Raw genomic sequence first — 279,043 nt, forward strand, 5'->3', positions numbered from 1 at the left:
TGCAAATGTTATGTGAATAGTTGTTATACTGTATTGTTTGTGGAATAATGACAGGGACAAAAGTCTGTACATGTTCAGTACAAACACAACCATCGCAGGCTTACCTACCGTGTTTCCCCGAAAATAAGACAGTGTCTTATATTAATTTTTGCCCCCAAAGACACGCTAGGTCTTATTTTCAGGGGATGTCTTATTTTTCCATGAAGAAGAATACGGTACACATTTATTGTTAAATGAAAATAAAGGAAATTTATTACCTGTATACGGTACGGTAGTACAGTAGTTGTCAACACAAACCAGACAAACTGTGAATCCTACAGTATCAAGAATTTACTCATTTATTCAATGACAATCATGTCATCATCTTCTGGAACATCATCATAACAATCCAATTCCTGAATTTCCTGGTGAATTTCCTGTGACTCTATTTCTTTCAGAATCAGTGGACCAAATCTCTCATGTTTAGCAATAGCACTGTCTTTAAATGAGTACTTCTTGTCAAGGTAGCCTGCTCGCAGTGCATTTGCAATGCAACTGTCAGTGATTTTCTCCCATGAATTCTTCACCCAAGTCACAACTTCTTGCAGTTTAGGTTTCACAAAGTTTCCACGCTGATTTCTCTCCATTCTATTTTCAATGTAGTCATTAATTTCCATGCGCAAATTGTCTTTGAATGGCTTGTTTATTGCAATATCAAGCGTCTGGAGATAGGCTGTCATTCCTGCAGGAATCATTATCTGATCTATTTTTCTTTCGTGAAGAAATGTCTTCATGTCTTTAGCGCAGTGAGTGCTGGCTGCAACCCAGACTAGCAGACTTCTTTGGCTCCCTCGCATAACAAGTGGCAGCATTAAATCGACCCAATTCCTTATAACTGCTTGTGTGGCCCAGGCTTTTTCAGTTTCAAGAATAAAAATGCCCAAAACACGTTCAATCTTTTCCTTCTTGCCCTTAGAAATGATTAAAGGTGGGATTTTAGTGCCATCCAGACGAATTGCCAAAATACAGGAAACACGTGCACTTTTGTAAGCAGTGGAGGGAATGTACGCTAAGGAGGCACCCCGCTGTTCAATTGTTGTTTGAGATGATTGGCCCATAAACACTGCAGTTTCATCCATAGCAATCATGTTGGAAAGATTGTATTTAGAGAAGTCAGCATCATCAATAAAGGACTTGAATGCAAGTGCTCGCTTAATAACTTGAGTATCTTCCAACCTAAACAATGTTGTAGATCTTCTTAAAGACAGTTCACTTCGCTGAAGGAAATTATCCAGCCAGTGTTGTGATGCTTTGAGGTCTTCGGGGGCTATGTCAAACTGTGGTGCCATTGCAAGGGCAAATTCTTGAATCTGAGCCCTATTCACAACCAAAGCCTTTGCTCTCCTGTCAACAACCCATTCACAGATCAGGTCTTCCAGCTCGGAAAATAATGGTTGCCGACCTGATCCACACTTGCGCTTTTTAGCATTTCCCTTGTCCACTTGTTCAATGAGGTTACCATACTCTGCTCGCCATTTTCGGACCAATCGGATACTCAACATCTTCTCTTTGCAGAAAGCAGTAAGATTTTGGCCCCAAGAGTCTTCCACGATTCCTTTCTTGTACTCCACAGAGTAGCTTTTTCTTTTTGCGCTCATTTCTAGGGGTAAAAAAAAGGAATTGGAGTATCAAGGTGGGGGGAGGAGGATCACTCAAAATGACACAGGGGGGATCAGAGGGGGGAATCAAAATGGCACAGGAGAATCAGAGGGGGGATTACCATTTTAGTAACCCCTTTTGATCCTCCTGTGTCATTTTGATTGCCCCCTCTGATCCTCCTGTGTCATTTTAAGTGATCCCCCTCCCCCCACCCCTGTGCCACTGAACACCTTCACCAGACATCCCCCCTACCCCTTTATCAGACATTTACCCCCTGGGGCCTTCCTGGGGACTGTCACTGGGCTTGCTGGGGCCTGGATCTGGGCTGGAGCAGGGTCTGCCACTGACTGAGAACCTTCAGTCATCATGAAGGCAGCCGCGAACATCAGGTAGTGTCACCAGAGACAGACCAGCATTCACCACCTTCGCCGCATCCCGTCGCTCTAATCCTCCTGTTCTTCTACATGCATCTGTGAAAGTCTCCTCCTCTCTCCCGCCCCGCGCTCACCGCTCACTCCGACCTCCGCTCCGCCTCCACCCAGCAGTGACGTCAGGACTCTGCATAACGTCACTGGTTCCTAGATGCCAGTCGGGGCAGCCCTAGCGACCAGTTTACGGTAAATTAATTTTCATTCTGAGACAGAGCCTGGGGCTTTATTTTCGGGGGATGCCTTATATTTCACCCAGAAGGAAACCTATAAGTAGGTCTTATTTTCGGAGGATGTCTTATTTTCGGGGAAACACGGTACATAGCACAGGTCAGCAACAATGTGGCTTTTTTCTTTCTGTTTTTGTTGTTGTTGTTGTTTGTTTTATATTGTCCATCCGAGTTTGAATCTGCAGATGCAGAGCCCACATGTATAGAGGGCCAGCTGCAAATAAAAGGTAGTAAGCAGAGCAGTTGAAGGCATGGACTTTGGCTTCAAGAAGACCTGGGTTCCAATTCTGTTTTCTTCCCTTAAGACGTGCATGCTTTGGACAAGTTCACTAATCTCTCTAAGGGTCCGCTTTCTCATTGGTAACATAAGGATAGCAAGACTACCTATTTCATTGAATTTATTGTTAGGATCAAATTAGGTAGTGCCTGGCATATGGTAAGCATTAAAGAATGCTTGCTGGTATAACATTGGTGCTATTAGTATAAAATATTTTTGTTTGAAAAATTCACTATGTTCTTGATAGGAAATGCTCCCATATCTTTTTGGCGACCTCATTCAGCAATGACTCTGAGCCTAAAAACTGCTGTATTTGCTTCACTTTGTTAGTTGAGAAGAGACAGGTTTTGGGCAAACTTTTGTTTAGTATCTTTGATACCTGTTTTTCTTTAATGACCAGTTCTGTTTCAAATTTGGTTTTCTCATTCCAGTGACTACCCCTCTACCTTCATGATGTGTAGGGTTCTGCATGCCAGGGACCCCACAACAGTGTTTGAGGTATGACTAAGGGCTTTCTGCCCCTGTCACACCAATGAAATCTGACCTCTACGTAGATGGTCACCATGATATGATATTTTTTTGGCTCAGGTATACTAACATTTATTCTAATTATTTATATGTTTATCCAAAGCCCTCAGCCCATTATGTTATTTACTAAGTACTACTACCATATTTTATACAGTCTAAAATACATTGATTTTTGCTGGGGAGTAGGGACGAGGGAAATTGGAAAAATGATATCAAAAGGTACATACTTCGATTTATAAGGTAAATAAGTACTGGAGATTAATGTACAACATGATGACTGTTGACACTGCTATATTGGTATGGTATATATGAAAGCTGCTAAGAGAGTAGATCATAAAAGTTCTCATCACAAGGAAAAAACTTTTCTTTCTTTTTTCCCCTTTCCGTTTTGGTAAAATATATGAGATGATAGATGTTAACTAAATTATTGTGGTACTCTGCATGGAGATGGCATTTAAACCTACCCAATGTGGTCCTCGACCCTGGTCCCCCACGTTAGAATCACTATGAAATCCTGGCTCTGCACCCAGAGGCTCTGATACAAGAGGGGCCTGGATTTGAGATTTCATTTTAAAAGCATCTCAGGTGATTCTAATGTGTAGCCAGGCTTAAGAACCAGGGAGAAATGGGACTGGGTAGTTGATTGTAGGAAGAGAAGGAAGGGAAGGGAAGGGAAGGGAAGGGAAGGGAAGGGAAGGGAAGGGAAGGGAAGGGAAGGGAAGGGAAGGGAAGGGAAGGGAAGGGAAGGGAAGGGAGGGGAAGGGAAGGGAGGGGAGGGGAAGGGAGGGGAGGGGAGGGGAGGGGAGGGGAGGGGAGGGGAGGGGAAGGGAGGGGAAGGGAGGGGAAGGGAGGGGAAGGGAAGGGGAGGGGAGGGGAGGGGAGGGGAGGGGAGGGGAAGGGAGGGGAAGGGAAGGGAAGGGAGGGGAAGGGGAGGGGAGGGGAGGGGAGGGGAGGGGAGGGGAGGGGAGGGGAGGGGAGGGAGTCAAGAACTGAGCATTGGTGGGCTCCAGGCATGCTCTCCCTCCAGGGAGCACAATGGGGCCATTCCCTACCCCTCTCTTTCTTCCCCCACAGGCATGTGTCCCCTAACCTCTAAGAGACCCTGTGAGACTTGCAACCAGGGAAGAAATGGTTCTTGTTTCACTGTCCTGTATGTTTTTGCTGCGGTCAATGAATTCTTGCTTGCTTTAAAAAAAAAAAAAAAGAACTGAGTCTTGGTGGGCTCCAATATTTAGTGGATCAGAAGAGGAGTCAGAAGGTCTGGCAACAGGACTCATCAAAAGAAGCCATAAAGGTAGGGGGGAAACCAGGATAGTGTCCAGAAAGCCAAATAAAGACAGAGATTCAAGGAAGAGGGAGCAGTCAGCTGAGCCAAGACTGTTGGAAGAGCTAGTAAGGATAAGAACTAAGCATTAACTGTTAATGACGTGTGTTACAAACAGAACAGGAGATAGCAAATGCCCTTCCTATTTTCTTCATTGTATATATTCATATCAAGCAAAATTGGGAGTAGTAAGATGTTCAATAAATAAAAAATAATTTAAAATGTAAAGGCAATATAATATTACTGAAAATTGTCTTCTAAATCCCCTCTTCCCTCTTTTTGTTAACATGATGACTCTAAATGAATAAATAGCCATGGAAAGTTTGAACAATTGAGAAAAAGGGAGAAAAATATTACCCATACTATATTCTTTTGTGCTAACACAAGCACCATTATTTAGTCACTCATTCACTTTCATTTAGTGAAGTCCTACTCTTTAACAGACTCTGTGCTAGGGATATACTAGTAGAAATAAGTACAAGAAAATATTTCTGCTCTTAAGTAATTCAGGACCTAATTGGGGAGATGAACACTTAAAAAAAAATAAAAAGCCAATTATAAGTGATGTAATAAAGGAGATATACAGTATACTTGTGGAATCAGAGAAGATAGAGAGCTTAATATTGCATGTTAAATGATAATTATGAAGAGCACCTTAGCAAACTAGAAAATTACTCATGTTTGTAATGTTAGTGATAAAAACAAATAGAAAATTGGGTGTAACTCATGATCACAATCATGTAAAAATGTGGTCCCCGAAGGTTTCTCAGTCAAGGAAAGGCTTGAGATGAGTCTTGGATGATGGGCCAGGGGAAAAAAAGGGAATTCTGAGCTGGAAGAAGGCATGGGTAGTGAAACCTGTTTGGCCACTGTACTAACTTTGGTGTGGCTGCAGTGTGGGATTCCCACGAGGGAGGAACCAGGCATAAAACTGGAAAGATGGGCAGGTGACAAGATAAAAAAGATTAAAAGAGAATCCAATAGGCTGTGCTAGAAAATTTGAAAATGTTCCAGTCACTTATGAATAGCCACAGAACCACAGATTAATTTTAAAGTGGAAAAGCATGTTCAGATTTGGCATAACAAATATAACCTCAGCAGCTGAACAGAAGGGGGCTGAAATTGAAAGCAGGAACACTAGTTAGTAAGCTTTTGCAATAATTTAGGTGGGAAATGATAGAGACAATGGCAGAAGAATGGATGGATGGATGGATGGATGGATTGATTTATAGATGGATGGGGATGAATTAAAAGGGCTCTTTGTTTTAGGAGACAGTGTGGATTTAGGGAATGGTAAGTGATGAGGGTATGGGGAGTGAGGAGTGGGGAAAAATAAGAATGACTCTCAGATCCCTGGTTTGAATAATTGAATTCCTATTTTTGTTCTCATCCCTGGCCACCTTTCTATGCAAGATAACAAATAGAAGAGGAAGACATTGAATATTCTGGAGCTCGGGATAAATGTGTGGGCTGGAGATACAGATTTAAGAGTCACCATTACATGTGAGATTCTTGGGAGTCATACCAATGGAAGAGACTGGGTAAAACATTACCAGCATCTCAGAAGCCTCCCTCATATACCCTCAAGAGTAATCCCTGTCCTGATTTTTAACACTATAGAATGGTTTTGCCTTTTCTTGAACTTTATATAAAAGGAATTACATAGTATGTTATCTTTTGTGCCTGTCTTTTGTTCAACATTATGTTTGTACAATTCATCTGTGTTACTGTGTATAGTTGTGATTTGTTAATTCTCATTTCTATGTAGTGTTCCCTTGTGTGAATGTTCCACAATGTATTTATTCTGGTGGGCATCTGGGTAGGTTCTGGTCTGGAGATATTATGAACAGTGCTGCTTTATGGACATTCATGTACATGTTCTTTGATAAATATGTGTATGCATTTCTGTTAGAAATTTACCTAAAAATGGAACTGATGGGTCATAAAATATGTTTATGTTTAGCATTGGTAATTACTGCCCTGGGGAGAGGGCCTAAGCTGTCAGTCGGACATCCCCCAAGGGCTCCCAGACTGTGAGAGGGTGCAGGCTGGGCTAAGGGACGCCCCCCCCCCCCCCCCCCCGAGTGCATGAATTTCGTGTACTGGGCCTCTACTATCATAAATAATAAAGAGCTAATATGCTAATTAGACCGAACAGCAGAACAACGGTCCGGATGACTTTACAGATGAAGCCAGGGCTGTGAGGGCCGAGGCAGCAGCCAGGGCTACTAGGGCCTACCCTTGCATGAATTTTGTGCATTGGAACTCTAGTATATATATATATATTGATTTATATATATATATATATATATATATATATATATATATTAATAAAAGTGTAACATTAATTAGACCGGACAGCTGAACAACCTTCTGGACATCATTCCAGTCATACTTCCTGACGAAGCCATGTGGCGGGACTGAGGCAGAGGTGGTGAGGGGCGATCAGGCAGGCAGGTGAGCAGTTACGGGCGATCAGGCAGACAGTCAGAGGGGTTAGAGGCAATCAGGCAGGCAGGCAGAATGGTTAGGGGTGATCAGGCAGGCAGGTGAGTGGTTAGGGGCAATCAGGCAGGCAGGCAGACAAGTGGTTAGAAGCCAGCGGTCCTGGATTGTGAGAGGGTGCAGGCCAAGCTGAGGGACCTCCCCCCATGCACGAATTGCATGCACCAGGCCTCTAGTGTGTGTGTGTGTGTGTGTGTGTGTGTGTGTGTGTGTGTGTGTATTTCAGAGAAGAAGGAAAAGGGAGAGAGAGATAGAAACATCAGTGATGAGAGAGAATCATTGATCAGTTGCCTTCTGCACACCCAACACTGGGGATTGAGGCCCAAACCCAGGCATGTGCCCTGACCAGGAATTGAACTGTAACCTCCTGGTTCAAAGGTCAACACTCAACCACTGAGCCACACTGGCTGGGCAGGAATACATTTTTTAAAGGGCTCTTAATCCATATTTTTAAATTGCTTTCAAAATATTATCATCTATAATAATAAAAGCATAATATGCTAATTAGACCAGACGTCCTTCTGGACATCCTTCTGGAGGAAGCCGTGGCAATGGGGGCCAAGGCAGAGGCGGCAGAGGTGGCAGATGTCCCTGGCCGCGGCGGTGGTGGGGGCCGAGCCCCTTGCACGAATTTGGTGCATCAGGCTTCTAGTTAGAAATAAAATCTCAATATAACTTTAAGGTTACTATAGTTCTGTTAGCATTTTAGACTTAGCATCAATTCATCTCTCATTATTAGTGTTTATTTTAACTTGTATCTATAGCTAAAGTCTTTTAGACATCTCCACCAACTCTATCTTCCAAATCACAAACTTTTTTTAAAATTAAGTGATTCATGATTTTATGATTCATCAAACTGTGTCAAATCCATGGGAGAGTGTTTCTGATATACTTTTTTTTGCTGGTTACCAATAAAATTAATACTTTATTTGACTTAATTAGAAAGTTTCTTTTCTGCATGTTGAGTAGTAGGTGACTTAGTTTTACTAAGGAAAATTATTTTTAGTTACTAGTGTCCTTGTCCTCTTTCAACATATCTCAACCCATATAGCAAGGAGCAGTCTATGATAAATTAAAATATGCTATTTTAGGAGGGATCCGAAAGTGTGTTGAAGCCTCCAAACAAGGAAAAAAGCAAAGATTGAGCTAGGAGCTCAAGACTACATGAAACTGAAGATATATATATCTTCAAAATCACTTTATATATATATATGCACATATATATACTGATATATATACATATACATATACACACACACACACACACATATAGATAGATAGATAGATAGATAGATAGATAGATAGATAGATAGAGTGCCTTAAGTTAGTATATGGAATAGATCCAATAGATAAGTTTTGAATCTTGAAAAGGTAATAATAATTTAGATCACTTTCTTTCCTTTTCTTTCTTTTTATTTTAAATTGATTTTAGAGTGAGAGGAAGGGAAAAGGTGAGAAACATTGATGTGAGAGAGAGAAACAGCTATCTGTTGCCTCCTGCACATGCCCCAACCTGTGGATCAAACCTGCAATCTAGGTTTGTATCCTGATCAGGAATCAAACCTGTGACCTTTCTGTGCATGGGACGACACGCCAATGAACTGAGCCACATTGGCCAGGGCTAGATCACTTTTTGATGCACTTCAAGGCCCAGCTAAAATTACTCCCCATTTAGGGAGCCTGAAATGTGATCTCCCATCCTCTACATTCTCCCATTTGTCTATACTTCACTTCTAGTGTGGATCATTTTCTACTCTGCATGGTAGTCATTTGCCTGATTATTCTTTGCTCACCACCTCTAAGCTCCACGTCTGACTCACCTCTGCACTCCCATAGCACCTGGCAAATCAAATTTCTCTACCCAAGGTAAGTGCTCTACAAGGGTTCCTGAAATAAACGTTTATCAGTTCATAACTATTTTCAGAACCGATGTATATATCAGTTATAAATAAACAACTTTCTTGACTAAGTGCCGAAAATGAACAATAGTTAAGTAGATAAATACTTAACTTTCTCATAGTGGCAATTTTAGAAATTTCATTGTAAGTCTTAAGACTTTGTTTTCTTCACTTCTTTTTTTTTTTATCTTATTTTTTATTTTTATTTTTTTATTTTTATTTTTAAAAATAAATCTTTATTGTTCAGATTATTACAGGTGTTCCTCTTTTTCCCCCCATAGCTTCCCTCCACCTGATTCCCCACCCCATGCCATGCCCTTACCACCCTCCACTGTCTTCATCCATAGGTGTAAGCTTTTTGTCCAATCTCTTCCCACACCCCTCACACCCCCTCCCCCCTGAGAATTGTCAGTCCACTCCCTTTCTATGTCCCTGATTCTATTATATTCACCAGTCCATTCTGTTCTTCAGATTTTTTATTCACTTGATTTTTAGATTCACTTGTTGGTAGGTATGTATTTGATGTCATTTTGTTGTTCATAATTTTTATCTTTACCTTTTTCTTCTTCTTCCTCTTCTTAAAGAACACCCTTCAGCATTTCATGTAATCCTGGTTTGGTGGTGATGAACTCCTTTAGCTTTTTCTTGTCTGTGAAGCTCTTTATCTGACCTTCAACTCTGAATGATAGCTTTGCTGGGTAGAGTAATCTTGGTTGTAGGTTCTTGCTGTTCATTACTTTGAATATTTCTTGCCACTCCCTTCTGGCCTGCATAGTTTCTGCCGAGAAATCAGCTGACAGTCGTATGGGTGCTCCCTTGTAGGTAACTAACCGTTTTTCTCTTGCTGCTTTCAAGATTCTCTCTTTGTCTTTTGCCCTTGGCATTTTAATTATGATGTGTCTTGGTGTGGTCCTCTTTGGATTCCTCTTGTATGGGGTTCTGTGTGCTTCCTGAACTTGTAAGTCTATTTCTTTCACCAGGTAGGGAAAGTTTTCTGTCATTATTTCTTCTAATAGGTTTTCAATATTTTGCTCTCTCTCTTCTTCTGGCACCCCAAAAATTCGGATGTTGGTACGCTTAAAGTTGTCCCAGAGGCTCCTTACACTATCTTCATATTTTTGGATTTTTCCTTTTTGTTTTTCTGGTTGGGTGTTTTTTGTTTCCTCATATTTCAGATCTTTGGTTTGATTCTTGGGGTAAGTTGATCTACAGTTGAGTTTCTGTATATTCTTTATTTCAGACAGTGTATGCTTAATTTCTGACTGGTCCTTTCCCATTTTTTTGGTATTCTCATTAAGATCCTTAAAGGTCTCACTAAGATCCTCAGCAGTTTTTAGAAGATTCTTGAGTAACCTTATAAATGTGGTTCTGAACTCTATGTCGTCCAGTAGTTTGCTTTCTTCCATTTCTCTCATTCGTGACATGTTTCTTTGTCTCCGCATTTTGCTGCTTCCTTGTGTTGATGGAGTGGCTTTGTGTGATAGGTGACCTATAGGGGCCAGTAGCTCAGCCTCCCCAATCACCTGAGGTGGATACTCTTGGTGCACCCCTTTGTAGGCTGAGTGCACAGTCTTGTTTTAGTTAAGCCTTGATTGCTGTTGGTACACTGGGAGGAACTGACCTCCAGGCCAATTGGCTGTGAGGGCCCGCTGTGTCTATATTGGAAGAACTGCTGCGCTGGAGACACGCTTATGGGGCAGGACTTGTTTCAGTGGGGCTTTGGTGCTCACTGAGTCTGCCTCTTGAATGTGTCACTTATGGATGTGAGGAGTTGAAATCTGGTGTCTCACTCTGACCAATAGGTACACTGGCTTCTGGATCTCCAATGGGGTGCAGGTCAGCTACTGTCTGAGGCCACCCAGCAGGCGCTACAGCGAGAACTGCAGTTTTCTCCTCTTTGCTTGGGGTTTGGAGGTTTTGGAGCTGTCTGACCCGGGCTGCAAGTTTGCTAGGTTAAGCTGCAATAGGGCAGACCATTCATATGCTAAAGCCGCTGCTTGGAGCTTGGGTGGGTTCGTAGATTGTGCAGGGCGGGGTCTCAGGGTGTGACTAGGCTAGGGCGTGGCAAACAGCGATGGCTGCCAGTAAGCCGGCTCTGCGGCTCTGAGTCTCCGACCGTGTCCCTGCGTCCTGCGCCCAGCACAGTAAACAATTATTCCTGCATGCAGCCCTGCAAGCAAGCCTCCCTCACTTTCCGACCCCACGGCAGACAGTCCAGCTTCTCCCCGTAGGAGTTTGGGTCCCCAGCGTCTCCCCAGAAACTGGAGTTCGGAGTAATCGGGAGCTTATCTCCCTTCGGGTTGAAAACAGCAGTGCTCCCGATTCGCGCGTCTCCGTACCTCAGCTTTTCCGTGCTTGTGCACCCCTCAATGCTGTTTGCTCTTTCCTTCTAGTTGTAGAACTTCCACTCAGCCAGCTTTCCCGTGGTTCTGGGTGATAGACGTTTTGTCTTTTAGTTGTAGTTTTGAAATTGTTGTGCGAGGCAGCAGTTTAGGTGTTTACCTACGCTGCCATCTTGGATCCTCCTTTCTTCACTTCTTACATTAAGAAACCACCATTGATTTCCCCTTATATTAACAACATTTTCCTTTAAAAAAATAGCTTTTCTCATTTTCTTATAAAATAACAAATTTATTTCCCTTTAAATATTTGTACCAGTATATAAATATTTAGAGTCACAAATGCCAGTTTATTTTTTCTAAAAAAATGTTTTTTAGCTTTTTATTGCTAAGTGTACAGTGTGATGAGTTTTCACGAACTGATCACACACTTCTAACCAGCACCTGCAATAAGAAACAGATTATTATTTGCATCTCAGAAACTCCCCTCTGGTTTCATGGTGACATTTTGACTTCTTTTTTGGGGGGAAAGGGGAAGGAATTCTCATCAATATCTGGCATTTTTGTTTCCAAGTTTTTAAATATATATGAGGTTATATATGTCTCTACTTATTTTTGCCATGTATCTAACTAAGACACTTTAGCACTTAAATTATATTAAGCACTTTTGTAAGTCTTTAAACTAGGCAGTTGGAAAGATATTGTCCAAAACCAAGGATGTTTGATATTTATTTTTATGAAAAGAAACTTCAATTTCTTTGCCTTAAAAAATCCTGTTGCAAAAATGAAGTCCAGCCTAAGGTTTTGGGAATTTCTGTTCTCCCCTATGATGTGATGAATTTATATTTTTTGTATGATTTCATCAGTAAAATTTAGGATGAGTGAAGTAGAACACTAGATTACAATTGGTTTTTATGTTTTTTAAGTAACTTTTCTAAGTAGGTTGCTTTGTTAAGAGATATGTTGTTGATTTTAAATCTGCTATATGAGCACTGTTTGCTTGCTGTACTTTGTTTTTGTAAACATTTTGTAACACCCATGTCCTGGAGGACAGCTTCTAGTGCACTTTGGGGGAGGTAATATTATCCTAAAGTTAATTATAATTTTTTAACCTCAGGCAAAATGAATCAGTTTTGAGAATCTAGTAATTCCAGTTTTTGTTATATACAGACCAAGGTTCCCCTCCCCCCGCCTCTTACCACCCAAATGAGTTGATAAACCTGAAGAAAACCATTTCCATTGAAAGAGAACAGATGAAATGTAACCTAGCCTATTATGCACAAAACTCTGGAACTATCTCTACAGGGATTTGGAAACCTAAATCTTCAAGCAGTAGCTTTGTGAATTGAACAGGGCAAGTAAAACAAAATCAGTGAGATGAGAATTCTTTATAATCCAATACAATTAAATCAGTTGTCTAAGCATTTATTTAAACACACACACACACACACACACACACACACACACACACGCACGCACACCTATTGAGATGGCCTGGCCCATGTGGCTCAGTTGGTTGAGCATCATTTCATGCACCTATAGGTCACTGGTTAAATTCCCAGTCAGGGCACATGCCTGGGTTGCCGGTAGGGGGCATGCAGAAGGCAGCCAATTTATGGTTCTCTCTCCTGGATGTTTCTCTCTCTCTCTTCCTTCCTTCTCTCTCTAAAACCAATAAAAACATATTTAAAATAAACTATTGAGGTGACACGTTATGTTGGTAGGATAAGCATCTTGAGAACACCTATCTGTGTATATACATGTGAACAGAGAAGAAAATCAAATCTGGGAGTAAATCCAGGCAAAGGCGACAAGGTAGGCATCTTAGTTTACTCTGATAAAAAGGCCCAGAACTCCTCATTTCCTAAACATTTGTAAGGCAATATCACACACATATAAGAGTAGATCTAATACATTCATATAGTTTAAAGAAACAGAATAAGACAAACATACTCCCATCCCACTTAACAAGTAGTGCGTTTGTTGATGCTCTTGAAGCCCCTGTGGGTGCTCCATGATCACATCCCCTTTTTTCCCCGATGGAAGTACCCACTCTGACTTTGGCTTCTCATTCCCTTATTTTTCTAGTTTTGCCATGTTTATATTCTCAAACAATTTATTATTTAGTTTTGAATGTTTTTTTAAGTTGTTTTTGTTAATTTCCTCTTTGGGTTGTTCTTTTCATGCGTTACACTTAGCACTTTATTTATTGGTTCATTGATTATTAATTCTCACCCGAGAATATTTTCCCATTGATTTTTAGAGACAGTGGAAGGGAGGGGGAGAGACAGAGAGAGAGAAACATTGATGTGAGAGAGACACATCAGTTGATTGCCTCCCACACGCACCCCGACCAGAGCCATGGATTGAGCCTGCAACAGAGGTATATACCCTTGAACAGAATCGAACCCAAGACTTTTCAGTCTGTGGGCCTAGCTCTATCCACTGAACCAAATCGGCTAGGGTTAGTTTTGAATGTTTTTAAATGGAACCAAACCGACTTCACCCTTCTTTAATGTTTTCTTTTAAATTAACATTGTGCTTATGAGCATTTTAATTGTTGCATGGTATCCATGTAAATATACATAATTCTATTTATTCATTTTCTTGTGGATGGACTTTTGGATGGTTTCATTTTGGGCTGCTACAAACAGTAGTGGATATGGATATACTTGTTCTTATCTCCTAACACAATGAGAATTCCTCCAGGATATATTATTTGGAATGGAATTGCCAGGTCATAATATCTTCAACTTTACCAGGTAGTAAAGTACCTCATTAATTATTTTTTTGCTTAGTTTGAAAGGCTGGGGTTGCCAAATTTAGCAAATAAAAATATAGGACACTCAGTTAAATTTGAATTTCACATAAACAACAGACAGGGTAATTTTTTTTTAGTATAAGTATGATCCATGAAAAATTTATATTTCATCTGGCAACTCTAACAAGGTCAATAAACTTTACCAAGTCACAAATATTGGGCAATGAAGGGTCAGAGTGAGCCGGGGGGTTGGGGGGTAGAGTGTTTGGTCCTTTCTTCCTCTGCTAGAGTGGCCTACCCAGTTGTTTACCAGCAGGTTAGCTCAGGGGGCTCAAGTGCTTGCTAACTAGCTACATGGTTAATTGATTGGCTCAACAAACATGTATTCAGCACTGACGGTATCCAGGCAGGAGCTAGATGTTGGGAATACAATTGAAAACATGATAAACAGGTCCTTGCCCTCCTTAGGTTTAGCCAAGATGGAGAAATGGAGGTTAATAAGGTAATGATCTTTGTCTATGGGAACAGTGGTGTGCTGGTGAGGAAGCCTGGATTTGTAGCTTTTGTTGACTTTGGAATCATAAATACACTTTTTATGGCCAGTTTCAAACTACCAATGTGACATCATTGAACTGAGCTGGGAGAGATGTACACAATCTGCTCTCTGGGCAGTATGAACTAGCTCCAGCATTCCACTGTATGGGGGAGGACTTAAAAGGACACTTCATCCAGTCTCTGGGCTCATTTCCGGTTGGTTTATGGGGAGGGGCTTAGGCATTATTTCCTTAAATGTAGAAGGAATCAAATGCTAAGAGGTATAAAAGACATTTGTTATATTTATAATATTGGATGCTTGGTAAATATTTTTACCAAGGTATATAAATAGAAAAGAGCCTAATAAACATAGTTGTAAATTACGATGATTTATCTACAGATCAGGGCTCATAGCTCCCCTTTTGCATATGACCTTCTACATGGAGACACTTGAAGACCTCTCCTGCATTGCTCCCTCACCTGTATCCCAGCTCAGTAATCCTCATCATTCATTCATTACGCAAACGTTGACAGAGCCCTTGGTTTCTGCCACACACTGTACTAGGGCTTGAGTCCCTGCCATCATGGAGCACTCGATTCACAGAAAGAACACTTTCCTCTCCTCAGTTCTTTCGAGGCAGGTTTACTGCACTCTCTCTCCTTTCACTTGCTCAGTTCACTCCTGTTTTCATGCTGACTTTCTTTCTGGAAATAGTTCCCCCAAGAAAGCTTGTCACAACCTTTTTCCAATCATCTTTTCTTGAGATTTCTTCTTCATCACAGAGTGGCAAGTGTTCCTTTCTATCTGAATCAGAACTCTCCTGACTTTTCTGTATCTTTTCTCATTGTGCAAGCTATCACTCTAACAAGTATTTTTTGAATGCTTATGTACTAATCAATGTGCAAGGTGTGGGGGAGCCTCTACTTACCACTTCACTGTTTTCATTAATCATTTTATAAAATCATGTATTCACACAATTTGTGTTCAGGCCCTTTTAAAACTTAAATTACTTAAGAAATACAGGACTTGCCCTGGCTGGCGTGACTTGGTTGGGTGTCATCCTGTGCACTGAAAGGTTGCAGGTTTGATTCTGGGTTTTTGGGCTGGATCCCCGGTAGGGAACATGCAGAAGGCAGCCTATCAATGTTTTTCTCCCTCTCCCTTCCTCTCTCTATACAAAATTAAAAAAAAAATCAATAAAAAAGTCTTAAAAAGAAAAGAAATATAAGATTCATTGTACAAAAATTTTTAAAGCATAAAGGAGGAAAGAATGAGTTGATTTGACAACTCACAAATAGCCATTATTAACTTTTTGGGTTGCATTCATGTAGTCATTTGTTATGTATACTTACAAATTGGGATCATACCCATTTTTTCATTTACTATTGTGTGAACATTTTATCTTTTTCAGTGTTCTTTGAAGACATGATTTTAAATGATGGCATGACATTTCTTTTTCAGGCTAAGCCACGCACGATTTATTTAATTAGTTCCCTGTTGCTGGCAGTAGCCTTTTTATAAGTAAGTTAGTGTTGACTATCTTTATCTTAAGCTACAAGAAAGCCAGAATCGATCATTTAATTGTCCTTCCTCAGCAGCATTCATAACAAAAATATAGCTAAAGTAATTGAATTAAGTATATGCTGTGATCCTCTAGTTACCATTTAAAATAAAAGGAGTCAGTCTGCATACGAAATAACCCAGATTTGTATAAAGGTAACCAGAAGCTCTGGAGAGAGTTGGAAGATCACCTACCATCTGTCTTGGTGAGAGGAGCCGAGCTTTGTTTTAGATCTTGGAATTGTTAGGAGTTTTAGGAAACACCTAAAACTTTACTTCTTTTTTGAACCAAGGATTGTTACCTGCTGGGACTAATACCCAGATCTCTTGACTTCCTTCCTGTCTGTGCTCTTTTCACCATAATCAGCTGACTAAGCTAAGTCTTAAAATACAGAAAGAGTATATTTACATACATTTACCTACATGTTGTTATAGAAACTGTTTCCCCTTCTAATGTATGTACTTGGGTAAAAAAAAAAATCTAATGGTAAGGTTCTATGGATGTATTCAAGAGAAAGCTTGTAATAGTCAAAAAAGTGGAAATAACACAAATGTCCATCAACAGGTGAATGGATAAGTGTGGTATATTCACACAATGGGATACTCAGAAATAAAAAGAAATGCATTATTGATAAATACAGCAATGTAGATGAATCTCAAAATAATTATGTTGAGTAAAAAAAGCCACACAAAAGAGTATAAATTGTATGATTCCACTTATCTAAAATTTTGGAAAATGCAAACTAATCTAAGTGACAGAAAGCAGATCTGTGGTTACTTGGGAATGGGAGTGGAGTGGAAGGTGATCCTTAAAAGAGTATAGGGCCCTAGCTGGTTTGGCTCAGTGGATACAGCATCCGCCTGTGGACTCAAGAGTCCCAGGTTCTATTCCAGTCAAGGGCACAAGCCGGGGTTGTGGGCTCTATCCCTAGTGGGGAGTGTGCAGGAGGCAGCTGATCAATGATTCTCATCATTTATGTTTCTCTCTCTCTCCCCCTCTCTGAAATCAATAAAACTATATTTTTTAAAAATGGTATAGGAAACTTTGGAGGCTGATGGATACACTCATTATCTTGGTTGTAGAAATAGTTTCAGGAGTATGTACACGTCAAAACTTACCAAATTGTACATTTTAAATTTGTGCAGCTTACGTATGTCAATTAAATTTCCCTGAAGTTTAATTTGTGAGATCTACCTATTAAGTTTGAAAAACAGAACAAGACTAGAAACTCGCTGAAGAATCTGAAGCCTAAGAAAACTAAAATTACTTCTGCAGATAAGTGACAACCACGGTTCTATTCTAGTATGATAGTTTATCTGAACAGAACATTACTGTGAGAAATGCAAAGTCATAAAAATAAGAAATGACACTTTTGTCCACCCCCCCCCGCCCCCTGTAATCTTGCCATTTCCTCATGCCTGTACAGTTGCTTTATAGCATAATCTTTTTGTTCTATTCAAGTTGGTTTTTTAAAGAGAGCAATAACCTTGTTGTATTTTTCCTGAACGATTAGACTGCTCTTTTATGTACAAGATGCCCAGTCTCTGGTGTCTTGTACGTACGTGGGTGTGCAGAAAGCTACACTGTATAAATTTAAGCAAATGCTGTTATTTTGCCTTGGGGTTTTGTAGTCAGGACTCAGCAGCGGCACTGGAAACGAACTGGAAAGGGAACTTTCTAGAAACCATGCCCTTTCTACAAGATGAACATTGGCTAGTTTCCTTAAATATGTGAATTCAGTAATCAAATTTGTCTATTTAGATTTTCCACTTATTGCTTTAAAATAAATAAGTGCTATACCACACATATGGTGCACAACACCGGAAAAGATTCTATTTCAGAAAACAAAGTTTTTATTTTTATTTCAACACGCCACCCCCAACTTATTTTCTTAGCTTTTTTCGGTAAGGACTCCCATTCTGCAGACGGGGAGACGCACATTTGTTCGTGTTTTTTTGCACAGTACAGATGGGTAGGAAAGAAGCAACTCTCAACTTTTCAGTTCCATTTTGAGAAATGATCACATCGACCTCCTGACAATCGACAGCCCAGCGAGAGCGGCAGCAGTTCTCCCCAGGCAGGGTGTGGGTCGGGATCCAGGCGCGCTGCCGCGGCGGCGGAGTAGTCAGGTGGCAGCGGGAGCCGGAGCCAGCGCGGCGCGGCGGGGAGCGTGCGGGGCGCGCCTCCCTCCGGCCGGCGCGAGGAGGTGGCCCAGCGCCCGGGAGTCCGCCGGCCCGGGGCTCCCGCGCCGCGCCGCGATCCGCGGGTGCGCCAGGGGCGCCCGCATCTCTTCCCTCGCGCGCTCCCTCCCTCCCCACGCCCGCCCCCACCCCCTGGCACGTCCCTCCCCCACGCCTGCTCCCGCGGCCGCCGCCGCTACCGGAGGCACAGGAGCCTCGCGATAGTGTTTGCACAAGCGGCGCGTGACGCCGCCGCCGCCTGTAACTGATGCAGAGGTTACCCCGCCGCCTCAGCCGCCACCCACAGCCCGCCGCCGCCGCCACCCCGGCGACGCCGGGGGCCGACGCACTGCAGAGGTGCCGGCAGGTTCCGCCCGCGGAAGTCTCCTCGCCCGGCGCTGCCCGCGCTCCGACGCCGGCACCGGCGGACGCCCCCTCGACGCCTCCGCCGCCGCGCTCTTTCCCTCCGCCTCTTCTCCGGCGCGCCCGCCAGCTCCCTCGCTTCTCCCCCCTTCCCTCCTCCCCGTCCCCTCTCCTCCCCTCACCTCTTCCCTCTCCACCTCCCCCCTCCTCGGCTTCCTTCCCCCATCCCCTCGCCTCTCCCCTCCCTGCCCTCGCTCTCTCTCTCGCCCTCAGCGCGGCCCCCGCCATGACGGAGGCGGGTGCCGGTGCCGTTGCCGCCGCTGCCGTCGCAGGGGGGGAGTCGGGTTCCCAGAAAGTAGCTTGATGAGTGTCCAAAGTAGCAGTGGAAGTTTGGAGGGGCCGCCATCTTGGTCCCAGCTCTCCACGTCTCCAACCCCGGGCTCGGCGGCGGCGGCCAGGTCCCTGCTGAATCACACGCCGCCATCCGGGAGGCCCAGGGAAGGTAAGTGCCGTCGCGCCCGCGCCCGCTCGAGGGCCTCCCCTCCCGCGCCGGGGCCCCCGCGCCCCCCGCTCTCTTCCCCTCGACCCCGGGGTGGGGGATGGTGGCGAGGTGGACGCGAGGCCGCCCGGCTCCGGGGAGGTGGTGCGCTGGCTGTGGGTGGTGGTTCGCGGGTGGCGAAGGAGACGGGCGAGGGGCTGTGCGCCGGCTGGAGGGGACGGGGCGAGGCGCGGCGCACAGACTCGCCTGGGGTTCTTCGGAGCCAGTCCTCCAGGGTGGGAAGGCTCCCCCCGGACGCGAGCTCCTTTCTGCTCCATTTGCTAGTACACTCAGTACTCTTAACCTCCTGGCCTCCGGTCTCTGGTGGGTTTTCCCTCCCGTTGAAGCATTCATCCCCGAGCCCCCTCCCCTTCCCTCGCGCACTCCTCCCATAGAGGCGGTCCTCGCTCCGAGCTCTGCTGCTCAGGACCTGGAGGATGGCCCTCGTTTGCAGGGTCTCTGCCCTTTGAGGAGCGCCGCTGAAATTATCAAAGCCGACTTTGATCCCTTGCCTGGCTCCCTGGAGCAATTGAAAGGAGAGACTGTCTGGGGTGCAGGCTTTTAACACCACCCCTTCAGATGGTTGCAACTTTCCTTCACCATCACCTCCCGGTGTTTGTACGTTATCTCGTTACTGCAAGTAGGCTACTGTTCTTCTCTGACAGGGTCGTGGGTTTTGTGGGAAATATCTGTGTAAAGGTTACTGCAACACGCACCCGATCGGTTACAATTGTTTTCTAAGTTTTTGGCTTCTTGCATGCAAGTGTGCTGCCACCAGATGTAGCAGTTACCCAGCTAGTAAGACACCGGAGTGCTTTTTACTGAAATTTCAACTTGCTGTATTTAACTTTAAGTATACCACATAGAATGAAATTTGGGAGAACACGCATTTATGGGGGAAGAATAAATGTGCATGGAATCGCGTTTAAGGCTCTTTTGTCTGGAAAACGTTGAGCGGTATTCATCAGCAATTGGGAAATGGGTTGTTCATTCCCAGTTGTGTCACACAAGGAGATTGTAGCCACCTTTAAAACACACACACACACACACACACACACCAAACAACCGTCTGGCAGTCCAATAGTCTAGTGAATCATTTAAAGAAACCAAGAGCTTTGATTTATGTAGGAATCGGTGGGATTGATTTATTTAGAAAATATTTTCAGTTTTTACTAAAAGCCTTGACAATTGTTAATCAAGTGTTTTGTGCCCTGAATCCACTGGTTCCGGCAGAGCATTCTTTGTCATTTTGTTCCTGCGAGCATGTGTGAAAGTGACAATAGGCTCAAAGATTGGCATGAATTTGCTCTAGAAAATTCATGGTAAGGTTTGATTTATGGCATCCATTAAACATGCTGAATACATTGACAGACATTTTCCTCTTTCCATTTCACCCCCAACACTGAGTTCTGATTATTAGAAGATAAAATGTATTTATTGACTAACTCAGATTAGATTCAGTACATACGATTTTTTTTTGCATTTGAAAATTTGCAAATGAATATTTAAAAATCTGTTTTGTAAATAGAGCAGTTGGCTCTTTCAGCTTTTACTTTTGTCTGTAGTTTCATTAAGATGCTTACTGATAATGTTATGAATCATAGTGTAATGAGTGATAGTAAATTATGGTCTTGGGAAAGACTACTTTTTTTAGGCTTTACCTTTTTTCATGCGGTCATTCATTTCTCAGATATTTATTGAATCATTTTTGTAAGCTAGGTGCTGTATTAGATATTTAGGATATAGTGTTGAATTGTTTATCTGTAACACCTGTTATCAGTATTAGTAATTTGGGGGCGGCAATATCGAGGTTGTGGATTTTTGAGGTTGCTTCAACTTTACTTTCAAAAACTTCTCGATTATTCTGCACTTTTCCTAATGTTTGAAAATTTTGAGGGTTGGAATAATTTAGTTTGAACTTCCAAATAACCAGAATTTTCCCAGCAGTTTAAATTATCAGATTTTTATGTAACTTAAACTAGTGAGTTTCTCTATAATTAATGAAATAACAGGACAGGTTTTTGTGAAAGTTATACGTCACCTCAAGTAACTGTATGGTCACAGTGGTATATTTCTTTTTGACCAACTGACATGTGAGTTAAAACCATGTTATTGCCCTAGCTGGTTTGGCTCAGTGGATAGAGCGTCGGCCTGCAGACTGAAGGGTCCCAGGTTCGATTCCGGTCAAGGGCACATGCCCAGGTTGTGGGCTCCAGGCTCCATCCCCAGTAGGGGGCGTGCAGAAGGCAGCCGATGGATGATTCTCTCTCATCACTGATGTTTCTATCTATCCCTCTCCCTTCCTCTCTGAAATCAATCAATAAATATTTTTTTAAAGAAAGTCCTAACAATGGCCTACCAGGCCCCCTCATCTCTTTAAAACAAAAACAAAAACAAAAAACAATAACAACAAAAAACTATGTTATTCCTCCTAGGGTTATATATTCATCTTGAAGCTCAAGTCTGAGCTTTCACTTAATGCTAACAGGAATTGCACATATTAAGACACAGGTATCAAGATGGAGATGTTTTCTATTGAGTTGGATTTCAGTTTTTAACAAGTGTTTAGCATCTTTCCCAGGTATACATTTAGTATGTTGTTTACATTAATGTTAATTGAGAGAGCTTTTGACTTCTGGTGACTGCTAGTAAGAATTGTTACTATAAATGGAACTTGAATGTATATATGAGGAGAGGACAAACCTTATTTCTTGAAAAACTGAGCAAATTTAATGTAATTTATAATAGGAAATTTATGAGCAAATTTAATGTAATTTATAATGGGAAATTTAAAAAACTTAAAAGAGATGCACACGTGAATATTTACACATATAAAGGTTATTTATATGTGTTGAACTTTGAAGCACATTTAACTTTGAAAATGAGCTATTTTTAAAGATGTGCCATAAGTAGCTGTAAAAATTTTGAAGTTTTGATATATTTGAAACTTAAAGATTATAAGCTGATTATTTTTAATGCTCTATATTATAAGACTTAAGAATTTATTAGAATTTAGAAATTTGTGTAATATAGTGTAGATTTTTTTTCCTTGAGAATCCCAAAATCTCAAGACTTTTTTTTTTTTTTTTAATCAATCTTGAAGTTCTGCAGTTACTGATTTCATGTTGGATCTTTTAAACCTGTGATCTCTGTTCGTTTCATCTTTTAATAATTGTGTGATTAAGGAGGTGGGAAGTTAATAAATTAAGTACATTTTCAAATAAAGGTCAGTTTTACTTTGTTGAAGCCTCAAAACGTAGTGTCACATTGGCTAGATGAGCAGTTGGTTTTTGTTTTTGTTTGCGTATCAGTACATGGGTACTTTTGAATGGATTATTGCTAAGAGTCAAATTAATAATTATACAAAGACTTATATTTTTTGTTCCATCTTACCACATATGAATAGATTGCTTTACTTTTATGTAAATAGTGAAAATAGTTTGGTTAAAAAGATAATATCACAGCAAAATTAAACTGTTGCTTTCTGTTTCCATATTTACAGACTGTATCCCTTAACTAGAAGAATTAAAGTATTTGACTCCAGATGACAGTAATAATATCTGTAGGGCGATGTTAAAAGTAAAGGTGTACCAGATGGCCCTTTAATTTCTTGAAGTCACTAGCTGAAAGATGATAGGGTTGTGTGTTTAAGGATTCTAGCTCATGGATATGCTGTAGGTAGGTATATTTCTTTTTGACCAACTAGCATGCAAGTTAAACTGGTGTTAATCCTCTCTAGAGCTTTATATTTATCCTGAAGTTGTAGTTTCACATTTCACTAATATCAACAGGAATTGCATATATGAATTCCCAGGTATCAAGATGGAGACAGTTTCAGAGGCACATTTACATATTAGAGGAGAGAGATAGAAAACCTGGGATAGTTAGAGGTCTGGGAATCTGCCCCTGAGAAGTAGGCTTGCTTTAGCCTATTTGGTCTCAGTACTTCTTTTTTTTTTTTTTCAATATATTTTATTGATTTTTTTTTACAGAGATGAAGGGAGAGGGATAGAGAGTTAGAAACATCTATGGGAGAGAAACATCAATCAGCTGCCTCCTGCACACCTCCTATTGCGGATGTGCCTGCAACCAAGGTACATGCCCTTGACCAGAGTTGAACCTGGGACCCTTCAGTCCGCAGGCCAATGTTCTATCCACCGAGCCAAACTGGTTAGGGCATCTCAGTACTTCTTTACTCTCAAAAATTATTGAGGACTCCAAAGAGATTTTGTTTATATGGGTTGTGTCTATTGGTATTTACTATATTAGAAATGAAATCACAAAATATTTATTAATTTATATAAAAATAACATGTTAACAATTTTTTAAACTTAGAATAACTATTCTAAAACAAAAACTTTAGTGAAACTAGTGGCATCCTTATGTAATAAAAGTGTAGTATGCAAATTGTCCCCTCAACCGGGAGGTTGTCTGGGAATTCGACCAGGGGGCAGGGCCTGCCCTGGAAAGGGAGGGAGGCCCCGGCCAGCGGTGGCAGCCGCTAGGGACCCTACCAGTACACGAATTTTGTGCACTGGGCCTCTAGTTTTATATTTTTAGAAATCAATTTAATTTCTGGCTTACTAGAAGATAGCTGGATTTTGCTTCTGCTTTCAAGTCTGTTGTGATTGTTGAGGTATGTGAAGATAATCCAGTTTCACATAGATATGTAGTTGGAAAAAGTAGGTATTTTAACAGCTTTTTGAGGAGTTGTATATATTCATTTTTAATATTATACCAAAATTTGACAAGTAGCAATGGTTACATTGTATTCCAGAAATGTCTGTAGGGCCCACAAGAAATCTGTGAACTATACAGTTAGCCTAAAGAAGAGTTTACTTAAAGGGTGGGAAATATGCTAGTTTTCATTCAGGCATTTCAAACACAAATAGAAAAGGGAATACATTTATTCTTTTATTTTATTTTTAAAAATACATATATTGCCAAAACCGGTTTGGCTCAGTGGATAGAGCGTCAGCCTGCGGACTGAAGGGTCCCAGGTTCGATTCCGGTCAAGGGCATGTAACTTGGTTGCGGGCACATCCCCAGTAGGAGGTGTGCAAGAGGCAGCTGATCGATGTTTCTCTCTCGTCGATGTTTCTGACTATCCCTCTTCCTTCCTCTCTGTAAAAAATCAATAAAATATATTAAAAAAAATACATATATTTCAGAGAGGAAGTGGGAGCGCGCGTGTGTGAGAGAGAAACATCAATGATGAGAGAGAATCATTGATCGGCTGCCCCTGTCTGGGGATCAAGCCCACAACCCAGGCATGTGTCCTGACAGGGAATTGAACCATTGATCTCCTGGTTCATAGGTCAGTGCTCAACCACTAAGCCACGCCAGCCAGGCTGTTCTGTTATTTTAGAAGATAGACCAGCAGATGGAAGTTCAGAAGGCATATATTGAATTCAGTATAATTTTTTGACAAGAAAGTCAAACTGTATAGCATCTAGACTTATACAACAGTGGAAAGAACTGCCTCTTGAAGTATTTGGCTGTAAGAATTTATAGCATTTTAGGGGGAGGCAGAGATAAATTCTGTAGATTCTTATTTTGGGTGCTATTGGATTAAGTTACTTAATGTCCCATCCAATTAAAAAATGTAAGCATTCTGTGATTCTTTGAAAATCCCTAAATATAGTTAAACTGTACTTATATATCCATGAATGTTTTTGAATATTCTCCTAAGTCAGTAGTATGAAGCTATTGTTGACTTTATTACTATTTTGCATTTTTATTGTGCTTTCCTCTGAGATTTTTCCGGAATCAACACTATCAGTCTTCCTGAAATCTCTCTGAGTTCCCTGTGAAATATAATAAGCTTTGAAGACATGTTAGGGAATCAGATACTGCTTATAATACAGTTTAGTAGCATTTGGGCACAGAACTTAAGCATCTGTTGGGGGCTACTTTTCAATTTTGATAGAAACTATCAATAGTCTATATAGTCTTTTATTTGTAACTAGAGGCCCGGTGCATGAAATTCGTGCACTGGGGGGGGGGGTTTCCCTCAGCCCAGCCTGCACCCTCTCCAATCTGGAACCCCTCAGGGGATGTCCGACTGCTGACTTAGCCTGATCAATGCCTAACTGCTCCCCTGCCGGTCCCATTGCCCCCAACTGCCCTCCCCTGCTGGCCCGGTCACCCCCAACTGCCCTCCCCTGCAGGCCTGGTCCCCCCAACTGCCCTCCCCTGCAGGCCTGGACCCCCCAACTGCCCTCCTCTGCAGGCCTGGTTCCCCCCCAACTGCCCTCCCCTGCAGGCCTGGTTGCCCCTAATTGCCCTCCTCTGCTGGCCTGATCGTCCACAACTACCCTCCCCTGCTGGCCATCTTTGACCACATGGGGGCAGCCATCTTGTGTGAGGGTGTGAGGGTCAATTTGCATATCACCGCTTTATTATATAGGATTGTTTATTTATTTATTTTTAATTTTAATAAGTCTTTATTCAGATTATTACAATTGTTTCTCCTTTCCCCCCATAGCTCCCCTCCACCCAGTTCCCACCCCACCTTCTGCCCTTACCTCCCCCCCACTGTCCTCAACCATAGGTGTATGATTTTTGTCCAGTCTCTTCATGAACCCCCCATACCCCTTTCCCCCTGAGAATTATCAGTCCACTCCCTTTCTATGCCCCTGATTCTATTATATTCACCAGATTATTCTGTTCCTCAGGTTTTTAATTCACTTGATTTTTAGGTTCACTTGTTGAGAGATATGTATTTGTTGTTCTTAATTTTTCTCTTTACTTTTTTCTACTTCCTCTTCTTTAAGAATACCTTTCAGCATTTCATATAATACTGGTTTGGTGGTGATGAACTCCTTCAGCTTTTTCTTATCTGTGAAGCTCTTTATCTGCCCTTCAATTCTGAATGATAGCTTTGCTGGGTAGAGTAATCTTGGTTGTAGGTTCTTGCTATTCATCACATTGAAAATTTCTTGCCACTCCCGTCTGGCCTGCATAGTTTCTGTTGAGAAGTCAGCTGACAGTCGTATGGGTGCTCCCTTGTAGGTAACTAACTGTTTTTCTCTTGCTGCTTTTAATATTCTCTCTTTGTCTTTTGCTCTTGGCATTTTAATTATGATGTGTCTTGGTGTGGTCCTCTTTGGATTCCTTTTGTTTGGGGTTCTCTGCGCTTCCTGGACTTGTAAGTCTATTTCTTTCACCATGTGGGGGAAGTTTTCGGTCATTATTTCTTCAAATAGGTTTTCAGTATCTTGCTCTCTCTCCTCTTCTGGCACCCCCATAATTCTGATGTTGGTACGCTTGAAGTTGTCCCAGAGTCTTCTTACACTATCTTCAACTTTTTGGATTTTTTTTTTTGCTTTTTGCTTTTTCGGTTGAGCGTTTTTTGCTTCTTTGTATTTCAATTCTTTGACTTGATTTTTGTGTTCCTCTTGTCTGTTTTTGGGTCTCTGTATAATATTTTTTATTTCAGTCAGTGTATGTTTAATTTCTAGTTGGTCCTTTTTCATATCTTCGAGGGTCTTGTTATATTTATCAGCCTTTTCTAGGATATTCTTAAAAAGCCTTATAACCGTGGTTTTGAATTCTATATCCAGTCGTTTGTTTTTCTCCATTTCTTTCGTTTGTGATCTGATTCTTTGACGCCGCATTTTCACTGCTTCCCAGAGTTGGTAAGGTAGATTTGTGTGCTAGGTTTCCAATATGGCCCAGTGGGTCTGCCTCCCCAGTTAACCTGAGGTGGACACTCTTGGTGCACCCCTTTGTGGACTGTGTGTACAGCCTTGTTGTACTTAAGTCTTTATTGTTGTTGTTATCACTGGGAAGATTGACCTCCTGGCCAGTTGGCTGTAAGGATCAGCTGTGTCTATGCTGGGAGAAGTTTGGTGCTGGAGACAGCCTTATAGGATTAGACTTGCCAAATTGCAATAGCCTCTGCTCAGCTTGGATGGGGTGGAGTCTCAGTCTTGGCTTCCCGTCAGCCTTGCCCTTGTGTGCACGTGCGTGCCTTCAGACCTCTGCCTTCCCGGCTCCCGAGTCTCCGCCCGAGAGTTCAGACTCCCCCCACAAGAGCGTGGGTCCCCAGGGGCTCGCCTGGAACTGGGGTTCACTGCAGTCAGAACTGGGGCCCAGTGCAGTAAGGAGCCTCCGACTCCCTTCCACTAGGTAAAGCCTGTGGCAACCTTCGCAGCCTTTGTGCGCACTGGCACGCGCGCGCTTTCAGTCCTCTGCCTTCCCCGGCTCCCGAGTCTCCGCCCGAGAGTCCAGACTCCCCCCGTAAGAGCGTGGGTCCCCAGGGGCTCGCCCGGAACTGGGGTTCAGTGCAGTCAGAACTGGGGTTCAGTGCGGTCGGGGGCTTCCTTCCCCCTTCCGCCAGAGAAAGTCAGCCAGGCTCTCAGCCGCCCTTCCTCTCTGTGCACACAAAGCCCCTTTGCCGTACCTCCAATTCTCTGTGAGCTTTTCTCCTTCCTTCTAGTTGTAGAATTTCCACTCAGCCAGCTTTCCTGTGGTTCTGGATGGTGTCCGTTCTGTCTTTTAGTTGTAGTTTTGAAATTGTTGTGCGAGGCAGCAGTTTAGGTGCTTACCTATGCCGCCATCTTGGTTTCTCCATTATATAGGATTGTTTATATGATTGCAGAAGTAATGTTCTAATGGTTTTAAAGCTAGAGAGTCTGAAAAGAGGACACATGAAGGAAAAGTATTTAAATTGATCTCTCGAATTTAAAAAATGTGTATTAAAGACATAAATAAAATACTTTTAATTTTCATCTTATTCAGAGAACTAGAGGTCTGGTGCACAAAATTTGTGCACTTGGGGGGGAGGAAGGGTCCCTCGGCCCAGCCTGCGCCCTCTGGCAGTCCGGGATCCCTCGCTCCTTACTGCCCACCTGCTTGCTCCTTACCACTTGGTTTGTTGCTCCTTGACACTGCTGCAGAGGCAGGAGAGGCTCCTGCCATCACTGCTGCACTTGCCAGCCGTGAGGCTTCTGGCTGAGCAGCCGCTCCCCCTGTGGGAGCGCACTGACCACCAGGGGGCAGCTCCTGCATTGAGCGTCTGCCCCTGGTGGTCAGTGTGCATCATAGCAACCAGTTGTTCCGGTCATTCTGCCTTAACGGTCGCTTAGGCTTTTATTATATAGATAATACATGTAGTTTTTATCATTACCTATAACAATTCACTCTTTGTTTAAATCCTCACCGAACATATGTTTATTGATGAGAGAGAGAGAGAGGGGGGGGGGGTAGGAAGGAGGGAGGGAGGGAAGGGATGGAGGGGATGGGAGGGAGGGGAGGGAGGAAGGAAGGAAGATAGGAAGGAAGATCTACGGTATCAGTTGACCTGGAATGAAACCACAACCTTTTTGGTATATGGGACGCTCTCACTAACTGAGCCACCAGGCCAGGGCAACAGTTCACATGTTTATTTTATATGGGACATAATCTCTTCTGTGAGTTAGAATGAAATGTTAGATTTTAGGTGGTGGGAAGTTAAGCATAAATTCCCATAGCTTTCTTGAAGTCAATAAGTGTGGTAAATGACACACAGCTGGAGACTTGTATTTTGTTCCATTTCGGTTTAAAGCTTATTTTCTATAGATGGAATAGGAATAAGTCATTTAATTTTATCAAATCGTTCATCCTTGTTAATAATTTTTTAAAAATCTTAGAATAATTTAGAGGGATAGTGTTCTAAAGTAGAAGTAGTAGTGTGGTACGGATGAGAAAGTGCATCATTGATTGTAGTTGGAATTAAAGTGTAGCCTCTACTTTGCCATTAACTGTCTGTTTAACCTTGGGCAAGCTGCTTATCTCTGCTTCAGTTTCATAAAGTGAGAATTATAGAAATGAAGGGAGCCTTGGAAGCAAGTGAGTCCAAACCTCTCGTTTTACAGATGAGGAAACTTAATTTGTTCAGGCTTTTACTGTAAGAGAGTTGGGACCAAAATTCAGTTGTTTGACTCTCTCAACTTAGTGCTTTTTCCATTATACTTTGCGGCTTCTTTTCATCTGTGAAATGAGGGGATTGGATTCAAGGCTCTCAAAGGTCTCTATCAGCTGAAAAAATGTTATTCTTTCGACGTTAATTCCAAAATAATTAATGAGAAAAGTTTGTATACAGGTGAAAGAAATGTTTTTGAAGAAGCAGTGTTACCTTTTCAGGGTTATGATTTGGTTTTTTAAGAAAATCATCTTCATTATTACTAAAAGATTTTTAAGTTTAGGAGCATGGTAAGTAATGTGATGGGTGATAGTGTTTTTTTAAATGATCTACATTCTAAAACACTATTTTGACTACATTAAAAACTATATAAATCACATAACAGTGTAGTGCTCTGAAGTGAATTGTGGTGATTGCTCCTCAGAAATTATTTTTAGAGTATTTGCCCCCCCTGAATTAGGTGCCTCTGTTCCTTCGTGTCCTATAGGATTATTTCATAGCACCTCCAAGATGCTCCTTTTGATTATAGTTTTAGTTATGTTGCCTATGAGACAGAAAGGTCTTGAATTCAGAGATTGTGTTTTGTTCATTTCTGCATTCTCAGTGCATAGTAGATAGGATGTCCTCTATAGAGTTGGCATCCAACAAAAAGTTTTGTTGAAGACTGTTAAGTTTTCTTTAAAATGGAATATTACTAGTATATATATGTATATATATGTGTGTGTATATATATATCTTAAAATGTACTTATTTCAGACTCAGGAAGATGCTTATTTTAGTAAGCATCATATCCATTATATTTCAAAGAGATATGGATAACAGTAACAATAATAGCTGAAATTATTGTTTGCACATATTAATTTATTTAATTCTCATAACACCGTGAGATATATACAGTTATTCTTATTTTACAGATGAGAAAACTGAAGCACAGAAATGTGAAGAAGTTTGCCCAGAGTGACACAGTGTAGTAAATAAATGTTAGTACTCAGATTTGAACCAAGTCTGCATTTTAACTAATAGGATATATTGCCTAACATGCAGAAATTTGTTTTTGGCTAATATCTTAATTGTTTTTCCTTAGCAAATTTAATTTACTAACCAGTCTTTTAGGCTCATTCAGTTTACCTCTGAACTTTTGTTAAATTTGTTTTACATGAGTTTTACACATGTGTGAAGATAAGATTAAAAAATCACACACACATTAAAATCCCAAACCAAACAACCCAATTTAGAAACTTGTACCAGCTGTGCAAATCTTACTTATATTTCATATATTCAGATATGTTTAGTATTTTCATGGAAAATGTTAAAGGTACACTAATGAAAGATCGTTTTTTCTTGTTTAATCTGAATTTGAATGTCATTTTATGTTGGTGTCCCCAAAAAATGTATGCACACTTTGAATGATTATAAGTCAGTGTTTATTACAAAGTTCATTTTCAGAATTTAAAATATCTACAGAAATGATTTTTTTTTTTTTTTTTTTTTTTTTGGTCAATGCCTGTTTTCAAACTGATGACCGTTCTGGTCCAGGCACTGTTGATAACACAAAGCAGTAGAATCCCAAGTGTCAATCATTTTGTTCGGTGTTTGTGTGCCCTCACTTTGTCAACTGGTGCCAGTTTTTGTGCCATAAACTTTATCTTTTATGTATCCCCATTAAAAGTCTTGTAAATAAATTTTCTTTGTTCAAAGCTTAGTCTAGCTTCACCCATTATTTCAAATAAGTTAAACCTGAAAAGGAGTGAAAATTACGTGAGTTAACAGCTATTAAAGTGTGTCTCCGCAAAAATGTATACACACTTTGAATAATTATAAAAGCAGTGTTTGTATTTCAACTGCGTTTTCAAACTTCCAGTAGCATTTTAGGATGAATTTCCTTTGTACAAAACTTAGTCTGGCAGAAAAGAAAGAAACATCAATTGAGCTACCTGCTGTTAAACTGTGTAGACATGTTTTTGGGACACCCTGTATTTTGGCCTTATAAGCCCACCACAGCCATAGTAAACATTAGAATTTGAACAAGAATTTTCCAATGTCCATACAGGAGTAGTCTACTTATTGTGGAGGCTTTATAATCTGGTGAACAAGGCTCTGAACAAAATTGATGTGCTTTAGTTGCTATATTTGACTCTCTGTATTCAGTATGGGCAGGGAAAGGAGGCTTGAAGCTCAATCTATAAACTCATCTATAAGTATTTTTAAAAAACATTTAGTTTTAGTTACTTCATTGCACACAAAACAAATCCCTTAGTACCATGTATTATTTAGTAAATATAATGAGAATCAGATTTTGAAGGGGTTGATAGGAATTCAAAGCATAGTGTAGAAAGGTATTATAGAGGAGCAGATCTAGGTGGTAGGATGTGGAAACATCTCAGTGTGGTTTCAATATTAGGTCTGAAATGTGAATTTCAAGATGCTATATTTAAGTAAAAATGATTATCCTATATAATAAAAGGCTAGTATGCAAATCGACCGAACAGCGCAACAACCGGTCACGATGACATGCACTGACCACCAGGGGGAATATGCTCAACGCAGGAGCTGCCCCCTGGTGGTCAGTGTGCTTCCATAGGGGGAGCACCGCTCAGCCAGAAGCCGGGCTCACAGGCTGGCAAGCACAGCGGCAGTGGCAGGAGCCTCTCCTGCCGTTGCAGCAGTTGGACATCCCCCGAGGGCTCCTGGACTGCGAGAGGGCGCAGGCCGGGCTGAGGGACCCCCGAGTGCACAAATTTCGTGCACCAGGTCTCTAATATTCTATAAAGATGCAGTAAAAAGCCAACTGCGAGTGGTTTGAAGGGATGACTTGTAATATTTGTTGTTCATTTATATGGATTATCAAGAATTGGTTGTACTCATAAATTTGTGCCTTATCTGTAGAGAATGACAAACTTCTAGGTTTACATTCTTAACCTTTAACCTAGTAAGAGCTGGTATTGTTAATTGTGGTACATTGTATGATTTCATGATTCCTTACTTAACTGTGTATGTGCTTTTCTATCTTAGATGAATATAGTGCCACTGGGGAAGGTCATAGGGATTTGTGTGAAGCCAATTAGGCCATCTTGTCTCATGATACCTGGGGCATGGTTTTTTGTTTTGTTTTGTTTTGTTGTTGTGTTTTGTGTGGGGTTTTTTTTTTGTAAACTGTGCATGCTTGCTTCTTTAAAAAAATACAGCTTTTCCTTTTTCTGTTCACAGGTTTTTAAAAACATCACTGTAATTATATGGTTTAGTCAACTTTGTTACTTTTAAAATTTATTTCATTTATTTAAAAAATACATGTACTTATTAATGTTAGGTCCGATTCAAGGCACTTTGTAAATAGTAGCTCATTTACTTCTAGCAATCATGAAATACATACTAATGGAGATTAAGTAACATACTTAAGGACACATAGAGAGTATGTAGAAGAGCCAGGATTCAGACTAGGCACCTGAGTACATCCTAAATAACAGTTACTGTTTATTCTGTCAATGTTATTCCATTGAATGGATGTACTGTAATTTACTTAGTTAACCATTTTTCTTTAGGTAGTGTGTTAGTCATGATTCTTTTGCTTACCTGTGATAAAAACTTATTACAAGCTTTGGTAAATTAAGAAAGTAATTTAGTGGTTTACATAACTGAGAGATGTTTGTATGGAAGAGGATGAAATGGCTTTAGAAACAGCTTAGCTCCAAGATCTCAAATAATTTCACTGAGCCTGTTTGTCTCCATTTTTGGGTTCTTCTAGTCTCTTGCTTCTGGAGTTCTAGACATACCTTTTAGCTTAGCAATTACACTTGAAAGTTTAACCTCTCTTTTCTAATGTCCACATGTCTATTCTAGGTTGATGCTAAAGTATTCTAATTGTCAAGTCCTTAACCAGTCATTGGGACCTGGGTGATGAAGTGTATATGGCAAGGTAGCCATTATGGCTGTCAGTAGAGTGAGTTCAGGAACCCACAGAAAGCCACCATTGACAGATTAGGTGAGTGGTAGTTTTCTACCAGGATCAGAAAAGGGATCCTGTTGAGCAAAAACAACTACTTGTTGTAGGCAGTGATATAATGAATATCTTTTGTTGTTGTTGTTGTTAATCCTTACCCCATGATATTTTCTCCATTGATCTTTAGAGAGTAGAAGGGAAGTGGCGGCGGGCAGACAGAGAAACATTGATGTCCGTTGCCTCTAGCATTCACCCTGGCAGGCTGGGATCTAACCTGCAACCCAGGAATGTGCCCTTGACTAGGAATTGAACCCTCGACCATTCGGTGCTCTAATCACTTAGCCACACCGGCCAGGGTGTAATTAATATCTTTGAGTAAAAGTTTGTTGTTGGTTTTAAGTCAACTCCCAGTGATGGAATTTACAAGGCCAAAAGTATAAAACAATTTTGGGGCTTTTGATGTGGCCAGGTTATTGTTTGAAGGATTGTACTCAATTTATATACCATCAGTGCATGAAACGGGCATGTATTTTTTTCACCTAGATAGAGGTTAACTCGTCCTAGGAATTAACTGGACTTAAATATTATTAACACAGTGCCTTGAACTTAACCAAAGAGTTGCAAACCTCATACTGAACATGTGTCCAATCTAAATTACCAAATGCTTTCTTATAATTTCTCTGGGCATTTCTTACTCTATTTAAAATTTTTTATTTTATAGTTTTAAACAACAGAACCAGAAGGATAATGACTGGCAGCACCCTGTAGGACCCTGGCCCCTACTCCTCTTGCCTCCCAGTGTCTCCCTACTCTGACCTAGTTGACAGCATTATACTTAATTTTTGGATATTGATACCTTATGTTAAAACATTAGAAGGTTAGTGTAACATAACAAAATTTAAGTAATAGTTACAAGCACATGTTTGTTAGACTTGGGTTCCAGTTTGGATTTTACCACTTACTGTATAGTAACTTCAGTGCCTCATCTATAGATTTTCTTGATTGTAGGATGGGATAATAAATAGTAACTACTTCACAAGATTGTGAACATTAAATAAGAAATTTGTGGCATATTAACCAGTCAGTGTGTGTTAACTATAACTATTACATGTAGATATAATGGTTCTTTACAATTTATTTTTCTTCTTTGTTTAAATGGTAAGAATAGGGAAAGAGTACTATCTGGATGAAGGTCCCTTGATAGCCTGAGCATACTTGACTGACGTGGATTGTCTCCCTGGCCTGTTGAAGAATTCTAGCAGAGTTGTGTCTGACAGGCAGATTTCAAATGTTGTTTAAATCACTACTTTTATCATTTTAGTTCTTGTAGTTTTTAATGGCTTGAGAATTGATCAAATTTATGAGACATGCTTATAACACTTAATTAAACAAGCACCAAGCACTTAGATTGTATTAGCAGTGTTTGTGCTTTATCTTTGATATGCAGAAATAATGTTTTAAAGCACTACCTTGAAAATTATAAAAGAGGCCTGCATGTGTTTTTGTGCCTTCTTATTTGTACCAAGGAGAATGCTTTTCATTTTTTAAAATGGATTTTAGAGAGAGGAGGAGGAGGGAGGGAGAGAGAGATGAGAAACATTTTAAGAAACATCTATTGGTTGCCTCCTGTATACTCCCAACCAGGGATCAAACCCGAGACCTTGCAGTGCCCAAGAGGATGCTCCAACCAACTGAGCCACACCACCAGGGCCTTATTTCTTTTTACTGTATAATATTGTGGCATTTATTATACATATGTAATTTTCCTTTCTTTGAAGTACTTCAGGGTACATTTTAATGATTTGGTTAATTGGGCAAAAGGAGATGAATATTTTGGTGTTATTTAATGTGTATTGTCATTAATGTTTTCTAATAGGTTAACTAGGATTTTAAAGTCTATTATTGCTTCTCAGCAATGAATCAATTGTCAGAGCGTCCGAGTTTTGTAGAAACCTTATTGGCATTTTTTATTCATTCAGTAAGTATTTCTGAACCTGGACCCTAGCACTGGGAAAACAAAGATATATAAGATGATAAAGTCCCTGTCTTCTAGGCGCTTGGTCACAGTCTAGTGAGGAAGATGATAATTTGTAACATGTAATTTATACTTTAAAAAACCTTGTGGATCAGATAAAATAAGATGAATTGCCAGCTTTCAACTTCGGATGTAAACAGAAGAACTACAATATAGTTGCATCATATACTTACTATACTGCATATTAAGGTGCTGCTCATTGGTCTTTTGGTTGCTGGGAGCAAACTTAAGTAAAACATTTATGATTAGAAGGATAGAGAACTGGGCATCCCTTAGAACCTAGTTAGACCTCAAGGAGACTGAACTAGAAACTGGAAATTCAGAAACAATGGTAGCACTATTCCCTTGTGGATCATAGCGCAACCTTTTCCAGTGCTGTGAAGTCAAGTTCTCTAAAAAGGAAAAGTGAGAAGGGAGGAAATTGTATTTCTATCACAGAGGTGTGAACAAAGTACTCCCTAGAGAAGGGAATTAGGCAGTTGTCCTCCAATTTAATTATTAAAAGGTATCTTCTTCTTTCAGTTGGATGTCTTGATTGCAAGTGAGTTTGAAATAATATATGTATCAAAAGTTCATTGCTAAATCTTACTGAAGTCTGTATCTTAGGGATTAGAATATATAGTTGTGATGTCAGTCCTTGTTATAGTTGATGGAACCATTTTCTCCATTATGCTTTTCCTTTTTTGTATACTGTATATTTTTCATAGTTTTATACTTTGATTAAATTTTATACCAGTTTTTCCTTGTGATATTTTTAAGTACATGTCTTTAAGTCATTACCTTCTAAAGTTTAAGTGTTGTTTAGTGTTTCAATTTATTTTATTTAAAAATTTTATATGATGCTGTACCTTTCATTAATGAAGCATAACATACAGAAAAACCACTTAGCTGTGCCACTAAGTGAAGAAATACAACATTGCCATCACTTCAGAAGCCCTCTTCCTGCCCCCATGAGTCACTCATTATTACCTTCTCCCCTCTCCCCAAAGCAACCACTGTTCTGACTTAATTGTGCCTGTTTTTGAACTTTATTTAAATGGACTCAGAGTATATGTTTTGTTTCTAGCTGCTCCACATAATGTTTTTGAGATTCATCCGTGTTAATTTCTATAACTGTAGTTCATTTTTACTGTTTTATAATGCAGTCAAACCTCATTTCTTGAACGTCTTCCATCTTGAACAGTTCGATTCTCAACCAAGTTGTTCACCAAAATATTGTCTCGGTTGTCCACCAAAACTTCAGTTTTCGACCTAACAACCCTTTCACCTTGATGTCTCAGCATGACAAAGGCAACAGAGGAGAGAATGCTTTTGTTGCTGGTGATTAGCACAATTTTAAAACATAAAGAGGCCATCAAGAGTGCTAATGTTACTAAGGGTGTGAAAGTGCTCACAAAACAGCTAGCACAGGCAATTGAATAGGTAGAAAAACTTGATTGGGTAAAGGAAAAGCAGTTAGCTGGTGATAGCATTTCAGAGGCTGAAAAATTCCTTTAAGGCTAGTAGGGGGTGGTTCAATAAATTTAAGAAAAGAAGTGTTTATATAAATTAAAGGTACTGTATATAAGAAAGGTTGAAACTGAATCATTTGGGGGTCTGGCACAAATTAATTCAATTTATGTTATTTCTAATGGGGGAAAAATGATACAGTTTTCGAATAAATTGCTTCTTGAACAGCCTTCTGGAACAAATGAAGTTTGAGAAATGAGGTTCCACTGTATTACTTTGCATGCATATACCACAGTTTACTTACAAAATTTGTTAATGGATGTTTGGATTATTCCCACTTCTTGACTATCCTATATAATAAAAGCCCAATATGCAAATCGACCGAAGGTAGAATGACCAATGGAACGATCGGTCATTATGATGCGCACTGACCACCAGGGGGCAGACTCTCAGCACAGGAGCTGCCCCCAGCCCCCAGGTCCCAGGCAGAGGCAGGCAACTGGCGGCGGCGGGGGGCAGGGCCGGTGAGCAGGCGACGCTAGGATGGCCAAGGCGGGTGCCAGCCAGGGCCCCCCCGATTGCCCCACCGGTCACACCACAGATGGGCCCTGATAGCCAGCCAGGCCTAGGGACCCCACCCGTGCACGAATTTCATGCACTGGGCCTCTAGTTACTAATAATGCTGAATGAACCTATTTATACCTGTCTTTTTATGTACTGTCTGTTGAGTATATACCAACAGTAAACTTACTGGGTTATAGGACATGGTAGTACATGGTAGTATTTGCCTTTAGTAGATGCTGCCAATTTCCCAAAGTGGTTGTAATATTTTACTTTCCCATGAACAGTGTATAAGAGTTCCCATTGCTCCACATCCTCACCAATAATTGGAATTGATAGTATTTATTTTTGTTATTTTGGTGAATGTTGAGGTGGTGTTTGTGATTTTAATTTTCATTTCCCTGCTGGGTTAAGATGTTTACCATTTTTTCATAGGTTTATTGGCCTTTGGCTATCTATTGTGATAAATATCTTTTGCTCAGTTTTTGTGTTGTTTGTCCTTACAAAAGAAAATTACTTGAAGGAAAGTTTTTAAAATTTTTTATTTTGCATAACACTCTTTAAATTATAAACATTTCCCCTATATTCTGTGGCCTGCTTTTTCTTTATTTTTATGGCATTTAAGAAGTATCTCAAGTTCATAAGAATGTTTTCCTATATTTTCTGCCTTTCAGTGTAGCCATTTATAGCTGTAAATTTTCCTCTAAACACTCAATTAGTTTATCCTATAAGCTTTGATATGTTGTGATTTTGTTTTTTATTCATCTCAAGAGTTTTCTAATTTTCCTTTGATTTATTCTTTTGACCTGTTGATGATTTAGAAGTATGTTAAATTTTACATATTTGTGAGTTTCCCAAATTTCTTTTTGTAATGGATTTCCAATTTAATTCTGTTGTGGTCAGAGAATATTTGCATGCTTTCAGTTCTTCTCAATTTGTTGATGCTTGCATTATGGCCTAGCATATGGTCTGTCCTGGAGAATGTTCCATGTATGCTTCAGAAGAATGTCTATTCTGTTGTTGGATGGAGTATTCTCTAGAACAGTGATTTTCAACCTTTCATCTCAGGGCACACACAAACTAACTATTAAAATTCTGTGCCACAACAATATATATATTTTTATGTTATTTGACAAAAAAATAAGTATAATTTTGATTCATTCACACTGGATGGCTATTGTGTTGGTTGTCATTTAAAAAAAAACTTTATTGTTGAAAGTATTACACATGTCCCCTTTTTATCTCCCATTGACCCCTTATTCCCCACTCCCATCCCCCACCCCAGACCTTCACCACCCTATTGTATGTGTCTATGGGCTATGCATATATGCACACAAGTTTTTTGCTTAATCTCTTCCTACCCACTCACCCACCCCCTGCCATCCCTCTGAGATTTGACAGTCCATTCCATGCTTCTGTGTCTCTGGATCTTTTTTGTTCAACAGTTTATTTTGTTCATTAGATTCCACATATGAGTGAGATCATGTGATACTTGTCTTTCTCTGACTGGCTTATTTCACTTAACATAATACTCTCCAGGTCCCTCCATACTGTCTCAAAGGGTAAGAGCTCCTTCATTTTTACTGCTGCATATTATTCCATGGTGTAAATGTACCACAGCTTTTTTATCCACTCATCTACTGATGGGCACTTGGGCTGTTTCCAAATCTTAGCTATTGTAAATTGTGCTGCTATGAACATAGGGGTGCATATATTCTTTCTGATTGGTATTTGGGGTCTCGTAGAATATATTTCTAGAGGTGGGATCACTGGGTCACATGACAGTTCCATATTTATTAACCCTTGACCAGATGTATCATTGCCAAATATATTCTCCCATACAATGGGCTACTTTTTCATTTTTTTAGTTTCTTTTGTTGTGCAGAAGTTTTTAATTTTGATGTAGTCCCATTTATTTTCTCTTTTGTTTCCCTTGCCCTAGGACAGTGGGTCAGCAAACCGCGGGTCACGAGCCACATGCGGCTCTTTGGCCCCTTGAGTGTTCTAATGCCACTTCTTCAAAATAGACTCGCCCAGGCCGAAAACCAACTTCTGCGCATGGGCCACGAAGTTTTAATCGCATTGTACGTGTGCGCCTGCACATGGCATTTTGTGGAAGAGCCGCACTCAAGGGGCCAAAGAGCCGCATGTGGCTCGCGAGCCGCGGTTTGCCAACCACTGCCCTAGGAGATGTATCTGTAAACATATTGCTAAGAGAGATGTCTGAGATTTTACTGCCTATGGTTTCTTCTAGGATTTTTATGGTTTCCCACTTTACATTTAGGTGTTTTATCCATTTTGAGTTTATTCTTGTGTATGGTGTAAGTTGGTGGTCTAGTTTCATTTTCTTGCATGTATCTGTCCAGTTTTCCCAGCACTTTTTATTGAAGAGATTGTCTTGACTCCATTGTATGCTCTTGAGTCCTTTGTGAAATACTTATTGAGCGTATGGCTTGGGTTGACGATTTCTGGGTTCTCTGTTCTGTTACATTGATTTTTCTGCCTGTTCTTGTGCCAGTACCAGGCTGTTTTGATTATGATGGCTTTGTAGTATAACTTCATATCTGGTATTGTGATTCCTTCAACTTTGTTCTTTCTCAAGATTGCTGTAGCTATTTGGGGTCTTTTTTTGGTTTCATATGAATTTTTGGAGTATTTGTTCTAGATCTGTGAAATATGCTATTGGTATTTTAACAGGGGTTGCATTGAATCTGTAGATTGCCTTGGGGAGTATGGACATTTTAATGATGTTGATTCTACCAATCCATGAACACAGTATATTCTTCCACTTATTTATATCTTCCTCTATCTCTTTTTCCAACGTCCTGTAGTTTTTCGAGTACAAGTCTTTTACCTCCTTGGTTAAGTTTATTCCTTAGTATCTTAATTCTTTTTTTGTTGCAAGGATAAATGGTACTGTTTGTTTAGTTTCTCTTTCTGAGAACTCATTATCCTAATATATAAAAATCCAGGGTCCGTCATGACCTAAATGAACAAATGGATGACTGAACACCAGGCTAGGGTCCCGGCTGGCGCAGCGGGAGTCAGTCCTGGGTCCCAGCCAGCATGGCAGGAGTCAGTCCTGGGTCCCGCCAGCATCTGGGGAACCAGAGCCATGCTGCTATGGGACTGGACCCTACCCGAGGGGTCCCGGATTGTGAGAGCTTGCAGGCTGGGCTGAGAGAACCCCCCTTTCCCCCGAATGCACAAATTTTTGTGCACTGGGCCTCTAGTTGATGCATAAAAAAGCTATGGATTTTTGGTTGTTGATTTTGTATCCTGCTACACTGCCAAATTCATTTATTAAATCTGTCAGTTTTTTGGGGAGTCTTTAGGGTTTTCTATATATAATATGTCATCAGCGAATAATGAAACTTTTACTTCCTCCTTTCCAATTTGGATGCCTTTTATTTCTTCTTCTTGTCTGATGACTGTGGCTATGACTTCCAGTACTATGTTGAATAAGAGTGGTGAAAGCAGACATCCTTGTCTTGTTCCTGTTCTTAGGGGAAATGGTTTTAGTTTTTGCCCACTGAGTATGATGTTCACGGTAGGTTTGTCATATATGGCCTTTATCATGTTGAGATATGCTCCCTCTATTCCTACTTTGCTGAGAGACTTTATCAAAAATGGGTGCTGGATTTTATCAAATGCTTTGTCTGTGTCTATTGATGTGATCATGTGATTTTTGTTTTTCAGTTTAGGTGATGTATCACGTTTATTATTATTTTTTTAATCTTTATTGTTCAGATTATTACAGATGTTCCTCTTTTTCCATCCATAGCTCCCCTCCACCCAGTTCCCACCCCACCCCAGGCCCCCGTCCCCCTCTTCCCCCACTGTCCTCGTCCATAGGTGTAAGATCTTTGTTCAATCTCTTTCTGCACCCCCACACCCCTCACCCCAGAATTGTCAGTCCGCTCCCTTTCTATGCCCCTGATTCTATTACATTCACCAGTTTATTCTGTTCAAGATTTTTTATTCATTTGATTTTTAGATTCACTTGTTGATAGATATGTATTTGTTGTCACTTTGTTGTTTATAATTTTTTATCTTTACCTTTTTCTTCTTCTTCCTCTTCTTAAAGAATACCCTTCAGCATTTCATATAATCCTGGTTTGGTGGTGATGAGCTCCTTTAGCTTTTTCTTGTCTGTGAAGCTCTTTATCTGGCCTTCAATTCTAAATGATAGCTTTGCTGGGTAGAGTAATCTTGGTTGTAGGTTCTTACCATTCACCACTTTGAATATTTCTTGCCACTCCCATCTGGCCTGCATAGTTTCTGTTGAGAAATCAGCTGACAGTCATACGGGTACGCCCTTGTAGGTAAATAACTGTTTTTCTCTAGCTGCTTTTAATATTCTCTCTTTGTCTTTTGTCCTTGGCATTTTAATTATGATGTGTCTTGGTGTGGTCCTCTTTGGATTCCTCTTGTTTGGGGTTCTGTGCGCTTCCTGGACTTGTAAGTCTGTTTCTTTCACCAGGTAGGGGAAGTTTTTCTGTCATTATTTATTCAAATAGGTTTTCAATATCTTGCTCTCTCTCTTCTGGCACCCCTATAATTTGGATGTTTGTACGCTTCAAGTTGTCCCAGAGACTCCTTATACACTATCTTCATATTTTTAGATTCTTTCTTCTTTTTGCTCTTCCAGTTAAGTGTTTTTTGCTTCCTTGTATTTCAAATCTTTGACTTGATTCTTGGGATCCTCTAGTCTACTGTTGAATATCTGTATATTATTTTTTAAAAAAATATGTTTTATTGATATTTTACAGAGAGGAAGGGAGAGGAATAGAGAGCTAGAAACATCGATGAGAGAGAAACATCGATCAGCTGCCTCCCGCACACCTCCCACTGGGGATGTGCCCGCAACCAAGGTACATGCCCTTGACCGGAATCGAACCCGGGACCCTCCAGTCCGCAGGCCGATGCTCTATCCACTGAGCCAAACCGGTTTCGGCTGTATATTATTCTTTATTTGAGTCAGTGTATGCTTAATTTCTGACTGGTCCTTTTCCATTTTTTTGGCATTCTCACTAAGATCCTTGAAGGTCTCACTAAGTTCTTTGGAGTTTTCTAGAACATTCTTGAGTAACCTTATAACTTTGGTTTTGAACTCTATATCCAGTATTTTGCTTTCTTCCATTTCTTTCATTTGTGACATGTTTCTTTGTCTCCACATTTTGGCTGCTTCCCTGTGTTTGTTTCTATGTATTGGGTAGCTGCTAAGTCTCCATGAGTTGATAGAGTGGCCTTGTGTGGTAGGTGTCCTGTAGGGCCCAGTTGCTCAGCCTCCCCAATCACCTGAAGTGGACACTCTTGGTGCACTCCTTTGTGGACTGTGTGCACAGTCTTGTTGTAGTTGAGCCTTCATTGCCGTTGGTATCACTGGGAGGAATTGACCTCCAGGCCAGTTGGCTGTGGGGACCAGCTGTGTCTACAAAGGAATTGCTGCTGTGCAGGAGACACCCTTGTGGGGAAGGACTTGCTTCATTGGGGCTTTGGTGCTCACTGAGTCTGCCCCTTGAGTGTGTCACTTATGGATGTGAAGAGTTGTAATCTGGTATGGACTCACACTGACTACTGGGTACACTGGTTCTTGGGTCTTCAAGGAGATGCAAAGTCAGCCACTACCTGGGGCCACCCAGCAGGAGCTACAGAGAGATCTGCAGATACTTCCTCTTTGTATCGGGTTTGGAAGTGCCCAGACAAGGCCCAGCTGTGAAGCAAGGTAGGCTGCTGCTGCCGGTCTTGGGTCTTCTTTTGATAGCTTTGGGGCTCCGTGACCCAGCTGCTGCCTGTTTGACAGGTTTTAGGCTGAGAAAGGACAGGCCATTCATATGCAAAAGCCACTGCGCACAGCTTTGTGGGGTTGTAAATTGGGTGGGGTGGGGTCTCAGGGAATCACCAGGGTGAAGCAAACGGCAATGGCTGCCAGTCAGCCCCGCACTGGAGAGGTCCCAGAGCAGGAACAATGACTGCTGTGAGCACCTCCGTCTGGAAGAATGCCGCCCTCGCATTCCTGCCCCAATGCCAAACAGTCCAGTTTCTTCCTGTATGTGTCTGGGTCCCCCAGAGTCTCACCCGGAACTGGAGTTGAGAGCAAATGGGAGCTTGTATCTCCCTCCCGATTAAAAAAGCAGCGCACCCGGGTGCCAGCCTGTTCCGCGCCTCTGCATCTCCTACCAGTACTTCCACTCAGCCATCTATCCCGCGGTTCTGGATGATAGTTGTTCTGTCTTTTAGTTGTAATTTTGATGTGGTTGTGAGAGGCAGCAAGTACAGGTGTTTACCTATGCCGCCATCTTGGTTCTCTGTCAATGTATCATGTTGATTGATTTTGAATATTGTACTAGCCTTGCATTCCTGGAATAAATCCCACTTGGGGATTTATGATCCAAAGATCATGGTGTATGATCTTTTTAATATATTGCTGGATCAATTTTGCTAATATTTTGTTGAGGGTTTTAGCATTTGTGTTCTTCGGGGATATTGGCCTGTAATTCTCTTTCTTTGTAGTTTCTTTATCTGGTTTTGGTATTAGGATAACACTGGCCTCATAAGAAAAGCTGGACAGTGTTCCTTCCTCTTGGATTTTTTGGAATAGTTTGAGGCGTATAGGTGTTAGTTCTTCTTTGAATGCTTGGTGAAACTCCCCTGTGAAGCCATCCAGACCCAGGCTTTCGTTTGCTGGGAGTTTTTTTTTTTTATTATTATTATTGCTTCTATATTATCAGTTCTTTTTGGCCTATTCAGGTTTTCTGATTCTTCCTTATTCAGTTTTGGAAGATTGTATTTTTCTAGGAATTTGGCCCTTTCATCCACATTGTCCAGCTTGTTGGCCCATAGTTGTTTATAGTATTTTCTTACAGTCCTTTGTATTCCTATGGTGTCAGTGGTTACTTCTCCACTTTTGTTTCTGATTTTATTTATTTGGGTTCTCTCTCTTTGTTTCTTGATGAGTCTAACGGTTCATCAAAGAACCAGCTCTTGGTTTCACTGATTTATTTTTGTATTGATTTTTTTAGTCTCTGGGTCATTTATTTATGCTCCAATCTTTATTTCCTTCCTTCTACTTACTCTGGGCTTTTCTTGTTGTTCTCTTTCTAGTTTTTTTTTTTTTTAAGTTGTAGGGTTAAATAGTTTACTATTAATTTTTCTTGTTTTTTGAGGTAGGTCTGTAGTGCTGTGAACTTCCCTCTCAGGATGCTTTTTCTATGTCCCAGAGATTTTGGGTGTGTTCATTTTCATTTGTTTCCAGGAAGTTTTTGATTTCTTTCTTGATCTTGTTGATAACCCATTCATTTAGTAACATGCTATTTAGCCTCCATGTGTTTGAATGTTTTGGGGTGTTTTTACTGTAGTTGATTTCTAATTTCATTCCATTGTGATCTGAGAAGGTGCTTGATATGATTTTAGTCTTCTTGAGCTTGTAGAAACATGTTTTGTGGCCTATCTTGGTGAATGATCCATGTGCACTCGAGAAGAATGTATATTCTGCAACTCTGGGGTGAAATGTTCTATAAATGTCAATTAAATCCATTTGATCCCGTGTATCCTTTAGAGTCACTGTTTACTTGTTAACTTTTTGTCTGGAGGATCTATCCAGTGAAGTCAGCAGGGTATTAAAGTCCCACCCTATGACTGTATTGTTGTTGATTTCTCCCTTAAAGTCCTCTAGAAGTTTATTTTATGTATTTAGGTCAGCCGTGGGCAAACTTCGGCCCGCGGGCCGGATCCGGCCCGTTTGGCTGTTCTATCGGGCCCGCGGAGCCAAAAGAGCAGAGGGTTCTCTTGCTCTCCCCTCCGCTCCTTCACCAGCAGCAGTGTTAACATGGCAATGTCGGGAAACACGGCCGCAGCTTTTTCTTCTGAGTGGGCGGATTTATATCTGCCCATTCAGTAGAAGGAACAACCTCTCAATCTTCCAGAGGCTCCTTGTAATGCCCGCGACATCACCCTGGGAATGCACCCTGGGAATGCGTAGACACGTTATCGTGGTGATGTAGGGAGACACGCCCCTGGAGAGCACAGTATCAGAGCATTAGCTAAAAAGGAGACCAACAACACTGTTCCCACTGAAGTTGATGTTTTAAAGACCAAAAACCTTTCAACCCAGTCTACATTGCCATCTACATCTACGTCCCGGGCATAATTTGGAAGTTGCACTACAGAAAATGTTTAATTTACTGTTTACACATTTTGTTCTTTTCTATTTGTTTTAGTTTTAAATTATTTTTATTATATTTAAGTTTAATTTGAAAGGCTTTTGTACCTTTCCTTTGTTAGGCAATTTTATTTTGCCTTGCCTTTGCCATCTTCAATATAAGGTATGTTATTGTGCTATGATTCCTCCATTTTTTGAAGTTTCAAATTATAGTGTTTACATTCTTCTTGTTAAAATGTTTGAAATGAATAAAACTATTGAAATAAAAAAAAAAAAGACCGTACCCTTTTATGTAATGATGTTTACTTTGAATTTATATTAGTTCACACAAACAGTCCATCCATGCTTTTGTTCTGGCCCTCCGGTCCAGTTTAACAACCCATTGTGGCCCTCGAGTCAAAAAGTTTGCCCACCCCTGATTTAGGTTCTCCTATATTGGGTGCATATATGTTTATCAGGGTCATATCCTCTTGCTGGATTGATCCCTTTAGTATTATGTAGTGACCTTTGTTGTCTCTTGTGGTGGCCTTCATTTTGAAGTCTATTTTGTCAAATATGAATGAGTATTGCTACTCCACCTTTTTTTTCTTTTCCATATGCTTGGAATATTTTTTCCATCCCTTCATTCTCATCTTGTGAGAGTCTTTTGTTCTGAGGTGGGTCTTTTGTAGTCAGCATATAGTTGGGTCATGTTTTTGTATCCATTCAGCTTCCCTATGTCTTTTGATGGGAGCATTTAAGCCATTTACATTTAAGGTTATCATTGATAGGTACTTATTTATTGCCATTTTAATTCTATATGCTTAGTTTTCTCTCTTGCTTCTTCTCATTACAGCAGTACCTGTAGCATTTCTTATAATGCTGGCTTGGTGGTGACGTAATCCTTTAGTCTTTTTTGTTTGTTTGTTTGTTTGGGAAACTCTTTATTTCACCGTCTATTTTGAATGATAGCCTTGCTTATTACAGTAATCTTGGTTTCAGATCCTTGCTTTCCATTATCTTGAGTACTTCATGCCATTCCCTTCTGGGCTGTAGAGTTTTCTGATGAGAAATCAGGTGTCAGCCTTATGGGAGTGCCTTTGTAGGTAACAGTTTGCTTTTCTCTTGTTGCCTTTAAGATTCTCTCTATGTTTTTAATTTTTGGCATTTTAATTATGATGTGTCTGGATGTGGGCCTGTTCAGGTTCTTCTTGCTTGGGGTTCTCTGTGCCTCCTGAACTTGTGTGACTTTTTCCTTTACCAGGTTAGGAAAGTTTTCTGCCATTATTTCTTCAAACATGTTCTCTATCCCTTTCTCCCTTTCTGCTTCTTCTGGCACACCTGCTATTCTAATATTGTTACATTTCACGTTGTCCCACAGCTCCCTTAAGCTGTCCTTCTGTTTTTTAATTGTTTTGTTCTTTTTGATTCTCTGATTGAGTGATTTTTTTCACCCGTATCTTCTGATTCACTGATTTGACCCTCAGCTTCTCCTAATCTGCTGTGTATTCCTTCCAATGTGTTCTTTACTTGTGCTATGTCATTCTTTATTTCTGTTTTCATGGTTATTAAATCTTTTCTCATGCTGTTGAGCATCTTTACCATCATTATTCTAAACTCTATATTAGATAAATTTCTTATCTATTTCATTTATCTCTTCTGGACAATTCTCTTGTTCTTCATTTGGGGGTTTCCTTGTCTCCTCATTTTGGCTGCCTGTTTGGGTTTGTGACTGTATTAGGTAGATCCTCTATGCCTCTCAATCTCTAGTTCAGGACCCTATAAAATGCTGTTTCTGACTAATTAGATTAGGCAAAGATTCAAAGCCTTCCGAGACCACCTCATTCTACAGACTGATAAGATTTTGTCTTGAATTGCCCTCAGGGGCAAGGTGTTTTCCAATAGGGTGGCTCAACTCTCTTACCCCTTGGCAAGGTTGCTTGTATAGCAAATGTCTGCATGAGAAAGATGAACTCTGCAGCCTCAGGGAATGACTCAGCACTGGAAACTGGGTGTCTGCCTGCTGAGCTCTAATCCCAGAACCCCTGGTCCTGGCTTCTTCTCATACAGCTCCAGTCCACTCTGCTCTCCCTCTGTTGGAGCACAAGGTGAGTGGCTCCACAAGAAATTTTGTGCATTGGCCCTTTAAGAGAGTGCCTGCATTTCCAGCTGTGTCTCTAGCAGATGGCAACCCCTCTGCCCTTTTTTTTTTCTTTAAAAAAATATTTTTATTGATTTCAGAGAGGAAGGGAAAGGGGAGAGAGAGATAGAAATATCAACGATGAGAGAGAATCATTGATTGGCTATCTCCTGCACACCCCCTATTGGGGATCGAGCCCTCAACCCGGCATTTGCCCTTGACCAGAATCGAACCTGGGACTCTTCAGTCTGCAGGCCAGTACTCTATCCCCTAAGCCAAACCAGCTAGGGCAACCCTGCTGCTTTTCACAGCCAGATGTTATGTGAGTACCCTTCTCAGTTCTGGTGCTCTCTGCTGGGGGGCCCAGATTGGGGATTAGATCCCAGAGTTCTCAGTGGCAAACCTCCACAACTAAGCTATCTCTCCAGAACTTCAGTTGCTGTCTGTGGGAGCCTGGCCAGCCCTTTTCGCACCTCCACCCTTCCTACCAGTCTCTATGCGGTCTCCACTTTCCATCCTCAGTTATTAGGGTTCTCCAGCAAGTCTTCTGTTGATTATTCAGGAAGTTTTTTTGTATTTTAGTTTTAATTCCAGTTTAGTCTTAGGGCCGTGTAAGTGCAACATCCATTTACTCCTCTAGTGTAACATTTTAATTCCTTTAATAAGTGTAAAACTATTTTTGAGTTATTTTCTTAGTGATTGCTCCAGGGCAGCGTTTTTTTCAACTGGTATGCTGCAAGAATTTGTTAGGACATACAATACTTGACTCTTTAGTCAGGGACACTGACGTCTTTTTCCCTTAGATTGTCAAAAAAAAAAAAATGGCAACAGCCAACACAATAGCTCAGTGTGAATGAATCAAAATTATGCCATATATTTTTGTCAAAATCGGCAAAAAATATATTTTTTGGTATGCTGCAGAATTTTAGTAAATAGTTTGTGTCCCATGAGATGAAAAAGGTTGAATATCACTGCTCTAGGGTTTACATTATACAGTTTAACTTATCAGACTCTACATAGGAACTTTACCCCTATAAAGCTCTACTTGAACTGAAACCGGACAACCAGTGAGTCCGGACTGCTTGTCACTATTTGAGCCTATTAAGCAGAGGCAGGGTTGAATCATTTATGAGCGTTTATTCCAGTAATGCTGGCTGTATGGAAGAGCAGCAGGTCATCCACAAAAATCTGCTCTGCACGCCCCCATAAGCCAGCTGCTTATGTTGAGTAGGACAAAAATTACACAGGGAAATAGGCAAAAGGAATAAGAATGGGTATTATAGGCATGGGGAAATAGGCAATGCAGGCTGGGGTGGGACTCCCATTTTTTGGGCAACAAGGTTGTTAATCTTTCTATGATAATAGGCAGTTCTTGAATGAGAATGGACTGCTTTGGAAGGTTGACTCCCAGGTTCCTGGGGCATGCAACTACCAGCCAGCTTAGAATGTCCTTTCTTAAATCAGAACAAGGCAATTATGGTTAACAGAGCATGATTAATATTTCTCATAACTACTGCTAGTCTCCAGTATTCTATTTTTGCCCCTAACATGTCCACCTCTACATATTGCCATAATTTACAAACCTCAAATACGTTGCTATAATTAATTAATGTTAAGTCTTTTAAGGAAATTGAGATAAGAAAGGAAAAAAATACATATTCATACATACTTTTTGTACTAACTTTATCATTGCTGGTTCTCATTTCCTCCTGCAGATTTGATTTACCATCTGATATCATTTCCTTACTCCAATTAAGTTTGGCAAGTTTGTCTCCACCTGCCTCCTTTGTGCTATTATTGTCAGATATATTACATTTCAATTCAATTATATGCAGTTGTTTTTAAATCAGTTAAGAGAAGAAAGGAGAAGAAATATACAATTATGCTGTCTTTACTGGCACTCATGTTTTCTCATGTAGATTGAAATTACTCGCTGGTATAGCCAGGACTAATTCTGAGTCTTCTGCCAGTTCCAGTCTACTGTCAGCCCCTTTAGTGAATTTTTCTTTTCAGTTATTGTACATTTTTGCGTTAGACTATTTTGTATAATTTGTTTCTTCATTACTATCCTCTATTTGAAGAGATATTGTTATAGTACCTTCATTTAATTATTTAAACTTGGTTTTCTTTTGTTCTTTGGGCATATTTATAATAGCTGCTTTGAACTCTGCTGAATTCAACATGTGGGCCTTCTGGAAGCCCTGTGCTCAGTTTCCCTGACCATGGGAGATGATTTTGGTCTTGGCCCCTTCTCGTTGTCTCCCTCATCTCCCCATTAAACTTTTGGTCACTTCTATTGCTGTCACACCCAGCTGTCAGCCTTCACTAATTGCTAGCTAATTACTCTATTGTTTTCATCTACATCCTGGGGCATAAATTGCTCCACATTCTGGTTGCTTTGAGTTAGGTCTCTGCAGAAACTAGGTGTTTCCAGTCTTTGAGACTTGTACTTTCCCCAAGAGGGGTATTGCCTTTCTTTTTGCCTAATTCTCTAATGTTAAACTTCTAGCTGGTCTGTGCCTTGGCTTGTTGCTTCTGCTTGTCATGGAACTACCCCCAAGATCTCCCTAGTTTGGGACAATAGCCTTAAGAATGAACTTCCTGTTCCAAATAAAGTCAGTTCCCTTAGGTGGGGAGCAGACTTCCTGTTCTAACAGCTTGCCTGTTTCCCTGCCCCCCCCCTCCCCTTGCTTCAGTGGAATTAGGGGCAGAGGCAGGAGATCACTTCTCTTGAAATGATACCCCACTCTTAGGAGTAGGGCACTGCGTGAGGATGGTAACGCCTATTTTCAGCTTGCCCCAATGGTAAAAAACCTATGCCTTATGAGTGAACAGTTGGCACCCAATATTTTTAGTGTACTGTACCTGAAGTAGAACTGCCTTATAGGTGGGGGCTGTTTGGAGGGAGGGACTCCTTGTCTTCTCATTCATGCCTTCCCAGCATAGAGTTTCTATAAAACGGAGCAGGGGCTGAGACTTGTGGCAAGAGATGCCAGCAGCCTTCCCCTCTCCGTGTGAAATTGTGGTCCTATACAAGGTAGGGAAGCTTCTGCAGTACCCATCTGGCATAGGACTTCTGTCACCATGAGCTGTGGGGTGTGAATGGGAGTGGCTTGTGGCTCAGATGTTACAGATGCTTGCTGTTCTCTTTTGTATGTTTTCTTAAATAAATGTTTTTCCATTTGCTGTGTGCCCTTAAGACAATTTCCAGAGACATTAACCAGTTGGTTATTTTAAAAAAATGTTTATTCACAGTTAAATGGTTCTTTCATTGGAGCGATGGTCCACTGAGCTTTTCAGTGCCCCTATTCCTGAAGTACCACTTTCCTATATTGTTTTTTAGAATTTTTCTTATGATTATGCTTTCTGTATTTAGATCTATAATCCTCTTGAAGTGATTTTGAGGTAGGAGTAAGTTTCAAAAATTCTTTCTCACTGTTTTTCAGTGCTACCTTTTTTTTTTTTTTTTAAGTATTTATACTAAGATAGGCATTTCTAGGTTCTATATTCTATACTATTTTTTGGTCTATTCTTGTGCAAGTACCATACTGTCTTAATTACCTAGCTTTATAATTAGCTTGATAATCCTGTAAAACAAACTTTCCTGCCTTCTGGTAGGTGGCTTTCTAAAGATGTTCTCACAAGATTTCTGTCACCTGATTATTCAATTGAATACTAATCTGGGTAGTGCTGTGAAGGGATTTTACAGGTGTATTCAATGTTACTAGTTAACAGACCTTAAAATAGTGAGGTTATTGTGGATTATTGGGATGGGCCCCAGTGTAATCACACAAGCCCTGGAAAATAGAAGCCGGGTTAGCAATAGGAAGGAGAGGTTTGGGACCCACGTCCCCTTGGCTAGTTCGGGAGGGCCATAAGGGAAGCCTAATTGAGGCTGACGATCGTGTCACCCGAGTAGGATTTAGAGGTAAGCCCAGGTCGAGCTGCCACTGCCTACTGCTCTCTGAGTAGCAAAGTCAGGGGCAATGAAGCCGGGGCAATGGCTACTCCTTTCCATGAAACCATCCTGGGTTTTCAGCACCAAATGCTAGCGTCGCTGAAGGAGGAATGCATGAGGCCAAAAGTGGTAGGGGATTATAAATTTATTAAGTCATCTGGAAAACCAGATGGGCTGAGCCCCAGAATGGGACCTGCACCCAGGGACAGGGAGTCAGAGATTTTAAAGGACTCTAGGCAGGCTTTTTCTGGGTGGAGAATTCTCTGGGCAGGTCCGGATCCTGGGGAAGGTCCAGAGGGGAAGAATAATGGTCTTAGCAAGTGGACTGTGGTCTAAGCCAGTGGTCGGCAAACTCATTAGTCAACAGAGCCAAATATCAACAGTACAACGATCGAAATTTCTTTTGAGAGCCAAATTTTTTAAACTTAAACTTATTCTAACGCCACTTCTTCAAAATAGACTCGCCCAGGCTGTGGTATTTTGTGGAAGAGCCACACTCAAGGGGCCAAAGAGCCACATGTGGCTCGCGAGCCGCAGTTTACCGACCACAGGTCTAAGCGAATAGGAATGTCGGTTGTGAAGTGGTCTAAAGATCAGTTCCCAGGGGAGGGCATATCAATTCAATTATTTGATCAGACCTAACACTAAAACCAGTCCCCACTTGACAGACAGTAAGGAAATGGGGACCTTTGCCCTACAACTGCTTGGAACTGAACCTTGCCAACATCTAAATGAACCTGGAAAAAATTCTCTCAGAGTGTCTACACAGGAACACAGCCTAGTTGGTACCTTTATTTCATCCTTGTGAGGCTTAGCAGAGAACCAGCTGAGCCATGCTGTGCTCTGATTCCTGACCCATAGAATCTGGAGAACAATGGGTGCTTTAAGCTGCCAGATTTTTGGTAACTTGTTAGGACAGCAATAGAAGAATACTTTATTTTCTTCAAGTTCTACAAACAAACAAAAAACCAACAAACCAATATTTTGGGGGGTTGATTGAGATTGCATTGAATCTATTGATCATATATTTACAATGAGTGCATGCAGTGTAGTCACTTTGTAATTTTAATATCTTATAGCTTTATTATAATCTTGCACAATTATCGCTACACTTCTATATATTTTATTTTTGATGTTATTATAAATTATGTCTTTTAAACTTTATTTATTGCTGATATGTAGAAATTAACCTAATTTTTGCGTATTCACTTGCTAACTAGAAGCCTTGCTCATAATTATGATAACTTGTCTCAGATTCATTTTCTATATACATATGGCCTATAAATTGTACTTTTATTTCATCTTTTTTAGTCTCTATACTTTTGTTTTTCTAGCCCTATTTCAATGACTATGACCTCCAGTACAGTTTTGAAAAGATTGGTTATACATAGTGTGAATCCTTGTGTTGTTCCTATTTTAGAAGTTAGAATTTTTTGGTATTTCACAATTTTAGTACACAGGCATTTTGGATGTAGCCTTTCTCAGATCAAGGGAATTCTTTTCTATTACTAGTTACTGTTTTTGTTTAAATCATGAGTGGATATTGGATTTGTGAAATATTTTTTCTTCATATATTTAATCATTTAACTTTCCTCCAGATAGTGATGAATTATTCTATTGCTCTCTTAGTATTAAACCAACCTTATGTTCCTGGACTAAACCCAGTTTGTGAGCTATTCTTTTTATACAAATTACTAGAGGCTCGGTGCACGAAATTTGTGCAGTGGGGGGGTGACCCTCAGCCCAGCCTGCACACTCTCCAATCGGACATCCCTCTCACAATCCAGGACTGCTGGCTCCCAACTGCTCACCTCCTGCCTTCCTGATTGCCCCTAACTGCTTCTGCCTGCCAGCCTGATCACCCCCTAACCACTCCCCTGCCAGCCCGATCGTCCCCAACTGCCCTCCACTGCAGGCCTGGTCACCCCTAACTGCCCTCCCCTGCAGGCTTTATCGCCCCTAACTGCCCTCCCTTGCAGGCCTGGTCCCTCCCAACTGCCCTCCCCTGCTGGCCATCTTGTGGCGGCCATCCTGGGTTCACATGGGGGCAGCCATCTTGTGTGTTGGAGTGATGGTCAATTTTCATATTACTCTTTTATTAGATAGGGTAGAGCAGGGGTCCTCAAACTACAGCCCGCGGGCCACATGCGTCCCACCGAGGACATTTATCCAGCCCGCCGGGTGCCGCTGCTTGTCCTGCTTAGCAGCCGACTCGTCCCGGGTCCGCAGTGCGCATAGGAATTTGTTCATAGTTTTTTTTTTTAAAACTATAGTCTGGCCCTCCAACAGTCTGAGGGACAGTGAACTGGCCTCCTGTTTAAAAAGTTTGAGGACCCCTGGGATAGAGGCCTGGTGCATGGGTGGGGGCCAGCTGGTTTACACTGAAGGGTGTCCCGAATCAGGGTGGGGGTTTTCTTGGGGCGTGGGGTGGCCTGGGCGAGGGGCCTGTGGTAGTTTGCAGGCTGGCCATGCCCCCTGGCAACCCAAGCGGAGGCCCTGGTATCTGGGATTTATCTTCTATAATTGAAACTTTGTAGTCTTGAGTGGAGGCCAAGCCTCCTGCTTGCTCTGTGGCCGCAGCCATTTTTGTTGGAATTTATTTATCTACACTAATAAAAGAGAAACATGCAAATTAACCATCACTCCGCTACGCCCAGCAGCCAATCGAGCGAGTATTCAAATTAACCCAACAAAGATGGTGGCTAATTTTCATACACAGATGGGGAGTGAAGACTAAAGACAGCATAGAAGGAAGAGGGAGGGAAAGCGAGGCAGTGGCATCAGGAGGGAAAGCGCGGGGGTTGCGGCGGCTACGGGAAGGAAAGCGCGGGGGAGGGGGGAGTGCGGGCCAGCAGCGGCGGGAGGGAAAGCGCAGGGGGCGGGAGGGGTGGCGGTGGCGGGAGGGAAGCCCGCCGGAAGCCCTGTTCTTGCAGGAATCTTCCTGCAACGGGCCTCTAGTCTTCTAGAATTGAAACTTTGTAGCCTTGAGCAGAGAAAGCCAAGGCAGGCCAGGGCTGTGGGAGCTTGGCTTCCTCCATCACCAGGGGCAACTCAAGTCTCCTGCTCTCTCCAGCTCTGTGGCTGCTGCCATTTTTGTTGGGATTTATTTATTTTCTATAATTGAAACTTTGTAACCTTGAGTGGAGGCCTGGGCCTGCCAGGGTGTGCGGGAAGCTTGGCTTCCTCCATTGCCAGGGAAACCCAAGCCTGCTGCTCGCTCCGTGGCTGCAGCCATCTTGGTTGGGTTAATTTGCGTACTCGCTCCTGATTGGCTGGTGGGCGTGGCTTGTGGGTGTAGCGGAATGATGGTAAATTTGCAAATTACTCTTTTATTAGATAGGACTAGCTGATCTTTCACTTAATATTTTTTCACCTATATTAATGAATGAGATAGATCTGTAACGTTTCCTTTTGTCAGGTTTTGTATCAAGGTAACACTGGCTTCATAAAAATGAGTTGGGAACTGTTGTTTTTTTTATCATTATCTCAAAGAATTTATGTAAGAAAGGGTGTTTGAATATTTGGTAGAATTCACTGAGGGAAGCTTTCTAGGCTTGGAATTTTCTCTGCAGGTAAGTTTTAAGTAATGGCTTTAATTTCTATATCATAGTGTTCTTTAGTTTCCTTTTTCTTATCAGTTTTGGTAAATTGTGTTTTCTGGGAAATCCTCCATTTTATCTAAAATATATCTGCATAAAATTGTAACTAATATTCCCTTATTATCTTTCTAAGTCTGTGATCTGGGTGATGTCCTCTTTTGCATTCCTGTAGTCACTATTTGTGTCTTGTCTCTTTTTCTTGATTCGTCTTACCAGTTTATTAATCTTTTTGCAGACTTTTTATTTTGTTTATTCTTTCTATTTGATTAATTTTTGTTCACTTTTTTTATTGTTTCTCTTTTTGACTTTTTTTTTGGGTTTAATTTGCTGCTCTTTGTCTAGATTTTTGTGAAATATACTTAGGTCTGGATTTTCAGTCCCTGCCCCACGTGTATTTGAAGGTATAAAGTTCCCTTAGCATGGGTTTGGTTTCCATTCTCAAATTTCTTTTGAAATTTCATTTCTTTTGCTTTTAAAAAAACACAACACTGAAAGCGTAAAATTTACCATTTTTAAAGTATACAGTTCAGCCCCCCAGGTTTTGATATGTGCATGTCCATGTATATTATATGTGTATATGTGCATATTTCACTCAGTTCAAAATAGTCTATAATTTCCATGTTTCTTACTTGATGTATGGATTATTCAGAAATATATTGTCTAATTTTTAAACATAATGTTTTTCTAAATGGCTTTTTGTTACTGATTTCTAACTTAGCTCTACTGTAATAAAAACTAAATCTACAAGATTTCAGTTCTTTAAAATGTGAGGCTTGCTTCATGACCCAACATATGGTCTTGGTAAATATTCCTTGTATAGGACAAAAGAAAATTGTAGGCTACAGTTGTTAGATATGGTATAATATGTATATCAGTTATATCAAGTTGGTTTTTAAAAAATTATCAGTACTTTTTTGTTTCTTTTATTCAGAGAAAGGTTTGTTAAAATGTCCTGAAATGATTCTAGACTTGGCTGTTTCTATATAGTTTCTATCATTTTGTGTTTTATATATTTCAAATATATTAAAGGTGCTTTAAAATTAAGAATTTTTGTTTCTACCTGGTAAATCAAACTTCTTAATCACCATGAAATGTCCCTCTTTATCTCTAGTAATGCATTTTGCCTTACAGTGTACATTCATGTTAAAACAGACAACACTAGCTTTCATTTGTGTTTGCATGGTGTATCTTTCTCCATCCTTTTACTTTTAAAATACACATATATTTTATTGATTTCAGAGAGGAAAGGTGAGGGAGAGAAAGAAATATCAATGATTAGAGAATCATTGATTGGCTGCCTCCTGGTTCAGGCATATGCCCTGACCCAGAATCGAACCCTGACCTCCTGGTTTATAGGTCGATGCTCAACTACTGAGCCAGGTATGCTGGGTTTACTTTTTGTTGTTGTTAATCTTCGCCTGAGGATATTTTTTCCCCACTGATTCTTAGAGAGAGTGGAAGGGAGGGGTGGGGGGAGAAATAAACATCGATGTGAGAGAAACACATCAGTTGTTGCCTCCCACATGCCTGACCGGGGCCTAAGATCAAACCTGCAACTGAGGTATGTGCCCTTGACTGGAATCCAACCTGCGACCCTTCAGTCCACGGGCTGACGCTCCAACCACTGAGTCAAACCAGCTAGGGACTTTTACTTTTTTAAAAATAGAAGTTATTGGGATGACATAGGTTAATAAGATTATATAGGTTTCACTCTGGCTGGTGTGGCTGTTAGTTGAGAGTTGTCCTGTGCACCAAAGGGGGTCGCTGGTTTGATTCCTGGTCAGAGCACATGCCCCGGTTGCAAGTTCAATCCCTTGTAAGGATGGGTGTTTCTCTCTCATCGATGTTTCCCTCCCTCTCTCTTCCCCCAGCTCCCATTTCCTTTCTCTCAAAAAAAAAAAAAAATCAATAAAAACATATCCTCTGGTGAGGATTAAGAAAACATAACTGTTATTAGTTCATGAGTAGTACAAAAACAGGCAGTGCTTACTGATCCCTGGTATAGAGTCATCTTCCCTGAGGAAGTTGAGCCCTTCTTGTCAACCAGTTATCCAAATGGTTTTGGTAATTTTAAATTAAAGAGCAGATGTTTTCTTCTTTTAATAGAGAAAAGTCGTTAGTTCTATATGTTGCTGAAAAAATGTTCACATATGTATATAGTTTTAATTGTGGTAAAAGACACATAAAATTTACCATCTTAACCATTTCTAAGTGTTCAGTAGTATTAAATATGCTGACATTATTGTACAACTGATCTCGAGAACTGTTTCACCTTAAAACTGAAACTCATTTTAAACAACAGCTTCTCAGTCCCCTGTCTCCAGCCTCTGACAACCACCATTTTATTTTGTCTCCATTAATATGACTACTCTAGATACGTCGTAGGAGTACAGTCATACATGTTTGTCTTTCTTGACTGGCTTGTTTCACTTAGCATAATGTCCTCAAGGTTCATCTATACTGTAGTGTATGTCAGAATTTCCTTCATTTTTGAGGCTGAATAACGTTCCATTTTATGTATTATAATATACCGTATTTTGTGTATTCATTCATCCATTGATGTTCACATTACTTGCTTCTAGGTCTTGACTGTGGTGAATAATGCTGCTATAATCATGGGTATGCAGATAACTCTTTGAGATCCTGTGTTCAGTTCTTTTGAATATATACCCAGAAGTGGGATTAGTGGATCATGCGGTAATTTTATTTTTAATTTTTTGAGGAACTGCCATCCTGTTTTCCATAGCAGTTGTACCCTTTTATAGTCCTACCAACTGTGCACAAGCATTCCAATTTCTCCACATCCTTGCCAACACACACACACAAACACACATTTTTTTTTTACAGTAGTCACCCTAATAGGTATGAAGCAATATCTCATTGTAGCTTTTATTTGCAGTTCCTTAATTAGTGATGTTGAGCATCTTTTTATATGCATATTGATCATTTATATTTTGTCTCTGGAGAAATGTTTATTCAAGTCCTTTGCCCATTTTAAAATCAGGTTATTTGTTACTCAACTGTGTTATTTTTAACAAGAGGCCCAGTGCACGAAATTCTTGCAGGGGGGGGGTGTGTCCCTCAGCCCAGCCTGCACACTCTCCAATCTGGGACCTCTCGAGGGATGTCCAACTGCCCGTTTAGGCTTAAACGGGCAGCCGGACATCCCTCTCACAATCCAGGACTGCTGGCTCCCAACAGCTCGCCTGCCTGCCTTCCTGATTGCCCCTAACTGCTTCTGCCTGCCAGCCTGATCACCCCCTAACCACTCCCCTGACAGCCTGATTGATGCCTAACTGCTCCCCTGCCAGCCTGATTGCCCCTAACTGCCCTCCCCTGCAGGCCTGGTCACCCCTAACTGCCCTTCCCTGCAGGCCTGGTCACCCCTAACTGCCCTCCCCTGCAGGCCTGATCGCCCACATCTGCCCTCCCCTGCAGGCCTGTCCCTCCCAACTGCCCTCCCCTGCTGGCCATCTTGTGTCCACATGGGGGCAGGTTCTTTGACCACATAAGGACAGCCATCTTGTGTGTTGGAGTGATGATCATTTTGCATATTACTCTTTTATTAGGTAGGATAGAGGCCTGGTGCACGGGTGGGGGCCAGCTGGTTTGCCCTGAAGGGTGTCCTCGATCAGGGTGGGGGTTCCTTTGGGGCATGGGGTGGTCTGGGCGAGGGGCCTGTGGTGGTTTGCAGGCTGGCCATGCCCCCTGGCTACCCAAGCGGAGGCCTGGGATCTGGGATTTATTTATCTAATTGAAACTTTGTAGCCTTGAGCAGAGGCCAGGGCCAGCCAGGAAGTTTGGCTTCCTCCATTGCCGGGGAAACCCAAGCCTCCTGCTCGCTCCGTGGCCGCAGCCATTTTTGTTGGGATTTATTGATCTTTTATAATTGAAACTTTGTAGCCTTGAGTAGAGGCTTGGGCCAGCCAGAGTGTGCAAGAAGCTTGGCTTTCTCCATTGCTGGGAAAACCTAAGCCTCCTGTTCGCTCTGTGGCTGCAGCCATTTTTGTTGGGATTTATTTGTCTTCTATAATTGAAACTTTGTAGCCTTGAGCGGAGGACTGAGCCGTCCAGGGTGTGCAGGAAGCTTGGCTTCCTCCATTGCCGGGGAAACCGAAGCCTCCTGCTCGCTCTGTGGCCACAGCCATCTTGGTTGGGTTAATTTGCATACTCGCTCCTGATTGGCTGGTGGGCGTGGCTTGTGGGTGTAGCAGAATGATGGTAAATTTGCATATTACTCTTTTATTAGATAGGACAGTGGTCGGCAAACTCATTAGTCAACAGAGCCAAATATCAACAGTACAACGATTGAAATTTCTTTGGAGAGCCAAATTTTTTAAACTTCTTCTAACGCCACTTCTTCAAAATAGACTCGCCCAGGCCGTGGTATTTTGTGGAAGAGCCACACTCAAGGGGCCAAAGAACCGCATGTGGCTCGTGAGATAAGATAATGCAATTTCCTCTCTTGCAGTGTGTCTACAAGTACAAATAAGTAGATTAACATAGTTTGTCCATATTTATAAAGGTAGTATGTTGTAAGAATGAGGAGCACAGTAAGGAGTTCTGATTTGCTGAAAGCCAATCTAATAGAGAAGTTAAACATACCTTAATTTTTTTTTAAAGTACATGAACAGCAACCTGGAAAGATTAAGTATATATAATGTAACAAAAAAAGAAGTAGAGTTGATTTTTATGTGCCATATAGAATTATTCAATCACATATATGATGTATTCAAGTAGTATGTTAAGCAGATAACTTTAGGGAGTTGTTATGGTGTGTATATTTAGGCTTACATAGTGAGTACATAAAATTGGTTCTGATGTATCCAGCCTTTTACATTACTTATTTTTCTCCTTATTCATAGTGGTGTGAGTTCTAGCACTAACTTACTTGTCTTTTAGACCCAATGATTTATAATAGTGTCAATCATATAAATGATCCATAGTATAGATGAATTTTGCAATATCTAGATGGAAAATGAAAACAGTTTTTTTCTCATCTTTTGTACTTTTATATTCTGTATTGTGAGCTGGGCTTTCTTTGTACCTATTTTTTCTTCTTACCACCCCTCAGCTCTTTGCTAATGATAATTGAATGAACCATTGTCCATTAAAGAGTCTTTTCATTGAGTCTTATTTAGTCTTTGTTGCTGATTGAATAGGATACCTGACGCCTGTAGTAAGAAACATGTTATTGTCCTTAAACACACCACATTCAAGTATCTTCAAAAAGGAATTTACGGCATCTCCCCATACCAGATCCTTTTTTAGTGACTGTTACTGTCAACTATCCCTGTATAAGTCAGAAACACTTCCCTTTCCAAATTTAGTGTGTCACCAAGTCCTATTGTTTTTTGTTTGTTTGTTTTGGTCCCCTAGGTACCTTTCTGATCTGCTCGTGCTCTATCTCCTCTTATCTAGATTACTATAGGGGCTTCCTCACTGGTGTCCGTGAATTTGGGAATGCCCGAGAATAACCATTTATTCATTCAGCAAATACTTATTGAGAGTCTTCTCTGTGTTGAGTGAACAAATAACCACACCCCCTCAATCCTCAATTCCTGTTATTTTGGAGCTTGTATTCTAGTGAGAGGAAGTATACTGACTCATCGATACAGCTGTAGATTCAGAATGACTACATCTGCCAGTGAATTTCAGGACTAGCAAGTATTCTCCTGAGTTGGCAGTGGAAGGAGATATGTGAAATTAACTTATGGGGTCCTCCATAACTTGGAATAGCAAGGTAAACACTAGTGACCTAGGGCTATATAACAATGTGCCTCACTAGAGTGACCAGGTGTTCTGTCAGCCTGTCTTAGCGTAGTCTAGCAGGCTGAATGGGCTTCAGATACCATGTCAGGTGTCCCCAAGGCAACCCCATGTTCAGATATTTGCTAGAAAGACTAGTGGGCTCAGCATACAGTCGTGTTCATGGATGAGACATATTACAGTGACATAGTAAAGTTACACAGCCAGACCATAAGGGGAAAAGGCCTAGGCATAGTCTGGAGGAATGAACCTCTCTGTAGGCTTCCTTATGGAGCACACACTCTTCCCCAGCTGTGAAAAAGTGTGCAGTATGTCTGTTCAGGGAAGTCCATTAGAGACTCTGCACTCAAGGTATCTTATTCCTAGCCAGGGGCTACTATAAAGTGTAACCATAATTATCGAATAAAAAGTGTACAGAAAACAGTGGAAGAAAATAAACTTGAATTTTTAACATTGTTTATCTTTTGGTAATAGAACTATGTATACGTGAGACATTTTAGGCTCTTAAGTTTTTGCATTTTTCTTTACTGTTGGCAACTTTGGGTTTATGAAAGGGAAAGAAGTAAAACTGCTTCTTGTCACTTTTATAAAAAAAATACATGTCTTTTTTACTTTTTAACACAAGGTAAATAAATTGGCATTAGGAAAGAAGTCACGAAAGAACTATAATCGAAAGAAAACTTGGAATAAGCCAGACTTTTAAAATCATGGTATAGATTCGTTGAAATACTATGGTGTAAGTTTGAGGGTCAACCTTAAAAGTTATAAATTTAATAAGATTTTGCAACCTGGGGTGGAGGTTGGGGGGCGGGAGAGGGCTGGAAGAAGTTTATGGGGGGAAAACGAGGACCCATGTAATACTTTCAACAATAAAGATTTTTAAAGAAGAAATAAAATAATTTGCATCTGTCACTGTTTTGGCAGCTTTGAGATTAATACACAAGTAAAAACTATGAGACTGATGTGATCCACAATTTCTTTAAATGACTGAATACTATAAAAAAAATGGCAGTCATAATCATTTGTAAAGATACTAGGTGATTGCTTCATTGAGTATTAGGTTAAACCATATGAATTTATTTAGCAGATTAAAAATAGTTGAAATCTGTAACTTTATATGGTCCAGTCTGGTAAAAATCATTCTTTATCCTTTGGTTTACTTAGCTTGTGTTATATATTTATCTGAAGGTAAAGGTTGATGTTTCTATAAGGTTGCAGATAATAGAAAGTATTGCTAAAATTTAAAAATTTTGTTTTTTGGGGCAACTTGATCATTGGAAATGTGTCTTTATAAAGGAACATTATGACCATAATGGGTTTATATGCTAATTTATGTATCAGGAACCTAAATTTTTCACATCTGGAATTTTGCAGCAATTTTGAGTTGGGAGTGGTAGTTAAAGATTGTTTTTATTTTTATCAAGCAGGATAATTTGTGTTAAACATGTGGGTATTTATAGCAGATGGGGTTCCTAAGCAGAGTAGTCTGTTTTGTTGGAAGTCTTGTGGATTTATTAATTTAAAAACTATTTATTTCTTCCTTATTCAAAGACTTAGGCTAGAGAAATTGAAAATGAATGAGTACATTGGAATGCTCTGCTGTTTGCTAATAACCTTTTCTTGCTTTCTCTCTTCCTATTACTTGGCATGCGATTCTGGGCAGTTGCTTATTTTTCTGGGACTCAATACTAGTAAGTAAAAATCATAGAGGCTATACAATTCAGGAACCTGCCATGGGCTTACAAGTATTATTCTCATTTAATTCACATAAGAATCCTTTTAGGCTGTGTTATTACCAGGATTTTATGGATGAGGAAGTCATTAAGAGGCGGATCTGGGATTTGAACTCAGTCTGGTATCAGAGTTCATGCTCTTAACCCTAAAGTGATACAGCTACAATAAATGTCCATAGAAATCAGTTTTAGGAGTCTCGTTGAAGATATGATAGAGATGATGTTGATGAAATAATACTTATGTTGATGTCACTATAAATATTTGAATATTTTAATCCTTGTTTATTATAATACATTGTTTTAGGTAGTATTTTAATAGGTACATAATGCTTATCTTGGACTTCTTACATACAGTACATGCAGCTTTCTTTCTGGTCAGAGATTTACTTCCCTGCTGCAGATGGACTATAAGGACCACAACAAATAAAGATTGTTCTGTACCCTTCTTTCACACTGAACTATTGAGGCAGAGAATAGACGATGAAGGAATACTGTGGAGCAGTAAGTCATCACTGTTCTTTTTAAGGTCTAAGTGGTATACCTCAGAGGAGTGGAATTTGGGAGATAGGAGAGTATTGGGGATTTTTCACTTTTGTATTTCTGTATTGTTTATTTCAACAAGCATGTATTAACAATGAGGAAAGGCATGAAACTATAAAAGATTCTTAAGTACTTAGTACTTTTGTTAGGGACAGGATACCAGTTGACTTTTTATTGAGAAGGTGGTAATTACTAGGTTGGGTGTTTTTTGTTGTTGTTTTTTGTTGTTAATCCTCACCAGAAGATATCTTTCCATTGATTTTTAGGGAGAGTGGAAGGTAGAGGGAGGGAGAAAGAGAGAGAGAAACATAAATGTGAGAGAGGCACACTGGTTGCCGTATTGCACATGCCCCAACCAGGGCCAGGATCAAGTCTGCAACCAACTGAAGTACGTGCCCTTGACCGGAATCGAACCTGGGACCCTTTAGTCTGAGGGCCAACACTCTCTCCACTGAGCCAAATCAGTAGGGCACTAGGTCAGGTTTTAACTAAATTACTATTTTGGAGCTTTCCTGGAGAACATTTCTTCTTACATGTTAAAGTAATGCTTTCTCACCTCTCCCCTACCTATGCCCAAACCACACATTTTTCTTTAGGACTATTCTTTTGGGACAATGATGCTTAGTTGAGTGGATATAAGTTCTAACAGAAGACAATACAATTTTACCTCTCAGTGTCTTAATTTATTATAGTTAAAATGAGAACTATAGTCCTAACTGGTTTGGCTCAGTGGTTAGAGTGTCAGCCTGAGGACTGAGGGGTACCAGGTTCGATTCCGATGGGGGACACTTGCCCGGGTTGTGGGCTTGATCCCAGTGTGGGGCATGCAGGAGGCAGCTGATCAGCGATTCTCTCTCATCATTGATGTTTCTATCTCTCCTTGTCCCTTTCTCTCTGGAATCAATAAAAATATTTTAAAAAATAAAATAAAATGAGAACTATATGTTAAATAGAAAAATAACATAGTTAAAAAATACATATGTATGTGTGCATCTGAATATATACATATGTATACGTGGGTGTATATATACAGACAGAGATTGATTGATTTTTAAAATAGCAAAGTTAATTCTATGCCTGAAGTTAGAGGAAGACGTGTTACATTACTACTACATTAACATAAAGAAATTAGGCTTGGCCGGTGTGTCTCAGTGGTTGAGCATTGACCCAGGAACTAAGAGGTTACCAATCCGATTCCTGGTCAGGACACATGCCTGAGTTTTCAGGCTCAATCCCCAGTAGGGAACATGCAGGAGGCAGCTAATTTATGATGTTCCTCTCTCTCCCTCTCTCTCTCTCTCTCTCTCTCTCTCTCAAAGAAAAAAAAATCATTAAAAACAAATAGAAATTAAGCATTAAAGTATATGCTGTTCTACCTACCAGCAGCTTCTTTCTAACATCCTGGAGAAACCTGGAAGGAAGCTTATATAATGTAACGTATATTAATATGCCAGTGTTTGCTGAGCACTTGTATTTTAGCATACATACAGTGCATGTTCACATTTATTGTAACTGGTTTAGTTCAAAACTCTTTATAAAACCTTAATCTAACAACTACAACGTTTGTACTTTTATTATCTTTGTTTTGTATATAAGGAGACATGAAGAGATTAAGGAACTTGGCCATGCTTACACAACTTACCTATCTGTGTATATTTAGTTTTGATAAAAGCACAATTAGCTGTCAGGCATTATTTTTTATTTATAAGAATAAGATTAAAATTAAAGTACTCTCATCTCTAAGGTGATGACAGTATATGGTAGAGAAGCAAAATCTAAACTCTCTGCTTTACCTCTGATGCAAGCTCTGTTTCCTTATATGAATACTTTGGTCTTAGTATGTCTGAAACCTTTGCTGTAAGGGTTACAACAAAAGTGTTTAAAATGACCATCTTAATTAATCTGATATGGAATGATTCTAGGTCAGACTTCTCTTTACCACAGACTTATATAGCTGAATGTATAGACTAGATTCAGGAACCTAGCTTTCTATGCTTACTCTCTTCAGTCATTGTAGGTAAAATAGTTGATGTGTATGTGTGTGAGTATATTTATGTGTATATTACAATACATATATGTTTGTATGTGTGCATAGATAGATGGCTCTGAAATAGATAGTTTAGTGAAACAATTTCCATAGGAATGTGATAGAGGACCAGAGAGAAAGGTTGAATTTATGAGAAATTGTATGACATTTTCCTTTGGAAAATAATTCTAGATATATACAATTAAATTCTAAGTGGATTAAATTTCCAAATGTTAATTTTTAAATCATTAGGGAAAAATGTAGGAGGTATTTTCATTAGATTCGTGGAGGAGAAAGGTTATTAGAAAATAGAGATATTGGGCTGCTTTTGTGGTAGCTTATTTAACATGTTCTTTTATGCCAAAAATTAGTATACTATTTAAATAGGATATCAGTGTGGAATAAATGATGGAATGGAATGTAGTCAACAAAAATTATACTTACGTTCACTAAATACATTATACAAAATACTGTACATGAAAATAGATATGTTCCATTTATTAATCATGTTAAAATGAATATTTAAAGGCAAGAATCAAAAGTAATTCTAGAGTGTTAAACAGTGTAGACTTCTTGAAATCTTTTTGTATGCTTTCAAGTGCATTAAAAAACTTAAGAAAAGGAATTATTTAAATGGAATATTTTTGTTGAAATAATTTCTAACTTTATCCTAGTATTTCTGTGTGTGTTTTTTTAATCAGAGTTTTCTCTCGTCAGACATAATGTGGAAAGTATTAATAGAAGAAAGACCCTAACTGTTTTGTATAAGTCAGTTTATCAGATGTAATATGAAAAGTACATTGAAAAACTGGAATGAATTAAAATATTTTCAGACTTCAGGAAGTTTTAAATTAAAAAATATGAGGTGATGGCTTACCAGCAATTGAATCTACTGTTAGAAAGATCTTAGTGAGCAAACTCATTTCTATTACTTTTTGATTGGTAACTGGTATGAGCCTTTCTAGCACATGCTTTCTAGATATTTTTATTTTGTTTTGACTCTATCAAGGAAGATAATTAAAATATGATATAATGAAAAATTGGTTTTTTATCATAAAAAGGTGGTATCTATAATAATAAAAGCATAATATGCTAATTAGACCAGAGAGCCGAACGACCTTACAGACATCATTCCAGACGTCCTTCTGGACTAAGTCGCTGAGGCAGAGGTGGTTAGGGGCAATTAGGCAGGCAGGCGAGCAGTTAGGGGTGATCAGGCAGTCAGGCAGAGTGGTTAGGGGTGATCAGGCAGGCAGGCAAGAGTGGTTAGGGGCGATCAGGCAGGCAGGTGAGTGGTTAGGGGTGATCAGGCAGGCAGGTGAGTGGTTAGGGGTGATCAGGCAAGCAGGCGAGTGGTTAGGGGTGATCAGGCAGGCAGGCAGGAGAGTGGTTAGGAGCCAGTGGTCCCTGATTGACAAAGGGATGTCCGACTGCCGGTTTAGGCCCAATCCCGCAGGGATCCCTGCAAAGGGTACTGGATTGGGAGTGGGTGCAGGCCGGGCTGAGCTGCAGCCCCCCCCCCCCCCCCGCCCCGCCCCATGCATGAATTTCATGTACTAGGCCTGTAGTAACTATATAGTAATCTTGACTAATCAGAACTAATATGTCCAAATACATGCATCCTTTTGTAGACTGGCCACCTTGGGAGGCCACACTATTATAATAACTGATAACATTTATTAGTGACTTTTTGAGTGTATGAGAAGGAGAGAGAAAATGTTTATTAAAAGGGAACATGATAAACTGTTGTCATAGGTCAAATTGTGTCCTTCATTTATGTTGTTTCGCTAAAATGTTTCTTCTTTCTTCTTCATAGAACAGGATGTGATTGATCTCTAATTTGAGTAGTGACATCTCCTGTTTTACATACTTATGAAGTTTTGGATTTACCGTACATTTTAGGGAGCAGTTTAGTCAGAGTAGTGGCATACTAGCATAATTAAGAGGCAGATGGTTTTATTTTGAGATAGGTTATTCTTTAAGGTTGGTATGTATGGTCTTTATATTGTCTTTATAATTTCTTTATCAAAAGTATAAACATTTATTGTGTAACAGTTTAATGGATTATGGTGAAATTACATATTCTTCAGAAAATCTTACCTCTTGTAATTGAGGACTAAATTCTGGTGTCAGAAATGACAGTTTGATTCCATAAAAGATTAAAAATTTTGAAATGTGTTTGCTATGAAAGGAGTCAGCACACTACTTATTTTTGCATGGTTAAAAAAAAATGGAAAGAAGAATAATACTTTGTGACATGTGAAATTCAAATTTTAATGCTCATAAGTAAAGTTTTATTGGAACACAGCTGCTTTTGCATTATAATGACGGAGCTGAGTAGTTGTGACAGTAACCCTGTATGGCATTCTCATCACTTCGTACTGCTTTTAGTTCACTACAAATTTCATTGCTGCTGTTAAAACTTGATAGTATTTTGAGAGTTGTGTGTATTGCCAGTCTCCAGTATTTCTTTATTTATTTTATACCAGTGCATATCCATTATGTCAAAACAAGAAAAGAAAAAAATGGACTCTGAATGACATGCTTTTAAGGCATAGGGGAGTATTATTTTGTTATTGAATTACATAAGCAAAACATAGTCCTTATTATGCAGTGATACTGTAGCTGTGATAGAATACTTCATAAGTGACATTACTTCATTAAGCATACACCCAGTATTTTCAACTCTCAATTTTCTTAAAGTAACAGTCAATTTAAAAAGGCATATCTGATCACAGCATAAGTTCATAAAAATAAACATAGAAAAATGAGGCTGCCATCAGAATAAGTTTCTTAGTGGTTCATTTGTTAGCCAAGCAAGGAAAGCCATTTAGTGAATTAATTAAAATCTGTTTGATTGCAACAACAAAAAATACGTCCAGAGAAAATAAACTTGTTTTAGACTATTAACTTTTTTTAAAATAGTTTTATTAATTTTTAGAGAGAGAGGACGAGATTGAGAGAAAGAGGAAAACAACTGTGTGAGAGTGCAACATCAATTGGCTGCCTTCTGTACACCCGCCACTGGCATGTGCCTTGACTGGTAACTGAACCGGCAATCTCCTGGTCCAGGGGATGACACCCAACTAACTGAGCCACACTGCAGGGCTAGACTATTAACATTTTTAATCATTTAATCAAGAACCATTGATTTAAGAGTTGAGGATATTTGAAGTCAATTAAAAAACAAGACAAGTGATATAGAGTGATTTTCCTTGGCTCTTGATGAGTTGAAAGATGTTATTGATACTATTCAATTATTGTTTATTCAAGGTGTCAATACTAAGTTTGATGTGGAAAAAAAAATGAGCCTCTGTGAACAGTCTGTGTAGAACAACTACAGGTGAGAATATTTTCAAAGTTGAGAAAACACTAAGTACTATCTGAAGTAGGATCTGCCTAAGATGTACATACTACAACGATGGTAAAAATATATGTGAAACAGAAAAAGGATTATTTGGACAAATTCACAAAGCTTGTAAAAAGGAGATGTTCAAAGCCTGTGGTTATTCATTGTATTATTTGTTCATCAGCACATACTTTGTGGGAAATACTTGAATTTATCATGTTATTGAATCAATATTGTCAGTGGTGACTTTCATTTGCTCTCATGGACTTAACTAGTATCAGCTCCAAGAATTGTTTTTAGAAGCTGAATATCCTGTCTGGCTTAGCAGGTAAAATATTATTGCAATTATTTGAGCTAAGGGCTGAGATTGAAATTTTTCTTAACAAGGAAGATGAACCCCAACCACTATTATCAAATATGAATTGGCTTTGGAACTTTTATCTGTAGACTGGAAAATGTTTTGTATGAATTTAACCTAAAATTACATGGCAGAATAGTACTTACATGCAAAATTTAGCTGCAATAAAGTAATTTCAGTGGCAACTTTGAATCACAAGTGACATCAAGCTGCTTTATACATTTCTCATGCTGTCAAAGTGAGATCTTCATTCCCACATGAATTTTCATGAATATATTTTTCAGCTTCTAACTACAGTTCCAGCATCATTTTTCCAGACATTGAAAAACGCAACAAGTTTTCATATTTCAAAATCCCCACTTAATTGTGCACTTGAGGAACTTCTATCTAACTTGCAGTTGGAAGTGATTAATCTGCAATGTAATGATATATTGAAAGGCAAATATCAAAAGAATCTAATAGACTTCTATAACTGCCTTTGAAGTAATGAATATGCTTAATTAAAATCATGTGCTTGTGGACTGATACCAGTATTTGACAGTACCTATCTGTCAGAAAAGACATTTTCAAAGATAAATACATAAAATCTGATCAGCATTAACAAAGATGAGTATGTGCAATGGATTTTGATAACAGGAAGCTTTAATTAAGTGAAACATTACCCCCCCCCAATTACATTTTTTTAATTAGCAGACTTACATATTATAAAATACTAGAGGCCCGATGCACGAAATTTCATGTAAGAGTAAACCTTCGCAGCCATGGCTGCCTGGATCCCTCGGTCATAGCCACAGCGGCTATCTCAATCCCGGGGCTGCAGCCCCGGCTTTTTCCCCAGAAGGACGTCCGGTCTAATTAGCATATTACGCTTTTATTATTATAGACTAGAGGCCTGTTGCAGGAAGATTCCTGCAAGAATAGGTTCATAAAAATAAACATAGAAAATGAGGCTGCCATCAAAATAAGTTTGAGTGGCTCCTGCTTCCCTCCCATCTCCGCCGCCCCGCCTGCTTCGCTCCCTTCTGCAGCACTTGGCTTCCTTCTACACTGTCTTCAGTCTTTGCTCTGCACCTGGATATGCAAATTAACCGTCATCTTGGTTGGGTTAATTTGCATGCTCGCTCCTGATTGGCTGGTGGGTGTGGCTTGTGGGCATAGTGGAGGTATGGTCAATTTGCATGTTTCTCTTTTATTAGCTAGGATTATACTCAGGTATTATTATATCTTGAATTTTTTCATTAAAAAGCTTTTCTCTTGTTATAATAGCATCTATGTGATTTTGCCTATTGCCTGAAAAGACTAAAATACTTATGATCTTGCCTTTTACAGAAAAAGTTTGTGCTTCTCTAACATGAATGCACATAGTAATTACATGAGGATGTGGTTAAAATGCAGATTCTCATTTGATAGGCCTGAGGTGGGACCCAGGATTTTGTATTCCTTATAAGCATCTGAGGTGATAACAGGTGGGACTACATTTAGAGAAGCAGGCTTTAGTATATTCAAGGTTAGATTTTTAGACAGGTACACTAATACTTGTTAAGTATCTATTATGTGCCAGGGGTTATACTAGGGACTCTTGCATATATTGCCTCTTTAAAATGTCATAAAAACTTCTTAGAAGGTATTAAGGACTACAATGAGATTGGAAACCCTAGTAAGAGTTTTCAGTTAGAAACATTGTGTTCTGTTTTTTTCTTTTCTTTCTTTTTTTTTTTTTTTTGCCTTGGACCTCATGGGGGAGAAGGAAGTCCTAGAGGAAGCTATACATCTAAGAAAAAAATGATGGGAAACAAAATACATTATGAGCTGATCCAGGTCAAAGTAAGGACTGATTAGATGTCCTCATCTTCTCTACTAAATTTCAGTGGACCATCGATCGATTACCAAGCCAAGGAGTGGACATGTTATATAGCAGTGTAGCACATATATATTTTGCAAACATTGTTTTCCCAGTCTCTTATTTATGTTTTAATTTTTATAACCATGTCTTTTGAACTAGCAGAGTTAAAATTTTTATGAAGTCCAATTTTTTTTTCTTTTTAAAAATTATTTTTAAGAATGTGGTAAAATATACATAATACAAAATTTTTCATGTTAACTAATTTTATGGTCCGGTTGTACTACCATTACCAACATCTATCTCCAGAACTTCTGTCTTTCCCAACTGAAACTCTCTATACATTAAACACTAACTTTCCATTCCACCATGCCCCTCAGTCTCTGTCAGCCATCATTGTACTTTTAGTCTCTGTGAATTGGAGTACTCTAGGAACCTCATGTAAGTGGAATCAGACAGTACTTATTTGTCTGGCTTATTTCACTTAGACTACTAACTTCAAAGTTCATCTATGTTGCAGCCTGTGTCAAAATTTCCTTCATTTTTAAACACTGACTAATATTCCATTTTGCATATATACCACATTTTATCTATTTATTTATTCATTGTGGACATTTAAGTTGCTTTCACCTTTTTGGCTATTGTGAATAATGCTGCTATCAACATGAGATGTACAAATATCTATTCTAGTCCTTGCTTTCACTTCTAGATTTATACTCAGAAGTGGACTTTCTAAATCATATGGTAATTCTACGTTTTATTTTTTGAGGAGCTGCCATACAGTTTTTCATGTGACTGCACCAGTTTACATTCCAGCAGTGTACAAGGGTGCAAATTTCTCCACATCCTAGCTAACACTCTTTTCTTTTTATAATAGCCATCCTAATGGTTGTTAAGTGGTATCACATTATAGTTTTGATACGCATTTCTCTAATAATTAATGATATTGAGCCTCCTTTTATGTGTTCATTGGTCAGTTGCATAACTTTTTTGGAGAAATGTCTGTTTTAGACATTTTAAAACTGCATTTTATTTTTCTTATTGAGTTGTAGGATTTCTTTATACATTCTGGGTATCAATCCTTTATGAGATATTTGATTTGCAGATATTTTCACCCATCCTTTGGGCTGCTTTTTTGCTTTCTTGGTGGTGTCGTTGGATGCACAGAAGTTTCTAATTTTTATGAAGTCCAACTTACCGATTTTTTCTTTTATTGCCTATGCTTTTGGTTTCAAAATCCAAGAAATCATTGCCAAATCCTATCACATTAAGGTTTTCCCCTGTTTTCTTCTAAGACTTGTGTCTTACGTTTAGTTTTGTGTTTTATCCTATATAATAAAGAGGTAATATACAAATTGACCATCACTCCAACACACAAGATGGCCACCACAAGATGGCCTGCAAGGGAGAGCAGTTAGGGGCAACCAGAACGGCAAGGGAGGGCAGTTAGGGGTGACCGGGCCAGCAGGGGAGGGCAGGTAGGGACAACCAGGCCTGCAGGGGAGGGCAGTTAGGGGCGACCAGGCCGGCAGGGGAGGGTAGTTAGGGGTAATCAGGCTGGCAAGGGAACAGTTAGGCGTCGATCAGGCTGGCAGGAGTGCAGTTAGGCGTCGATCAGGCTGGCAGGGGGGTGGTTAGGGGGTGATCAGGCTGGCAGGCACAAGTGGTTAGGGGCTATTAGGCAGGCAGGCAGGCAGGCAGGCGAGCGGTTGGGAGCCAGCAGTCCCGGATTGTGAGAGGGATGTCCGACTGCCCATTTAGGCCCGATCCCACTGGACGAATTTCGTGCACTGGGCCTCTAATGTTTAGATATTTGATCAATTTTGAGTTAATTTTATTTATTTGTTGTTAATCCTCATCTGAAGGTATTTTTCCATTAATTTTTAGACAGAGTAGAAGGTAGGGGGAGAGACACACAGAGAGAAACATCCATGTGAAAGAGACACATTGATTGGTTGCCTCCTGCACACACCCAACCAGGGCTGGGAATCAAGCCTGCAACCAAGGCACATGCCCTTGATCGGAATCGAACCTGGGACCCTTCAGTCTTCAGGCCAATGCTCTATCCACTGAGCCAAACCAGCCAGAGCTTGAGTTAATTTTTATATATGGTGTTAAGATAAGGGTCCAACTTAATATTTTTGTAAGTGGATATCCAGTTTTCCCAATAAAATTTGTTGACTGTCCTTTCCCCATTGAATGGTCTTTGCGCACTTGTTGAAAGTCATTTGATTATATATTTGAGGGTTTATTTCTGGGCTCTCTATTTTATTCTATTGGTTTATATGTCTGTCTTTATGCCAGTAACATGTACTTGTTACTATTTTTGACCTGACAGAGTCACCAAGACTATTGTGTAGTAGAATTTTGTTTTGTTTATGTTTGTTTTTTTAATGAATGATGGTAATAAAATAGGAAAAATACATGGGGAAAATCCTTAACCTCATACCATATACAAATGTTAATTTAGGATGAACGTGGACCTCAACAGAAAAACAAAACTTATAAAGATGCTATTTTTTTACTTTGGGTCATGCAAAATTTTCTTAGAATAGAAAAATAATAATCAAAATAGAAAAATTAGATAATCTTTATTTCACCAAAATGAAACACTTCTGCTTGTCAAAACAGCATAAAAAATGGAAAAATATTAGAGACTTAGAGAAATTGTTTTTCTATCTACTTATCTATTAATGATCTGACAATGATTTGTAACGAGAATACATAAGTAATTCCCACATATAAATAACAATCTAATAAAAAATTGGGCAGAGGACTTGACAATATTCTTAACATCAACAATAAAGATATATACAAATTGCCAGTAAGATCATGAAAAGGTGCTAATGTCATTAGTAATCAGGGAAATGCAAATCAAAGTCAAAGCTGAGTAGCACTTCACACTGCTATAATAAAGATTTTAAAAAGTCAACATCAAATATTGGTAATCACATAGGAGTGTAAAATAGTACAACCACTTTGGAGACTTTTAGCAGTTTCTTAAATAGTTCATATGCAACATCCTCATGGTCCATCCTACTCAGTGGTATTAAAATGAAACATTTGTTTACAAAAGTAATTGTGCAAGAGTATTTATAGTGACTAGATACTGTAATTATTTTAAATGTAATTTAATGTTTTCAAAATAATCCTGTGGCAGCATAGAATTGATAGCAAAATCTCTATGAGTTGTAAGCTTTTTGAGGCCAGTCTGTCTTACTACTGCTTTATTTCCAGTGCCTACTTTAAGACTTGACTAACTTGTCATATACTAGGTGTTTCATTTGAGAATCATCAGTTTGAAATACGAGGGTATATGAAGAGAGCAGATGGCCCTGAATTGGCCCTTGGGAATGTTCATAGCTAACAGAGACCAAGAAGAGAAGCAGGAAAGACTTGGTTGAATTCTGAAAACTAGAATTCTGTATTTTAAAAACCAAGATTGAGAGGTGTTGTTGTGTGTGTGTGTTTTTTTTATCACCCTCCCTTCCCACCCACCCCCCCGCAAAGGAATAGTACACAATTTCTGATATAATAGCAGGATAAGGAAAAAGTGGTAGCATTGGTGGTATGTGAAAGCACTTTGTCAGAAGTATACTTATAATAGAAAACAGATTCCAGAGACCTAAGTTGGTTATGGTTATAAATCACTAACTTAAGGAAAGAATTATATTAATAGCATGGAATTCAAGAGAAAGTAGTTTTGTTTTGTTTTTTTGTTGTTGTTGGTTTAATTTAATAAATCTTTATTGTTCAGATTATTACAATTGTTCCTCTTTTTCCCCCCATAGCTCCCCTCCACCTGGTTCCCAACTCACCCTCTGCCCTTACCACCACCCCCACTGTCCTCATCCATAGATGTACGATTTTTGTCCAGTCTCTTCCTGCACCCCCCACACCCCTTTCCCTCCAAGAATTGTCAGTCCACTCCCTTTCTATGCCCCTGATTCTATTATATTCACCAGTTTATTCTGTTCATCAGATTTTTTATTCACTTGATTTTTAGATTTACTTGTTGATAGATATGTATTTGTTGTTCTTAATTTTTATCTTTACCTTTTTCTTCTTCCTCTTCTTAAAGAATACCTTTCAGCATTTCATATAATACTGGTTTGGTGGTGATGAACTCCTTTAGCTTTTTCTTATCTGTGAAGCTCTTTACTGACCTTCTATTCTGAATGATAGCTTTGCTGGGTAGAGTAATCTTGGTTGTAGGTTCTTGCTATTCATCACTTTGAATATTTCTTGCCACTTCCATGTGGCCTGCATAGTTTCTGTTGAGAAATCAGCTGACAATCATATGGGTGCTCCCTTGTAGGTAACTAACTGTTTTTCTCTTGCTGCTTTTAATATTCTCTCTTTGTCTTTTGCTCTTGGCATTTTAATTATGATGTGTCTTGGTGTGGTCCTCTTTGGATTCCTTTTGTTTGGGGTTCTGTGCGCTTCCTGGACTTGTAAGTCTTATTTCTTTCAGCAGGTAGGGGAAGTTTTCGGTCATTATTTCTTCAAATAGGTTTTCAATATCTTTCTCTCTTCTTCTGGCACCCCCATAATTCTGATGTTGGTACACTTGAAGTTGTCCCACAGGCTCCTTACACTATCTTCATATTTTTGGATTCTTTTTTCTTTTTGCTTTTCCAGTTGAGCGTTTTTTGCTTCTTTGTATTTCAAATCTTTGACTTGATTCTTGCGATCCTGTAGTCTGCTGTTGGATCTCTGTATATTTTTTATTTCAGTCAGTGTATGTTTAATTTGTAGTTGATCCTTTTTCATATCCTCGAGGGTCTCGCTAAATTTATCGGCCTTTTCTAGAAAATTCTTGAGTAACTTTATAACTGTGGTTTTGAACTCTATATCCAGTCGTTTGCTTTCCTCCATTTCTTTCATTTGTGATCTGTTTCTTTGTCTCCGCATTTTGGCTGCTTCCCTGCATTGATAGAGTGGCTTTGTGTGCTAGGTGTCCTATAGGGCCCAGTGGCTCAGCCTCCCCAGTTACCTGAGGTGTACACACTTGGTGCACCCCTTTGTGGGCTGTGTGCACAGTCTTGTTGTAGTTAAGCCTTGATTGTTGTTGGTATCACTGGGAGGAATTGACCTCCAGGCCAATTGGCTGTGAGGATCAGCTGTGTCTACGCTGGGAGAACTTCCGTGCTGGAGACACCCTTATGAGACAAGACTTGCAAAAGCCTCTGTGTTCAGCTTGAATGGGGCAGAGTCTCAGGGCGGAGCAGACAGCATTGGTTTCCCTTTAGCCCTGCCCTAATAGGCCCCTGTGTCTCAGTGTCCCTCGGTAATCGCTGCAAGCACCTCTGAGAGAAAGCCGCCCTCGAATTCCGCCGCTGCCAGACAGTCCAGTTTCTCCCCGAATGAGTCTGGGTCCCCAGAGTCTCGCCCGGAACTGGAATTCAGTGCAGTCGGGAGCTTTTGTCTCCCTCCTGCTTGAGAAAGCCAGCCTCCTTCTCATTTGCCCGTCCTCTCCGTGTGCGCCTCGGTACCTCTGCCTTTCGCAGTTCCTCTGAGTCTCAATGTGCTTTTCTCTTTCCTGACAGTCCAATTTTACCCCTTATGAGTCTGGGTCCCCAGAGTCTCGCCCGGAACTGGAGTTCAGTGCAGTCGGGAACTTTTGTCTCCCTCCCGATTGAGAAAGCCAGCCACGCACTCAGTTGCCAGTCCTCTCCGCGCGCGCGTCTCAGTACCCCTGCCTCCTGCAGCTCCTCTGAGTCTCAGTGTGCTTTTCTCTTTCCTTCTAGTTGTAGAATTTCCACTCAGCCAGCCTTCCTGTGGTTCTGGATGATGTCCGTTTTCTCTTTTAGTTGTAGTTTTGAAATTGTTGTGCGAGGTAGCAGTTTAGGTGTTTACCTATGCCACCATCTTGGTTTCTCGTTTTGTTTTTTTTAATGTATATATTTTTATTTCAGAGAGGAAGGGATGGGGAGAGAAAGAAGTATCAGTGATGAGAGAGAATCATTGATCAGCTGCCTCTTGCACACCCCCTAGTGGAGATTGAGCCCGCAACCCGAGCATGTGCCCTGCCCGGAATTGAATGGTGACCTCCTGGTTCATAGGTCAGCGCTCAACAACTGAGCCACACTGGCAGGCCAAGAAAGTGGTTTTTTTTAAAGACATATAAATGGAGGCCTAAGGAGGCAAAGAGGGAAAAGGTGCACTAGATGGGATTCAGACACATGCAAGATCCTTTGGATATCAAGAAAAATGGGATCAAAAGCAAAAATTGAAGGCTTGAACCTTTTTAAAGGCAGTTACCCGTTTGAGATGGTAAAAGAAGTGTACAGGGAAGACATTCAGATATAGGGAAGCAAATAAATGTGGAAGCATGGTCATTATCCATCTAGTTATCTGCCCAAATGAAGAAGAAAGGAATAAAGGGAACTTTAAATAAGGTTTATAGGAATAATTCTTAATCTTTAGGAGAGGATTGTCAGGGTGTGTGGAAGGAAACTAGTATCATTTGTAAATGTTCCACATGTGATTCTGGATTCAGGTAATAATACCCTTCTTGCTCCCTTTGAGAACCACTCATTTATGTCAGCAAAGAATTAGCAAGCATGGATAAAAGAATTTTTTAAGAGTTTAATTGAACTTTAGGTAAAATTTGTGGTGCCTTAGTCTGCATAGTAGCAATTATATGAAGGTGCTAATTTCTTCTCTTCATTCTCAAGGTGCTTGTTTAATAACAGATGTTACTGAACTGTTTATGTGTGCTTTTCATCTACCTGATAGAAAACATTCAAAACTATCAACTATACAAAAGTTTCATGAAATCAATTTAATAGCTCACAACCAGTGTTTTTCTTTTTTAATAGACTGGAATAGACTAGAAAATATTGATGTGCACTGTTTGTAGTAAGAAGTATTTGTGGAATTTTTTAATATGTATGTATCTGTATACTGAGTTAGGTGGAAAATATATTTCTTAATGTGGATTGCAATTAGAAGTGTTCGAAATCCACTGTAGGTTGTTTTGATAAATGAACAGTGGACATTATAAAGTCTCTTTCATCTCTTTGTAGAATTCATTAAGTGTAGTGACATATCAACTAAACACATATATGTGATTTACATTTAAAGATATATGTATATATTGTGTGTGTATTTTATTTTCTTATTAGGTGCAATGGATGAGCTTCATAGTCTGGATCCAAGAAGACAAGAATTATTGGAAGCTAGATTTACAGGAGTTGCAACTGGGAGCACCGGGAGCACTGGGAGTTGCAGTGTTGGAGCTAAAGTGAGTGAAATCATAATCTGCATTTGACATTCTTTCCTTGTATTAAATGGTCTAAAATGTATTTTATGCTTAACAGAAAAATATCCTATATAATAAAAGGCTAATATGCAAATTGTCCCCTCGGGAGTTTGACAGAGCAGGAGGTCGACCTCTCGCTACGACGAGCAGTGACCACCAGGGGGCGATGCGGAATGAAGGAAGGCCCCAGTTGGCATCCAGCAGCAGGGGGAAGGAAGACCCCAATTGGCCCTGATCACTGGCCAGGCCTAGGGACCCTACCCGTGCATGAATTTCGTGCACTGGGCCTCTAGTTCCTTACTATAATTTTTATAATGTATATGAAAAAATGCAGTGTTTATGAACCAGATTTCTAATACAGCATAGCATATTCCAGGGGCATTATGATATAACTAGAGGTCTGGTGCACGAAATTTGTGCATGGGGGTGGGGTGTGTTCCTCAGCACAGCCTGCACCCTCTCCAATCTGGGACCCCTTGAGGGATGTCCGACTAGAATCGAGCCTAAACGGACACCCTCTCACAATCCAGGATTGCTGGCTCCCAACCGCTTGCCTGCCTGCCTGCCTGATTGCCTCTAACCGCTTCTGCCTGCCAGCCTGATCACCCCCTAACCACTCCCCTGCCAGCCTGATCAACACCTAACTGCTCCCCTGCCGGCCTGATTGCCCCTAACTGCCCTCCCCTGCCGGCCCAGTCATCCCTAACTGTCCTCCCCTACAGGCCTGGTCGCCCCCAACTGCCCTCCCCTGCTGGCCTGGTCACCCCTAACTGCCCTCCTTTGCTGGCCTGGTCGTTCCTAACTGTCCTCCCCTGCCGGCCCCGTCACCCCTAACTGTCCTCCCCTGCAGGCCTGGTCGCCCCCAACTGCCCTCCCCTGCAGGCTTGGTCCTCCCTAATTGCCCTTCCCTGCTGGCCTGGTCTCCCCCCAACTGCTCTCCCCTGCAGGCCTGGTCACCCCCCTCAACTGCCCTCCCCTGCAGGCCTCGTCCCCCCAACTGCACTCCCCTGCAGGCCTGGTTGCTCCCAACTGCCCTCTCCTTCAGGCCTGGTCGCCCCCAACTGCCCTCCCCTGCAGGCCTGGGTTCCCCCCCAACTGCCCTCCCCTGCGGGCCTGGTCGCCCCCAACTGCCCTCCTCTGCTGGCCCGGTCACCCCTAACTGCCCTCTCTTGTAGGCCTGGTCTCTCCCAACTGCCCTCCCTTGCTGCCATCTTGTGGAGGCCATCTTGTGTCCACATGGGGGCAACCATCTTTGACCACATAGGGGCAGCCATCTTGTGTGTTGGAGTGATGGTCAATTTGCATATTACCTCTTTATTATATAGGATACAGCATATTAGGCTTAAGGGGTAAAAAGGAGTGTCTTTCTCCCATTACATAATTTTTACCTTTCTTGCCCTTTGTTTCTCTCTTGTCCCTATTATGCATATTCCTATCTGTACATTAATCCACTGCTTCTGACTACTGCAAAAAACTCAATAGTGTATCTGTTTGCTTTTCACTGATAGACATCAGGTTGTCTTCAACTCCCCACTGCCTCACACTGCAGTGAATTTCTTGTACTTGTTCTCTTTTGGAGCTTTGTGAGTAATTATTTAGGGTGTATTACCAAGAGTAGAACTGCTAGGACATAGGGTATGTGTAGACTTAGGTGGAATAAATAGTACAAGACTACTATTCAGAACATTGTACAAAACCAGTCTGCACTTTCAGCAGAGTGGAGTGCATGAGTGTTTTTATATCGCCACATCTCATATCCCCGGCATCATCCAGGTTCATCGTTCTTAGTAGTCTTATAGGTATGAAATAATATCTCATTGTTTTCCTTATATTACCAGTTACTTTGAGCATTTTATTCTATTCAAAATAAATTTTATTTTTATTCTTTGGATGATATCTAAGAAAGAATAAAAGTCTTAAAATAGCAATCTTTACAAATAGAACTGTTTGACAAAGAAGCTCGAAAACTAAAATTGGGTACAGTGGATCCTGATGGTATTCTAAAAGTTAAATACTTCTTCCCCAAACCTGCTCCACAAAGATATTCTATAGTTTCTTCTATTACTTTCATAGTTTTACTGTCGTATTTGCTCTTTAGTCCATCTAGGCCTCACCTTTTATATAATATTGATAGGGATCCAGTTTTATTTTTTTCCATGTAGTGAACCAGTTTAATCAGTAACTAGAGGCCTGGTGCACAAAATTTGTACATGGATGCGGTCCCTAGGCCTAGCCGACAATCGAAGCACAAATTGTCTGGCGTGGAAGGGCAGGGAGCCCTGTCCCCCGCTGCTGCCAGTGGTCACCGTCTGCGGGGCAATTGGCAGGGTGATCAGGCCCCCGCTCACACCCACCTTGGCCTGGCGCCACCCACTCACCTGCTCTACCATCCTGCCGCTGTCCTGTGCTTGTAGGGGCCCATCCGGGCCGGCAGCACTTCTATTGCTGCCCACTGCCAGCAGCGCATCGCTGACACCCACCATCTTCCGCGCCACCCCCCTGGTGGTCAGTGCACATCATGGCAAGCAGTTGAACTCCTGGTCGAACAATTTGCATATTAGGCTTTTATTATATAGGATGCTTCTTAAATCATTTGTATTTTTCCACTGATTTGTGATGCTAACTTTATCATATGTTAAGTTGCCATGTGTATATACCGACCTGTCTCTGAAATTTCTCCAGTGTTCCAGTAGTCTGTCTGTTTTCTAGTACTAATATCACGTTAAACACACACACACACACACACACACACACACACACACACACACAATCTTCTTTTGTAAAGTTGATTTAGTTTATTTATGGATCTTCATTTCTTCATAAAATTGAGCATCTCTTCATTTGCTTGTTAGCATTTGGGGATTCTTTTTCTATAATAGCTTCTTTGTATCTTTTTCCTTAAATTATTTAAATGGAATTTTTATCCTGGATGCATTGAATTTATAGATTAATTTAGGGAGTATTGAATTTTTATAAGTTTAGCTTGTCCCGTTCAGGTACATGAAATGTCTCCACATTTATTGTTTCTTAGGTTTTAGTTCTTAGGAATTTTTGGCTAGTTTTTGTGGATTTTTTTTCTAATTCCTGAATACTTTAAAGTTTTTGTGACTAAAGTATTTATTATTTTCTAGTTATTGCTTATCAGGAGGCTTTTGATTTTTGTAGGTTGGTCTTTTTTTTGCATGTAACAGTCTTGCTGTTGGTTTTTCTAAAAAAAAAATTATGTTCCAAAAATGAGTTTTATTTCTTGTGCTGCAGTATATTACTCCTTGTAGTGGTAATCAACTTCAGTACTTTGTCTTATTCAAGAAGAATTTAATTTTCTCCATTAACTGTAATGTTTGCTATAGGTTTTATGTCTATTACCATGCCTAAATTAAAGGAGAACTTTTCCTGGTTAGTTAAGAAGTTAGTTTGTTTAAAAATTATAAATATTGTTGAACTATATGAAGGCCTTTTTTTGTTCTTGGTTGAAAGACATTAAATTTTTCTCCTTTGAATTATCAATGTGAATTATATTATTAGATTTTTTAAAAATGTTGAGCCTGTTTGCATTTCTTGGATAAACCCTACTAGGTTATGATATACTATTTTCAAATATATATTTATTGGACTTAATGCATGATTAACTATTTTATTTAGGACTAGAGGCCCAGGGCACGAAATTTGTGCACGGGGGCAGGGGTTCCCCTCAGCCCGGCCTGTATCCTCTTGCAGTCCGGGACCCCTCGCTCCTTACTGCCCGCCTGCTCATTGCTCCTTACCACACAGCTCACTGCTCCTTAGTGCTGCCGTGGAGGCAGGAGAGGCTCCTGCCACCGCCACTGCATTCGCCAGCTGTGAGCCCATCTTCTGGCTGAGCAGCGCTCCCCCTGTGGGAGCGCACTGACCACCAGGGGGCAGCTCCTGTGTTGAGCGTCATAGCGACCCGTCGTTCCACTGTTGGGTCTATTTGCATGTTAGGCTTTTATTATATAGGATTTTTGTGTGTATGCTTACAGAAGAAATAGACGTACAGACCTGAAGAGTTCAGTGAGTTTTGACAAACATGTATACTTGAAGTAATCCACATTCCTCTCCAGATATAGAACATTGTTATTATCTTACCTTATTCTATCTAATAAAAGAGTAATATGCAAATTGACCGTCACTCCAACACACAAGATGGCCACCCCCATGTAGTCAAAGATGGTTGCCCCCATGTGGACACAAGATGGCTGCCATAAGATGGCCTGCAGGAGAGGGCAGTTGTGGGTGATCAGGCCAGCAGGGGAGGGCAGTTAGGGGTGACCGGGTTGGCAGAGGAGGGCAGTTGGGGGAGACCAGGCCTACATGGGAGGACAGTTGGGGGGGACCCAGGCCTGCAGGGGAGGGCATTTGGGGGGGACCAGGCCTGAAGGGGAGGGCAGTTGAGGGGGACCAGGCCTGCCGGGGAAGACAGTTAGGGGTGACCAGACCTGCAGGGGAAGGCAGTTGGGGGCAACCAGGCCTGCAGGAGAGGGCAGTTGTGAGGGACCAGGCCTACAAGGGAGGGCAGTTGGGGGTGACCAGGCCAGCAGGGGAGGGCAGTTGGGGTTACCAGGCCTGCAGGGGAGGACAGTTAGGGGCAACCAGACCTGCAGGGGAAGGCAGTTGGGGGCAACCATGCCTGCAGGGGAGGGCAGTTGTGGGGGACCAGGCCTGCAGGGGAGGGCAGTTTGGAGCGACCATGCTGGCAAGGGAGGGCAGTTAGGGGTTACTGGGCCAGCAGGGGAGGGCAGTTGGGGGTGACCAGGCCTGCAGGGGAGGACAGTTAGGGGCTACTAGGCTGGCAGGGGAGGACAGTTAGGGGCAATCGGGCCAGCAGGGGAGCAGTTAGGCATCAATCAGGCTGGCAGGAGAATGGTTAAGGGGTGATCGGGCTGGCAGGCAGAAGCGGTTAGGGGCAATCAGGCAGGCAGGCAGGCAGGCAAGCGGTTGGGAGCCAGCAGTTCTGGATTGTGAGAGAGATATCCGACTGCCCATTTAGGAAAGTTAGGGGATCGGGCCTAAACAGGCAGTCAGACATCCATTGAGGGTCCCAGATTGGAGAAGGTGCAGGCTGGGCTGAGGGACACACACCTCGCCCCCCATGCTCGAATTTCGTGCACCGGGCCTCTAGTCTGTTTTTATAAATCAGTATCACACTAGCCCCATAAAATGAACTGCTTCCCCTTTCACTATTTTCAGTTTTTTTAACATCCTGTTTATGATAGGAAATATACAATGGAAGATGGGAGGCATTTACCTGTAAAATTGTCTTGGCCTGGGGTTTGTTGGGAGCGGAGGTCATTTACGACCATTTAAAATTTTAAATACTGTTTAGTTTACTAATCCATTTCATTTAAGCTTTTCAAACCTATTAGTGTATAGTTGTAATACTTTTTTTTAAAACCACCTTTGTTAATTCCTTTCTGTTTATTTTTTCATACTCCTTCTTGCCAGAGCTCTGACTAATCTAATGACTCTAAGAAATTGATTTTGGTTTTAATCTGTTTCACTGGTTTTTTTCCACATTGCCTTTTGTCTTCATAGTTGTTACTTTGGGTTTTTCCTCTGTGGCTCTTCTTTCAGCGACTGGGTTAAATGAATTAGTTTATTTACTTATATAGAGACATAATTTATAACAAATACATTTTAAGCGTTCAGTTATGATTTTTATTCAGGTATAATTTACATGTAGTAAAATTAATCCTTTTTATTACATACAGTAGTTCTACTATAAGTTTTGACAAATATATACAATTGTATAACCCCACCACAAGGATATTTATAGCAACCTTATTCATGACAAGCAAAATTTGAAAACATCCAAATATCACTCTACAAATAGAGAACTGGTATGTCCATGCAACAACAAAAAAGAATAATCTACTCAATGGCAACAACACAAATAAACCTCAATGTATAAATCTTTTTGTGACTATATATTTTCATTTCTCTGAGAATACTTGGGTGTGGAATAGGGTAGGAGTATGTTTTAACGTCGATTAGAAACAGATTTTTTTCCAAAGTGTAGTTTTTTACTGTGATCAGCAGTATATATAAGAATTTTAATTGTTCCACATCCTTACTAATATTCAGTGCTATGATTCTCATTTCAGCCATTCTAGTGGGTGTGAAATAATATCAGCTCAGTTATTTAGATTTACATATTCCTTTTTTTAAATTTATTTTTATTGTTGAAACTATTACAGATGTCCTCTTTTAACCCCGCTCCACTGACCCCCTCCACCCTGCTCCCTTCCCCTCTCTAGGCCTTCCCCACACTATTGTCTGTCTGTCCATGGGCTCTGCGTATATTCTTGTAAGTTCATTAGTTAATCTCTTCCTGCTCCTCCCCTTCCCCACCCCCCCACTCTGAAATATGTCAGTCTGTTGCTTGCTTCAATATCTCTGGATCTTTTTTGTTCATCATTTTATTTTGTTCATTAGATTCCACATATAAGTGAGATCATGTGACATTTGTCTTTTTCTGACTGTCTTATCTTGCTTAGCATAATACTCTCCAGGTCCCTCCATGCTGTCTCAAGTATTACAGCTGCATAGTATTCCATTGTGTAAATGGAATATTTAGATTTATATATTTCATAATTTTCTTTTTAACACAAGGGTTATTTTATGTGGGATATTTTGAGCTGTTCATTTTTTATGGGTTTCTAATTTGCACTACATTTTAAAAATATATAGTCTGTGTGATGCCAATCCCCGAAATATAGCCTGTTTTATAAATAGTTCATATCTAATATCTTTTAATTCTATTTGTTCAGACCTTAGATATCTCCCTATATTCTTAGCTTGGTCTGTCTTTTTTTGGAAGAGCTGTATTAAAATCTTTAGCTGTGATTATCGATTTATGTAGTTTTACTTCATGTATTTTAAGGTTATATATTTTTTACATGCATATATCTACTTATTGTGTTGTTTTCATGACTCATTTTTTTTTAAATACTTGTTTTTCAGATTTCAAGATTACATTCTTAGCTTTCTTTTGATATATTTTTATCTTGGGTATTTGTTTTTCTATTTTATTTTTACTTTTTTTTAAGTATGTTTCTTGTAGACAACATGTCATTTTGAGTGAAGATGAGCTTTTTACCTCTTAAAGGGTGCATTTGTCCATTACATTTATTGTAATTGTTATTACTTAGTTTTGCCATTGTTTAATGTCTTTTATTTGTACTTTTATTCCCTTCACTCCTTGCTTTCCATTGGGTAAATGGAATTTTTTCTGATGTTTTAAAGTTATATATATTCTATTTTTAGTGTTATGATGACATGCTATATTCATTAATATATTCCTTTTTTCTTAAAAACTGATATGTATTCCTCCAGGGGTTTTTCCCTCTCCCCCCTTTCTTTACAGTGTTTTACTTTGAAAAAACTTTATCTTCCAAAAGTATGTTACCACAGTAAATGAGAATCTAGGCTGTTGACAAGAAGCATTCCCCCAAAATGACAAAGATTGGAAATAACTATAAAGAAAATAGTTCAGGTAATCATAAAGAAAAAGAAAGTGGAATTAAATATAAATTTTAGATCAGTTTCTCCCCAACTCAGAACCTTCCAAAGACTTCCCATGATATTTAAAATAAAATTAAATGTCTTCATTGTGTCCTAACAAGACCTTCTGATCTAGTTCTAGATTAACTTCCCTATTTAATAACTGTTTCACTACTGCACCCACACTGGTTTATTTGCCTGTTGCCTCCAACACACTTCTTCCTCACTTAATTAAAATTTCTGTTCAAATGTCACCTCTTCAGAGAGGCTTTCTCTAACCATCTATATATATATAAGGCTAAAATGCAAAGTGTCCCCTCAGGAGTTTGACCGGGAGTTTGATCGCTCCCAATGATGTGCACTGACCACAAGGGGGCGGCACGGAACAAAGGAAGGCCCCAGCCGGCAGCTGGAAGGAAGGCCCTGGCCAGCAGTTGGAAGGCCCTGATCGGCCCTGATCACCAGCCAGGCATAGGGACCCTACCTGTGCACAAATTTCGTTCACCGGGCTTCTAGTTCTACATAAGATGATACCTGTATCACACTATCCTTTGCTCCATTTAATTTTTAAAATATTACTGTTGGTTTCTTACATAATGCTAAACATTTATATGTTTGTTTATGGTCTTTTTCCCTTCTTGTCATGTAAATCCCATGAGCATTGGACTGAAGCCTTTTTTTCACTGCTAAACCTCAGCATCATCAACATTACTAATGCCCTCAATAAATATTTTTGAATGCATGAATGAATATCAAAATGTTTCTCAAAACCAAAAGCCTGAATGGTACAAAGATATTTTTTAAGGACTAAGAATTCACAGAGAAGATATGACAGTTATAAACTTCTATATGTCAAACAGTCCTACAAACACATTGTGAATTTATTAAAGTACAGTTATAGTGAGGGGTTTTGATATACTTCTCTTAGATTGTGACTGTTCAAATACGTGTAAAAGGCTATACAGACAGAATTTGCACAATATAATTTATAAGCTTGATTTGATAGAAATACATACATACACAATAGTCATTTCTCTTTATTCAAGGATTCTATAATTGTAAATTTGCCAACTGCTAAAATTTCTTTGTAACCTTAAAATCAGTTCTTCCATTGGTTTTGCTGGTCATTCAAGGGCCTGTACATGTGGAAAGTGGTGAAAGTTTTTACTTGAGGCTAAACAAAGTGACATTCTGCCTACATGTTTCAGCGCCCATGTTGTAAACATGTTCTTTTCGCAGTTTACTTAGTGCCATGTTTTTCACACTTTTGTGCCTTTTATTGGTAGTTTTGCTGTTCAGAATAGCCCCAAGGGTAGTAATGCTGTAGTGCTGTCTAGTGTTCTAAGCACCAATTGTGACGTGCCTGAGGGAGAGAATACGAGGTGATACGCTTTATTTGGGCATGAGTTATAGTTAATTGACACTATATATTAAAAAGGTGTCTTTAGCCCAGCCTTGGTGGCTCAGTAGTTCAGCATCAGCCTATGAAACAGGAGGCCGTGGTTCCATTCCCCGTCAGTGCACGTGCTCTGTTGTGGGCTCCATCCCCAGTGGGGCATGTGCAGGAGGCAGCAGATCGATGATTCTCTCTCGTCACTGATGTTCCTAGCTCTCTCTCCCTCTCCCTTCCTGTCTGAAATCAATAAAAAAAATTTTAAGGTATCTTTAAACAACACACTTTTATATAAAACAAGGTTATGTATTAATTGGTTGAGGAAAATAATGAAGAAACTTACAGGAACCTAATGGTATATTTCCCCTAGTAGCATTTGCTAATTCATTGTTTTCAGCTAATAACAGAAACTGACTGCAGAGAGAACTTTTATTCCATCATATGCTCCTTCTTTAATCTTACCCTAAGCCTACTTCACCTGTTTACTTGCCCCAGATCCTTGTGTTATGAGTTTGTGGCTCTGTTATAGGATTACTGGTAGAAAGTAAAGGTAAATGTTATAAACTGTACTAATGTAAAGTTATTGTGTAGCTGTCATGTTGAGAAAAGGAGCTAAATGTAAAGATTTATTTTCTTGTTTTACATAATGGGTCACACACAATGTAAAGTGAAAAAATAAAAATTGTACACAGTATATTATTTAAATTTGAGGTAATGATTTGAAAAATTAAAAACAAAAATGTAAATGCATATAACAGGAGGAAGGTGAAGCTGATATCAATGAAACTAAATTCTTCATCTGTCTTGGTAGGATCAATGAAGGACTTAGTGAACTGTAGTACATGCAGTGGAATACTCTGCACCTGTAAGTTGCAAAGGAAAAAAATGAAGATCTATGTGTAGATTTGGAAATTTTTTCAAGATATAGTAAGAGAAAAAAGGCAGTGCAGGACAGTCTATATAACGTTATGTTTTATGTAAGAAGGGAAGAACCAAAGAATGTATAATTTGCTAGTGTAGACAATAGAGCCTCAAGAAAGGTAAGAAACAAACAGGAAGTAGTAGCCTGTTTACATTGCCTATTCAAAAATTTAATTAAAAACAATTTTTTAAAGTAGTTGCCTCTGGATAGTGGGACTGATGTGGGAGAGAGAAATTTACATTTCTGTAATGAAATTTTTTTCCATGTGCCTATGTGTTATATATATATATATATATATATATATATTTTATTTTTTATTTTTACAGAGAAGAAGGGAGAGGGATAGAGAGTTAGAAACATTGATCAGCTGCCTCCTGCACACCCCCCACTGGGGATGTGCCCGCAACCAAGGTACATGCCCCTGACTGGAATTGAACCTGGGACCCTTCAGTCTGTAGGCCGACGCTCTATCCACTGAGCCAAACCAGTCAGGGCTGCTTTTATATTTTAACTAGAGGCCCAGTGCATGTATTCGTGCACTGGTGGGGTCCCTTGGCCTGGCCTGTGGGGATTGGGCCGAAACTGGCTCTCCAATATCCCCCTAGGGGTCCTGGATTGCCAGACCCCTCCTGCAGGCCCAGCCCCAAGGACCTGGATGCACACCAGCTCCCTCCTCCCTCCTTTCTGGGTCCAGGGTGCGGTGAAGCAGATTTGGGGCTGACAGTGCCCCAGCAGCAACCTAACCTATGGCCTATTCTACTGGCCTGGCGCTACCTGCGTCTGCCACCACACAACCCCAGTTCTGCAGAGCCTCCCGATCAATCGCCCTGCAGAGGGTGGCCTGGGCATCCCTCTTTGGGGCGATCGTGGAGCCCCTGCCCCATCGATCGACCCCTGGCCAATGGCCTGGGCCTCCCTCTGCAGGGCCATCGATCGCGGAGCCCACCCCCATCGATTGACGCGCAGAGGGTGGCCTGGTTCTCCCTCTGCGGGGCGATCATGGGGCTATGATCGGGCCCCCCGACCAGTAGCATCGCATCCGCCTTGGCTGGTCTGGTGCCAGTGCGTGTCATAGTGTGGTCGTCTGGAAGGTTGTTCGGATGGTCTTTCTGCTGTTCGGTTGTTCGGTCGATTTGCATATTATGTTTTTATTATAGATACCATGTAAGTTTTATTTACAGCTATGAGATTCTATGATTTAATTTTTTCTTTTATAAACAACTTGTTTTCCCTAGAGTTAAAGCTGATTTTCTTATTTCGGTTTTTAGTATCTTCTATAATAATAATCTATAATAATAAAAGCGTAATATGCTAATTAGACCAGACAACGGAATGACCTTTTGGACGTCATTCCGGATGTCCTTCCTGATGAAGCCGTGGTGGTGGGGGCCAAGGCAGAGGTGGTTAGGGACGATCAGGCAGGCAGGCAGAGGGGGTAGGGGTGATCAGGCAGGCAGGCGAGTGGTTAGGGGCGATCAGGCAGGCAGGCAGAGGGGGTTGGGGCGATCAGGCAGGCAGGCGAGCAGTTAGGAGCCAGTGGTCTCGGATTGCGAGAGGGTGCAGGCTGGGCTGAGGGAGCCCCCCCACACACACCCTGTGCATGAATTTCATGCACTGGGCCTCTAGTTCAGTATAAGCATTCACAAACTCTCCAGAAGAGGTGTGTGAATCTGTCACTATTTTCAAATGCAAATTATTTTTCTTTTTCTTTAGGTATTACCACTGAAACTTGCCTTGTTCTGTTCTTATCTAGGCTAGTAGCTATTTCTCCTGAGTGCCTGCCATCCTGGATCTCTTTTCTTGATCGGTATGGGAATTCCTTTTGTGTCTGTCCTGTGTTTGAGCTCTTGTTTCCTTTCTGCCATGTCTTTTTCTTGGTTTATTCTTTTGTTTTGGTGGAACAGATTCTCTAGTAATTTCCAGAAAATAGGTACATGGGTAGTCAAATTTTTGAGACCTTGCATAGTCTCCTCTTCCCGCTTGGTTGGTACTTATAGAATTCTAGGTTGGAAATCCTTTTATCAGACTTTTGAAGGAAATGTTCCATTGCCTTCTAGCTTCCAGTGTTATGCTAAGATTCTGATTCCTGATCCTTAGTAAGTGACTTGTTTATTCTTCTCTGGAAGCTTTTAGGATCTTCTCTTTGATCTTCAGCATTTAAATTTTTAAATTATAATTGCCTTGGTGTGGTCTTCCTTGAATCAGTGTGCTTAGTTCAAAAGTGTGTCCTTCCAATCCAGAAAGTCATCTTGGGAAAGTTTCTTCAATTATTTCTTTGATAATTTCAGCTCCTTGATTTTTTTGATTTTTTTTTTGTTTTTTTTAATCTTTATTGTTCAGATTATTACAGGTGTTCCTCTTTTTTCCCCCATAGCTCCCCTCCACCTGATTCCCCACCCCACCCCATACCCTTATCCCCCGCCACTGTCTTCATCCATAGGTGTAAGATTTTTGTCCAATCTCTTCCCGCACCCCTCACACCCCCTCCCCCTGAGAATTGTCAGTCCACTCCCTTTCTATGTCCCTGATTCTATTATATTCACCAGTCCATTCTGTTCTTCAGATTTTTTATTCACTTGATTTTTAGATTCACTTGTTGGTAGGTATGTATTTGATGTCATTTTGTTGTTCATAATTTTTATCTTTACCTTTTTCTTCTTCTTCCTCTTCTTAAAGAACACCCTTCAGTATTTGATGTAATCCTGGTTTGGTGGTGATGAACTCCTTTAGCTTTTTCTTGTCTGTGAAGCTCTTTATCTGACTTTCAACTCTGAATGATAGCTTTGCTGGGTAGAGTAATCTTGGTTGTAGGTTCTTGCTGTTCATCACTTTGAATATTTCTTGCCACTCCCTTCTGGCCTGCATATTTCTGTTGAAAAATCAGCTGACAGTCGTATGGGTGCTCCCTTGTAGGTAACTAACCGTTTTTCTCTTGCTGCTTTCAAGATTCTCTGTTTGTCTTTTGCCCTTGGCATTTTAATTATGATGTGTCTTGGTGTGGTCCTCTTTGGATTCCTCTTGTATGGGGTTCTGTGTGCTTTCTGAACTTGTAAGTCTATTTCTTTCACCAGGTAGGGAAAGTTTTCTGTCATTATTTCTTCTAATAGGTTTTCAATATTTTGCTCTCTCTCTTCTTCTGGCACCCCAAAAATTCGGATGTTGGTACACTTAAAGTTGTCCCAGAGGCTCCTTACACTATCTTCATATTTTTGGATTTTTCCTTTTTGTTTTTCTGGTTGGGTGTTTTTTGTTTCCTCATGTTTCAGATCTTTGGTTTGATTCTTGGGGTACGTTGATCTACAGTTGAGTTTCTGTATATTCTTTATTTCAGCCAGTGTATGCTTAATTTCTGACTGGTCTTTTTTTATTTTTTTGGCATTCTCATTAAGGTCCTTGAAGGTCTCACTAAGCTCCTCGGAGGTCTCATCAAGTTTCTCGGCGGTTTTTAGAAGATTCTTGAGTAACCTTATAAATGTGGTTCTGAACTCTATGTTGTCCAGTAGTTTGCTTTCTTCCATTTCTCTCATTCGTGACATGTTTCTTTGTCTCCGCATTTTGCTGCTTCCTTGTGTTGATGGAGTGGCTTTGTGTGGTAGGTGACCTATAGGGGCCAGTAGCTCAGCCTCCCCAATCACCTGAGGTGGATGCCTTTGGTACACCCCTTTGTGGGCTGAGTGCAAAATCTTGGTGTAGTTAAGCCTTGATTGCTGTTGGTACACTGGGAGGAACTGACCTCCAGGCCAATTGGCTGTGAGGACCCGCTGTGTCTATAATGGAAGAACTGCTGCGCTGGAGACACGCTTATGGTGCAGGACTTGTTTCAGTGGGGCTTTGGTGCTCACTGAGTCTGCCTCTTGAATGTGTCACTTATGGATGCAAGGAGTTGAAATCTGGTGTCTCACTCTGACCACTAGGTACACTGGCTTCTGGATCTCCAATGGGGTGCAGGTCAGCTACTGTCTGAGGCCACCCAGCAGGTGCTACAGCGAGAACTGCAGTTTTCTCCTCTTTGCTTGGGGTTTGGAGGTTTTGGAGCTGTCTGACCAGGGCTGCAAGTTTCCTAGGTTAAGCTTCGATAGGGCAGGCCATTCATATGCTAAAGCCGCTGCTTGGAGCTTGGGTGGGTTCATAGATTGTGCAGGGCGGGGTCTCAGGGCGTGACTAGGCTAGGGCATGGCAAACAGCGATGGCTGCCAAAAGTCGGCTCTGTGTCTCCGACCATGTCCCCGAGTCCCGCGCCCCAGCGCAGTAAACAATTGTTCCTGCGCGCAGCCCTGCAAGCAAGCCTCCCTCACTTTCCGACCCCACGGCAGACAGTCCAGCTTCTCCCCGTAGGAGTTTGGGTCCCCCGCGTCTCCCCAGAAACTGGAGTTCGGAGTAATTGGGAGCTTATCTTTCTTCGGGTTGAAAAAAGCAGCGCTCCCAGTCACCCGTCGCCACCCCAATTCGCACGTCTCTGTACCTCAGCTTTTTAGCGCTTGTTCACCCCTCAATGCTGTTTGCTCTTTCCTTCTAGTTGTAGAACTTCCACTCAGCCAGCTTTCCTGTGGTTCTGGGTGATAGACGTTTTGTCTTTTAGTTGTAGTTTTGAAATTGTTGTGTGAGGCAGCAGTTTAGGTGTTTACCTACGCCGCCATCTTGGATCCTCTCTCTGATTTTTTTTTTTTTTTAATTCTCATTACTTGGACAAAGACTTCTTGGATGGATTCTCTAGTTTTCTTTATGTAAATTGTCTCTTTTTTGGGGAAGAGTTCTTCAATGTTATCATTGAATCCATTGATTTTGTTGTTCTATTTTAGCTATCATATTTTAATTTCCAGGAGCCTTTTCTAAATGTTTCATTTTATAGTTTGCTGTGATTAGGATATTTGTAATAGTTTTTTTGTGTGTGTGTGTGTGAAGTTTTTTTGTGGTGGTGGTCCCTGAGTTGTCATTGTTTGTATGGGTTTCTGTTTATTTTTTGTTTGTATTTCTTTAGATATGTGCTGATACTGAGTTTTGTTCATATCTGTGCATGAGGCACTGAAATGCTGATTGGAAGCTTTGTGTGAGTAGGCAGGGCTTACTGACTGGTGAATGTTGCAGTAGGATGACATGACTGGGTCGTTTTTCAGACATTTTATTTTTGGTTTCTATAAATCTTCTCTATTGAGATGATCTGATTGTCTGAGAAAAATTCAAAATTCTATTGTCTTTGGTTGCTCACTTTGGTTGGTCACTCTCTAGAACTGAGGACAGGAAAAGGGCTAAGGGTTCTCTTCATTTGTGTGTCATCTTGCACTTCATGTCTTTTATTGTCTCAACTGTGCTTTCTGTGTCTTGGTCCAGAGTTCTCCTGGCTCACCATTTCCAGAGATTAAGTCTAGCCTCTAGTATTTATCATAAGCCAGAAGTCAGTTATATTCTTTTTTGTTGTTCTCATGTATATAATAGGTTGTTTTTCTCTGGCGGTTTTCAAGATTTTTTAAAAAATATATTTTATTGATTTTTTACATAGAGGAAGGGAGACGGAGAGGGAGAGTTAGAAACATCGATCAGCTGCCTCCTGCACACCCCGTACTGGGGATGTGCCCGCAACCAAGGTACATGCCCTTGACCGGAATCGAACCTGGGACCCTTCAGTCTGCAGGCCGACGCTCTAGCCACTGAGCCAAACCAGTCAAGGCAGCTTTCAAGATTTAAAAAAAAATGTTTAATTAAATTTTTATTGAGGTACGATTGACATATAATATTATACTCATATATTATATTAGTGGCCCGCCCGGTGCACAAAATTCATGAACGAGTGGAGTCTCTAGGCCTGGCCGACGATTAGGGCCTATCAGGTTCCCCACCTCCCCATCTCCTCCTTCCCTCGCCACCTGCACGCTGCCACCATGTGGTTCCCCACCTCTCCTCCTCTTCCTCCCCTCGCACCTGCGTCCGCCACCACCCAAACCCAGTTCCCCATCGCCTGGGACCTGGCCCCAATCAGGTGATTGAGACCTGCTGGCTGTGGGGAAGGCCAGGAGGTTTACCGCCAGCCCTGAAGAGGGAGCCAGCCTTAGGCCCCCCTGGGAAAGGGGTCACATCCACTGCCACCCACCCCTGGTTCCCCATCCCAGCCCAGGGGCCCAGCCCCGATCGGGCGATTGGGGCCTGCTGGTCAGGGGGAGGGACTAGAAGATTGGCCAGTAGGCCACATCGGTCATAGGGGCCTGCGGGCTGGAGGCAGCTCCTGTGTTGAATGTCTGCCCCCTGGTGGTCAGTGCGCGTCATAGTGACCAGTTGTTCTGGTCGTTCCGTAGTAATGGTCGCTTAAGCTTTTAGTTTCAGGTGTACAACATAATGATTCCATATTTATATATATTTCAAAATGATCACTATAGTAAGTATAGTAAGTTTCTGTTACCATCCATAGTTAAAATTGTTTTTTCTTAATAATGAGAACTTTTAAAATTTACTTTCTCGGGAACCTTCAAATGTGCAGTACAGTATTATTAACTACTAGAGGCCCAGTGCATGAAATTCGTGCACGGGGTGGGGTGGGTGTCCCTCAGCACAGCCTGCACCCTCTCCAATCTGGGACACCTTGAGGGATGTCCGGCGGTAGGACATCCCTCTCACAATCCAAGACTGCTGGCTCCCAACCGCTAACCTGCCTGCCTGATTGCCCCTAACTGCTTCTGCCTGCCAGCCTGATCACCCCTAACCGCTTCTGCCTGCCAGCCTGATCACCCCCTAACGACTCCCCTGCCAGCCTGATGGACGCCTAACTGCTCTCTGGCTGACTTGATTGCCCCTAACTGCCCTCCCCTGCCGGCCTGGTCACCCCTAAGTGCCCTCCCCTGCCGGCCTGGTCACCCCTAAGTGCCCTCCCCTGCTGGCCCAGTCACCCCTAACTGCCCTTCATTGGCAGCCTGGTAGCCCCTAACTGCCCTCCCCTGCTGGCTCAGTCACCCCTAACTGCCCTCCCTTGCTGGCCTGGGTCCCCCCCAACTGCTCTCTTCTGCCAGCCTGGTCACCCCCAACTGCCCTCCTCTGCTGGCCTGGTCACCCCTGACTGCCCACAACTGCCCTCCCCTGCAGGCCATCTTGTGGCGGCCATCTTTGACCACATGGGGGCAGCCATCTTTTGTCTTGGAGTGATGGTCAATTTGCATATTACTCTTTTATTTGATAGGATAGTCACCATGCCTGTACATTACATCCCCATAACTGGAAGTTTATATCCTTTGACCCCTTTTCCATTCCCCACCTCCTAACTCTGGCAACCACCAATTTATTCTCTGTATCTATGAGCTCAGTTTTGTTTTTGGTTTTGGATTCTACATGCAAGTGAACTCATGCAGTCTTTTTGCCTTTCTCTGTCTGATGTATTTCACTGAGCATAATGCTCTCAAGGTACACTCATGTTGTCACAGATGACAAGATTTTTTTTCTTTTCAATGTCTGAATAACATTCCATTGTGTGTGTACATATATATACCACATCATATTTCCTCTGCCCATTCACAGGTACAGATTGCTTTCATGTCTTGGTTATTTTAAGTAATGAATACAGGGATGCACATATCTTTTCAAGTTAGTGTTTTTGTTTTCTTTGGATAATCTGGCCACTCAGTATATATATAACAGCCACTTTGACAGGTATGAGGCGATATCTCGTTGTAGTAAGATTTTTTTTATCTGTGGTTTTCAGTAGTTTGCCTGTGATGTTACCTGGGTATGGAACTTTCTTTTACATAAACCCTAGTGGTAACCACACAAAAAAATCTAGAACTGAGACGACAAAAAAAGGGAAAACAAAGGAAAAAAATCATAGAATACCACCAAACTAAAATAACAGATGGAAACACAAGGGAAAAGGAACAATGAAAACACAGAGCTATGAGAAACAAACGGTAAAATGGCTATAGGAAATCCTCATACATCAATAATCACCCTACATGTAAGTGGGCTGAACTCACCAATAAAAAGCAGAGTAGTGATTGGATGAAAAACAAAACCCAGTCTGGCAGGTATAGCTCAGTGGTTGAGTGTTGACCAGAAATCTTGCTACAGGAGGAGGTCACAGTTCAATTCCCAGTCAGGGCATATGATATCTCTCATCATTGATGTTTCCATCTCTCTCCCTCTCCCTTTTTCTTTAAAATAAAACTTTAAAAAAAGTTAAGAGGTAGAATTGGATACTTTATAATCCTATCTAATAAAAGAGTAATATGCAAATTAACCATCAGTCTGCGACAAAATGGCGGCGCCCATAGCCACAAGATGGTAGCAACCAGTCCTCTCAGCCCCGCTGGAGTCCCCCAGCCTCAGGGAGGGCTGCCACTGAGAGCCTGCAGAGTAAGCGGCCTGGCGGAATGCTGCCCAGAGGCCCTCCTGACCCTTTATAAAAAACAAAAATTCACTCCCCACGGCCCGATCCCCTCCCAGCGGCGGCAGCCTGGGGTGTCAGCCTGGGAGGGGCGCGCACCCCCACGGCGATCCCCTGCGGCAGCCTGGGCTGGGGTCTCAGCCTGGCAGGGGCGCGCACCTCCACAGCACGATCCCCGGCCAGCGGTGGCAGCCTGGGCTGGGGTCTCAGCCCAGCAGGGGCGCGCACCCCCACGGCACGATCCCCTCCCAGCTGTGGCAGCCTGGGGTCTCAACCACTGAGTCACACCAGCCAGGCAGATATGGAGGAATCTTAAATGTTTCTTTCTTTTTTTTTTTTTTAATTGATTTTTTACAGAGAGGAAGGGAAAGGGATAGAGAGCTAGAAACATCTATGAGAGAGACATCGATCAGCTGCCTCCTGCACACTCCCCATTGGTATGTGCCCCCAACCAAGGTACATGCCCTTGACCGGAATCGAACCTGGGACCCTTGAGTCTGCAGGCCGATGCTCCATCCACCTAGCCAAACCAGTTAGGGCTGTCCAATATGTTAAAGAAAAAATCCTATCTAATAAAGAGGGAATATGCAGGGGGAGGGCATTTGGGGGTGACCAGGTTGTCAGGGGAGGGCAGTTGGGGACCGATCGGGCTGGCAGGGGAGTGGTTAGGGGGTGATCAGGCTGGCAGGCAGAAGAGGTTAGGGGCAATCAGGAAGGCAGGTGAGCAGTTGGGAGCCAGCAGTCCTGGATTGTGAAAGGGATGTCTGACTGCCTGTTTAGGCCCGATCCCTGTAGATCCCGAGGGGTCCCAGATTGGAAAGGGTGCAGGTTGGGCTGAGGGACACCCCCCCACACACACAGTGCACAAATTTCGTGCACTGGGCCTCTAGTAATAATAATACATCAAGAAGATGTAACACTTATCAGCACTAAAATATATAAAGCAACTACTAACAGAACTAAAGGGAGAAACTGAGAGAAACAAAATTATAGTGGGGGACCTAAATACCCCATTGACAGATATAGCTAGATCATTCAAACCGAAAATCAATAAGACCTTAAAGGACACATCTTAGACCAAGGGGATATAATCAGCATTTACAGAGCCTTTCATCCCAGAGCATCAGATTATGTATCATTCTCTACTGCACATGTACCCTTCTAAGGATAGACCATATGTTGGGACACAGAACTAGCCTCAACAAATTTAAGAAAAGTGATATACTATATATTCTCCAACCACAATTTTTTGGAATTGGAAATTATCTGCAAAAAATAAAGCAGGAAAAACAGAGACTCATTAAACGACAGGGTCAAAGAAGTTTTAAAAATGTCAAAAGATACAAAGACAAATGAGAATGACAGTATGACATCAAAACTTTTGGGATGTAGCAAAAGTGGTAATAAGATGGAAGTTTATATCATTACAGGCCTATCTCTCAAACAAGAAAAATCTCAAATAGACAACCTAATCATTCACCTAAAAGAACTATATTCTTACTAGAAGAACAAATGAGGCCCCAGTCAGTAGAAGGAAGGAATTATTAAAATTAGAGCAGAATTAAACAAAATACAGGGTTTCCAAAAAAAAAATCGTATGTACACTTTTCAAAAAAATGGTTTGTTAATTCTCACCCAGGATATTTTTTCCATAGGTTTTCAGAGAGATTGGAAGGGGCGTGGGGTGAGAGAGAGAAAAACATCAATGTGAGAGAGACACACTGATCAGTTGCCTCCTACACCCACCCCAGTGGGGCTGAGATAGAAACTGCAACCAGGTATGTGCCCTCGACCCTTCATTGCTTGGCTGATGCTCTAACCCAGCTGTGGGCAAACTATGGCCCGCGGGCCGGATCCGGCCCGTTCGGATGTTCTATCCTGCCCGCGGAGCCGAAAGAGCAGAGGGTTCTCTTGCTCTCCCCTCCGTTCCTTTACTTTGAATTTATATTAGTTCACACAAACACTCCATCCATGCTTTTGTTCCAGCCCTCCGGTCCAGTTTAAAAACCCATTGTGGTCCTCAAGTCAAAAAGTTTGCCCACCCCTGCAACCACTGCATCACACCAGCCAGGGCTACACACCTTTTTTGATAGCTCAATTGATATTTCTTTCTTTTCAAATTTAACCCATTGGAAGTAATTATTCAAAGTGTATATACATTTGGGGGCGGGGGGCGTCCTATAGTAGAAAACAAAAATATAATAGAAAAATTAATGCAACAAGGTTGGTTCTTTGAGAAGATTAATAGGTATGATTTTCTTTGTATTTAATTCTGCTTAGAGTTATCTGTGAGCTTTTCGAATCTTTAAATTTACACCTTCCACCAAATTTTGGGATTTTCTGGCTATTCTTCAAATACTTTTTCTGCGCCTTTTTCTTTATTTCTGTGATCCCAAATACATGTATAGTTTCCAACAACTACTTTTCAATAATTTTTCTCTCTTCCTTTGGTCTTCAGTACTTTCTTCTCCATTCTGATGTCAAGCCTATCTGGTGATTTTTTTTTTTAAAATATATTTTATTGATTTTTTACAGAGAGGAAGGGAGAGAGATAGAGAGCTAGAAACATCGATGAGAGAGAAACATCGATCAGCTGCCTCCTGCACACCTCCTACTGGGGATGTGCCCGCAACCAAGGTACATGCCCTCAACTGGAATCGAACCCGGGACCCTTCAGTCTGCAGGCCGATGCTCCATCCACTGAGCCAAACCGGTTTCGGCCTAAATGGTGATTTTTTTTTTTTAAATATATTTTATTGATTTTTTACAGAGAGGAAGGAAGAGGGATAGTCAGAAACATCGATGAGAGAGAAACATCGATCAGCTGCCTCCCGCACACCTCCCACTGGGGATGTGCCCGCAACCAAGGTACATGCCCTTGACCGGAATCGAACCTGGGACCCTTCAGTCCGCAGGCTGACGCTCTATCCACCGAGCCAAACCGGTTTTGGCTATCTGGTGATTTTTTAAAAAAAATTTAGAGAATGAATTTGAGTATGGGTCACCTTTTCTTGTTTCTTCATAAGTTTAGAAATTTTGTTTATATCATGCACACTGTGACTGATGACTTTGGGATTTAGTTTAGTGTTCTGTTGAGTATTAATTTTTTGTGTGTGATATTATTTGTATTAGGAAAGAATTAACTTGGCTCAACTGAAATCTAAACTATGTCTCCCTATAGGGGATGGCAGCTAACATCTCTATTCAGTTGTTTTAGCCTTATCTGGACTGCTTAGAGTCTGTTCCACTCTTGCATAGATGAGTGACCAGTTAGAGACATGGATAGAAATAATATGCAGAATTTGCAACTCTGTCTTTGGTGCTTTATTTTCTAGCTGTTGTGGTAGTTTCACCCTGGTTTTTCAAGCCAGTAAGATTGCCTGTGATGATCCGAGTTTCAGCTGCTCTGCAGCTCACACTAGGGGCCTTGCAGCAAAAACTGTAAATACAGGAAATCCCCCTAGTCTATTCTCTTCTTCCAAATGTTGTCACCTACCCAGATTCTGTCTACTCTTGGTTGCTTACGTGCTTTCAGGTAGTTGTGTTTTATATATTTTTCCAGAATTTATGGTTATCCAAGGGAACATTGGTCTGATAAGAGGTATTCTGTTCCTCCCTGTGGCAGAATCTATATTTTAAAAAATATGTTTTATAGTGGTTCTCAACCTTTCTAATGCCGCGACCCTTTAATACAGTTCCTCATGTTGTGGTGACCCCCAACCATGAAATTATTTTCGTTGCTACTTCGTAACTGTAATTTTGCTACTGTTATGAATCGTAATGTAAATATCTGTGTTTTCCCATGGTCTTAGGCTCTACAGCAGCCCACAGGTTGAGAACCGCTAGCAGTGTCACCCAAGACCATCGGGAAACACAGATATTTACATTACAATTCATAACAGTAGCAAAATTACAGTTACGAAGTAGCAACGAAAATAATTTCATGGTTGGGGGTCACCACAACATGAGGAACTGTATTAAAGGGTCGCGGCATTAGAAAGGCTGAGAACCACTGTTTTAAAAGGTAAAAATATCTCATGAATTTATATTGATACTTCCAATTCAAATCAGAACTACAAGGTTTTTATTTATATCGCATCATTTTATTTCTGTATCAAGAATTGTAGTTCTCATCCTGACTGGTTTGGCTCAGTGGATAGAGCGTCAGCCTGATGACTGAAGGGTCCCAGGTTCAATTCCAGTCAAGGGCATGTACCTTGGTTGCAGGCACATCCCCAGTGGAGGGTGTGCAGGAAGCAGCTGATCAATGTTTCTCTCTCATTGATGTTTCTAACTCTCTATCCCTCTCCCTTCCTCTCTGTAAAAATTCAATAAAATATATTAAAAAAAAAAAAAAAAGAATCGTAGTTCTCAAGGATGTAAACCAGATGATAGAATTAGAATATCACATATCTATTGACTTTTTTTCGTATACACACGACAATCTCAAATCAACTATACTTGTGCTATCACAATGGCCAAAGTGCTTACTGAAAACAATTCAAAGTTTTTTCACTTGTGCTTCTCATAAAATTCCATCCTCCAATTTTTAAATATTGTATTATTAATAACTTTGCATGCATTAGCTATTAAATTTCATAGTTTCGTACTTGTATTTTTTATTTAACCTTTATCAGTATGTAATAATATTGATTGTATCAGTTCTTACGGTGAATCTTCATTTTGGTGATCTGAAGTTGTCTCTGGATTCTTTTGGAAAGCTCAAGAGAGCAGTATTTCCTGATTTCTGGCATTTTGATAAGTATGCCTTTTATATGTTAAAAATCAATTTTACTGGATAATAGAACACTTTATTCACATTTACTTGGATATCTTAATATGTTACTTCATTTTTTTCTGGCATAAAGTGCTGCCTTTGAAAAATCAAACATTCTTCGGTGCATATTGTGTTCTTCGGTGCATGTTGTGTTCTTTCAGGCAGTAGTTTCAATTTTTCAAGGAGGATTTCCTGAACTACAGTTTCTACTATTTTTCTTCTGGTGGTGCTCTTTAAAGCCTTCTATTACCCGAATGTTGGATCTTCGTTGCTTCAATAGTTGTTGCTTTCTCTCATTCTTTTTATCTCTTCATTTCTTTTGATTTCAGAAGTGTTCCTCCTTTTTACCTCCTAGTTCTCTTAAATCATTATCTGTTGTATTTATTTTCTCTTGGTTTCATTCAGGCTTAATCTTCATTATTGAACCCATTTTTTACCAACTTCTGATGCTTCCTAAGTTCTGTTACCTTATTTCTGAGTTTTTTTGAAATCTGATTTATGTTGTTCTTTCATGTCTTGAGTCATTTTAGTAATGTCTTTTAGCTCATTTCGAAATACTAGGTTACAGTTTTCGCCTAGTTTTTGAAATGTGTATGTTTCTGGTACGCTTTTATTATCAGGACAGTAGTCTATATCTTACTGTCTTTTTTCTTATAATAACTTCATAGGCTGACCTACATCATTTTCTGTTGCTTACCGTTTTTTTGTTGGTTTTTTTTTTGGTTTAGAATGGCTTTCCTTATAGAGCTCCATCTGCTGTTGTTTTGGGGCACTCTTCAAAAGTAATTTCCGAGATTTGTAGGCTTTGCTTCCTTCCCCACTTGTTATTTTTATATTATTTTTTCTGTATCTTCATTGTACCTGTTGGGTTTAGTTTTGTTTCCACACCCAGTAGTTTATACTTATTGTGACACCCTTAGTGAGGGATTAGTTTCAGGAGTTCATAGGGCCTAAGTTGCTCTAACTTCTTCAGACTTCACCATGGACCCCTTGCACTTAGTCACTATTGGAAAGGGCAGAAACCCTTCCAGATATAGCTTCTGTACTCAAATTGACTTACTGGTCAGTTGCATTTGCTGTTTTGGGAGTCTCTGTTGTCAAATCTGTTTGACACCCTATTTCCTTTTGCTTCCTCTCATACCATGCAGGTGCTGTGGTTGTTGGTATGTTCCCATCTGCTATTTTGGAGAGATTTCTAGTCACCCAGTTTTGTTGTAAATGTTATGTGTGAGTTTGGGGTTTATTATTTTTATGTGGAGATTTAGGGATAATGAAAAACATTGCCACTGCCTCCATTGTCCCTGAATCTCTATAGTTTATCACTTCTTAATTGCTGTTTACGGTGTTCTTTGTTTAAAGTTTGATCATCTTGCTCTAATTAGATTTTAACTTCCTCTAAATAGTGTTTGAATCTTAATTGGTTTGCATGTTGTTTGTGTTGAAAATGGGCTTTATAGTGTCCAGCATATTACTAAACATGTATGCAATAGCTCAGAGTCACCAGTTTTGAAAGTAGTTGAACAGTAGTTAAACTTGTAACCTTTTAATGGTAGGATTAACAGCTACTCTTACAAATTGAAGGGAAATAAGGATACCAGTTGGCCTACTTCCACATAAAGTTTATTCATGCGTCATCTTTGGCATGCCTGTCGTCCCCTGGCTTTTAATCATTCCTGGAAGGCATTGATTTAATGTATTGTTGGTCCAAACAAGTCCACAAAACAATAAGCATAATAGAAACATATTGGAAACATAGCAGACATCATCCTGCAAAATAATAACTTATTTCTGTTTGTCACAATTTAAAATATTGTAAAGGAAATGTAGAAATTCTTGAGTGAAGCAATTAAAATGGTCAAACCGATAAAAAAATTCTTAAAACACTAAGCCCAAACAAACCAAAGATTGTCCAGTTTGTTAATATGAAGAGAGGCAAATGGGTGTGGATGGGATATGATGGAATTTGGTAAGATTGTGAAGAGAAGTAAGGAACACAAATAATACTTTAGTTAAGGAAGCATTAGATTTTATACATTGAATAGTAGTTTTAGGGATCTTGTTATCTAACAATAGCCCATTTCCTTTGCCTCCTGAATTTGGTATTCTAAAAACTCAAGTAATGAGTCCATCCCTAAAATACAGCAGAACTTTATTGACTTGGTAAAACTTTCCAAGATATTTATAGTGTTAAGAGGTTGGTATTTCTTATATTTACTTAATTTGACTTTCTTGTTTAAAGGAATCATACTTTAATTTATGAAGATATATTTGTGTAATTTGTTTCATTTATAATTACTCCTAAGTTTTACCTTTTAAAAAATCTTTTAACAGGCTTCAACAAATAATGAAAGCTCTAATCACAGTTTTGGAAGCTTGGGATCTTTAAGTGACAAAGAATCAGAGGTAAGTAACTTCATTTTAAATATGGTACTATTAATGCTTTTTAAATTTTTGTAGGAGCATTTTATTCTGCCTTATGAAGCACAGCATTCAGACTGAAGACTGTATTTGTCATTAGAAAGAAAATATAGTTTCTTTGTTTATGGAGCTGAACTTGTGGTATAGGTGTTCTTAATGGAAGACAGTTACTAGCTATTCATAATTTTAGGAGTTGAAGGTGGTTTTTGAAATACATTGCTTCACAGTTTTCTATTTCTTATTATACTTTCCTCTTAGTTTGGCTCTGAGTAAGAGTTTACTTTCTAAGATACAGATATAAGGGCTTTTTTTCTCTTTTTAAAATTTCTTTTGGAATTTCATGCTCTTGGTTTTCCCTTTTCTTACTTAAAAATGTCCTCTCCTCCCACCCACTTATTGACCCCACTGAGAAAATACATTGGATTTTGTAAGTAGTCATTTCTATCCATGTTCACATTAAGCGTGATATACTTGATGGCATCTTTTAAAAATGTATAGACAGGAATTGCTTTGAGTTTTAGCATTTACTTGTTGATGCTGCAACTTCAGTTTTTGTGGATATAGCCTGCAGTACTGTCTCTTCTCAGATTACAGAATTCTGTTACTTACTTTTCAGTGTATTTGTGTGTGTGTGTGTGTGTGTGTGTGTGTGTGTGTGTGTTTTCCCTATCAATGTTAACTTATTTCTATTGGATCCATTTTAGTCTTTTTTCTATTTGGGTTAGTGTAGATATATTATTAACCTTGATAATACCAAAAAGTTGTTAACACTCAGAAACCCTTAGCTATTCAGTGTTGGTGTTAAGTGGAAAGGCAATAGCAAAGGTGGCCTCTTTTTAAGCCCTGTGTTAAGGAAAGCATCTAGGGATCTCTAGGTAGACAGTTGTGTGCAGTTCTGTGCAGGCACCCTTACACTCCAAAGGAGTATGGCATAGGGCTCTCACTCATCAGGCTTTCCCTTCCACAGAGACAACTGGCAGGCAGCTGAAAGGACTGTGCAAGTGACGGGACTTTATCTGCAGTAGGTTCCCTTGAGGTAAGCGTTAGTAGCCCCTGTAGCACCAGATTGTCACAGTTCAGTTTTTTTTTCTTTAATTCACACACTTATACTGAGCCTTTAAAAATAGTAGGTTTAGATCTAGACAAAAGTACAGTTTTTCAAAAATTATATCAAGAATGTTTTCACTTTATTTTTCCTGGACTTTGAAATATTTCTTGATATTTCCAGATTTTGGTCTAGTTAGTAATCTCACATGCCTCCTCTTTCACAGGCTTTTATATTATAAAGAGCAATAAAATAATTTTAGATATTTCCCTTTTCCATTCACCAAATCTGTTGTTCCTTATTTTTTAAATAGCAAAACATAGTAAAAAGTTAGATCACCTAAAAATATAATATTTCTATGTTCTTTATAGATGCAGTATTTAATTCCTTCAAAAGCAGTTATAAGAAAATACCACTCTTCTTTAAAGAATTCCAAGGATCACTTTTGGCTATATTTTTAATTTAAAATATTGATTTGTTATTGTTTTTTAAAGACCATAGTGGCATTTGCAGTGAAATAGAATTTGGTTCAACATTGGATATACTGAGCTTTATTTATATAGAAATTTTGACAGTAGGGACAGCAATAGAAAATCTTAAAACTCTTTTGACTTTTGCTGTTCTTTGTTCTGTATCTGGAAGTTTTAGAAAATTAATGATTAAGTCATGTGGCACAATATTTTAGAAATGACTACAGATTATACATTTTCCTTAAGATTTAAAGGAGCAAAAAAATTTTTGTTTTTGTCTTTCCATTGTAAGAAGCTACATATCTGGAAAATGATTGCCAGGTTTTATATCTATAATACATACCTTAATTAATGAATTCCCTTGGGTAAAATTTTATATAAATCAAGATACAGATATTCATAAGCCATTAAATTTAAGTTGTTGGGAGTAAACATTAAGTTGCAGAAGTACTTTTTTTCCCAGTACAGTAGTAGAGTTTATGTAGTATTCCATTGTCTTCTGATGTTATTTATTCTTTTGGTAATCCATTCCCAAATAATAGTTTTTGTTTTTATGAACAAATAGTACTAAAAGATTTACTATTTTTAATGATAAAAGTACAGATTCAATCAGATTTAATTTTTAAAAATGGAACATTTCGCATGGGCTCCCTCTGCAGGCCTCTCCCCTAAAAGAAAGGGCAGCTGTGATCTTCATATGAGTGGGTAGGGCTTCGACCAAGAGACTCCACTGTAGAGACTTGGCTTGGGGCAGACAGGCAGGCTGAAGACCCCTGGCCCTCTCCACCCCCATCTCCTTACCTCATGGCCATACAAGAAGGACTCTACTTAGGCTACCCACCCTTTCCACACCCCACTTTCTGTTTTTTAGCTTTTCTTCCTGATATTTATTTCTGTGTTTTATAATGTAAATAATGTGCATATCTTGCTATTTCATCAATTAGACATTATCTGTTGAGTCCCTTTTAGTATTTATCAAGATTCTTAGTTTTCCCTACTCTCTTCAGATACTCAGAAACCTCCTGTTTTCTTCTATCCTTTTACTATTAAAACTGAAAAGCGTCTGATATTTACTATTAGGGTAATTGAATCTACTTCAACTGAAAATTTTCATTTCAGTTAATATATGAATCACTTCATATATGAATTTGCCTTTTATTTCTAAATGTAGGATTATAGACCAAAAAAGGTTTTCCTTTTTTAAAAAAATATATTTTATTGATTTTTTATAAAGAGGAAGGGGGAGGGATAGAGAGTTAGAAACATCGATGAGAGAGAAACATCGATCAGCTGCCCCCTGCACAACCCCTACTGGGGATGTGCCCGCAACCAAGGTACATGCCCTTGACTGGAATCGAACCTGGGACCCTTCAGTCTGCAGGCTGACGCTCTATCCACTGAGCCAAACCAGTTAGGGCAAGGTTTTCCTTTTGTTAATGAAATCATCCAGTAGGTAGGAAGGTGTTGATCTTGTTTTGCTTTATTATACATACTAGTAAATCTAGGTCTATTCAACAGGCTCCAAAAATTTACTATATTTTAATTAAGCATGTATTACTTATCTGTTATCTTCTAACCTCTGCCAAGCACAGAGAATATAAAGATGAATAGTGTATTATCTCTGCCTTCACAAGAGGACAGATTGCTTTATAAACAGTGTGGGCTGTTGTAATAGATGTAAGCACAAGGTGCTATAGGGTCAAAGAGTAAGAAACCCGTAATCCCACCTGCCTGCAAGGGAAAGGAGGGGAGGAAAGAGAAGAGAGATCTTCCTTCAAAGAAGAGATGATAGTCGTTAGGAAAGGCTGTGAATTCTTTCCAGAGGTTAAAGGCAAAGTGTGAGAAGGCAGGTAGAGAGACTTCCATGCTTTTGCATGGAAGTTTGGCAGGTAGTTTTGTTCATGGCATAGGGCAGTGATTCTCAACCCCAGCTGGACTTTAGATATCCTGAGGAGCTTAGAAAAAATACCATGCTGCAGAGGTGACTCAGTAGGTTTGCAAACTTCTGGTATAGGGAGGATATGCAAGAAGGGTGAAAGATAGGCAGGGGTCAGGGTTTGAAAGGCCGTTTATTTCATAAGAAGGAATTTGGGTTTTTATCTGGGTGATGGAGAATCCTTGAAGCAGGGAGAAAAAAGACAAAGTAGAGATGAAGAAGCCCTCTTCAGGTGGCAATGTGGAGGGGATAGGATTGGAAGGAAGCAAAACCTCAGTTGGAATACTTTGCCTTTACAAAACTCCAAATCTCCATGGTTTAATATTAGGAGGAAAAACTTCAAGTGGGAGGAGTTCTAATTTAGTGTTCTTAAGTTTGCCTTTTGGACGTTCTTCTCCTTCAGATGCTCTCACTTTGGTTATTGATGCTATCACCACACAGCCGATGCCTCTCAGAGGTTAATGTGCAAGTGAATTACCAAGTGTTCTTATGTCTATAGATCTGGGGTTGGGGTTTGCATTTCTCTAACAAGTTCTCAAATTCCACTAGATTTTAAAAGTAGAATCAGTAGTTTGATGACTATTGAATGAGGGTAAAGAAGGAAAGGGAAGAGCCTAGGAGTTTTTAAAGGTACATAACTTCAGGTGATAACTCAGGAAGGAAAGGGCTCAGGCTAGAGAGAAAGACTTAGGAGTTTCTACATAGGTGTGAAATGATTGGGTGGTCTGAGGATTCCTGGGGGTCCCTGAGACTCTTTCAGGGGACCCACAAGGTCAGTTTTTATAACGGTGCTAAGACATATTTGGCTTTGTAAAACTTTAATTTTCTCCTGAGCTTACAGTGAAAATTCCCAGAGGCTGTATTATACATGATGTCATCACTGACAATTTATGGATTCTGTACTTGTGTATTCTGGCGTTTTAAAGCTTTTTAGTTTTAAATTCTAAAATGATAAATATTGATAGTTATAAACCACATAAATAAAAGCTCTTTGGGGTCCTCAGTAGCTTTTAAGAGTGTGTAGAGCCCTGATGTCCAAAAGTTTAAAACCTGCTTTTGTAGATGAACTCATCCTGATAGTTTGTGTAACTCTAGGAAATGTTACCAAGCCAGATGGGTGTGCTGGAGAAAGGAGGTGGATAGTAGGAAGAAAAAGAGAAGAAGAAGAATGAGTAGAATTAAATGTCACAGAAGTCACAAGATAATAACGGTAAAAAGTGGCTAAGAATTTGTCACTTAGGCTTAGTTCTAGTAGATTAATGGGACCAAGATTCCAGATTATAGTTGGTTAAGGAAGCATTGGAAAATGAGGAAATAGTGACCGCAAATATTGACAGCTCTTGGCAGAATTTTTACTGTAAAGGAAAGGAGACAATATTGAGAGTCTTAACAGGCTTGCCATATTAAGTGCTAAGGAAAGGGTTATAGCAGAGCTATGATGGGTCAAGGAAAGTGCTAAAGAAAAAGGAGAAAGTAGAACCAAAACTCAGTACCTTTTCCTCAGGGTGTTATGAATGGTGAGATCCAGACCTTGGTGCGCAGGGTTAGTTGTAGACAGAAATGACAAGGAACAACCTTTCTTTTGATGGGTGAATTTCTAAACCTAATAACCTTTCTCTTACTTCACAGGGAAAAAAGAGGTTATCAGCTGAAGGAAAGAACCAGGAATGGGTTGTGGGTGTGAGAAGAATGATACAGATTTTATGGGAGGGACAGAGAAGGGAGTTTAAGGGGGAAGGGTCACTTATCCTTTTAAATGTTTTAGAATGCCTGAGTTAGAAACATGGTCTGTGTGATTTATCTGCTAGCTAAAAGTCCAGATTATTTTATGAGGCTAAGAGAAGGAGCCCATGTTTCTTGGTTATCATTGTTTTCCAAATTTTAGAACCTGCCTTGATCAACCATCTGCAGTTCTTGCAGGACCCACCCTTCCTTGTCTAAACACAAAAGACTTCTACTTTCTTGAAATTCTGTACAATTGCTGTTCCCTCTCCACCTTACCCCAAGTGCTAAAATTAGGTATCTTATAGCTTATTTGGAATTTATAATGAATATTAATACCATAGACATTCCTCCAACCTACCTCTCCTTTGCAATGTTCTAGAATATAGCTCTCTGCTTTATTTTCTTACCAAGGTGGGATATTTGTGACTGAATATAAGACTGAATATAAATATCATTGAGTTATATCTTCTTCAATAATGTTGAAGAAGCACATTTAAGACTATTTTTGGATGTGTGTTTGCATACAGTATACTACAAAATAATATTTGTTAAGCAGACACACATCAAATTATTCTATTTTTGCCTCAATTTAATCTTTAATACTTATCCTAATATATAAAGAGCCAGGGTCCGTCACGACCTAAACGTCCGGACTGACGACCAAACACCAGGCTAGGGTCCCGGCAGGTGCAGCGGAAGTCAGTCCTGGGTACCGGCTGGCGCGGCAGGAGTCAGTCCTGGGTTCCGGCTGCCTGCGGCGCGGGGGCAGGAGGGAGCTGTGGAAACGTAGCCATGCTGCCGTTGGACTAGGCTCTGGGGAACCGGAGCCATGCTGTGATGGGACTGGACCCTACCCGAGGGGTCCCGGATTGTGAGAGCGTGCAGGCTGGGCTGAGAGAGCCCCCACCCTCCCCAATGCACAAATTTTTATGCACCAGGCCTCTAGTCTTCTATAAATGTCTGTATAACTTGAATCACAGTTGAACAATTTAAAATATATTCTATCTCTTTTTTCCCTTCCTCCTGGATAATTATCAATTCTTTTAACCCTCTATGACCCCCATCTTAGCATATTGGCATTGAATTACTATTTATTTTTGATTCAGATACTTTTGACTTATTCAGGATTAAGGATATTTTAAGTTATAGATATGCAGAAACTGGGACATTCGTTGAATCAAGACATTTAAACTTAAATCCACTTTTGGCATTGTAATAATTATAATGAAAGAATATAATATAGATATTATGCCTTGATTGTCTTAATTTACCTCTAACAACGATTAATGGAGGCCATTTTATGAAAGAAGATCTGATTAGCTTTATCTTTGAATTAAGTTTTTGGAAGTAGTCTTGGAACTTAACCTTTTTTCCCCCTCATTTGAGTTAAAGTTATGATATTGAAGATACTTTGAAACATTAATGCTTTTTTTTAAAGACTTTTTAAAGGGTCACATTGTGTTTGATTTCTTATGTGCATGTTTTAGAGGAAATAGAAAATAAAAACACTAGGGAATTAGTTAGACCTAAAACTAACTTACTAGTATACCTGGCTTTAGGAGGCCATTATTTCCATTTCTAGAACTAGTATTGTTTATAGAATTATTTAATAGGTTTGTAAATGTAAATTTTCCTTTTTTGAAGAAGGTCTTTTAAAGTTACACAAACATGTGTAAACTGATTAAATGGGTTGTCTTCTGTTCTTAGTAGATTGGCCAGATTTGGAGAGTGATAAGAACACTTTCTGTTTTAACCTTGTTTTTATATACATACCCATCTCTGCTTTTTCCTTTTCCTCCTCTTAATGGTATTTAGTTTGAATGTTTTCTTAGTGAACACTTAGGTACCCAGGATTGATTGGAAGTTATGATTCTATTTGAAAATAGAGGTAATACTGGCCTTAAATTTTAGGTTTTAGATTGATATTTTTTATTTCATTAAAATTTTACTTGTGAGTATATATATTTGTTAAAATCTGGACAAATCTTTTTTTTTAATGTCTTAGTCTGAGCACCCAATAAGAAATAGGAAAACTTGGAAAATGAATTTAATGATGTATAGTCTAAGTATCACTGAAAGTTACATTTTTATGCCTTTTCCCCCTGAATAAATTACCTTGTTTTTTTTTACTTTATTCTGTTTAAATCTGTTCAGCTTCTCAAGATTGTTAGACATCAAGTCATTTTTTAAGAAATATTATTTGTATTCTGCTACGTACATTATTTTCTAAAATGTTTTAGCCTGAGAAATGATCTTTGTGGTGTTCTATTTGATGAGTTCTGCTGTTTTCTTTTTTACTTATCTTCCTGTAGTATTTTCTCACTTTTTATTGTGCTAGGTGGGCCAAACCATAAATCTTACTAAGTATTATTATGTCATTTGTTTTACTGACATTGTATATAATATGTTGCTATATACAATGTACAATATCCATGTTGTCTTGAAGGAGAGTACTCTGTGTGTGCATCTAAAATTGTCTATTTTGTAACACTAATAAATGCATTATCTCAGTGGAGGAATAAATTTGTTTTTTCTCCCTTATTAATAACTAATAATCAATTTTATAAATTTACAGGATTTAAAAGTCCTTGTAAAAATCCTGGAATTGTTTTGTAAATTTTTCTTTCATTAAAAAAAAGAAAACTATTTGATTCTACCATTATACATTAAAGGACATGCTCTTATAGGAACTATATTCAGCTATAAGTTACAGTGTATTACCCTAAAGTATGTTAGGTGATAGGGTTCACAGCAAAGGAAGGACGTTTATCCTGGTCGTCTATACGTGTCCTTTAGTCTCCTGGAAGGAAAAGTCAACTGGAAACCAGATATAGGTCTAGCATTGGCTCTGAAGCTGTTTATATAAAGGTGGAAGACTGTGTGTGTCAGAATCATCTGGGAAGCTTTTTCGAAGTAAAAGGATCCCCGCTTAGGAATTCTGATATACTCAGTCTAGATAATCTTCCAGTTTCTTATAAATCTTGAAATCATAATTTAGTAAGCCATTTATTTATCAAACAGATATATAGCTGCTAAATGTTTCACTTTATAAAAGTGTACTTAATGTGGGTGGTGGGTTGTTTTTAGAGCAAGAAAGTTCTATACTGCTTGACGAAAAGAAGATTAGAAGAAAATAATGCCCAGGTCATTTTAATAATGAAGACATACTGCCCTGGCCATTGTGGCTCAGTTAGTTGGAATGTTGTCCCATATACTAAAAGGTGATGGGTTCAATTCCCAGTCAGGGCACATACTTAGGTTGCTGGTTTGTACCTGGGTTAGGGCGTGTACAAGAGGCAACCAATTGATTTCTCTTTCTCTCTCTCTCTCCCTCTCTCCCTCTCTCTTTCTCTCTCTCTCCCTCTCTCTTTCTCTCTCTCTCTCTCTCTCTCTCTCTCTCTCTCTCTCTCTCTCGCCAATAAACATCTTCAGGTGAGGATTTTTTTTAATTAAAAATAAATTTTAAGAGATTGAAGACATACTTTAAAGTGGAACTTTGTATAGTGCTCAATTATAGTAGGTGGTCAGTAAGTATTTAACATCACTTTAGTTTTAGCATGGTAGTTTTGAGTCAACTACAAATGATTCTTATATATTCATCAAAACAAGGTTTCTAAACCTTAATGTTACTGACATTTGGAACCAGATAATTCTTGGGTTGGGGTTGTCCTAAGCGATGTAGGACATTTAGCAGCATCTCTGACTCATGCATTAGTTATCTGTAGCCCACAGTTGTGGCAACCAAAAATGTCTCCAGATATTCCCAAATATCCTCTGGGGGTCTGGGCAGATCTCCTCTTGGAGAACCATTAATGAAGGAGAGAAAACACAGTTTTAACACATTGCCTGTGGAGGTAGATTACAACTCTATAAGTTTAACATCTCTAAGTATGGAAACAGCCCAGAGAATTAATTAATTTGTCCATAGATAATAAGAGAGTCAAAATTCTAATTCCAAATTGTTTCTTATTTCAGAGTGTTATTCTCAACCAATGTTCTACACTCTCTCTGTATAACTAAGATAGTGTATAACTAACTTATTAGTAAGATAAATGACCCTAGTTATAGTTAATCTTTTGAAGAAATGGAATTCTTTTTTGGAAATACTTAGATTTAAGGTGATTTATAGTATCATCAAATTTGCCAATCTAAGATATGCCTGGACTAACAGGACTTCACAAATGTTTTATCTCATAAATATTGCTTTTAGACTGATTTTTAAGGGCATTCATCACAAGTTGATATTACATGACAATTTGGTTTCAATATCTTACACTTTAGCAGAGTTTTAGAAATATTAGATGTATTTTTATGTCAGCAGAACATAGTGATTATTTTACTAATTTCTTAAAAGATCAATTCTCATTTTCTAAAATAATGAGTAACCATGACAATCGATTGCACTTCTTATATCCTAATGAGTTTTCTACTATATGTCACAATTTTTGGTTTTTAATTCTTAATGGAAGATTATGTAAAGAATAACTTCTTAATTTTAGAGATTCTCTAAAGTGGAATATACTGTAAATACATGACATTATATATGTAGATAGACTATTGCTAATCCTGATGATACATCAGCATCGCTTTAGGAGGATTTTAAAAATAAGGATTCCTGTGGTCTCTTTCCAGAAATGTTTGAATTTGGAATGGGTACTCCAGCATGAACTTAAAGTTTTATAAATGATTTAGATGTATACTTAACATTGAGAATCAATGCTAGTAGATAAATGATAGAACAGTTTCTTTTCAAAAAATAAAATAAACCCCTTTTTTTTTCTGATTACAAATGTAGTTTTGCCATAGAGAAAACAGCAATGAAATACCTTTTTAAAACATGTCAGGTAGAGCTTAGATTGTTTGGTAGGTAATCTTACACAGTATTAGTGTAAGTATAGATTAATATTGCCTTAGAATGTGCACTTTGACAATATCTTTAAAATTTTAAGCGTGCATATTCTGTGACATAGCATTTACATTTAAGAGTGTCTATCCCACAGAAATCCTATATAATAAAAGGCTAATATGCAAATCGACCGAACGGCAGAATGACTGGTGGCTATGATGGGCACTGACCACCAGGGGTCAGACACTCAACTCAGGAGCTGCCCCCTGGTGGTAAGTGCGTTCACACAGGGGGATCACTGCTCAGCCAGAAGCCGTGGCCAGCACAGCGGCGTTGATAGGAGCCTCTTCCGCCTCCGCGGCAGTGCTAAGAATGTCTGACAGCTTAGGCCCGCTCTCCTCTCTGCAGGTAGTGGGCCTAAGCTGTCAGTCGGACATCCCCTGAGGGCTCCCGGACTGCAAGAGGGCGCAGTCTGAGCTGAGGGACCACCCCTCCCCCCCAAGTGCACGAATCTCGGGCACTGGGCCTCTAGTAATTGTATAAGGCCCGCTAGGGATTTGAGTTCAAGGAAATGCCTATAGGGATACTATACAGGACCATGTTACTCTATCACAAGTGTCACAATGGGCAAGAAGTTATGAAATCACTGTTCTAAATGTTACTGTTATAGCTACTCTCAAAATGCCAACATTTCCAGAATAAGTACCTTGAAAATTTCTTTTCCCCACAGCAGTTACTCTGTATGGCTATTTTATTCTGATTATATGATTTAAAAAGAACTTACAAGATTATATTAAAAGAGGAGAAAATATTTTAATTTTATAGTTTGTACTGTTTGACAACTAAAGCCTTAAAGGGCAAGTCGGAGAAGGGAAAATGCCAAGAAATTGTTATGCTCCGTAAATAAGAAAATGGCAAACAATATTGCATTTCATCAATATTGAAGACTTAGTACATATGCTCCATTTAAATATATGTGAATGCAAATTAAAATGGGTCTAGAGAGGACCTTAAGAAGTCAGACTGTGAGGATGGAAAGTTAGGTAGTTTGATTTTTTAACATATTTTTACTAGTGACCTGGTGCACGAAATTGGTGCACATTAAAAGGGAATTAATTAGAGGAAATATTTTAATATTGCTATTTTCCCTTTTTCTATAATAGAAGTGTCAGAGATTAAAGAAAATTGGTAAAATGTATATGAAAATCTTCCTCCTGTCAGAGTCTGGGGCATGCCACAGGAACCAGAGTCAAGTCCCCGCCCACCCCGTGTGCCTCGAAATCACGCGAGACCCAGACATGGCTGGCCCCACCCCATTGGGCTAGATCCAGACCTACCCAGCCCCACCCCCGTCAAGCCCCGCCGGGTGGGTGGCACGGCCTCAGGTCACCTGGCCTGGCGCTGGGGCGGGGGGCGTGGCCTCAGGTCCCCCATCAAGCCCTGCCAGGCAGGGGGCATGGCCTGAGGTCCCTCGTCAAGCTCCTCTGAGTAGGGGATGTGCCCTGAGGTCCCCTGGCCTGGTGCCAGGGTGGGGGGGCGCGGCCTGAGGTCCCCTGTCAAGCCCCACAAGGCGGGGGGCAGCCTCAGGCCCCCTGCCCCAGCCCAGTGCCACGCAGCCTCAGGTCCCTGCTGATTGCTCGTTAAGGCTCATTACGGGAATTTGGCCTCTACTGTGGGCGCAGCCATCTTTGTGACGGCATGATGGTCAATTTGCATATTCCCTCTTTATTAGGATTGATTTCTGAGAGGAAAACAGAGAAACATCAGTGATGAGAGAGAATCATTGATTCTGCCTCCTGCACACCCCCAACTGGGGATGGAGACCACAACCCCGGGCATTTGCCCTGACTGGGAATTGAATCGTGACCTCCTGGTTCATTAGGTCAACCCTCAACCACTGAGCCATACCAGCTGGGCAAGTTAGGTAGTTTCTAAAACTTGAGGGTAAGATTTTTTTTAAAAAAATGTATAGACTACACACTCTGTTCCAGATGCTGTACTAGGTATGTTTGTGGTAAGTTTCTCATTTTGTACTCACAATGCTCTTGTGGCCTGTATTATCAACATTTAAAATTGATGAGAAAATCAAGTCTAGAGTTAAATGACATGCTAACAGTTATGGTAAAAAAGGGACCCAGAGTTTGATTTTTTAGTCTATGTTTCTTTAAAGGCCCATGGTAGTTAAGAAGTTATGGTCCATATGAGCTGACAGAACAATCCTAAAATACTCTGAGGTGAGAGTGAAGTTAAAGGTCAATATCAGGTAGCCACACTAAGACATGGGTAAAAAAGATTAAGGTTCATGGAAAGAGACAAGATGCTGTCTGTAAAGGAAACATTTACTTTATAAGCTAATTTATGTATATCTAGGTTTTCCTTTCTCATCTTTTTGTTCAACTTCTCAGTTTTTTATTACCTATTTCCAGCTTCTTAACCCACATTAATCTTAAAATTAATTTTCTTCCCCTTCTGTCTCAAAATTATCTCTGGTTTAAAGGAGGTAAACCTGTTGCCCTTTTTTCCTTACTATAATCATTATGCATTTGGGTATTTTTATGTTTTCATTTTATTTTTTATCAAAACGACATTTCCCCCAAGGGAATGTCCTACTTCTCTATTCCAGAAAATTTTAAATTTAGCCTTGGAGAAAGTTTTTACCAAGAAATCTGTCTCTTTTTATTATTTATTTTTAAATTAATATACAATATTATATTAATTTCAGGTGTGCAACATAATGATCAGACATTTGTTTGACTTAAAAAGTGATCTCTACAAGTTTCATAATAATCTGTCACTATACGTAATTACTATGATATTATTGACTATATTCCCTGTGCTGTACATTGCATTCCTATGACTTAAAATATATGGAATGCTTCACAAATTTGCATGTCATCCTTGTACAGGGGCCATGTCATGCTAATCTCTATATCATTCCAGTTTTAGTATGTGTGCTGTCAAGTGAGCACTCTATGTGTCTTTAAAAAAAAAAAACTTTATCTTGAAGTATATATACAGTGAAGTATTTAAAAATTTGGTTATATTTTTATTCTGAGGAAAATAGAACATTGGTTATTGTTTAAATTTGAGCTTTTCATTTTATTTTACTTCATAAATCTTTATTGTTGAAAGTATTACATATGTCCCCTTTTTTCTCCTGTTGATCCCTTACAGTCTGTCCCTGCCCCAAGCCTCCACCACCCTATTATCTGTGTCCATGGGCTACACATATATGCATACAGGTTCTTTGGTTGATCTCTTCCCACTCACCCCACCCCCGCCTTCCCTCCAATATTTGACAATCTCAGGATCTGTTTTGTTCAACAGTTTGTTTTGTTCATTAGATTACCTATATGAGTGATATCATGTGCTACTTATCTTTCTCTGATTGGCTTATTTTGTTTAGCATAATACTCTCCAGGTCCCTTCATACTGCCTCAAAGGGTAAGAGATCCTTCTTTACTGCTGCATAGTATTCCATGGTATAAATGTGCCCCAGCTTTTTTATCCACTCATATACTGATGGGCACTTGGGCTGTTTCCAAATCTTAGCTATTGTAAATTGTGCTGCTATGAACAGAGGGGTGCATACATTCTTTCTGATTGGTGTTTCTGGTTTCTTAGGATATATTCCTAGAAGTGGGATCACTGAGTCAAATGGCAGTTCCATATTTAATTTTTTTAGGAAACTCCATACTGTTTTTCATAATGACTGCACCAGTCAGCATTCATACCAGCAGTGTACTAGGGTTCCCTTTTCTCTACATCCTTGCCAGCACTTGTCATTTGTTGATTTGTTGATGATAGCTATTCTGATAGGTGTGAGGTGATACTTCATTGTCGTTGTAGTTTGTATCTCTCTGATGATCAGTGACTTTGAGCATTTTTTTCATATGTCTCTTGGCCATCTGTATATCCACTCTGGAGAAGTATCTATTTAGGTTTTTTGCCCATTTTTTTAATTGGGTTGTTTATCTTCCTTTTGTTAACTTGTATGAGTTCCTTATATATTTTGGATATTAACCCTTTATCAGATGTATCATTGGCAAGTATGTTCTTCCATACAGTGGTCTCCCTTTTCATTTTGTTGATGGTTTCTTTTGCTGTGCAGAAGCTTTTAATTTTGATGTAGTCCCATTTGTTTATTTTCTCCTTGGTTTCCCTTGCCCTAGGACAGTGGTCGGCAAACTCATTAGTCAACAGAGCGGCAAACCGCAGCTCGTGAGCCGCGGTTTGCCGACCACTGCCCTAGGAGATGTATCTGTAAACATATTGCTATGAGAGATGTCTGAGATTTTGCTGCCTGTGGTTTCTTCTAGGATTTTTATTGTTTCATGACTTACATTTAAGTCTTTTTATCCATTTTGAGTTTATTCTTGTATATGGTATAAGTTACTAGTAGTGGTCTAGTTTCATTTTTTTGCATGTGTCCAATTTTCCCAATACCATTTATGGTAGAGACTGTCTTTACTCCATTGTATGCTCTTGCCTCCTTTGGTAAATATTAATTGAGCATAATGGCTTGGGTTGATTTCTGGGGTATTTGTTCTGTTCCATTGATCTATATATCTGTTCTTGTGCCAGTACCAGGCTGTTTTGATTATAGTGGCTTTGTAGTATAACTTGATATCTGGTATTGTGATCCTTCCAACTTTGTTCTTCTTTCTCAAGATTGCTGCCTGCAGCTATTTGGGGTCTTTTTTCATTCCATATACATTTTTGGAGGATTTGTTCTGGATCTGTGACATATGCCATTGGTATTTTAATAGGGATTGCATTGAATCTTTTATTATGTGCATTCTCCCTCTAAGAGGGTGCCTGTATATCCAGCTGTCTCTCCCTGGCAGACAGCAACCCTGTTGCTTTTCACAACCAGATGTTATGCGGTCACCTTTCTCAGTATTGGCACTCTAGTCTGGGAAACCCAGCTTGGGGTTTAGACCCTAGAGTTCACAGTGGGAACCCCCACAGCTGAGATATCTCTCCAGAACTTCGGAACTTCAGCTGCTGTCTGCGGGAGTCCTGCCAGCCCTTTCCCGCCTCCGCACTTCCTGCCAGTCTCTATGCGTTCTCCACATTCCGTCCTTCTTTATCTGGGTTCTCTCCAGCTAGTCTTCAGTTGGTTATTAAGGATGGTTTTTCTGTATTTTAGTTGTAATTCCAGTTTGGTCCTGGGAGCATGTCAGTGTAGCATCCTCTCACTCTGCCGCCATTTTGGAATCTCCTTATTTTTTACTCTTTTTTTTTTTTTTATCCTCATCCAAGGATTTTTTTCCCATCGATTTCTAGAGAGAGTAGAAGGGAGGGAATAGGGAGAGAGAAACATCGATGTGAGAGAGACATATTGATTGGTTGCCTCCTGCACGTGCCCCTACCAGGGCTGGGGAACCTGCATCTGAGGTCTGTGCCTTGACTGGGAATCAAATCCGAGATCATTCGGTTCATGGGCCAACATTCCAACCACTGAACCACACCAGCCAGGGCAAGTTTGAGTATGGTTTTTTTTTTAATTTTGACAGTGAAACTAAAGTAAGAACTATTTACCCTAAATTGCTGGTACATCAATCTACCTCCTGAGAAGATTGCCATTTATGATGGATTTCTTTAAGTTCTCTCATTTGTGATTTTAAAACATACAGATTACTGACAAAATAAATTTTACTTATGAACTTAATAAAATTTTGAAATATTTTTGCATAGTTGATTCATTCAGTTCTTGATGTAGGGCATATAGCATGTCACACAGAAAGAATAATGCATTTAGACCTTGGAAATATACAGAATTGGATTTGAATCCTGGTTACCTTGAGTAAGTTATTTAATATTCATGCATTTATCAAGTAATAATTATGTGCCATTCATGTGGGTGGGAGCAGTGACATGGGGAGAGGGTATGACTCCTGTCTTTAAAGAATTCAAAGACTTGTACCATTGACTTCATCCTCTCTGAATCTGTTGTCTTGTTGACAAAATGGAGGTGAGAGAACTTAAAATTCCCCAAATAATACTTAGAGGACCCATAGATGCTCAATATGAGCTAGATTATGTATTGTCATTCATACTATGTAATCATAGAACTACTCAGAAACATCAGATAAAGATTAAGCCCCTTCCTTGTTTGGGAACTGCATTGCCTTTAGAGATTTATTTGTCTCGATGTTTCATTCATTCAAATATTCTTTGTTCTGGCACCAGACATATTTGCCAAGCTTCTAGAATTTGAGGGCCCTGTGCCATTGCCTTGTGCCTTTGCTCTTGGTTTTCATTTTATCTAAGCACAACAGTCTGTCAGACTCCACAAAAATTACTTGTTATTTTAGCCTGATGAAAATACTTGCTATCAGTTAAAAGAACAAATCTGTAATTTGAAAACAAGCCATCATGTAGGGCAGGGGTCTGTTTACTTTTTCGGTAAAGGGCCAGCTATTTTAGGCTTTGTGGGCCATATGGTCTAGGTTGGAACTGCTCAACTCTGATGTTGTAATATAAAAGCAATCATAGAAAATACATACATGAATGAGTGTGGCAGTGTTCCAATAAAACTTTATTTATGGATACTGAAATTTACATTTCTTATAATTTTCATATCAAAATATTCTTGTTTTTAAAATTTTCAGTCATATAAGAATGTAAAAGCTATGCTTAAATTATGGACTCTATAAAAAAACAGGTATCCAGCCAGATTTGGCCAGTGTGCTATAGTTTGCTGACCCTTGCTCTAGAGCAGCCTTGGGCAAACTACGGCCCGCGGGCCGGATCCGGCTGTTCTATCCGGTTCTCTTGCTCTCCCCTCCGCTCCTTTACTTTGAATTTATATTAGTTCACACAAACACTCCATCCATGCTTTTGTTCCGGCCCTCCGGTCCAGTTTAAGAACCCATTGTGGCCCTCGAGTCAAAAAGTTTGCCCACCCCTGATCTAGAGCATAGTGTATGATTTTATATATATATATATATATATATATATATATATATATATATATATATACACACACACATATATATATATACATATATATATACATATATATATACATATATATAATAAAATAAATATATATATATATATATATATATTTTTTTTTTTTTTACTTATTTTCAGAGAGGAAGGGAAAGGGAGAGAGAGAGAGATAGAGATAGAAACATCAGTAATGAGAGAGAATCATTGATTGGCTGCCTCCTGCATACCTTACACTAGGGATTGAGTCCACAACCCGGGCACGTGCCCTGACTGGGAATGGAACTGTGACTTCCTGGTTCATAGGTCAACGCTCAACACTGATCCATTACCGGCTTAGCATAATGTGCGAATTTACTATAATTTGTTACTGGATAATAATTGTTAGGCACTTAGGTGAATGGTTCTTTTAGTAGGATAGTTAAAATAAAAGTTTGGGTTCTGCATTTTTTTCTCTTACTCAAGCTCACTTTTATGTACAAACTATATATGAGTAGGAAAAACATAGGTTTTGTTGTTTGTTTTGCCCTCACCAGTTAAGAATTTAAAGGGCATTTTTTGAAGGTTATTTACGCTTAGATTTTTCATTTACCTCAAGTCAAATTCTGTAAATGTGAATTTCAAGTAATGTCTACAAGGTGTTATATGCTAGTATACTTTGAATTTTAAAAATGTACAAAGTAGGAAATTTTGTTTGTTTTTTTAAATAAGTTGTATATATGTGCACATTTACATTGTGTGAGCACTATTGAGCAAAACAAAAAATTAGCCTAGGCAAAAGTAGGTTTACAGTTATGAGTATTCAAGAATATATTCTTGTGTTATTATTTATTAATTATTGTATTTTCCATATGAACACTGTAAATCTACTTTTGCCCCACCTGGTATTTTACTTTAAAAATAAAAATGATTTTCATACTATAATAATTTTGTATGTTAAAACTGTGATTTAAAACTGTAAACTTTGCTTTCTGTAGACACCAGAGAAGAAACAATCGGAATCATCTAGAGGAAGAAAGAGAAAAGCAGAAAATCAGAATGAAAGTAGTCAGGGTAAGTGAAGTAAAATCTTCCTTCAGAGCTAAATAGGCATTTACAGTTATCTGATTTTTAATCAGTTAATAATGTAATTGTAAAATAAATAATTTCATGTTTTTGTGATTTTTTATGACTATTATGTAATTTCTGCATTTAATAATAGTTTAGGAATGTACTTTATGTACTTTGCATAAGAAATAATAATATGAAATTGGAATCTTTTTATACCATAAATAGTGTGTGGTTACTGTTTAGGCTTTTTAACATTTCTCCCTTTTTTGGCTCACTTAACCTAATTCAGTTGATTGGCACCTCTTGCTCTGGAAACCTAAAAGGCCTTGGGCCAAAGAAGATCTGCTAATACTAAGTGTTAAACACCTGGCAAGCACTACCTTAACACCTTCCATTTTTCTCTTTTTATATGATTTATGGTATTGAATAAGAACTTGAGATCTCACTTTAAAACAAGTACCCACACTTACTCATTCCTTTTATTTTTTAAAAAAGACTATATAAAAATAATTGAAAAACTTATTAAAGCACCATCTTTTTCTTTTCAGATCTGTTCTTTATCCTTTTTGCATACCTACCTTTTGTGATATGAGCTAAGAAAATTGTTTTCGTTAGACTTCAAAATTTTTATAATGGATAACAAAACTATCATTTAATTTGGCCCTCTATATTAAATGTAATAAAGTGGGCTCTTAAAACCTATATAATAGTGATTTTATACATATATTACATGATTATTCTTTAAGTTCTAGAGCCATAATCTTGTGACTTACAGATGGCACTGGTATGTGTTTGTAGCAGTTGTCTTTCCAGAAGGAAGGAGTTAAGTCATTGCAGCACCTTTCTCTAGGTGTGTGGTATTTTGTATGTCAGTCTGTCCTGAGCTCCTTTTTGGTCTTAATGTAGTTCCCCAAGTTTTGGTTAATGTGCTTGGAGCTTTATATATAGTGTAAAGATAAATTAATTATTATACTTTCAACTTCAGATTTAAAAACTCAGTTAAAAGCAGGTCTCAAAATAGGGAAGGACTTCTAGGTTGGTTGATTCAACATATGTCTTTAAGAACCCACTTTTTTTCTTTGTGGTCTGCCATGTGCAGATTGTCTGGTTTTCTTTTGGTTTTAGGCTGGTTACCAGTTTTAACTGGGTTTGCTCATGTCAGTTTCCCCACTCTTATTTGCTTTAAGAAAGGGGCTGGATTAAGGGGCTTCTGTACGAACATTTGCATCAGAGGGGTACCGAAGAGGAGAATAGAGCAAGGAATTGAAACTTACTTGAAGAAATAATGACAGAAAACTTTCCTAACCTGGTGAAGGAAATAGACACACAAATCCAGGAAACGCAGACTCCCCAAACAAGATGAACCCAAAGAGGCCCACCCTAAGACAAAAAGAAAGAAAAGGGCGGGCTTTTACTGTGGGGTTTCTTCTCTTTCTTTGAAGTGGACTTCTTTAATTCTAAAGCAAACCTCTCCTGCCTTCCTATAGACAAGAATTGGGACATGTGTACATTCCAACACCACTTATGTCCAACAAAGGTATTATTGCCCTGGAAAAAAAAAATCACACCCATCTCTAAAATTGAAAATAAGTTAAAGTTCCCATCAGAAATACAGGCTTTATGGAAAAGGGATGATAGCTGAAGAAAATTAGATTTCTTACCAGAAGGAGAACTAGGAATTGAGGCGGGATTAGTTACATGTGCTGTGTACTAGTAGGAGAAGGAATGTTAACATTCCTGAGCTCCTTTTTGGTTCAGTGGGCAAATAGCTTGTGGGTAGGTAACCCAAAATGTTTCAGTGTTCATTTAAAAATAGTACTTCTTCAGAATCCAGGAGAGCTGTTGGAGGGATATTCCTTTGGTATAAAACCTTTATAGTCTTCTCTGACCTTTAAATAAACCTGTACAAAATTATTGTTCATAATTTCTAGATAACACTTATAGTCCTGAGTTCTTATTTAGTTTAAAAAAATATTGCCCTACCTTGTTCCAAGTACGAATTTAAGGTTGTTGAACTTTAAATATATCATTTATTCACCTCAGTAATGCCTGGCACATAATAACTACTCAAGAAATATTTGTTGAATAAAATAGATGAATATAAGTTACTGTTGAATTGACAAATACATATGTTTTTGTTATTTAAAACTTTTGACTCTGTGTTATCATTATTTTTTTGTTGTAACTTGAAGAAATCATGTGTTCTGTATAGTTCCAATGAAGGTTGGTTGACTCCCATTCAAAAAAGTTTCTATAAACACCATATTTCTTAAGAACTTCCAAATTCAGTTTTTATTTATTTATTTTTTTAAATATATTTTATTGATTTTTTACAGAGAGGAAGAGAGAGAGATAGAGAGTTAGAAACATCGATGAGAGAGAGACATCGATTAGCTGCCTCCTGCACGCCCCCTACTGGGGATGTGCCCGCAACCCAGGTACATGCCCTTGACCGGAATCGAACCTGGGACCCTTCAGTCCGTAGGCCGACGCTCTATCCACTGAGCCAAACCGGTTAGGGCCCAAATTCAGTTTTTAAAAAACTGAGTCCATTTTAGAGCAAAACTTTTAATTAAAGAATTGTGATGTATAATTATTTGGATCACTGTATTAATATGTGGTCATATACGGTACAATATTTAAAATACAGTTTATTAAAAAACAGCCTATAAATTTGGAAATACTTTTTAGAGAATGAAAACATTTTTAGAAATAGCATTCATATTAAAGCATGTTATTGCCAGTTTGTTATGGTTTGTGTTAACCAAAGTTTTTTTTAATTATTTATAGGTTTGTCAATTATACAGTTGCCTCTTAGTTTAAAAAAAATCGATTTGCTTTAATGAAATTAGGAGGTTTTAAGTAATATTAATGACTGACTTTAAATCTATAAAATTTTTTACTTTTATATTTTAGGAAAAAGTATTGGGGGACGTGGCCACAAAATTAGCGACTATTTTGAAGTAAGTTCATTGAGGAACATCTCTAGTGGGGTTTTTTTGTTTGTTTTTTAAATATATATTTTTTATTGTTGATAATATTACAGATGTCTCCCATTTTCTTCCCCTTCACTCTCCTCCTCCCAGTCCCTACTCACCCCTCCCACCCACCCCCATGTCTTCATCCCCTTATCGCCTGTGTCCATGTACTATGCATATAAGTATAAAAATTCTTTGGTTCACCTCTTCTAGTTCTTCATATAAGTCTGGTATGGGCTAAGGTAATTTCTTTGAAGCACAAGGCCAACTTGATTATCTGATGCAGGGGTCCTCAAACTACGGCCCGCGGGCCACATGCGGCCCGCCGAGGACATTTATCCGGCCTGCCGGGTGCTGCTGCCTGTCCTGCTTAGCAGCCGACTCGTCCCGGGCCTGCAATGGCATAGGAATTTGTTCATAGTTTTTTTTTTTAAACTATAGTCCGGCCCTCCAACGGTCTGAGGGACAGTGAACTGGCCCCCTATTTAAAAAGTTTGAGGACCCCTGGCTTAGAGCAAAGCTTCAGTCTATGTGATGTCCTGTCTTTCTAGGAACATTAAAATTTACTTCTGTATTGGGATGGCACATCATAATTTTCAGAGTACTTTCTCACATGTTTGCTTATAACAACTTGAGAGATCTGCGAAATAGGTATTTACAGATGAGGAAACTGTGGACAAGAAATGTAAAGTAGCCTACCTAATGACAAATTCTAAATGGAAGAGCATTTAGAACTTAAAGTCTAACATCCTCCAGTTCAGAATTCTTTCTATTGTCAATGCAGGATTTACTACACCACAGCACCATTTGAGCTCTATGGATGGAGATTAAATAATGTCAGTCTAAGAGTCCCTGAAAATAATAAACAGTGTTAAATTTAGATTCTTAGTCAGTCCTATAATATATCCTTGCTTCTACACAGAAACACCTTTGGCTACCAGTTTCACATTATAAAACAATATGATTATTAAAACAACAAACATTATCTATTCAGCTGAAAAATATATTTACTTGAGAATGAGAACAGAATTTGCTAGTTAGGGAAAGTGCAGCATTAAAAACATTTTTTTTCCTACCTTCCATTGTTTTTTGGGTTTACAGAATCTAAGGTAAAACTGTAGTTGATCACAAGATACCTAATGCTCTTTAGTCTCTCATTGTTAATAATCATTAAGAATCTTTGCCAAAGGTGGGATCAATTCAAATAAAATTTCAAGTCTCTTGAATGCCTACTATGTGCTGGGTATTATAGATTGAAATAGAATACACAAAGTCCCTAGGTTGCAGGAAGTTGTTTGATGAACACACTAGGAAGTCCCCATCTCTCCTGCTCATGCTAAATACCCTGAGAGGAAGCCAATAACAACAAATTTTCTCCTCAAATGAGAAAGAAAGGCAGCTTCCCTTCCTGTGTAGCTAAGTCAAGCACTGTAATACATGCCATGCGTGTAAGAAAGGATCTATTTTTGTTAGATTTTGTGCTGTTCAAAGGAAGGGACTTGGTCTGTAGAATACCTTTATATCAGCCTTGGGCAAACTACGGCCCGCGGGCCGGATCCGGCTGTTCTATCCGGTTCTCTTGCTCTCCCCTCCGCTCCTTTACTTTGAATTTATATTAGTTAACACAAACACTCCATCCATGCTTTTGTTCCGGCCCTCCGGTCCAGTTTAAGAACCCATTGTGGCCCTCGAGTCAAAAAGTTTGCCCACCCCTGCTTTATATAGTGCTATGCACATTCAGATATTTAACATCTTGAGAATGATGATTCTGTTTTAAGATAGTTATGTTCACTAACATCTACATGTAAACATGTTAACGTTTTTTGGGATTAGGGATTATATGTTTTCAACAAACATAATGTTATAACATCGTTGTGTCAGTGCTATCGCTACAACTTAAAGTTATGATTGAGTTTTAGACTTTAGTTTTGTGCTAAAATTTGAAGGAAAATAAGGTATGTTTATTATTTTGGGGGAATTTGTCTTTGAGTCTGTCACAACAAGAAGTTATATACAGTCAGAATGTTCAAAAAATAAGGGTCTGTACAAGACATAGTCTTGTCATATTCTTATGATCAGTATTCTCTCTTTAGTCTTTTAGGACTTAGCTGTGAATAATACTAGTTTTGCTTTTTCTTGACCTATTTAAATGACTATTTGATGTAAATAACATAGATATATTTAAATTCTTAACACTATGTCCAAGATAACATTTATCTAAACCTGTTTTGATAGTGATGTTTCCTTTTTTGCTCAGTACCAAGGTGGGAATGGCTCAAGTCCAGTAAGAGGCATACCTCCTGCAATCCGTTCTCCTCAGAATTCACACTCACATTCCACTCCTTCCTCATCTGTAAGTGTTTACCTGCATAGTCTTATGTCTGGGAAGTTGTGTATACTGAGTAACTGTTATAATTTACTAGTGGCCCAGTGCACGCATTCGTGCACATTGAAAGGAAATTAACCCAAGAACCACTGCTGCCAACTCACTGCAGCTCGGCAGTAAACTAGATTTGGGGCCAACAGTGTCCCAGCAACAAACCCCCCGGTCACTTAGCCTTTTCTATATATAAATTGTCTTTCTTGAAAACTTCTCTATATATTGTTTATCTTTTTAAAATCATTCTGTGAGATGAATTGAGTCCTTTTTAGTAATCTGGTGTTATCAGAACTTCTGAAATTGAGATTCTTAAGTTACAGTTTTTCTGAACTAAATATATTCAAGAAGTAATGTTTCTATAAAAGAAGGCTGTTGAGTCTGCGAGACTAATATGAATACTCTTATAAAATCAGTCCATATCAAGTAACTCATTTCTCACTTTTAACTTTCTTATGAATTACATTTCTCAACCACTGAAATGATCACATAATTCCTTTGGGAGTATCTTTAAGAAAAAAGATAGCCATCAGCCTTGGATTATTTAGTTCAGTATAGGACCTGAGTTCAGTATTGGATCTGAAAATTAATAACTTTTTGTTTTTTTTCCTAACATTTTAAAACCTAGTTCTTTTATTTACATTGTTTTATACATCAGATTTCATTTTTTCTTTACTTTCATTATGTGAAAGTTCAGTGGCTAATCAGAAAAACTATATTGGCTTGCAGTAATTTAAGATGAATTAAAGATTTTTGAACATCAGAGTATCTCTTATTTAAGTACCTTGATTGTACTTGCAGTGTGCCCTACTGGTCCTTGTCTGAGTTGTTCCTTAATCATTTTGTACCTTGGGGCACATCATATTGCCATATACAAAGTAAAGCATAATACTCAACAATAACTAAGAGTTGTGTTGTGTTAGTATTGATACAGTGATGTAATCTTCCAATGAATGTGTTTTAAAACTAGTGACTAGATAAGCCACGAAACTCATCAGTAAATTGATCTTATACTATATTTTGGCATGCATTATTGTCCCTAATACTAAGAGTTCTGTATTAAGATCTTTTTCAGTTTTACTTTTAAAACACAATAATGTTTTTAACATTTTTGTTTTAACATGATGCCTTATTTTATTTAACTGATTAAAAGCATTACAATTTCCTTTATGACACAAGAATGTAAACTTGAGGGCAGGGAATATATAGTTATCTTTCCCTGGGCCTTATGTGAGGGAGGTACTCAATAAATGCTTATTGACTAAAGGGTGATTAAAAGTTTCAAAGTCAGTTATTTTTAAATTAAATTTATTATCCTAACAAAAACTTAAGAAATGTTGCCCTGTCTGGGTGGCTCAGTTGGTTGGAGCATCGTCCCGTACACCAAAAGGTTGCAGGTTCGATTCCTGGTCCGGGCACATACCTAAGTAGTGGATTCCATCCCCAGTCCTCATTGCCCCTCTCTCTCTCAAATCAATAAACATGTCTCAGGTGAGGATTAAAAAAAGAGGAGGGGGGAAATGTTAAGTAGTTGTTGCTAAACAGAAGCCTATTTTTTTCTTGCTAATGTAAAATTTTATTTATTTATTTTTTTAAGGTTCGACCCAGTAGCCCTTCTCCTATTGCAGTAGCTTTTGGGGACCACCCTATTGTACAACCAAAGCAGTTATCCTTTAAAATTACTCAGGTAAATACTTATTGAGATTTATTGGTATGATTTCTAAGAAATAAGTGACCAATTTTTTACAAACAACTCATATGTCTTTGTTTTGGACATAGTCATAAAGTAAAATTATGCATCAAGAAAGCTTATTACTAAACAAAAAGACAATTTATAAGGGATAAGAAATTGAAATAACCAATTTACTATCATTTTGTCTTTTATTACACTGGTTAAATATATAGATGTTTTAAACAAATTAAATAAACAGAACCACCGTGATATGTCAGTTCTGTTTACTGATTCTTTTTTAACTTAACATACAAGTTATCAGTGTCTTCATGAAACTGTTATATTCATTATAAATGGACACCTAAGCCATTCATTTTGGGTATCTATGTATATTCATGTATGCTGCACACTTAGAAAAATCATTTGAAAATTGAATTAATCGGATACCTTTTACACTTATTTAGTTTCATTAATTTTGGGTACTAAGTTTTTCATTTCAACTTTTTACATATGACAGTTTCTGGATGACACTGTCTCAGACCAAGGGTTGGGAGAGTTGAGCTTGGCCTCCCCAGTTGCCCGATTTATTGCCATGAGACTTTTTCTTTTAGGTGATGGCTAAACTGTTGTACATGCATCAAAACTTCTTTTTGGGTTCTCTCTAGGCTAGGATAATGAGTACATTGCTTTCAGTCAGTGAACAGCTCATGAAAGTTTTTGCCATGTTCAAAATTCAGAGTTGATAGCATAAAGCAATGGTTATATTGAATTTTAATGATGAACATATCAATATTCTAAACTTTTAAATAATCTTTAGATGTTTCTTTGTAAGTTTGTAGCGCTTGTACTTCTGACTAAAACTTAAAACTGCACTCAAGACTTTTTGGGATACTTTTTACATATACACAAAAAATCAAATATTTTCTTTGCTTTTAAGAATCAATAAAATCTAATATTTACATGCAATGATATATAATGGAGATAATAAAATAGCTTTCTTTCATTTAGACTGATCTCACAATGCTGAAATTAGCAGCATTAGAAAGTAATAAAAACCAGGACCTGGAAAAGAAGGAAGGTCGTATAGATGACTTGCTCAGGGTAAGTAGTAGCTTATGGATGGGGGTGGGGTGGGGTGGGGGAGAGGCTGATTGGCAATAGTAAAACTGTTGAGAAAATACTTAGTATTATCAAAAAAATTCTATAGCTGGGGGGTAGGGGGAAGCCTTTTCTGGTTGTATAAGTACTTGATTGAAAATGTCAACTTTAAAGTGAAAATTATTTTATTCGTTCTTTAAAATGTGAATTGAGAAACAGTTGAAGAAATAGAAGGAAGTTAATAAAGTTTATTTAATCAACTACCATAAGACAGAGATACCCATTTCATGTTAGTTTTAAAGTTAATTGATTTTGTTACAATCCAACATTTGCTTTTATACATGATGAAGTAATTGCTACCATCCTGCAAGATTTTTAATGGAAACTTTATAGAAAGACACATCAAAAAGTGTACTTATAATGTGAGTGAAGTATAAAGCAGTGATCTCGCCCATTGCTGCTCAGTAAAATCACTGAATGGTGGAAAGGAAGGTGCTAGGCACTTTATAAAAGTACTAATGCTAGAACTCAACCTTGAAGGGTTCTGATTAAATTAATGTGATGTAGGGTTTGTGCATGGGTAGTTTTGTTAAAAGCTCCTCCGGATGAGTCTGATTTAAGCCAGCTTTGAGAACCGCTGGTGTAGAAACTCAATAAAATCAATATCCATGATTCTACCATAGTGATCAATACCTTTGAATGATCGTGTGCCTTTCCTGATCCTGCCACATTCACTGTCACATCTCTTTACCATCAACCACTATCTGAGTTTTGTATTTATTATGCCTTTTGTGGTTTTTTTACATACTAGAGGCCCAGTACACGACATTTGTGCACTTGGCGGGGTTGGGGGTGTCCCTCAGCCCAGCCTGCGCCCTCTCACAGTCCAGGAGCCCTGCGATTGATCACCCAGCAGAGGGAGGCCCTGCCCACCTGGCCAGGGCTCTGTGATGGATCTCTCCTGTAGAGAGAAGCCCCGCCCACCCACCTCAGCACCCCACCCCCACCCCACCCCCACCATAGCCCGCCGGTAGGTGGCCTGGGCCTCCCTCTTTGGTGCGATCATGGGGCCATGGCAGGGCCCCCAACCAATCTCATCACACCCACCTTGGCTGGCCTGGCACCAGTGCGTATCATAGTGTGGTCGTCCGGATGGTTGTTCTACTGTTTGGCCATTCGGTTGATTTGCATATTATACTTTTATTATTACAGATATTTAGGCATTCTTAACAACATTATTTCAGTTTGTTTTTGAACTTTATATAAGCAAAATTGCACTGTATGTACCCTTTTATCCTGCTTGTTTTCACTAAACAGTGTAGTATGTGTGATTGTCATATAGTTTATTCATTTTACTATATAGTGAGGCATTATATTAATACTAAAGGCCTGTTGTATGAAAATCGTGCATGGGTGGGGTTTCTAGGCCTGGCTGGCAATCAGCCCAATCTGTTGCGGGGCGATTAGGGAATTCCTCACTGGCACCCGCCTTGGCTGGCCTTGGGCCTGCGTTGAGCATCTGCCCTCTGGTGGTCAGTGCGCATCATAGTGATGGGTCGTTCCGCCATTCAGTCGATTTGCATATCAGGCTTTTATTATAGGATACCATAATTTATTTTTTCTGCTCTTGGTGGACATTTAGTTTCTACTTTTTGCTAATATGAACTACTCAGAACATTCTTGTACATGTCTTCTAGGGCAAATATGGGATGATTTCTTTATGGTATATGTTAGGTACTGGGCATGCACATCTTCAACTTTCTTTATAATGTCAAGTTTTTCTTAAGTGGTTGGATCCCACTAGTGGTGGGCAAAAAATAATCTCATTGCTCATTATCCTTGCCAAATCTTGTTATTATCAGATTTAATTTTTTTTAATTGTTGACCAATTTGATGAATGTAATAAGGCATCTTTAATTATATGTATTCCCTATCTATTTTTTGAGCATCTTTAAAAATATTAACCATTTGAGTTTCTCCTGGGAAATAACTGATCATGGTTTTGGCTCATTATCTTATTAGGTAGTCTTTTGTTTTTCTTTTTAATTGATGTCAGTTTTTTGTTCTGACACTCAATACACAGTATGGGACAAAAAAGGTTTATATTTGTATTATTTATTAATTATTGTTATTTTCGTAGAACAACTGTAAACCTACTTTTGCCCACCCCTATATATTGATTTTCTCCAAATGTGTGAGTTGTCTGTTCATTTCTTCATGCTATCTTCTGATGATTAGATGCATTTAAAATTTTTGTGTGATTAAGTATGTATTTTTAATAGATTATGTTTTATTTGTTCTAAATTATTAGAAAAGGTATACCAAAAGATTCTTTTCCTTAAGGTTATAAAGATGTTCTATATTTTATTTTAAAAGTTTTATAGCCTGGTTTTTTAATATAAGTTGTTAATCTCACCGGAATTCATTTTTGGGTATGGTGTGAAGAAGGTTTCATTTTAATTTCTTTCTATATAGATAACCAGTTGTCCAACCCATTTAATTAAAAGTTCCCTCTTTACCATCAGCTCCATTATATAATCTAGTTTCATATATAGGTGGACCTATTTCTGTGTTCTCTGGTATGTTCTGTGTTCTATTTGTGTGTTCCTATGCTGGTTTCACATCTTTTTTGTTGTCTTTGGCTTTTAGTGACAGAGAACATAAACAATACATTAAATGAGATAGTGTTACTTTTTTGAGAGAAGAACAAAAGTGGGCAGCCTGGTTGTGATGGCTCCACGGTGACATAGGGGATTTTGACTCCTTCAGTTTTTCTGCTCTTTCATCCTTACTGTATGCTTTCTATCTTGAGGGTCATATGGAGGTACAAAATACTTATTCGGAGTCACAATTATTATATGTGTGTTCCTGAACAGATAACAGGAAGAGAAAGGGAATAACAAAAAAAGCAACAATTCTGTGTACAGTCTTCTTGGATATTCCATTTCTTAGCTGCAAGGGAAACTAAGAAATGTATCTTTCAGCTAGGCACATATCAATCCAGAATAAAATATTGGGTTGTCATTATTAAGGAAGGAGAAAATACATTTGGGCTATCATAATTACCATAGCTTTCTTGATATGTAGTTGAACAAATATCTTCTTTTTGGCTATATTTGGCCCTTTGCAGTCTTAGAGAAATGTAAACTTAGGTTTTCAAGTTACACAATTTGTTGGGGTTTTGTTTGAATTGCTCCTGATGCAATGAAGAAGGAACTATTGGTGCCAAATTCCATTTATGTTCCTCAGAAAGTATCTCATCTGCTAGCATTTTTTATTTAACATGGCACTTTCTTTTGCCTTTCACCATGATTGGCCTACACCTAGGTTCTCAAAGTATGATCCCCAGATCAGAAACATAAGCAATACTGAGGAACTTATTAGAAATAAATTTTCAGATCCTACCTCAGGTCTACTGATTCAGAAACTCTGGGGATGGGTCCCAATAATCTGTGTTCTAACAAGCCCTCCAGGTTATTTTCTGGTCACTATACTAGACTAACCAGACTCATCTCCTGAGTTTAGAGAGAGGCCCCTTCTCTGAACATGTGGCTGCCTGCAAAGTCAACAAAATTGATGTATTTTTGTCAAGAAAGGTGGTGGGAATGTTTAGCTATTAAATAGGCATCTACAGTGTCATCCACAAATTGAAGGGAGAAAATTGTTTATTAATTAATAAGATGGAAAAGAATCATTCATTTTTCAAATTGAAGGGAGAAAATTGTTTATTAATTAATAAGATGGAAAAGAATCATTCATTTTTAAGTGTTAGATACTTTATATACTATATTTCAATTATTTTTAACTAAGTTAGTTAGATGGCATTGCCCATATTTTAAAAATAAGACAACTGAACTAAGATTCAGATAACTTAAAGAGTGGATTTGAACCCATGGAGTATGGATACAAATTCCATTTACTTTCCAATACACCAGTGGTCAGCAAACTCAATAGTCAACAGAGCGGCAAACCATGCCTCGCGAGCCGCAGTTTGCCGACCACTGCACTACACAATCAAGCAGCATTTAACAGTACTACCCCATGGTAAGCAGGTGTTTTTCAAAAATTGTTATTATCATATTCAAATATATAATCTTACTAATTTTTTTTCTTTATGTAATTTATTCAAAACGTTAAAAATATTCCAAAGTGTCTCGTAAATACAAATTGTAGATCTTTTCCATTTTTCTACTTATTCTTGTAGGCTAACTGTGATCTCAGACGGCAAATAGATGAACAACAAAAATTACTTGAAAAATACAAAGAACGATTAAATAAGTGCATATCAATGAGCAAGAAATTACTTATTGAAAAGGTAAGTTAAAAGTTCGATAAAATTTCCCTTCCCTTTTACTAGCCCCCTTTGCCTTGTATGCTCTTAAAATTTAAATGAATATCATTGAGCGCTGATTTTTCCTCCTTTTTTCAGAGTAACCAAGAAAAACTGTCAAGCCGGGAGAAGAGTATGCAAGACAGATTACGCCTTGGACACTTCACAACAGTTAGACATGGTGCTTCATTTACTGAACAATGGACAGATGGTTTTGCATTTCAGAATCTTGTGAAGTTAGTCATTCTTACATTTTAAAAAATTTAGTATTCCTTTGTGTTTTCATTACTTTCAACGATTATAGATTTGGAATTTTGTTGTGCATCTATTCTTACTACTCTTTGAGATCATAAATTTAGTACATTTGAAAGGAACATAAAACAAAGATAAATTTAGCTTTAGCAGACTTCTTGACTAGTTAGCATTCATCTTTATATGATGTTTTATGATGTATGTAGCATTCATCTATATATAATTCATCTACTGTGTATTCTAAAGTCATATTCAGAATAATACTAGGTGTATTATTCTGAATATGACTTTCTGAAATACAAACTGACCTATCTTTATAGATAATTTAGAAGTAAAATTGTTGAAAATTTAATTTTTATTGGAAGATTTATATCTATATATGGGATTTTTCTGCTTAGTTTTTTTTTCTTTTAAATATGTTTTTATTAATTTCAGAGAGGAAGGGAGAGGGAGAGAGAGATAGAAACATCAATGATGAGAGAGAATCATTGATCTGCTGCCTCCTGCATGCTCCACACTGAGGATGGAGCCCACAACCCAGGCATATGCCCTCACGTGGAATCAACTGTGACCTCCTGGTTCATAGGTTAATGTTCAACCACTGACCCACACTGGCCGGGCAATTGGTTGATTCTTGTATGTGCCCTGACTAGGGTTTGAGCCTGCAACCTTGGCATATCGGGGATGTAATCAACTGAGCTACCAGCCAGGGCACATACACATATTTTATGTCAATCTGTTTATCAGTGTGTATCAGTGATATAACCCAAAGTATTTGGAGAATGAGAAGAGAAATAAAAATTAATAATATTAAATTAATAGGCTCTAAATTGTATGGTCATTCCTAAATAATCAGGTATTAGCTATCTATTCATTCCAATAATTTTTTACTTTCCATAAGTTGAAATGATTTAATTCCACTTTCAATTGAAAACTGGACTAAAGTCTGGCTTTGTTACTCTTGAGATTTTCTCAGCTCTTCTATCTAGGTCAAGCATGTCAAACTCAAAGGCTAACACGGGCCAAATAAACAAGGTTTAAGTTTATGTGGGCCGCAAAAAAAACAAAAGCTTCAATTTTCATAGAAACGTAGGTTTATTTTGATGGAGACATGCTGAATACAAAGGGCTGAAATAAATGAGTAATCGTTAACATAAAATAATAGAACATTTTAATAAAAATTAATATTTTTTTACCAGACCCTGGGTAACTGCACAAATTAATAAGCGTAACACAAATAAACCTATTTTTCTTGTTCTCCGAAAGCAAAATATTTCCTGTTGCGCATACCAAACAAGTCAGTCCAAGACTAATGGCGTGTCAATTGGCTGCTAAAATATCCACTACTAGTAATAGTGGAGAGAAATGGTGCGCCTACGCTTAAGGGAAATGAATGCAACACGATTATAGTAATCGGTCACTAGCAAACGTTGTAGTTCGTTATTAATAACTAGAGGCCTGGTGCATGAAATTCGTGTACATTAAAAGGGGATTAATTAGAGGAAATATTTTAATATTGCTATTTGCCCTTTCTCTATAACAGAAGTGTCAGAGATGAAAGAAAATTAGTAAAATATACATGAAAATCTTTCTCCTGTCAGAGTCTGGGGTGTGCTGCGGGACCCAAAGTCAAGTCCCTGCCCACCTGCGGTGTTTCAAAATCACGAGAGACCCAGACCCAGCCGGCCCCAACCTTGTCAAACCCCACTGGGCAGGGGGTGCAGCCTCAGGTCCCCTGGTCTGGCACCGGGCAGGGGTGCAGCTTCACGTCCCCCGTCAAACCCCGCCGGGTCGGAGGGGGCAGCCGCAGCCTCAGGGCCCTGTCAAGCCCCGCAGGGTGGGGGACACAGCCTCAGGTTCCCCGGCCGGGGTGGGGGATGCAGCCTGAGATCCCTCGGCCTGGCGCCAGAGCGGGCGGCGCGGCCTGAGGTCCCCCAGCATGGGCAGGGGTGGGGGGCACGCCTTGAGGTCCCCCGTCAAGTCCCGCCGGGTGGGGGGGACGCAGGTCCCTTGCCCCGGCCCAGCATCACCCAGCCTCAGGTCCCTGCTAATTGCTCGTTAAGGCTTGTTACGGGAACTCGGCCTCCACTGTGGGTGCAGCCAGCTTTGTGACAGCATGACAGTCGATTTGCATATTCCCTCTTTATATAGATAGATTATGTATAACAGGATATTGTAAAAATTAAGTTATGAAATTTTTATTAAAACATTTATTGCATACCGTTATATTGGCTGGGCCGCAAAAATGTTGTGGTCCGTATGTGGCCCATGGGTCGCAAGTTTGACATGCTTGACCTAGGTGATTCTTGATTCTTTTACTCCTACTGTATTTTACTGCTGTCTGGCTAGGACCACAGGAAAAGGAAATGCTTGTAAAGCCAATTCTGCATCAGCGGAGTAGAACTTCTGTAGTTCTGACTTGATGTGGGTGAGGGAACAAGGAATTGAAACATTTGACTTGTTCTAAAACTGAGTATTATTACTATGTATAGTTTTAAAGTTTTTTGTTAGCATGGTGAGTTGACCCCAAAGGGAACAAGGTTACTATTGGAATAAGTTTAAGGTGTTGTATGATGGGATAGTTTAAAAAAACTTCATAGTTACCTACTTAATGCTCTGGTCAAATTGCTAAAATCTCCAATCTATATTTTTATAGATCTTATATCTACTAGTTTTTAGAATTAGTATGCTTTAGATCAGGGGTCCTCAAACTACGGCCCGCGGGCCACATGCGGCCCGCCGAGGACATTTATCCAGCCCGCCGGGTGCCGCTGCCTGTCCTGCTTAGCAGCCAACTCGTCCCAGGCCCGCAATGCGCATAGGAATTTGTTCATAGTTTTTTTTTTTAAACTATAGTCTGGCCCTCCAACGGTCTGAGGGACAGTGAACTGGCCCCCTGTTTAAAAAGTTTGAGGACCCCTGCTTTAGATTCTTGAATGGGTAGCAGTAATAATTTGTAGTTTTATTAATTGCCCTTCTTTTCAAAGCCATGCTAATTTTTTTGTTTTCTTTCTTTAAATTATCAAAATTTTTTCTTTCTAATCTCTATAATAAAGAGCCAGGGTGTAACACTGTTATGACCGAAGCTCGGCCAGACCTGAAGTCAGTGCTGGGTTGCCATGGCAACCCAGCGCTGACTGCTTTTGCTGCGGGCACGGTGCCCCAGCACTGACTGCTGAGGGGGCTGCAAATCAGGGCCAGAGAGAGGCCTGAAGAGAGAAGCAGGGACTGATCCGTTGCCTCTGTGGCAGCTTTTGACCAGCACTTGCCTCTCTCTTTCTCTCCCAGTCTGGCCAGCAGCCGCACCTCGATTTCTCTCCAGGACTCCACGCAGCCCCGCCTTTCTGATCAGGCCCTGTTGATAGGCCCAGAGACACTGACTGGCATAGAAACTGACTAATCAGAACCAAATCTGGGTGAAGTATGAGGAACCAATGGCTGCCTAGGAGGCGGAGTTTTTGATGCTGACTGGCATAGAAACTGACCAATCAGAACCAAAACTGGGGCCTTAGAGGTGTTTCTGTCCAGGGAGAGTGATCAATCCCGAGGCCGGCTCCAGCAATGGCCTTTGCAAATCTACAGAAAGTGCTCATCAGTGACATCCTGGACCCTTGCTGCCAGAAGATCCTGCAAGATGGAGAGCTGCAGGTGGTGGAAAAGCAGAACTGAGTAAAGAGGAGCTGATAACCGAGCTGCAGGATTACAAAGGCCTTATCGTCCGCTTGGCCACCAAGGTGACCACAGATGTCATCAACGCAGCAGAGAAGGTTCAGGTGGTGGGCAGGGCCGGCACCGGCGTGGACAACATGGATCTGGAGGCTGCCACGAGGAAGGGCATCCTGGTCATGAACACTCCCATTGGGAACAGTCTTAGTGCTGCGGAGCTCACCTGTGGGATGATCATGTGTCTGGCCAGGCAGATTCCCCAGTCAGCGGCTTCGATGAAGGATGGCAAATGGGACCGAAAGAAGTTCATGGGAACCGAGTTGAATGGAAAGACCCTGGGAATTCTTGGCCTGGGAAGGATCAGGAGAGAGGTGGCTGTCTGGATGCAGTCCTTCGGGATGAAGACTGTAGGGTATGACCCCCATCATCTCACCAGAGGTCTCAGCCTCCAGCATTCATCAGCCGCCCCTGGAGGAGATCTGGCCCCTGTGACTTCATCACTGTGCATACCCCTCTCCTGCCCTCCATGACAGGCCTGCTGAATGACAGCACCTTTGCCCTGTGCAAGAAGGGCATGTGTGTGGTGAACTGCGCCCGCGGAGGGATCATGGATGAGGGCACCCTGCTCCAGGCCCTGTAGTCGGGGCAGTGCGTGGGCGCAGTGCTGGACGTGTTCACAGAGGAGCCGCCTCGGGACCGCGCCTTGGTAGACCACAAGAATGTCATCAGCTGCCCCCACGTGGGCGCCAGCACCAAGGAGGCCCAGAGCCGCTGCGAGGAGGAGATCACTGTCCAGTTTGTGGACATGGTGAAGGGGAGAGCCCTCACAGGGGTCGTGAATACCGAGGCCCTTACCAGCACCTTCTCTCCGCACATCAAACCTTGGATCAGTCTGCCAGAAGTTCTGGGGACTCTGATGCGAGCCTTGGCAGGGTCCCCCAAAGGGACCATCCAGGTGGTAACGCAGGGCTTATCCCTGAAGAATGCCGGGAACTGCCTGAGCCCCACAGTCATTGTTGGCCTCCTCAAAGACGCTTCTAATCATGTGGATGTGAACTTGGTGAACACCAAGCTGCTGGTGAAGGAGGCCAGTCTCAATGTAACCACCTCCCATAACCCCACTGTGCCAGGAGAGCAAGGATGCACGGAAGGCCTACTGAGCGTGGCCCTGGCAGGTGCCCCCACCAGGCTGTGGGCTTTGTCCAGGGCACCACACCTGTGCTGCAGGCACTCAATGGAGCTGCCTTCAGACCAGAAATGCCTCTCCGCAGGGGTCTGCCCCTGCTCCTGTTCTGGGCTCAACTCTCCAACCATGCCATGTTGCCTACCATGATTGGGCTCCTGGCAGAAGCAGGCGTGCAGCTACTGCCCTACCAGACCAGTGGTGTCCAATGGGGAGACCTGGCATGTCATGGGCAGCTCCTCCCTGCTGCCCAGCCTGGACACCTGGAAGTAGCATGTGACCGAGGCCTTTCAGTTTCACTTCTTGGGGCTCACCAGGACTAGCCTTGGGGGCTTTGTGATCAACATTGAGAGGTCACATTCCCGGGGCTGACACCACTTACGTGGTCTGACCCCTGTAATAACCACTTAATAAACAGCCTATCCTACCCCCCCCCCAAAAAAAAAAAAACACCAAATCTGGGTCAACTGTGAGGAGCCAATGGCTGCCTAGGAGGCGGAGCTTTTGACACTGACTGGCATAGAAACCAACCATCAGAACAAAGTTGGCCAGCAGAAGAGGGCAGTTGGGGGCAAGATCAGGCCTGCAGGGGAGGGCCATTGGGGGTGAGATCAGGCCGGCAGGGTACAGCAGTTGGTGGCAACCAGGCCAGCAAGGAGAGGGCAGTTAGGGACGAGATCAGGCCAGTAGGGGAGGGCCATTGGGGGTGAGATCAGGCCGGCAGGGAAGGGCAGTTGGGGACATCCAGGCCAGCAGGGGAGGGCAGTTGGGGGCGAGATCAGGCAGGCAGAGGCAGTTAGGGGTGATCAGGCAGGTGAGCAGTTAGGAGCCAGCAGTCCCAGATTGTGAGAGGGATGTGGAATCGGGCCTAAACCAACAGTTGGACATCCCCCAAGGGTCCCCGATTGGAGAGGGTGCAGTCTGGGCTGAGGGAACCCCCCTCCGTGCACGAATTTCATGCACTGGGCCACTGGTTTATAATTGAGGTCAATTTGTGTTTCTTTCAAAGTATCACTTGCCCATTCCCAGAATTTCTTAAGAGAGATAACTTTAGAAAATAATACTTTTAGGTTTATATTTGCTTTCTGTAAATTTTTTTGCAAACACTAAGTAATGTGATGCATGTATAAAATCTCCTCTATACTTAGTTCTTCTTTTTTAATATCATGTGTATTTCATTCAACAAATACAGGAGTGGGCAAAAGGAGGTTTTCAGTTATGAGTATGAGAAAAACAAAGTTAATAAAACCATTGTAATAATCATATTCTGCATGTCTTTTTCCATACAAATAACTGAAAACCTACTTTTGCTAATTTTTATATTTTTTGAATACCTAGTACAGGGGTCCTCAAACTTTTTAAACAGGGGGCCAGTTCACTGTCCCTCAGACCGTTGGAGGGCCAGACTATAGTGTAAAAAAAAACTATGAACAAATTCCTATGCGCACTGCGGCCCCGGGACGAGTTGGCTGCTAAGCAGGACAGGCAGCAGCACCCGGCGGGCCGGATAAATGCTCTTGGCGGGCCGCATGTGGCCCGCAGGCCGTAGTTTGAGGACCCCTGACCTAGTACGTACCAATCCCTATGTTGGACACTAGGAATACAATCTACCTATAATAATAAAAGTGTAATATGCTAATTAGACCGGACAGCCGGACATCCTTCCCGACAAAGCCGCCGGGGCGGGGGCTGAGGCAGAGGCGATTAGGAACTATCAGGCAGGCAGGTGAGCAGTTAGGGGTGATCAGGCAGGAAGGCGATTGGTTAGGGGCCATCAGGCAGGCAGACAAGTGGTTAGGGGTGATAAGGCAGGCAGGCAGGCTGGCCAGCTGTTAGGAGCCATCAATCCCAGATTGCAAGAGGGATGTCCGACTGCCAGTTTCAGGCCTAAACCGGCAGTTGGACATCCCCTGAGGGGTCCTGGATTGCAAGAGGATGCAGGCCAGGCCAAGGGACCCTCCTCCCACCCCCTGTGCATGAATTTTGTGTACCAGGCCTCTAGTCTATATATATAAAAGCCTAAGCGACCAGTCGACGGAATGACCAGTTGCTATGACATGCACTGACCCCCAGGGGACAGACACTCAATGCAGGAGCTGCCGCCTGGTGGTCAGTGTGCTCCCACAGCCTACCTCTCGAGGCTGGCCAACCTCCCATGGCCCCAGTTGGCCCCAATCGCCAGCCAGGCCGAGGGACCCCACCTGTGCATGAATTTGTGTACCAGGCCTCTAATAGGATGTAAAATAGATGTAGTTTCTATTCTAGGCGTCCTCAAACTACAGCCCGCGGGCCACATGCGGCCCGCCGAGGACCTTTATCTGGCCTGCCGAGTGCCGCTGCCTGTCCTGCTTAGCAGCCAACTCGTCCCGGGCCCGCAGTGCGCATAGGAATTTGTTCATAGTTTTTTTTTTAAACTATAGTCTGGCCCTCCAATGGTCTGAGGGACAGTGAACTGGCCCCCTGTTTAAAAAGTTTGAGGACCCTTGGTCTATTCTCATGGAGTGATGTTGTCCAACCAGACCATTCTGATCAAGTATCTACAGGAATGATATTTGCTAGAAAGGAGTAGGTAGATACCATGAGAATATATATAGCAACACATCTTTGCCTAGTCTAGGGGGCTTAACAGATGGATACCCCATTTAGAAATGGGTGTTTCATGCCGAAACCGGTTTGGCTCAGTGGATAGAGCGTCGGCCTGCGGACTGAAGGGTCCCGGGTTCGATTCCGGTCAAGGGCATGTACCTTGGTTGCGGGCACATCCCCAGTGGGAGGTGTGCAGGAGGCAGCTGATCGATGTTTCTCTCTCATCGATGTTTCTAGCTCTCTATCCCTCTCCGTTCCTCTCTGTAAAATATCAATAAAATATATTTAAAAAAAAAAAAAAAGAAAAAGAAATGGGTGTTTCAGATGAGCAGTGAGTACCAGTTGGTTCACAAGGGAGGGACCAAAAAGGTACAAATCTGTGTTATGACCTTTTATGTTTATTAATATATTTTCATTTTTTAACTGAAAAGTAATGGAACATTAATATGGTTTTTTACATTTATTTTTATACAGGCAACAAGAATGGGTGAATCAGCAAAGGGAAGATATTGAAAGGCAAAGGAAACTTCTAGCCAAACGCAAACCTCCCACAGCTAATAATTCTCAGGCACCCTCTACCAACTCTGAACCAAAACAGAGGAAAACTAAAGCAGTCAATGGCGCAGAAAATGATCCCTTTGTTAGACCAAATTTACCGCAACTGTAAGTCTCCCATTTTTAATTTTCTTTTTTTAAAATTGTAGCCAGTGAGCATGAATGTTAGTAATGGATGTTATTTATAATTAACTAATACTTAAGTAGTAATAATAATTTTAGCCACGAAGGAAGGCAGTATTGAAAATTTACCTTTAAATTAATAATAAGCCCCAAATAACCTGAATTTTACTTTTGTAAGTGGAGATTTATTAATCCTCTTTAAAAAAACGGAGACTTAGGTAGCTAAGAGACTGGAATCCCCTCTTCATGTCTGAGTGGGTCAGTTATTAATGTTCTTTTTTCTAAGAGAATGTTAACTTAAATAATAAATAGCTGCCATACGTTTTCTCAACCTGTGGAAGCAGTACATTGTTTTCTAAATTTTTTGCTTTAATGCTGCATAACTCTTTATAATTCAAGGGACAAAGACATTTTTAAAAATAGTTACATGATTATCATAGATAATTTGGAAAATACAGAAGAACATAATAAAATAATATAGATCATGATCTGATCCCACAGAGAACACCATTGTTAAAATGGTGATATATAGTAATCCTCCCTTTTCTGCATTTTGCTTTTCTCAGTTTCAGTTACCCATGGTCAACCATGGTCCAAAATATTAAATGGAAAATTCCAGAAATAAACAAATTATGAGTTTTAAATTGCATGCCATTCTGAGTAATGTACTGAAATCTCACACCATCCCACTCTGTCCCATCTGGAATATGCATCATCCCTTTGTCCAGTGTGTCCACACACTATCCACTGCCTGCTCATTAGTCACTTACTAGCTGTCTTGGTTATCGGATTGACTATTGTAGTACGTAGTGCTTGTGTTTAAGTAACCCTTATTTTACTTAATAATGGCCCCAAACCATAAGAGTAGTGATGCTGGCAATCCAGATGTGCCAGAGAGAAGCCTAAAGTGCTTCCTTTAAGTGAAAAGGTGAGTACAGTAAGGCATTTTGAGAGAGCACATTCACATAATTGTTATTACTGTATATTGTTATAATTGTTTTATTATTTCTTGCTGTGTCTAATTTATAAATTAAACTATCATTGGTATGTATGTATAGGAAAAACGTAGTATGTACAGGGTTCAGTGCTATCCATGGATTGGGCATCCACTGGGGGTCTTGGAACATATCCCCTATGGATAGGAGGGGAATAATACTGTACAGATGTATCTAAACGTATTTTTCTATTCTACAACAATTTTCAAAAGTTCATGTGAGTAGGAAATACATAAACACACACACACACACCCTGTTTGATGTTTTTTATGGGTGTATTATTTTTCTCCTTTCTTTTTTAATTTTTATTGATTTTTAGAGAGGAAGGCAGATGGAAACATCAGTGGTGAGAGAGATCGAGCCCACAGCTGGGCATGTGCCCTTAACTGGAATTGAACCCGGGACCCTTCAGTCCGCAGGCTGATACTCCATCCACTGAGCCAAACCAGTTAGGGCCTTTTTCTCCTTTCTTGAAAGATAATGTTTTATCTATGCTTTGAATCACATTTCCTATATCAAGGACCTCTTCTTTTTTTTTTTTTTTTAAATATATTTTATTGATATTTCACAGAGAGGAAGGGAGAGGGATAGAGAGCCAGAAACATCGATGAGAGAGAAACATCGATCAGCCGCCTCCTGCACACCTCCCACTGAGGATGTGCCCGCAACCAAGGTACATGCCCTTGACCGGAATCGAACCCAGGACCTCTCAGTCCGCAGGCCGATGCTCTATCCACTGAGCCAAACCGGTTTCGGCAAGGACCTCTTCTATTAATACCTTCGTTATCTTACATGTTCAACTTTTTGTTTTCTCTCTTTTAGAAAACAAAGCAAAAACCTCCCCCTCAATTATAAATTCCTCTGGTCTTCATGTTCTGTCGTCTTTCTATTTTGACACCTTCTGCACCTTCTGCCTCAAGATTTCTCCTTTAACTGAAAATTTTTTAAAGATTATAAACTATTTCCTTGATGGTAAATGCAATAGACATTTGAGTCTTCAACTTGGCAGCATTGAATATAGTTGCATCTTAACTTTTTCTTAAAAGACTTTTATTGTCTTAGTGTTTGAAATAACCTTGTTCTCCTAATTTTCATTTAACTTACTTGGATTCGTCTTCTTGGTCTCTGTTATGGACTGGAAGTGTTTTGTGGCTTTCCCCCTATTTAAATCTGCTTCTGCATAAGAATGTAATCAAATTGCTGTGTAGTATCACTTAATTTGCCACTCCAAGAACACATAGCAGCATAACTTCAGGGTTAGTTCTAAGTCAACATATGCAATAAAATGGGATGGAAATGAGACAAGTCTATGATTATTAAACTATAGTTACAGCTGTTACCATCTTGGAAGTAAGCAGGAAGCTAAACACCTGTAACAAACTAGAAAAAAATGGTGTGTTGAATAAGAGAAAATGAAAATCAAATGCTTATGGATTGTAATTTAGTATTTACCTACCACTTTCCATATGCCAGGAACTGTGCTAGATATTGAGACTATTTATAAAGATAAAATAGTGACATAAATGTTACAATATAGGCAGGAATGTACAAAAGGCCATGGGCACCTGACTTGATGGGGAGGGGAAAAACTAGGAAGAAAAAAGGTTAGTTAGAGAGAGCTTTCTATTGAAATTGATATCTGAGCCAAGTGTTCAAGGATGAATAGGAAATGAGGTGAAGAAGGGCAAGGACCAGATGCATAAAGGCACAGAAAGCATAGTCCATTTAGAGAACTACAAGAGTTTTAACATAGGGTACACAGGGCAGATGTTGGCGAATAAGGATAGAGAAATAAGAAGGCCTGTAGAGGGTCTTCAGTGAGAGTGAATTTTATCTTGACCACTGAAGGAAACATAAAAGTTACATGATGAGACATAAGAAAACAGTAATTGAGGCTAGAGAGGTCAGAAGGTGTCAGATCAAAAGTATTTTATAAGCTATCTTAATATCATTCAAACAACAGAGAGCTATGTTAGGGTTCTAAAGAAGAGAACAGAAGGATCATAATTTTATCTGGGAAAAAATGACTATTTACAACTGAAAATTGATTGGAGGACAAGATCAAAGCTGAAAGGGAGATGTATGTAAAAAAAAAAAAAACAAAAAAAAAACAAATGGGAGATAGCAATAACTTGAGTTAGAATGGTACCAGTGGGCACTTACATAAGTGGGTACATTTAAGCTATAGAAGAACAATTTGGTGTCTATTAGGTGGAGTTAAAGCTAACACACACTTTCTTCTATATAACTGCTCGCCTACCCATCAACTCTTTTTTTTAAGCAACAAATTTACAAAAAGTAAATCATTTGCTAAATTAAAAAAGATAGCCATATGTTTTAACTACAATTTACACAGCCCCCCAAATTAGGAAAGATTTGAAAAAGGAAGTAGATTTTGAGATGGACTTTAAAAGATAAGATTATCAGCACCTATTTATTAGTGGGAAATGATAAAAATCTTGATCTAAAATGTTAAGGGTGACAACCAAAATTCTGGCATGTGGCATTGAGAGGATGGCAGAACCATTTAATAATAGAGAACACAGGAAAAGGCAAAGTGTGTGTGCGTGTACAGCTGGGGAGAGAGAGATTGAAATAGAAAAGATAATAGTAAATACAGTTTGTGTTTTGGATTGTTTTTAATAAATACAGTTTTGAACAGGCTGCATTACAAGTTCCTGTGAAATATTTAAGTACCAATATCAACTAAGCAAGGATATAAATATCCTTCAAAATTGAAATGTAAATATTTGATACTGAAGAGAGAAATGTGGCCTGGAGATAAAAGTTTGTAGCAACATATACATGGTAACTGAAACCCTGAGAGCAGCTAATACTCAAGGAGACTAGGTAGCTAATTCTCAAGATGTACGATGGCATAAAACAGATCCTTAAAAAACACCTACATTTTATAAATTGGTAGAGAAAATGATGTCCAGTCCATACATCCAAGGTTTGGCGTTTAGCATTTTTTGGAAGCCATTATTCTGTCTACCATAGTCTTCCCTCTGACCCAAGATTCACATCTTTCCCACATGAAAAATATATTCATCTCTTCATCCTATCCCAAAAAACCCAAAAACCTCACCCACAATACAGCATCAACTCAACATCCAAAATCTCATCTATATCTCTCCAGCTCAAACAGTCTAAATCTCATTGTCTAAATCTGGTATGGGTGACTCTGTGTATAATTCACCCAGAGAGACAATTCCTCTTAATCTGTGAACCTCAAGAAACAGGCTTGTTCCAGAATACAGTGGTGAGGACAGACATAGGATAACAGTTTCCAGCTCAAACAAAAAAAAGTAAAGGAGTCATTGATCCCAAGCAGGTTCAAATCCATCAGACAAACTCAAACTCGATTTGGTTTCAAGGTCTGCTAATAATTATTTGTGGCTTGTGGCTCTGCCTTCTGGACCTGAAGTTTTGACAATAATTCCCATGAAGGTTATCATATATTTGTAGCTGAGTAGCTTTATCAGCCTGCTTCTTATTTGTAGAATTTGGGGGATGTGACAGACTTGCATGTTATACTCTCTGTCCTTTTAAATCCAAACTGTTACTTTTTCTGCTGTATAAGGTTCTTAAGAATCTTGTAGATCTCCCATGTATAAAGTAATGATTCATTCATTTAGACAAGAGGATCTTCCACAGTTCTTTTCTAAATAATCCAATCACTATTTTTGGCTTCTGCTGAGAAGGCTGAGGGAATCTATGAGTCACACACACCACTCTTCATCTTGTTAAAGACTATGTGACTGAATAATCTGGCCTCTCTGGGATATTAGCAAAAGGTTGTCCAGCTACACAATCTTTTCTCCCTTTTTTTTTTTTTTTTAAGAGAAACTTTTCTGCCCTAACTGGTTTGGCTCAGTGGATAGAGCATCGGCCTGGGAACTGAAGGGTCCCGGGTTCGATTCCCGTCAAGGGCATGTACCTTGGTTGTGGGCACATCCCCAGTAGGGGGCATGCAGGAGGCAGCTGATCAATGCTTCTCTCTCATCGATGTTTCTATCTCTCTATCCCTCTCCCTTCCTCTCTGTAAAAAAAATCAATAAAATATATATTTTTTTAAAAAACCTTTTCTGAGCAGTGAACCTCAATTTTAGTGTAATTCACACTTTGGGTAGGATGAGAATTTCTTAAGCCTTTAAGTCCTGATTCCTTATTTTTGAACATTTGTTCCCTTAATTTATCTCTCATCTCACATATTAATAAAAACAGCAAGAAGAAACTAGTCTATACCTTCAACACTGTTTTTCTTTAATTTTATTGCATTTTGCCGGGGGGGGGGGGGGGGTGACATTGGTTAATCGTAATATATAATAACCCAGGGTCTGTAATGACCAACCAAAGGCTCGACTGAACACCGGAGTCAGTCCTGTAGTCACCTGTGCGGGCGCAGCGACCCAGCACTGACTGCCAAGGGGGCTGCAGATCAGGCCTGAAGAGAGAGGCAGGGTCTGATCTGCAGCCTCCATGGCAGCTGTTGATCATCCGTTGCCTCTCTCTTTCTCTCCAGGCTTTGCCAGCAGCCACGCCTCTGTTTCTCTCCAGGCCATTGGGGGCTGCTGATCAGGCCCAGATATGCTGATTGGCATAGAAACTGACCAATCAGAACCAAATCTGGGTGAACTGTGAGGAGCCAATGGCTGCCTAGGAGGCGGAGCTTTTGATGCTGATTGGCATAGGAACCAACCAATCAGAACCAAATTGGCCAGCAGGGGAGGGCAGTTGGGGGCAAAATCAGGCCAGCAGGGGAGAGCAGTTGGGGGCAACCAGGCTGGCAGGGGAGGGCAGTTGGGGGCGAGATCAGGCCGGCAGGGGAGGGCAGTTAGGGGCGATTAGACAGGCAGAGGCAGTTAGGGGCTATCAGGCTGGCAGGGGGAAGCAGGTGGGGGCAACCAGGCCAGCAAGGGAGGGCAGTTGGGGGCGAGATCGGGCTGGCAGGGGAGGGCAGTTAGGGGTGATCAGGCAGGCAGGCAGAGGGGTTAGGGGCGATCAGGCAGGCAGGTAGGTGAGCAGTTAGGAGCCAGCGATCACTTGGTCCTAAACTGGCAGTTGGACATCCCCCAAGGAGTCCCCGATTGGAGAGGGTGCAGGCTGGGCTGAGGGAATCCCCCCTCCGTGCACAAATTTCATGCACTGGGCCAGTAGTGAAATTATATAGATTTCAGGGGTACAATTATATAATACATTATCTGTGTGTTGTATTGTGTGTTCACCACCCCAAATCAGGTCTCCTTCTATCACCATTTATCCCCCCTTTACCCTCTTCTTCTTCCTCCCACCCAACTTTCCCTCTGGTATTCTCCATAGTGTTGTCTGTGTCTATGAGTTGTTTTTTTCCTTAATTCCTTCACCATTTTCACTGAGCCCCTCCCACCCAAACCCTGCCCCTCTGACAGCTGTCAGTCTGTTCTGTATCTGTGAGTATTTATATTTTGTTTTGTTAGTTTACTTTGTTCATTAATTTCCACGTATATATTAATTTACTGTTCTATCTATAAGTATATATATTCTGAAGAATATTTTAAAGGACATTTGCCTTATATATTTTGGGTTGAAAGTTGTCAACATTTTCTTACTTCCATTGGATTAACTTAACTTTACATAGCTGGTTGTTAATAAGAAATAATAAGTATTATTCTTAATATCTAGAATCAATTTTATTTTTGACAGGTTGACTTTGGCAGAATATCATGAACAGGAAGAAATTTTCAAACTTAGACTAGGACATCTCAAAAAGGTATGTGAAACATCTGTTGGATTTTGTTTGTTACCGGAGGTTGTGGAGAGTTGTGTTATAAGTTTCTTATTAAAGAAATCTAATCTTAAGAAAGAAGAGAAAGTCTCCAAATTAAAAACTTTTAGACCAAAAAAAAAAAGAGCGGCATTACATTTGCTTATGTTGAGTATATTAAAAAAATATTCCATTACCTTGTGTCAACTTACAGACATTGAGATGCTGTTCCTGTAGTGAAGTAGTGATTCTTGGCCAGACCTCCAATCTTAACATTACTTTGTTTAAATGCTATTTTACTTGTTTATAAGCTGACATGCTAATCACTTCATTGTTTTTACAGTTTATATTTTTGGTTCATATCATTTCAAAAAAACATATTACAGTAAATTTCCCCCCTCAATTTTACTGACAGATATAAAATTCTTTTTCTTTAACCCGGCTTTTTAAATCATGTTTTCTGCTTGTCAGATTACTGAAATGTTGTTTTTTTATCCTCACCCAAGGATATGTGTGTGTTTTTTCATTGATTTTAGAGACAGAGAAACATTGGTGTGAGAGAGAAACATCTATTGGTTGCTTCCCTTATGTGTCCCAACAGGTGATTGAACCCCCAACCTTTTGGTGTATGGGACAATGCTCCAATTGTCTGAACCACCCTGTGAGGGCAGATTACTGAAAGTTTTTTAATAGGCTGAATAATAGTTGAAATTGAATTAGTGAGCTAATTGAAGTTAGTATCTCGGAAGTCATCTCCCTAGGGTAGGGTAAAATGGGACAGAGAAACCCATTCTGGTAGCAGCTACTATTCACGCTATGCTATTTTGTTTTGGCAAATCCATCAGCATGCTTCAGCCCCATGCCATTTAATTACAGGGAACAGAAAAAGGTTATAAATAGGGTATGTGTCATGTTCTGATACGTTTTGCAGAAGTGGGACCTGCCTCCAGGCTCCAGGTCAGTGGGCAGTGACTATGAGGACATTAAATAAACAAATAAGTAAATAAGTAAATTAAGTAAAGTAAGTAAGTGTATATCTAGAAACTTCGCATTAATGGGACCTGCCTCCAGGCTCCAGATCAGTGGGCAGTGACTATGAGGACATTAAATAAATAAGTAAGTAAGTAAGTGTGTGTATATCTAGAAACTTTGCATTAGTGTTCTTTTACTGTGCCATATATCTGTCTATGCTCCTGCTCAGAAAAGTCTCCACCTAAACTGCTTGAATAGTAAATTTATTCTGGGTGTTTTGTTTTATTTTTTAGTTCTTCATTCTTTTCTATTGTAATTATTGACTATTTCTCCTGCTTTTGGAGATACAGTAGACAACTGCAGTCTATTCTCTGTAACAGATGGAGTTGTAATGGGACTATAGAAGGAAGAGGGGATTTTGTAATATAGCATGAATTGAAGTATTTGAGTGCTCACCTAAGCCTTTTTGATAATGAATTCATAGGGACCCGTTTGATGTCCCATATAAAGATTTGTCAATTATTTTCTGATCAACCTTTCATGATAATGGGACAATCTATATATATGAAAGCCTAAGCGACTGTCCGACCAGTAGCTATGACGCATACTGACCACCAGGGGGCAGACGTTCAATGCAGGAGCTGCTGAGCTGTGGTGACTTGGCAGCTGCGGTTCTCGGATGATGCACCTGGAACCAGAGAGGAGGAAGCCCAATTCCAGGGTGCATCACTCAAGAACTGCCCTCTCGCAATCCAGGACCTCTTGGGGGATGTCGGAAAGCCGGTTTGGCCTGATCCCCTGAGGGACCCCACCAGTGCACGAATCCGTGCACCGGGCCTCTAGCCCAGTGGTCGGCAAACTGCAGCTCTGTTGACTAATGAGTTTGCCAACCACTGCCTTAGGGAAAAACACTTAAAAAACATTTTAATAATGTGCTAATGTCTTTAACCTGAAGTCAAAACTTCTGGGTGAGGGTAATGCCTTACACAGTGATCGGCAAACTCATTAGTCAACAGAGCAGCAAACTGCAGCTCACGAGCCGCAGTTTGCCAACCACTGCTCTAGCCCATTGGCTCCCCACTTCGGGTCTGGCTCCCCACTGGGCCTCTAGCTCATTGCTGAGGTCGTGGGTCTGGCCCTTACAGAAACTTTTCGACTCGATTAGCTAAATGATGAGACGTGCAGGACCTACTGGCTGCGGCCCCGACGTCTGGCTTCCACGCCGGCCCATCCACTTAATATCGATTTCCAGTGGAGGCAGCAAATTTTCCCACTACCACTCTCAGCTGGGAAACCGGCCGCAGCTTTTCTCATTCCAGTCAGACAGTAGTGCCAGCAGGCAACCTCTGGGGAGGGAAGGAGGCGAAGGAGCAGCTCAGATGGGAAGAAGGAAGTTCCCGCTGCCACAGGACACTGTCTGGGTGGAAGGGCCTGGGTGGGAGCCTGACATTGAGCAGAGTCCTGCCCTAGGCGGCTAGATTCTAGGCTAAGTAAATCCCGTTTGCTAAATAATTGCATTTTGCATCTAAATGTCCACAAATCGTCAGTTACCACCAAACTTAGGGTAAAGTGAGATGAAAGAAGCGAGACAGATACAGAGAGAAAGTGATATAATATTGGGAGAAGAGAGGAGGGAGCCTGATTCTGGGGTGCGTCACCCGAGAACCGCCCTCTTGCAATCCGGGACCCCTCAAGGGATGTCGGAGAGTCCGTTTAGGCCCGATCCCCGCAGGCCAGGCTAAATGGCCCCTCCAGTGCATGAATCCATGCACCGGGCCTCTCATAAGTATATAAGTACAGGTTTAACTGGAGGGTTTTTCTTTTAACATATAATAGTAAACTTCAAATTACTCTTTCTAAAGATGAGATTTTATATCCTATTTTTTGAAAACCTATAAAATCTGAAATTATAAAACAGTTAAATTGAGAATCACTTATTTGTATTAGGAAAAATACTTCACTTTTTAAAAGGCTTCAGAGGAGGGTTTGGTTTTGGTTTTGGTTGGTTGATATTTAAAACTTTCCTGGTACTTTTAAAATATTCAGTTTCTTTGAAATACTTCTGTTTTCTAAAGTGAGGTATATGTAAATGTCCAGATATTACATAAACAGTTGTGAACTGTTATAGAATATTACACCTTTTCATCTAACTTTTATGTTATTCTCTTTCCTATTATTTGACTTCTCCATTTTTTTAACTTATTCATTCTTTTTAATGACTGTCCCCTCCATAATCTTTTTCCTGTTTTATTTTTTCAAATTTACTGAGCAGTTTTAGATTTCTAACTTTATCTTCTTCTTAACCAATTTACAACATTACTTTTCTTTGCTATCCATCCTGGGATATTTTGGGGGATTGAATGAACTAGTAATGCTGGAACATACTCTCATGTCTTGCATTCTCATTTTCTTCTGAGAGACTATTTTGGGTGAGAAAAATTGAATCCATTTTAAAGAAAGGTGCTAGTAGTACATAGATACAAAGAACAAAATTGAATAGGTAGTGTCACCTTAGAACAAAAATAAAAATACCCTGCTTACCACTGGGTATTAATTTTTGAGTTGTATAATTAAAAAATAATAAGCATTAAGTTACATATTTTAAAAATAAGTTATCTGGCATTCTAAACCACAGTTGAAAAATAAATCATTTAAATAGGTCATTATGTTTTCTAAAAAGAAGGCTGATTGTACACTTTTAACAGAGAGAACAAGTATGACTTAAGAAAAAATACGTTATCACTCTCTTATCAGCTTCCTGTGCCCCTGGGTTTATTAAGCTGACATCAACTGTACCTCAGCTTGTAACTATATAGCTTCTACCATAGGCTGGATCTGATCTGTGAATATTTGATGTCCATGTAACCCTATGGGAATTCACTTGTGGTGTGTCAGCTTAGAGTTTAGATTTGGAGCCCGGCATACTCTTGCATTAGCCAGGCTGAATCTTGCTTTCGCTCTCCCTTTAATAAACACTTAGAGTTAAAGCAAAATTATTGGATTAATTTGTTGGGACAGAAAAAGAAAAGGTCCTCCTTTGAGGAAATTCATGCCATTTGGACATATGAGACTATAAGGACTTTGTATTGAAATGAATAATTTATGATGTGCATTATATTTTATAAATATAATAATTGAATAAGTAAGCAAATATGAAAATGTGTGTTTATCATTGAATAAGTCATAAAGTTCACATTCTGTGCTATTCTAGAGGTTTAGAAATATAAGTTCAAAGCTGTTAATGTGATAGAATAATGAATGAGTGTGAAGCAGAAACCTCTAAACTTTAGAGTCTAAAGGTAAGTCTATGGCTAAAATAAGCAGGTATTTCTGGTTACCACCAAATAGTAAATTTAATCTTACTTATGGCATACTAGTTTTGTCTCCTGAGATTAGGAAAATCACTGTGCAGCATCACCTTTGTTTTAATATATCAAGAATTCTTTAATATTTATTGTTACTTATTATCAGTTTATGAAATCATTGCTCTCTCACTGAGTGACTTATTTTCACACTGTGCCTGATACAGGCATGAATCAAGTTCTCATTTCAGGAAAATCACATAATATTACATTTTATGGGCTTGGAAGTTTAACCATTCTAGAGTGACCATTAATGTTAACTTTTTGAATGCCAAGATATGTATATGCTTTGTCTAAATTAATATCACTAGTAACCAGCAAAGCTTACATTTTCTCTTGAACCTTTCTCACTCCTATTTAAGTGGCAATACACAGAGGCTTTCTTCCTACATTCTTTTTGTTGTAGAGGACAGCAAGTTGATGCTTTTTATTCAGAAGAATTAATTCACTTGTAGCTTTCTTCCCATCTCTCTTAGAGTAGTGGGAATGTTTGCTTTTTTTTTTTTCCTTCCAGAAACATGCTATTTCATTTTCATCGCAGGTAAAGGAGAGCAGTTAAGTTTTTCACAAACACATATACTCTCTTTCTCTCACATATTACTTTCCTTGGGTATTCTATTAGAGATTGTTATATCAGCTAGAATGTTTTGTTATTAGCTGATATATATTACTTTTCACTCTAAATTTATTTTTAAAGTTCAACAAGCAACACAATTTTTTTTAAAAGTGTACATATTCTAACATAATTTTTCCTTTTATATAGTTTAAGGATATAACAGAAAAAAACTGATCTAATAAAATATATGGAGACCACACAAATTATTTCTAAAACTTTATTTTTTGTTAGTTCTCATCCGAGGATATTTTTTTCCACTGATTTTTAGTAGAAGAGAGAGAGAGAGAGGGATGGAGGGAGAGAGAGAAACATCGGTGTGAAAAAGACATATTGATTGGTTGCCTCCCACATGCCCTGAGCTCACCCTAACTGTGGCCAGAACGAACCTGCAACCCAGGCATGTGCCTTTGACCCTTACCTTTAACCAAGAATCCAGGGACCCTCTGGGGCTCATTTTGAGTTCTAACTACTGAGAACACGGGCCAAGACATTCCTTAAAAAAATTTTTTTAAAAACTTTTGTGCTACTAGTAATTATTTACACATTTTTCCAGTTACCACTTAATAATAGCTTATAGTTATAACGAGAGTAATTTCCTATCTTTCAAAACTTGTTCCTTTGAGGCAAAGCTGCTTAACTATCCTTTTTATGCCACATTTGGAACCTGTGGATTTAAGGGAACTAACAAACCATATACCAGTTAGCTTTTATGGTTGATTCTGTCTTAATTCCAGTCTTTGATAAATTCTAGTTATAGTAAAGCAATTTGTCTTTGTGATTTGAAGTGTTCTGTTAGATGGTTATTTGTCTATTTCAGAACATTATTCTGGAATTCAAGAAACTACGTGGGCGTGCTTTCCAAGGATTGTTCTTTTTTATCCCTAAAAATCCATCTTCCTTGTAATAGATGCTCTACAAGTTACCAATCATAATACCCCAAAATGATAAGAAAATAAGAAATTTGAAAGTTATTAGGGCCAATAACTATGTCTTGCCACTGCTATTTATTCAAATTTGTGATGTGAACAGCATGTGGATATGTGTTGCTCTTTATTTTTTAGTTTTGTCATCATCTAGATTCTAAACATTGATTAGTTGGAAAGAATGCATGTAGAAGATTTGACATCTCAGAATACAATATTGAATAGTGTCATAGGGATTGGCTTTAATGTATGTGTTTTAGGGGGTGGATGGAGGGGGAGAGAGACAGAGAGAGAGAGAGAGAGAGAGAGAGAGAGAGAGAGAGAGAGAATGAGAGAGATTTGTAAGCCCTGAATATAAATGCCAGAAGTTTTTTTGGAAAAACCATAACCAATTTGTAATTGAAACAGGATTAGTCAAGAATCATCAGCACCAACACAGATGTGTCTTTGCAGACCGAAGGAATCAGATAAACAATTTGCAGTCATCTCAATCTCTACTAAAACAAAAATCGCATCCAACATGCCACCTGACACCATTTCTTTCTCTCTCTCTCTCCTTTGCTCCTTGCGATGTGGCATTCATCTCTCCTTGTGCCTTCGTTCTGAAGAGATAACAGTATAGCAACAACTCTGCCACTGAAATCCTGTTCTCTGACTGATATTGGCACCTGCAAAGAGCAACAACCAGTGACAGGCAGCAGCAGCATCAGTATTATATCTTCCATGATGAAATCTTTACAGGTCAAGAACAAGCACACAGCACTTTTCTCATTCCTTCACAGTGGACCATGCAACTAGTTGAAATGGAAGACAATGGATTTGTCTACAAGCCTTTTGAGCAATGGAGAATGCAGGGCATTGATTTTAGGTGAAATGACCCCCAAGTATTCTTTAAGTTTGATATCTGCTTTGGTCTTCCTTTCTAGAATATCATTGTTATCTGATTTATTCTTTGTGGTCATACCTTAGTATGACCACAAAGAATTAAGTTTGCACATGTGACATATCTGGTCACTTTAGGTCTGAATAAGTATACGAAAATAATGAACAATAATATAATGCTAGAGGGGTTCATCTGTACACCTTTATATTCATGACCATGACTAGAAGAAATCTTTTGGGAGTTCTTCTGACAGTTAAAGCCACAACCACATTGTACGTTATGTTTCTCTAGAACATAACACAAGATGCTACTGTGTAGGCAGTAGTTTTCAGTGCAAGAATAAAAAATGCACTTTACTAGGAAAAGGCATGGTGAAGCCCATGGAGAATGTTACGGGGGTCCTGACTTCTTGGCATGCATGGGCAAGAGAAGTACCAAGAAGAGTGTTGCAGTTCTAAACTTCGTTCTTACTACTATTTCCCATTTAAAAATTAGTATTCTGTAAAAAAGGACTCCCGAGAGAACATGGGACTAGCTGTAGATAGGAAAACTCCCAGTATTTATATTCTCCCTCCTACTGTTACTATAGACCTGCAGGCATATTCCTGGCTCGTTGTTTCTTAATTTGGAAGTAGATGTTCTGTTACCAAAGTGAAACCATGGTGTTCAGTATTAATTTATCTAGTTGTATAGGCAGTGGAAATTTGGAAAGAATCTTAAAGTCATATTAGCCACTTCTCAATAAGAACTATAACTCCATGTCATTTATGTGCATATGTGTAGAGTCTGGAAGACTGGGCTTTTTCCATTATTGTGTTAAATCTTTTTAGACTTAAAAAAAACACACAAACAAACAAGGAATCCACAAAAATCCGGAAAAAAAAAAAAAAAAGGTTAAAGGGAAGCAGAAAGCTGTGAGAAGGGCTACAGTATACTCTGCTAAGGCGCTGTACCTGTATGTGCTAGGGCTTATGTTAGCACCCCATTAGTGTTTACATCAGGAATTTCACACACCCCCATACAGTCACTGTAATTTGTTTCAAAAGTGTACTAAATATTCTAAGCATTTAAATTTTGCCAGCCAGTTGAATTGTTATATTTATACTAGAGGCCCAGTGCATGAAATTCGTGCATGGGTAGGGTCCCTAGACCTGGCTGGCGATCAGGGCTGATCAGGGCCTTCTGGCTGTCCGCCAGGGCCTCCCTTCGTTCCACGCCACCCCCTGGTGGTCAGCGCACATCATAGTGAGCAATCGAACTCCCGAGGGGACACTTTGCATATTAGCTTTTTATATATATAGATGCTGTTGCTAAGGTAGGATTTTGTTTGGTTTTAAATAGAATGGGGGAATTGACAGAATCAATGTCCATTTTAACAGTTATTCACAATTAGGGGTTTTAATGTAAGTATTTATGCATTTAAAGAGAGAATAAAACACCATACCCACCATTACTTGCCCCCCTCCTCCAAGAAGGAAATGAAGTGGGAAGAAAACATTAAGGTTCTAAAATAATTGTCTGAGCCAGTTAAACACACCTGAGGGAGATATAGTAGCTTCTGTAATAATTAGCTCAATGAGTAGTTAGGGATGGGAGTGGAGAGAACATTTTTATACTTAGAAAGAACCCTACCACCCCAAGAATTTCATAATTTTTATCCTTTCTCCTCAGTCTACACAGTCATACTCAACAGAAATAGGACTACGCACAAGTAGTTTCAAATATGATTTCTACAAATTTAGATCTGCTGTCTAGATGGTCTTTAATTCTTTCCTGCACAACCATTTCCATTAGCTTTTAAATAGTGCCTTTTGTTAATTTTACCTTTCACTTTCCTGGTGATAAACTTTTAGAATGACATAAGTAGTTTATGTAATGAAACTTAATTTGAGGACCTAGAAATGCTAACTTTTGAGGGATTACTAGTGTCCATTACTAAACGATTTGAGTGTTAAACTTTGAAACCTCATTCTGAACTAGTTTTCCTAGACCAAGTAATGTTATGTGTTGAATAGACTATTTGAAGTGATATGCATTTCTTTGCTTCCACCATTTTCGTAATATACCACACGTAATTTCTTTTGTTTTAGCAACTCTCATCGATTATAGGCAAGCTGAGAACGTTACAGCAAAATAACTTTCCATCTTATCTTGGCTTTACAGAAAGGCAGCTCTTTCAAATTGAGGGTGTTTTTTTTTGCTCGGGTTTTTTGGGGGTGGGGGAATGACATGGAATATACTATACACTCAAGATTTGCTAAAGAAGTTGAAACTAGTGCATTCAATTTTTTCAGGAATGTATCGGTTTGACATGTGAAAATGCATTTTATAACTCCTTAAGCATTTATAGCTTAATGCCTATATAGCCCACCTTTCTTTTTAAAATTGCCATTATGGGAAATGCTCAAAAATACCCCAAATCCACCTAGCAGTTTTAACCTGGCATTTACAGAGATTCTACTTCGCTGTAATTTATTTTTGGCTTAAAATGTGAGCTAAGGGGATATTAAATTGCCGGAAGAGACTTTGATTACAAATAGAAAGCATTCCTATGCTAAACATCTGGCAAAGGACAAGCCTTTCTAGTTAAGTTGCTGTGAAATTTACCTTCCATATAAATTTTCAAGTTAAAAATTTTGGAAAGTGGTGTGTTTTGCAGGCTACTCAAACAATGAGGCGATATCGAGATCTGTTGTATACTTGTATGACTTGTTTTTTTTAAAATATAATTTAGAATATTAGAGCTTATTTTAAAATCCTGTTAAAATAGCTATAGTGTACTAGGTGTAGCAGTTAATAACGCGGATTTTTTCAATAGATGGAGTTACACATATGTTGATATATATGCAATTTGATATGTATGCTGTTTTGTTGTATTGACAACAAGCTTCAAAACTTCATATGTCAAATTTGCTGAAGGTGTTAACATCATAGATATTTTTATACTTAAAAATGTCGAATTTCGTGCCACAAAAAGAACATTTGCGGGAAGTTATAATTCATTACTTTATTTTGAAGAAAAGTGCTGCTGAATACTTTGGAAAGCTTATGGTGAACATGCTCCATCTCAAGATACTTGTGAACACTGGTTTAAACACTTAAAAGTGATGATTTCGATGTGAAAGACAAAGAATGTCCAGGTCAACTGAAAAAGTTTGAAGACCAACAGTTACAAGCATTATTGGATGAAGATGTGTGTCAACTCAAAAACAACTTGCAGAAAGATTAAACGTTGCTCAGCAAACAATTTCCGATAGTTTACAAGCAATGAGAAAGATTTTAAAGGAAGGAAAATGGGTGCCACATCAACTGAACGAAAGACAAATGGAAAACCGAAAAGTCATCAGTAAAATGTTGCTTCAGTGGTATGAAAGAAAATCTTTTTTGCATCGAATTGTGACTGGCAATGTAAAGTGGATTTATTTTGAGAATCCCAAATGCACAAAATCATGGGTTGATCCAGGTCAACCATCAACATCGACTGCAAGGCCAAATCACTTCGAAAAGAAGACAATGCTCTGTGTTTGGTGGGATCAGGAAGGTGTGGTGTATTACGAGCTTCTAAAACCAAGTGAAACTGTTTACAAATAATCAATTTGAACCATGCTTTGATCGTGAAATGACCAGAATGTTCCAGAAGACACGGCAAAATAATTTTGCTTCATGATAACACACCATCACACACTTCAAAACCAGTTAAAGACACATTAAAAGATCTTTCCTGGGAAGTATTAACCCACCCGCTGTATTCACCAGACCTAGCTCCTTCAGATTACCAGTTGTTCCGATCGATGGCACATGCACTTTCTGAGCAGCACTTCAAAACATATGAAGAAGTGGAAAATTGGGTCTCTGAATGGTTTGCCTCAGAACAAAAGTTCTATTGGGACGGTATCCACAAATTACCTGAAAGATGGGGGAAATGTGTAGCTAGTGATGGACATTACTTTGAATAAAGCACTTTTGATGTTTCTTTTGAAATTATCGTGTTTTCTTTGACTATAAAATCCGCATTATTAACCGGTGGTACACCTTAGTGTACGGTTAAATTGTCTATCTCTTTTTGTTGAAACAGAAGAGAGCCATGTCCTTTTACTGTATGTGATTACCAAACCTACCTCTCTGTTCTTACTCATGTCCCTTCACTGTAATTGCCTATGGAGACCAGTTCCTTTCCAGAGATGCTATTTGCTTCTTCTAGACCTCCTCTTTTATTGCTCAGCTAGTGGATGACTTGGTATTCTTACGAAGCATGATCTTGCTGATTAGATTACCTCTTTTAGTAATCTTGCCTAGTTTTGACATATGTTTGAGAATTTTATTCTGTAATGAATTTAGATCAGTTGTGAGCCCAGGTCATCCTTGCTTCTCCTTAACTCTCTGAAAACTGTTAATTCTGAGGATGGCTCATAGGTTAATGTCAATCTCAACCAAGGAGAGTGTAGCCTATGTGATAGATCTTTGGAAATGATCTGCAGTAAAGATAAATTAGTTACTGAGACTACTGTATTCTAGACTATTATACCCTAAGGCCAGATCAGAATTGGGCCTTGCGCCTTTCTATAAAGGAGGATACTAGGCAGTATTGCTCTAGTATTTGTGCCTAAAAGTATGTGTGTTAATCTGCTGGGGCTGCCATAACAAAATACCATAGACTGGGTGGCTTAAACAACAGAAACTTATTTTCTCACAGTTCTTTCATAGTTCTGGAGGCTGGAAGTTCAAGATCAAGGTCTGGCAGGATTCAGTTTCTGGTGAGACTTCCTGATTTGTAGAAAGTTGCTTTCTCAAATCCTCACATGGCCTTTTTCCTCTGCTCCCCCAAAGAAGGGGTGGTATGGGGGTAAGCGATATCTTTCTCTTCTTTCTTATAAATCCACTAATCCCACCCTAGCTGGATTGGTCCCAGGTTTGATTCCAGTCAAGGGCATGAACCTCGCTTGCGGGCGCATTCCGGAAGCAACCAATCTATGTGTCTCTCTCACATCAATGTTTCTCTTCCCCTCCCTTCCACTCTCTCTAAAAATCAATGGGAAAAATATCCTTGGGTGAGGATTAACTTATTTTTTAAGCCACTAATCCCATCATGAGGATCCCACCTTCATTACCTAATCTAACTCCAATTACCTCCCAGTGCCCATCTCCAAATGCCATTACATTGGGTGTTGGGACTTAAACATGAATTTTGGGGGAATATAAACCTTCAGTCCATAATTGTATAGTATGTATATTTTTTCTCTGGGGATTTGAGAGAAATTACTTCAAGTTGCAGAATGATCTTCCAGAATGTGCCACTTTGTTTTTTCCACTTTGTTTTAAGGTCCAAGATATTGTGGAATAAATACTAAATTACAATATGAAGTTTGTCAATATATTTTACTGACTTTGGAGGATTTATGTCTATCTGTTTATAAGACTTTTGGTTATACAGGCAGTCCTCGGGTTATGTCGGACTCGACATACGTCGTTTCATGGTTACGTCACCATCTCCCATTTACAGTATTTATTTTAAAAAAGTTCCATCATTTTGACGTATGTACATATGTGCTTTATGTTTTTTATTTATTTACCACAAGTAGAGATCAGGAATTGTTATCTTTCTTTTAAATGTTTTTTACTGTTTCACTTCGTTACTGCTGTGTATGGGCTTCACGTAGGTGCTTATGTAGGTGGGTTCCAATTTATGACGAAAATCCGTTAACGTCGTGCCATAGGAACTGATCTCCAACATAACCCCAGGACCTACTATAGTTCCTTCCCTTGACATTTCCTCTTAAATACCTAGGAAGGATCCAGCTTTCTTCTCCCCCCGCCCAGTGCTTGTGACCTTTTATTTTCCTTGTAAACTTTACAGTTCAAATGGAAATGAAGCTTGCCTATGCTTTTGTATTATAAGATTTTATGGGACAGTATTTGTCAAGTTCTATAGAAAAGAGCTTGCTTAACTGATGTAGACATACATTTTTTTTTATTATGTTTTTATTGATTTCAGAGAGAGGAAGGGATTGGGGGAGAGAGTGATAGAAACATCAGTGATGAGAAAGAATCATCCATTGGCTGCCTCCTTCACCCCCGCTACTGGGGATCAAGCCTGAAACTCTGGCATGTGCCCTGACCAGGAATCAAACCGTGACCTCCTGATTCATGGGACTATGCTCAACCACCAAGCCACACTGGTGGGCCTACATTTACTTTTTAAAATAAGTATTTATTTTGTGATATTGGTTACTGCCATTGTATAGACACCAAAAATTATAAAACAAATGTAATTATGTGCATCAACATGCTAGCTGAATCTCAAATTTTATTGAGTCATAAATATGTAATTAATTTCTGTAAATTCACTCTTGAAATAAATAGTATCCCTGTACCACAATTTCAAATAAAGTTAAAACAAGTATTTCAGCTGGTGTTCTAATAGACATTTCACTATTTTATCAGGTTAAAAATCCACCAGACTACTAACTATTTTGTAGCTTCCTACATGTGTAAGAATCAAATTAAGTTTTAAGGCAGCAAACAGTAATATGAAGAAAAAAAATTACCACTTTTTTGTGTTCTGTGGTGTAAATGAATTTGAATTTTTTCATACTCATGGACATTCCTGTCTGACCAGTTTGTTTTACTATTTTATGACTAAATTAACACATTATGGACGGAACACGAGAATCCTCGTGTTTTCATATTACACAGTGTTTTACAAAGTATCATACTTTAAAAAGATATTAGCTTGTAAGAACATGCAATAAATAACTTCAAATGCAATGGGTATTTAATTGTAAGGCATGCCTTTAACATTTATGTAAAACATTTTTTGTACTCGTTCAATAGAAACTTATCTGGCCACTGGGTAAAGCTAGCAGTAAAACTACTGGTCCGCAACTTAGCTGTGGCTTGAGTTTATTGTTCCAAAGCTTTTTAGTCTATTTCCTATATTTATAATCTTTAGTTTAATCTCCTGGGATATTACCTTTTTCTTCTTTCATTAAAATTAGAATTATGTGTGACTGAAGCTACATTAAATAAGGAAATTTCAGTTAAATCTCTATTTAGCACTTGAGGCCTGGTACATGAAATCGGTGCATGGGTAGGGTCCTAGGCCTGGCTGGCAATCAGGGCCGATCGGGGCCTTCCTTCATTCCGTGCCGCCCCCTGGTGGTCAGTACACGTCATAGTGAGTGATCGAACTCCCGAGGGGACACTGCATATTAGCCTTTTATATCCTATACTAGAGGCCCGGTGCACGAAATTTGTGCACGGGGGGTGTGTCCCTCAGCCCAGCCTGCACCCTCTCCAATCTGGGACCACTCGAGGGATGTCCGACTGCCCGTTTAGGCCCGATCCCAGTAGGATCGGGCCTAAACGGGCAGTCGGACATCCCTCTCACAATCCAGGACTGCTGGCTCCCAACTGCTCGCCTGCCTGCCTTCCTGATTGCCCCTAACCGCTTCTGCCTGCCAGCCTGATCACTCCCTAACCACTCCCCTGCCAGCCTGATTGATGCCTAACTGCTCCCCTGCCAGCCTGTTTGCCCCTAACTACCCTCCCCTGCAGGCCTGGTCCCCCCCAACTGCCCTCCCCTGCAGGCCTGGGTCCCCCCCAACTGCCCTCCCCTGCTAGCCATCTTGTGGCGGCCATCTTGTGTCCACATGGGGGCAGTCATCTTTGACCACATGGGGGCAACCATCTTGTGTGTTGGAGTGATGGTCAATTTGCATATTATTCTTTTATTAGATAGGATAATAAAGAGGTAATATGCAAATTGACCATCACTCCAATACAAAATATGGCCACCCCCATTTAGACACAAGATGGCTGGCAGGGGAGGGCAGCTGGGGGCAACCAGGCCAGCAGGGGAGAGCAGTTAGAGGCGACCATGCCAGTAGGGGAGGGCAGTTAGGGGCAATCGGGCCGGCAGGAGAGCAGTTAGGTATCGATCAGGCTGGCGGGGAGTGGTTAGGGGGTGATCAGGCAGGCAGGCAGGTGAGCGGTTGGGACCCAGCAGACCTGGATTGTGAGAGGGATGTCCCAGATTGGAGAGGGTGCAGGCTGGACTGAGGGGCACGCGCGCGCGCACACACACACACACACACACACACACACACACCCCATGCACGAATTTCGTGCACCAGGCCTCTACTATATAGTTATCTATTTTAGAAAAATCTCCCTCAAATTCTAGAACCTTGTATTCTCATTTAAGTTAATTTTGAAAGCTGCTATTTAATCTACACTAAATATCTATAACAAGTTGTGGTTGAGTTTCACTTCAGAATAATTAAAGTAACTTTAAGGTTCAACTGGAATACAAACATCTAGGTTTAGTTTTATAATAATACTTAGAACATTTCTTTCAGTGTAAGCCTTAGAAATAGGCTATTGCAAATTATCTCCTTTGGAATGAAATATTTATATTTTCAAAGTAAATTTCAGAATTATTTTCTGAGATAAATTTTTTTAAATATTAGAAGATAAATCATTAAAAGAGGATAAGTTAGTAAGAGATGAAATATTTAAGCACAGTATTCAGAAATAACCCCTACTCCATGTGGTATAGATTTATATTGGTAGTAGGTATAATTTTAGGCCAAGGTAATCTGTATTTATTTACTCAACAAATATTCAAAAATATTTTAAAATTGGGCATTTTTAAAACTCTCCCCTGAAATTTGGTATATTCTTATTTATTCTTTAAATAATATTCAAGTTTATATTGATGAATCAGAGGTGTGTAGGTGATGGGTGATTATGTTGACTTGTTTTCATGTCTAGTTATTTTTAATGTTCTAAAAATTTATATATTTTGAGACATGAAAATATCAAAATTTTTATATTAACAAATTTCTTTAGGATTTGCCTAAATCTGCTCTGATGATAACTAAGGATCAGCTATTCATAAAATGTTTGTTTTCGAGTCTATTTAAGATTGCAGTGGGATTTATATAAAGAGAGTGGTCAGATTATGTGTGTGTTCCAAATATTGTAAGCTCTAGATATAATCAGTGGTTCTTTTTCCTTTCTTCCTCTTTTAATTATTGTAAAACTAGAGGCCCAGTGCATGAAAATTCGTGCACTCGGGGGGCATCCCTCAGCCCTGCCTGTGCCCTCTTGCAGTCCGAGACTCCTCGGGGGATGTCCACCAGCCGGATTAGGCCCACTGCCTGGGGGATTGGGCCTAAGCTGGCAGTCAGACATCCCTCTGGCAGCCCAGGAGCCCTTGTCCAACTGACAGCTTAGGGGAGCCGGCTTAAGCTGAGTCGGACATTCTTAGTGATGCCAAGGCGGGAGAGGTTCCTGCCACCGCTGCTGCACTCACAGCCATCAGCCCAGCTTGTGTCTGCCCCCTGGTGGTCAGTGTGCGTCATAGCAACCGGTCGTTCTGTTGTTAGGGTCAATTTGCATAATACCCTTTTATTATATAGGATATCTTCATTTGTTTTATGCTAGTAAATTATTACCTCTTAAAATCTGGATGTACCAGAAATGAAGCTTTCAGTTCATTTTGTTATAAGTCAGTTTCAGACTACCTTGCAGCCATTTTCAGTTTAGACATTATAAAAATAGGTTTCTTGTTGTACAGAATAAAACCCGGCATCTCATTAGGTATAGATTTTTATGTGGAGGATGGTTTCTTGAAATAGGTTTTTTCCATCTTTCAGGCATTGAAAGGAGCACTTTGGTCTTTTAACTCAGTGGTACTTTATAATAACTGTTCTTCCTGTCACTGTAAAAAACTGACACATGGGCAAAAATATCTTTTTTATATAGCAAATAAATTGAGCTTGTTATAGTCCCCTCTCTTCATTTTCAGGAAGAGGCAGAAATTCAGGCAGAACTTGAACGTTTGGAAAGAGTGAGAAATCTGCACATTCGAGAGCTCAAAAGGATAAATAATGAAGATAATTCACAGTAAGTCATTATTATACTTCAGTTTTACATGATAAAAGTGTTTCTCCTCTGTGCAGAGCATAAACACAATATTTCCTTGTTGGGGGCTTCTCATCATACTTAGAATAAAGATCCACAGCCCTTCCCGTAGCTCAGCAAGTCTTATTTATGTAAACTGGTCTGTGGGCACCTCACCAACATATCTCTGTCATCCTCCCCTCACTTACAGCCCCCATGCCAGCCCCCATCCCTATCTCAGGGCTTTTGTGCTGGCCACCTTCTCACCTGAAATGTTCCTCTTCTAAATATCTGAGTGGCTTCCTTTTGATTTCACTCCAAATGGTCATTAGAGGCCATTCCTAGGCAGCCCTATCTAAAATAGCAGTCCTTACACCATTCCCTTCCCTCTCCTGGTATCTTTACCTTGCTTTGTTTTTTTATAACATTTATCACTATCTGGAATTATAAAATCTATATTTCAGTTATTTATTAACTGTTTCCTCCCCCTAGAATATAACCTATATGAGAGGAGGAACTTCATTTTATTTTTGCTATATCCCTGGCACATAGTAGGCATGCAATAAATATTTGTTGACTGAATACCAAAATTAATAATAGGGAAGGAGAAATTATTTCAACTAAAGGGATTTCAGTAAGCCACATATCCGGCATTATTATACAGAACTTGAGAAGAAAATAGAAAAGTGTAAGTCTCTTTCCTTAACCCCTGGTTATAAAAATGGAGAGAAAATACCTGTGGACTGGTGGGAACTTTCTGAAGAAGATAGAAATTAAGCAAGAAGATGGAAATTATGCAAAGCATTCCTTGGATTTAATCACGTTGAGGAGAGAAGCATGTCTTTTATACCTAAACTTGTCATGTAATTTAAAACCTCATGGCCTAACAAGAGTATCAGCATTGGAAGTGACCATTTCTGCTGTGAAATATAAATATCTTGCTTAAAATTAAGAAGGCCTATCTGTGATCATTTGTGTATGTGTAATACAAATACATAGATCATTCCAGTGCGTAAGGTGAATGAAATATTATAGTTATGGAATAACTTAAATTGTACCAGATGAAAATTCTAATAGAATAAGACTAATTAAAAATTGTCTGTCCTAAAAACTATGTTTAAACTTGTTTGTGGATATGTAATAGCAGTATTATCTGTGAGTGATTTTTTTCAAAGTTTTTAAACGAATTTTTCTATTTTAATTGGGAAATAAAATTTTACTTATGGAAGTCTTAAAGACAGTAAAATTTATGGGTGAAAGCCAGTTTAAAAGTATAATTATTTTTAATCTTATGTCAATACTATAAAGTCTTGATTAACCATAACAAAAAATATAAAAGTATTTTTTCTGAGGTAAGTAATTTCTGCTGAGTAGATAGGGGATTTCATAAAGCTCTTGATAACACAGTAGTTGGTAGCTCTTTATCACAGTGCTATAATTGGTCATTGAACCTGAAAATTCAGCTATAAATGTTAAGCTTTATAAATAAACACCAGGTGTTAAGGTGGGTGATAGTCATGCAGATAGAAAAGTATGGAACAGAATTTGGAATTAGCAGTAGAGTGAGAAAGAAATAGCTAGGGGTAGAAAAAGAGCATGGAACTTTATTGTGGACAGAACCTTTTTGTATGCGTTTTCATGTTACTGAGTGTGTTTTTCTCCACCCTTAAGGTTCAAAGATCACCCAACGTTAAATGAAAGATATTTATTACTTCATCTGCTTGGTAGAGGTGGCTTTAGTGAAGTGTATAAGGTAATGTAATTTCTTTTTTTTTCTGTTCTTCACACTAATAGAGGAGTACAGGCTTCCCCTACTATCCACAAGTAGTATGTTCCTATGAAACCTTTCAGAAGTCAAAATAGCATAAAGCAAAGAAGCAGTTACCATTAATTTATATGGAAAATTTTTCAAGTATTCCCAGACCCCCTAAATAACGCACCAAATCATACCAAATACATTTAATTCCATCCAATTTTATGATAAGTACAACACCCTTACGAGCTTTCTTAAGCTTTTCTAAAAGCTTAGGACACATCTTGCTAATTAATGCACAAAGTAAATCCAGGTAAAGCTCACAAACACAGGTCAGCGATGCCGGCTTGACACTGAGATGCTGAGTGTGGTTCCAAGGGGGCGGACCTCGGGCTGCCACTCTGGCTACAAGGGTGTGCACTGCCTCTAACCCTGTGAAGTGAGCACTGGAAGCTATTTTTACTGCTTGCTTTTTCTCATAAAAGCAAAAATCCTCTTTGTATGTATTGCAGTTAGCCAAAAAGGGTACAAATAAATGTAGGCCTTTTGTAAAAGAAAAGTGGCCTAATGCGAACTCTCAGAAAGTGGGGGATACCTGTATGTGGTTAAGAAGTACTTGTCTTTTGTTTATTAATTTTATAATTTGGGGGAAGGGCAGATTTTATGTCCTGACTCTCATTACAAAAAGTCTGGTGGCTTATGTTGTATCTTAATGTGGCCCAGTAGTTTTATTGCTAGCTTTACCCAGTGGCCAGATAAGTTTCTATTGAACAAGTACAAAAAACAAGTACATAAATGTTAAAGGTACACCTTACAATTAAATACCCATTGCATTTTGAAGTTATTTATTACATGTTCTTACAAGCTAATATCTTTTTAAAGTATGATACTTTGTAAAACACTGTGTGATAGGAAAACATGAGAATTCTCATGATCCGTCCAGTGTGTTAAGAGTCTAAAGACTGTGCACCTGCACAGTCCATCAAGTATTTGCTACCTAGTTACTGTTAGCCAGTTTGATACAAATAATAGCAATTAGAATCAAGATAGGCAGGTAGTCATATGATATAGTACCTTTATGGACATATTATACCCTTATATTTAAACATGTCTCAGAAATCTTACATGTCCTGAATTTACAGAAATTTCTACCTATTTTAATGCCCATGTTTTTTCAAACGCATATGTGTAAATGTAAAAATTTTTACTCATTATGTTCAGTGTTTTTTGTTGTTGTTTTTCCATGTTTTATACCTTACTTTTTCCCACTTTATGTTGTATCTTTCAGCTCAACTTTTAAATATTGTAGCTCCTACGTCTCTTACTCTGTATTCTCCTTTTCAAATATATTCCTGTCCATTCACTGACTTAGCTATTTGATTTCACCCTCAGATCTGTGTCTGTCTGTGTGTGTCCATACCCCACACTTTCTTTCTGAGCCCGTATCTGTTAATGTGACTGTCTCTTCATTTGGCGTGGATTCTGCAGGCACTGCAAACTCACTTGTTAATTAGAAGTTATTTTTCTCTTCTCCAAAACCCCTTCTTCTAACTCTGCTTCCTACTTTAGTACATAGCATTGCTATTCAACTGCCTAGTCCCTCAAGTTAAAAACATAAAAGCCATTCTTCCCTCTACCTTTCCCTTCCCTTCCCCAGCATGTAACCAGTCCCTGGGTGCCCACTGTTTTAATGTCATCAAACTCCTAAATCCAGCAATGGCCCTTTCCTTTCTCTTAGCTCAAGGCCACATTGTCTCTTGTTTGCGTTGCTATCCAAGGGCATTAAGTTTCTCCAGTGTGCTTATGTAAGCTGCAGCTAGAGTAGCCTTTTTATAAAATGCGGTACAATTTTCTCTCTCTTATAAGCCCCGGTGGCTTCCCATTCGCTCTTAGTTAGGATGCAGGTCATGCTCTCACATGAGACTTCAGTTTCTTTAGAAGCTCTCCTGTTTGTCTGCCTTTTATAGGCTCCTTGTGATACTTGGTGTGCTTCGTTATATGTCAGGATAGTTAGTGGTTAAGAGCTTGGATTCTGACGCCAGACTGACTGGGTTTGAATCCTAATTCTGACTGCTGTTAAATAACAGTATAATCTTGGGCTTATTACTTCATCATCCTCTGTCTCACTGTCTTCATCTGGGAATGATAACAGTACCTACATCGTAGGATTGTGATTAATTGAGCTATCACAGGTAAATCACATAGAGCATTGGTGCTTAGTAAATGTAAGATCATCATTATTAGAAATCCTCTCTGTTTAGTGATACAAGGACTGTGCCTTCATGGCTTACTAAAAACATTCTGGATTGTTCTGACTGTGGGAAAATTTGGAATTTGAATTCAGAGAACTTCAATTCTGGTCTTAGTTCAACCAGTAACTATTTTTTGTTTTGTTAAGTTGCACAAGTAATAAGCATCATGGGCCTCATCTATCAGGAGTGATCTATGAGCTCTTATAATTCCTATATCTTTGATTCTAACAATAGTTCATCCTCGTGCACTATAATGATTGAAGTAGGCTTACACAGGTCTCATGGTGGAAAAGATCATAATAGCTCACCTTGGATCCAAAAGTGTACAGTTACATAACACTACTAGTTCAGCCTACTAATCACAGCACCCTTCTGCCACTGCCACTGTTTTTAGGGCCAAAGGGGATTTTCTTTTAGAAATTAGAAAATGCAGGTGGGAGTTCAATGACTTGAACCTTCAATACTGACCTAAATACTAACCACTCACTCCAACCTCTGCAAAGCGCTTTCATAGTTGCCAGGTCCATTGAGAAACAAAGCAACAGATTATAAATCAAATTTTATAGACTTTTATCTGTACCACGGTGGGAAAGATTGAATCAGTTGCTTAGTGATAACTGTATTAACTTTATGAGAAGGTACTTTACTCATCTAATCTTGGGAGAAAGATGTGTCATATATAACTTATAATCAGCACACACTGGCACTAACTTTTATCAGTAGTATACTTAATTTTACTTTCATCTATTTTCATTTATTATGATTGCCTCTGAATTTTATCCTTTATGCTACTCTGCTTTCTCTCATGTGAATCTTTGAAAATTCTTTTCTATTTCTTTAAATTCAACTTTTAAAAAATTTATTTAGAAGTTTATTAAAACTAGAAACAGGAAACGAGGAAGGGCCTAGGATAAAAGCAGTAGATGAGAGACTATGTGGGGAAATGAGTCTAGACTGGGCTGCTTTGGCTCACTAAGAAGTCAGAGAAAAGGGGACCTTGGGGACAGGTTCAGGGGGTTGGCCACTGCCCATTGGTTGCAAGTCCTGTGGGGTCCCTTAGCGTTTAAGAGTTGCATTCCTATGGGGGAAGAGTAGGAGGAAGGGAAAGACACAGGCATGCTCCCCAGAGGGAGGGCAAACCTAAACCCAACTTTTAATTAATATAATTAGCTAATATTTATTGGATATTTACTATGAATCATACTTTTCTAAATACTTTATATGTTCCACCCCATTTAATCCTTTCAACAACCCAAACTTAATAAATGAGGCTGAGAGAGGGTATTAGCACAAAGTCCTGCAGCTAATAAGGTTATCTTGACTCCAAAATGAGTATTCTTGATTATTTCATCCTTTATTGCTTCTGATCTCATGCTTCTATAATTTTGTGATAAGCAGTTTACCACTACTGCTTATTTTTATATTAAATTGATGGGGAGAGTGTGGACTAAGGACCTTCTTTTTAATAAATATGTAAGCTAAGTGTTTTCTTAAAGGGGCACCTTTGTATATAAATCACAGTGGAACCTAAATTATTAAATCTTTTATTGTTTAAAAAAAAATTTTAAGTTACCTGAAGTCTTAAATAATACTGATTATTTTTTATTTTGTTACTTAAGAAATAGACTGGTAATTTAAACAAACCAGTATCAAAACCGTTTTATGGTGTTTTTTTTAGACAACCAGGGAAAATTGAAGACTAGTTGGATATTAGATGAGGTTAGGTGTGGTAATGATCTAATTAAAGTTTAGGAACTTGTTAATTTTCAAAGAAGTGAGGAATAAGGTAGGGAGTTGCTAGGAGAAGCTAGAGAAAAAAGGTTTGCTTTATCCAACCCACAAAAAAAGCATTAGAGCCATCTGTTTTCCTGGCTGTTCTACTGCCAGGATAGAAGAACAGGTTCATATTAAAAACACAAAATAGCTTTATTGTTTTATTTTGATTCATTTATAAAACTTACATTAAAGTTTTCTCTGATTTAGCACCATGAAATATGTATCTTGTTTCTGATCATTGTCATTAAACTGTATATAATCTTAGCAAAGATCAACACAAGAATTGTAGTGTATATTCTAATTCCATATTATGCGAAAATCATCACCAAAATTTTTTAAATATTTTCAGCTATTCAGTTGGTCTTTGGTCCTAACTCTTGTGACTTGAATCCTAGGCTTTTGACCTTTATGAACAAAGATACGCTGCTGTGAAGATCCATCAGCTTAATAAAAGCTGGAGGGATGAGAAAAAGGAAAATTACTATAAGTAAATATACTTCATTCTTTTTATCAATTGAAAACATATTTAATGGTAATGGAGAATTAATATACTCTCTCTTCCTGTAGACATGCCTGCAGAGAGTATAGAATACACAAAGAACTGGATCATCCCAGAATAGTTAAACTCTATGATTATTTCTCCTTGGATACAGATACGTAAGTGAATATAATTGAAGATATGTTTGCTTTCTGCTTTCCCTATTCTGTGGTGGTGATATAAATGACTTCTTCACTGTGGTTCTGAATTATTGGATAATATTTTATATCTAATTTTTTATCTTCTCCATTTTAGGTTTTGTACAGTGTTAGAATACTGTGAAGGCAATGACTTGGATTTCTATCTGAAGCAACATAAATTAATGTCGGAGAAAGAAGCTAGGTCTATTGTAATGCAAATTGTAAATGCACTAAGATATCTTAATGAAATCAAACCCCCTATTATACATTATGATCTTAAGCCAGGTAATTAATAAAATTGTCTAAATAAATTTTTAAGCTCTAAGGAGTATAACGTCATATTTATTAATTTACCTGAAAACATACTTTTTGGTTTAGTTTGTAAATGTCAATAGAGTAGTAGTAGAATTTAAAGTGTTTTTGTCATGTCACTTCTTAAAATTACATTTACTTCCCAAAAGTTAGCGTAAGTCATAAAGATGTCATTCATCTATGTATCACTAAAAGAACCTTCTATTTTTATTTTGCTCCTAGGAAACATCCTTCTGGTGGATGGAACAGCTTGTGGAGAAATCAAAATCACTGATTTTGGTCTGTCCAAGATCATGGATGATGATAGCTATGGTGTAGATGGAATGGACCTAACTTCCCAAGGGGCAGGCACTTACTGGTAAATATATCACTAAAAACATCAAAATTGTCTAGATTAGTCACAAGGCTTTTTATAAAGGTTTAGTTTTTCTTTTCATGTACCTTTGAGATTACTGTGCTAAGGGTACTGATGTGAAGTCTCTGAGTTGAGAGGGAGGCCACGTTCATCAGTCTTCTTGACTCATCTCAGCAAACTAGAGGGAGGAAGACTTAGCATTAGCAGGTGACTTAGGAACCTACCCAGAAACTCCTAATGGGGAGAATGTGGGGGGGGTTTTCTATAATGTTAGAGGGACATTTATCATGAAAAAAAAAAATACTTGCATAAATATAACATCTTAACTGTTACAGGAAATAAGCAAAAAGCCCTCTCTGTAGAGGTTTTGTAGTTACAGTTTTTATTGGAGATGGATGCTTTGTTGATCGTGGATGGGAGAAGTATTTAGCATATTCTTGGCTTTTGGACTTGACTCTCAAAAATACCTTTTATTCACTTCATTATATATAGATATGTCTAGATAGCACCATAAATTCAGTCTAAATGAATGTCATTCCCTTCAGAGTTACCTAGGTGTTAATAAAAATTAGTTCGATGTGAATTGTCAAATTTGTTGTCCAATTCACCAAAGTGAAGAACATAGACTAAGTTTTCAGAATAAATTAGTTGAGCAAAAGGAGTGACATTTTAATTGGAAGAAAGATAACTGTATTTAATTTTCTTGAACAGGATGGTGACTACAAACAGTCTTCACAGATAGCTTGGGCACATAGTGACCAGTCCCATAAGACAGCACAGTTCTGTATGGACTTCACTTTTCATGAACAGGGATTAGTTGTGTTCATGTATTCTTTTAAAGCCATTTTAAAGTTTTAAATTCTGCTTGTGGCATTTTCTAGGACTATGAATAAGATATGTCATGATTTTTTTTCATACTTAAAGAAAATTATTCAAACTATTAACCCCCTAAACATTGGTATCCTCAATTAGTAATCCTTTGACTTTTTTTCTTTTAGCAACAACGCTTGCTTTTTCACAACAAAATCTTAGGATCCTAATAAATAAAATCAATAAAAACAAGGCTTCTTGGTAGAACCCTATGGAAGACAGCTTGAAAGCCATGTTCTAAATAATAGATTCTTTTTCTTCTGCAGAGACACCCAGTATATTGTTTCTCTCTCACTCTGGCTTCACTCATGTAGGGCAGGGCAGACAAGGAAATTTACCTCTATCAGGTAGACACAAGACAGGGACGCTTATGTTTAGGAGGCTGTGCAGGAAAGAGATATAATCATGAAAGAAGCAAAGCTCTACCTAGAGGGAAGCAGAAAAGGCTTATGGAGGTTGGGTGGATCTCTAAGAAAAGGTGCTCTCCGTGTGAATTGGAGGGTTAGGGGAGGTATTCAATATTGTCATATTCAAAAGCATGGGTGACAGAAAAGTAGTGTGGGCAGCCAAGTTAATTGGCTTTCCCTAGCCAGTTTGAAGGGTAAAGAAGAGTGAGTGCAGATGTTGGAAGTTTAAGTTGCTGCTGGATTAGGATGGGTCTGTGTTACAAACAAGAGATTTGAGGTACATGCCTTGGCAGTTAGTAATGCTGAGGTTCTTTAAACAGAAGAGCCACCTGATCAGATGTGTGTTTTAGGAAGAAAACTGCCTACAGTTTGAATGCTGGTGAAGGGGGGCAGTGGGAGAGGATTTATTCTATTATTAGAGACTTACCCAAATTAGAACATTGATTGGGTAAATTACAGAGGTAGAAAAAGTAGTTCCTAGAAGAAACGGGCTTAGCAAACAAGTTGTAGAGGTAAAAGAAGGTCCCTTGGAGCTTGAGAATGAAAGCTAATGGTAACATGCCTGGGGACGGGGAGGAGGAAGAGAAAGTGCCTAGAACGTTGTAATTTCTAATGATAATATATGTTATTGTACACTTTAGGGATGTGTGTGTGTATCACACTTTATCTCAAAGCTGTATGTTTTGGTGCTAGGGTCAAGTGATACAAGGATTTAAAAGCTTGATTGGTAATTTTCATTCCTGAAGGTCCTAAGGTGTTATGTGGATAAAATTAGTTCTGAGATTTTACACTTAGATTTTAAATTACAGATTGTTAATAGTATCCTTTCCCGTTTTCTCCCAAAAAAACTATAGGTATTTACCTCCTGAGTGTTTTGTAGTTGGAAAAGAACCACCAAAAATTTCTAACAAGGTTGATGTGTGGTCAGTTGGAGTCATTTTCTTTCAGTGTCTTTATGGTAGAAAGGTAAGTTAAAGTATACCAGATTCAACTGTACTATTAGATGAGTGGAATTTTCCCCTTTTAAATACAAAGTTCATTAACTTAAAGTCAAAAGTCAATTTAAACCCTTCCAAGGAAAGCCAGGCTTCTTCTCTATTTCTTTTTAATCCTTACCTGAGGATATTTTTCCATTGAGAATGGAAGGGAGGGGAAGAGGAAAAGAGAAAGAAACATCGATGGGTTGCCTCCCACACATGTCCTGACGTGGGCCGGGGATTGAGCCTGCAATCAAAGCATGTATCCTTGACCAGAATCGAACATGAGACCCTTAGGTCCACAGGCTGACACTCTAACCATTGAGAAGGCTAGGGCTCTTCTCTATTTCTGCTAAAATTTCTATGGATCATAATTATTTTAATGTCGTAACAATTTACTTGGCCTGTATTTTGCACACACACCCTTTTTTTTTTTTAACTGAAGGAAAAAGAAGTAACTATGTTAAGAATGCTAATATTCTCTACTGTTATAGAATATTGGAGCCAAAACTCTTCATTATCCTCCATTCTCTCTCCTTCACTGCATGCACACAGTTTGGCCTTGGCATAGTTTCCTCAGGGAAATTTCGCCAAACTTAAGTCTTAATATTTCCTGAACCACTTTATTTTGAAGTCAGAACTACAAACTACTACAGATATTATCTAATCCCTATCCCATCTAATCCCTTCATCAGTATAGAAAGAGAGTTTAATGAACTTGTCTGGAAATTGACTGCAAATTAGGAGTACCAAACCCAGAGCTCTTTCATTTAAGTTGGTGTACTGTGCTCAAAGTGTTTTATTCAGTGGTCTTTTCACAGGCATTGCCACTACTTCATCTCTTCTCTAATCAAATTTCATTTTGTAAATATTAAGAATAAAGTTTTAAATTTCTTATGTTTTTATCTTAATTTCCTATTTGTAGTAGCATTATTTTCTTCTGCTTATTCACAGTGTCTCAGCTATGTTGTGGGTTAATTATAACTTTGTTGCTATGAAAATGCATCCAAACTTCCATGTAACTGAGGGCAAGACTTTTTTAGAACACAAATCATTTGTATCTTGAGTAGTCACTGGTAATATCTGTTTAAATTTTGTGAGATAAATTTCTCAACATTTTATTTCTAGCCATTTGGTCACAATCAATCTCAACAAGACATTCTTCAAGAAAATACAATATTAAAAGCCACAGAAGTTCAGTTCCCCGTAAAACCAGTTGTAAGCACTGAAGCTAAGGTAATAAATTTATGTAAATAACTTTTGTGAAGTAAATTTCACGTCATAAATTGTGCTTAAAACAAAGTAATTACCACCACAGGAAAATCTGTCCAGGAGGTATACAGATGATCCTTGAACAATATGGGTTTGAACTGCACAGGTCCACGTAAATACATTTTGATAAATATATTGGAAATTTGCAGGTGAATCACATAGCCTAGAAATATTGAAAAAAACATTTGAAAAAGTTAGGTATGTCATGAATACATAAAATATATGTACATGCTTTCTCAACTTTTATTGTAAGAGTATAGTATATATTATATATAACATACTAAATATGTCTTAATCGACTAAGTCATTGATAAGGCTTTCAGTCAAGTATTATGTTGAGTCCTGGCAGTTGGTTGGAGCATTGTCTTGTGCACTGGAGGGCCCCAGGTTCAATTCCTGGTCAGGGTGTGTACATAGCAAAAGTACCTTGTCCAGAATTATACCTAGTATAATTCTCATGCTATTCTGCCCTAGCTCTTGAGAAAGCCTGACCTATTCCTTAGCTTTCTTAACATATAGAAGTTTCTGAAGCTAAAAAAAAAAATCTTCACCTGGTGACATTTTCATTGATTTTTTGGGGGGAGAGAAAAACAAACGTTTATCATCTATCAGTTGCCAATCGCATGCACCCCAACTGGGACTGGGGATGTGCCTTGACCAAAATCAAACCAACGACCTTTCAGTATATAGGAAGTCACTCCTACCAACTGAGCCACATCAGCCAGGGCAGTACTAACCAGGTCCAATCCTGCTTAGCTTCTGAGATCAGGTGCATTCAGGGTGGTATGGCCATAGACTAATTCATATATGTCTATGTGATAACATAAATAGATATTTCTAATAGCAAATATGTCTATGTGATAACATAAATAGATATTTCTAATAGCAAAACTATGGTGGTCCGTAATATCTTCCCACCTTCGTCCTCTGATTGGCCTTTCCCATTTTTACTCCTGCTTTGTTACGCTCATCCCAAAGTTTATTTCTGTGACTTCCTGTTGTAGTCTTCTTTTTAAAACCCGTGAAATTCCTAAGACAAACACATGATATTCCCATTTCTTTCTGGTACGAATAGTCTAGGCCCGTGGTCGGCAAACTGCAGCTCACGAGCCACATGTGGCTCTTTGGCCCCTTGAATGTGGCTCTTCCACAAAATACCATGGCCTGGGCGAGTCTATTTTGAAGAAGTGGCGTTAGAAGAAGTTCAAGTTTAAAAAATGTGACTCTCAAAAGAAATTTCAATTGTCGTACTGTTGATATTTGGCTCTGTTGACTAATGAGTTTGCCAACCACTGGTCTAGGCCATAAGAATAATGCATAAAGAGGCATTATGTAGCTTCTATATTGTTAGAAGAGTGTAGATAAGCCCTGCTATATGTCCCCGATCAAGGTCATAATGGCCTTCATAATTGTACTGGTTTTTGTGTAATATCAGTAACTGTTTCATATTTCATGTTATCTTTTTTTAAATTTATATTGTTGAAAGTATTACAGATGTCCTCTTTTTCTTCCCCATTGACTCCCTCCACCCCACTACTGTCTGTGTCCATGGGTTATGCATATAAATTCTTTGCTCTCTCTCCACCCCGCCTTCCTCTAGATTGGTTAGTCTATCCATTGCATCTTTATTGGCTTTTTGCAAATCATTTGAATGACTTTTAGAAGATTGACAATTAAAAAGATAACTGACGTTCTTATTTTAAAACATGAGTTATTTTTGTAAGGTAAATATGGCTTTTAAAAAGATCTTGACACCAATATCCCTCATGAACATAGATGCTAAAATCCTCAACAAAATATTAGGGAATCAGATCCAGCAATACATTTAAGAGATCATACACCATGACCAAGTGGGATTTATTCCAGGGATGCAAGGCTGGTATAGTATTTGCAAAGCAATCAATGTGATACATTACATTAAAAAAAAAAGGATAAAAAAATCACATGATCATATCAATATGAGTTTTTTTGATAAAAACTCTCAGCAAAGTGGGAATAGAGGGATTATACCTCAACATAATAAAGACCATATATGATGACAAACCTATGGTTAACATCACACTCAGTGGGCAAAAACTAAAAGTGTTTCCCCTAAGAACACTTAATGGGAAAAGGACAAGGATGTCTGTTTGCACCACTCTTATTCAACATAGCACCAGAAGTCCTAGCCACAGTGATCAAACAAGAAGAAAGGAGGAGGAAGTAAAATCATTATTTGCAGATGACATGATATTGTACATAGAAAATCCTAAAGACTCCACCAAAACTCTGTTCGATTTAATTAATGTAGCAATTACAAAATCAACATCCAGAAATTGATGGCATTTTAATACACCAATAATGAACTCTCAGAAAGGGAAACTAAAAAAACCCATTTACCATTACAACAAAAAAAATTAAGATATTTAGAAATAAACGTAACCAAGGAGGTAAAAAACCTGTAGTCAGAAAATAGACCCCAAATAGCCACAGCAATCTTGGAAAAAAGAACAGAGTTGGAGGGATATCCACAATACCAGATATCAAACTATACTACAAAGCCACTGTAATAAAAAAAGCCTGGTACTAGCACAAGAACAGGCATATAGATCAGTAGAACAGAACACAGGCCCCACATCCTTATGGTCAATTAGTATTTGACAAAGGAGGCAAGAACATACGATGAAATAAAGACAGTCTCTTCAACAAATGGTGTTGAAAAATTGGACAGGTACATGCAAAAAGATCAAACTAGACCACCAACTTACACCATATACAAGAATAAACTCAAAATGGATAAAAGATTTAAATGTAAGTCATGAAACCATAAAAATCCTAAAAGAAAACACATGCATCAAAATCTCAGACTTTTCACAGATACATCTTCTAGGGCAGTGGTCGGCAAACTGCGGCTCGTTTGCCGCTCTGTTGACTAATGAGTTTGTCAACCACTGGGATAGGGGCTTAATCACAAGGAACAACAACAGTCTGTAATTATTGGAATTAAGAGTCTAGGTCAGTGGTCAGCAAACTCAGTCAACAGAGCGGCAAACCGCGGCTCGGGAGCCGCATGTGGCTCGCGAGCCACAGTTTGCCGACCACTGTTCTATGGCAAGAGAAAGGAAAAAAATTTTTAAAATGGAACTACATCAAACTAAAAAGCTGCACAGCAAAAGAAACCATCATCTGAATGAAAAGGGAACCCACTGTATGGGAGAACATATTTGGCAATAATACAGCTGATAAGGGGTTAATTTCCAAAATATATAAAGAACTCATACAACTAAACAAAAGGAAGACAATCCAATTAATGGGCTAAGGACCTAAATAGACAATTCTCCAAAGTGGACATACAGATGGCCAAGAGACATATGAAAAAATGCTCAAAGTCACTGATCATCAGAAAGATACAAATTAAAATGACAATGAGGTACTACCTCAACACCTGTCAAAATGGCTAAACAAATGACAAGTGCTGGTGAGGATGTGGAGAAAAGGGGACACTTATGCACGGTGAGTGGGAATGCAGACTGGTACAGCCACTATGGAAAACAGTGGAGTTTCCTCAATCAAAAATGGAACTGCCGCTTGACCCAGCAACCACACTTCTAGGAATATAACCGAAGAAATCCATACACCAATCAGAAAGAATATATTCACCCCTATATTCATAGCAGCATTATTTCCAATACCTAAGATTTGGAAAGAGTAAATGAATGGATAAAGCTATGGTACATTTACACAATGGCATACTATGCAGCTGTAAAAAAAGAGGGACCTCTACTGATACTGCTCCTAGGGCAATGGGAGCTAAAGAGAAAATAAACAAATGGGACTACATCAAAATAAAAAGCTTTTTCACAGCCAAAGAAACTATCAACAAAACAACAAGAAAGCCCACTGTATGGGAGAACATATTTGCAAATGTTATCACTGATAAAGGTTTAATCTTCAACATCTACAGGGAACTTACACAACTTAATAAAAGGAAGATAAATGATCCATTAAAAAAATGGGCAATGGCCCTAGCTGGTTTGGCTCAGTGGATAGAGCGTCAGCCTGCGGACTGAAGGGTCCCAGGTTCGATTCCGGTCAAGGGCGTGTGCCTTGGTTGCGGGCACATCCCCAGTGGGGAGTGTGCAGGAGGCAGCTGATCGATGTTTCTAACTCTCTATCCCTTTCCCTTCCTCTCTGTAAAAAAATCAATAAAATATATTTAAAAAAAAAAAATGGGCAATGGACCTAAATAGAATCTTTTCAAAAGAAGACAGAAGGAAGGCCAAGAGACACATGAAAACATGCTCAAAGTCACTAATTATCCGAAAGATGCAAATCAAAACAACAATGCGGTACCATCTCACACCTGTCAGAATGGCAATCATCAACAAATCAACAAACGACAAGTGCTGGAGAGGATGCGGAGAAAAAGGAACCCTCGTGCACTGCTGGTGGGAATGCAGACTGGTGCAGCCACTGTGGAGAACAGTATGGAGTTTCCTCAAAAAACTGAAAATGGAGCTCCCATTTGACCCAGTAATCCCACTTCTAGGAATATATCCCAAGAAACTAGAAACACCAATCAGAAAGGATATATGCACCCCTATGTTCATAGCAGCACAATTCACCACAGCTAAGATTTGGAACAGACTAAATGCCCATCAGCAGATGAGTGGATTAGAAAACTGTGGTACATCTACACAATGGAATACTACACTGCTATAATAAAGAAGGAATTCTTACCATTTGCAGCAGCATGGATGGACTGGAGAGCATTATGTTACGTGAAATAAGCCGGGCAATGAAAGAAAAATACCACATGATCTCACTCATTTATGGAAAATAAAGAACATTATAACCTGATGAATAAAAAAAAGAGATAACAGAGGCAGTAAAGCACCCAATAGACTGTCAAATTACAGCAGGAAGGCTGGGGAGTGTTGGGGAGGGGGGGGAAATAGATCAACCAAAGGACTTGTATGCATGCATATAAGCACACCAATGGACACAAGACACTGTGGGGGTGGGATGAAGGCATGCAACAGGGGGTAGGGGATGCTGGGGGAAGGTCAATGGGGGAAAAAAAGGAGATACATGTACTAATATATGTAATACTTAAAACAATAAAAAAAAAGATTAAAAAAAAAAGAGGGACCTCTTACCCTTTGAGACAGCATGGATGGACCTGGAGATTATTATGTTAAATGAAATAAGCCAGTCAGGGCCTAACCGGTTTGGCTCAGTGGATAGAGCATTGGCCTGCAGACTGAAGGGTCCCAGGTTCGATTCCAGTCAAGGGTATGTACCTTGGTCGCAGGCACATCCCCAGTAGGAGGTGTTCAGGAGGCAGCTGATGGATGTTTCTCTCCTATCAATGTTTCTAACTCTCTCCCTTCCTCTCTGTAAAAAAATCAATAAAATATATTTTTTAAAAAGCCAGTCAGAGAAAGACAAATATCACATGATCTCACTTATTGGTGGAAGCTAATGAACAAAATAAATTGACCAACAAAGTAAGTCCATGGGAATGGAACAGACTGACATATCTCAGAGGGGAGAGAGGGACAGGAGATAAACCAAAGAACCTATATATTTACTAGAGGCCTAGTGCACGAAATTTGTGCTCTGAGGGGAAGGGGTCCCTCAGCCTGCACCCTTTCACAGTCTGGGTACCCTCGGCAGACATCCCTCTTGCAGTCCGGGACCCCTCGCTCCTTACTGCCCACCTGCAGCAGAGGCGGGAGAGGCTCCTGCCACCACTGCTATACTCGCCAGCTGTGAGCCTGGCTTTTGGCTGAGCAGCACTCCCCCTATGGGAGTGCACTGACCACGAAGGGGTAGCTCCTGCGTTGAGCATCTGCCTCCTGGTGGTCAGTGCGCATCATAGCAACCGGTTGTTCCCCCGTTTGGTCGATTTGTATATTATGGTTTTATTATATAGGATATGCATAGCCCATGGACACCGACCGTAGTGTGGTGAAGGCCGGGGGAAGGGGTAGAGACTGGGTGGAAGAGGGTAAAGGGGGGTGGGATGGGGAACATCTATAATACTGTCAACAATAAAAATAGATTAAAAATTTTTTAAAGATCTTGATGATAGCATCTAAATTTTGTCTTCTGTTTATCTACAGCATCAGTGAGAATAGAAACTAAATGAATTTAGTCAATGCAGAATCCATTTATTTACATTTTTAATAGTAACAAGAATGAGTATAGTGTGAATTTAGTGTGCCAGAAAGAAGTCCCGTTCACCACCTCTGGCTCTTTATAGGTGCCACAGTCACCCTTTTGGTACCAGGGGAAAATCACATTACTTTTTGCTTGTTTCATAACCTTTTGTCCCTGCAGAATACACCTTTGCCAAGTTCCTCTACTGACCTCATTTAAGCATCTTAAGCATATTTACTCCTCATATATTTCTTAACCTTGCTCTTGGTAGTTTTTCATCCTTTTAAACTCTGTCTTCAACATAATCACTCTTGATTACTTTTTTCTATATCTTAATCATTTTCAGAGTGTTATCTGAAACTTTTCTTGTTAAAGACTTAAAAAGATAAGACCTAAGGGATCAGAAAGACTTTTGATAAAATATTAATATGCTAACCATGGTATAATGAGAAGAGCTAGATTTGTTTTCAGAGAAAAAATTACTTCTAATGATTTTCAAAGCAAGGAACAGGCAGAATAGTTCCATTTAAATTGAAATTTGATCACATTAAAAAGTATATATGTTATAGTTTTCTTATTAATGGTTTATTTCATGGCAAGCTATAGGGTACATCTAGTGTCAGCAGTAAGAAGGGGAAAGAATTACCAATTGTCACCTGAGAATGTTTTATCTGTTGTGAAAAAAAATGCACAAATCTCAAATATAATATTGAATGAAAGAAAGAAGCCAGATAAAGAGAACATAATCTGTGATATCACTTATAAAAGGTCAAAATAGCAAACTCAACTATAGTGTTAAAAGGGTAGAAGTTACCCAGGTGGGTTGTAGGCAGAGTCCATGCCTAAAAGGGCAGGAAGAGACTCAGATGGTTTTGGTGAAATTCTTTTATCTGGTTGCCAGTTACATAGATATATTCACTTTGTACTATCCTATCTAATAAAGGGAAATATGCAAATTAACCATCACTCCATCACAAAGATGGCGGTACCCATAGCCACAAGATGGCAGCACCCAGCCCTCTCAGCCCCACCGGAGTCCCCAGTCCCAGGGGGCGCCTGCTGAGAGCGGGCAGCGTGAGCAGCCTGGCGGAATGCTTGCTTCGTCACAGTGACAAGGCAAGCGTTCTGCACCCAGCGGCGGATGGGCCTCTGGTCAGGCCAGGGCATGGATGGGCCTCTAGGCAGCGGGCGCGGAGCAGCCAGGCCCTGCAGAGAGCTACTGGTGCAGGGATTCGTGCGCAGGGCTACTAGTATAATTAGGTTTTTTTTTAAAGAAGCTTTTCTCAAAGACAGGATACATAAAACCAGTCTGAGAAAGGAAAAAGATAGTAATTATATTCCACTTTTAGCTTTTTAAAAAGTGTGCTGATGCTCAATGTTAACCTATGAAACAAAAACCTCAATGAAGTGTCCCTTCATCTAAAGAAAGTCTTTATGGTCAGTAGGAAAAAAAAATAGTATGGTTAAAAATAGCATACCCTCTGGCCAAACTAAACTGATAGTGAGAGGATTATTTTAGCAGAAGATAAATTCTAGAAATAAGTGTGCAGAATTTGTAATTATAAATGCAGCTTTCCATATCCAACATAATATTAGAAGTCCTAACTAGAGCAATTAGGCAAAAATAGAAATAAAAGGCATCTAAATCAAAATCAAAAAGGAAGAAATAATTTACAGATGATATTTTACAGTTAACCCTTGAACAACACGGGTTCAAACTGCACCAGTCCATTTATACACAGATTTTTCAGTTGACACACACAGTTCAAATTGAATGAAGGATCAACGGGTCATTGGGAATTGCATATCCAGAGGGCCAAATTAAGTTACATGTGGATATTGACTGCTGGGAGTTGCCACCCCTAACCCCTTGTTGTTCAGGAGTCAACTGTATACTGAAAACTCTAAAAATATCACCAAAAAACTGTTAGAACTAATCAACAAATTCAGTAAAGTTTCAGGATGCAAACTCAATATATAAAAATCTGTTGCATGTCTATACACAAACTATCAGAAAGAGAAATTAATATAATAAGCCCATTTGCATAAAAAAGTAAAATACCTAGAAGTGAATTTAACCAACACTGAAAACTGTAAGATGTTAATGGAAAAAAATTAAAGAAACACAAATATATGGAAAGATATTCTATGCTCATGGTTTGGAAGAACTGATATTGTTAAAATGTCTGTACTATCTAAAGCAATCTACAGATTCATGTAATCCTTACCAAAATTACAATTGTATTTTTCACAGAACTAGAACAAACAATTATAAAATTTGTGTGGAACCACAAAAGACCCAGAATAGGCAAAGCAATCTTGAGAAAGAACAACAACAAAGCTGGAGGCATCATGCTCCCTGATTGCAAACTGTAATATAACTATAGTAATCAAAACAGTATGGTACTGGCATAAAAACAGACACATCGATCAGTGGAACAGAATTGAGAGCCCAGAAATAAACCTACACACATATGTCAATTATTTTATGAACAGGAGTCAAAAATATGCAATGGGGTAAAGACAGTCTAGTGTCTTCAATAAATGATGTCAGGAAAGCTGAGCCACTTATACCATAGACAAAAATTTACTCAAAATGGACAAAAGATTTGAAGGTGTAAAGATCTGAAACATAAAACTCCTAAAAGAAAATATAGCTGGTAAGCTTTTGACCTCCGTGTTGGTGTGGAATTTTTGGATTTGACACCAAAAGCAAAGGCAACAAAAACAAGTGCATACTAATGCTTCTGCACAGCAAAGGAACCATCAACAAGATGAAAAGGCAGAGACTTGAGTAGATCTTTATGCCAATGTTCAAAACAGCACTCACGAGGAGAAACCAAGATGGCGGCATAGGTAAACACCTAAACTGCTGCCTCGCACAACAATTTCAAAACTACAACTAAAAGACAGAACGGACACCATCCAGAACCGCAGGAAAGCTGACTGAGTGAAAATTCTACAACTAGAAGGAAGGAGAAAAGCTCACAGAGAATTGGAGGTACGGCAAAGGGTCTTTGTGCGCACAGAGAGGAAGGGCGGCGGAGTGCCTGGCTGGCTTTCTCTGGCGGAAGGGGGAAGGGAGCCCCCGACCGCATTGAACCCCAGTTCTGACTGCACTGAACACCTATTCCGGGCGAGCCCCTGGGGACCCACGCTCTTGTGGGGGGAGTCTGGACTCTCGGGCGGAGACTCGGGAGCCGGGGAAGGCGGAAGACTGAAAGTCCGCTCGCGCCAGTGCGCACAAAGGCTGCGGGAGGCTGCCACAGGCTTTCCCTAGCGGAAGGGAGTGAGAGGCTCCTGACGGCACAAAACCCCAGTTCTGACTGAAGTGAGCCCCAGTTCTGACTGCAGTGAACCCCAGTTCCAGGCGAGCCCCCGGGGACCCACGCTCTTGTGGGGGGAGTCTGGACTCTCGGGCGGAGACTCGGGAGCCGGGGAAGGCGGAAGACTGAAAGTCCGCTCGCGCCAGTGCACACAAAGGCTGCGGGAGGCTGCCACAGGCTTTCCCTAGCGGAAGGGAGTGAGAGGCTCCTGACGGCACAAAACCCCAGTTCTGACTGAAGTGAGCCCCAGTTCTGACTGCAGTGAACCCCAGTTCCAGGCGAGCCCCCGGGGACCCACGCTCTTGTGGGGGGAGTCTGGACTCTCGGGCGGAGACTCGGGAGCCGGGGAAGGCGGAAGACTGAAAGTCCGCTCGCGCCAGTGTGCACAAAGGCTGCGGAGGCTGCCACAGGCTTTCCCTAGCAGAAGGGAGTCAGAGGCTCCTGACGGCACTGAACACCAGTTCTGACTGAAGTGAGCCCCAGTTCTGACTGCAGTGAACCCCAGTTCCAGGCGAGCCCCCGGAGACCCACGCTCTTGTGGGGGGAGTCTGGACTCTCGGGCGGAGAATCGGGAGCCGGGAAGGCAGAGGACTGAAGGCACACACGTGCTAGCAAGGGCAAGGCTGACGGGAAGCCAAGACTGAGACTCCACCCCATCCAAGCTGAGCACAGAGGCTATTGCAATTTGGCAAGTCTAATCCTATAAGACTGTCTCCAGCACCGGACTTCTCCCAGCATAGACACAGCTGATCCTTACAGCCAACTGGCCTGGAGGTCAATTCTTCCCAGTGATACCAACAACAATAAAGACTTAATTACAACAAGGCTGTACACACAGTCCACAAAGGGGTGCACCAAGAGTGTCCACCTCAGGTTAACTGGGGAGGCAGACCCACTGGGCCAAATTGGAAACCTAGCACACAAATCTACCAACTCAGGGAAGCAGTGAAAATGCGGCGTCTAAGAATCAGATCACAAACGAAAGAAATGGAGGAAAACAAACGACTGGATATAGAATTCAAAACCACGGTTATAAGGCTTTTTAAGAATATCCTAGAAAAGGCCGATAAATATAACGAGACCCTCGAAGAGATGAAAAAGGACCAACTAGAAATTAAACATACACTGACTGAAATAAAAAATATTATACAGAGACCCAAAAACAGACAAGAGGAACACAAAAATCAAGTCAAAGAATTGAAATACAAAGAAGCAAAAAACACTCAACCGAAAAAGCAAAAAGCAAAAAAAAAAATCCAAAAAGTTGAAGATAATGTAAGAAGACTCTGGGACAACTTCAAGCGTACCAACATCAGAATTATGGGGGTGCCAGAAGAAGAGAGAGAGCAAAATACTGAAAACCTATTTGAAGAAATAATGACCGAAAACTTCCCCCACCTGGTGAAAGAAATAGACTTACAAGTCCAGGAAGCCCACAGAACCCCAAACAAAAGGAATCCAAAGAGGACTACACCAAGACACATCATAATTAAAATGCCAAGAGCAAAAGACAAAGAGAGAATATTAAAAGCAGCAAGAGAAAAACAGTTAGTTACCTACAGGGGAGCACCCATACGACTGTCAGCTGACTTTTCAACGGAAACTATGCAGGCCAGACGGGAGTGGCAAGAAATTTTCAATGTGATGAATAGCAAGAACCTACAACCAAGATTACTCTACCCAGCAAAGCTATCATTCAGAATTGAAGGGCAGATAAAGAGTTTCACAGACAAGAAAAAGCTAAAGGAGTTCATCACCACCAAACCAGTATTATATGAAATGCTGAAAGGTATTCTTAAAGAAGAGGAAGAAGAAAAAAGGAAAGATAAAAATTATGAACAACAAATACATATCTATCAACAAGTGAACCTAAAAATCAAGTGAATTAAAAACCTGAGGAACAGAATAATCTGGTGAATACAATAGAATCAGGGGCATAGAAAGGGAGTGGACTGATAATTCTCAGGGGGAAAGGGGTATGGGGGGGTTCATAAAGAGACTGGACAAAAATCATACACCTATGGATGAGGACAGTGGGGGGTAGGTAAGGGCAGAAGGTGGGGTGGGAAATGGCTGGAGGGGAACTATGGGGGAAAAAAGGAGAAATAATTGTAATAATCTGAATAAAGATTTATTTAAAAAAAAAAAAAAAACAGCACTCACAATAGCAAAAGGTGGAAACAACCTAATATCAATCAACAGGTGAATGGATAAACAGAATGTGGTATATACATGCAGTTGAATATTACTGAGTTTAAAAAGGGACAGAATTCTGATGCATGCTGCAAGTATGGATAACTCTTAAATATTGTGCTAAGTGAAATAAGCCAAATACAACAGGACAAATATTGTGTGATTCCACTTATATTCTAGGTACTTATATATTTAGGATAGCCAAATCATAAACAAGGCAGGCAGTGGTTTCCAAAGGTTAGGGGAGGAAGAAATCAGTAGTTACTATTTAATGGTTACAGTAAAAGTTTCAGTTTGAGATGATGAAAAAGCTGTCTTAAATGTGTCCATTCTTCCATTCTTCTCTGGAATTTATTGTTTAGAAGGGGAAAGATTTTAATTGCTGACTTTTTTTTTAAGGCCTTTATACGACGCTGTTTGGCATACCGAAAAGAAGATCGATTTGATGTGCACCAACTGGCAAATGACCCGTACCTCCTCCCACACATGAGAAGATCAAACTCTTCAGGAAACTTACACATCGCTGGGCTGACAGCATCCCCTACACCCCCTGCTTCAAGCGTAATTACTTACTGACTTTCCTCCAGAATCGGCATGATACCTTTGGGTTGCTTCCAGGTGCACACTTGAGTTTAAGAGCATTTGAGTGTTTTTTTGTTACTTTATTTTTTACACAGGACATGATTGAGAACTGTTCGCGAGCTGAAGTTCTTGGTGGCGTCATTTGTATGAGAAAGGATCATGGACAGTGAATAAATGTACACTTCTGACTATAAATAATTTTGAGACGTGAAGGGTGACTGCCTGTTGCACAGAAACGAGAATACCATGTTCAGACAGAAGAAAAACGATTTGTTTGGGGAAACACTGTAAATAACGTTTATAATACTTAAATACATTTGGTTGTTACTAAAGAGGTCTAATATGAAGGGTAGTTTTTCATTATTTAAAAACACTTGGAAAAAATGAGAAATATTTCTAACACAAGAACTATAGTGCCTGGATACATTCTTCAGCATTCGGCAGTTAATCTGCCGAAACCAAAGTAAGAACTGAATGACAGTGACAGTTGTGTTTTATAGATAGAATGTGAGCGTTAGAATCTTTGGACAAGGTTAGACTTTGTCATTTGCCTGTTTTGGCTTTTACCACATTGTACCTCGAAATCACATGTCCTTTTTTTTTCACTGGTTATGTTAAAGGGAGAGCTATTATTCCTAGATACTTTACACCTTTGACAAAATGAGCTGCTCATTTTAAAATCAGTTGAATTCACTAAATTGTAATATCGCCAGTGTTTTCAACATGTTAGAAGTAACATATTTTTGTTTTGATACCAGGCCTTGTTCATTAAAACAAATGACAGTATGTAACCAAATGCAGACCAGTTCTATGCAGGATAATGATAAATTCCCTTCTAGTTCTATTGTAAATTGTTGTACATATGTCATATTTCAATTACCAAGTTTCAGCAGCTTATTCTTGTACAAATGTTTAAAAATAATGGCTTTTCTAATTGGATATTGTATTTTTTTTAAGTCTTGAAAGCGCGTTAATTGCTGCTAAATGATGTTGCTTCTTTGCTAAAAAAAAAAAAAAAAAAATCGAATGACCTCCTTAAAAAGGTGCAAATTGACTGTATATCATAGAGGCATATTAAAAGCAGGCATTCATTAACAATCAAGGCATGTAAAAATGATCCATGTTGGACATATAGAATTCTCTAAATCAGTTCCTTGGGTTCTAGGGCTGTGGAGCACATAGATACTAGATTTATACATTGTTCATGGTTATTCTACATTTCTAGAAGGTTCTTATCAGCAAGGTGGGATGATGGTCCCATAAACAAGTTTCTTGTGGTTTGTACAGATTTGTTAAAATGTGAACATTTTCTAACTGCCTTGTATGGTATAAACCGTTATTTTTCAGGATGTTGTATTTTACTCCTGTAAAATTATTCCTTTATTGTTATATTCATAATGCTGATACTTACATGTAAGTTGTCCATGTTGCCGAAAAAGGAGGCTCTACTTACTTTACCACAGATTCTCCTTAATATTGTACAGTTAAACTGTGGCTGTTATTTCTGATGTTGCAAGCCATTTTGTTTTTCCATTGTACATACACACACTGTCTCTTTAAAATGCTGCTGATATTGTAGAGAATGTAGCCAAACTGGTAATAAACAATGACAGTTAAAATTTAAAGACTATGAAAATTGCATTTAAGGGAGCTTTCAAGACTTAGAATATTGGCTCCTTAAGAATCAGCTGAATAAATTCTTTACGTATACTTCAAGACAAGTACAAAGTGTTTCAAGCTGTTAATGTGAGCCTAATAACCATAATCAAGGTTAACTCTGGGTGAGTAACAGCACTATCAGGAGTGGCTAAGGGCGGTACCTGCTCCTCTGTAGATTAAGATAGAAATCCTATAAGAAATATTGACATGGTAATGAAATGTTAACATTGACTGAGTGCCTTAGTGCTGCCCACAAATTTTTTAATTTTGTTATTTTCATCATTCTGAATCATAAAGTACTATGTTCATATAGTAACTTATTTGAAGTTCTGAATTGAAGGAAAATGCCCAGTTTTATTTAAAATTTTGGTGAGATATTAAGTGAATGTATAAATCTAACGAGGTTGATTTGAATAAGTAGTGTAGCCCAAGATCACTCCTTTACCATCATTTCCAAATGAATGAAAGTGGCTACTAGTCTCAAAATGCAGAAAAGGAGGAAAATTAGTCAACTAACTTATAGACCGTCTCTTCCTCCTTAAGTTTTCCCAAACAAATGCTATAGATTTCAGATAATACACCAGTAACCCAGTAAATACAAGATGGCTAATTGAGCCAAACTGAATACTGTTATCTTCACAAAGGAAATTGGTATCTATCACCAAGTGATTTCAGTCACTCTGGCAATCCTCAGCTCTAATATCTTCTGAAGCTTAAACTGTTCTGGTTTCCTGAATTCACTCCTCAGAATTAAAGTGTGACTTATATTCCTAAGACAACAGCAAGGTCCTCTCCCTTGGCTATCTTACAGGCCTATTTCCTATAAGAGTCAGCACTGTTACAAGGTAAAATGCAGTTTTGGGGGATAATTTTAGAATCTCTCTGATGTGAAGTAGTTTTAGTGTGTACATCTTGAGAGGAAGTAAGTGTAGAAACCACCCTAATAATTAAGTCAAGAATTGGGTAGATACTGGGTTGTCCTAAAAAACAAACAAAAAAAAAACACCTATTTTTGTCCATCCCCTTCTTAAAAAAAAAAAAAAAAAAAGAACTCTAAGTTTAAATGGTACATAAAATGTAAACAAATACCTTTACAAATACCTCATTACATGAAGCTAAAGTGGTGGAGAGTTTCAGTGAAAAATTTAAAGAGGATACTGTGCGTTTTGCTATTCATTGTTACTTATTAAATATAATGTCATCAGATGTTACTACCTATTTAATGGTAATGCAGATTGTCCAGTCCTTTAGGTTGTTACTTTTAGAATTGAATTACATTGCTGTTTAATTTGTGTGTGACAAAGCTTTATACCTTTAAAGTCACATTTGCAGGTCTTTCTCTAATCCCACCTAAATTTTGACATGTTATCTGATAAAATTTCCCCACAAATATACTAAAATTGAACGTTCTGAAGGCATTCAAAAAGTGTTTTATCAGCTAGTTTATATCAAATTATTAGGATTCTCGTTCCTGAGAACACTACAGACAGTTCTAGAATTTATATAATTTGTCAATCTCAATGTTCTTTCCTAGAACATACGCATCTCTACTTGCCTTTCCTTAATTTCCCTTCCCTCCCATCCCCCTTTTTTGAGCATTCCCCTCCCCCCTTCCCACCCCCTTCCCCCCAACACACACACACACTGGGAATTCTTTAGTGTTTGGGAAAGATTTGAGTAAATATATGTGAACCAACTTCAAGAATTTACATAGAAGCAGGGAAGAACTTAATAGAATTATTTTTTGTTAGAAATCCTCACTCATTTAAAATACTAGGGATGTAGATTACCTATGATTTAAGAAAGGCAACTTTCAAAAAAGCAAGAGAAGAAAACTAAAATAGAAAACAAAATGATAAGTACATGTCTTTCAATAATTATTTTAAATGGACTAAATTCTCCAATCAAAAGACAATTTTTTTAAAAGACGTTTATGCTGCCTACAGGAGACTGACTTCAGATGTAAGGCCATACAGACTAAAAGTGAAGGGATGGAAAGGATACTCTATTCAGATGGCGGAGGGAGTTGCTGGTATAGCTATACTCATATCAGACAAATAGACTTTAAAGCAAAGGTTATAATAGACAAAGAAGGGCATTACATTGTAATAAAGGAGTCAATCCAACAAGAAGAAATAACATTTGTAAATATGCTCCCATCATTGGCGCACCTAAATATATACAGCAAATATTAAAAGACATGAAAGGAAGAAATAGCAATACAATAATAGTAGGGGACTTTACATTCTCATCAATAGACCATCCAGACAGAAAATAAGGAAATCAGCCTTTTATTACATCAAACCAGATGGACTTATAAGATATATACAAAACACTATAAGCAACAGAACACATTCTCAAGTGCACATGGAATTCTCTATAGATCATATATTAGGCCACAAAACAAGTCAATGAATTTAAGAAAATTGAAATAAAAACAAGCATCTTTTCTGACCATAATGCATGAAACAAAATCAATTACAAGAAAAAATGAAAATTTACAAATATGTACTGATTAAACAACATGCTACAGAACAGCCAATGGGTCAAAGGAGAAATGAAAAAAAACTGAAAATACCTTGAGATAAATGATAACGGAAACAACATTCCAAAACTAATGGGATGTAGCAAAAGCAGTTCTGAGAGGGATGTTCAGAAATAGCAATAAATGATTATATTAAGAAAATAAAACTATCAAAAACTTTACACCCCAAGAAACAAACAAAAACAACGAAGTCCAGGAAGGAAATAAAGATCACAGCAGAAATAAAATAGAGACTAAAAAGACAATAGAAAAGGTGAAAGTAAGAGCTGGTTCTTTGAAAAGATAAACAATTGACAAATCTTTATTTTTTTTTTAAATATATTTTATTGATTTTTTACAGAGATGAAAGGAGAGAGAGAGAGAGTTAGAAACACTGATGAGAGAGAAACATCGATCAGCTGCCTCCTGCACACCCCCTACTGGGGATGTGCCCGCAACCAAGGTACATGCCCTTGACCGGAATCGAACCTGGGTCCATTGAGTCCGCAGGCCGACGCTCTATCCACTGAGCCAAACCGGTTAGGGTGACAAATCTTTAGACTCCCAGAAAATGAGAGGGACCAAATAAATAAAAGTAAGAAAGGAGCTATAACTGATATCACAGTAATACATAGGATCGCAAGAGACTATGAACAAATTTGACAACCTACAAGGAATGGTAAAATTCCTAGAAACATACAACCTTCAAAGACTGAAGCACGAAGAAGTAGAAAATCTGAACAAACAAATTACTAGTAGGGAGACAGAATCAGTAATCAAACACCTTCCAATAAGCAAAAGTCTAAAACAAGACTGGTGAATTCTACAACATTTAAAGAGGAATTAATACCAATTCTCAAACCCTTCAAAAAAAATAGAAGGGAACACTTCCAAACTCATTTTATAAGGTCAGCATTTACCCTGATCCCAAAACCAGTCAAGAAAAGAAAATTATAGGGCAATATTCCCAGTAAACATAAATGTAAAAATCCTCAACAAAATATTAGCAAAACAAACACAACAATATATTAAAAGGATCACACACCAATGATCAAGTGGGATTTATTCCAGGGATATAGGATGGTTCAAAATCCACAAGAAGATTTTGAACCATTTGATACACTGTATTAACAAAATGGATAAAAGTATGAGCATCTTAATAGATGCAAAAAAAAAAAAGCATTTGCCTAAATTCAACATCCATTTATGATTTTAAAAAACACATACCTTGCCCTACCCGGTTTGGCTCAGTGGATAGAGCGTCGGCCTGCGGACTGAAGAGTCCCAGGTTCGATTCCAGTCAAGGGCATGTACCTTGGTTGTGGACACATCCCCAGTAGGGGGTGTGCAGGAGGCAGCTGATCGATGTTTCTAACTCTCTATCCCTCTCCCTTCCTCTCTGTAAAAAAATCAATAAAATATATATTTACAGAAAAACCACACACACAAACCTCAAAGTGGGTATAGAGAGAACGTACCGCAACATAATAAAAGCCACATATAACAAGCCCACAGCTACCATCCTATTCAATAATGAAAAGCTAAAAGATTTTCGTCTAAAATCAGGAACAAGACAAAGATGCCCACTCATCACTTTTATTCAGCATAGTATTGCAATTCCTAGCCAGAACAATCAGGCAAGAAAAATAAATAAAAGGCATCCAAATAAAAAGAAAGAAGTAAAACTCGTAGAAAACCATAAAGACACCACCAAAAATTGTTAGAACTAATCAACAAAATCTGTCAAGTTACAGAATACAAATTAATATACAAAAATGTGTTGCATTTCTATACACTCTCAGAAAGAGAAATTAAGAAAAAAATTCCATTTACAGTTGCATCCAAAAAAAGTAAAATACCTTGGAGTGAATTTAACCAAGGAGATGACAGACCTGAAAACTATCAGATGTTAATGAAAGAAATTAAAGAAACACAAATATATGGAAAGATATTCCATGCTCATGGATTGGAAGAATTGATATTGTTAAAATGTCTATACTACCCAAAGCAATCTACAGATTCAATATAATCCCTACCAAAATTCCTGTGGCATTTTTCACAAAACTAGAAGGAACAATCATAAAATACTTATGGAACCACAAAAGATCCAGAATAGCTAAAGCAATCTTGAGAAAGAAGAACAAAGCTGGAGGCATCATGTTCCCTGATTTCAAACTATTACAACTATAGTAATCAAAACAGTATGGTATTGGCATAAAAACAGACACATAACCCTAGCCAGTTTTGCTCAGTGGATAGAGCACCAGCCTTCAGACCGAAGGGTCCCAGGTTCAATTCCAGTCAAGGGCACATGCCCAGGTTGCAGGCTCAATCCCCCAGTAGGGGGCGTGCAGGAGGCAGCTGATCAATTATTCTCTTTCATCATTGATGTGTCTATCCCTCCCTCTCCCTTCCTCTCTAAAATCAATAAAAATATATATTTTTTAAAAACAGACAGATAGATCAATGGAAAGAATTGAAAGCCCCAAAATAAACCCACACATATATGGTCAATTAATTTATGACAAATGAGTCAAAACTATACCACGAGGAAAGGACAGTATGTTCAATAAATGGTGTTGGGAAAACTGAGCAGCCACATGCAAAGGAATAAAACGACCACTAGCTTATACCATACCCAAAAATTAACTTTAAGTGAATGAAAGACTTGAACTTAAAATCTGAAGCAGGCAGCTAGCTTTTTGACATCAGTCTTGGTGAGAATTTTTTATTTATTTGCTGCCAAAAGAAAGGCAAAAATAAACAAGTGAGACTATATCAGATGAAAAAGCTGCACAGCAATGGAATCAGCAAAACAAAAAGACAATCTTCCAAATGAGAGAAAATATCTACAAGTCACATATTTGATAAGGGGTTAAAATGCAAAATATTTAAATAACTTATATAATTAAATAGCAACAAACAAACAATTCAGTTTAAAAAAGGGCAGAGGATCCGAATAGACATTTTCCCAAAGAAGACATCTATATAGCTAACAGGTTCATGAAAAGATGCTCATCACCAATCATCATGGAAATGTAAATCAATACCACCATAAGACATCACCTCACATCTGTTAGAATGGCCTTTATCAAACAGACAATACATAACTATTGACAAGGATATGGAGAAAAGGGAGCCCTTGTGCACTGTCAGTGGCATTGTAAGTTGGTACAGGCACTGTGAAAAACAGTACCTATGGAGTTTCCTCAAACAATTAAAAACAGAACTATCATATGATCCAGCAATTCCACTTCTAGGTTTATTTTTAATCCTCACCTGAGGATATGGTTATTGATTTGAGAGGGAGTGAGAGCAACATCAACATGAGAGAGAAACATCGATTGGTTGCCTTCTCAACCAGGGATCAAATCCACAACCCTTTGATGTACGGGATGATGCTCTCGCCAACAGTCACCCGGCCTGGACCACTTCTGGGCATTTATCTGAAGAAAATGAAAACATTAACTTGAAAAGATATATGCATCCCAATGTTCACTGCATCATTATTTATAACTAGAGGCCCGGTGCACAAAATTCAGGTACCTGTGGTGGGGGAGTCCCTCAGCCTGGCCTGCACCCTCTCACAATCCGGGACCGCTTGCTCCTAACCGTTCACCTGCCTGCCTGCCTGATCGTCCCTAACCCCTCTGCCTGCCAGCCTGATCGTCCCTAACTGCCTCTGCCTCAGCCCCAGCCACCGTGGCTTTGTCCAGAAGGAGGACCAGACGACCGGAAGATGTCCGGTCTATCCGGTCTAATTAGCATCTTACCCTTTTATTAGTATAGATAGCCAAGACATGGCAGCAACCTAAGTGTCCTTTGATGGATGAATGGGTAAAGGTGATATAACACATACATACACAATGGAATATTATTCTAGTCAGTAAGAAGAAGGAAATCTTGCCATTTGTGAAAACAGGAATAGAACTTGAGGGCACAGGCTAAGTGAAATACATTTGACACAGAAAGATAACTACTACATGATCTCACTTATGTGTGGAATTTAAAAAAACAACAAATAAAATGGGCTCATAGATACAGAGAACAGATTGGTGGTTGCCAGAGGCAGGGGGAGGTAGGAGGTTGGGGGATGGGCAGAATGGGTGACGGTTCATAAGGTACAAACATCCAGCTATAAAATAAATCCTGGGGATGTAAACAGCATGCTGACTATCTACAGGCAGTCCTTGGGTTATGTCGGAGATCCATTTCTACGGCGTGACGTAACTCGATTTTTTAAAAATATATTTTATTGATTTTTTACAGAGAGAAAGGGAGAGAGAGTTAGAAACATCAATGAGAGAGAAACATCAATCAGCTGCCTCCTGCACACCCTCTACTGGGGATGTGCCCGCAACCAAGGTACATGCCCTTGACCGGAATCCAACCTGGGACCCTTGAGTCTGCAGGCCGACGCTCTATCCACTGAGCCAAACTGGTTAATGACTCCATTTTTGCTCTAAGTCGGAACCCACCTACATAAGCACCTATGTCACTCACATGGAGCACATACACAGCAGTAATGAAGTGAAACAGTAAAAAAAATTTAAAAGAAACAATTCCTGACCTTTACTTGTGGTAAATAATAAAAAACATAAAGCACATATGTACATACGTCGAAATGACGGAACTTTTTTTTATATAAATAAATGGGAGATGGCGACGTAACCATGAAACGATGTATGTCCGACGTAACCCGAGGACTGCCTGAATATATATAAAAAGCCAGTGACCATAACACCATGATGACCAGAACAACCGGTCGCTATGATGCCCGCTGTGGCCAGTGAAACACCCCAATCAGGGGGTGGGGCCGGCCAGCCAACCTCCCACAGTCCCTCCCCCCGACCGGCCCACCCCTGATCAGACTCTCCCACCCCAATCAAGGGCGGGGCCGGCTGGCCAAAGGCCCCCTCCCATTCCCCCCAGCCAGCCCTGCCCCCGATGGGCCCCCACCACCCTGATCAGCCCACAGCCCCTCCCCCCAGCTGGCCCCACCCAGCCCCACCCCAGATCAGCCCCCCACCCTGATCAGGGGCAGGGCCAGCTGGCCAACCACCCATGGCCCCTCTCCCAGGCTGCGGCCCCCAATTGGCACTCCCCCACCCCAATCGGGGTGAAGCCTGCCAGCCAATTGCCTGCAGCCCCTCCCCATGGCCGGCCCTGCCCACCTCCTGCCATCTCTTCCGCCCGACAGGCTCAGCCTCGATCCGCCCCAATTTGGGCTGGGCTGGCCAGACCCCACCCGTGCAGGAATTTGTGCACTAGGCCTCTAGTAGTTACTAAAATTGTATTGCATATTTGAAAGTTGCTGAGAGCATAGCTCTCAAAAGTTATCACTAGAATAAAACATTTTGTATAATGTATAATGACGAATGTTAACTAGACTTATTGTGATCATTTTGCAATATACACATATTATACCATTATGTTGTACACCTGAAACTAATATAATGTTATGTCAATTATATCTCAATAAAAATTACTTTACCCCAATTTACTCGTCTGCAAATATAGACAAAAGTGTCTATTATATATCACTAGAGGCCTGAAGCACAAAATTCGTGCAAGAGTAGGCCTTCCTTCCCCCAGCTGCCAGCACCGGCTTCCCTCCGGCACCCGGGACCCGGGCTTCCCTCACACCCCTGGCTTTGTCCGGAAGGTCGTCCAGAAGGATGTCTGGTCTAATTAGCATATTATGCTTTTATTATTATAGATGTTATTTTCTTCAAGGGCAAAAAAATTGATTATTGAGAAAATCAGACAAGAAGTTAACATAAGTGGTTTGAGTTATGAATAAATTCAAGTAAATCAAGAAGGATTTTCAAAATGGGAAAAGGTATTTAAAATCTATAGGCTGCCCAGCCAGCGTGGCTCAGTGGTGGAGCGTCAATCCATGCACCAGGAGCCTAGAAGAGTGTGTGGCATAGAATATATGCTCGATTCCAATCCAGGTCAGGGCACATGCCCGGGTTTGGGGCTCCATCCCCAGAAGGGGACATACTGAAGGCAGCTGATCCATGTTCATGCCAATGTTTCTACCTCTCTCTCCCTTCCTCTCAAATCAATTTAGAAAAATATTTTAAGTGTTTAAAAAAATCTATAGGTTGCTAAATAACCATTTCATCCTTTACAAATGCTTTTTGATAATTTACATAATAATGTGGTCAGGGATGCTGGAAAATGGGTTATCTAGTTTAATTATCCCTCAGTGGTCCTTTTATTCATTCAACAAGAATTTACAGAGCATATATTCTATGCCACACACTCTTCTAGGCTCCACAGATACAGAACCAAGCAGGAAAGTGTCCTTGTTGGGCACAGAGTCCAATAGACAGACATCTGTTAGAGAATCACACAAATAAATGTGAAATTACACTGCGGTAAGACAATAATGTATATGTGCTACTACAACATAAAAAAGACTTACACAGACAATGTCAAAGGTCTATGCTACTCAAGCAAAATAACTAAGATCCTTTCACTATAGAAACTCCTCACTTTGGAGATGAAATAATATGAATTATTATTTCATAATAATTAGCAGAAGCACAAACATATGCCCTGGGGTACTGAGAATATTGGTAATAATAGCTGGTAATACTCCAGATATTTAGGAAATTATCATCTGAAGAAATAGATATGTGCATTCTCCTTGACTTGTAAAAAGAGAAACTTTTGGACAAATGCTAGCCCTGAGAAATGGGAAATCACATAAGCTACAAATCCTTCCCTGGTAATTCTCTAACAAGGTTATCAAATACTTGGAGCCATTTTTATTAGATGTATGAACTTCTTAAATCCCTAGATGGTTATATTATTGATACTACCATAGTATTCTTCTAATACTTTTTTTTTAAATCCTTGCCCAAGGATATGTTTTGATTTTTTAGAGAGAGGAAGGGGTGAGGGGGGGGGGGAGGAAGGGAGAAGGAGGGAGAAAGACAGACATAGATGTGAGAGAGAAACATCGATTGGCTGTCTCCCATACTCAACCCATCGGCGACTGAACCTGAAACCTAGGTATGTGCCCTGATGAGGAATCGAAACCCACAGCCTTTGGTGTATAGGATGATGCCGCAACCAGCTGAGCCACTCGGTCAGGGCTCTTCTCATACTTTTTCCAATATTTTATCAGTTCTCCCCAGACACCGTTCTGTTTTCCTGAGACAAACCAAAGGCTGCTAGTTTCTGACATGCTCAGATATTTCAAGTATTATATTTTTTCTCAGTGTTGAGCACTTTTAATTGACCCAATGTGTTATAAATAAAAGAATAAATCTCTGAACAGCATCTTTTGAAAGTGAGAAACCAATCAAATTAAGACTCTTCATACTCAATTACTGCCCATAACTTATTGTTTACTCCTGAGCAAGAGAGCTAAACCCCCTAATCCAAAACCGAAAACCAATCAACCAACTAACAAAAGCATTGTTTTTAACTCCACTCCCCCGCACCCCCCCCCCCCCCCCCGCGCACCCCTCCTCACACACACAACTCCCAGTTAGATGGGGAATGGGACACTACAAAGCCTTTGACCCGGAGTTAGAGGCAGAGCAACAGGTGTGAGCAGCCCTTGCCCTTGGGTCGCCCTGGCTCCCACACACCCTCCTGGAGACGCCGCTCGTCCCTAGACAGCTCTCGCCCTGGGAGGGGGAATGTGCTCTTTCCCTGCTGAGGGTTCCTGGGCTTGAGCGGGACGTGGTGGGGCTGGGGCAGCACCGGTGCACCAGGCACGCCGCTGCCCATAATGCTCTAACCTGGCAGCCCAGCACATGGTCTCACTCTCGGCTGGGCCCCACTGCTGGACTCTGAGCTGGGTGAAGGCCGATCCTGATGTCAATCATTCAGCACCTGTTAGCGCCGCTGAAGCTAGGGATGTGCTAGGTGCTGCGGACACAGTCCCTGCCGCCAAGGTGTGAAGGCAGATGGTGTAAGTGAACCCAGGGAGCCTCCCCTCCTCTAATGTCACATTGCAGCACGTTCTCACCTGAGTCGTCCACTCCGCGGCCGAGGCCGCGTCTCCGCTTGTCCACAGCGGCAGAAGGAGGCCCAGGGCCCCGAGAGCGGCAGCCGGGCACAGGGCTCCCCTCCCAACACAGGAGCGGCCCCAGGAGTCCGCCGCTAGTTGGCCAGCGTAAGACTAGCCGGCTTCCAAGTTGGGTTCTTATCACAAACTAGGAGACCTGATGACCGCACTGTCTTATTGATGAAGAAAGGAAACAGCGGCATTTCAAATTCTGATAAAAGCAGGGTACTTTCCCCTCTGGTTCACGTTAAGAGCGTCCCCCGCAGGCGCGCACGGGCCACGCAGGCGGCTGCTCCACCCACCCCGGCCCCACGTGGCACAGGTGGCGGCCAGGCTGATCAACAAGGAATGGTTCCACCTGGGAACAAGGCCCAGTTCCTCCCCCAGCTGTGAGTCGGAGGGAGCTTCATTTAATGGATTTCACTTTTTAAAAAATGTTTTTATTTATGTTAGAGAGAGGAAGGGAAACATCAATGAAAGAGAAACATCCATGGGCTGCCTCCTGCACGCCCCCTACTGGGGATGGAGCCCACAACCCAGGCGGGCTTGTGCCCTGACTGGGAATCCAACAGGTCGTGACCTCTTGGTTCATGGGTCGGTGTTCAACCACTGAGCCACACCAGGAGCTGGATTTTACTTTCTTCATCCATAAAATAATTGAGGGAGATCTCCAAGGTCTTTTTAAAAAAGCAATCAGGGTGGAGAAGCACGGATCCGGTTGCTTTTCGCAGCCCAGGTGGAAAAGGTTGCCTTGCTGGAGAACTGGCAGAGCTCTCACCCCGCCTGGCATTGGCTCCTCCCAGACCTCTAAAGACGGGGAGAAACTGAAGATGCTCCACAGCCACGTCTAGAGCAGGACCTTCAGGTGGGCAATGAGGCGGATCGAGAAGCCGGAGACCTGGGGCACCACAGCATTCTCTGGGCTTAGGTTGCTTTGGGAATAAGATGAGATCCTGGCCCAGCTGGTGTGGTTCAGTGCTTGAGCACTGACCTATGAACCAGGAGGTCATGGTTCAATTCCCAGTCAGGGCACCTGCCCGGGTTGCAGACTTGATCCCCAGTAGGGGGCGTTCAGGAGCCAGCCAATCAATGATTCTCTCTCATCATTGATGTTTCTATCTCTCCCTCTTCCTTCCTCTCTGAAATCAATAAAAATATATATTTTAAAAAAAATGAGATCCTAACCCTGGCTGGTTTGGCTCTGTGGATAGAGTGTCGGCCTGCGGACTGCAGGATCCCAAATTTGATTCTGTTCAGGGGCATATGCCCGGGCTGTGGGATTGATCCCCAGTAGGGGGCGTGCAGGAGGCAGCCGATCAATGATTCTCTCTCATCATTGATGTTTCTCTCTCTCTCTCCCTCTCCCTTCCTCTCTGAAATCAATAAAATATATATATTTTTAAATGATGAACAACCTTCTTTAAAAAAAAAAAAAAAAGAGAGAGAGAGAGATCCTGAAGTTTCCCCCACCGTCGCTCGGGGGTGACCGCGGCCGCCGTCTTCAGGGCAGCCACACACTCCCTTCCTGGCCAGAGGGCAGCTTTCAGCAGCTCCACCTGCATCGTATTTTTAATTCTGTGTACCACATATTTCATTTTCAAAAGGCTATCTTGCTAAAAGGAAGAATTTTCAAATCACTCATCTTTGTAAAGGGCAAACTCTTTACTTACTCCTCTGCCCCAAACAAAACAAAAATCCCTTTTATGGTCCAGTTTGAAACTCCTTGGCGCCAAATCCAAGGCCTTTCATGATCTGGCCCTTTAACCCCCTCCAGCTGCAACTGCTACCAATCCATACTTCACCCTCCTCATTCCCGAGCAACCCGTAGTGCCAGAACACACTGTGGTGCAGCCTTCATGGCATTGTGGCCGCTCGGCTGACTGCCTGAGAGCCTCGCCACCCTTCAAAGCCCCGACATCACCTCCTCAGGAGAGCCTTCCCTGACCTCCTTAGGTGGAAGTTGCCCTACTCCTGTGCTATTCTGTCCCTATACTCATCACACGGGCTACTAAATTGCTAATTTTTAAGCAGTGTGGTGGAACGCCTTTGGATTCAGAGACACTTTAGGGATGACTGCCTTGTTGATTAGAGAGGGGTGATGCGCAGAGCCCAGAGCCCAGGGCCAGGTGGGAGGTTGTGCCGATCACAGCCAGGCTGTCTCTGGAAGCCTGCGGAGAAGGCGGGCAGGGAGGGTGTGGGCTGGGAAGGGAAGCCAGACCCTGCACCTCCCCCACCAGATACTCAGATTCCCGATGTTTCTTGAAGTATCTGAGAGGTTCAAAGACACCCGAAGGACTTCTTTATCTTAACAAATCCTCAGGTTGATGATATATATCTACTTTCAAATGGTGTTGAAAAGGGAATCCTTTTGGTGAACGACCCAGGCTTCTCTGCATCCCCCACTCAGCTACCGGTGCGGTGGCAGGAAGCAGGGAACTGAATCCCTGAGACCTTTTCTAAAGAACAAAAAGCGCCGCCACCCTTGGGGGTGCTCCCAAGATGCCCCAGCCCCGCCCAGGGGCCCTGCGAGGCCGGCCCGGAGACCCCGCGGCCTCGACGGGGCGCGGCTTTCCTGGGCTCGGGGTGTCACCTGGTGGCCGTGGCGCGCACTGCGGGCTCCGCTCGGAAGTCCGCCCTGGCAGGGCTCCCTGCTCCCCGCAGGGGCCTTGGGGAGAAAGGAGTCTCCGGGAACGTCCACGTTGAGCCCTGCGGGCGACCGCCGTGTGGGAACAGAACTGAAGCTGGGACCGGACAGACATCCCTGGAGTCGGCTCCGGGTCCAAAGCTTTCCGCTGTGTGACCTGGAGAAGTTTCTTCTCTCTTAAGGGAAGGTATCAGTCCCGCTGCTGGGATGCCCCAGAGAACTAACAGGAAAACTCGCCCAGCTGGGTGCTTGGCACCTGCTGTCAACTAATACTTTTCTTTAAATTGTCTCCTTTTTCTCACTGAAGTTTATTTGTAAAGGAAGATACTCATCCGAAGTGGGTGTTTTTGTTTTTTTTTTTTCAAACACATAGGTACTGAAATTAGAAAACAAAAATTTCCTCCATGTGCCATTCAGCAAATGAGAACTGGTGCCTGCCCAGGGCCTGTGTCTGTCTCTCTCTGCCTTCTTCCCCATTCCAACCACAATGGATCCTCACCTGTCCCCGCCTGGAACACAGGTTATACTATTTGCCTAATAGAGATACTAATTTGGAAAAACGGATTTCATTGTCTCTAAGGTTCCATGCTCTTTTCATTTCTGATCATTTCAAGAAAAGAAAAAAACTTGACAGAGACCAACGTGGGTAAATGGCTTGCTTTATTAACATCAGAATGAGCGGAGTCCCGGACTCTACAACAGGAGCCAGTTTCTTGTTTTTATTCAGCTCCCTAACAAGACTGAGTGAGCTCTCACATTCAGGCTCCCCATTGTCCAAAGCACACAGGTTGTTCAGCTGATCTTAAAATGAAATGCTATTCGACCTGCGTGCACTTCATGTACCTGACAGCTAACATTCCTTCTGGAGATCTGAACAATGTCTAGGGACGATAGGGACTGCTGCCGTCCTGTCTTTGGGCCCTCGGCTTAGCACAGCTGTCTGAACCACACGGGGACATTTCTGGCCGACGTGATTTAGACACAACAGACTGGCACTGTGTTGTGATCTGTAGTTTGAGGCAAACATCGGTGGTAATTCCAGTCTAGGACCACTGATAGAGATTTCTTTGTAGAGAGCTCTGTGTATATGACCAGGCTCCCTGTAAGTGCCACTGGAGATCACCAGCCCACACTCCCCTCCAGGCTAGGCAGTCCTGGCTCTGTAAGTCTCCCATCTGTCCCTACATGGAAATAACCCTAGTTTTTGTTGACTAAAAAGTAATTCAAATCTGTTTAAAAATTCTGACAATACACAAGTGTATTAAAAGAAGAAATAAGTTCCCATAGCTCCATCCCAACCACTCTAATTCAAGTACTTCTCAAAGATGCTTCCTTACAACCTCAGCAGACTTAGTCCTGGTGTCAAACCAGGTCAGCCTGGCCAGGGCTGGGCAAATGTGAGCCACTTCCCTCTACTAGGATGTGAGGCTGTATGAGTGGAGGGCAGGCCTTTCAGGTATTCAGGACCTTGTATCACCTACTCCTTGATCCCTAAAAGAGAACTGATGATAAATTCCAACAGAGTTGGTTGGTAAGGTAAATAACTAATGGGCTTGGGGCCCCAGAATTGGCTTTGGGAAGAGGCTGGTAAAACCCAAATTCCAGTCACTGTCCCAGTCATTGTCCAGACAACTATTGCTCCCCAGGTTTATAGTTTAAGTGACTGCGTCAAACTTCGTTTTAGAGCCTATTCTACCAAGATTCGTGGATCTAAAATAAGGAAGTCCAGGAAGGATCTTGTTTTCTACTCCTGGATTCCCTGGTTCTGGACCCTCCAAGTTTTTGAAGTTCCGGTTTCCCACCCATTCCTACCAGGATCATACTGCAGACACTACAAATTGTCTGTGGGCTATGCAGGTGGCAGAAAGCAGTGGGCCAGGTGAGGATTGTGGCGGACTCGAGGGTGTAGGCTCAAGATGGCACTTGTTCCCTTGTGGACTGAGAACCCAGTGTTGCTGGATCTTGGGACTTTTTCTTTTATTTTTTTTTTAATATATTTTATTGATATTTCACAGAGAGGAAGGGAGAGGGATAGAGAGCTAGAAACATCGATGAGAGAGAAACATCGATCAGCTGCCTCCTGCACACCTCCCACTGGGGATGTGCCCGCAACCAAGGTACATGCCCTTGACCAGAATCAAACCCGAGACCTTTCAGTCCGCAGGCCGACGCTCTATCCACTGAGCCAAACCGATTTCGGCCTTTTTCTGACTTTTAAATGTTGGCAATTGATTCACACTTTAATATATACAGGGCAGATCAAAGAACCACGTTGGGGAAGCCAGGTGGCTACCTCTTGTTCACGGGGCAGATTGTCTTGTAAAGGGCTTTGCACAGACCTGGCCTGGCTCCTCACTGAGCACTGGGCATTGGCTGTTATTATCCCAAGGCCCAGTGGCCTCCAAGGAGCAGAGGCCTTTCTATTGCCAGGAAATATGGTGCAGCCTCAAAGCGGGTAACAGGGAAAGTCCCTGGAGTACACCTCCACCAGCAGAAGGAGTGTCTTCTCGTGTTTTATTTGAACTGGAGGAGAGTGGCCAGTTCCCTGGAGAAGCAGCTTTTTCTGCACTTCTCAGCCTCAGCTGCGCTTTAACAGGGGTAAACTCTGTCGGCCGACCTTACTTCCGCAGTTGGCAGCAAGCCTCTGCCAGTGGCTGCTGGCTGCATCCTTGTGAACACCCCCACAGGTCCCAGGGTGATGCCAGCCTGGGGGTGGTCCCGAGAGGCCTATAAAGGAATGCATTGGTTAGCAAAACCTGAAATTGTTCCTCCTACATCAAATGCAAAAATTATCAGCGATAAAAAGGGCTCTCTTCTAATGTGTACTTTGCTGAGTGGTATAAGCGTCTTAGTAGACAATGACGTTCCTATTGCCTTATTACCTCCCCAAGTTCCAGAGCAGCCTGACTCAATTATCAGTGAGGAGGAGGTGCTGAGCCTGCTGCTAATTGCAGCCTAGGAAGGGACAGGCTCAATGAGGGAGAGAAATGTCCTGATGAGTGGCTCTCATCCCCTGGGAAGCTTTTCAAAACTCTAAGGGCCCAGCAATCCACACTCTAATTGAGGTGATTTTAAGCCGGTTGAAAGGCTTGCTGGGTAGTCAGGTAATTAGAGGGGAGGCCTTCACCTTCAGGCCAAGGAAGAGCCATCCTTGAACTTTAGTTGGTGTCTCACAAATGAGGAAGGTCTCCTTTTTATTTTCACTTTTCAGGCATTGAGCTAAACTAGGCTATTCAAAGGTAAGCACATTTAGTAAAACAGGAACAAAAACCAAAGGGGAAATCATTACAGATTGTCTTAGCTACCAAAGTGGCCTTTGGGTAACAGAACCACTTCCTTGGCCTTTCATTGGCCCTGACGCTCTTCCCTCCATTTTCCTCATTTCAGGCCGCTGTCCCTGGAGGGACTGCTGCCCCCTCCACTCCGCTAGGCAGGCTTTCTCAAATGCAAATCTGAGCTTTTTTCCAAGGAAATCCTTCTCCAGTGACTCCTGGTTTTTCTTTTCTTTCTTTCTTTGTTTTTTGTTCTTTTGTGACTCCTGTTTTTAAGACAAAGCCCCAACTCCCCAGCCAGGCATCTAGGTTGCATTAGTTACTCCTCTTCCTTGTCAGCAATGGCTGGGCATACGGTGAAATAAATACTTCCTCAGTCTCTTTCAGCTGAAAGGGGCCTGGATGTGAGCCACACTGGCCAGAAGGATGTGAGCCTAAGTGCTGCGTGAAACTTTTCTGAATTGCCCCCAAAGGAAGGGGGACAGGAGTTTCTCTTCTGGCTGGAATGAGAATGGCGTAGCTGGGGCTCCAGCGGTAATCTGGGTCTGTATGCTGACCTTGGAAATGGAAAGCACACCCGGTAGAAGTGCAAGCTGAGAGCCCAGGTCTCTGACATTGCAGGGGCCAGGCCTGCCTCAGCTGGTCTACCTCCAACTCTCTGAATATGGGAGAGAAATAAACGTTCTTGTTTAAGCCACTACTATTTTGAGAACTGTTTTGATAACAGCCTATTCCAAACTAATGTCCTCCCCCATTATTGCCTGTGCCTCTCTTGTGGCACTTGGGCACACGCTGAGTGGTGCAGAGGGTTCAAAGGTAATTCTGCCTTTGTGATCCACATCTCGGTGGAACTCCTCTTCATGTTAGAGCACTTACCCTGGAGAGCCCTGAGGACTGACCCCCAACAAGGCCATAGTGAGTGGCTTCTTGGTAGGGACACTGTTTTTTTTATATCACATTTCTGGCCCCTGGTACAGAACCTACTGCTGTCTATAAACACCAAAACTGTTTTTTTTTCTTTTTCTGAAAGAAGTAGAGAGTATCTAAAATAAGTAAATATCTAATCAGCCAATCTAGGCCAAGTCTGTGGCTATCTTCCAAGAAAGTGCTAAGAAGCCCTCTCTCCCCAGAGCTCAGTGTTTTAAATATACTTATGGACATTTTCCTGGGAAGATGTCTAGTGATGCTGTCCTTTTCAAATGAGAACTGTAATCCCATAAGAGGTAATATCATTGCATCGGAGAAACCATTGTTAAAAAAATCATTTTGTAAATCTTAAAAATTGCCCAGCCAGTATGACTCAGTGGTTGAACATCGACCTAAGAACCAGGTGGTCACAGTTCAATTCCCCATCAGGGCACATGCCCAGGTTGCAGGCTCGATCCGCAGTAGGGGGTGTGCAGAAGGCAGCCGATCAATGAGTCTCTCTCATTACTGATGTTTCTATCTCTCCCCCTCTGAAATCAATAAAAATATATATTAAAAACTTACTTACTTGCTTTCCACACACACATTTAATATGAACATCTTTTAGAAAGTATTAACAACCTGCTCAACTTTTCCTGTCCTGGAAAGTAAACAATTATACCATCTATAATAAAAGTGTAATATGCTAATTAGACCGGACAGCCGAACAACCTTCCAGACGAAGCTGGGGCTGCGAGGGCCAAGGCAAGCCGCCACCGCTGCTAAGGTCAAGCCTCTGGCACAAATTTCGTGCATTGGGCCTCTAGTTTAAATATACCTGTGAACATTTTTCCTACCTGTTATAAGCTCCTCTTCAAAAACAGGATTAACTGAGAGAACTATTCTAGAAATATTTATAATGTAAACGAAAGATGCTATGATTAGAGCTGGAGCCTTCCTTAATCATTTTAAGTATAAATCTGGCTCCATAAATGGATATATGCTAAGAACTGGCTGGCATTGGCCCCTGCTGGAGGCTCTGAGCTGGAGCTGATGACCCTAGTTTCCAGCTGAGTGGGTGTAGTTCTATGTGCTATTCTCTTAGCAATGTTCATGCCAGTGCCAGGTCAATAACCGATGAACTTCTTTCGTCTTATTTAAAAACAGATATATAATATGCATTTAATTTCATTCAATAAATCAATTCCATTTAACTTACCATCTCTTAGAAAACTTAGGAGAAAGCTAACATTAAGACATGAAAAATTACACTGAAGATGTGTAGCACACAGAGAGTAATGCGTGCACATATGGCAGGTAGGACCTATAATTTAAATGCATCACAAGAAGAAAAGTCAAATTACTATCATTTATTGCTGTATCTATGCTTTCCCAGTATAGTTGTAATATCTGAAGTAGCCACAAAGTGCCACCTTCTGGTTTAAAACTGTGCAACACCAACACCTCCTTTATTTCTCTTTAAATGTATTTTATGGTGGACGTATAAAGCAACAGCAGCAGTTACAAAATGTTGTCTGAGTAATTTTGAGACCTCAAAACAAGGATCCGTGTATAGGCTGAATAAAAAGATATTCAATTACTAGTGCACATTGTGTAACTTTATCAAGCATCTTTAGCTGGATTTTTGTGTAAACCTTAATAGAGATGTGACTCACAGAGACCAAAAGTAAAATATTTTTTCCTTTCACGGTTTAGTAAGTTGGTCTGCTTTCACGCAAATGATTTACAAACTACGAGAAATGCTGCATGTGAGAACTAGGCATAAAATGTTTCATTTTTTACAGAGGAGCAGCAGGGGGACAGGGACAAAAGTAGATACCTTGTCGCCACCTTTCCCAAAGATGCACACCCCCAAGAATGGCAGTGGAAACCTGGCAGCAAGCCCTCTTACAATTCTTTTTGGTTGTTTTAAAATACAAGCACTTTCTGACATTTCCCTCCCCAGCCCATGAACCCACCCTGATTTGGCAGGATACAATCTCAGATCCTCTTGCTTAGTTTTCCCCTTAGAATTATTTACAGGACGCCTACAGATATGATAAAAACTAGTATGAAATTAATGATAGTTTGAGTTTTCAGATTCGTTTCCGTGGTTAAATAAGCACACCGAGCCAACTCCAAAGATGGTTCAAAGTTAAGGTGACTCAGAGGCATTTGCATCCGTTACCGCAGAAACAGGCTTCTGGCTGGCTAGGGTGGATTCGCTGACTCTGTCCTCAACAGTGATGGGGGCCTTGGAAGTTGGGAGCGTCACATCCAGAGTGAGTGCTGAGGCAGCATCTGCTCTTGCAGTGGTCATGATGGGGTCGGAGGGTGGGCTGCTGGTGGGTGGGAGGGAGGACAGCAGCTCCCCTGAGCCTGCTGCTGAAGAGACCTCTGGAACCAAAGGGAATGACGGAAGGAACTCGGATGGCAAGGGGAGAGCTGCAATGCCAGGTAAGTTTCGGGAAGACAAGGAAGGAAGAGGTGGCAAACCTAGGACAAAAACAGCACAGATCATACATCCTCCCAGCACTAAAAGAGCAGTAGTCATAGTCACATACTGTTTTTATTTGCATTTCATTAAGGAAACTGAAGTGAGGAGAGACAATACAAATCAACCTCTGCTTATCCTCAGTTGGAGATAGGACAGAGTTAAATACAGGGTGGGGCAAAAGTAGGTTTGCATTTGTTCGTATGGAAAATAATACAATAATTAATTAGTAATAATACAAGACTAAACTGTGTTTTACGTACTCATAGCTGTAAACCTACTTTCCCCCTCCCTGTGTTCACACTAAGACCAGCTGGCCAGGAGGAGAGGCCCCCTGCTTCTAGGCTCCTATATGCCTAGGCTCCCTGTCCCAGCTCAGGGAAGAAATGATTCTCCCATGGGGACAGACAGCAGCCCCTCCAGCAGGCACTGCAGCTATACTGAGTGTCGGACAGGAGAATCCCGTTCACCCAGGAAAGCTGCAAGCTGATTGAGAGCTGCCCTGGACAGACAACAGGAAGAGGAGACACAGAAGGCAGCCTCTGGGAAGACTGTGGAAGGGGGGGCTTGCCTGAAGCCCCTGCATTAGCTTCATCCTAAGTACCCAGCCCCTGCTCAAGCCCCAAGAATGATGGATAACTGTTTATACTTGGTGGGTTTATTGTGTTGATTTTAAAATGCACAATAGCCCTGGCCAGTTTTGCTCGGTGGTTAGAGCGTCAGCTTTGGGAACGAAGGGTCAAGGGTTCGATTCCCGGTCAAGGGCAGTACCTTGGTTGTAGGTTCACTTCTTGCCCCCAGTGGGGGCATGTGCGGGAGGCAGTCAGTTGATATGGAAACTCACATGGATGTTTCTCTCCCTCTCCCCCGCTACCCCCCCGGTCCCCTCCTCTGACTTGCTCTGAAAATTAATGGGGGGAAAAAAAGAGCCCTAGCTGGTTTGGCTCAGTGGATAGAGTGTCAGCCTGCAGACTGAAAAGTCCCAGGTTTGATTCTGATCAAGGGCACATGTTTGGGTTGTGGGCTCGATCCACAGTAGGGGGTATGCAGGAGGCAGCCAATCAATGATTCTCTCTCATCATTGATGTTTCTATCTCTCTCTCCCTCTCTTTCTCTCTGAAATCAATAAAAAAATATATATATATAAAAAAAAAAGGAAAAAATTTCCTTCAGTGAGGATTAAAAATAATAAGGAATCAATAATAATAATAAAGGAAAAGAGTATTACTTCTTTAAGAAACAATGGAAAGGCAGGTTGCACAACAGGTTCAGGGCAACCGTTGGGCTGGTTAAACCCTCCATGTCAATTTGGGGAAAGGGCAGAGGGAAAAGCCAAGAATATAGGGCAGAGAAGAAAAGACTGAGAGCGCTAAGACAATAGCATTAGAGTTTACAGGAATGAAAAGTCAGCCCTGACATGTGGCCCTCTCCAAGTCAAAGGTAACCTGGGTAACCATTAACTGGAAGAGCAGACTTGTGGGATATATACTCTGCTGCTTCATTTTCATCAGTGCATAAGAAGAGTGTAAACACTGAATATCTAACTTACCTATTTGCAGCTAAAATCTCTCACAGTTTTTATTATAAAAACATTAATAATGGAGACTATTTATTAAATAACAAGTATTTATCAAAAAATAAGCTAACCAGCTGAGCAAGGGCAACAGTTTTGCCGTCTAAGTTTCCGGGCCTGGCCTACACAAGATAGGTACCTCCAGGGGCAGCCGCCCCAAACACAAGGAGAATCATAGGAGTTCATTCATCTCCACTGGGCGAAATGTACACCCTCCATCCAATTTAGTTACAGCAGTGTGACACCACACACTGTCTTTACTTCTACAAATGGCCTTTGTGGTGCATGAGAGGAGAATCACAAAGATAACTTCTTCCTCTTTTCTTTTAAAGCCTTTTAAATAAAAAAGATTAATATTGATTTGAAGCAGCTAAAATTTATTAAACTGATCTGCCTTTCCAGAAAAAAACCCGTAACAACCCCGAAATAGAGGATTGGCTTTCTTAGATAAAACTTTTTATTAGGCAGAGTCCTAGGAAGGCAAGACGGGCAACATACCTGGGTTCACAAGTTCTGGAAGGCTGACACTGGGCATGACGTGTGGTGTCGGGAGGTTGAGGTTGGGGAGGGCAGGCAGGTTAGGTAGTCCTGGTGGTAAAGGCATCAGACCTGAAGAGAAGGTGAGAACAAAAGGTTAACCAGTTCCCCTGGGGAAAACATTCAATCCTTGTGTGTTGAAAAAATACTATCCACTTCAAAGTGAGAAGTCCACTTACTATGTGGCAGTTTTGTATCATAACAACATCTACATATATAAAAGCCTAAGCAATCGAACAACCGGTCGCTATGATGCGCACTGACTACCAGGGGGCAGATGCTCAATGTAGGAGCTGCTCCCTAGTGGTCAGTGCGCTCCCACAGCCAACCTCTCTCGGCCCCTCCCCGCACTGGCCAACCTTCCGCAGCCCCAAACAGCCCCAATAGCTGGCCAGGCTGAGGAACCCCACCTGTGCACAAATTCGTGCACTGGGCCTCTAGTTAATAATAAAATCTCACGAAAGCAAAATGTCTTTTTTAAAAAAAAAATGTATTTTTATTGATTTCAGAGAGGAAAGGAGAGGGAGAGAGAGATAGAAACATCAATGATGAGAGAGAATCACTGATTGGCTGCCTCTGAGCCTACAATCTGGGAATGTGCCATGACCGAGAATCGAACCACAACCTCCAGATTCATAGGTAAAGGCTCAACCACTGAGCCATGCCAGTCAGGCAAAGCAAAATGTCTTTCTATACCTAACTGATTAAATGCTAAGAGTTAAAACAAATACTAATTCTTCTAAACCCAAGAGCAAGAATGATGAGGCCCAAGTGTCTGGAGAAAGGGGTGATTTATCCAGCAAGAATGGTAGTAAAATGGAATGGAAGTTTGCTTTGTTGGTTGAGGTTTAGTCTCTCTGGACTTTTTTTTTTTTTTTCAAATTCTGAAATAATTTCAGACTTAGGATTACAAAAAGCAGTTGATATAAAGAATCCCCATATATACCTTTCACTCAAATTCCCCAAATGTTAACATTTTATCACACATGCTTTATTATTCTGTGTTTGAGTGTGTACATACTTGGTTAGTAATGGCTTAACATGTCTGTGTAACAACATCTTTAGCCATATAATTAAAGACTCCCACAATGCAAATATATTTGATCAGTGAAATAATACTTGATTATTATTTGCAAGATAAAGGGACTTGTGTTCATTGGGAACAGTAAGAGAAATAAACCAAAATCTAATCTAATGTTCGAGCTACTAAAGATGCAGATAAGGAGTGCTCTCTCCCAGGACACAATGGGTATTCACATAGACATCTATGAGAAAGCCCAACTAAGGAAGCACTGAAGAACGGAACCAGTACATAGTTCTTATTCCTGCCTCATGCTGCAAGGGGGGGTGGGAAGGGGCGGTGGGAAGGGGCAGTAAGTTGGTTCGTTTCCTCTTGTTCTCATTTATCACAAAGTTACAGAGGTAAAATGAGATTAAAAGACATAAAACGTCACTACATAGGTGTAAGATTTTTTTTCATTGCTTTTTAAGATGTAAAATGTTAGTAATGCTCTTATTACACACATCTCAAGTCTCTTGCTGCTTACCTGGTAATGTAGAAGCTGGATTCATTGATGGTACAGAAGTGAGAGACTGGTTTACTTGTGGTGGCAATAATGGTACTGTTGGTACACCTAAAATAAAAGCACAATCTTTTAAAAATTTATAACAAATTCAGTTGACAAAGAATAAACAGATTATATTCAGACAGTGTTCATTCCCCCTAACCCCCAGTGGTCAGTGGGACTTCATTTAGTTAATTTCTGGCTGTGTCACTAGGTGTCACAGCTGGTCTATCTACTCTGCCCGAGGCCCCTAACAAAAACTGTTAGAGCTTGGGCCGAGAGGGCGGGAGGCTCAGCAAAGCCAGTCCAGGTAAGCTCACTGGATGAGTGTTTTACACTTGACCTAAATAGGGTTAGATTAGAAAATTGTTTTGCAAATCTGGAAACGGAATGCAAGGACTCTAGTCAGTCTCCATTTGGGCTCCTAAACTAAGAAACCATGGGGACCTGGGCCTGCTGGAGGGGTGGGAGCCATATGCCTGATGAAACAGTGAGTGCTGGGCTCTGAAAGACGAAAGAGACAAAAGAGCATGTGAACCTCCAGAGATGGAGAGAATGGCCTGGCTTCCTGACTCTCCATTTCCACTTGACTGTAGGTTCTGTGACACTCCTTTGAGGTCCAGCACATTCCCATTTTCACTTATGTTAGCTTGAGGAGGCTATGTTCTTTATATACAAATAACTCTTATGATACTGCCTAGTAAAGGTTATCTACTCAAGTTTTTCACCTACTTATGCGGGAGGTTTTGCTCATGTCAAAACAATAGTAATATTGCACATGGATTCTAGTTTTTATCTTAATCTTATAGAGATCTGCTTAAAATACAGTAGCAAAAACGAATTGTGCCTTAAAGTATGAAACAACCATCTTCAGATATTTATTTATTCATGTATTTACTGCAGAAATTGGAGGCATGCAACAGTAGAAGAGGATTCTTTGCTTTTATTAGACTCTCCAAGAGGTGGTTGGATGGTTGGTTGGTGTGTTCATTTACTCAAGTTTTTGAGGGGCCCTTGTTATATGTTAGATATTGTTCTAGACCTGGAGGCTCTTCACAGCATAAAAACAATAGGAGTCCTGACCTTTATGAAATTTACATTCTAATGAAGGCCAGAAAAGACAAATATTAAACAAATAAAATAGATAGTATGTAAAATGGTGTAAGTTCTCTGCAACAAAAAAACTGAGCAAAGAAGGGGCTCAGGAAGTGTTGTGGGGGTGTACCAGAAAGGTCACACTGATTAATGCCATTTCAACATGATACATTCATTTTCTAAAACTTTCATAATCTAAAAATTATCAATCCACAGAGAAGTCATTTTTAAAAACCATGTATTTCTATATTTCTACAGTTATTATTTGGGCTACTTTGCAGCAATGTAATTAAAAGCAAAGACAGCCCTAGCTGGTTTGGCTCAGTGGATAGAGGGTCCTGCTGATTGGAGGGGACGTCCTGAGTTCGATTCCATAAAGGGCACATGCTCGGGTTGCGGGCTTGATCCCCAGTAGGGAGCATGCAGGAGGCAGCTGATCAATAATTCTCTCTCATCATTGATGTTTCTATCTCTATCTCCCTCTCCATTCCCCTCTGAAAACAATAAAAATATATTAAAAAAATAAAAGCAAAGACAGAAAAATAAATGCCTAACAAAAAATCGTTTCTCATACTATGATGCTAGGACATTAGAGTATTTTTAAATTGAGTTACTTGAAGTGAAAATGTTAACATCTTACAGTCTCTTTTGAGCAATTACTGCTTTATCTACACTCTTTCTTTTAATATTCAAGAAACCATTTCTCTGTAGTGTTATAAGGTCAAGGATCTCAGTGCAAGTGCTTGTAAGATAACACAAGTACTGCATAACTATAATGTAATGAGGGAAGAGCTAAAATGTCAAAAAGAATCTGGGACTTGAAGAGAGATGTCAGCTGTCCCCTAAAATCAGAAGACTTCTCATATGACATTGGAACCCTCTTACTCCAAAGCAGGTAAGAGTTATTCAGACACAGATATAGCCTCTGCCGTGAGAAGAACCCCAATCCACCTTTACTAAGTCTATTCAGAAAAACTACAAGAGCATTTGGGATATAAGAAAAAAACAATCATAATATAAAAATAATTCAAACACTACTTACATGAAACAAACTTTAAAATCCCTCCCAACTGTATCTAAGCCTTGATACTGATGACATTAATAATTAATGTCACCTAGGAAATGTCCTGAAACTGGATTGTGGTGATGACTGCACAACTCCTTACTTAAATTTACTGAAAGACACTGAGCTGTATATTTACAGTAAGTTAATTTTATGGTATGCACATTACACCTCAATAAAGTTGGGGAAAAAACTTAAAAAGTCTGGCTGGCATGGCTCAGTGGTTGAGCATCGACCTATGAACCAGGAGGTCACAGTTTGATTTATGGTCAGGGCATGTGCCTGGTTGGGGCTCAATCCCCAGTGGGGGGTATGCAGGAGGCACTGATCAATGATTCTCTTTCATCATTGATTTTTCTATCTCCCTTTTCCTTACTCTCTGAAATCAATAAAAATATATTGGGGAAAAAAACTCAACAAAGAGAGGGGGTGGGAAGATATGTCACTATAATGATAACAAATGAAGCTGGATAGTGAGGGTTTGTTATACTATTCTACCCACTTCTGGGTTAAATTTTTAATTATAAAAAAAATTAAAATTTGCCCTGGCTGGTTTGGCTCAGTGGATAGAGCGTCTACCAGCGGACTCAAGGGTCCCAGGTTCGATTCCGGTCAAGGGCATGTACCTTGGTTGCGGGCACATCCCCAGTAGGGGGTGTGCAGGAGGCAGCTGATTGATGTTTCTCTTTCATCGATGTTTCTAACTCTCTCTCCCTCTCCCTTCCTCTATGTAAAAAAATCAATAAAATATATTTAAAAAAATTAAAATTTAAAAATTTATCTAGAAAAACACTTCTTTGGCAAATAAAACAGATTCTGAAAAGAGCTTTGATTTGAACCTAGGGGACCAACTCGAGAGATTATACTCTTGACCTTAAGTGTATCTTGCTGGGCTGTTTTAAATCCATTCCAGAACATGTAAGCAAATTTTGAATACAAATATTAAAAATATAGATACAGAGGCAAAGAAGCATTGAACAGACTGTCAAACTACAGCGGGAAGGCAGGGGAGGTTGGGGGGGGGGGGCTGTAAGAGATCAACCGAAAGACTTGTACGCATGCATATAAGCATAACCAATGGATACAAGACACTGGTGGGGGGGGGGGGCAGGTAAAGGCATGTACTGGGGGGAAGGGGAGGCCAGGGGAGGTCAATGGGAAAAAAAAAAAAAAAAGGAGACATATGTACTACTATTTGCAATACTTCAAACAATTAAAAAAATAAAAACTAAAAAAAAAACAACAAATATTAAAAATAGCTCAAACCCTAGCCGGTTTGGCTCAGTGGCTAGAGTATTGGCCTGGGAACTGAATGGTCCCAGGTTCGATTCTGGTCAAGGGCACATGACCAGGTTGTGGGCTCGATCCCCAGTGGGGGACTTGCAGGAGGGGCCGATCCATGATTTTCTCGCATCATGGATGTTTCTATCTCTCTCCCCCTCTTCCTTCATCTCTGAAATCAATAAAAATATATATTTTTTAAAAAAGCTCAAGAATAAAAAGTATTAAGGAAATAAAACTAAACCATGTCAGTATTTAACTCACTTAATATTTGAGTACATAATATACTCTAGGTACAGTATTGTGAAGGAAGAAAACCAAAAAACAGAAGATTTTTAAAAAAGGAAAGAAAATAAACTCTACCAACATACCAAGTTAAGGACTATATTATGTGACCAAGCAATTCCATAAAAACTTGTACTCAAATGTTCATAGCAATACTATTAATAGTAGCCAAAAGTAGAAACAATTAAAAAAGTCCCTCAACTGATGAATAAATAAAATGTGGAACATCCATCCAATGGGATATTTAGCCATAAAAAGGAATGAAGTTTTAATATATGCTGACATGAATGAATCTTAAAAACATTATTCAAAGTGAAAGAAGCCAACCACAGGAAACTACACATATCTTCTAAATATATAAAAGCCAAGCGACTGGAACGACCAACCAGTTGCTATGACGTGCACTGCAGCTGGCCAACCAGCCCAATCAGGGGTGGGGCCAGCTGACCAACCTCCCGCGGCCCCTCCCCCCAGCTGGACCCCACCCGTGCATGAATTCGTGCACCAGGCCTCTAGTATTATATGAAAGGCTTAGATTAGACAAATCCATAGAAAGAAAGTAGATTTGGAGAAAAATAGGAAGTGACTAATAATGGGTACAGGGTCTCTTTTGGGATAATAAAATGTTCTAAAATTGACTAAGGTGATGATTATACAACTCTGCAAATAAACTAACCACCCCCCCTGAAATGTATATTTTAAATGGGTGAATTGTTTGGTATGTGAATTAGTTCTTAATAAAGCTGTTAAAAAAATAACAACACTAAAACAAACAGGGACTAAATGTTTTAGGTAGAACAAGGAATAAAGGAAAGGAGATAGACGTATGTTTCCTGAGTAAGACTAAGCCCCTAGGAAAGGAATACATGGTAACCTGCTCATTTTTGTATCCCCAGTGTCTACCACCTCAGGGATATGCAAATATCTGTTGAGTAAACAGCAATTAAACAGAATTTCAAGGTAAGAGTCCTGGCTCTACAACTTGTACAATATTAAGAGAAGCCCAGCCCTAACCAGTTTAACTCAGTGGATAGAGCGTCGGCCTGCGGACTGAAGGGTCCCAGGTTTGATTCTGGTCAAGGGCATATACCTTTGTTGCAGACACATCCCCAGTAGGGGGTGTGCAGGAGGCAGCTGATCGATGTTTCTAACTATCCCTCTCCCTTCCTCTCTGTAAAAAATTAATAAAATATATTAAAAGAAAAAAAAAAAAGAAGGCCAAAGTCAGAACTACACTGAGAAGAGGTTTAAATGCTGTGTGTCAAATGCATGGTGATTTAGTACTATGTTTCACAGACAGGGCCTTGTTCAATACAGAGCATATTTACAGTTTTCAAAATATATTGGCATTGATTTTTTAAAATTGTATAGCCTGAGACAGAAAAGAGTATCATGTCAAACAAAGTAGACTGAAAAACAGAATACATTTTTCTGTATACCTGTACTGAGAACATTACTGATAGCTGGTGCAGTTGAGCTAATAGAAAGTCCTGACAGACCCTGTTCAATTTCTGTGGTTCCTGGTGGTGACAAAGAAGGGGGATTAACCGAGGACAGCTGGACCTTCCAAAAAAAAAAAAAAAAAGAAAGAAAAAAATTACTCAAGTATATTTACAAGAAAATATAAATATTGTCTCTCATTGATCCTACAGATTTTTTGATCATATACTGTCAAATATTTTAACCCAGCAGTTCTGCCTTCCAAGACTCCTTCCTAATGCTGGTATATGCCAAGGACCATGCACTATAACTACCTTCCCATCCTGTCACTTCCAGTCTCTTGACACATGGCTACTACCTTGTTACACACACTGTTCTAGCTACTTCCACACTAGGAGGAGATTCTATTCTCCTTCCTGGCCATCCAAAAATCACTTTACTCAACCCTTCTATCACCACTGCTTTCTTCTTCTTTGAATTCTCAGCCAGTTTTTGTTTTAAACTTTCATTGGTCATGGAAGAAATCAGATGGAAGTCTTAAAACCATGATAAATTCCTTAAGACGTTTCAAGATGCTTCACCTTGTAAGTCCACCTTATCTTTTTTCATCAATGAATGAATATGGCAGCCAGATCTCTACCTTCCAGCAAGAGAAAATGAGAGAGTCTATATGGATTCTATACAGATGGGTGGATAGGTGGTTTCACCTCTGAATACTCTATTTCTGCTAGCTCCAATGCCTTCTAGCACATTTCAGCATAACTTATATAATAGCCCTTTTTCCTAGTTGCTATTTCACCCTCTGTCTTTGGACTGCCCTAGACGCTCATCTGGTTAGGGGTAGCAGATATGGTCGTGGGAGTGTGAACATATAACTACGCTGGCTCTGGCCACGAGCCAATGGTGGGGATGAGGAGGGAGCGGAGGTTATACTTCTTCAGAGCTCCTCTTCACTTTCTCTAGAATCTGGTCAAACTGTGTACCATAAAATGACAGTGGTAGCAGCCCTTCCTTTACAACTGTAGCATTTTCTTTTTGGATGTTTGATTTTGAATTATTTGTGTAGACAAGTGTTAATTGTTCTGTGAGGCCTGCTTAGGAAACAGTTTAAAGGCTTTTAATGCTGTGCTAATATCTCTTATTCCTTAAAAAGCTTCATTTTGATCCTGTAACAGTCCCTACACACCTAGCATTCTTTGCATTCCCAGTTAAGTTTCTTGAAATAATAAACACCAGCTATCATCACTTTATCACCCTCTATCTCCCTTTTTCTTAAAGCTTTGTTCTCCCCCTGGGCCTCCCCTGAGTTTCCTTTGCTGGGTCCCCTTTGCTGGGTCCCCTTTCTCTGCCCATCCATTTAAATACTAGAAATGTTCAAGATTCCAATGTCAGTCCTTTGACTCACTCAGGGGCCAGTCCTTTGACTCACTCAGGGGCCAATCCCTTGACAATTTTTATTAATGCTTATTGGGTTAAATTACCCTCTTTCCTGATGATTCCCAAATCTGTATCTCTAGCCTTGTCTTCTTTCTTAAAATCCAGACCTGTAGGATATCCAAATGGATATTCAAATTCAGCATGGTCAATACCTAACTCATCATTTACCCTACATCAACTAGTGCTACCACCACACACATCAACACCTAAGTCATTTTGGTGGAAACTTTATGATATAATCATGTAGTAAAGTTATCTTACCTCTGTAAACCCATCTTTAAGAGGAGTAATAGGTGTACCAGTCATCTGTCCTGGAAGAGATATTTTCTTTCCTTCTTCAAAGGGGCGTGTAGGTATTCGATGCAAATAACCATATCCAATGCCACATCCTAGGCTATGAAAAAAAATTTTTTTAAAGTTACTGTTATCAGTCATAGCTTGCATTTCATTGAGATTTTGAAATATAAAAACACATTCCCATTCTTTTAAATAATGTCAGTTTATCAGAGGTTCCTCTGACCACCCTCTTATGAAATACCACCCTTTTCTCCACCATGGGCACTACCTTTACTCTCCTTTATTTTTCTTCAAGTATTTATCACCATCCAACACACCATATACTATTCTCTCTCTCCCTTAATAAAATGTTAAGGTTCTTGAGGGCAGAGACCTTTTTTGTTTAATGCCTTGAGCAGTTCCTGACACATGGCAGACACTTAATAATTATTTGCTGAATGAATGTCATAGTCTTTGCACAGAAGAGCTCCAAGCACTTCTGTATGATGATGTCATTTACACATCTCATAGTTCTATTTCAAAACCCAACAAAAATCAATCCAAATTAATTCAGACTCCAATTCATCCTTACTGTTACCAGAGGCCATCTCTTTAATGATATGATTACACTGCTTCTTTCCATAGTCTATTGGCCTCCCAATATTTATTTTTCCTTTTTCCCTTTGGAGAATTATTTCTCTGCTGTTGTGTGCAGTACTGGTGTGACTGTCAATCAGAAGGCCTCTCCTGCCCAAACCAAGGAGTAGCTAATGACCAAAGCCAATCCATCTCTCCTGCCCATGGCTACAAATCTTGGGAGTGACAGAAAAACCAAAAACGCCCATTTCTTCAGTAGAATATTGATGAAATTGCCAAAGTCCTTCTGGTCTAAATTCCTAGAGGTGTTCTGAGTTCTATCCTTCCCAAGTCTGATTCTTTAACTGTTTCTTTGATTATATGAGTGATTCTCCAGCAATAAAGTCATGTCTGCTTACAACAACAGCTGGTTTCTACTGTCTGGAATCAAAGAGCCCCCACTGATATAATATCATCCTCCCACTGCCCGAAGTATATACAAATTCCTGACCACGGTATTTAAGGCCCATCACAATCAGGTTCCAACTGTTTCTATCATGACTGCTTTTATTTCCCAAACTACTTGACACTTTCTGAGCAGGCCAGGCAGATATGTCTGTGCCTCTCTCCTGCCAAGGCATTTATTATTTCTATGTGTTTTACCACCATCAAAAGATGGGAGAGCAGGCAGTGGCCAACTTTAGCTCCTCCTTATCCAAATCTGATTTCACAATGATGCTTCACATTACAAAATTACTTGTTCCTTCTCTCACTTTTTTTCCCTCCCTTTTACCATCAAAACTGCAATTCTCACTGAACTGGATCTTAGATAAATCTGAAGGGAGTAAGATTAAATAATTTACACTGATCAATGACAGCCTTTCAGAGGTAGCTACATTTTAAAACAAGGTGCTTATTAATCAAAATAACTAAGCGGTGGTAGAGAGGCACTTGAAGCAACAGCAAGACGTTCTGCGAACTTAAAGCTAGCCTAAGAATGAAAATAAGAGAAATATGCTGTAATGAATGAAATGTGGTCAGCCTCAGAGGGAATAAAAACCAGAAGCAGATACATGACAAATGAGAGTAGATTCAGGAAAATTGTATGTATGGGCCTGTTTAAAGCAATGGCTGATCAATGGTACTAAGTCATGTCAAAAGGAAAAATGTCTTCCAAAGAAAAGGAATAATCGCCAGAGTCTAGAAAAGGAGGACTCCAAGAACAGGCATGCAGCAGTGTAATTAAAAATTAAAGAACTAGTGATGACTTCCCCATCTGCAGAACCTCTTCCTTGCACGTTGATTCTATGCTCACCAAGCAATCTTGTGGTACTAATTGGACCTAAGTGTTCTAACTGGAGAAACTATTAGTTTCCTTTGTAAACTGAAAATTTGCCATTCTAATAAATACAGCAGCTTCCTTACAAATTTAGTTTATATGTGGCAGTCCCTCTGAAATTAGTCGACTTTGAATGTCTTAAGATCAGATGTCTGTGGTTATAAACCTGGACAATGAACAATGGCAACTTGATCAAGTATTGCCTCAGGCGGGCCAGATTCTTAAAATGAGACCTCTATCTTATTTCCTCAAATTGCAACAACTTAGCATTCTGGTGCAACATAGACTTTCAGGTGGTGTGGGTAAAGGTAATAGTGTGAGCAAATAGAGGCTTTCTCTAGAGAGCCTGCATCAACTAAGTCATCCTTTTCCAGCAAATGCCAGAACTTTTACAAAACACTTGAAAGTTTCCAAACACTAAGCTTTCCTGTAATAATTACTATCCTATATAATAAAAGGCTAATATGCAAATAGACCGAACGGCAGAACAACCAAACAACTGGTCGCTATGACATGCGCTGACCACCATGGGCCGCGCACAGAACATGGCAGGCATCGGCAGCAGGCAGCAGAGTGTGGAACATGGCGGGCATCGGCCGTGGTGGAGCAGGTGAGTGGGGGTGCCAGACCAAGGTGGGGTGCCAGTTGCTGTTATCGGGGCAAGCCTCTGGTGGTTACTGAAAATTCTTTGCTCCTGGGCGCTGCAGTCCCGCCCAGAGCTCACACCTGCTGCTGGCGCTGGCCCTGCTCGCACCTGCTGCTGGTGCCGCAGCTCACACCCACAGTAGGTGCCAAAGCCGCAGCTTGCACCCGCTGCCAGCACCCGGCGCCGGTCCTGATCGTTCGGCGCCATGAGCGGGTGTGAGTGGCGGCTGCTGGCCCTGATCGTCCCTGAGGGCTTCTCCACCTCCCCGCTCCTGAGGGGTGATTGGGGCAGCAGCCGCTGCTCACACCAGCTGATGGCGCCGGCCCTGCTTGCACCTGTTGTTGGCGCCGGCCCCAATTACTCCACGCCATCAGCAGGTCGGCGCCATCAGCGCATGGGAGCGGTGGCGGCAGGAGCAGGGCTGCCGGCAGACAGGGGACTAGGGGCCATGGCAGGAGGAGCTGAGGAGGGGCACAGAGCATGGGCCGAGACCCGCCCCTGTGCCCACTGCAGCCTAGTGGCCCACAGTTCCTTTCAAGGTGCATGAATTTGTGCACTGGGCCCCTAGTGATTAATAATTCCTCAAATTAAAAAAGGCTTAGAACTTTCAAAATAGTGAAAAATTTGTACAATTTAAGCAACATTGCTTAAAAAAGCAATGTAAATCAGCATGCTTTGCTTTAGCTTTTTGAAATTACGGAAGTGACTTGATAAACATTCCTAGAAAACTGATTTTATAAAATCTGCTTACCTGGCCCTAACCGGTTTGGCTCAGTGGATAGAGCATTGGCCTGCGGACTGAAAGGTCCCAAGTTCGATTCCAGTCAAGGGCATGTACCTTAATTGCGGGCACATCCCCAGTAGGAGGTGTGCAGGAGGCAGCTGATTGATATTTCTCTCTCATCGATGTTTCTAACTCTCTATCCCTCTCCCTTCCTCTCTGTAAAAAAATCAATAAAATATATCAAAAAAAAAAAAAATCTGCTTACCTGCTTGGCTTGATCCTTTCTAAATTGAGTTTTATGGTTATTGCAATTTTGTCTAATTCTTGGTTGAAATCAGCCTATCTATTTCTGAAAGCCAACAGTTTCCACAAAGTCTAGGAAATCTTCCCAGCAGCTAGAGAAAGTTACACTGTATTGTTTCATTGTTGAAGAGGGGAATTAGGAAAATAAAATAAAACTGAACTATTTGATTAAAATAACAAAACAAAAAAAAAAAGGCTATTAGCTCTTAGGTAAAAAAAAAAAAAAAGGACTATAGTCTATATACCAGTCTTCCTAAATATGTACTTTAAAAAAAGAATTATTGCTCGGCTGGTGTGGCTCAGTAGTTGAGCTTTGGCTCATGAACCAATTTTTACAACACATCTAAGTTTAAGCAGTTATAATTTAGTCTAAAAATGACCTTACCTGCCTTCTCCACCCCATGCAGAATTTGGTGTAATAATCACTTCTCGACAGTTATCAGTGTCTGTATTATACACATAAAGTTTCAATGGTTTTGTTTCATGTGTTTCAATAAGGCTGAACAGATCTTCAGACTGCAAAAGCATCACAGGAGAAAAATACTTTTATGTTACTGAACTTTAGAACAGTGGGTCTCAAACCTGGCTAATATCAAAATTACCTAGAAACTTAAAAAACACACACACACACACAACCTTGCTGGGTGGCTAAGTTGGTTGAAGCATTGTCCCATATACCAAAAGGTTGTGGATTTGATTCCTAGTCAGGGCACATACCTAGATTGGGGGTTTGATCCCCAGTCGGGGCACATACAGGAGGCAACCAATTCATGTTTCTCTCTCACATCAATATCAATGTTTCTCTCTCTCTCTCTTCCTCTATATCTAAAATCAATAAACATATCCTCATGTAAGGAAAAAACAAAACACATACACACAGATTGTGGGCCTTGCCCCAAAGATAAAAATCATTTCTTAAAACTGATACTCAAACAAGGTTTCATTTAATATATGACCTATTTACTACATGCAAAGCCTTATGTCCAGTTTCATAAGATCTAGTCAGCAATTTTAGTAAAACTCGTCTACACACAAATCCTATGTATTTTGCCTTTGCTCTCTATGATCAAGACCTGGTTATCTGGGCACCTTATTTTTTCTCTCATTTTTGATTTAGCAATATATACTTTCACTAGCTATCAGGCAAGGAAAAGGATTAAAATAGCTGAGCCAATTTTGTGACCTCTTTTTAGGAAGAGAAAATAAAATCAATAACCAAAATGAGGATTTCATTTAGCCTTGAGGTACATTAAGAGATTTTTATATACCATACACAAAATCTGTGAAACTACTACATAGTATGCGTTTTTCCCCATAGCTATACTAATGAGACACCTCCCAGATGTTCTGTTTAACTTGCTGGCATGAGTGATCTTGACCGGCAAAGACCTAAATTTCAACTCTAAATGCAAAGTATGCAAATATACTTCTGAACTTAAACATTAACAAGAAAATGTTATATAATTTTCTTTAATAAACACACTAATTACCTCATTCATGACAGTATCTGCTCCAATGATATAATCACTGTGAGGTCTAAGACCTGCCCGTGCTGCCGGAGAATTTGATTCTACTTCCTACGGTGACACAAAAACACACCCCAAAATTAATATACATAAAATAATGTTCTAAATTTTATAGCTCACAGTCCTTAATTATAGTGATTAAAAACCCCTACATTTGTAATTGTCTTGTTATAATGTCACATAATCTTTAATAAATATTTAAAATACTTCTGTAGCTATCTAACATTTCTTCTCATAACAGATAAATCATTATGTTTCTCTTCCTCATCTCATGCATTAAAAAAAATAACCTATATTTTAATAGCAATGAATTCTGATTTTCAAGAACTAAAAATAGTCTAATAAAATATCCCTACAATCTCAACCAAACTGGAGATAACCACTGGTAGAACACCTTTCTACACTGCTTCTTAAACTGCAAGTAACAGCTTACAAGTGATACGTACCAACACATGCCAAACGTTTTCATTTGCCCCATCAAAGCTGCAGAAACGAATGCTCACTCCCAACAAGCCCTGGCCACCCCACATGTTACTTGGTGTGACTGAGGTCTCTCGCAGCTCCAGTGTTTTACTACTGTAGATAAGCATTTTTACAGGCTTTTCAACATTTGCTTTCAGTAAATCCTTAAGAGTATCATTGTCTTTATTCTGTGAACACATAAAATATTTTTCTTAATAAATAAAAATGTAATGTTAACTATCTTAGTTTAAGCATCCTATGGCCTATTGGAGTAATATTAATCAACACAAAGCATTCTATGGGCAAAGGTTTCATTAACATCCAAATGTTCCTCCAAGTAAAAGAATGTTAAGTTAAAAACAATTCTTGTTAGCAACAACTTCTGACTTTTTTCTAACAGCTAACTACAGATTATGGAATTTGCAACTCAACATGGATTGAAGTGATCTAGGGCTTCAGTGATTTAAAAAAAAAAATCCAAAATATTCCATAAGAAGTCATATTACTAACAGGATTGGTGTGACTTTGGTTTTAAAATCTAAAACGTTTGCTGGCATTGAAGTTTAATTTTGGATTCTACTCCTAAATATACAGTTTAGTTATTTAATAGGAACTGGCAGGAAAAAGAAAATGGAAGCAGTATGTTAAATATTTCATTACATAAATGAATAAAGGCCATTATGTAGAAGATGTTGATAAGTAATAAAAACTTAACACTGCTGTGAAAAAAATAAGCCAACCAAGTAGCCATTGTCATAAGAATTTCATTTGCTGAAATTATGTAATTTCCTCCCTACAGGGCTTTATTATAGGTAAACTGAAAGCAACTTATAAAAAGTGGTTTTAATTCTGCACTTTTGGAACAACACATCTATGTGGTTCTAGTGACATTACTTATATACACAAGAAACTGACAAATTGAGAGTCATTTGTCAATAACCTACAAAAGTTTGACATCTTTAAAAAAAGCAAACGCTTTAATATTACTTCTTCCTGCATAAAAAATTTAAATATTTAACACTTAAAGTAAAAGTCTCCAGTGATTTTAATCCCCTAAAATAATTGCTGGAGTGTCAAGTATAGTATTTTATATTTGACATTTTCATACATTTACTAACATAATTACTTTTACAAACTGGTAACACACTTTATGTTTGTAACTAATGAATAAACACCAATCCCATATAATCTGAAAAATTACATTTTTAAAAGATACAAAATACTATACACGAAGGTACAAAAAGCTGAACTTACTAATCTTGAACCATTAATAGAAACAATAAAATCAAAGAATGGTTCCAGTCCAGCTCTATGTCCTGGGGAATTTTCTTGTACCTGTAAAAACAAAAATGCCAATATGAAAAATACAAAGCTTAATTAAAAACCGTAAGTAAAGTTTTAATACCCATCTCTCCTGTAAAACTAGATTAATTTTATCAATAAAAATTATAGCTATACACTAGTTCTCTCATTTCTCTTCCTCTAATCCAGAAAATAAATACCCTTGCAGCTTCCTAAATTCTACCCATTCTTTATGTTCACCTCCTATATGAGGCTTTCCCTCTATGATTCTATTAACACCACTTCCTACTTTTTGGAGGCAGGTTGCGGGGCAATCCTCCGAGCATTTAGCACATGACACAACAGATAGTTATTTATTACAACTAAGTGACAAATTCAAATTAATTTAGGGAGCATTTATTCCATGACTACTACTAGCAAGGAACAATTCAATTACAAAACTAATATAGGATCATAGTGGCTGGTGTCAAAACATTTATAATCTGTGGAGAAACAGGCAAGAAGAGAAAGGGGAGACAGGACATATAGTCCTCTAATAACGATGCTACAAGACCAAAAAAGTAAGGGTTAAATGCAGGCACAAAGTTCTAAAAGAAAGATTAATTCTAATTGAGGAAGCTTCACACACACAAACATTTGAACTGTACTTTAAAGAGGAGGTAGAACTTTCAAAGGTGAAAATGAACAAGAGGATAAGGATCTGAAAGTTGAAGAAATGATACGAGTAAAAACCCAAAACAGTCTGAAAAATGAGGATAATGACATAGTATAGCTAGACAACAGGGTGGTGTGGGATACAAATACAGAATTATATGTTTTGAAAATCAGAAGTCCTTTATTTTACAGGTGAAAAAAGCATTTTGTTACTTGTCTATGGGCCATAGCTGGCTAGTGGTAGAGGTGAAACTCAAAAGTACATTTTACAATTATTAATCTAATAAGGAGGCTGCCGGAAAGAGTGCAGCCAGATTTATAGACGACTTTAAGTGAAAGATTAGAACTATTTAGCTTCTCAACTCAAATGTTTAGCACCCAACTTTGAAACGGATTAAAATTACCTATTAAATTTCCTGAAACTGAAATAATAAAATTAGTAGCTGGTAGTATTGGTAATATGACAAATAAGCAAAAAAGTTAATATAATCCACTTTGCATCTCTCTATAATTTCATAATGTTTTAAGGAATTGTTATTCTGCTTTGATGTTATTAAATACTGTCAAATCTATCCTATGAAAACAAAGTTTGAATTGAGATTTGTAGGTTGATTTACTCTAACAGTCTAAAGAGTTTTAATAGTCAATTCTGAGGCTAAGGAAATAACAGATACATACATTCATCCATGCATAAATCTGTAGCAATTTACACAGTAACAAAAAATTCTGATGCTTTCAAAATTGAACACAGATTGTTCCTAGAATGTCCCTTTAATACCTGACCTCTTGGATTAGTATTACCTTATTTAAAGCCAAATTATACTATCATTGCCTCTGAATAAGTAAAACTAATTTTTTTTCCATTTATCATAATAAGGAATAGTTAGTTGTCCATTATAAAGATGCTTCAATGTTTAACTCAATAAAACTGTTTGATTTTGCTTTATGCAAATTTCCCTGCAAATGTGAGACTTAATCGTTTTTTAAGTTAAATTACCAAAGGGATTTAAAAGTGTTACCTTTAATAAAAATAGTCAATATATACTTGTTTAGTTTCTGTATACTCAAGTTTTCTTAAATGGGGGCTATTATATTCTGCATACAGGGTGGGGCAAAAGTAGGTTTGCAGTTGTGAGTACATGAAACAAAGTTTATTCCTATATTATTAATTAACTAGAGGCCCGGTGCATGAAATTCCTGCAGGGGGGTCGCCTCAGCCCAGCCTGCACCCTCTCCAATCTGGGACCCCTCGGGGTATGTCCAACTGCTGGTTTAGGCCTGATTCCAGGGATTGGGCCTAAACCAGCAGTCAGACATCCCTCCCAATCTGGGACCGTTGGCTCCTAACTACTCACCTGCCTGCATGCCTGATCACCCCCAACTGCACCCCCCCCCCTGCCAGCCTGATCACCCCTAACCGCCTCTGCCTGCCAGCCTGATCGCCTCCAACTGCCCCCCCCCCCGCCAGCCTGGTCGCCCCCAACTGCCCCCCCCCGACTGGCCTGGTTGCCCCTTACTGCCCCCCCCCCCCGCCAGCCTCGTTGCCCCCAACTCCCCTCTCCCCCCTGCCGGCCTGGTCGCCCCCAACTGACCCCCTCTGCCGGCCTGGTCACCCCCAACTGCCCCCCCCTGCTGGCCTGGTTGCCCCTTACTGCCCCCCCCCTGCTGGCCTGGTTGCCCCCCAACTGTCCCCCTCTGCCAGCCTGGTTGCCCCTAACTGCCCCCCCTGCCGGCCTGGTCATCCCAACCACCCCCCCCCACACACTGGCCTGGTTACCCCCAACTGCCCCTCTCTGCCAGCCTGGTCACCCCTAACTGCCCCCCGCCTGCTGGCCTGGTTGCCCCTCACTGCCCCCCTGCCGGCCTGGTCGCCCCCAACTGCCCCACCCCCTGCTGGCCTGGTCGCCCCACACAGCCTGCTGTTCAGTCGTTCGGTCGTCACTCACTAACCCCCTGCCGGCCTGGTCGTCCCACGGTGCCTGCTGTTCAGTCGTTTGGTCGTCCCTCACTAACCCCACTGGCCTAGTCGCCCCAGGCAGCCTGCTGGTCGTTACTGTGACGGGGTCCTGGACAATTTTCATATTCCTCTATTATTAGTATAGACTAGAGGCCCAGTGTGCACGAGTAGCTTGCTTCCGCTTGCCTCAGCTGGCTGCCCCGCCCATCGCCGCTCATAGCTTGCACCCCGCCCTCCATCGCTCATAGCTCTCTACCACTTGTAGCTCGCTGCCCCGCCCTCCACTGCTCCTAGCTCTCTGCCGCTAGTAGCTCACTGCCCCACTCTCCGCTGCTAGCTCGTGCCCCGCCCTGCCTGCTGCCAGAGCCGCTCCTCCTTTGGTCGTGACGGCATCACGGCCACAGGCCTTTTATTAATATAGATGATTAGAGTCCTGGTGCACGAAATTCATGCACTTGGGGGGTGGGTCCCTCAGCCCAGCCTGAGCCCTCTCGCAGTCCGGGACCCCTTGCTCCTTACCGCCCACCTGCAGTGGAGGTGGGAGAGGCTCCCGCCACCACTGCTGCACTCGCCAGCCGTGAGCCCAGCTTCTGGCTGAGCTCCCCCTGTGGGAGCACACTGACCACCAGGGGGCAGGTCCTGCATTGAGCGTTTGCCGTGCCCCCCCCCGCCCCCCCCCCCCCCCGTGGTCAGTGCGCGTCATAGCAACCGTTGTTCCGCGTTTCGTCGATTTGCATATTAGTCTTTCATTATATAGGAGGATTGTATAACTTTCCATATGAACAACTGTAAACCCTTTGTCCCACCCTGTATTGTCAAGCAAAATGTCTAGAACCCGAAATGGCAGATAGATTTCTCCTCAAATGGCAACTCTGAAAGGAAAATGGTGGCAGCCTGGATCTATGAGGAGAAGGAAAGTGAGGTCAAATCACAGCTGGCTGGTGAAAAAATAGTCAAAGATCTGCCAGGTATGAAATGCCTATTATGATCTTATCAATTAGGTGCAAAATGCTTCAGGTGTGAAGATAATTAGCATACCAGTAAGCCCTAGAAGCTCCCTCAGAGTGAAGTCTCTCACTTAATAGGGTCCATTATCTAGTAATTCTATTTTATCTAGAAACTAACATGCCCACTGATCAATATCACACTTCTCCACTGAGGCTGCCAAAAGTTTACCTTTTAGTTAAAAAAGGCTAACGACAATGCTTTTTGAAATGTCATCACCAACTTAGAAAGTTGGTCTCACATACAGAATCTTATCATGCCATCCTTCAAGTATAAAGTTTTACTACCATTTGTTTGAAATGCAAAGTCTTCAATACCAGTAGTGGTATTATTCCCCATAACTCAAAAAAGATTCAATAACTAACTCTGAATTCTAAAATAAATAAAATGTCTCTAACTCTATTTTTTCATTTTCATTTGCTACAAACATCAATCTCCTCTCTGTTTCTAATGGACCTTGAAATTAATTTCTTTCCCAAATTTATTTATATCATTAGTACCAGCACAATTCTGGTATTTAGGTATCTTAACTGCTGCTAGGAAGCCAGCAGAGGGAGCCCTAGGAAATGCTCTCTTGACCCTAATACACTTAAAGGAAATTTCCTACTTTTCATAGCATGGAAAATAAGATCTACAACACAGCAAATGAAACAACCACACAGATAACTTTCTCTGACAATATTATTCAATGATAAGAATCACTTAGGCATCTAATCTCTCAAGCATCAGATTCCCACTTCAATACGTTTTGTCCCGTATTGATCTGATTATTTAATTTATCGTGTTTCCTTCAAACCATCTTAATTAAATACATACACATACATAAACACACATGGTTATGCAGGCCACTTAGCACTTATTTTTGGGCCAAATATCACAGAAATTTAAGATGAAGAGGTTAAATTTGAAAGTTAAATAATTAAGATTTTGCAAGATTTAAAAAAAATGTACTGTGAGCCCTGGATGGTTTGGCTCAGTGGATAGAGTGCCAGCCTGCGTACCAAAAGGTCCCAGGTTCGATTCTGGTCAAGGGCACATGCCTGGATAGGGGGCTCGGTCCCCAGTAGGGGGCGTGCAGGAGGCAATGATTCTCTTTCATCATTAATGTTTCTGTCTCTCCCTGTCCCTTCCTCTCAGAAATCATTAAAAATATTTTTTTGGGGGGGAAAATGTACAGTGAGAAGATAACAGAGTTTTAGAGCTAGACTGGCCTGGTTTTGAGGCATGGTTTTGCCTACTTATTAGCAGCGTAAGCTTAGGAAAGTTTATCTTTATGGGCGTCAGTTTTCTCATCTGCAAGTAAGGGGTAAGTAATCTCATCTACTTTACAAGAATATTGTAGCAACTGAATGAGTGTACTGGTAAGTTTATGAAATGCTTAGCTAAGTCTCTGACATATGACAGGAGTCCTACAAATCTGAAGCTCATCTTTCTAACTTTTCAATCACCACCTGAGGGTAAGTCTTTATAACCAACTAATTCCTGGACACTACATTATTTTTCTAACCATGTATTAATTATCTCTCACCCATTAAAAAACACAAAATGTTAGCCAGCTAGGAAGGGAAGAGAAATAATTTTTTAAATGTTGTTTCTCAAAAATCAATTCCAGATGGATGATGGATCTAAAGATCAAAGGCAAAACAATAATGCTTTTAGAGAAAAACACAGGAGAATATCTTTGAGATCTTCAAGTATGAAGACTTCTTAAATAGGACACAAAAAAGTACTAAATATAAACTAAAAAAAAATTGATAAGCTAAATTATACTAAAACTACAAACTTCTGCTAGTCAAAAGACAAGTAGAAATTACACATTCAAAAAGGAACTATATTCAGAACAAATTTACAATACTGCAAATCATTAAGAAAGATAAGACAATAAAATCACAATGAGATACTACTTCATATCTATAAGTATGGCTAACATAAAAAAGACAATAACGAGGCTGGACAATAAATAATGTGGAGAAACTGGAACCCACATATATTGATGGTGGAAATGTAAAATGGTGCAGCCACTGTGTAAAAGTTTGGCAATTCCTCAAAATGCTAAACACAGTAATCATATGACCCAGCAATTTCATTCCTATATAACCAAGAGAAATGAAAACATGTCCATGTAAAACTTGTACACAAATTTCATAGCTGCATTATTCATAAAAGCCAGAAAATGGAAATTCAGCTGATATTCCTCAGCTAAAGAACAGATAAACAAATTGTGGAATACCCATAAAATGGAATACAACTTGGCAATAAAAAGGAACCAATTATTGATAGATGTTACAACATGAATGAACCCTGAGAACATTATACTAAGTAAAAGAAGCTAGTCACAAAGACCATATATTATATGATTCCATTTAAATGTCCAGAAAAGGCAAATCCATAGAAAAATAAAGTTGATTAGTGGCTGCCAGGGGCTCAGAGTAGGAAGGAGGGAGAGTAGCTGCTAATAGGAAGAGAGTTTCTTTCTCGGGTGATAAAAAGGTTCTGGAATTAGATACTAGTGAGGGTGGTATTTGTGAATATACTACAAAAACCACTGGACTGTATACTTTAAAATGTTGGATTTAATGGCATATTAATTAAATCTCAATAAAGCTGCTAAAAATGGAGAAAACATTTTAGCAGACACTAAACAAGAGGATACTGAAGTGGCCAATAAATATGAAAATGTGCTCAACTTTTAGTCATCAAGGAAATGCAAATTAAAACCACAATGCCATACCACTACACACGTATCAGAATGGTCAAAATAAAAAAAGATGGAAAATACTAAGTATTAATGAGGATATGGAACAATCAGAAACCTGATGGTGGGAATGTTAAATTAGTCAATGACTTGGCAATATCCATTAATATTGAAATATGCACACCTCTGACCAAAAATTCCACTCTTTAGTATACCAAATAGAAATGGGTATACATGTTCTCCAATACATACAGTATAATGTTCACAGCAGTACTATTTGTAACAGCCCCAAACTAAACAGCAGAATAGATACGTTTTGGTATATGCAGCAGAATTAAGCTTTTGACTTTCTCACCTCACTTTCTGATCCTCAATCATTAGAAAGTTTTATCAGATTTTGCCTGAATCTGTGTATAGATGTAATAGTTCTATACTGGTTGCTTTCCAGTGAAACATCCATCTCTTCTCCTGGGATTAAAAGTGTAACACTTTATACTAGATTTGGGTCACATCTTGACTTGAAGGAGAGAGGGACAGCAGGGTTGAAGGGAAGAAGAGTTTGGGGGAGGCAGGGGAAGGTGGCGGCAGCATTCTCCTAACTGCATTGGTTTATTTAATGAGGAATACAGAACTGCTACCTTAAAGTAACAAAGGAAATTACAAGGCTACTTTCAGAACATGGATATTATCAGACTAGGTATTTTATAAGGTGATATACAAAAATATATTTGCCCCAAGTTTCTAGCTGGTATATGAATTATCTTAAGTTTTCTAACTATGGAGATGTTTCCATAAAAGTGGCTCAGTGGAATGTGTCTTCTCTTTATTACTGCACCATCAATTCCTTCCTCACACATAAAAGGTAGGTAAGTCCCTTTGAAGGACTTCCTGTCTGCACCATCATCTCCTTTAGCTCTCAATTTAATGTTAACAATTCTCACTTCTGTACTATTTTTAAAAACAGTAGAGATGTTACATAAGACTAAAAAAATAAATCAATCAAGTAACACCTAAATGAAGATTCATTTCAACTAGACACATAAAATGATAGGAAAAGATTTGGAAATGTGATGTAATAAAAATAAACTCTAAAACCTTCAGAGTTATAAAAGATACACTTTTGGAGTGAGCTCTTCCACATCTGAAAAGGCACAGTTTCCCAATTTGGGACTTGACATAAAAGTGTAGTAAATAATTTTTTAGTAGACTAAAAGAGTTCAAGCCTCCCTGCTAAAACATTATTCTCAACTAGAGTCCCAATGCATGAAATTTGTGCAAGAGTAGGCCTTTCTCCCCGCAGCTGCTGGTACCGGCTTCCCTCTGGCCACCAGCAGGCACCTGGGAGCTGGGCTTCCCTCGCAGCCCAGGCTTCGTCTGGAAGGACGTCCGGTCTAATCAGCATACTGGTATTACGCTTTTATTATTATAGATGTTCTACCAAAGTAACTCAAAGAGCACATTCTCCTCACACTCAACCCATGATGTAACTTGTAACATATGAAGCAATTTGAAATAAAATTCTAATAGTACCTAAAAGGAAATAAAAACCCATCATTACATAGCAGCTTCCTAGAAAAAATCCATATAATTAGTAAAAAGATGTTGAAAGTGACGTTTGCTCTAAAAAAAATTAAAAAACTGACAACTTGCCGAAACCGGTTTGGCTCAGTGGATAGAGCGTCGGCCTGCGGACTGAAAGGTCCCGGGTTCGATTCCGGTCAAGGGCATGTACATTGGTTGCGGGCACATCCCCAGTGGGGGGTGTGCAGGAGGCAGCTGATCGATGTTTCTCTCTCATCGATGTTTCTGGCTCTCTATCCCTCTCCCTTCCTCTCTGTGAAATATCAATAAAATATGTTTAAAAAAAATAAATAAAAAATAAAATAGTCCTAACCTGCAACATGAAAACTTTAAAAAAAAACAAAAACAAAAAAAAAACCTGACAACTTGTCGCCTCATTTTATACTATTCAATGTTTATATAATTAGACAATATTAAAATTCAATAATTTGGGAAAATACATTTTAAGTGAAATCAAAAGGTAGGATTTAAAGTTGTAGATATGTACTTATAACAAAAGAATAGAAAAATTAAATGCCCAACACCAGAAGGTGCTGCTTAACCAAACTATGGTACAAGAGACTACTCTGAAGCTAAGTGAAACAAGAGGCAGATCTATGTGCTGCTATGGAAAGAAGGCAAGATGGGTTATCAAATGAGAAGAACAAGGTAACAGTCTATATCATATGATTCCAACAGTTATAAAAGGGGAAAAAAAAGAAAGAATAAAAGGGAGGAGGGTGTATGAAACATTTTTGAAAGAATACATAAGAAATAGCCCTGGCCGGTTTTGCTCAGTCGTTGTGGGTTTGATTCCTGATCAAGGGCATATATCTGGTTTGCAGGTTCGATCTCAGACCTTGGTCCTGGTTGAGGTACATGTGGCAGAATCGATGTGTCTCTCTCATAGTGATTTTTCTTTCTTTCTCTACCTCTCTTCCACTCTCTTTAAAAAGCAATGGAGCCCGGCTGGTATGACTAAGTGGTTGAGCTTCAACCTCTGAACCAGGAGGTCATAGGTCCATTCCGGGTCAGGGCACATGCTCTGGGTTTTGGGTTAGCTCCCCAAAGAGGGAGGGGGCACGCAGGGAGCAGCGGATCAATGATTCTCTCTCATCATTGATGTTTCTTTCTCCCCTCCTCTCTGAAATAAATAAAAATATATTAAACAAACAAACAAAATCAATGGGAAAAATATCCTCAGGTGAGGATTAACAAATAAAATAAAATAAATAAAATAAATTCTTTATGATGGTTACTTCCAGGACAGGGAGTGGGGCATAAAATAGGATCAAACATGAAAATACATAAAACATAAAGAGGAAAGTACACTGCTCAAAGCAGAAAATTTGGAAACATTTCAAGGTTATCCCTAAAGATTTTTTTTTAAAGAAGAATCTAACAATGACTATGGAAAAATGGAAAAACTATAAAGTTCAATCTGAACTGTAGGAACTTTAAAGTAATAATAATAAAAACAGCAGTGAATGTGGATGTCACTAAAATTAGTATTTCAAAATCCAGCCATATAAGTTTTTATTACTAACAAGGAAATGGCCAGGAATTGATTGAAAACTTCTAATTTAATCATTCTAGGCCTTGGTGAACATTGGTGATTTTATTCCAGGGTTAACCTGCCATATATACTCTGGTTTACAAGCTCAGTAATCCAGTGGTGGAATATAATGCTGTACATTTAGGCAATCCTATATAATAAAAGGGTAATATGCAAATAGACCGAACAGCAAAACTGAACAACCAATCAAAGCATCATATGCTAATGATATGCTAAGGCTGCTCAACCGCTCACTATGACGTGCACTGACCACCAGGGGGCAGACAGTTGACCAGTAAACCAGTCGCTATGATGTGCACTGACCACTAGGGGGCAGATGCCCCAACCCGTAGGTTAGCTTACTGCTGGGGTATGGCCGATGGGGACCTAAAACGAGATGGGCCAGACACCCCCTGGAGCCTCCCGCAGTTGCTCCCTGGCCCAATCGTGCACCGGTGGGGTCCCTCAGCTTGGCCTGTGCCCTCTCACAATCCAGGACCCCTCCTGGGATGTCAGAGAGCTGGTTTCAGCCCAATCCCGCAGGCCACGCCCCTTGGGAGGGAACCAGACACAGGGCTCATGGCTGGCAAATGCTGCTGCGGCAGTGAGAGCCTCTCCTGATTGGGACTGATTGGGCACAAGCCTGCAGCAGGCACAGTGGGGCCAGGATGAGCAGGAGCAGCAGGTAGGAGCTGCAGGTGGCGTTGGACTGCAGGTTTCACCCGATCCCTGCAGGCCACCCAGAGGGACCCCACCCGCGCATGAATTCGTGAAACGGGCCTCTAGTAACAAATGAAAGGAAGATCTTTTTATATGTTGGGATTTAACATAGTACTTGCCACTTTGAAAACAAAGATAAGAATACCAATTACAGAATCAGGGGCAGAGCAGGTTACATACTCAGATACATTTAAAAAATTCTCTGCCTGGTCAAAGTGGCTCAGATGGTTGAGCATAGTCTTGTGCACCAAAAGGTTGCTGGTTTGATTCCTGGTTAGAGCACATACCTAGGTTTCGGGTTCAATCCCTGGTGGTTGGAGCAAGTACAGAAGGCAATCAATTAGTTTCTCTCTCATATGGATGTTTCTCTTCCTCTCTCTTTCTCCCTTCTTCTCTCTAAGTATGTCATTGGGTGAGGATTTAAAAAAATTATCCTAAATTAGATGATTATTATTATTTTAAAGCTCCCTCTTATAAAACTCGAACAAAATAAGAATTGCTTAATCTTTTGCAACATTTATGCTCCAGATGCAGATAGAAAACAAGGTTGTCCCAAGTGCTTTTAAAAATCAGATTTATAGGTTAATAACGTCTGAACTATAGAATATGTATGAGTGCCTATTTACTGAGGTGCACCTATGTGAAGAAAATACACTTCAACTTGTTTTATGGCAAATGAAGTTATTAATATAAGTCATGGAATTGGAATCCTTTTGATGTGTACAGCTTTCTAGGAGACTTTTTAAACTCATTAACACTGTGTTTTACTAATTGCACGTATTAAAAAAAATCACGAATCCCCAAGGATTCATGGCTACAGTCAGTCATTGGATAATACTGAATAACACAGCCAAGAGCAGAGAACTCAAAATCAAACCAGATAATAGAGAGAAAAGTACTGCCACTAACTTGCACTTCACATCTGGAATCTGACACTTCTTCCATTTCCCCTATCTCTGTAGTACTTGGGGGTTGGCTTAACTGAAGGAAAAGGAAGGTAATATGGTTTATTAATAGATTCTCTTTATTTTGCTGTGAAAATCTTTTTCCAGCCAGTGTGCGGCTTCAAGAGGGATTTTTAGTACAGTGGAGAGACGACTAAATATGATAATCTTGAAGATCAGAAAGGTGGTTGATCACACCCCTCTCACACACATATGTGGGTACTTTAAGAGTGTGTCTGCCTAACACATGGGACGTAAGCCAGAAAGTGACGGAAGCACCAGGAAGTGCACTTTCTCACGTTCAGTGAAAATGCTCTTGCCTGTGAGGAGCTAATATCTAGTGGTGCTCTACTGCACCCTGAAATAGCGCTACAATTGGGGCCACTCTGTGGACAATCACGTTACCACACGCAGGGGTCACAGTACACAACCCTCAATGCTTCCTACAGCTAGCTCCATGAGGAGAGGACGACATGCTTTATTCACCCCAGGTTGTCCATAAGCAGGGGTTTAGCTAACGCCTTTTGAGGTGCTATGTTTCCCTGCATCCTGGTGACTGAGGTTGCTTTCCTTTGTTTACCTAGATTTTTTTTAACGTTCCCCCTCTCCTTTACCTCTTACACCACTGAGGCTCTAAACCTTAAATCTCCACCACGCCCTGAGCAATCAGGAAGAACAGAACGGAAGTTCCCCCCGGCCAGGAAATGTGGAAAAGGACAGGAAAGGTCCGGAGCGACACAAGAGAGGGGCAACTACTGTCAAATTCAAGTATGCTGAATTCCGTCAAACCTACTCCTAGGCCATTTCGTTTTGTTTGCCTTATTGGACTCTGCGGACATTCAGGCGGCGCGGAGGTAAATAAACACCTGCCGTCGCATCCTCCGCCTCTTGTCGGTGGGTTCCGGGCTTCCTTTTCTTGGAAAACTCCAAAGATACCTTCACCATCACCTCTTTGCAGAGTCTGCCCCCAACCCTTAAATTAACTAACTTTGGACGCTAAGAATTCAGGGGGAGGGGACAGAGAATGCCGTGCGGAGGAAAAGCAGCCAAGTTTCCCTGGCGAAGTCGCTGGATGCCGTCTCCGCTCCAGCCCGACCTCCCACAACGGGGGACCCGGACCCGGGGGCTGCGGGCCGGCGGGACGCGAGTGCAGTCTAGAACCGGCCTCGGCACCGCAGCGCCCGCGGACGCCGCTCCTCCGTGAGGTCGGGCCTGCCAGCCTCGGGAAAGGCCCGCCTCCAGCCCGCTGCTCCCGGGCCGCCGTCGGACCTCTTACCCGCAGGACGTGGTAGCCTTCCGTGCCGCCGCCGGGAATCTCGACGCTCTGCGAAGAGCCCATGGCGGCGGACGATCCGTGTGGCCGGGTCGGGCTCCGCGCTGTTCCCCCGCCCCCGCCAACCGCCCGCTACTGCTCCTCCGCTTAGCACTTGGGACGTGGCACTCGCTACCGCCGGAGAGCCGGGCCGCACTGCCCGCCGGGAGATCGTCTCCGCGGCAGCCGGGGCCCCAGCGACGCCGCCGACAGCGCCACCTGCCGCGAGCCCCCCGGAACTATCTAAGCGTGCGCAGGTGGAGTGGGCGGGCCGGAGGAGGAGAGCGGGGCGGGGCCTCCGCGTGCTCGCGAGAGAACGGACGTACCGTTCGTCCTGCCTGGGAACCTGGCTACGGGACCCCGGATGGGACAAGATTCATCTCCCGAAAGATTCTTGCCCGTAAGTACGGCTGATGGGTAGGAGCTCCTCTTGTGGCCGGAGACAGAAAGAAGGCTGCTAGAAAGAATGGAGGCGAATGCAAGCACACTGTTTCCTCGCCATTCCCTGCGTCTTGGCCCAGGTTGTACAGAGGAGGGTGACAGTGGCTCTCCGTAGACTGAATACCGCGTCGGCTCAGTTCAGCGTCACTTGCCGCGCTGAGTTGTATAAAGGGAAACGTGCCGTTTGTAAAACGGCTGTCCCCAAGAGTCATGGAGGGCCCACCAAGTACTTTTTTCCTTTGTTTTTTTTGCTTTCCCTAATTGTGAGAACAAGATCAGCGCAATTGGATGTCCATTGTGTTCCATTGCCTGCTGCTAGGTTCCCCATTCCTCTTCCTTTAGGTGGCCAAGTTGTATTCACACTTCCTAGTCCACTGTAAAAACCCCCGTTGTCCAGGGGTCAATTTGACCATCACCAATGGTGTATTCTGATGAGAAGCAATGTGAAGTACATATTCTAGCCCAAAATGTTTGACTTGCTTCTATCACATCTTCAGCGAGATCTTCTAGTTTGCAGGAATAGCGAGGATAGAGCAACAAGTAAAGTAACATCACAAGTAAGCAACCAGGCAAATAGAGGAGGTGGGCTGTTCTTCAGAACAGCTGGCCAGTACTTTTCATCAAGTTAGAATAATAAGAAAGGGACTATACTGGGTTAAAAGATATATGAAGGAGCCTTGGCTGGCTGGCTCAGTTGGTTGGAGCCTCCTCCTATACACCAAAAGGTTGTGGGTTCAATTCCTGGTCAGGGCACATACCTAGGTTTGATCCTCTGTTGGTCAGGGTGCATACGGAGGCAACTGATGGATCTCTCTCTCTCTCTACCTCTCCCCCTTCCCCCTTTCCTTTTTCTCTAAAAATCAAGAAAAACAAAACAAAACAAAAAATCTCCTGGGAAAGATTAAAAAAAAAAAAAAGATATAGCAGTATGAAGGACATAACCAGGAGATGCAATGTAAAATCTTGTATTGGGGGCTAATTTGGAGAAATTAGGTGTAAAGGACATTTTTGTCTTAATTGGGAAAATTTGAATATGTACTGAGTAGTAGGGGAAAAAAGGCATTTATTGACATGGGAAAGTGGAAATTATTGACTGGGAAAAAAAAACACAGGTTACAAGACAGAATGTCTCTAAACAATATGAAAGCATTTTTGAAAACAAAATACATATAAATACATATGTGTGTATATTAAAATGTGGAAGGATATGAACCAAGGGTTACAGTGGTGATCTCTGGGTGGTGACAGAGGTAATTTCTTTTTAGTTTTGCCTGGTTCTATGTTCTATAATGCCCATAGGCTGCTTCTGTAACAATAAAATATTATTTAAATTTAAATATAAAAATCTATTTAACTTTCTTTGCTGTCAATAAACCAATACCACGTTTTTAGGAAGCCTGCTAAGTACATAAATACACACATGAACTATCCAGTTATTAGGCTCCTGAAGAACAGGGACTGCAGAGGAATTGGCTATGTGTTCTTAATACTTAGCAGAGTGCCTGGCAGCTAATTCAACAAATTAATGCACAGGAATAAATATAAGAACTAGATTTGATGATAATGTTTCGTTCTGCTTGGCAATTGTAATCCTCTTTATGGTTTTGTAATAAGCTGTTGCTATGTTCAGTGGTCTAAACTTTTGTTTTCTAGGCATCTGACACAGGCCATGGTTTGCAGAACCCAGACGATGGGGCCCGTGGTAGTTCATGAGCAAATCGGTCCTTGGAGCTGTGTCACGTTTCCAACACACAAGTGACTACCTGCTATTTCCCATACAGACCATTTACTTTCTTACCTTCTTGCCTTTATGCTAATCCATACATCTGGAATGTTCTTTTCTACATTTTTCTACTTAGAAAAATTCTAACTAGCCTTAATGCTTATCTCAAATGTTACTTATGTATCCCTAAATTCAGAATGATTCTCGCCTTACTCTGAGTTCCTGAAATAGTTCCATCATTTCTGGTAACATCATCATCGTCATAGGACTGTCTTCTACCATTTATGGTCCATCATTCAGGGTGAGGATTATGTTTTTTCTTCTTTAGCTCCTCAGTTCCCGGTTGAGTGTTGGGAACTTGGTAGTAATGTTTGTTGATTTGAATTCAGTATGTGTAATGGTTTCAAAGCCTTTTCTTATTCAGGACCAGTTAGTAAGTTACTTATGCTGCTCCTATTTGTGCCTCATCAAAGTCTGTGTTATTCCTTTATCGACAGCTGGTAGAGGGTGAGATAAAAGGCTCACCTTCTTTGGAATTTACTAGTAAAAGCTGTGATAACCATTGCTGCAGTTTTCCTGATGCCTGATGTTTTCCTCTCTCTCTCTCAATATATTTTTATTGATTTCAGAGAGAGAGAGAGAGAGAGAAACATCAATGATGAGAGAGAATCATTGATTGGCTGCCTCCTTCATGTCCTTCCTGGGGACTGAGTGCATAACCCAGGCATATGCCCCTACCGGGAATTGAACTGGGACCTCCTGGTTCATAGGTCAATGCTAAACCACTGAGCCACGCCAGCTGTGCTAACATCCATGTTTCTATCCTCATTAGTTCCCTTGTAGAAATGCCATTATTGAGTACAATATTGCAGCTAAAATGAATAAACTGGAGCCATGTGTATCAACATGGGTAGATCTCAAAAGTATAAAATTAAGCTAAAAAGTGAGGATAGGTATAATATGACACTACCTATATAGAGTTTTAAAAATGCAGACAATACTATGCACTTGACCAGGTTACATGCTGTTGGCTCTCAACCCCACTCCAGCCTTTCTGTGCCCTCTTTTGTATTGCAAGGGACTGGAAACCTGTGAACTACAAAGCCACAAGCTTCCTTGGATTTGCCAGTGCCTTGCACTGACAAAGAGATTAGAAGACAGAAGAAAGGGAGAAGCCATTTTCCTTTCTGTTCCTGGTAGTGCTTCCAGCAATGGTGGCAGCAGCAATGGTAGGAAGTGACTGGAAATGAGCATTTCAGTAGTGTCAGTAGCTATTGTAGCAGCTGCAGTGCCAACCTGTAGCAATCCAACAGGGAAGAAAACAAGGGAGCAGATATCTGATGTCATTCTCCTTTCCCCTCGACCTCCTGCCAGCACTCCCCACTGGCTAAAACTAACCGAAGTCAGAGGTCAAGGGAGTCCAGTGGGGCAGTCTGTACCATTCAGTTTTCTGAGCACAAGCAAAGGTTGAGACTTGATCTGGAGGGGTCAATGGATAAAATTGAACAGAGCCCCCTTTATCCTGTTTGCTCCTCCAGCCCTTTCTTATACCTTTGTAACCAATTCTCAGTATTAAATCTCCCTTTGTACGAAATATATAATGTGGTTTCTATTTTCCTGACTGGGCAGTGACTGGTTCAGTATAGTTTATGGATATAAACATATGTAGCAAAAGAACAATAACTTTCATGGAAACAATAAACTTCAGATTCAAGATAATGGTAATCCCTGGATGTAAAAGAACAAAATGGAATTGGAAGTAAGTGCATAGGCAGCACCTCTGTATCTGAAATATTTAATTTTTTAAGCTGGAAGGTGAATGTATGGATACTTTAAGTGTTATTTCTCTATATTTTCATAAGCCAGAACTAGTTAGCAATCCTCATAATTATGAATGTTTGTGTGTAGAGACCCGGTGCATGGATTCGTGCACCGGTGGGGTCCCTCGGCCTGGCCTGTGGGGATCGGGCCGAAACCCACTCTCTGACATCCCCCGAGGGGTCCCGGATTGCGAGAGGGTGGTTCTCGAGTGATGCATCCCAGAATTGGGCTCCCTCCTCTCTGGTTCCAGGTGCGTCACCCGAGAAACGCAGCTGCCAAGTCACTGCAGCTCGGCAGCTCCTGTGTTGAGCGTTTCCCCCCTGGTGGTCAGTGCGCATCATAGCTACTGGTCGGAGCGTCTGCCCCCTGGTGGTCATTGTGCATCATAGGTACTGGTCAGATGGTCGAATGCTCAGACATCACTTAGGCTTTTACATATATAGATATGAATAAATCAAGGAGTGAACAAATGAATGAGACCTGACTCTGCATTCTAACCTTTTGACTCTGTCATTTATAGTTTTCTGAACTGAGATAAATTAAGCTACTTAAGTTCTCTTAGTTTTTGCATCCTCCCACATAAGAATAAGGATAATAGTATTTACTTTTCAGGACTATTGTGATGAATAACTTAGGTAATATATGCAAAATGTCCTAGTACAGTGCCTATCATATGGCAAGTCCTCAACAAATCACAGTTTCTTTCTAACTGAACTCTCAGGAACAATAAGGGCTTGATTTGATAAACTTTGAATTTCAACAATTATTTTATGCCTCAAGGAGGTGCTTTCTTTTGTAAAGACTTTAATGTTCCTTCTCTGATTACAAGAGTGGTAGCTGTTCAATGTAGAAAATTTGAAAAATACAAAAACATACAGGGATGAAAATAAAAATATACTGTAATTCTACCCTCTTAACTGCTATAAATGTTCACAGATATTAAAAACTAGAATAGTATATAGTTCTGAGACATGAACATGGTTTTTTAATTTCACAATATAAGGTAACCATTTTCCTATGTCAAATATTCTGACATCACTTTTGTGGGTTGTATAATAGCAAAGTATTTGGGATGTTTAGGTTTTTCTAATATTTCACTACTGTAATCAATGTTACAATAAACTTCTTTGTTGATACATTTTTGCCCACATTTCTTATTATTTCCTTGAACAAAACACTTGCAGAAATCTTGGTCAAATAGTATGTGCATTTGATGACATCTTATGCCTACAGCTACCTTGCTTTTAGGAAAGATTGTTTAAAAAAGAAAGAAAGAGAAATATTACACCAATTTATAGTGCCTCTAGCCATTGGAGAGTACTACTTTTCCATCCCAGGAAATCACTTTTAAAAAGAGAAATTGAACAGACATGGACTTAACAGTGGATTCTACAATAATAGATTCTAACTGGTTTGATGTTTAAAGAATATCAGCAAAGTGCTACATCTTCACAGAGCAGAGGACCTCCATGGGGCATTGAAATCTCATTAAAAAAAAAAAAAAAGAAATCTCATTTTAATGGTAGCGATGCAGAGGGATTTCAGTCAAGCTTTTAAGTGCCAACTTCTATCTGGAATCAACTAAATATAGACACCAGTTGGAGGTAATTTGGGAACCAACTAATCTGTGGGTTTTCTAAATCCAGACCTGATAGTGGTACAGTTGGAAAATGACAGAAAATGAGCCAAGTGCTCTTCTCTTCCCCAAGGCCTAACACTTGGATTTCTTGTGTCTTGAACATTCAGCTCTTACTTTTTCCCTACCTCCAGTGTGAAGAGTCTTAGACCCACTCTGAACTGGTTAAATGAGAAAAAGGAAGATACCAACAGTATCAGCTAATAAGAGCTTTCAGTCTTTGTTAATTAATTTCTGCAATTCTAACCCTCTGGCACCTGTCAGCTTCATTCTGTATAGGAGCCAATGGATGTCAAAAATAATAAAAATCAATGAGCTGCTCTTTGTGATAGGACCTTGAAAACATAGCCATAATTAGTAGGAAGTGCAAAGTGGGGAAGTGTCACTTGCTGATAGAATTTCTTCCTCTTGTTGGAACAAGAATCCTGGCCATATGTGAAAGGGATGCTCTATTGAATCAAAGAAGATGTATGACTGGGCTTACAAATTAAAAGTAAATTGAAGGACAAGTACCAATCTTGAAATGATTACCCTAGACTAAAATTAGACCGAAGTTCCAAAATTATTGTGTCAAAATGTTGGTAAGAATTCATGGCAAAGTCTGGCAACCTCAGAGGGTCAGTCATCACAGCCAAAGTAGGGCATCAAACTTTCCATCCCTTAGTAAGGAAATGAGCATGGGAATTATGGGTACTGAAGAGTCAAACACTAAGTTGGTGCAGCTCTCTGAGAATTCAGTTTGGGCAGGATTTTTCCATGTGAATTTTTTGAAAGCAAAGAGTCTGGAAATGGCTCAGTAGCTGGGAAGAAGTGACGAATCTGAACAGGTGAAACCTCATCTAAACAGGGGAGTGGCGGGAGGAGGGGGGGGGGGGGTCGCGCGGCGTTCCCTAAGGGATCCTGCACTCTATTGTAAAACAATTTTAGGTAATAAATGGTCAAGCATGTTTTTCCACTTTAATAGTTATGGGTTTATTGTAATTCATATTTAAACCATCTGACTAGCACATCAAAACCTTCATTCCATGTTATAAGAATAACGTATTTCTTTCAAGATAATGTCATTAGGTTTAACAATGAGATGAGTTTAAAAATCAATCAAATGTGAATGTAAGTAGAATTTGGTTCTGCCAAAAATTGAACATTTGGAATGCTGGGAAAAATGTAAAGGTAAGTGTTTTAGGAGCTTCTAATTATTTCTCAAGCTTTAAAATGTACTATATTTCATTGAATCTAAGAAGCTTTTAATTGTAAAATAAACCATTATTTTATGTACCAAGAAACATTATTTTATGAAACAAGAAAATATGGCCAACTATACTATGGCGCATGCTTTCTTAGCACTTAGAATCTTATGTTTAATGAAAGCTCTCTTTTAGACTTAGTAAGCATAATTTTTTAATCATATATTGCAGGGCTCTGTTTCTGTGCCTTCCTGTATGTGCAGTAACTTTTCATTTCTATCTAAATCATAGTGTAATCATTTGGAAGACATTTTAATGACGATACATTTCAAACCCGGTAGTACCGACAATGCACATAACTCAGTTAAGTGACAGCTGAGCGGCTGTGACCAGTTCACATGCCTGGGCAATGGCAACACTTTCTCACTGCATCCGACTTCAGAGGAGTCAAAAGGTGAAAAAAAAAAATGTGCATCTTAGAGTCAGTGACAGACTACACCTTCTTCAAGGTGCTTTTTCAAGGTCACTGGGAATTGTTTCCTGTGTCCTGTGCTTTTTCTAGGAGCACAGATCACTGGCAAAGGTGAGGTCATTCAGAAAGCTTTAAAGGAAATAATAAATTGGATAACAGGGCACTGTGACACTTCGTATTACCCTGTGATGGATGGGGTCCTGACTCAGTCATAGCCAGGCTGGTGCAAATGGGTGACTTCTTCATATATCAACTCATCACACAACTGTGACGTATGCACAAAATTCCCAAACGATTCCAGAGTAGAGTTTATGTAGGATTCACCTCTGTGGCTCCATCACCCACCATGCCTTGCACAAAACAGGTAATAGATGAATGAGAGTTGACAGGACAATTAATTGTAGAAAATTTACAATGAAATGATGATCTTTCGTCAGTGATGTTCTTCAATAAATGCTCACTGTGAGCATTATGAAAGCTTACTCTGGACCCAAGCACCATTCTGTTTTACACTGCTAATTAATTTACTACTTTAAAAAATCAATACTGTTATTATTCCTGATTTTACATACGAAGAAACTGAGGCACAGAGAGGTCCATTAACTTGCTCTTGATCACATAGCTACGAAATGTCAGAGCTAAGTCTGAACTCAGGCAATTCAGCTCAGCATTCATGCACTTAACCATTATGCTTTATTGCCTCTACCATATCTTACTGAAGAGCTGTAATAAAAGAATAAAAAAGCATATGATTACCTAAATCTACAGCTACTTAGTAAGCATATAAAGTACACCATGCTCTCTGGAATTTCAATAAACATTTGTTTGTTAATTGTTCAAAGAATGAGGCAGAAAGAAGTACTCCACAGTGTATTAAAATTAACAATAATAAAACCCATGCTGTCAACAAATGCACTTTGACCATGAAGACAAGGCAAAATGTCAAACTAGCAAAAAGTTTCATGCTCCAAAAATCATGTCCACTGGATACACTACTCAGCATTCAGAAGTCCTTGCGCCTGCCAGCCAAGGGTTAAGTCCAGGTCTTATTCTGACCACACATACCCTGAGTCTCAAGTCTCAAGTCATTGTCTGGGTTCAGGCAGGTTGTGGTGAATACTGAGCCAGGGAAGTTAATTAAACTGAGGAAATGAATTTTCCTTTCTTGAAGAAATGGTCATTGGGTGTCAATCGGTTGTAAAGAAGAACGCAGAAAGCCAAGGGTATCCATAAAAGAGCTTCGCCCTGTAAGCACAGTTGCCTCACCTCTGACCTCCATAATGGAGAAAGAATTTGGCTCTGCTAATATACTCTGTGAAGTTAGCAGCTTGAATCACTGCCACCAGCAAATGAGTTTTCTCTGCTAAGAAGGAATTCTCCTGAGCTGCTGAAACAAAGGTCCATGTTCCCAAGTGGCTATTATTTATGTGGAAGATTGCTGAGTTACAGCTAGATCTGCACCTCGAGGCATCCTCACCCCCTTGTCTGGTATGTAGCCTCTGGTCTCAGAGAACAAGACTCACAGAAAGGAAAAACCGGCCTGGCAAGTGACGCCCAGGGTGAAATGTGAAAACTGCCTCACAAATCCACAGACACACACACAAGAAGCAAGTGAAAAGAAAGGAGGGACTTATTTATCCACTACCTCATACCTTTGGGATAACCCACATGACTGAATTATTGATCTTTGATCGCACCAGAAAGTGATACTTGGGGGCAGGCAAGGAAGCTGGACGGAACTTTACTGATTTTTGAAATCTCTTGAGTCAGCCATAGCAGCCACAAGTCGTATTCGAAGTTTCCATTTCTCTCATGTCAATAGCGAAATGGAGATTTTCACATTGAAATGTTATAATATACATCACTGTGAAAACAGGTAGGTGTTCCACTGCCACTGCTGGTGTTACCACTTCGATCACTACTAAGTACAGACTCTTGATAAGTTTGCCTTTTGTGAAAACATATTCCCACATGGTGAGTTTGGCTGGGAATAGTTTTACATCACTTCCTTTGGCCCCAAGGAATCCACTTAAGGCATTGTGCAAATCCTTATGTCCTCTCCAGGTCCTGTCTGGTCCCATGGTTCTATGAAAACAATATACCAGTTGGAGCACTGTTCCATTTCGTCCAGTCAGATTCTATGCCGTTTAGTATTCTGACTATGCCTTCTAACTATTTCAAATGAAATACCTCTAGTCGGCTAAATGCTGAAAATGGAATCCTTTTGAAGAAACAAAAATCAAATAAGTTATATAAGTAACAATATTACTATAATCCCGTGGTCGGCAAACTGCAGCTTGCGAGCCACATGTGGCTCTTTGGCCCCTTGAGTGTGGCTCTTCCACAAAATACCACGGCCTGGGTGAGTCTATTTTGAAGAAGTGGCGTTAGAAGAAGTTTAAGTTTAAAAAATTTGGCTCTCAAAAGAAATTTCAATTGTTGTACTGTTGATACTTGGCTCTGTTGACTAATGAGTTTGCCGACCACTGCTATAATCTATTTATTTATTTATTTTGGCAAGTGCAGTCCTTGGCCTACTATTATGCACTCCACACCCTTGTTACTGACAGTGTCTCGTGTGGACTTGTGCAACACCTTGAAGCTTTTAAAATGCAGATTCTCAAGACCCACTCTATACCGTCAGACTCAGTATTGTATAAGATCTTCAGGGATTTACTGCACAATAAAGTTTGAAAAGTATGGGTCTTCATTCCCTTACCTTAACACACACACACACACACACACACACACACACACACAATTTTGCCATATTCTTTCTGAAATTTAATAAACACATGTTCCTTATCTTAAAGTCAGGCAACATTATTGAAATAAGGACTATAGTTAGTTTGGTGCATCTTTTTCTTACTGAACCTGGGCAAGCTCCTATTGGTCACTGCTGATAAACCATAATTTTAATAAAAAGAAATATTGCCTGGGCTTAATGCCTAGTTGCCAGGACTACAGATTAGAATGCCTTCTTTTTTTAGATTTTTTGAAAATTGGGATCATATTTGCCCATCTTTCCGATACCAGCCCTACTATTCTTCCGACCCATTCTTAAGGGGTACAACGATTTCCTATGCAAGTGCTTTCTGTACTCTGGAACTCCTCCAGGTCAGTTCCCTCAAGCTAATTTAGAGCATCTAGGTCAGTGGATTTCAACCCTGGATGCACCTTAGGATCACTTGAGACAGCTTAAAACTACATTGCTGTGCCTCGCAACAGGCCAATTGAATTAGAATGTTGAGCTGGAGGCCCAGCAAGGTATTGCTTCTTTAAACACCCTTCCTCCCTCCCCCTCTCCCCCCTCCCACCCGTGATCCTAATGTACCACCAGGGTTAAAGCCATTGAACAGAGGTGTTTTGTTTTTGTTTTTGAGGATGTTGTTGTTTTTAAGCTAACACTCAGGGCACAGAATCTCTGTGCCTAAGACTTAAGCATCAATAGTTTTAACCCCCCAGGTGCAGCCTGGATGAGAACCATGGAAGAGAAACTGTTCTCAATTTAACCCAGATGTTATGCATTCTTCTGTTACACACAGCCCAACCTGATCCAAACTAATGCAGGTAGGGTTCACCATTTGGGTAAAGTCGCCCAGACATACTTGAGCCCTCCTAGCCCAGGGCCTCCTGGAAAGCAAGGACAAAAGATCAGTTCAAGGAAAAAGTACAAGAAACCAGTTCAGGAAAAGTATACAGCTATCAGATCAACTTAGTAACTGAAGGTGTTACTGTTATTGAACTGAAAAGATTCCTCTAACCAGCACAAGGATGTTGAGGTGGCCCTTTGCATAAATGATTTTAAATCTTACTGGATTTTGGTCCAAGTTCTTGGGGGAGGCCTACGGGAGGCTGGGAGTATTCAGGGAGGTGGAGGGACAAGGGGAGGGTGCAGTGTCTAAGAGCTCCACCATATGTAGGCTAATTGTCCCCTATGTAGATGTAAAGATGCAGAAAGCAATCCAGAGTGCCACCCAGATCGCCAAGTGGAATTTGTGAGGCCTTCCAATGTCACTTCGAGAACTAACCTCATGGCAAGGGCAGCACACATGAGTAAGAACCTCTAATTACTTTCTTCTTTTATTGATCTCAGCTGATCTATGCATTTGGTCCAACCTGCACTGAATGGAGGCTGGTCCGGTTAATCTCCTCCTGACTGTGGGGCTTGCTTAATTATTCTTGGCATCTAGTTTATTGCCTTGGAGCTTTCCTCATGAAAGATGTCATTGACACCTTGGAGAAGGGAGTTCTTCATAATATAGCATTTTTTTTTTTTTCTGGAAAGTATTTCACCTGCCAAATAGGAAAATACGGTTTATCAGGAAAACTGGTGGAGCATTTTTCACGCTCTGAAGTTCTCTTTCAGCTGTTCAGCCAGCCATGGTCTGGGCCATTTTCAAGATCACTGAGAGCCAGTGAATGGCTTTGCCCACACAGCCCTCCTGCACTTCTGCGCTTGGGCCCTTCAGAGCTACCATGTCACTTCAGAAAGAGCAATGAGCTGCTGCTCTGGGTTCAGATTCTGACTGCCCTGTGATATTGTGATTTATAATAGGAAATACTGCAGGTAGGCAGAGCTGGCAAGAGGTGAGTCAGGTTTGCTATTCCTGGACTAGATAGTCTCTGAAGTCCCATTTTATAAGACTCAAAGATGTAATGGCGTGTAACATACTGTACAGTAGCAGCATTTTCCTGGAGAAAATGTCTTGTACTCCAAGGGTAGATAAAGTAGATATTTAGGGTGTTGACCCTCAAATCAAAGTTACAGAACTCAGTGGAGGTGTGGCATATAAAGGGGCCTGCTACCCTGTGCCCTTCTGGAAGAGTGCCTGCCCACAGTCTGCTGAGGGCCCTGTTCCCAGCCCTTTTCAGCTCCAGAAGACCGGCCCAGGGGACTCCATGGAAAAGCAGGCTACTACCCTGATTGGCACAGCTCGGTTTGAAAAGATGACTTGAACTTCTCACAAGTTATCTTGGGAATTAGAACTAGGAGATATAGAGGGAAATCCTAGTGACCTGTGGCTATGGTGGTGTTCAGTCCTATAGAAATGAAGTATGGGGTGGGCCCTGTGTAAGACAAGTAAGCACAGGAAGCTGGAGGAGGAGGAGAAGGAGAAGGAGGAGGGGGAGGGGGAGGGAGGGAAGGGGAAAAAGGAGGAGGAAGAGGAGGAGGAGAGGGAGGGGGAGAGCTGATGCACAGATAGAAACAAAGATACAGACAAGCTGAGGCCAGTGGTCTGGGGGGCGGGGGAGAGAGAGAGAATGAGAATGAATGAATGACCTACAGCTGTGGCTATCTCTTTGGCCATATCAGCCATGGGCTCTGCCCATGAAACGGCTGCTCTCTTGGAGCTTGTCTGTGTCCTCCCCAGCTTAGGCTCTGCTTTCTATCCTGCCTAGTTGTGAGGAAAAGTCAACTTACTGTGGGTGAGCCTTGGGTTGGGGGTCACAAAGGCTATAGATATCCTAAGAGATAAGCTGCAGACTTGAGATAGGAGTTGGGGGACAGTGTTTTGGGCACCAGACTGAGTCTGAGAACACAGTGGAGAATAAGGCCCTTGGTGAGGAGGGGAGCCGTGTGTCCTGAGCAGGGTAGGGTTGGAATGAGAGGGAGAAGAGAACTGTTTTTTGTGGCATCAGAGAGGAGAACAAGAAAGTAAAGCCCTGACTGGTTTGGCTCAGTGGATAGAGCGTCGGCCTGCGGACTGAAGGGTCCCAGGTTCAATTCCAGTCAAGGGCATGTACCTTGGTTGCGGGCACATCTCCAATAGTGGGTGTGCAGGAGGCAGCTGATCGATGTTTCTCTCTCATCGATGTTTCTAACTCTCTATCCCTCTCCCTTCCTCTCTGTAATAAATCAATAAAATATATTAAAAAAAAAAAAAGAAAGTAAAGAGCTTTTGGCACAGGTAGAAAGGGCATTGGGAACTCCACACCAGGTATAGTAACAGTGAGAGCTTTCTAACACTCTAGAATTAAGATAAGTCCTTCTGTTCTGAAGAGGGCTGGAAAGCAAGGTATGCTGAATCTTTGGGAGGACAGAGAGCCAGTGCAGAGGCCTGTGAGAGCTGGTCCCGTGATTCTCAGTTGCTGGCCGGCCAGCTCATCCATGGTCCCTTAACTGTTTGGCTTCTGATAGCCTAACCATCTGGGCTCAAGGGCCCACTTCATTAGGTATCTACCTGTACTAAAGGTTTCTTAGAAGAGCAAAAGCACCCTGAAAAGAGCACCCAGTTTACTGTAAAACCCAGAAATAGAGTCTGTATCTCCTGGCCCAATATTTGTGTGTTGAGCTATTAGTTAGGACTCCTTGGTCATAGATAGTAGAACCCACTTCATTTACAATATTTATAAAACAAATATGAATATATATATATATAATTATAAGCTATAGTAAAATTTATGAAGACTAAGAACAGGATATTGTGAGAGAAGAGTGGAGATGGGGTAAAGGACAGGCTTTAGACTGGGTTCTCTTGGAAGCATTTGCATTTAAGCTGAGACCTAAAATATGAGAAAGCATTATTTGGGAGAAGAGGATTTCAGATAATGGGAAGAGTATGGGTGAAAGGCATAAGGAGGAAAATGTATGGTTAGAGCATAGTGAGCAAGGAGAGCAGGGGCCAGAAATGAGGACTGAAAGGGGATCCAGATCATGTGGGGCCATGAAGGCTGCTGTGTAACAAACTAGCCCAAAACGTAGTGACTTAAAACCGTAAACACTTATCTTCACAGTTTCTATGGGGTAAGAATTTGAAAGCAGCTTAGCTGGATGGTTTTGACTAGGAATCTCATAAGGTTTTAGTTAAAATGTTAGCCAGGGCTTGATGGGGGCTGGAAGGTCCACTTCTAAGATGGCTCACTGCCAAGGCTGGCAAGAAGACCTGGTTGATGGTGGGAGGCCTCAGTGCCTTTCCACTTGAGCCTCTCCACCAGATGCTTGAGTGTCCTCAATACATGGCTGCTGGAGTTCCCCTGAGTGGGCAAGGTGTAACAGAGAAAGGTGTGTGTGTGTGTGTGTGTGTGTGTGTGTGTGTGTGTGTGTGAAATGCCTCTTATGACTTGAGTTCGGAAGTCACACTGTCAGTTCAACCCCATTCTTTTATGTGTTTTTGTTTGTTTCTTTTTTTTTTTTGTTAATTCTCACTGGAGGATATTGTTTCCAATGAATTTTTAGAGAGAGTGGAAGGGAGGGGGAGAGACAGAGAGAGAGGATGGGCGGAGAGAGAAACATCAATGTGAGAGAGACAAGAGAAACCAAGATGGCAGCATAGGTAAACACCTGAACTGCTGCCTTGCACAACAATTTCAAAACTACAACTGAAAGACAAAATGGACATCATCCAGAACCACAGGAAGGCTGGCTGAGTGGAAATTCTACAACTAGAAGGAAAGAGAAAAGCACACTGAGACTCACAGGAGCTGCAGAAGGCAGAGGCACAGAGGCGCGCGTGCGTGGAGAGGGCTGGCAACTGAGGATGCGGCTGGCTTTTTCAAGCGGGAGGGAGACAAAAGCTCCCAACTGCTCTGAACTCCAGTTCCGGGCGAGACTTTGGGGACCCAGACTCATAAGGGGAGAAACTGGACTGTCTGGCAGCAGGCGAAACTTGAGAGCAGCTTTCTTTCAGAGGTGCTTGCAGGATTACCACAGGACACTGAGACCCAGGGGCCTCTTAGGGCAGGGCTGACAGGAAGCCATTGCTGTTTGCTCCGCCCTGAGATTCCACCCCATCCAAGCTGAGTGCAGAGGCTTTTACATATGAATGGCCTGGTCCTTTGAATTCTAAACTTAACTAACAAACTGCAGCTGAGTCAGTGAGACCCAGAACATCCAAAAGAAGGCCCAAGGCCCCGCAGCAGCTTGCATTGCTTCACAGCTGGGCCTCATCTGGGCACCTCCAAAACCCAAACAAAGAAGAAGAATCTGCAGATCTCTCCATAGTTCCTACTGGGTGGCCTCAGGCAGAGGCTAAATTAACACCTCCTTGGAGATCCAAGAGCCAGTATACCCAGGGGTCAGAGTGGGACCATCCAGATTACAACTCCTCAGATCCATAAGGGACACACTCAGGGAGCAGACTCAGTGAGCACCAAAGCCCCACTGAAGCAAGTCTTGTCTCATAAGGGTTTCTTCAGCACAGAAGTTCTCCCAGCGTAGACACAGCTGATCCTCACAGCCAATTGGCCTGGAGATCAATTCCTCCTAGTGATACCAACAACAATCAAGGCTTAACTACAACAAGACAAAAGGGTGCACCAAGAGTGTCCACCTCAGGTAACTGAGGAGACTGAGCCACTGAGCCCTATAGGACACCTAGCACACAAAGCCACTCTATCAACTCAGGGAAGCAGCCAAAATGTGGAGACAAAGAAACATGAAAGAAATGGAGGAAAGCAAATGACTGGATATAGAGTTCAAAACCACGGTTATAAGATTTTTCAAGAATTTTCTAGAAAAGGCCGATAAATTTAGTGAGACCCTCGAGGATATGAAAAAGGACCAACTAGAAATTAAGCATACACTGACTGAAATGAAAAATAATATACAGAGATCCAACAGAAGACTAGAAGAACACAAGAATCAAGTCAAAGATTTGAAATACAAAGAAGCAAAAAACACCCAACCAGAAAAGCAAAAAGAAAAAAGAATCCAAAAATATGAAGATAGTGTAAGGAGCCTCTGGGACAACTTCAAGTGTACCAACATCCGAATTATGGGGGTGCCAGAAGAAGAGAGAGCAAGATACTGAAAACCTATTAGAAGAAATATTGACAGAAACTTCCCCCACCTGGTGAAAGAAATAGACTTACAAGTCCAGGAAGCACAGAGAACCCCAAACAAAAGGAATCCAAAGAGGACCACACCAAGACACATCATAATTAAAATGCCAAGAGCAAAAGACAAAGAGAGAATCTTAAAAGTAGCAAGAGAAAAACAGTTAGTTACCTACAAGGGAGCACCCATACGATTGTCAGCTGATTTCTCAACAGAAACTATGCAGGCCAGACAGGAGTGGCAAGAAATATTCAAAGTGATGAATAGCAAGAACCTACAACCAAGATTACTCTACCCAGCAAAGCTATCATTCAGAATTGAAGGGCAGATAAAGAGCTTCACAGATAAGAAAAAGCTAAAGGAGTTCATCACCACCAAACCAGTATTATATGAAATGCTGAAAGGTATTCTTTAAGAAGAGGAAGAAGAAGAAAAAGGTAAAGATAAAAATTATGAACAACAAATACATATCTATCAACAAGTGAATCTAAAATCAAGTGAATAAAAAATCTGATGAACAGAATAAACTGGTGAATATATTAGAATCAGGGGCATAGAAAGGGAGAGGACTGACAATTCTCGGGGGGAAAGGGGTGTGGGGGGTGCGGGAAGAGACTTGACAAAAATCATACACCTATGGATGAAGACAGTGCGGGGGAGGGGGGTAAAAGCAGAGGCTGGGATGGGAACCGGGTGGAGGGGAGCTATGAGGGGGGGGGGGGGGGGGAAGAGGAACAACTGTAAAAATCTGAACAATAAAGATTAAAAACAAATAAAAATAAAAATAAAAAAATAAAATAAAAATGTGGAGAGACACATAGACTGGTGCCCCAAACAGGGCCAGTGATAGAGCCTGCAACTGAGGTTACGTGCCCTTGACCAGAATCGAACCCACAATCGAACCCAAGTCCGAAGGCCAACACTCCAACCACTGAGTCAAACCAGCGAGGACCACCCCATTCTCTTTGTTAGAAGTGAGATACTAAGTCCAGCCCACATTGCAGCGGAGGGCAGTTATAGGGGCTTTGTTATAAGGTTGGGGCAGGGGGTGTGGGGTGGTGATGTTCGTGGAACCTTAGGACAGGAAGAAATGAAGCTGAGCCTCAGTCAGGACTGGGCCCAGGGGCTGGAATGTTGTCAGAACACTCTGTTTTTATCTCTGGTTCTCTCCTCCTATTCAACTTTCTCTTTGGATTGGCCTTCTTGCTTCTCCTGTCCACATGTAACATTTACCTCCCTTCCCCACCCCTCTGCTCTTGAGATTGCAAAACATATACAGACCAACTAAATTCTGTCTCAATTCCAAATTTCTGGGCCAGAGAATCAGACTGGCTCAAATTTGGTTAGATGTTCCCTCAGGTTCAATCAGCGTTGGGCAAGGCGGTGGTGACTTCTACTTTTAAACACATCAGAGGCCCAACTCTGTGGAAAAAGGTGAAGAAATTTCCTGTTAGAGGGCAAGCTGAGTAGCACCCCAACTGTGTCTGTCAGCTTTCTATCCGTCTTGTCCGTCTGTCATTTCACCCCATACAGCCTGGAGATTTTTACAGGTGGTATGTCCATCAATTGGAGTCTTCTAAAAAGTGGATGAATATTTGATCACAGGAATTTTGAAAGTATAGTAAGTCTTGCTCATTAAAACAGCTCCAAGAAAGGATTCATGGAGCTTTTTTTGCGAGCTTTTGGAGACTATTAAATAAAATGGTTGAGTTCAGTTGCAGTTAATCAATTGAATAAAAATATAAGAGGACTGTTTCGATGAGCCAGCTAGTATAAGTCTTATTAAACTTAGAAATAGGAGCCAATGCCTGCAGGTGTGCCTGAGTGGTTGAGCATTGACCTATGAACCAGGAGGTCACAGCTAAATTCCAAGTGAGGGCTCGTGCTGGGTTGTGAGCTCCATCCCCAGTAGGGGGCATGCAGGAAGCAGCCCATCAATTATTCTCTCTCACTATTGATGTTTCTATCTCTCCCTCTCCCTTCCTCTCTGAAATCAATAAAAATATATATTTAAAAAAAAGAAACAGGAGCCAACACTAGCAGCAAGACAGAGCATGAACAAAAATCTTAGTAGTGTTATTAAAGTGGTTCCCAAGGCAACTTACCAGTGAAAGGCAGGAGCTTTTATTTTGGAATAGCTGCTGCAGAGAATAAGGGCATTAAGACCTAGTCTCCGTGCGTCATTGTGGCTGTTTCCAGGCAGGGACTTGCATGCTTCCAGCAGGGAAGTCAGGACGGTCGGCAGTCTCACCGCAGTTGCAGGAAGGTACCCTGACAAGGTGCAGCCTGTAGCATCAGATTTCAGAAGCCAGTTGGCCTCCCCTTGGCTGAGTTACTTTAACCTGGGGAGAAAATCTTTTAATCAGTCCCTAGAGGTGATTTCACAGAGCAATTATCACTGGGAAAGGTAACACAGGACTGGCATAGCTTTGCTCTGACTTGCACTAAACTTTTAAAGATGAGAAGAGTAAAAGGCAGGAAAGGAGGTTAATGGGACTGAAACAAAACTTTGAATCCCAACCACTTTAGCCTGAGGTCAATTCTAAACGAGACGTGTTTCCTTGATTAAACAAAACATATATCTGGGGAAAGTCTATAGTGATCTAGTTTGAGAAGTAGAGGAGAAATGCTGCTTTCAAGTTCTTAAATGTAAGAATTCTTTTAACGGACTTCCCTCCATAGAAAATGAAAGTTTTCTGAGAGGTAGGCCTTGGTAATACATTGTAGTCCAGAATTAGGTTACTGAAAGGAACTGTTGGTGGATCTGGGCCCCATATTCAGGGAACTTTGGACAGAGCTGACTAGGCTTAAAGTGAGGTGAGGAGCTGGCCTAGTGAGTCTTCTTTGCGGCCTATTGTACTTTCACACAATAAACAAAATTTCAGAAATCTTCCCTTTAATTTCACTTATTGTTCTGCTAATGCCATTCATGGGGCAAGGCAGTCCATCTAATTAAGTGTACTTGTATAGGCAGGTGTTCACAATAAAAAAATAAAAACCAATAGAAGACTGTTAATTTTCACAGCAACTAATATTGGCCCACATTATTGGGCTGTTATAGTTAGTTTGCTGTTTATCTGTTGGCACTTTTTAAAACGATAGCATCAAGTGTAATTATCAAGTAACGTTCAGGGCATTAAAAGGAGCTTCATTCAACTCCTCAGTAATAACAGTCATTACTGTACTCTAAAAACAATTGGCTAGTTACTTGCAGCTTCCAAAGAGCTCCCCAATCTAGGAAACTGCAAATTTTGTAGTAATGATTATTGAGGTTCAGTGGTAACTCCAGTCATAATTTCAATGTAATTGGTAGAGCATGAATAGCTATGAATTATGTCATACATATAACCTATTTACAGGGAACTCACAGTTATTTGTGGTATGTGTAATAAAGCAAAACTTAAATTGAAGGTTAATTTTAATAAAAATCACTTTTATACCTCATTTTCATCTGAATGGATACCACCTGTTTCAAGGTGCTAGCAGGGAGTGAAATAAAAATAAACGTTAAAAATACAATTATTTGTTATTTTCCAGCTTTTCGAACTAATGCTAAAAGCCCATGAATGAAACAGGAAATTTTGATACAGCATTGTTTTCTAGGGCCAGGGGTTGTCAAAGACATCAATAGACATTAATTAAGAATATTAGATCCTTCCTGGGTAGCTCAGTTGGTTAGAGCATTGGCCCAATACACCAGGGTTGTGGGTTCAATTCCCATCAGGGCACATACAAGAATCAACCAACGAATGCATAAATAAGTGGAACAACAAATCTCTCCCCCACTTCTCTCCCTCTCCTTCTCTCTTCAATTAAAAAAAAAAAAAATACAATTAGGATTGTGTTCCTAAGCATATTCAGCTAAGAAAGCTCTTGTATTACATCTTAAGATTTCAGATTTTTGGTCATTGTCTACACTTGGGATCATCCAGTAGCAAACCCTTAAACTAGACTTTGATCACAAGTAGTTTCCTTGGGCGGTGAGCCCAGGAAAGACCAGTGAAGGAGTGGGGACCTGAGGTCGGGAGGAGAAGGAAGTGACCAAAGCATGGGTTACTACTGTGGGCAGTTGGAGCTCAGTGCCCTTGGGGAATTTGGAGATGATGAGCAAAGAACCTCAGACTTGTCCCAAGGCACGGAAGTTAGAACATCTACCCACCCACACCTTATCTGGAAGTGGCTGGGGATGCTTCCAGGCCTTAACTCCCCAGGCTTGCTTTAATAGTGGGCAGAGCAGGACAAGTAGGCTAAGAGTGCTTCCTTGGACACAGAACCACATTCTCCAAACCACCCTAACCTCCATGTTTGTAGGGGGCACACTTTTTTTAAAAAAAATAAATCTTTATTGTTCAAATTATTACAATTGTTCCTCTTTACCTTTTTCTTCTTCTTCCTCTTCTTAAAGAATACCCTTCAGCATTTCATATAATACTGGTTTGGCAATGATGAACTCCTTTAGCTTTTCTTATCTGTGAAGCTCTTTATCTGCCCTTCAATTCTGAATGATAGCTTTGCTGGGTAGAGTAATCTTGGTTGTAGGTTCTTGCTATTCATCACTTTGAATATTTCTTGCCACTCCCGTCTGGCCTGCATAGTTTCTGTTGAGAAATCAGCTGACAGTCGTATGGGTGCTCCTTTGTAGGTAACTAACTGTTTTTCTCTTGCTGCTTTTAATATTCTCTCTTTGTCTTTTGCTCTTGGCATTTTAATTATGATGTGTCTTGGTGTGGTCCTCTTTGGATTCCTTTTGTTTGGGGTTCTCTGCGCTTCCTGGACTTGTAAGTCTATTTCTTTCACCAGGTGGGGGAAGTTTCTGTCAATATTTCTTCTAATAGGTTTTCAGTATCTTGCTCTCTCTCTTCTTCTGGCACCCCCATAATTCGGATGTTGGTACACTTGAAGTTGTCCCAGAGGCTCCTTACACTATCTTCATATTTTTGGATATTTTTTCTTTTTGCTTTTCTGGTTGGGTGTTTTTTGCTTCTTTGTATTTCAAATCTTTGACTTGATTCTTGTGTTCTTCTAGTCTTCTGTTGGATCTCTGTATATTATTTTTCATTTCAGTCAGTGTATGCTTAATTTCTAGTTGGTCCTTTTTCATATCCTCAAGGGTCTCGCTAAATTTATCGGCCTTTTCTAGAAAATTCTTGAAAAACCTTATAACCGTGGTTTTGAACTCTATATCCAGTCATTTGCTTTCCTCCATTTCTTTCATGTGTGACCTGTTTCTTTGTCTCCACATTTTGGCTGCTTCCCTGAGTTGATAGAGTGGCTTTGTGTGCTAGGTGTCCTATAGGGCTCAGTGGCTCAGTCTCCTCAGTTACCTGAGGTGGACACTCTTGGTGCACCCATTTGTGGGCTGTGTGCACAGTCTTGTTGTAGTTAAAGCTTGATTGTTGTTGGTATCACTGGGGGAAATTGACCTCCAGGCCAATTGGCTGTGAGGATTAGCTGTGTCTAAGCTGGGAGAACTTCTGTGCTGGAGAAACCCTTATGAGACAAGACTTGTTTCAGTGGGGCTTTGGTGCTCACCGAGTCTGCCCCCTGAGTGTGTCCCTTATGGATCTGAGGAGTTGTAATCTGGATGGTCCCACTCTGACCCCTGGGTACACTGGTTCTTGGATCTCCAAGGAGGTGCTAATTTAGCCTCTGCCTGAGGCCACGCAGCAGGAGCTATGGAGAGATCTGCAGATTCCTCTTCTTTGTTTGGGTTTTGGAGGTGCCCAGATGAGGCCCAGCTGTGAAGCAATGCAAGCTGCTGCGGGGCCTTGGGCCTTCTTTTGGATGTTCTGGGTCTCACTGTCTCAGCTGCAGTTTGTTAGGTAAGTTTAGAATTCAAAGGACCAGGCCATTCATATGTAAAAGCCTCTGCACTCAGCTTGGATGGGGCGGAATCTCAGGGCGGAGCAAACAGCAATGGCTTCCTGTCAGCCCTGCCCTAAGAGGCCCCTGGGTCTCAGTGTCCTGCGATAATCTCTGCAAGCACCTCTGAGGGAAAGCTGCTCTCAAGTTTCACCTGCTGCCAGACAGTCCAGTTTCTCCCCATATGAGTCTGGGTTCCCAGAGTCTCTCCTGGGACTGGAGTTTAGAGCAGTTGGGAGCTTTTGTCTCCCTCCTGCTTGAAAAAACCAGCCACATCCTCAGTTGCCAGTCCTCTCCGCACGCGCGTCTCAGTACCTCTGCCTCCTGCAGCTCCTGTGAGTCTCAGTGTGCTTTTCTCTTTCCTTCTAGTTGTAGAATTTCCACTCAGCCAGCCTTCCTGTGGTTCTGGATGATGTCCATTTTGTCTTTTAGTTGTAGTTTTGAAATTGTTGTGCGAGGCAGCAGTTCAGGTGTTTACCTATGCCACCATCTTGGTTTCTCCCCAGGGGCACACTTTTTACTGAAGGTTTGGGTAGTAGAGGGATTTAGATCTAAAAGATGTTCAACTTAAATGAACAGAACATTTAAACTGAATATTAAACATTTCTATTCTTAATGGTTTTTGCTATCCCTCCCCAGAGAATTTCTCACAGCCATTCTTCTCACTACTTGTTATATGTTGAATTGTGTCCCCGAAATAGAAATGTTAGAGTCCTAATCCCTAGTGTCTTAGAATGCAACCTAATTTGGAGATAATGTGTTTACAGAGGAAGTCAAGTTAAAATGAGGGCACAAAAGTGGGCTCTAATCCAATATGCCTAGATCCTTATTAAAAGGGGACATTTGCATAGAGGAAAAATGACAAAAGACATTTTCCTCAGCATCTTCAAGCTGAGGAGAGATGCCTGGAACAGATCCTTACCCCAGAGCCCTCAAGAAGAACCAACCATGCCAACAGGGTTGGCTCTTGAGTTTGGTCTTCTAGCCTCCAGGACTGTGAGACAATACATTTCTGTTGTTTAAGCCACCCAGGCTGTGTGGTACTTTGTTATAGCAATCCCAGGACACCAATATACTAGTGCCATTGAACCCAGATTCCTCCTCCACCTAGACATCTGTCTCCTGTATTCCCACATTCTTGCTCTTTTGCACAATGGAGGAAGATTCAAATTTCCTGTCATATTATTGTGAAAAGCAACTGAATTCTCTTTAACTAACTCTTTCCCATCTAGGTTAATCCACAAGGAGCCTAGCTGTTTGGAACAAAGGCTATCCATTAGGCTGTTTTTCTAAAACAAAGGAGCAGTTCTCTCCTCCCAGTCAACTCCCGGTCTGACCTACCAGAATAAAGACAGTATTTCCTGGCTCTCTAGCACCTAAATTTGGCTAGGAGAATATCAACATGTGATGTGGTGTCATGTGGTGGCTTCCAGGAAGTTTGCAAGAAAAATGACAGGAGGTATGAGCCCTTTGCCCTCTTCTTTGTCCAGTCTTTCTTCTTAGATTATGGACAGCTGGCTGAACATAGAATCATAATTGGGGACCAGGAGGAAACCATTCCTTGGGAATAGAAGGCCATATATTTTAAAACAAGACAAAAGAAGCTTGGATCCATGAAGTCGTTATGAAGCAGAACCACAATACTGGCCATGAGCTGCTCATTTTTGGATTTTTACATAAACTCCATAAAAGAAACAAGCTTTTTAAAGCTGCTATTCCTCTTCATCCACCCCCCAATAACTCAACCCAATCCTGACATAGTCCTCTAGCTACAGCTCCATCACTAATTAGAAATTTCCTTAAGTGTTTGCTAGTTGAAAGTTCCAAGAAAAAGATAGATGTGGCCCAGCTGGCATGGCTCAGTGGTTGAGTGTTGACCTATAAACCAGGCCCACAGGTGTCCTCAAACTATGGCCCACGGGCCACATGCGGCCCGCCGAGGACATTTATCTGGCCCGCCGGGTGCCGCTGCCTGTCCTGCTTAGCAGCCGACTCGTCCCGGGCCCACAGTGCGCATAGGAATTTGTTCATAGTTTTTTTTTTAAACTATAGTCCGGCCCCTCCAACGGTCTGAGGGACAGTGAACTGGCCCCCTGTTTAAAAAGTTTGAGGACCCCTGAACCAGGAGGTCACGGTTTGATTCCCAGTCAAGGCACATGCCCAGTTGTGGGTTCGATCCCCAGTGTGGAGCATGCAGGAGGTAGTTGATCAGTGACTCTCTCTCATCATTGATGTTCCTATCTCTCTCTCCCTTTCCATTCCTCTCTGAAATCAATAAAAATATTGATTTAATATATATAAAAATACATATTAAAAAGATAGATCTGTCTAGCCCCATCTCTCTCTCTCTCTCTCTCTCCCTCCCTCCCCCCCCCTCTCTCTCTCTCTCTCTCTCTCTCTCTCTTTCTTTCTTTTAATCCTCACCCGAGGACATGCTTAGCAAGAGGGAGGAAAGGCGAGAGGGAGTGAAGAGAGAGAGAGAGAAAGAGAATGATCAGTTAACTGCCTTCCATACTGCGGATCAAATCCGCAACTCAGGCATGTATCTGACCGGGAGATGAACTGACAACCTTTTGGTGCACAGGATGACAATCAACCAATGAGTCGAGTCACTCTGGCTGGGGGTAGCCCCATCTTTCAATGCCTGTGGCAGAGGTGGCAGGCTTCTACGAGGGATTGTGTTCCCTGTATGGAATTGTGTTTGGGAAGTAGCTGTCCAGTCTGGGACTACATTTGCTAGTCTACCTTGCATATAAGTGAAACTGTGTGTGTCATTTATGAACCAAAGCTCTTCAGAAGCACTGGTTCTCACTTCTCCATCCTTTGTTTCCCTGTCCTGATGGAAGAGAACACTGAAGCAATGGGGAATGGTGGAGTAATTTATGGAAGAAGACTGGGATACAGGAGAAACCAAGATGGCGGCATAGTTAATCATCTATACTTGCTGCCTCTCACAACCACAACAAAACCACAACTAAACAGCAGGACAACTACCACCCAGAACCGTGGGAAAGCTGGCTGAGAGGAAGTTCCACAACTAGAGAGGTGAAGAAAGCTCATTGATACTGGTAAGAGGTACGGAAAGTGCTGGCACCTGGATGTGCTGCTCTTTTAATCGGGAGGGAGATACAAGCTCCTGCTTGCTCTGAACTCCAGTTCCAGGCGAGACTCTGGGGGACCCAGACACATATGGGGAGAAACTGGACTGTCTAGCATTGGAACAGGAACGTGAGGGTGGCTTACTCTTAGAGGTGCTTGCAGCGAACGTTGTTCTTGCACCGGGGCGCAGGACGCAGAGAACCAGGGACTTCTCAGGTTCAGGGCAGCCATTGCTGTTTGCTCCGCCCTGGTGATTCCCAGAGACCCCACGCCACCCAATTTACAACCCCACCCAAGTTGTGCGCAGCGGCTTTTGTTTATGAATGGCTTGTTCTTTCACCTAAAAGGAACTGCAGCTGGGTCAGAGAACCCCAGAGATTCCAAAAGAAGGCCCACTACCTGGCAGCAGCAGCAGCCTTGCTTCACAGCTGGGCCTCATCTGGGCACTTCCAAACCCCATACAAAGAGGAGGAATCTGCAGATGTCTCTGTAGCTCCTGCTGGGCGGCCCCAGACAGTGGCTGACCTTGCACCTCCTTGGAGATCCAAGAGCCAGTGTACCCAGTGGTCAAAGTGAGACCATACCAGATTATAAATCTTCACATCCTTAAGCGACACACTCAAGGGGCAGACTCAGTGAGCACCAAAGCCCTACTGAAGCAAGTCCTGCCCCATAAAGGTTTTTCCTGTGCAACAGATCTTCCAGTGTAGACACAGCTGGTCACCACAGCCAATTGGCCTGAAGGTCAATTCCTCCCAGTGATACCAACAGCAATCAAGGGTTAACTACAACAAGACTGTGCAAACAGCCCACAAGGGGGTGCAACAAGAGAGTCCACCTCAGGTGACTGGGGAGGCAGAGACACTGGGCCCTATAGGACACCAACCACACAAGGCCACTCTATCAACTCAAGGAGACTTAGCAGCTACCCAGTACATAGAAACAAACACAGGGAAGCAACCAAAATGCGGAGACAAAGAAACAAGTCACAAATGAAAGAAATGGATGAAAGCAAAATACTGGATATAGAGTTCAAAACCATGGTTATAAGGTTACTCAAGAATCTTCTAGAAACCTCTGAGAAATTTAGTGATACCCTCAAGGATATGAAAAAGGACCAATCAGAAATTAAGCATACACTAACTGAAATAAAGAATAATATACAGAGATCCAACCGCAGACTAGAGGATCCCAAGAATCAAGTCAAAGATGTGAAATATGAAGAAGCAAAAAACACCCAATCAGAAAAGCAAAATGAAAAAAGAATCCAAAAATATGAAGATAGTGTAAGGAGCCTCTGGGACAACTTCAAGCGTACCAACATTTGAATTATGGGGGTGCCAGAAGAAGAGAGACAGCAAGATATTGAAAACATATTTGAAGAAATAATGACAGCCGAAACCGGTTTGGCTCAGTGGATAGAGCGTCGGCCTGTGGACTGAAGGGTCCCGGGTTCGATTCCGGTCAAGGGCATGTGCCTTGGTTGCGGGCACATCCCCAGTGGGAGGTGTGCAGGAGGCAGCTGATCAATGTTTCTCTCTCATCGATGTTTCTGACTCTCTGTCCCTCTCCCTTCCTCTCTGTAAAAAATCAATAATACACACACACACACACACACACACACACACAGTTACCTACAAGGGAGTACCCATACGACTGTTAGCTGATATCTCAACAGAAACTATGCAGGCCAGACGGGAGTGGCATGAAATATACAAAGTGATGAATAGTAAGAACCTACAACCAAGATTACTCTACCCAGCAAAGCTATCATTCAGAATTGAAGGGCAGATAAAGAGCTTCACAGATAAGAAAAGCTAAAGGAGTTCATCACCACCAAACCAGTATTATATGAAATGATGAAGGGTATTCTCTAAGAAGAGGAAGAAAAATGTAAAGATAAAAATTATGAACAACAAAGTGACAACAAATACATATCTATCAACAAGTTAATCTAAAAATCAAGTGAATAAAAAATCTGATGAACAGAATAAACTGGTGAATATAATAGAATCAGGAGCATAGAAAGGGAGGGGACTGACAAATCTCGGGGGGAAGGGGGTGTGGGAGGTGCGGGAAGAGATTGGACAAAAATCTTACACCTATGGACGAGGACAATGCGGGGGGGTGGGTAAGGGCATGGGGTGGGGTGGGAACCAGGTGGAGGGGAGTTGGGGTGGGGGCGGGGAAGAGGAACAACTGTAATAATCTGAACAATAAAGATTTATTAAAAAAAAAAGAAGACTAGGATACAGAGTTACCATGTACAAAGTTGCGCCCAAATATCACATTGAATTGTAATGTGAAAGAGAAATAAGCAATTCTTTGTGTTAAGCACCCAGAAGTTTCTGTTTTAGCAATTAGGATTACCCCCAATATGATGCATATCTGTATATCAGGTCCCCTCTCCCTGAGTATGGATTAGCTGCTTGTGGTAGACTTTATAACTATTCAACAATATCTAGTTCCCCTCCCTGAGGAAGGACTATACTTCCCTATCCCCTTGATTACAGGCTTGACCATGTGACTTGCTTTGGCCAGTGAAATGTGAGTAGAAGTGATATGTTTAATTTTCAGTAGAGACCTTTAAGAGCCAAAGCAAGTTCATCATCAGAAAGGAAGAGGTTAGCAGCTGGTCTGCAACCCATTCTCTTTCCACTGGGGATACAAATGGGTGGTAAGGGTGATTACAAGAAAGGACTTAGTCCTTATGAATGTACTAAGCACACCTTCTGAAGATAATGGAGAGTCTTCACCTATGGAATGCTTTCAGTTATTTTCTTTTTTCTTCTGCTGTAGCTTTTAGAAGGAGGTAATTTGGCCTGTCTGGATGGCTATGGTAAACAAATCTGGGATTTATGTAAACAAATGTGGGCTATTGTCCACTGGAAAATTGTCAATAAGCTATGTATTGATTAGAGTATAAACTGGAGATATTTCATAACTGACAGACTTCCTTTTAACAAGTGAAGCCCTCCTTAAAACCTACCATTTTAAATCTGGACAAGGATGTGTCCTCATGCAGAAAGAAAGGGAGAATTGCATTGACAATCCCAAATTTCTACATGTTTCACTTGTTTCTTGGAATTGCCTATATCCTTTGAATTATTACTACACTAGAAGCCCAGCGTGTGAAATCGCACGGCCCCGCCCACCCACGCGCACCTTGTTGCACACACAGCCCTGCCCACTTCGCCGTGCACACAGCCTCCTGGTGACCGGTCTTTGGTCATTATGGCATTACGACCACTGGGTTTTTATTATATAGATTTTACCATTAAGTAAGTTCTATGATCCCTGTGAGTCTGATTTGACACTTCAACCCTTTGTATTATCTCAGCTATTTTCTTTTTTCTTCTGCTGTAGTGACTAGCAATGCCCTGGAGGTGGCTGCCCCTTCAGCCTGTCCTGGATTGAGGATGATTTGGAGTGGAACCCCAGCTGACATATTATGGACATGGAATGTGCATGTTTTTTTCTTTTCCTCCTTACGTTTTTTTAAGCCACTAATATTGTGGGTGTCATTTGTTAAGGCAGCATAACCTAACCCATCATGACCGTCCTGGGGTCAAGCACCTGCCTCTGGTCTATTGTTAGGTTGGGATAATATGTGCAAATCCACACTGTCATCAAGATATTCTAAGCAGCAAAGTCCCTTAGAAGGGGCTATAGGCAGGAAGGTAGAGTAATTGTACTTATTGCCTTGCTATTACTTTATTTCTAGCCCCTAGCATTCTCCAAAGTCCTTTGCAATAGGACTGAACAGCTATGTTATTTAGGACTAGGGGCCAAGTGAACGAATTCATGACTTTGAAAGGAACTGTGGGTTGCGAGGCTGTGGGGGGCACAGGGTCGGGTCTCAGCCCATCCCCTGCACCCCCACCCGGCCCCTCCTGCTGCGGCCCAGGTCCCCTGTCTGCTGGCAGCCCCGCTCCCACCGCCACCACTCCCACATGCTGACAGCACTCCCCCCCCCCCACTTGAACCCGCTGATGGCGCAGAACAATTGGGGCTGGTGTCAGCAGCGGGTGCAAGCAGTGGCTGCTGCCCTGATTGCCCCTCAGGAGCAGGGGAAGGTAAAAAAGACCTCAGGGGCAATCAGGGCCGGCAGCCATGGCTCACACCTGCTGATGGTGCCAAGTGATGGGGACCAGCGCTGGGCGCCAGCAGCAGGTGTGAGCGGTTGCTCCAGCACTGGCAGCGAGTGTGAGTGGGGCCGGTGCTGGAAACAGGTGTGAGCATCGGGCGGGACTGCGGCACACGGGAGCAAAGAATTTTCAGTAACCACCAGAAGCTCACCCTGATGACAGTGACTGATGCCCCACCTTGGTCTGGCATCCCCGCTCACCTGCTCCACCATCCCACCGCGGCCAACACGCGCCACATTCCGCTGGTTGTTTGGTTGTTCCGCTATTCGGTCTATTTGCATATTAGCCTTTTATTATGTAGGATTGATTGTAAGTGTCATCAACTTAATTCAAATGAAACTGGATCACCATCTTATGCCACGCATAAAAATCAACTCAAAATGCATGAAAGATTTGAATGTAAGACCTGAAACCATTACACTCCTAGAAGAAAACACAGGTGGTATGCTCCTTGACATTGGTCTTGGTGAGGATTTTTTTGGATCTGACACCAAAAGCAGAGGCAGCAAAAACAAACAAGTGGACCAGGTCTAACAAAGAAGCTTCTGCACAGCATAGGAAACCATCAACAAAATGAAAAGGCAATCTCCTGAATGACAGAAAATAGCTGCAAATCATATATTTGATAAGGGGTTAATAGCTAAAACATATAAAGAACTCATACAACAGTAAGAAAAAAAAATTCCAGAAATCCAATTAAAAATGGACAGGATCTGAACAGACATTTTTCCAAAGAAGACATACAAATGGCCAACAGGTACATGAAAAGATGCTCAACATCACTAATTACCAGGAAAAACCAAATAAAAAATGCAATGAAATATCATCCCACATCGGTTAGAATGGTTATCATAAAAAAGACAAGCAATAGCAAGTGTTGATGAGGCTGTGGAGAAAAGGGGGCCCTGTGCACTATTAGTAGGAATGTAAACTGGTGCAGCCACTACAGACAGCAGTATAAAGGTTCCTCAAAAAATTAAAAATAAAACTACCACATGAGCCAGCAATTCCACTTTTGGGCAACTATCCAAAGAAAATACTAATTTGAAAAGATATATGCACCCCCATATTCACTGCAGCACTATTTACAATAGCCAAGAATTAAGCAACCTAAGTGTCCACTGATGAATAAATGGGTGAAGAAAATGTAAGATATATATATGATTTTTTTAACTTATATTACACACACACACACACACACACACAGCCATAAAAGAAGAAGGAAATCTTGCCATTTGGGACAAAATGAGTGGACCTTAAGGATATTATGCTAGGTGAAATAAATCAGACAGAGAAAGACAAATTCTGCATGATATTACTTATATGTGGACTCTAAAAGACAAAACCCCAAGCTCATAGATACAGAGAACAGATTAGGTGGTTGCCAGAGTTGGGAGTGGAGGTGGGCAAAATGGTTAATGTGGTCAAAAGGTATAAACTTCCAGTTATAAGATGATAACTAGTGGGGATGGTACAGCATGGTGACTATAGTTAACAATACTATATTAATATATTTGAAAGTTGCAGAGAGAAGATCTTAAAAGTTCTCATCACAAGGAAAAACGGTTAACTAGACGTGCTATTTTGCAATATATAAAATGTTGTTGAATCATATTGTACACCTGAAACGAGTATAATGTTATATGTCAATTATACCTCAATAAAACAAAACTCCATTCAGACTGGCTGAAGTGTTCCTTATTCCCAGATTCCTGTGGGCCTCAGATTCCTTCAAAGTGGGTCAGAGGACAGGCGGTCCCTGCCTGCAATGAATCTCAGCACTGTATTTCTGCTGGCGAGTGCCACTGTTTGAATCACCATGACCTTCTAAATGCCGGACCTCTGTCTGGAGCACCAATGCGTTACAACCTGCTTCACCGGGCGCCCCGGATCCAGCCCCTGGCTTGTTGCTGACCTCAGCTAGCTGTGCGCCCGGCCGGTGTTCTGCCTCTGCTCCCAGACTCCTGCCCTTTGCGCCAGCTCTCGGGGTTCCCTGGCTCTTCTGGGCCACTTTCCATCAGCCCGGATGAGCTGCTGCCTCTCCCCCCAATGTGGTGAGCAGCCTTCGAGGAGCTAAAACACCGTTTGCACCCCTCATTTGGCAGGTGAAGCTAGGTAAAGATGAAATGTCCAACCTGGGTCGGCCATAGGCGCCGGCTGAGTGTGAGACGGTTATTAGCCCGCTAGGTGGCGTCCATCCAGCCTGAGGAGAGAATAAAAGCTTTCCTGTTAGAAAGGCACAAAGGAAGTGTTCTTTTGCATTTCGTTTTCTTTTCTGTTTAGTCCACCCACCACCATCACCACCCCCACCACCTCCAACCCTGAAAATTACAGTAAAACAAGGCACCTTTCTACTGCTCCCTCCCGGGAGGATTCTGGCTTCTCTCCGACTCCCCTGACTAGACTAAGGCAAGAGGCTGGTGCTTGATCTCAAGTTGCCTACCCAGTTTCATTTGCTTTCTATTAGGTCGTAATTGGAGCCCACGGAGCACCAGTAACCCTCACCTCATTCCAATCCTTCCTTTCAGCTGATTTTCTCCAAGGCCCACAACTCAGTTTAGCCACAGGTGTCATTCTCTTCTCTTTTGTCCCCTCCCCTCCTTCCCGCCCTCCCCTCAGTGTTGACTCTGCCATCATTGTAAATTCACCGTGAACAGTTTTGAACAACCCCGACTCAGTGGGGTAAAACATGAACCTGTGTTGTCTTCCAGGATCTGGTCCCAATAGTTGAATCTCTCTTTCTTGCTGTGTAGGGACCCCTTGCAACAGCTTCGATTCCATAACTTCCTTGCCCCTCTTGCTTATTAAAAGCTGGCCCAGCTTCTCAAAGCTGTCCATGTTCCCATCCCACTGGGCCTGTGACTCAAGGGACCTGAGTGGGAAGGAAGGGCCCCGAACTGCCTGTTCCTCTTCCTTCCACCCTCAGCCCAGAATGTAGGGGCTCACATCTCCTCTGGGGTGCCTCCTCCTCTTCAGCCTCCAGGCTCTAGCTGCTTCAGGGTGTTGAGCCCCAGCTCACACCCCTGATAATCCTTTCCCTCCTTTCTGAGAAGGTAGTGGGATGGAGTGCTGGTCTGAGGCCATGGCTGGTGTTAGAAAGGCCTGGCCTACCACGTCCCAGGAAGCTGTGAGCAAGGTGAGCAACCCAGTGGTTGCCAGTTCTCTTTAGAATGTGAGGCACTTACCACTTTGTTTCCCGAATTGGATCCTAAGCACCAATTTTGGGACAAACAGAACATCACCCTCTTCCCTTTCTCCTGCCACATGCCCCCTCCCCTGCCCCCCTTCCCCCCCTCCACACACACACATGCTTGGAGGACCAGGAGCACAGGCAGACCCTGAAACAGCTCACCCAGCCACATCCTCCTGCTGTTCCTGCTTCACACTGCCGCAGGGACCTGGGAGCACATGAGGGCCACGTCATCTGGGCACTGGAGCAGAGGCATCTGCAGCCCTGGCAGCAGGCGAGCTCTGTCCTTTTCACCCCTTTCTCTTCCTTTGAGGGCTTCAAATGTACTTTTGGGGGGAAAACGCCCTCAAAAGTTAACCACTTGGAAGCCATCGTCCTTAGTCTTTGTTCGAGCCCAATAACGTAAGGTCCAGCCGGAAGGCATGGCCCTTTCCACAGAGCCATGGACTCTGTTCCTCAAACTCCCCCATGTGGAGGCCACTCTGTTATGTGACTAAATGTCATGCCAGCTTGTGGTCTAACAATTTCAGTTTGTAATGAAGTGACTTCTCTTCTTACCACCCCCTCTTCACAGATTTCTGGTGCTGGTTCTTAGGAATAATCCAAGGTCTCCCTCTTCAAAAACGAATCTCAATAAGACATTCCCTGCTCAACTTAGCAGATTCCTGTTCACACCAATTCATTGTTCTTGGACCACATCAACCGCCTCTTTTCCTCAGATGAGGCTTTTGTCAGGCCATGTTGGCACCTATGCACATTTAACTCATGGTGGATCCTACCCATAGGACCCCAAAGATGTCCATGTCCTTATCCCTGGAACCTATGTTACATGTTAACACAGAGTTTGCAGATGTGGTTAAGTTTTGAGATGGGGAGACTATCCTGGATTATTTAGGTGGGCCCAGTGTAATCACAGGGTCCTTACAACGGAAAGAGGGAGGCAGGGGAGTCAAAGATGGAGATGTGAAGTAGAGCCATGAGCCAAGGAATTCAGACAGCCTCTCGAAACTGGGAGGGCAAGGAAACCGAGTTTCCCTCATAGCTTCCAGAAGAAATGCAGCTCTGCCTCCCAGACTGTCAGAAAGTAAATCTATGTTGCTTTAAGTCACTGTATTTGTTGCTAATTATTTACAGTATATAGCCCTCCAGACAAGCTCAGCCATTGATAAAGAATCCTGGGGTGAACATAGTCTAGTGTCTTTCAAGATGGGGCCCTTGTTCCAACTGTTTTGTCAAGGCCAAGATTCCTTAGGCTTCTCACATGTTGCTTTGCTCATGGGATCCTTACTGTCGGGCTTCATCACCTCACCTCAGGAATCTCATCAGCCTGTTTAGGGTCAAGAGTCTATTCCTATGGCCCAGGGGATGGAAGACTCTGATTGGCTATACCTGAGTCAGGTGACCATCTCTGGACTCAGAGGATGGGTTCATCTTTCCAAATTACACTGGGAAAGAATGAGGAAAGGGTAATCTCTTTAAGGAAAATTAGAGTGATGTGATCAGAAGAGAGAATAGGTGGTAGGCAGGCCTAAAACACAGATGTCCATTATGAAGATTGAGGGAATCAGGATGAGGAGTTTTGAAGTGGTTTTATTGGACTATTAAAGCATCCTTGTATTATAAAAAATCTCATTCTTCTTTTTAAAATGTATTTTTATTGATTTCAGAAAGGAAGAGAGAGGTAGAGAGAGAGAGATAGAATCAATGATGAGAGAGAATCATTGATCGGCTGCCTCCTGCACGGCTCCCTCTGGGGATCAAGCCTGCAACCTGGGCATGTGCCCTTGGCCAGAATTGAACTGGGACCCTTCAGTCCACAGGCCGATGCTCTATCCACTGAGCCAAACTGGCTAGGGCAAAAATTCCATTCTTGAGCCCTAAATATAGTGAGCTCCCCTTTATTAAATTGTTTTACATCATCATTTGGTCAGATTAAAGGATTTTAAGATTCTTGCAGGTAAATTCAATGCATGCATCAGGTTTCCTTTATCTGTGAGAGATAATAGAATTCCCATAATGCCTAGGAGCAGAGCCCCTTGATGTGACTGGAGCATTTCCTGTTTAACAGTCTGCCTTATCTAATAGTTAGCTTTTCCAGCTTCAAGGCAGCAAATCACCTGAATCCTAGTGCTTTCAAAGCAGCCTCACAATTGATGCCTAGGAAGCAGACAAAGTTAGCCAGCCAGTTCTCAGAGAGGGGCTATTAATAAACTTTAATAAAGAAAAGTTCAAATGCAGGCAGATGAAGGAAAAAGAAAATGACCCAAATGGAAGGTCTGAGATGTAAAAAGGAATTATGCACAAATGAAGCAGCATAGGTATATCTGAGCCAAAATCACTTGAATAAAATGATTAATAATGTACAAATTGCAGGGTTAAAAAAGAGAGGCCTAAAATACTGGATAACCATGGAATATTTATTGGGAGGAGGAGGATCAGAATTAGAGTATTCTAAGGTTCTAAAACGATTCATGAGGAGAGTAAAATTGCTAACTTTTGAAATGGAAAAGTATTCATGCTAACATATTTAGGCTAAGCAATGAAAAACAGACTGAGAGAATAAGTTATGAGTAGTTATACTATCCTAAGTTAATAGCAACAAAAAACAGTCTTCAATTAATTCAAATCTTTCACAAGAAAGAAAAAAAGGAACAGATAGATCAAAATAAGATGGTAGAGTTCAATCCAAATATGTCAGTAATCACAAGTGAAATCCTTCAGTTAAAAGACAAAGATGGTCAGATGGAAAAAGATGATAAAGTCCAGCTACCTATATGAGGCACACCTAAAACACAAGGATTCAGAAATATTATAATTCAAAGAAGAGAAACTACATAGTAGGCAAAAACTAAAGAAATGTGGCATAACCATATTAATACCAGATAAAAAGACAAGAAGGCAAAAAAATATATATAGGGAGTCACTACATAATGATAAAGTTTTAAATCACCAGAAAAAATGTGGTAATTAAAACTTGTTTATATCCAATAACAAAGCAATAATTAAACTACAAGGAAAAGAATGAACAAATCTACCATATTTAGAATTGAATAAAATATTGTGTGTGAAAACTTGTAGTATATAGCCCAAGTATATCATTAAATGCTTCTATTAGAAAAGAAGAAAAGCTCAAACTTAATGACCTAAGCATAGAAAAATGAGCAGTTAGAAAAAGAAGACTAAAAATTAGGTAGACGAAAGGAAATAATAAATGTAGAAGCAGAAATTAATGAGGCAAAAGCAATCACAATTTAGAGTATTGACCAAGGCAAACATTTTCTGAATAGCTTAATGAAACTGACAAACCCTCTTCTAAGGTTAATAAATGCCCTAGCTGGGTGGCTTAGTCAGTTGGAGCATCGTCCCATACACAGAAAGGTTGCAGGTTCAATTCCTGGTTGGGACACGTATGGGAGGCAACCGATCAATGTTTCTCTCTCTCTCTCTCTCTCTTCTTCTCTCCCTCCCTCAAGTCAATAAAAACATATCCTCAGGTGAGCATTAAAAAAAAGATTCAATAAAAAAAGACACAAATGACCACTATTATGAAAAAATATGGAGAATATAAGTACAGATGCAACAGATATTTTAAAAATGAGGATATTATGTTCAACTTGATGCCAATAAATCTGAAGACTTAAAAATATGTACAAATTTATAAAAACTGACTCAAGAAGACATGGGAAACTTAGTTTATGAATTATACCACATTAATTAAGCATTCTCATTTATTATAGAATCTCTTAGAAAACTAGGAATGAAAGAAACTTCTTTAACCCAATAAAATGAATATATGAAAAATCCTAAAGTAAATATAAAACTAAGTGGTAACTGGTGAAAGTATTTCCTCTAATATCAGGAATAGGAAAGGGGGAGTGACCAACACTTCATTTCTGCATTGTACTGATATTCTGGCCAGTACAGTACATTGAGGAAAAGAAAAATATATATAAGGAACAGAAAGGAATAAATAAGCTATCATTATCCATTGATGCTATATTTCTCAATTTGGAAAACACTAAAGAATCAAAATTATTTGAGTTTATGGTTATGGTTACTATATTCAATATTAAAAATATGTTGATGTTCTTCGAACTGACCCACAGATTTAATGAAATTCCAATAAAAATTCCAATAGGATATTTTTTGGTGGAACATGAATTAATTCTAAAATGTTTAAAAAATATTTTTGTTGATTTCAGAGAGGAAGGGAAAGGGAGAGAGAGAGAAATACCAATGATGAGAGAGAATCATTAATTGGCTGCCTCCTGCACACCCCCTACTGGGGACGGAGCTGGCAACCTGGGCATGTGCCCTTGACCAGAATCGAACCTGGGACCCTTCAGTCTGCAAGCTGATGCTCTATCTACTGAGCTAAACCGGCCAGGGGCTGAGGTTTCTTTTTGGGGTGATGAAATACAATTGATTATGGTAATAGATGTATAGCTCTGTGAATATACTACAAGCCAGGAAATTGTATACTTTAAATGGGTGGATTATATGGTATATGAACTATATCTCAATAAAAGTATAACAAAAACAAATGACTAAAATAAAAAAGTGACAACTGTTACCAAGAATACAGAGCAACTGGAAAATGTGTACGTACATTGCTAGTGAGAATGCAAAATGATACAGCCGCTTTGAAAAACAGTTCTTTTATAAACATACTCTTACCAAACAATTTAGCAATCCTACACATAGGTGTTTACCCAACTTGAATGAAAACCTATCTTCACACAAAAATATGCACACTAATGTTTATTTGCCAAAAACCACAAACAATCCCAATTTCCCTGTACTAGAGAATGGATAAACAAAGTGTGGTGCAGCCATACAAACGGAATACTGGGCAGTAAGACAAGGAATGACCAACTGACACAGACAACAATAGTGGTGAATTTCAAATGCATTGTGTTAAAAGAAGTTAGACTCAAAGGCTACAGACGATACGATTTCACATACGTGGTAGGACAAGCAAAATCCGAGGGGCAGAAAACAAATCAGAGGTTTGGGGACTGGGAGCGATGTTACATCAAAGAGATGTGGGGGAATTTATGGGTGTGATAGAACTGTTCTAAATCTTGATTGTGTTGGTAGTTACGTGACTGAATAGGTTTGCCAAAACTCATAGAACACTATACACAGTACACTAAAATGAGTAAATTTTACTTTATCTTAATTTTATCTTAATTTAAAAAAATTTCCATTTTCTCCAAAAAATTGTCCCATGGAATAAATATCTCATGGACAAGGAGAACAGCAATTGCTGGGGGGGAAAGGGGAACAGGTAGAGGTATGAGGGGATAAACGGTGATGAACAGAGACTTGACTTGGGGTGGTGAACATACAATACAGTGTACAGATGATGTGTTGTAGAATTGTGCACCTGAAACCTATATAATTTTGTTAACCAGTGTCACCCAATAAATAGGGGAAAAATCTCAGAGAACACTATACACACTACACATGAGTAAATTTTTACTATATCTTAACTTTACCTTAATAAAAAAATCCCCATCCCCCCAAAAAAATTGTCCTATAAAAAAAAAAAATATCATGGACCATGGGCCCAGATGCCAGATGACAATTTAACAGCTACCTAAAATTGTGCCTTTGTTACTTTAACCCCTTCCCTGCTAGGCCTGGCCCTGGATAAGGAGATACAGTAGCTAGGGAGTAGAGATGAGGGGAAAAATGAAAAAAAGAACCTGACTTCACCCCGCCACCAGCCTTGCTCTCCCTGCCACTTGTGACTGCAGTCGGAAACAGACCGGGATGAGGGAGAGGAGAAACTATATACTGTGTAAGAATGCGGAGATTTGCTTACTACACTGAGCTGGACATTTAGTTGCTAAAATGAGACTGTTCCTGTGACTGAGAAGCCAGAAAAGCTAGAGATTGGTCTGAATTCAAATAGGGGTGTGAAAAGAATTCGCCTACAGAGGGGATCTGAAGGAACAATGAGAAGAAAATAAAGTGACTTTTTATGATCACCTCCCTATAGAGCCTAGTTTGTTTGTACAATGGTTACATATGCAATCAGTATGCTAATTACAAGTGATTGTTATCCAATCCCTCTATGAACTAAACAGGGATCTCCTTGTGTTCCCAAACAAGTGAGATACTTTCTCTTTTTAATGAGCACTTTTATTTATTTTTTTATTTCAGAGAGGAAAGGAGAGGGAGAGATAGAAACATCAATGACGAGAATTCATTTATCGGCTGCCTCCTGCACGCCTTCTACTGGAGTTTGAGCCCGCAACCTGGACATGTGCCCTTGACCAGAATCATACCTGGGACCCTTCAGTCCGTAGGCCGACTCTCTATCCACTGAGCCAAACCAGCTAGGTCTGAGAGAGTCTTATTACAGCTTAATAGAATATCAGATAGTGGGCCTTCGCCTAGCTGGTTTGGCTCAGAAGATAGAGCATGGGCCTGTGGACTGAAGAGTCCTGGGTTCCATTCCAGTCAAGGGCACATGCCCGGGGTTTCAGACTCAATCCCCAGTAGGGGGCGTGCGGGAGGCAGCCAATCAATGATCCTCTCTCATCATTGATGTTTCTCTCTTTCCCTCTCCCTTCCTCTCTGAAATCAATAAAAAAAAAAAAAATATATATATATATATATATATATATATATATATATATATAAAATATATTTTATTGATTTTTTACAGAGAGGAAGGGAGAGGGATAGAGAGTCAGAAACATCAATGAGAGAGAAACATTGATCAGCTGCCTTCTGCACACCCCCTACTGGGGATGTGCCCGCAACCAAGGTACATGCCCTTGACTGGAATCGAACCTGGGACCCTTCAGTCCACAGGCCAATGCTCTATCCACTGAGCCAAACCGGTTAGGGCAAAATATATATTTTTAAAAAAAGAAAATGGGCCCTATTTCCAAATGAGCCAGTATCAAAACGTATTTCCTGAGGAAGTGAACTGGAACCACTGTACAAGCATAAGCAGCAGGAAAGCGCGATTCTATGGTCTTAGAGGTATTCAGATTTCAAGGACACCAAAGGACATAAGATCCCACAGGCAGGGAAATTGGTGCTAGAACAGT

The 279,043-nt window shown here is 40.4% G+C and overlaps 2 protein-coding genes and 1 pseudogene across 4 annotated transcripts; 2 read left to right on the top strand and 1 right to left on the bottom strand.

Annotated features, from left to right (window-relative positions):
* Window positions 1-18,411: 18,411 nt before the first annotated feature.
* On the top strand, window positions 18,412-189,877 carry TLK1 (tousled like kinase 1). The gene is made up of 21 exons (XM_080668804.1): window positions 18,412-19,069; window positions 77,580-77,698; window positions 103,020-103,091; window positions 121,063-121,138; window positions 124,052-124,098; window positions 126,371-126,466; window positions 128,088-128,177; window positions 129,171-129,263; window positions 133,465-133,575; window positions 133,690-133,826; window positions 141,752-141,940; window positions 148,636-148,702; window positions 165,264-165,361; window positions 167,030-167,111; window positions 171,535-171,626; window positions 171,707-171,796; window positions 171,933-172,102; window positions 172,352-172,487; window positions 174,616-174,727; window positions 175,867-175,974; window positions 188,073-189,877. The coding sequence occupies exons 1-21, from the start codon at window positions 18,931-18,933 to the stop codon at window positions 188,247-188,249; spliced, it is 2,301 nt and encodes a 766-aa protein (XP_080524930.1). The 5' UTR covers window positions 18,412-18,930; the 3' UTR covers window positions 188,250-189,877.
* Window positions 137,404-139,063, top strand: LOC308249523 (D-3-phosphoglycerate dehydrogenase-like; annotated as a pseudogene). The gene has a single exon. The product of its transcript is annotated as a D-3-phosphoglycerate dehydrogenase-like (transcript).
* Window positions 189,878-203,758: 13,881 nt separating the features above from the next.
* Window positions 203,759-239,832, bottom strand: GORASP2 (golgi reassembly stacking protein 2). 2 transcript variants are annotated; one of them, XM_080667719.1, is made up of 11 exons: window positions 239,583-239,802; window positions 227,169-227,249; window positions 225,899-226,102; window positions 225,417-225,503; window positions 224,312-224,442; window positions 220,324-220,456; window positions 218,625-218,748; window positions 213,444-213,530; window positions 211,858-211,968; window positions 209,481-209,788; window positions 203,759-205,841 (listed from the first exon to the last, which is right to left on the bottom strand). In XM_080667719.1, exons 1-11 carry the CDS (start codon window positions 239,643-239,645, stop codon window positions 205,704-205,706), a joined length of 1,467 nt encoding a protein of 488 aa, XP_080523845.1. In that variant the 5' UTR covers window positions 239,646-239,802; the 3' UTR covers window positions 203,759-205,703. The 2 variants fall into 2 exon arrangements, 1 of the variants encoding a protein (XP_080523845.1); XR_013960585.1 differs by having other exon boundaries at window positions 205,105-205,841; window positions 209,272-209,788; window positions 239,583-239,832.
* Between the last annotated feature and the right edge of the window lie 39,211 nt (window positions 239,833-279,043).

Source organism: Plecotus auritus (assembly GCF_963455305.1).
Source record: "Plecotus auritus genome assembly, chromosome: 5".
In the NCBI taxonomy this organism is placed as follows: Eukaryota; Metazoa; Chordata; class Mammalia; order Chiroptera; family Vespertilionidae; genus Plecotus; species Plecotus auritus.

Bases quoted from the DNA above. Each gene is read 5' to 3' on its own strand.
- TLK1 (XM_080668804.1), top strand. From the start codon at position 18,931: ATGAGTGTCCAAAGTAGCAGTGGAAGTTTGGAGGGGCCGCCATCTTGG. The intron at 165,362-167,029 runs GTAAGTCATTAT...TCCACCCTTAAG, and splicing joins AATAATGAAGATAATTCACA to GTTCAAAGATCACCCAACGT. The intron at 167,112-171,534 runs GTAATGTAATTT...CTTGAATCCTAG, and splicing joins GCTTTAGTGAAGTGTATAAG to GCTTTTGACCTTTATGAACA.
- GORASP2 (XM_080667719.1), bottom strand. From the start codon at position 239,645: ATGGGCTCTTCGCAGAGCGTCGAGATTCCCGGCGGCGGCACGGAAGGC. The intron at 226,103-227,168 runs GTAAGTTCAGCT...ATGTGTTCACAG, and splicing joins CTATTAATGGTTCAAGATTA to AATAAAGACAATGATACTCT. The intron at 209,789-211,857 runs GTATGTTGCCCG...TTTTTGTCCTAG, and splicing joins TCCAGAACTTGTGAACCCAG to GTTTGCCACCTCTTCCTTCC.